The following is a 288,358-nucleotide window of genomic DNA, read 5'->3' on the forward strand; positions in this document are numbered from 1 at the left end:
CTAAGCAAAATCTTTTTCGTGACAGTCGTCCAAAGTTCGTTCATCATCATCATGTCCACCATAGGGACGGAGGTCTGGGTCTTGTACAGTCTCACAAGATGGTTGATCAGGTCTTGGCCCCATCGCATATTCTTATATTGCTCCAGAAGAGAAAAGACGTATCTAATGATCAAAACTTGTCTAACGATCGCTCCATTTGTCGCACAGCTACTATAATTGGGCTGTAAGGCCAACCTACGCTACGAAACAATTTCTATGATCAACAACTCAAAACTTGTGTTGTACTGGGGGTTTCGAGAATGAAATTCTAAAACCTGTTAAAATCTTCGGACTGATGATTTATGCAAACATAAATGGTGACCAAGGCGACCGAGGTTTCGAGGTTTTAGTGGCATGGAAGAAGAAGATGCCAGTTCGAAAACTGCATACACAGATAGTTTTAATGTCTTTAAGGTTTGCAGTTTAACACAAATAAAACCATGTTATCGCACATTCTGAAAAATCCGATGCACAACACCCAGCAACGATCGCTCGCTCGATCACAGTGCCGTTAAAATGAGTGATGAAAGGTAGAGCTTGCCATTTTTCTCTCATGCCGTGTCGGTGAGTTTCACATTTTTCTCGTTATCAAATTCAGCAATCAAATTAAATATGCATTTTTAATCCATTACATATCCTGCTACATCATCAAACTGGCCGAGAGAACACTCCCTCTTGTTGTGTAGCGTGTGTGTCGTATCTCTGGCATGAGCAACCCCCTATCGCTTCTTCCCCAGTCCTAGGCAGCTGAATTTGCGATGTATCGGGGCACACCCGAGGTATAATATGGTTTAGTAGGTCAAGAGCTTCTTTGCGCTTCCAACAAACGAACAAATTCTCGCGCCGTTAAACAGCATCGGCTCTCATCACATACACGCACCATACCATACCATGGCATCAAAAGATGTTTCCCTGTGTTCTCTCGTGTCCGTCGTCGTCAGAGATATTGTTTGCTCAGCTCAGTCGGTTGTAGCGGCCGTCTCTAACATATATTTTCCCGCTCTTTCATATTAGTCTACGGAAGTGGGGTTTTTTGAGTTTCTTATGAATCACAAATTTAACTGTAAAATTACTTATGGATTTCGGAAGCCTGATAAGCTTGGGCTAGTCTACAAGACAAGAAAAAATGTTGGTCGTCTGCTGATATTCACAGGAAAATCCAGCCAAGATAAAGCCAGCACACTTATTGGCCAGAAATCAAACGCCCGATACGGTGTAATGACACAAATGTCAATATACTTAATCATGCGAAGCTCGTCACTTGATAATGCCGGTGTGGGAATGGACAACAAGTCTTAACCAGGATACTGCGCCAGTACCATTATCAAAGAGATAAAGAGTGGACGTCAAAAATGGTTCTCGGGTTTGTTTATGCACAATTGAAAATCGACCAGTGCCTTTCTTCCTTAAACCTGGACCTGTAAACACCTACTAGACGCTCTTTGTTCTGTTCGAACTGTTCCGTTGGTTGGATGAGTAATAGAACGAACCATGGATGTTTGGTTATTTATAGCAGGTGGCAGATCAAAAAGTGGGTTATGTCCATCATACACGTTATGTTCATCATAATATCTCTTGTGCACAAGGCGCCGACAACACTTTGAGGAGGATGATCATCGACGATCATGCGAGTATCGAATGTCCCATTCGGCTATTTGCATCGCTCGTCAGGATGCATTTTTATCGATGCATCGCAAATTGGAGCGACATTATTATCGCTTATCACAGCTCGTCTAATGAGATCGACGCTTCGCCTGCATATTGCCGGTCTGACGGTTTACCGCAATGGCTTGGCGATAGTCAACCTAACAAGGGGATAGTATATTGCTGCTAATTCTTCCCCTTTTTAATGAACAACTACCACAAGCAAACAGACAAATCACTCAGCTTGTTACTAGTTCGTTCCATGCATGATTATTTCTTGGCAATAATAATAAAAGGAAATCGCAACGTTTATATGCTTTCAATGGAATTACATTGAACTGTAACGGGCTCTTGATTTATGAAAGATTATTGAATAACTCGTACCTACATGTACTTGGAAACGACTTGGCCTCCAACTATACTCAAATAAACCCGCCTTCCATGTCTTCCATGCTTGGTGTGACGCACAATTCCTCCCAACCGAGAGGATGATGTTGTGCAGTTGCGGACGAACAGAACTAAAGTATCGAATGTTCCAGCGATGGTTGCCGCTGATAAGTAAACGGCAATGCCGGCATAGTGTGGCGGCGTCTGCGGTGAGGTTGTGGTTTTGCGATTACTTTCCTTCTAGTAGTTCTTATTTTCCCTTTCTTTCTTGGAGAGGGAGGTGCTTTGTGGCCCACCGATCACCATGCAAGTTCGTCGTCATCAACAAGCGCGAGGAGCAGTGCCTGATAAATGGACCTATTAGACGGCGACAACGACTACGAGTAAGGTGTGTGTGTTTGTGTGCAATGATAGGCGCTAAACGTGCGTTACCGTTGAGAGGCCGGTGCGGCCCCAAAACATCTGGAAGTTTTACCACCCTTGACGGTGGAAACCACCACCAGAGAGAGGGTGGTGGTGGTGGTTGTGATGTATGTTGGTAGAGGTATCTCTCATTTGTGTCATCAACAATTAACAATTGATGTACCGGGAGTTTGATTTAATCCGACATACTCACGATCGTGTCGTGATTTGTGTGATATCACACAGAAGTTACTTGAACATTGAGATAATGAAGCATTTATGTCAGAGCGAACAGGGATAGTGTTGTAATATTTATATTGATGCTAATAAATGGTACATGTTGTACGACTCTTCTTCGCTTGTTTCTTGGTTTAACGATCTATCAGACCATACTCGCATACGAAACTTGTTTGTACCTCTTAGTTGAACAGTCAATCCTTGCTGTAAAGAAGATATTTCCTGGGTAGTGATTAGCTCAAAAATAAAAGCTTTTTATCATTCTTACTACTGATGATAACAATAAGCTTCTTTGACATAACACACAATCCATACGGACGTCTCATAACTATTATATCTCGAACAAACCATAGTTTTAAACATAGAGACACTTATTTTACGACCTTAGAACCTCTATATGTATCATTGAACAAGACTTAGAACAAGAACAAATGTTCTCCCCCTCAAGAAAATTCGGGGTTGACGCGATCGATCGTATATTTGCATGAAACACGTGAAAATCCCATTTCATGACCATCACCATCGCCTTGGTGAGGAATCGACGCAACACATCACTTGTGAAGTATCGACATTCAACATTCGTTCACAAAGCAATGGTAGTGCACCATGACGTATGTGGTAGTGGTGGATTTTTTCTTTCCTTGCTAATGATTTGCGATCTCCCTACATTTGTGCCACACGCACGCACAAATTCTCCTCAATCAAGTTTTCATTCTCTTTTCACCATACCGTTGAATAAAGTGAGCCGCCACCAGTTCTCGCGCTGCGTTGAGCAAGCACGCGTTCGGGTATGCTACGTTATGCGGACATGAGACAGGAGCAGTCGGTAGGAGCTATTCTACTCTAATGCGTAATTTATTATCATACACATAACTTCGCGGAATCGTTTGGCAAGTCGTGAATGGAGGAATAGGACATAAAGGCGCACCCCACAGGCGCCACTGGCAAGTGGAAGCAACTGTTAATTCTTTAAATAATCAAGGTCATTAATGGGTTCCACCACAAAAGCCCACACTACTGCCTGAGCTCGGACAAATCCTTGACACAATGGCGACAATCTACAACAATTTTCCATTGTAGGCTCGTAACTTTTTACAGAAAAAAGGCCGAATTTTACGGTGAATACACGGCAGCTAAAGGATTAAAAGGCAGGGCAGAGTTTGGTTATCTCTTTCATCCTCTCGCGCTGCTCCCACTCACACACTCTTGCTTTTCGTAACTTTATTATCATCGTCTCACGGACCGAACCGCGCTCTCGTCGCCCTGTTTCCGTCTCGTTCTCTCTCACACTTTCTTTCCGTTCCACACAGCGCCAGCTCCGTTGACGCCATTTTGAAAGTCGACAAATCAGGTGAGCCGTCTCGCAAAGTGAGACCGTGATGCGTGAGAAAGAGCCCCACTCACTATTGGGAGCTGGGAGCAAAGATGGCTGCGCTCTTCTCATTGGCTTCACACGACTCGGAAAACAGGCCAATTCTAGCACACCGTTTTCACCTACTAACTCACCGTACCACCGCAGCGAAAAAAACGAGGGTCGGAAAATGGTGCTTGCTACTTACTTATTATTTTCATTGCCCCCATCACGGGACAGTTTTGCTGTTTGTTACCCTCCGCAAAAGAGGTAGTCCTGGGCCGTCCGCTCATGTCTCCGCCGTCGTCGTTTGATGGCTCCGTTTTTCCTGCTCTGCTGTCAACCCTTCGCTGCACACTAGCGCCTCCCTTCCTCCGGTGGCGATTCTCTCTGCCGCTGCTGCTGCTCCTGCTTCTCACTACGCACACTCCACCCACGCACGCACGTTCTCGCCGTGCGACCCGTTTGGTGATTGAACAAACGCGCACTCACACACACGCACTCGCACACCTACACGCACACCCACTAGCACTGCGGGAGCCACACACAACCGAAACGGCACAGCGCGATGTTGGCACCACGCGTTTACTCACTACTGCGGGCTCACTGTGGCTCGCTTACGCACACACACACACAAACTCGCGCACCTAGTAGAATGGGTGAGAAATGGGTCTGTAGTTCGCACATACACCAGCCCCCACACACAAGAGAACACTGCACATAAACGCGAGTCAAGGCGCGTTTGTTGGTAGGCGGATAAAGGAGCGCCTAGAATTCACAACTTTTTCTTTACGCAATTTAGCCGATCATCCGGAAATCGTTTTTGAACAAAGCGCCTTGTCTTCTCACTGCACCCGCTGGAATCGTGGTTGCGTTAGACCGAGTGGGAGAGAGAAAGAAAGAGAGAGATCAAGAACGGAACTGTACGCACAACTAAGATCGTGTGTATGTAGTGTGTGTGTGTTTGTTTGAAAGAAGAGGTTTGTGTGTCAGCGCAGGTGACTAGCTTGAATGATTCGGGCGAGAAAAACACACACCACGCGCCTCACAGCGATTGCAACACACAACGGATCAAAGTAGACGAATTCGCTTTTCCCAAATGCACTCACGCACTCACTATTTCGCTGATGCCCGCGTGTGGCCGTGCCCTTCGACGACGACGACTTGGCTGAAGAAAACCACAAACACACTCGATTATAAATGCACCACTACCACCAGCATACACAGTAGCACAGTGGACGGAGTTAGCCGAGGACAACTTCCCTATTGGTTTCGCTCCGTTTTCTATTCTCACTCTCACTATGCTGCTGCTGATAGCTCTTCTTCCGTCTCACAATGAGAAATCTTCTTTGCGAGCAAAAAACCCTGCACACGACGAGCAGCACACCGATGCGCCGTTTTGCTCACCTCGAAGGAAAAGGTACACTTTTTTTCGCACCGGATGGGATTGTTGGGGTGTGTATTGCGTACTTTCGGAGCAAAAGCATACACACACATACACACGCACGCACTCGGTGTTGAATTCGTAGCTTCGCCCAAAATGCAGCACTTGCTGCTGCCGTCAAATATCGAATATCCCGTAAATAACGCGATTCGTTTTTCTGGTGCTCACTCCGACGGAAAAAGGGACCCGCTTTTCTCACCGACGGCGGCGATGATGATGAAGACGGGAGTGTGTTTGTGTGTGTGATTCTTGCGGAATCTTTTCGTTCACTGCACTAACGGACCACACGCACTTTGCACGACGCGAATGTGCGCGACTTTTTTGTTTTATGCTAAACCGGAAGGAGAAGAAAGAATCATTGTAATGAGCCCCACCAGATAGAACACGGATCCGCGAACCAGCACCTCCTCAATGGAATTCCTTCGCAAAGTGAAACTTTGCCTTGCTGTGCGCTGCCTGGCTCGTGCTGTCACTGTCAAACTTGCGAGCGCGAGAGGCAAAGCAATCGCACACACACACAAGCTCTCTCTCACTAGCGAAACAAGGAGCAAAAGAGAGCAGCCGCGTTCGCGTGTTGAGATGGGACGATTTTTCAAGAAACGTTTTCAACCAAATTTGCGCACTATCTTTGTGAAGTGGAATAATTCTATAAAGTAAGAACAATTCGATTGCAGCACGAAAATATTTTAACTAGTGCCGTTAACTGGCCCGTTTCAAAACCACCATGCACTATTTTTTCACCATGCACTAGAAATCCACGTTCTCCCACTCTAATTATCCACCGTGAAATGTTAACGGTGCGATCTCTTTTCTAGGCCTTTGCTTTGCTCTCTTTCTTTATCTCTCCGTTTCACGCTCTTTTCACTGCGAGCTTGCTCAATTTTCCTGCCTGTCAAAACGATGTACGTCGTCGATAAAAGAAGGAACATAAATACGATTTTTCTAAAACAAATTAGCTCACTTGTTTCGACAGCGTGAAACGGAGAATAACATGACAAAAGGGGCTTAACATTTGATTTGATTGACGATTTTGCATCGAATATTTGAAAAATTCAACTAGAATCGAAAAATCCAATTGGAAAATTAAAATTTAAAACAGCACTCACACAACCCACACTCGTATCATGAGCTCACGCACACTTTCTCACAAAAACACACGTTAGCTGTTTCTTTCTTCCGTTCTTCATTTGGCTAATCAATTTTTGTGAAAAAGTAATCTTGATATCAATTGCTTTCGTACTGGGCGAGTGTTTTTCCATGTCACTGATCCGCACCAGCCACAATATGACTAATGGTAACTCGAAATGAGTACCATGCACGGAGGAGATCGGGAACTTCTATTCTTTCTCATCGTACAATGATTGTCCAGCAGGGAGTAGCAGAGCTGGGACAATTTCGATTTCCAAATAGTACATCACATGCTATCGATTTGCTGAAAGCATCCATCTATATTCACGTCTCAAGCTATGCAGCGGGCACTAATTGCTACCCTGTTTTTCCGCTGCGTGTAACTCCGTCTTCAACCTTCGCGTTGGCTGGTGCTGGGTCACAATCGAACGAAGGTAGCAAGCAAGCAGCAGAGACTGAAATTTGCTATCAAAGAAGCCGTAAGGCAAAGTATTGATGCATAAATACACACTTTAGCTTTAACTGTAGCAGCGGAATCGATTTCTCACACGTTGCGATCGCTTATTTCTGATAGCAAACACGCACGCACACCACACACCGAACACACGGAAAAGTATTGCCTATTTTTCACAAAAATGTATTTTTATTTTCTGTTTAATTGGCGTTTTGACGTTTGTGACGCACGCAGGCACAGCGAAAAAAAGAACAGGAAAAAGAAAACCTCACTGGCAGCCATGTTTTCGAACATGAAACGTCACCCGTGTGACGGAACAGAAGTTTCGAACATGGTTTGAATGTTTGAATTCTCTACCAAAACCGTTAAAAAGGCTCGTCGATGAAATTGCTGTTTAAAAAAATCGAAAATAACAAACACTCGGCGGTGGTTATAGTTTTGTGTAGTATTTTATTTTTTCTTCCTGATTCCTGATTCCGTTCACGTAGGGGAGGAGAGTTAGCTGTGTACTTAGAGAGTAGTAAATTGTTTCCATCGTCGTACTCGGCCGCGCCCAACAGCGGCTCAAAGCGGTATTTAAAACAGCATACTACAAAAAAAAAAAAAAACTAGTTCGAGAACGCATTCTACTCCGCTAAATGAACGTTTTCTCTCTTGTCGAATGGTCTACCTCATCGTTATGCTAAAACTGCGCAAATCTTAACTCAAATGCCCGTGTTATTGTATCCACCTTTAGTCCCACAGACTTTAGCAAAGATCATGTCGTTTCTTTTTTCAATCCATTTTCTCTGGTTTGATATAATCTCAAACTAAACTATTTAACCAGTTTGCCACACTGACACATCTCATGTATACCTCGAAAAGAAAGAAAACCCGACCCGCACTGTTCTAATCTTGTCTACCTTGTGTTACAACATACTGCTTCCATCGAATAAAATTAACACAAAAAACAATTTCCCTAACGTTACACACCACTGATTATCGGTTAAAATTTTGTAGAATATTGATTTGGTATGGTTAGTTGTTTTGTTGTTTCCATTTTTGTCACGTTTACGTTTTACTAATTTTTAACGCTCTCCTCGCCGCCTCGTGTCTCTCCTCTTGTGATAAAGTTTAGGTATCATTTTTGCTCATTTTGATTCAGTTTTATCTTTCTTGTGTCCCAGAACGCGATTTGTTTGTTTGCAACTGAGGTAAAACAGTGCTTCGAAGTAACATTAGAACAAAGAATGTTCCGTGTCTTCCAAAAAAGGACCATCGTCGTAACACATCGTCCATGCAATCGACAATAATTTTGTCCTTGTTTGTCCATAACTTAATTCAGGGAAGAATTGCAAATTGTGGTTCTGCTTTTACTACTGACGACACATTCATTTCAGCTTTCAGTTCCAGCCACCGCGTGTGTGTGTGTGACGGTGATGCAACGGAAGAGAGTACTACTAATAGTACGTTCAGTAGTGTTGTTCTCTGCTTCCTAAACATGTATTCTCTGCACCACGGCAATGTCCCCATTTCAGTCAGTAAAAGCTATGCTCCATTGTAATTGCTGTTTTACAAGACAGTTTTGTTTGTTTGTATGTCCCACTCTCAATCTCCTGCTAATCCCCACCTGCAGCAGCAGCAGTAAGTCTGTTTAAATAATAAGGTACTGTATACGCTTAAACTGCTGCTTAATAACAATTAGTTTCTTACACCTAGCTTGCCCGTTGCTGTTTCTCCCCTAACGTTACATTTTTTTGTATATATATATATAATTGTTGTATGTATATATTCATATATAATATGTTTTGTTTTTTGTTGTTTTCTGTTTGTAATGTTTGTATACCTATTAAATCATGTCCACCCGCCTGCCCAACGTCCAATCTACTCGATCGAGCTAGCTGTATGTCGTGCACTTGCACTATTGTTTCAAACATACAATGAACCTCACACAAACACACACATACACTGTATAGAGTGCGTGTGTGTGTGTGGTGGGGGGGGGGGGTGGCTGCTTTGTCTTAAATATGTCGTCCTCCTCCATGATGTAGGATTTTGAATTGGTTTGCCCCTACTGCTTACAATGTTCAATATCAAATGCAAATGTTTGTCAAGTGCTTCTCCGCCTTCAAACTGGGTTCGTTCGCGCGATTTTCTACGTTTTTTTTTGTATCGTATAACAAGGAAAGGCCCGTAGGCACAGCTTGGTGTCGTTTGCCAGTTTGACATCGTGCACTTTGGATTTTAACGAGCTATGATCGACAATCAGCGACCCTCTGCGCTGGAGAGAAGATGTGAGATTGTCTGGTGTATATGTTTGTCTCACTGTTGCGTGCGCGCCCTGCCCTGCACAATAGGAAACTTGACCGGAGACAATGCGCGCATTTGTGTGTGGTTTTTCGCGGCTTATAAAACTAAAGTTTAATAATTTATTTGCTACCTTCTGGAGAGCATTGTTGGAAATACAATTAAATTGTACCAGTAAAGACACACATACATACATACACTGGGTGGGGAGGGGGGAGGGGGGGCACTTTGCAGTTGGTTGTATATACAAATAAAATTACTAACAAATCACCGAACCGAAGCAACAAAAACGTCTGGAAATACATAGGCCGATAAGTTATCTCGCCTATCTTACGGCCACAAAACGCGTACGAAACAGATAATACAAATAATACACAATTTCAAATACGGATTGCTGGCGTGATAAGCCGGTCCAAGGAGCGGTGAATCGTTGCATCGACTGGCGCATCCGGATGAGCCGGCGCTCGGCGTTCGGGACTAGCTCCGGATATCCAGGATATGTAGTTGTGTCTAATCGTTTCACAGCGTACTCTCGTGTACAGCGTACGAACGGGCAATGGAGCGCAAGCGCCTGTTGGTCTTAAGTCCTAAAAGCACCGGCAGTGGTTTCGGGACCTGCCGCACCAACATTGCTCCGGTTCGTGTTCTTCGCGTGGCTACGCTGCTGCACACACTCCCACCTTCACTAGGACGTGCATTTGAGGAGCCGCTTTTGGCGGAACTCGTACACCCGCTGGCAGTACATGACCAGCTCGGGGGAAACGATCGGGGGCGGTAGGCGCGGATTTTCGCGCCGCAGAGCAGGCACTATCGATGGTTGCTCCTCGATGTTTTCTTCGTACCCTTTCAGCTGTCGTCGGAATCTGTAACAAGGCGGAGTGATATTGGTCGTGGGATTAGCAAACTCGGACGTACACTCCCGTCCTGTAGCGATTCTTACCTGCAGTACTCGCTGAACGTTAGCACGTAGCACTTGTCCTCGATGCACGCCACACTGTTGTGATCCTTGTGACGTGAGGCAAACACCTCGTCTGGACCATCCGTTCGCTGGCGGCCTTGCTCGGTGTGTTCCGGTCGGTAGTACCACAGCAAAGACATCATCATTTCTCCTACAAAGAAACATGAATCATTAGTCCAACTGTCCTGTCCTTTACTGTCTTTTGTGAGTTAAAATAGCCCGAGAGCCCTAACAAAACGTTGAGTAAATCGAAGGCCACATTTTCCATAAGTTCTCGTTGGATAGGATTAGGGGCATCGTAGGGCATTCCGTTGTAGTTTAGGACCACCTTTTGAATTTCAGTGAGACATGTCTCGGAGAAGCGACAAGAGTCCTCCATTAAATCTCCATAAAAACTTCGCTCACTGATTGCTTCGATTTGCGTGCCTTGACCATCGGATACGCGACACTACGGTCGAATCATATGCCGTTACCATGGAATCACGTGCCATAAATAGGAGCTGTCCGAAGATCCGATCATAGCGACATGTGCATTCGATGGCTAAGGCACGAAAATCGAAGCAAACGGTGAGCGATTCGACTGTAACGGGAAACAGGTGTTATTGGAAAAGGTTCGCCGATTGAGGTTTGTACCAAAAGTAGAATTGCTTAAGCTGCTGAACGGATGCTCACTCTGTTCCTCTTCCTCTGTCCTCTTAGACAATAGTAAAATCTTGATTTTATAGTATTTTTCTGCAATCGATCATCAGGGAGTACCTCACTGTTTCAAACATCTTTACTCGGGGTAAAAACTAACATCACGAATGCTTTAAGACCAGGCTATTTTGAATGCATCTGTTATTGGCGACAACCTCGATGTCGAACAGTTGATTATCATTTGTTCCTTCTTCAACTTCATCCATGGCAAGCTTCCTGATAAGCCCGTGGTCTTGAGCATTAGGACTGTCCTGTAGAATCCCTTTGGTCGGATAAAGCACGGTCAAAAGAAGATCTACATGCGTGGCGATCTCTCTAGGGTGTTTTATGTTCAACCAGTAAGTTTGATCACCACTGTTTAGCATACATGTTTACAAGGGAAATAGTTCCTTCACTTGAACCACTATTCATTATTAATCATTTTCACAGATTTGATCTTTCCCGCTAGAACACTTCCCAAGCTAGAACTTACCGTCGTCGGGATTTTCCCACAGATGGGCCACCTTGGCAACGTATGGCAGTTCCGCCCGTTTGCTGCCTGCCTTTAGCAGCACACAGTCGCGCGGCTTTATAATGTCTCCAACGGAATGTCGCATCGCCGGATAGCACGTGCGTAGTACCGGCGGATCATCACTCTGTAGTAAGCGAGAAGAAATTGTTACACACTTTTTAATAGAATAATTCCCCAAATTGAAGCCAACCGAATGCTTACGTTCAAAAACACCATGCCTTGGAACGGCTGACCCTCCCAGGTCCAACCGTTGCTCCAGCGCGGAATGGAGTTACATTTTTTTGGCACAATCAGCTCCTCCAGCTCAGCGGCGGTTAAGTTCCGATTCGTGGATGGACGATGCCGTTTCTTCATGCTGAACTTTTTCGCCTTTGTCTTCGAACGTGAACGGCGCCGCTTAACGGAACGACTTGAGCCCCGCTTTGGTAGCAGTTCCTCCTCGTCTTCCAGTTCCTCGTACGCATCATCCTCGTAGCTTTGGCGTAAAGCCAGGGCTGGATCAACGGGCAATTCCACCGGAGGACTTGGCTGTGGCTGTAAGGTTTCGGGCAGATGGGTCGAAACCACCCGCTTCGCTTCCTCCTCCGCCTCCTCCTCTTCCAGCTGCTCGTCCATGAACGGTTCCATCCCTTCCGGAGGTTCTAGCTCACTTCCCTCCTTACCTTCGGCGATGATGGCCTGAATCGGTTCATCTCGAACGATAGGATCCGCCGCGTTGCGTTCCTGTTCCTGGATCATGTTGTTCTTGTCCGTGACGGCGCTGTTATTGTTGTTATTATGCTGATTAACGAGCACGTTCGTATCGACACTGGCCACATCGTCTTCCACCAGCATGGTCGCCGCATCGTCAAAGTCCGTCTCACGATCATCTATCACCGACGAGTGATCCATCAGCGTGACCACACTGTCATCAAACGCAACGCCACCCTTGCGGCGATCCTCTTCATCGCGATCATCTTGACCTGCCGCCGGAGACACCGGATCGGCTCCAGGAGCGGGGATTGGTGTCGAGGTAGCGCGCTGGTACAAAGATTCGTCCTCTTTCGCCATAACCGAAACGTGATTGCTTCGCTTACGAGCGTGCGAATCGTCACCGTCACCAGCTTGAGAAAGCTCCTTTTGCTTTCTCTTCCTGCTGGCCGGCGCATCCTTTTTGCGTTCTTTGGAGCTTGTCTTCTTTTTGCTCTTACTCTCTTTACATTCAGCCGGCTGTTCCGGTTTGCTGGTCGACTGTACTTGCACCACCACAGGTGTTGGTTGTTGTTTTGAAGCTTTAGACTTTGCTTTTGGTTTTTTAGAACCCTTAGTTCCGGCGAAGGATAGATCCATCGGCGAGGAGGAGTTGGGCGTATCAAGCACTAGTGGAGAGTCCTTGGATTTACACTTGTTCGTGTTACCAGCACACTTTGCACCACGGCTCTGTTCGGAATGCGATCGGCCTTCCTGCTGTTGCTTGAGCTTCTTCAACCAAGCCCGGGAGTGGACCTGCAGCTCCGTTCCGCTAAGAATTTCGGGCTCGGAGAAGTATCCTTTGGCAACGAGATCGATTGTACGATCAACATTCGACAGTGGTGGCAAGACGGTTGCACCTACATCCACCGCTGTTGATGCTGTTCGTTGATCTTCTTTGCTCACAGCTTCATTGCGTGCGTCTTGCGCACCTTTGTTTGGCAATGTCCTGTCCTCCAAAATACTGTCAGTAACACTTTCACTAGCTGCCACAGGTGACGGTTGCGACTCTTTGACTTCGTTGAGCGTTTCCGACTGTTCCGATCGGCAGGCCCGTTTGTCGCGCAGTGCACTTTGACGCTTCGGCAGGAGCGTAACGTTTGAACGGCGCAGCAATCGTTTGCGAACTGCTATAGGCAACCGCTTCAGAGAGTCAATGCTAGATCGGAATACGCGATAATATCGCCTGCCGCCTGATCGTGCCCGTTCCGTACCGACAACAGCCACCCGAGGTTCTGTCAGCTTGCTACATTCCAAAGCGAACTGTCTGCGCTGCAGTTTGTTGGGCGGAGTTGTTCCTGTCGTTCGAAGAATATTTCTCCGACATCCCTTGCGTCTGCTATCAGTAGTAGTAGTAGACGGTTTCCGCTGAGCTAGCCGTTTTTTAGCGGACGGTGGAGGCCGACTGCGTGGAATTGCCAACCGTCGAGTTTTACCCTTCGCTATCTCAACCTTCCGCTGCTCTTGCAGCTCGATATCCTCAACATCCTCCACCTTTCCGTCTCGCAGCAGTGCGTCTTCCTCCTCCTCTTCATCTTCCTCGTCTTCTTCCTCGTTTTCTTCCTCGTCATCATCTTCTTCTTCCTCATCTTCCTCCTCATCCTCCTCTTCTTCTTCTTCCTCGTCTTCGCTTAGTTCTACCGGTTCCGGACACTGTGGCAGGAGTGCGTCATCGTCGCCCTCCAGACCGTTTGTACGTTTGATCAGATTCTTATAGCTATTCGGGGGTGACTGCTTCGGTGTTGCCTTCTTGCATGCCACCAGCAGCGGTCTCCGTTTGACGGTGGAGGCCGGAATCGGTACCGGTGAGGGAGGATCTGGGCTGCCCGCAGCACTGCAGCTGTCATGTGATTGTACTTTTACACCGTTCTTTGATATTGAGCTCAGCGGTTCGGGAGCGCCAGCAACGCGCGGGGTTAGGAGGCTATCACTAAGACTAAAACTATTATCACTACTGGTTCCCCTTGGTTGCTGGCTAGGACTTTTGCAGACACTGTTCGCGACGTCCATCTTTGCTGGCACGTCCACTGCGGATCTGGCGGTTGTCGGTGTCAACGTCTCTGTTTTCGACGTTGTCGTAAGTGTAGATTTCGGTGCTTCCACCATCGACGCTTCCGTCGTAAGCACGAGCTCGGTGAGCATACTCTTGCTGTCCGGAGGTAGTTTGGCATCGCTTTCCAGGTCATCTTTCTCCACCAACAGGCCGGTTATTAAAGGTGGCTGCTGTTGCTGCTGCTGCTGCTGCTGTTGCTGCACGCTATAGTGCGAATGTAGATGATGATGATGTGGTGACCCATGCAAGAGATTTGTACTGGCACTGTGGTGATGTAGGTGGTGCGGTAGATGCGTTGCAACGCGCATCTGCTGTAAATGGTGATGCAGGTGGTGATGGTCGACGGACGCATGTGGATGCGCTGCTGGCTGATGTTCGAGGTGGCACTCCGAGCGTTTGATCGGCTTTTCCTCATCTCGGTCCTTTTTAATCACGATCGATTCGTCCATCAGGTCCGGCGTCATGGCGGGACCCGTCTCCTCGAAATCTTCCTTTTTACACACGGTTCCTACTAGTGGTTCTAGCAGCTTAAACTCTTCGATCTCCTGCTTCACAATGGTAGTTGACACCGGAATGCTTGTTAACTTGTCTTCGGTACAGTGGGCTTTTTCGCCACACTCCGTCCCCTTCAGGGAAGGCTGTAGAGCTTCGCCTGGATGCACGGGAGGAACGTTCAGCACGGTCGATACTCGGACGGGGCTCATTTCGGGAGTTTCGAGAAGTGCCATCTTGCCTGATATCGAGTAGGGCGGTGTTAGGGCACCGTGCGATTCTTCCTTAAGGTCTGTCAGCTTCGGATGGTGATAATAGCCGAGCGGATGGTGGTAAGGATGATGGTACGGGCTACCGTAATGCATCGGTGTTGACAACATATCCGTTACGGACTCTGGCTTTATCGGTAGCTCGGTTTTGTAGCACATCTTATCCAGCGGATCGGATCCCGTGGCAGCCGTTGTCACTACCGGCGGTGTTTGTTTCGCAGACGAGCTTAGCGTCGTTATGGGCGCGGAGGTGGATGTCGCTGTAATGGCCGTCTTTTCTGCGATTTCCGGTTGCATCGATCCGTGCTGCTGTGAGTGGTGCAGCGGACTAGGATGATGATGGTGGAAGTGGTAGGGATAGGTGTGTGGATGGTGGTGAGTCGGCACTCCCGGTGGATGCATTTCCATTGCAAGCGTAGACCCGTGATGGTGATGTGCGTGGTACGCGCCGTGTGATGGATGTGGTTGCTGCTGTTGCTGCTGCTGCTGCTGCTGCTTGGAAGCTACGCCCGAGGACGACTCAGTATCGGGCAAAGTTTGCCTAACGGAGGTGGTAGTTGCCGAGCTAGTGACGGGCGAGTCGACTGGCGCCGGCGGTGACGAGGAGGACGATGCCGACGAGGAGCTTGACGAAATGGTGATTGGTTCGGTCGTGCTGATCCTGGTGGTCGGCTGATTTTGTACGATATGGTTGTTTGTGGCTACTGGGCCCTTACTGGCCTTGATACCAATAAGGGACCCAGCATTGACGTTTTTTGGACACTGCATCGGACATGGACAGTTGGTTGTGTAGTGCGCATCTGCAAAGAGGATAACCAAGGACAGAAAGTTAGCAAAGCCCAAAGTACCAATTGGGGTGATGAATGGATGCTTAAGAGGGTGATGATGGATGACAGAACGGAAAAATGGAATTTTGAAATCTCTCTATGTAAATCACGTTTTACCAATATGATCATTCAGAAATTATGTTGCTGTACCTTAACCTTTGGAATGTTCAACTACAAACTTTAGAATATCCAAAAACCAATCACATCATGCGATAGTTATAATAATAATAATCTCAAAAATAAAACTGTGTAAAAAACATTTAAACTATTACAACATTTATCTTTTTTTTTGAGTAAAGTAAAAAGCCACATCATGCAAAGGATAATGAGAAAAAAGTAGGACGATTCAGACACACAGACAGAAGGAGGGTTCAAAAGTTTGCCCATTTGGTGACGTACTCGGAAGCGACATGATGATGAGAGATGAGTTCGCTGTCATACATTGGCTTACCCATATACGCAGGCGGTGGCGGCGGGTGTTGCAGGTTGCGTGGATAACACTGGCCACCGGAACCTGGCCCGGGACTACCGTAACCTGGATATGGCGGATACGGATAGTGATCCAGATGCTGGGGACCTTGCGGTCCAGCAGGTACGAGTTGTGCCCCGGATGGTGGTGGCGGAGGTCCTGGTGGACCTTGCGCACTGCTTGGCGGTGGTGCCTGTTCGTACAGGTGATGCTCGGGTCCGGGTCCCGGCCCGGCGTAGTACCGCCGGGATGTCGGATAGTACGGGGGTGCAAACTTTGGGTAGAAGTGGGCCGGATACGCGTGCGTGTAGTACATTTCCGGTGGCGGCCCATGGGGTGGCGGTGGCTGTGGACCGTACGGGGACGGTGCGTAGTACCCTGGGGACAAGTAGGCCGGTGGACAGTGCATCTGCATGGGGCGAGGGTAGAGATTGCCGGGTGGACCACCACCACCACCACCGGCGGTGGCTGCTCCGTAGCGCGACGAGCCGAAGGGTTGGGAGCGATGGCCGAGGTCAACTCCACCACCTGCAAATATGGAACGAAAATAACGATCTGCATCATCAGCGGCTGCGGCTGCGGCTGCTACGGCGACTGCCGCCCTCGGGCGCAGTGGATGGAAGCCCATCGGGTGATCGTTGGCGGGGCGTCCGGGCGTACCTGTCAGCAGGACGTCGCTGTCCGTACTGTCGGCCGTGGAGGACGCGGGCGGTTGCTGCGGACTCTGGAGAAGCGTGTCGCCATCCGGACCGCTCTTCGGACCGTGCTGGGACGGGGGCTGGCCAAGTAGGTGAGGCGATATCAGCGGACCAGCCGGTTGATAGTAACCTGGAACAAGAAAGGAAAGAAACAGTTGAAAAGAAAATTGCTAGATTGACGCACTTTTTGCACTTATTATTTAACACCAATTCGCTTGAGACAGGGGAAAGCAAGTTGAACGTGTGCAGATCTCGTCGTACAAATCGCATTAAACATTTTAATTCTAATTCTATTAATATTCAAACCGATTGCTCCAACCTAGCACGGGCACTTTTGCTTCTACTGCTGCTGCTGCTGCTGCTGCTGTCGGGTACCATCATAATGTGAAGTAAAACGAAAAAGGGTTTAACTGGTTCGTTGATCACGTAATGCTGCGTAAAATCTGTTCCACAGTCTCTGCCATAAGATATTCATGATTGTGCCCGAGGGTTCATTCGTTGCGTTTGCGAGATTTATTTTTTGGCGCTGGTTTTTAATTAAGTGTTTGCTCATTTTCGGAGCACATGATGATAACGCGTTGAACATATTTAGTGCCAGGACAGAGTTGAGTGTATATTATCACGGTTTAATGAAATGAACGTTGAGCAGCAAAATTGCTTTGATCGACTTATATTCTTTTGATAACTTTTAGAATAAAAAAAAGCTCCAGTTAGTAGTATGAGTGAGTATGAAGACAAGTTCTGAATAGTTATAACTTAAAAGAATAAAGATGTTCAACATGGGGCGGTCCGGTGGCCGAGACGATAACGGCGCCTGTATTCACACGGCACAGCAGGCCTTGACTTCTTTGCTATGAGTAAAATCAAGTCACAGAACGGCCAGAAAGGGCAGGCCGAGGCCTTTCGAGGTTGTAGCCAAGAAAGAAGAGGGGGACGCTTCAACGCTTCACACATTTTGGATCAATAGTCAGCAGCTCAGAATCTTCTCAAGCTCGGACTTTTTTATTCCAAAGACTCAACAAAATGCTAATTGGAAGGAAATCACCCAGACTTAGGCTAAAGTTTAACCGTTTAACAAAAGAAATGTAGGAATTTAGCTATAATCGCTATATTGCCATTAAAAGCAGCACTTTTGAGTAATGAAAAGACATAGACTCCAAAGCACAAGATGGAGAGACATTGGAATTTATAGCATAACGACCTCACTATTCCGATGCGATGACCATGCCGTGAGACTGCCACCAGACAACTTAGTTAGTATGATCTTTAAAGGTATCTTTAAAGGTATTTAGTGTATGAAGAATATTGTTTTATACATTCTTACAATATTTCGACCCTGTGAGAGAGTTTGGAACGTTGGATCGGATTGTTCTCATTTGATGGACGTAATCAAATTTGAAATAGCATTAAAGATTGCTTAAAAAATAGTTCACAGTTTTACTCTAAATAGGTAATCATTCCCTGTGGTAGGTTTTTTTTTTCGCCCAGTTTTTCAATATTATGCCTTTCGACTCACATCCCTTCGCCGTCGGTAGGTGTTTTCGTTTTGCAAGTGAAAACACAAAAAGACTGTTCTCCCTCCCAGCCGGTGAAAGATGTCCTCACTGTGTCTCAGTCTGTCCGTCCTCCTGACATGGTTTGAGCCTGGGTCGATGATGATGTTTCACTTCTTGTACTTTGGGGCTCTAGCGATATTCATTCATCCATCCGTTGAATTCAAATATACCAAATACCAAATACCAAATACCATTGTTTTACTGCACCATTTTTTTCGTTACTAATATTCACAATTTACCTCCCTCGCTCGAGGGTCTTTCTGGTTCGCGAACTTTCTCGTGTTCCGACGCTACCGAGTGTGGCCGGATTGTGGTGTGACTCGAGTGTAGACGATGTGTCATGCCTTTTCGTTACGGACGCGATTGACAAGGGTTCCGTTGAGTTTGAGCTTGGGGTGTGTTCCGGTGGAAAATTCGGTGCTTTACAACCGTTTTGTACGCCATATTTTTGTTCTATTTCCTTTTCTGTGTGAATGTGGTAGCTTTTTTTTATGGTCCTCTAGAACGTATAGGAAATTGTTTGCGAAACGTACGAAAAGGATGGGAACGACGATCGCTTGTTTTCTTCACTTTCACTATCGCTGCATGAGTTTGTCATAAAAATGTGAGCAGTGTCACGGTGAGCAGTATGAGTTTGCGGTGCTCGGTGCGTTTATGGGATTCCTACGTTCGGGACGCGAACACGATAACAAGCAGAATGCACTTTTTTTGGAAGACACTTAACAAGATATTGAAGCGAATATAATTGTGCCTTTGTGTTCGAATCGTTGCAGCAATATCCATCAATAAAAAAGCATGATGCCATCAAACTGTTGTTGCTACCTCACCAAATCACAACAAATCCTGAACCTGTTTGGACAACCAGGCCCCGTAACGTGTTTAAACTTAAAACTCAATTTCATCGCTCGATCCTGAAGACGAGATGACACTAGCTCAATTCCCCAAGGGAAAATGTTCCGACCGAGCATCATCATCATCATCATCACCACCAGCGCGTCAACAAGCATCGCGTCATGGTTGCTGTGTTGTGTGAAGTAAGAAATCTCACGATAATTGAGTTAAGCCCGTAGGGTGTTCCAAATGTCCAAATATAGACACTTTCGGTTTTCCACCGTTTGTCACCGCGCGAGCTGCCACTTGGACCAATCTTCCCGATGCAGCACGCACAGGGAAGCATCCGCGTCGTTGTTGGAACGTTGAATTCTTATCCCCCGTTTGGCGTCGACGCCTGGAATAGAACATCTTTTGTGAGGGGTGCTTGAGGGCTGCGCATACCACATTTCCCATCTAGCCAACCATCGCGCGTTGTTAGCATGGGATGTTTTGTGGATTATGTTTCTTTGCCGGCGGCTTACCCTCCAAAGGCAGTGGCGTGAAATGGAATAAATCGTGCGACGTCGTCAACCCCAGCGTCAAACATTTTACGCACAGAGCTCAAGACATTTTACGGCAAGGGTGCTGCCGGTGCTCTCCCGGTTGCGAACGGTGTAAACAGTACAGTTGTTGTGTACTTGCTGTGATTTTGTGTCCTTGCTCAAAGATTTTAACCATAACTTTGCTCCTTGACTACCTCTTTTCTCCGGCAAGGAGTTCCTGGGCCGGTCATTAGGGGAACGAAAAAATTGAAACGCAATAAAAATATACGCTTTAAGTCTGTCACGGCCTGCGTGTGTGTGTTTTTCTCCTGGTCCTCGGTCCTGTCTCAACCAACTGGAGTGAGTAAATTTTACGGTTTGCCGATGATGATGGGATCCGGATTGCGATCCGTTTTGTACCGGTCCCGAACCGACCGACCGACCGGTTAGGGTACGGTTTCGCCTGAACAGCGGCGCGCAGTAATTTAAGCCCAATAAAATTGATATTAATCCAGTTTTGCGATAAATTGCCACAACGTCGCGAAGGGTTCGGGTCGAGCACGGGGAGAGCAAAAAACGAAACAAAAAAGGAACTCGGAATGTCCCACCGCAAACAAAAAAAATGGTTTCCTTCTTTTTCTTCTTCCTCCGGAGGACTGATTGCGTCACCGGCCGCAAAAAAAGAAGGAAAACCAACGGAAGGAAAGGGTGTTAAAAAGGCAATGAAGTGTTGTCCCGGGGCAAGCGAGCAACCAAGCAAAGGACGACAAGGTGGACTTTGTGGAGTAGAAGAAGAAATAAAACAACAACCCAACGGAAAAAAGTGCGGAACGGCGGCAGTTAGTTAATCTTTCACCGTGTAAATCGGATTCACCTGCCCCCGGTGAACGATGGCGAGGTTATACTGATGATGAATATTTTATAACCCTCGAAGGTAAAAAAAAGTAATAATAAAATAAACAGCACCTCAGCAAGGCGCTGGGGGTGGGCCGGCTCCACTCACTCACGGTGGGCTCTGACGACAAATGGAATTGACACCGAATTATATGATTCACCGATTTATGGCGAGTGTTCTTGTGCGGATTGTGCGTTTTTGTATTTTTGGTGTGTGCTGATGATTTAAATTGGTTTCGTTGATTGGTAGGAAAATGCTTAATGTTTTCTGAGGTTTCGCGATTTGGTTTGGAGGTAGCAGAGCTTTAGCAACACGCAATTGAATGTTTATTTTAGAAGGATATAGTTTTGTTTTATTGGGACCAGAACCTCCAGAAGTCTTGAGGTGCTACTAATCGGTTTTTTAGCTTGATTTTATCGTAGCTAGATAGCCAGACCACGGTCTTACCGAGTCAAAGACCGGCATCGTGAGAACCTCTCGCGCAGTAGCACAATCTAACGAAGTACCGCGAAAAGCAGATATCATTATTTGTGCGTATAAACTTATTTTTGGTAAGAACTAACTCATCAGGTTAGTATCAGGTTTTCAGGAAAGGCTTTCTGGAGTTCAAATATTACCCAACACAGACAGTGGCGGATCTAACGGCTTGGAGGAGGCCTTAAGTAGAATGAAAGCCCAGCTAACAAGCAGAATCTGCTCACCAGACTCGAGTAAGAGACACAGTGAAGACATTATACGAGGCCCCTTATTGAGTTCGGGGCCGTTTAATTGATCGAGGCTCCCAAGGACCAAGAGTCAACTTACAGGAAGATACACCAGCTATCTAGTCAGTCCTCACTACGAGTAATTGGTCCGGATGACATGCGGATTTGGTCCTTAAGTACAGTACAGTAAAGTACACTAAGGTCCAGTTGAGAGTACACGTCAGAGTGAATCCTACCTTATTATGACCAAACGTATTTATCCACTAATCTAAGCCCATCAAAAACAGGATTCGTTACCGTTCCTTGAAAAACAGTTCAACCACCAAACGAGGGAGTAAATTAAACCGATTGACTTTCGGGCGAAAAACGGTCCATAATGATGCTATCAAACAGAGGGATGCGTCTCCGCGTACCGTCACGAAGAAGGTGTCACTAATCTGTTGGTTAATTACTTGCCAATCCGTGGCAATGCTTTGGGGCTTCGCTGTCATTCAAGATAGCGCCGCTACAGCGAGCACCGAATGCCGAACGGTGCGTGCAATCTCTAGATGACGGTGATGATACCGGAGATGATGGTGATGGTGATGATGATGACGGTGCGCTTCTTGGATATGACAACGACAGTGACGGTGGCCATGTATGACACGGTAGTAAATCCCTCCGAACCAATTTACACCTAATCACGCATTACAAATTAATTTCGTCCAGATTACCCTACCAAAATCAGGCAAACACACATACACACACACACTGTTCCCGGGCGAAGTTGGTTCCGGGACACATATAAAGTCCAAATTAAAAAGCTCGCTTTCTCGCTCTCTCTTTCACCTGTCCCCGATTGTTTGCCTGTCCCTGCTGTACCGAACACACAGCAATAGCAGTGAAACAGGACAAAACTCCCTACGGCGAGAGATTGCTCCTCGTGCCCCACTTTTCTCATCACTCGACCATTTTCCACGCGAGCAACGCCTGATCCGCTGCATGAGTTTCATTTACATAAAATTGCTCCCTCCCTCTCCACAGGGAGGCCTGAGGGCCCTACGATGGAACGAGGACGAACGAGGAAGATTACGAGACTTTAGTTAAGTCGCGGTTGATAGTCAGTCGGCGTAGCCCTCCGGGAGGAGAGGGGCATCCTTTCACGGTGGCAAAGGCCGAGGGTGGCTGGGAAAGTTTAACAAATTTGCTCTTGATCAACGAGGATTAAAACGGTGGCGGGCGATGTGAAGTTGTTTCCAGATCGTTACCGCCCTCTGACGCTTAGGAGAGTTGGCGCCAGAAATTGTCATGTCTCGGAGGAACTTCCGGTTGTGCATACAAAAAATCGAAGCTGTGATTCGATCGAGTTTGAGGGAGGGTGTTTTTGCAAACAATTCTGGATGTATTACTGAAAGCATCGGTAAGGTTTAGGTATGGTTTGGGGAGTGGCATGAATATTCACACCCCCACTCAGCCGGTAGTCATCTTGCAAAGATCCACCCCCCGATGCTTGGTAAATGCTCGCGAAAGACACAAAACCCTGATGGTACTTATCGTGCAAATCACCCGTGGGATTTTCATCGAGCGTCGTTCGTAGTAGTATTAGCAGTACTAGTATCATCGCAGGCGCCTTTCAATGGATCCATAAAATCAATGGTGTCTGACAGAGTCAGCAAAAGGAACCATCCTCATCCCCGGGACGGGCGAATGTTCAGTCGCATGGTACGGGAAATGGGCAGAATATGTTACGATACGTGCGGGATCTGTCCTCACTCGATCTAAGTGAAATCATCACCATTGCTAACATCGTCTTCCCAAGTGACGCTAGCGCCGTGCTTCTAACGGTGCCGGAGGCGCACATACATACATACATAAATACATTTGTGAGGAGTAGGGCACCACCAAACAGCCAGGGCTCACACGGCTTGTTTCGAATTTGATGCGTCAAATATGATGGCAATGAGCCTTGCCTGGGGTTCGCCTCGCCGGAACACAAACCCCAGCGGTGGATCGAAACACTTTTCGGAAGCGACCGAGATTGTTATGGAGGATATAGTATTACACCACCGAAACGCGGCCCATCCCGTCCAATTGCCCATTTTCGGTGTTCTGGGTGCGGGACGACAAAGTACGGAGAGGAATAACTTATAAAGATGTGATGATCGCACTACGATGGCGGTACGTTTGTGTTTTGATGAAGTTTCTGGTGACACTCTATGACGCAGCCTGTTGGAACAAGCAGCAGCAGCAGCAGCTGGAGGAGGAAGACGGACTTGTGTATGGTTAATCAGAGTAAGCAACAAGCAGGTTGCAGTTACGGCCGGAACGATGGAGTCGTAATATCTAGTTATCCTCCGGGAGTTTACCGTTGTTTGACGACAATTTACCATCTCGCTGGAGCTTTTACAGGATTGAACTATTTTATTGCTGGTGTACGCGGCGGATACACTTGTGGTGAGAGTTTGAGAATGGAAAGGATGGGGGAAATCACTTTAAAACGTGGTAATGACACGACATTGTGGCCAGGCAGTGGTTTTAGCTAGTTGTGGAACGACTAGAAACGAGTTAGATTTTTTAAATTAATTTAAATGCAGCGGAACATTGTTTCGTGCCACGTAGTTCGGAATGTGTGACCCTATAAGCAAGTATTATCATGCATTTTAAGTAAACACCTAATTTTACGGTGCTTGAAGCTCATTTTGAGAAGGTATGGCCCACACAGTCAAATAATTGCAATAAAATATTTGTTCGTACTATAAGTTTTATCCTTGAGCGGAGAAGACTTTAGTGATTTTCAGTTTTAACAAGGAGAAAGATGAAACTGTCTAATTGAGGATGTTTCATGAGCGGTTCACCATGGCGCTAGGAATCACACGGTATCTAGGTCTGCCATTTCAGGATTTCTTTGACTTGTTGTTGCTCGTAGTCAGATAGTCAGTCCTGCTCACGTGGAGGCGATCTGGATAAGATTTGAGCTCCGAACCTGTCGTGTGAAGACCGGCGCCGCTGTCGCCTCGGCCACCGCACCTCCCCTCCTAAGCTAAATTACTGATTTGGGAACCCTCAAAGGAATGATGAACCAATCGACAATTCCGGAACATATTTCGGCACATTAACATGGACAGTCGATCGTGTCCTAATTGTTGCAACCACACTTGTAAATAACTATAACAAAAAATGGCTACTGTATGTGCCACAATAGCAGCATTTAGTGCAATTAACACATACAATATAATATCTGGACAGTTGAGTCCAAGCTTAAGTCCATGGCAATTAAAATCGCTGTGATTGTTGATTAGGCTTTTGCGCGGCTTTTGAGGCTGTTGGAGACAGAGATTTCTTGGATGATTTGTTACCAAGTAAAATTGTCAACATTGAAACCAAATCCACACAGGTTTCTGGGCATACTTAAGCTATTATTTCCAGGGAATTTTAAGCAAGCGTGGGAACCCCCGGGTCGATGAAGTCAACTGACTGACAATTCATCACCAACATTTCATAGTTGAACCTTACAAAACTTTTTCTTATGGGGTTGGATTTAATTAAAGGTTCATGAAAATTAATCGCGAACTACTAATGCTATGAAAGTAAGCAATTTACATGCCATCAAAGAGATTCAGTTCAGGCCACAGTTATCCTTGTTGGTCTACTACATACTTTGAATCAGTATAAAAAGCTTTGTATTAATCTGAGTCAAAATCAGTGTTGGTATGATATCAACTAATCAACATTTAATTAAATCATCCAATAGTTACCAACAAAAAAACCTCACACATTAGTCGCCGAATAAATCAAGATCACAATACAAACCACAGTCAAGTGAACCGGTAGGCGTCACAACATCATTTCCAAGCTGCACACTAAATAAACGGTTAATGCTGCTTTCTCCTTTATCCTTTCCTAACGAACGTTATCCATGTTACAGGCACAGGAATGTCATACCGTGCGGCACAAAAGACTGCCTGCCGCGGAACGATACGCAAGGCATGCGAAGGAATCTGGCTTCCACCACGCCACATACCACGCCATCCTTGCCGCTGCATTTCTGCCCTTACGCGCCACAATAAAAGGCACAACTCCAATAACCACTAGCGTCACACGGGCGAAAGCAACCGCGTAAAGTGAACCTCGCGAGAAAAAGAAACAATAAGGAACACAACACATCCTTCACGGGCGGTTCTCGGTGGGCTGGCTGGCATAAATGGTAGCAAACGCGACCTCGCGAGGCGGTAAGTCGTTAGTTTTTTTTTATTGTTGGTGTCGTTGCCTGCCTTTGCCGTGTCCCTATTCCGCCGTGGCAGTTGCTGAAACGAGCGAGCTAGAAGAAATAGTTGGCATCGCTCAGAGCACGAGGGAATCCTTGCTGCGAGTGATGGACGGACGGTGCATGAGTAAGGGCTCACTGGTAGATGCCAAGGAAGCGGAAGAAGTGCCACGGTGTCAGACGCGCGAGGAAGAAAGCGCAACCAATGCACACAAGTATGGTATGGCGCACGAAAGATTAAACCGAGCAGAGATGAATGAAAAGAGGATTTTTATTACACAAGAAGGCGTAAATATTCCATTTTATCCTTTTTATCTCTCTCTCGCTCTTCCTCGTGTTGTCGGTCTTTCCAGCGGGACTCTCCGCGAACTTCCGCTGCAGGCAGTTCCTGATGTTGTGGCCATTTTTGCTTCTTCTTTACATCGCAATACGTAAGTCTAAGCCTGTCCTTTAAGAGCAGGCGGAAAATAAGAGGCAACCAAACAAACCGGGAGCATGAATAGGGCGAAATCAAACGAAAGTAGAACGACGTCGTAGTAAACGGGATCCAGGCCAGTTGACAGACACACCCTGCAGCAAAAGGAGCCTGTGGTGGTGGTGGTGGTACCAGGAATATGAGATGGATGCACACACCGTCTTGCCGTCTATTTCCGTCTAGTCCTGCTGGAAAGCCTTATTCGCATCGTCGGTTGCTTGTGGGCATGTGGGACTCTGACGATGCTTGGCAAGTCGGATTGGTTTTGTTTGCTCATGCTGCTCTCTCCTGCGAGCAGCAGCGCAGAAGATGGAATCATAATAACGCACTTTATTTTTATGAGACTCGGTTCTATTTTGATGGTTGATAAAATATTTAGCTGCTCACGGCATACAGCACACGGTGCCGTGCCCAAGCCGTGAAGTCAATCATTTCCACACGCGAGAATGCGAGCGGGAGAAGCATTATTGTTGGTGGAAAAACCGAATTTTGAATCATTTTTGGGTCGGATCGGGTGGATGAGTGGATCGGAAAAGGATGCAATAACCGGGGAATGATTGTGAGAAGGTTATTAAGACCAATTTGGAGGCATTTGCAGGGGGCTGATTGGATCATTCTGTTACTGTTACTTCTATTTACTAAATAGTACCCATTCAATTGCCATCAAACAGTATGAATTATTTCAAAAAGATGGTCGAAATGCGCTTATCAATCTGAATTTTCGAAAAAAGTTTGGGATATTTTACAAAAAATATGGATGTTTGGTTTTTTCTTGCCCTTTCTGCTTATTATCATAAAATATTTAAGCAGCGTTCCAGCTCCACAAATTGAATGTACGTCACTCACACACCATCTCAAAGCACTCTTCTGCGTCTCATTGCCAACGTTGACACAATTACTAGCCCGTACCGAGCACATTGCTCGCATTTGATTCAATCTGCGTGCAACCGTCGGTGACAATCAGGATCTTAGGGTACGTGCCTGCGACTGTATGGTTCCACACCATTCCCTACTACATACAATAGACTCCTAATCTAGGACACTCCCGTTTGCGTTTTGTCCCGGTTTGTGTACCCTTTCTGCTTCGACTACCGAAAGTGCCAGAAGGAAATAAACTAATCGAGAACCCAAAACGACCTGGTCCTGCAGTGACAAAGTGTCTTGAACGCTTTGGGCAGCATGAAGGACGATCATACCCACCCCCCACCCTCCCACCCTCCCCCTTGCACCCAAGGCGGAAAGGAAGGCTCGGTCAACAATTTTTGCTGTTTACTGCGCGCAGTGTATGCTAAGAAAGTGTAGTTCCCGGGATTTGCGAAAAAAAAGAAGGACCAAACAACCTTCCCGAACGTTCTTTGTCCATCTGCTCGTTCAAGGAGCTCGGCAAACACAACCGCGACCGAGGACCGAGGAGCAAGGTACGAAGGGTCGGGGTTTATCGCCCGTTTTTTGCTTTCGTTCTTTGCCTTTGCTGGCAAACATTACTCTTCATTTGCAGATCCATGTCATTCGGCTGTGAGTGCTACTTAGGGCAAAAGTACGCCGCACAAATAATGATTGTGTAGCCGCCTGCGAAAGGTCTTTCACAGCTCAGTAGGATTGCTTCTCCCTCGCCGAGCCAGCCTTCGGTCGGTCGGGCAACAGTTGCGTGAAAAGAGAATTACAGCCCAGACGAAGGTCCCGGATCGATGTCTTGATCATCTCGAGGCTAGTGTCTGATGACACACAAGCACACTCACACACACACCGCACAATACTTGCGTTGGGATGACCAAGATGGGTCGTCATCGTTAGGAGTCGTGATGAATAGACATTGTTGTGGCAAAAGCTAGGAGAACGAGCGGAAAGTTGAGATGGCAAATATGCTGAAATGGACGGATCGTCTTCATTGTGCCTCATTTCTCTATCTCAGCATTTCGCTGCTTGGGAAGGACTCGTAATAAGATGAACAAATTACATGTCCGCTACTGAATTAACAATTGACATATGTTTCACACGGGGCGAAGCGGAATGCAACCATCGAGCACACGTCGGAGAGGAATGGAGTTTTATAGTTTTTTTGACGAAAGCTTGAAAAACTTTAAAACAGCTCAATCTGATAATCTGTTAAAAGTTTTATGACATTCCATTTGCACGATAGCGGCTTTTTGTTGCCCTCCGTAACACTAGACCGATTGTCTCCAAATCGCGTGGTGACCGAAAGAGCTTGGTTGGCGCAATAAGCAATAAAATAATACTTGACGATGGTTATCGAGTTTGGTGCTGTACGCAAAACGGCCTTGCAGCCACACACACAAGCGTCACTTATCGTCGCCACATCGAAATTGTTCCTCGGAAATCACAAAGAGTTGTTTATATCGCCCACCGTTAAATGGTCGTCGTACGCATTTTTAGATAAAATCTTAGGAGGGTTGTTGAGTAAAGAGATTCCGGAAGGCGCTTGTCGACTAAGGCATCGATGACTGGTTGTATGTTAACGTCAAGTAACATTGGTCGGTGCTTTTAAATGTCAACTCTAGACAACTACTAATAGCCAACAACTAGAGTCAACTAATAGCCATTAACTAAAATAAAAGCAATAAGGATTGAAGTTTTCACACAACAGATTGCCTAAAAATTGCTTCAAGAAACTGTACGTATTATTTAGAATTCTACATTTTTTGGACTCATTTTCAATTAAATATTTTAAATTTGAAGGTTTAATATCAATTTCATGGCATCGCTCAAATTGATCGCTTACACCCTCTACAAACCAAAATCTTCTCCACCAACTCTCCCTCCTAAAGCACGTCACTTGTGTAGCACGAACTCGTGCTTGAATTGAACCTTATACTCGACTGAACGTCGGTTCTTCCATCTCGTTGACCTCCTTTTTGTTGTATCCCAAAAGCGATGAACTCGCTCAAAAATGGGCGCTTTTCTTATCCTTGCCCCGATGGACGGTTAACCAAGGTGGAAAAGAAGAAAATTGTGGCTTTTAATGTACGTGCAGCAATATGGAGCAGTAGTAGTTACTGCAAGCTTTACCAGTGTTTGGCTGGGCTGCCGTCACCAGGATCGTGTCAGGAGGATTTGTGTGCAGACGATTCACCCCATCGTCACAGCGTGCAAATGCGACTTAGAGCTGGCGGAGGACGTCCGAACAAAGTGTTACAACGTTTGCGACGGTCGGGTGGGTGGGTGGCTGATCCCTTCTCACCGTTGACGTTCGTTGGGGGACGTTTGAGGCTCTGTCCTAGTTTAAGCGACCGGTGAAAGTGAGAGATCCCTGAAAGAAAGCTAAACTACGTGTATTGTGTGTGTGTGTGTGGCACTGCGATGCCAAGGTGGAAAAGCGAATCATAAAAAGCGACCCTGTTGAACAACGACATCATCATTGTCGTCGTCGTCGTCGTCGTCGAAAGCGTCGTCAGTGCGCGGGATGATGATCAGGAACGTTGAACCAAGCGATGGATGATTGTGCCCTCGTTTCAACCGCTGTGTCCCGAATGGAAAACGACTGCTCATGCGGTGCCTGCGCAATCACAAAAGGAGCAGTTTTGTCGGGTGAATGTATGAAATTTCAAACTTTTCTCCCGTGGCTTTTTTGCACACCCGCATACCGCGTGTGGCGTTCGGTTAGGTGTGAGCTACATTTCAACCCGGTTTAAAAAGGACCATCACGGTCCTGATGGAGCCACGTGGGCAGCATGCATACCGTGTTTTCGCAGGATACTGTATCGGGCAAACATTAAAGGTGAGCTCGGGTCACTAACCAGTATCGTTGTTTCGAGGTCGAGCAGGTGTATTGGAATCTGTAATGCTCTCCGGGAAACTGGAGTCAATCTGCTTTAGGGATTTGTTGCCACAAACTGTGTTTGACACGAGGTCTGGTGGAATGTAAACTTCATCCATTTGCTGTGCAGTGTAAAGTTTGCACTATCTCGTGCACACGGTAACACCACCGAGACAGCGTGACAGAAGGCGCGGTTTGCAAAATTCCTTCCCAAGAAACTCGGCGCTAATCAACTCTTCAGTCGCGATCCGATACAGCTTGACGACACGGTCAACTTTGTCATAAAAACTTGCCAGACTGCTGCAGGCCCTTCAAGGGAGACAGAAAGAGAGTGGCGCGTTGAATTATTTGGAACTTATGCAGCACTCAGGTACATGCAGCTCGCCGCGTGTAAGTTAGTCGGTCGGTAAGGATGCATGTATGCGAAAACTTGCCCGGTAAATGTGTGTGTTTTGCCAATCGTCAAACGTGACATAGAGATTGTACACGGGGCAGACTTTTCATCCTGTCGACATCATGTTCCAGGCCAGGACCACTTCGTGTACATGAAGTGAGTAATTTGCACCTAACAATGCACACATTTGTCGGTGTCAGGCACCATGGCAATTAATTCTAATGAATTGGTCCGATAGCATGTCTAGCAACACGTACCGTTCCGTCCCGACCCTTCCATCCATTTTATCGCCCCACTGTTTCTGCTGGGAATTTTTCTGGTTTGGTGGTACATTTTTGCTCGCAACATTCTTGCCACTGCATTCCGTACAAATTTCTAGGGGTTCATTTTTACGTCCTCTGTTGCAAAAGCGCATCGCAAAAGGGAAACCCCTAATTCTTCGGTTCTAGAAATTTATTTCACTTCCTCGCTCGGTGCCTCCATCTCTGTAGTGCAATGTTTACGCTTCCGTTGGAGGTGGGAGATTGAAATTTACTAGAATCTGGAGGTGACGTTAGGGTAGGAATTAAGATAACCATGCACCAAATGCAACCTGTCACCTCGTAAAGCAGGATGCAGGACTTTTGGGAGTTGCTTACCGACGGACTCCCGCACCAGAAAGGGCCAACGGACAGTTTGTGGTCCATATTTTGCCCTTTCCCTTCCTGCAAGGTGATTAGGGCGCAAAGATGAGGTAACGATGATATGCATATTCTAGCGTACCCAAGTACCGAATCTGGAAATGAATTGGGTGACCAACATTAGAACTAGCATCCCAACGGACTGGCTTTTGTTGCACTGCCGTATGTTCGAGCGGTGTACGGTACCACCAGAAAACTGTTGACCACTTCTTCGGATCTCCCAAATCTTGTCTCCCATTGGGAACGGTAAGGTGCGCTCATGGCGTGAACACTATCGTAACCAAATCGGATGCCCCAATAATGGCCCCGTTTGTTGGGTTCGTAAGGTTCCCGGACGCCAGAAACCTTCAGCAGAGCAGCACACACACACGATACACTAAATAGACCATCCCGGGTGGTTCTCTTTTTCTGGAGCATTAAGATTGGTTCCCCGAACAGCACATATCGCTTCGACATCCTCGGACCCGGGGATTGCATGCTGCGCCTGGTCTCGGTTGCCCCAACAAGTGTAGCAACAGTCGGTAGTGGTGGCCACTCACACACGCACCTCTCGCACGGGGTTCACGTCCGGTGGGAAAAACGTGCAACTGCTGCTGATGAGGATTTTTATGATAATGTGTCGCCGGCAGGCTAGAAAAGCGCTCGAGGCAAAGAACCGTTCGTTCAGACGATGAGCAGGCTAACGGTGACCAACGCCGTACACCGAGCGCTACTGTATTGGATGCTGCTGCCAGCATGCCACTAAGGGTCGTACCATCCATCCCTACAATGACAATAACAACAACAACAACAACAACAACAACAACGGATGACGACGACAACATCGTTTTCGAGATGGCAGGGAATGTCACCGATGTGCTTTTGATGATGGCAAATCTGCATTCTAATATCTCAACGGTGGCACAAACCCGAGACACAGATTTGATGCACACACACACACACACACACACAAACTGATTCGCACGTATGTTCCGAAGTGTGGTGCCAAAGGGCCAACAAAACCGGGATGGTACATTGTAAAGCGATACTCTCAATCTTCTCTTCCTGCCGTACTACTGGAGAATGCAAATGAGATGATCATGTCACTGGGCTGGGGCAGGACGACACAGGAATGGTTGTGATAGCAAACTCCACCAGTAGCGAGATCAGCAGGTGTTTGGAATGATTATTATCAATTTCTTGACATAATCAAAAGCTCGTATGGTTTTAGCATAACTCTTCATCGTCTGCGCCGTATCCACATATGGGAAGGGGGAATAGGATCGCGACTACGTCCAGGCGCCACAAAATTTAGATTTTAAAGTTTGTTTCAGTTGGACAAGCTGGTATTAAAGCAAACCACACTCCAAGAACTCACAACACAGTACAGTACAGTAAGCCTGCACATCAAAAAGCCTCCTCCTCCTCCGCTGCGAAGGAAAATGATCCAGTAAAAATATTTCCTTTTTGACTCTCCGGTTGTTATTCTGTTTGAAGCAGCACGGTTGTGCTGCATCCGTGCCGTTTCGATACCGTATTGACGGTGAGAAGTGGTGCTGGATTTAGCAGCCCAGTAGAAGCGAGAAAAAAGAAGCAAACCTGTTATGCTGGTGGCGCTGGTTGGAAGGGAGGAAAACCATAAACAATTATTTACTCCGGATTTCTGCAAACGCAGCTTCTTCCAGCTCTGTACGCTACCGACGAGGCAAGACCGTCCGTCGCCCGCCATTCTTTGCTGGGAAAACGCGCCACCATAAATCTTGCCTCGTCGGAAGTGGGTGGTGAATTTTCTTTTTTGCTCTGCAGTTCTGTTTTTCCGTTTGTATTTCCCATCCGTGGCCCATCCACTCCCGAGAACCACCCCGACCGTCCTCGAACTTCCGGATTCTTTTGATCCCAGTGTGGCCGGGATAAGAGAGACCTTACCGTAGAACGATCTTGTAGAGGGCTTCAGGGCGCACCTGAAGTGTTGGGCGGATGGGCCGGGCTTACGGACGGTTTACGGTGAAAAATATGAATTCAACACCAGGCAACAGAGATAAGTCAACATATTTATGCTCGACAACGTGTACCAGCGGCTCTAGAGCTGTGTGGGGAGAGCGCACACACAACACATTCCAATGGGGCAACATCGGAACGTATGTGAGGCAGCGCGAAAGCGAAAGCGGAAAAGTTTCATTTAGCACGTTGCACGCTGGCCACAATCCGGTGCCGACGACGACCGTGATTCGCGAATGATTTCGGAGTACTTCGCGGTAGTTTGTTTGGATTGGGGCTTAAGATTGCCGTGCTTTTCGGAGGCTAATTTCGACAAACCACACACACACACACACGAAACGCGTCAATGACACGTTTGTGAGGTTCTTGTTTTGCTCACAATGCCTGCTACATCAAACCGTGGGCGTTCGTATGGTTTGTGAACGGAACTCCGAATCTGTGCATGTAAATTGGAGTGTTTTCTCTCGACGGTTAAATTATGAAGTAGCGATGCATGGGCAATATACAGAAAAGCAGACTTTTATCAGCACAGCCATGTATCCCCTCTACAGCTTGGCTGTAGACAGCTTTTTAGAAGGGAATGCGTTCTCTTTAGAGATAAAAATAAAAAATTTGCGATTTAGAGATAATAATACTACGAGCAACTTTAGGCAACTAGGTACCACTTCAGGAATAATCAAACCGACATTGTCTCTATTTACTGGGTTTAGACGACCAACGCTTCAATTGAGAAGCTTTTAATTTCTCTACAAATATTAGGGAAATCGGTTGATTAAGTGTCCTCGCTTTCCGTCTCCAATTGCACCAGGACACAGCAATCGAGGGCAACCGACGACACGGACGACCAGCTTTGTAAAGGCACTCGTAAACATCGACCAACTTGATCAGCATTATAATATGTATCAAATGTCAAACATATGTTATCTGCCCACCGCCACATCGTAACCACACCGCCCGAGGAGAAGGACGACGTTCCACACAAGACGACATCGTCGTCGTCTGCCGATGCTGTCTGTCTACCGCGGCGCACGTTCATCGATTATTCAAACCGTGGCGTTCGGATGGGAAGGAAGGAGTTTTACATATGTGCTCACGAGGCTGGTACTGGGGAGCCAAAACACAATGGGAAACCGGAGAACAAGCAAGTGGACATTTAACTTTGGTTGTTGGAATGTTTTGGAATAATTGATGAATACATACTAGTTTCGATACCGGGTCAAAGTGATTAGAAAGGTTAGAAATTTTAGTAACAAAGCCTTTCGAGCCTGAAGCGACAAGAAAAAGAAGATCAATAAGAACTCAGTCACAAGCTCTTATTTAAAATAAATGAATGGTGTCTAAATTGGACTTCTCACGGGAGAATCAAGGATCGAATTGCGTCCGGCATCATCTCCCCTTAAGGATTTTGCTTGAATAATAAGCTAAAAATAAGCTCATTCTTTGAAAACAACTAAAAAACACTCCGCGGATATATTTTTAAGGAATATATTTTCATGTTCTACTTAAGTCAAGTAAGAAACGTGAATATTATCAGAATTTTGATGAGCGTTTCGAGACATGATGGTTTAAAGCATTGAATATTTTAATTATTAGCATTTAGTTCAGCTTTTTCCATCGATACTCAAAAAGATGCAAATTAATTCAAACAACATTGATAAAAATTGAAAAACTATATCTCATTTCACAATAATTCGACTTGTAGCTAATTCGTTTTATCAAAGAATATGATTGTAATGTTAACACTTTTACTATTTATCAATATGTCCACACCTTGTCCCAACGTGCAACCGAGGAAGGATCGATCGATCGAAACCGGCCCGATGCTTGATGCTACATTCAAATCTTGGTCCGCTGATTTGGGGACCAGCACTATGCATGAGCGTTGTTCGTTTCGTTTTGTTTTGTCCTCTTATGCTATCTGGCGTGAAGAAGATGGTTGAAATGTATACCAACGAGCTCGCAAAAGGTCGCATGATTCAAACATCCGAAGGTCAACCACATCGGGGGACAAATGTGTAAGCAAAATGTCGACATCGATACTAGGGATGAGTGGTTCTCATCATCTCAACTTGCAGAGCAGCGTTTGCAGGCATCAGTGTACCTAAGAACACTTCCCGTTCTATCTCACAGCAAGGAGATCCCATTTCTTCCCTGTAGGCCTATTTGTTTTCGGATAAACCATTAGCCTACTGAAAATTGGATTGTAAGAAGATAAATGATTTCACAATCTCACCAATCACACCAAATCAGGCCACCGCCTCACTGACTGACTGGTGACCGGGTTGGGGTTGCTCGGTGGAGTGGTAATTTCAAATCGATTTCTCAAATTGAAAGCAATCTTTTCGTTGTCACTTGACTTGTTGTCGCAGCAGAAATAAACGATGGCCAACCAAGCACCCTTCTTGCCGAGTGCCACAGCCAAGCCGTCACTTGCAACACACACACTCGGAGACAATTTCGTTCGACGGTTTCGAAGACCGGACCGAATTTCCAAATTGTCACCTTCAGCGTTCCTTTCGTTTTCCGATGCGATATAATTTATTCGTTCCTGCCCAGTGTGTTTGTACCATTTGGAGGAGAATTATGGCGCCGCCACATTCAATATGTACACCGACACCACCACCACCACCACCACCACCATCTTGCTTTTCTCATCGACCAATTCAGACGGGTGATTCGAACGGAGATAAAGACGGCGCGCGATCGTGGACCAACAAAAAAAGTACGGCGGCGCATGAGACACCAGCAGACGGCCGGGTTCGTGGACAAGCGATTACATAATTGTGCAACGGATTCGACGAACGAGTTGCTCGCGTGATGTGCAATCCGGTCTCCCCTGTTGGGCTGTGTGCAGCGTGCACCGGAGCTTCGATTGATCTAAATCAGGTTCGGCCTTCTTCACACTACCCTGTCCCTGTCCCAGGGTGTTCCATGCGTCAACTCCCCGTCAAGTGCTTTGGTCACAACTTCCAGCTAACAACTCGCACACAACCACCTCGCTATGTACTGGGTGCCGTTTTCGGAGTTAAAAGTTGGGCTTGGACGACTCTTGGTATTGCTTTTGCTTGCACTCCCGCAGGCAAACACCGCCAGAGTGCGTTTATATTCATTTGCTTAATCCGGCAATAAATCGATTCCGATTGGCTGTCGGATTAAGATGGGCTTTTCTGGCCGGGATCGGTTGGATTCGGCGGCAAGCGGAACTAAGGATGGATGGAGTATCAACATCGTCAATTTAAAATTTACTGACCACTGACCACTTGATCGTAGTATGATCTCTGCGCGACGTGCGGTGATTATGTTACAAGCATTTCGGTCCTTTCTTGCGATTATCCAATGCAGCGAGCAGGTTTTTCCCCCATTTGGAGTATTGTTGCGCTTGCTGATTCCGGAATATTAATAAGTTCTGCACTCCTTCAGGTCATCGCATTTTTTTTTCCTTTAATCTAATCACGTTGCATGACAAACAGTATTTAAGCAAATTAAAAAACGCATTTAGCATTTTTGTTTTCGCTCGTTTTTTTTTTCGTCTGTTTGTTTGCCCGTAACAAATTGACTTCAAAATATACAGTGACCCCTATCGCGTCCACTTGCTTTACGGTGCTCCGAAAAAAAGATCGAATGGCACAACACGGTGGGAGTAAAAATATAGGAGATTAATAACAGCATCGCGTGGTCAAAGATATGAGATTTACAAGGATTGGTTTGTTCTCTCAACTCTTCACACTTCTCCTGGGGCGATATTTAAACCAACAACATCTGACATCTCACGTCGATAAATCTGACTTCACTTCCCACCAGAACGCACGCAAAACAGCAGCAGCCCAACCAGTAAAGGCGTGAAAAACAAGCAAGAAAAAAAATACAATCTCACACGATCGGAAGATTTATTGCAAATCAGCGCCACCAGCCAGCGATCGAAAAAGCTACAAACCTTAAGCCGTTTTCATTAATCAACCCGCACACGGGGTTGACTTTTTCAAAGCGGGAACCCATCTGCAGCGCAGTACGGGCCGGCCGATCTTCCCGATCCGCCCCGAGCCATCGTTCTAAATGGTGGAACGAGCGCTAGAGCAATTTAGCATGATTAAGCTAATTCATTTGCATTCGAGCGCGGTGTACAAAGCTTGGCCCACGAAATCCGATGGGGTCGTTTACGATCGATTGATGGAGATTAATACTTAATGCCGGTCGAGACCATATCATCATCCAGCGGTCCGAGACTCTGGTGATCGATTAGGAAGCGTAATTACTGAGCTTGGCTTATGACCATACGAGGAGAAAAGTACAGGCTCATAGAATGGGTTTTGAAGATGGTTTTTTTGTTGTAATTGTTAAATTGATCGACAACATCTTTCAAAAGGAAAGCTTGTGTTGATGGAACGTTTGTCTAATATAAATTTCGTATGGTTTAGATTGTTAGATGAAAAACGACTGACGTTTTATTTAAGGGACTTCATCATGATACACTGCAGGACATATCTAAGATCCATTGTTTTAATTATAAATACGAGTATGAGGTGGCAAAGTTTGAAATATTTCTGGACTCAGCTCAGGATGAAGGCTGGACTCGATTCTTTAGCACTTTAGGCAAAAATTTCAGGCTTCGGGCAAAATAGATTTACCAGGAGTAGGATGTACTAACCAACTACCGAATAAATCAAATTAAGTCATGGAAACCAGTAAGCAGACGATTAGGGAGCAGAGGTTGTAACGACATAACAAGAGAGTTAAAAGATGCTATTTTAACTTGACTGGGATCGAGTCAGTGTTATGGAGTTAGTGTTTAATGAGGGTAGTTAGCTACTGAGTTTGAAGCAATATGAAGAATGTTAATTGCTGAATAACGTTGGCTGCTAATAGATGCAACGGAGATAACCTTATCGGGCATTGATTAGTGGTGTCAGTTATGGAGTGTAATCATAGTAAATTGGAAAATGGATTGGATTTTCATAAAAAAATAATGACGAACTATTTCCTATACTTCGAATGACCCCTTAATAACATGACGCCTTGAACTAGTGATAATTGGACGATTATGAATTTATGATCCACTAATAGGAAGATCACAAGTGTCAGTGTTATGAAACTGTGATGAACAGAGCTGGCTTAGGCTATATAATGCTATAAATGCAATTATTTAAAAGGGTAAATAAGAAAAAATAACCTGGGAGGCGAGCAAACGGTTCCAAAATAATTTTGCAAAGCGCGTAGTCGATAACGGTCCCCGGGGAATATCAATGATGCTCGCGCGAAGCTGACGCGATAAATCCGTTTCCTTCACACGTTATCCAACCACCAGAAACCGAGCTGAGCATCAAAATCCGTCCACAAACAAGCACACCGGTGGATACACACAGGTGGCCGACTATGTTGGCTCCCATTCGCTGTCCCATGCATCATAAGCGTTGGGATGTTGAAGGTAAGCGCGCGCACCTCGCGTACCCGGTGTCACTGGCATCCGTACCAGGCCGAGGTCGCGCACATATGTGTTTACAGAAAGCTCTAGCAGCAATCATTTATGTAAGTATGTTGTTGTACCCTTTTTTTCTGCTTGCTCCCTCAGTTCGCTTTTGTATCTGCGCACCATTCGGAACAACCCTTTCCCGTTCACTGTAGTCAGGCTAGGCTGCTGCTTTAACATTTGCAACTTGATTTTCGAACGAAATCACTGCCTGTTGATCCGCATCGGCAGGCCCAGGTTAGCTAAGTGCGGTCTCTCCCCCCCCCCCTCCCCCTCACCCGTGTGATGGTGTTGCCGAAGCAATGTGAAAGTGTGTTTTGGTTTACTCGCGCTGGCGTTGAAGGAGCGTTCGGGTTTTCGGGATTTATCGCCGTCCGTCGCGCGTTTCCCAGCGCACTGGTCGCGCGAAGTTGATTACGCGATCGCGACGACGGACCGCATCGCCCTGGGGGCGCGCCATGTTGCATATGGCGAGCATGAGTGCCTTAGCGCTGCTTTCAACGTGACATTTTCGAGCCAGGAGATAGTATAACCAAGACGGATCATCGAATGGGAGCCTTTCTGGCCACGGCGTTTTTGCTGTTTCCAAATCGCAGCCGGTTATGTAAACTGAGACACAAGTTTAAATATTGCATAGGGTATACGCGTAAATGTGAGTGGTCAATGTTCATTAAAACATAAATACTACGGTTTGTAGCACAAGTTCAAAGACGTTTTGCATTTAGCGGCCAGTATTTCGAGAAGACGAAATACATCATTGTCAGCAGGTGAATGATGCTTTAGCAATACAGTTATTATGAATACTAACTGAATTAAACCTATCCTTGCCTGTGGGAACTTACTTTATATCATTCCACGATTAGGCAAAATATATTACGGATTAGATTCGCCAAGCTTCGGCAGGTTGGTCATACCATGAACATGAGGACGTTCCAGCCTTTGAAGTCCTATTAGTGGTCCACATGGATTGAAGAAACGTGGTAGGGGAAACACTTATATGGGGCGATGGCTATTATGCGTTCGAAAGTAGATTAATTGCAGCAGGCCAAGACCCTGAAGTGGTAGTACCACCTGATAAGTAACTAAAATTTTAGGTAGCAAGGACCAAGCAAGGATTCGTGTCAATACGTTCGAAAATCTATGATCTTGGTTAGTTTTGTGGCCGATGCGATGACCGGACCGGTCGTTAAACCACGAAGAAGAAAATCTCTATCGAATTTTACTTTAAAGAGACCTCTGCAGTGGCTTACGCCTCTCTTGGTGTTACGATTCTTTCCGTTTAAATAGGTTAGTTATCGAGCCTCAATGATACCGCGGACGGTCTCTTACTCGGCAAGTCCTGTGCAAAGTATCGAGCCACAGATAAAATCAAGTCAGGCAATCAGGGCAGGCGTTCGAGGTTGTTAGTCCAGGAAGAAAAATATCCATTCAAAAATCTATAACGAAATCGCAAACATTCACTAATTTTATTCAAATCACCAAAAACTAATTGATGATTGATTTCTACAGGAGCGTATATTTTATTATTCGTGTTTATACGTTGCTGCATTACGAACCACGCTATCCCATTTTCATCATGCAAGTGTTTACCGTAGATGCAGTCAGCCCTGTGGCTGCAGATAACTGCAACACGAGAAAGTGAATACCGATTACACACACTCTCCTCCGAAAGTGTCCGCTGCTCCCTTAAGCTCATATCGCTTCAATCTTTTGCGGCTTACGAGAGCAAATGTCCACGCGTACTTAACTTGTCGCCCTTTTTTTCGGGGTAGTACAAGCTGTTTCTTCACTTCAGGCCACAAGCCAGAAAGGCCTGTGAGCAAGCGGCTCTCGTTTGCACAAATTTGTCATCATCCAACGGGCGCCGGAACGCGATCGTTATGGTAGACCTGAATATCTGAAGCGCAAGTCTTCCAAGGCTTCCACTGCCAGTGCCACTCCGGCGAACATCGTCACACAGGCCGAATGTCGGAACCGAATGCGCACACACAAACGCGCGAACACGATGGTGGTAACACAGCAGGGTCGAAAAATTGAAAAAAGCAGGTAAAATAAAACATCAGTCCCATCGGACCGTGGCGCGTGAAATTGGCTAAATTGAAAATGCATGTAATGAGGATAGCTGCTGCTGGTGCTGGCTTTGGCAACCGCAGAACGTCGTCGGTGTGTGCATGGATTGCATCCACCGTACACACAACAAGGAGGTGGTGTTGCTGGTTCCCCGGACGCTTCCTGTATCTTTTTATGAGCGTGCCTGGCATTTTTTCTCTTACTTTGCGCCGTTCAAACGTGTTCACCGACGCCCATGTCTTTGCGATGATGCCTTTTTTTCTCCTGCTCTCCGCATACTGAAGGAGGACGACGACGATGACGACGAGGCGGTGGGGTCGAGGCTCTCTTTGCAGGTTGGCCTTTCCCGGTGGTGAGGTGTGCAGTGCACATGCACCAACCAGACCGCTCTCTTTTTATTGAACATCATAATAATGATAATAATAACAATAATAGTAGTAATAGAAATAATGATAATAATATTCAAGCCGCTATAAAGCGCAGCGCCAGCCAAATGCAGTCGGCTCTTTGGGTGCACGAGGGACAGCGGTTCGCAAGGGTGCTTACCGTGTGCAAGTGCATCTTACGGTGGAGCCAAGCGTCTTCCACGACGGTGCACAAATATAGCGTGAACACGACAAAACGAGCTAAAAAGGCCGTCACAGTTAATAGTTAAATAAATGCGAATAAGATACAGAAGCACGGTTGTTCACCGTGTGCTGTTCACAAAAAGTTGTTCACATTGAATATCGCTTATTGTTTATCCGGTCGGTACGGCATACATGCGCTTCAGTGGCACTTGCGACCTAATAAAGTTCGAACAAGTGTTAATTTTACACAGCATCGCATCAAAACGTTGAACGCTCATTTTATCTTCCTCATTATGAGCACCATTTTGCAATTTAATCACCCCGCGAAATGTCGTCCCGAGGATTAAACTTAATGATAACATACTTTTACTTTGCACATTGCCCTACAAATCGACAGCTCGCCATTGCTTTTGCTGCTGCTGGATGCAGCGGCTCGGAGGAAATTGTGCAACATTCGCGGAAAAAAGTGCAGCACATTAAGATAAGACCAGCGCACCACCGTGCTACCGCGTGGTGTAGCACGCCGACGATGTCTGCAAACGTTTGATAGTAGTTACCGTTCATCTGACGGAGATGGTTGGTTGTGGAAAAAGTGGAAAAATCACCATTTTGTGTCACAATATCAAGTTAAGCTTACAGTGCGGAGTGGTAGTGCCTCTCTTCCTTTCACTTCGTTTAGACGGGTTTTGTACGTGAACCATCCAGAAGGCGAAAGTCATCGGACTCAACAGTTATGATAAAGGCAGTGCTTGAAGTGGGCAACTAAGTAGAGAATAGCGTCTCCCGGTGCTGCAGATAATTTATCATAGGGAATTTTGCTATGAAAATGTGTTCTCATCACTTGACTATTTTCAACTGATGAAGTCAGCTTTTAAATTTAAAATATTAAATCGATTGTTGAATGAAATAGCTAAATAAACGATTAATTGTTCAATGCAAATAACTGCTCAATTAAGTAATTACATAAAACAATTTACCTCGCTCGTTTAAAGTAATTAAGTTTATGAATGTTAATAAGCAATATAGACAAACGATTTGGCTAATCACCGCAATAAAACTTGCATCCATATGAGGGAGAAATAATTAAGAGGGGATCATAAAAATATATAGAAGATAGATGGTGTCTCAGGACACAAAGTCGCTTTAAACATACCAATCAACGAATCGTAAAAATATATGATATAAGAGGGATAAAACTATCTGACCTCAAGTTGTGAAGCTCTTGAGATCTAAGATGATATCAGCCAGAATTGCTGCATGTGATTTGAAGTTAGGAGTCTGAAACTGTCGAGCCAAATAAGCCTCCGAAGTAAGCGATATACGTGCAAGTTTCCAAGCTAACCGAAGAGCAATATTTATTAGTTTGGTTAGCTCATAGCACATACGCTATAGAAATGAAGTTTTTTAGAAGCTTTACGATGCTTCCAATATTTGACGATTGCAAACTAATAATGCCAGTTATCTAACTAGTAAGTCATCATCTTCTCCACTGTCAACTCCAGAACTTTGAGAATTCATCATCTGTCGAGGCACAAGTGGGTCAAGTATAACTGCCAGAAGATTTGTTGTGCTTCTAATATACCGGTCTGCACGTTTTTTGCAGTATGCTTGGCAATTGCTTCTAGCTGTCGTGATTCATGTTTATACCATTCGAAAACAACGCGCCATCAATAGCTAGCGCGATGCAATTAGGGAAAAATAAAACAATTTCGCTACAAACCAGAAGGATGTTTTGACGTCGTTCTTCTGCACTATATTGATTGCCTCAAGAGAGACATCTTGTTGTGATTCCTGCTCTACGATTCTTACCTACAAAGAAACAGAAAACAAATAAACATTAGCATGATTAGTGATGATACTCATTAGAGTATATTTATTGTTTGGGAAAGTATTTTGTTGGAAATTAAATGTTTATTTTAAAGGTAGAGAATGCTAGGATACGTGTACAGTGTAATTTGTAGTTACACTCTTTCACGACTGATTTAAGACATGCTTTCAAAGAATTATTTTACTTGACGCAGATAAAGTCATGCGTGCAGAACAGCTGCTATGAGACGAAACTTACTGCTCATTAATTTCACCATGTTTATGACAATAGATGTACCATTTTTTCGAGATCATCATTCGCATCACAGACTGCTGCACTAAATTTTATCGAAAATATACAGTGCCCCGTAGCGATGAATCTCCCCTTGACGTTTGAAATTCCACCATGCTGTCATGTCAGCATCTGTATCCGCTTTCTGTGTCCATTCAATGTTTTAGTCCGCGTTTGTTGCTCGGGAATGTCCTTTCCTTCAACTCCAATGAAGAGTTTGTCACCTGTTTCAAGTGTGTGCTTATTCTCCCGTTTTCGTACGCACCACGGAAAGACAAATCGTAATCAGGGTCCGGCGGACGTGCAGCGATTGGATCGAGATCACGATGAAATCAATCACATCACATACAGTCGGGGACGCGAAAACATGGGCGAGGGATCGTGGTGTTTCCGACTTGGAACCGTCTGTCTCTGAGAACTGTATACATTTTCCCAACGCAACGGCGGTGGTAGGTAAAGATCGTGTAGATCGTTCTTCCCTAACGGTTGTGATCCAGCAGCAGCAGCAGCAGCAGCACTACACATCAACAGAAGTGTATGTACAGGCACGCGTGATTTTGCAAAGGAAAGGAAAGAAATCACGTCGGTGAGGACACGCAAAGACAAGGCAGCGTCCGGGAAGATGATCATATCCGCTCCAGACAGGGCGGCGAGTCGAAAGCGATCAAGTCGTCGTTTACCGTGGGCGCAAAACAAGCCAAGGTAAGTGATGTGGCAGTACTTCCAATCGCAGGAGAATTGGTTCGTCCAGAAATCTCTCACAGACACATTGCGCTTAACTTAAACCCTTCGGTTGTATGTTATTTGTAGAGTGATCGCGCCTTAAGATCGCATAAAAAATAATCTATAATACATATTCACGATTTGAAGGTTTTTCGTGTAGGATTTAAACCTCGCCAGCATTAACGTACGGTGGCGTTGTCAACAGCGATGAAGTATGGTGAGCTGTGCAGTGAAGAGTTAATGCTCTAGGTAGATTAATTTCAATCAGATCGTCGACTGCAAGCAGCTGCAGCGGAAAGGACTGAAACAGAAAGGGGAAAATGCTCTACACTCGACGGAAACTACTCTTACGAGCGAATGAAGACACACTCGCATCGGGGCTTCGGTTCGCTAACAACGGACAACAGCCAAACAACTCCGGGTTAGAGATGTTCACTTGAACGATGTTTTTACGATCCCTTCCGTTGCATTGAATTCGTGTGGGCACGACGTTGTCTGGGGAAATAAATCGCAGAGCAGCAGCAGCATCACTGAAGGACAGATATAAAATATCGATCTCGTTGTCTTGGCCTGCCCAGCACACTGCACGCTGTGTATTCTTCTGTCGGCGTGCTCCAACTGCGGGAAAATCGTGATGTTTTCTTTCTCCGCCAGTGACTTCATATCAAACGAAACTGGTAGAATAATCTCAAACAAGATCCCACGGATATTCGAAACCAAGAAACCCAACCAATGGATGGCACTGTTGTGGCAGGTGTATTTTCTAATGGTTCCTGCCACTGCTCGGGTTTATTTTCCGAATCTGAAGTTGTGCCGTCCTTTCATCCGAATTCTTTGGTCCGCACATCAAATGCACATCTGTGGTTCCGCGAACCTCTTTTAAGCAGCTCCAATTCTTGAGCACCGTCCAACCATCGAGTAGAAGGTATCTCGCACCGGCAAAAGGTTTATTTTACCGATTTCAATACCAAACCGTGGCCCGATAAAGTGACCACAAATTATAGCTTCCCAGCGTTTGCCGTATTTACTCTTGCGCCCAAAAACGCAAACTAAAGAGCGCCAAAAGAGGGAGCGCGCAGAGCAAATTGGCAGGTTTTTGTGCCAAATGACCGCTCGAATTGGGCAGATGGTAGGCCTGACCGCATCAAACAGAGCATCGCACTTCGTTTTCGGGGTGTATAATTTTCTGCATAACTTCGCGGCGGAACATTGAAGAATCGACTGTGTGCGTTGGGAAGGAAAACTATCAGACGGAATTTAATTTAACAATTACCGCGCCTTTAATCGTGTGTTGCCGTTTGGGGATGTGATTTACGAAAACAGTGCTTTGGGAACTAACGCTGTCTGAGCTGGGAACTTTGGCGATTGCGTCGAACCATATAAGAATAATGCATGCATAGGTAAATTTGTCTGTATTCTAATCTTCAAACAGAACCCCCAAAATAGATGGTTACAGGCTCTTTTTATGGTGCGTTTAAGATTAGGAAGCAACTGCTCATGAAATTTTTAGCACGATGAAATGGTAATGAACCATTCCAGAGCTTCCCGTTTCGCACAGGGACACAGAGGGATATTTTCCATGAAACTTAATTAAACCGAAATGAAATACCGTCGAAATGCACAGCAGCGGTGCACTTCCTACCGGCCGCCTTCCCCCTTGACTTCGTTCCGTTTTTTTGCTGCTCTGGCAGGCAGTGAAGTGATGCTGACCATTGCAGGCGGGCATACGGCAGCAAGAGTCCGTGTTGCCAAATTGGGACCAGGGATCAAGGATGCTAAATGAGGATTCTGTAAGGTGCCATCTGTGCGCTTCCATTACGGTGGCGCTCCTTGAACTGGCAGGCAAACCGTTTAGCCGCTCGCGGGGGGATACAGCCGTGCCCCGAAAAGAAAGTCGGCCAATGTGGTTGAGTTAAATATGATAAACGGTCGCTCGGTAGCTCCGGCACTCGGAAATAATGTTAATTAAGTTGTTTTAAATACCCTGGCCCTGCTACTATACTGACCCGACGCGGCAGAACGACAGAAGGCCTAAGATATATGTTTTCCTTTTCGTCGGGTTCTATTTTGATGGGGGTTTTTTTTTTTTTTTTGTTGGGTAGGCATTCGCTGTTCTATGAAGACTAATTTGGAGTTGTAGGAAAGAGTATGCGATAAGATTAGTTTCTTCGTAGGAACATAAGATAAGGGAATAAGCGGTATATTTTCCAGATTAGCGGCTTAAGAATTGATGCTCGATAATTGTTTGTTTAAGCCACAGTTTTGTGTTTTGATCCAGTTTTTATCCGCTTGATTCATTTAAACTATGACACAACAAAGTTCCATTACTGAAAAGTTTGTTATTTAAAATGTGTTGGCGAAATATTGCCAAACAAACAAACGTATCAGTGGACTTGTCCTAATGAAGACGTTACATGACGCCTGTCGACATCACGACGTCAGTCAGTCCGCGAAAAGACATTAAACTAGTTCACCATAAATAAAACATTATCTACCGACCAGGTACCCAGGCGGTGTCTTCTCCACCGTCGGTCGTTAAGCTTGTGGGCAGTAAAAATCGACACAAAGATGAAGTTAATTAGCTTCCTTGGCAATGCTGTCACCGGGAGACAAAACATCAATTAGTTAGCCACCAAACACACACACGCACACATCCACAAACAGATGCCATCCCCTCCACATCAAGGACGAATTCGCAGTCTACGAATTGGTAGCAGAGTCACGCTGTAACATGGCAGACTGTCCAATAGGTCGGTCCTACGGATAAGGCAAGGACGCCTCTACACTTTTGCAACGACTCAGCATGAGTTGTGATACGTTTGAAATGTTATCACATTCTACACTCACGCTCACAAAACCGGTGAATGATGATGGTCAAAGCTCACGGCGAAGGATCGGCACGACAAACAAATTGATCCATAACCACGCTGAAAACGGGCAACTGATATGCTCGTTATAAATCAATCGCACCCAAACGCCTACACGAACACGTTGGCCAGCCAGCCAGTCAGCCTGCCAGCCAGCCAGCGAGCCAGCCAGCGAGCCAGCCAGCAGGTGAGCGAGCGTCGAAAGTTGTTTGCTTAGATAGTGCTCACAGTGTATGCGATGACTGTAATGGCTGCACTCACACTCTTCACAGGGCGATTGATTTCCATTAGCATCGTCGTTCATTCACACGGTCGGGCATGGGGACCGAGGACCGTACACTGTGTTGTGTTGGATCGCTCATTCTTCTGGTTTGGGCGTCCGGGGAATATATCGATGCAGTTGAATGGGGTGAGTTCTAGCAAAACGCTTAAGTTCATTTCGCGTGAGGCTGATGAGGGTTGTACAGAATGGAAATTTAATGGAATCCAATACATCGATCCTTAGCTACGTATTGAGAAGATTTGAATGTCTTTGATACATTAAACTGTGGCACACCCACAAAGCATATAAGTTTGCAATGCTTTTGGCAAACTGTCCATACAAATAGGCCAACCGGACTAGCCTACGAAGTAAAATATAATAATCAATGTTGACAAAAGACATTCGAAAATCCAGTTTTTAACTTAAATTCAGCATGTTCTTGTAAAATGGTCATAAACAATAGATTTACAAGTTTGTTCAAGTTTTATCCAAGGTTGGAGTTGGGCTAATCTCACTGCAGGAAGGATTGAATTTCTGGCTCTTGTCTAATCAATGCAATTTTGAAGTTATGTTTTTTTTCGACAGCATCACTCAAAGCTCAACCATTGTTCATCCCAAAAAAAACGAGTATTGGAATGTTTTTTTCCCGAAAATCTATCGTTTCAGTTTGCTGCTGGAATTGATTCAATCTCCAGCGATCGGTTGTGTCCTTTTCTCATGCTAGAAAGAAATTCCACAAGGTATTGATAAAATAATCCTACACCTCCTACGCATCACGAACAGAGTGAAAGAGTAGATGAGCCGAACGCGTCCAGCAGCTGTGTGTCTTTCCATGTGGCGGCATTGAACACGAACAGTGTTTGTGATTGATTCGTTTGCCGATTACAATCCCTCCCCCTAAACACCCCAGGGAGCAGTGTACAACGCAGAGGAAAATAAAGAGAGTGAGAACTAACCCCAACCAAACAGCCACGCGGAAGAAAGCCCCGAAGAGAAGAATTGACTTAATTTACCCTGCCTCCCCAGTAGACCACGTGGCAAGGAAGACATCCGAAACAAACGACCGTCGACCATCAACCTCTCATCAGCCGATGATGTGGTTTGGTGGATCAATCGTCGAACGAATGATGGAAGCAGAAAAGGGCTTCGAACAACAACCCCCACAACACCAAAAAACCCGTCCGATGTATACCTCGGATGATGCTGGCACGATTGACCACCCATCTTCTTTACTAAGCGCGGATGTTTGGTGGGTTAATTGGTGATTTTCTTACTATTAATCGCTCAACTTCTTCGAGCCTCCTCTTTCACCGTAGCAGGAACGCGTTTCCTTTCTGCCGCTCTACACGTCTCTCTTTCTCTATTTGCTTTTCGTGGCCACGCAACTCGCCAACGCGAAGCGATCGAACACATTAGGACTTCTTAGAGGACTCGCTTTCTTGCGCTTTCCTCATCATCATGGTCGTCGCGAGTCGTCGCCCCATTTGGTGTGCGGGTTGGATTATGTGCCGGTCTGTGAAAGTTGGCTAATTTGTTTATAAGTATGATTAAATGGTGCCGCTAATCGTTTGTTTGCGTTTGTTGTTTATGTCTTCGGGGGGGCTCTTCTTGGAGTGCGTTGTGCAATACACGGAGGAGAAAGGTTTGAGACGTGGGAGCCGTGTGCGTAATGCAGTTGCGCGTTGCTTCGATTAAACCGATCAGTATAATGATGAGCGTCGCTTGGGCAAAAGATGTAAACATTGGAAGTGACGCGATTGGAAATAATTCATTAGTCAGCTCAACTTATTCTCAGTGTACAGAGGAAACAGCTGACTATTGGTGATGTGGTTTACATAAATGATTTAGTAGATAAAGGGTGCACATAAAATGGGGCTCTGTGTTGTGCGAGGAATAAAATAATCCACAACTTATTCACCCATCACACGCTGAGCTGGGGGAAGTCTTCGTTGTCGCAGTGCATGTTTCCCCAGCATCATCAGCACGTGGCAAAGCTGCAGCTGTGCTACCGGACACAAAAAGGGCTTTGAGTTTGACAACGTAATGTGCACCACTCAAGTGCAACCCCCCTGCAACCGAATCCCGACGATCTGATACATACACCACCCGCGGGGTGTTCCCGAAACAATTCACCCCAACCGAACACCGAATCGAGAACCGTCCGTCGCACTGATAGAAGCGCATTTGTTTCGCTCTTTTTTGTTCACGCCACACGAGTGTGCAGCTCAACTCTTTTGGAGGTGGTCGATGGAAATACGGAGCACGTGTTTGCATGTAAAACTGATTGCAAGACGAGGATTGGGGCGAGAGTTGGACAGAAGCCGCGGTAAACACGCCGTACGGAAAGCGACGCATTTAGCTACCCTTGAAAATCATCAAAGTTCACCACCAAGAAGTGGAAACAAAATCGACAACGACGACGGCAACAACAGAGCGCGCGCAGTTGGCCGCCGCGATGGCGACGGCGTAAACAAAATCATACCGTTGCTGGTTGGTCGGTTGTACTGGGATTTTCCACTGCGTACACATGATGCAGGGTGGTGCACGACGTTTTGTGCCACATTTGGATGCGGTGAGGGCACTCAACCAGCCTCCAAACAAACAGGCAGCAACAAGTGCAGTGATCGTGTGTTTATGTTATTTCTAAACTGAACCTATTAGCTTGTAGAAGACCAGCATTTAGAACGATATGTGTGAGTGTGTTTTTTTTCTACATTTTTGATCTTGTTTTGTACTCTAGAACGCGCTCCACGTTGCACTGTGGATGTAGGTAGCTTTTAGCGTTTGGGACTGATTAACGCCTGCACGATAACCATGGCTTGAGTCACCGACTCTCGGTTGACAAACAACAAAGCGCAGTGTTACACTAATAACTTATTTTTGTAAAATGTGGTTGTTTTTTTGTTGCAAAAATTTTGGACGCCGAGAAGGTAGCAGCGCCATTCTTCACACGGAAGGGTCTAATATCGGATTCCCACAGATTGCTTCCTTGTACACAGAACTGAATATCCAGATACGGTTTAGATTTAAGTGGAAGAAGTCCGATATGGACGGCCCGGTGGTAGATACGACAGGGCACATGGCAGGACCGGGGTTCAAGTCTCATCTTGGCCGTTCGCCCACAGTGCGGACTGACTATCCAACTATGCGGTATCAATAAGACTAGTAAGCCAAAAATGGCAGATATGACCTAAGAGGTCGGTCAAGAAAGAAGAAGAAGAAGCCAGATATGGCAGGCCGAACCATCTCGACATTGTAATGCCGAGAAGAAGAATCAGACACATTGAAGAAGTCGAGAGGAACGTAACGCTTAAATCAGAATTCACTTAATCACCTTTGGGTAATATTATGAAATTCGTTCCTAATAACTGCAACTGATTCACTTTATCACAATCAATAAATCGAACGCGTCACAAATATATAAACGAGCACGTAACTTCTACACTAAACAGCCTTCGCAGACGTAATAGCACAACAATGTCCCAAGCAAATGAATGCTCACTGACTAGAGTGAGAACTAGACTCAACTAGCTCGCACCACCGACTTAACGCAACTGACTGACTGATGCCGAGGAGCCGATCTCGTACGGACACTAGCAGCGAACGGAAGAACCTAGACCACTTAGTGCACCCGTCATACTCACAGGCACTGGGGTAAGTAAGTGTTTGGTGACGACATCATCGGGTTCCCGTTGATAGTACGGCGCACACACGGTAAGCCCAGCCGCCTGCCTGTGAGTCATCATCGCACATCGCACGTCTCCCCAAAATGGATGCAAACAGTATGGCATGACTAATAATCTAGTAGCTGGTGCTGCTGCACTTTTGAAACGCAAACGCACGGTTAGGTCGTAAAACCTCCCACTTCCCAGAATTGCTGCAACAGGAAAAATCAAGATCGAGCAAGAAAATTCTTTGCGCACGAAAGCATAATAAAGTAAATCAAGACAAAGTAAATGGAATTAGAAATGACGTTTGCAATTATTGATTTATTTTCGAGGATGTTGAGTTTACTCGAAACAGATTGCATCATATGGTTTGACTTAAGAATTCGGGAATGATTCTTGCACGCGTGAAGCACGCTTAAGCTAGTGACTCAAAGTAATAAAGGATTCAGTTGAAAGGTAATTTACTTATTTTTAATAAATAATAATATTCATTCGTTACTTAAGCTTCATTTGTTTTTCAAGGAATTTAATTTATTTTACGTTTGGTTTACGGGCCCCAATAGAGTTATCCCGCTAGGATATTTGAATCTGATAAGCATTCTCTATCGAAGTAAGTTTTATCCCTACATCAGAGTATCGATTCCTCGCGAGCCGTGGGATGCTGCCCGGGACATTAAATTAATTTTTTAATCACAACGATACACCGGTGCTGTGTACATTGCCGAGCCACACACTCCAAATAGGGAGAGAAAATCTCCAAAGGTGCTACAACAGAAGGCACAGCCTGAATGTCGCCATTTTATCTTAGTTGCAATTCAATTTAGTTACAACCAACCATTCCACTTATTGGTGGATAGAATATAGAACAATTATACCGGTCGGTGTAGTGCAGTGCACTGTTGATTCTGGGACCTCGTCGCTAAAGCTCTAAAGCTTTGGCGCATTTGTCCAGCGTCCTTACTCCCACAATGTCCAGCGCGCGCCTGTGTTTCGTTCGTGTGCCCGACCGAGAGCATTGCAAATTGGAAAAGTTTCAATGGCTAGATGAACTTTCCCGCTTCACTCCCTGAGCACAACAACCGATACACAGACATATGCGGGGCTTTAAACGTAAACGGAGGCCAGAATCCCCAAAGGTGACCCATGCCCACGCAGTGTCCTCCTGCAGCGAAAGTTTATCCCGTCGTCCTGTCCTGTCATCAGAATACACAGGTCAATTTTGTCCGTAACCCGACCGCTAGAGCTCCCGGTAACCTGCAAACTACCGGCAAGCAGTGGTGCCACCAGTGGGACGATTGTAAGCCAATATTTCATTGCAGGCGTCGGTAGCAGACAATCCGCTAGGCCGCCTCCCGGTGGCGTCGTCCCCGTTTTGGGGTTCGATAAAAGTCGATGCTCAAACGCCGCACGAAAGCAGGACACGAACCGTGAGCATTTATGATTGGGGCACGTCGAGAACGGATGCTGAACCGATGGTTTACTATTCCGCTGTTTCCAACTCTGTCACCCCAAACCACACGATGAAGGGTGTTCGATTTGATTTCTGGTTTTTGCCAGTTCCATACTTGGAAATGAAGCCAGCTCTCGCTGACAGTCGTTTGCGCCCGGGACAGACGAGAAAGTTCTGGGCCGATCATTTCATTTATTCGGTCCCGGTGTAGGTGTACGTGTATTGTTTTTCTATTTCCAATCATTTCTCTTACAACGCCCTCTTTGAACAGTGCTAACATCACTTCATCAAGGCGCTTGCCGCTATTGCGTTACTGTGCTGCTGCGCGTATCTTCTCAGCAAAAGTACAACTTCCCAGCGCAAGGCAAAACTTTCGACAACAGGCTATAGAATCGTAAACACAACGCCTTGGCAATAATTCATACGTTCATTGGCCTTCTACTGCTGCTCGTGGTATTCTTCGCCCGATTCCTAACTCTGCCCAATGCTGGCTATACCACTACATCGGCCACACGGTGGTAGAAAAGCTCTTCAGAATACCCGGATGCTCCGCAATTGGCAGAGGCGAGGAACCGAACTTTGCTCGAGCAGTTCGAAACAATCGAACGATGGAATTAATTCATCATCGGGGAACCTTCGACGTTCTCGGTTCCATCCAATTCGAATTCGAAACTGGAACGGGGAAAATGAATAAGCTTTGGCTCACGACCGAGCCACGGCGTTTAAATTATTAAAACGATAAAAGGCAAGGAGAGTGAAAGTGGCCGGAGTCACGGAACACACCGAGCAGATAACTTTCGCCCGCGTTTCATCATAAAACTGAACTGTGGCTACTTGCGCGACTAGCCTTGGCGGCACCTAAAGAAAGACACGCAGTGCTGTGTATTCTTCTCGGCAAAGTAAAACTTTCACAAGCACGTAACCGAATCATCTTTTCGGCAGAAAGGGGGCGTAAAAAGGATACTGAAAGGCGGCACCCCACCACCGATTCATTACAAAAGTTAAACGGGATTACTACACCAGACGCTCAAAGGCGTCGACGTCGCAGATTCTCGAGAAGTGGGAGTGAGTGCCGTTTGCACCGGAGAGCTTGCTGTTGCTACTGTTTGTACCTCACGCTGCTGCAACCCTGAACCTGGTGGGTTGAAATTATTTCATTATGATCGTACTTAGATCCAATAAAAGTAATATCCTGCCCGGTAGAGTACACCGACAGCGGAAAGTTTTCCGATCCTTGACTAAGCGATCGTTTTATTGCGCCAGGGGTTTCATCTTGAAACGCTAATCAGATTAGCCGATACCGAGACCACAACTGTTACAGCTGGCGTGCGTTTTTCCGTTTTTTGAGAAGCAGTTTTCAATTCAATTTCTAAGACATCGGGCGCTGCGAGTGGAACATCCACGGACGGTCGGGTAAAGCCTTACCTCGTAACAGCTGCGCGGCTAGAAACATATCCCTCAGGTGCGCCGGGAGCATATGCAGTGCGGACAGCGAATCGACACCGGCCGTACCCAGTTTGCCGCTCATCTTCGCACCCAGCTGGTGGTGATGAAGCGGATAATGGTGTGCATGATGAAGGTACTGCTGCTGCTGTTGGTGCTGCTGCTTCAGCGGGTGCAGGTCGGAGGCGGAGGATTTACCTCCCGATGAAGCCTTGGAATCACTTTTCGGGTCCCGGCCGGAGGCACTCGTGTGCTTCATCTTAGCGCTCGTGGACATGGTTGTGGCGGTGGACGTTGTAGTCCCCGACGTCAATGTCGTGGTCGCCGTCATCGTTGCAGCGTTAGTCCTCGTTGCAGTTGCATGACTTTCGGCGACACCATCCGTACTACTGCTCGGGTTTGTGCATTGTCTCATGATACGACGATGAACCTTGGGCTTATCTTCCACCGTTGGTGGAGAAATCGTGCATTGATTCAGTGGCTGCAGTAACAATCGTAATAACTCTCTTCTTTTAGCGTGGAACGTGGTGCGATATTGCGGACAAGGTCTTAGTTTAAAAAACCGAAAAGAGTGCCGAGTTCGCGTTTTCGCACAGGAGGTAATCTGATTACCGTTGAGGAAGTTGCAACTGTTACTTTTCTAATGCACTCACGGTTTTGTTACTTGCTTGTTGCGTTTCTGGTACAGTATATCTGCATTCGCAGCCAATAGGGGCTGCCACTAATAGCGGTTGCGATACTGGAGCCTTGTTTTGCCACTAGGAATACATTCAAACCAAAACTTAACAAACGTGTCAACAGTGCTGCTTCTTTGCTTTATCCATATCGATGAGCCTCTGGTGCCACGGCTGTGCTGCAAATGTCGATCTCCCTCATCTTGATGCACGTATCGCTAGCTTGATGGCTACCGCTGACCGCACCGTTCAGCAGGGTGAATTGGTGCGAAGGATACATTTGTCATTGGGACGTCACGAACTATTGCTAATCATTCAAGGATAGCAAGCGTTTCATCACGCTTGCCATTCCGCACCGGGTGTTCGGTAGTGTGCAGAACCACCTTGAAGCTTTGGCACGGATGCTCGACAGCACGGGATCTATAGAAATGTGGAAAGAAATGTTGCCTGTTGAGGTTGGGGATGTTTCTAGCCTTGATGTGACCTCGTGATAGTAACACGTCATACGATATGCTCGATATTTTGACCTTTGTGTTTGATAACCGTTTTTTGTTGAGAAAATGTTTGGAAAAGTATCATAATGAATTGATGATTGCAAACATATTGTCCGGTAATTATGAACAGATTTTTCGTCCAACGACACTCCTCGCTAGAAGAACACACACCCAAATATATTGACACCGTCTGCAGACCTTTGAACCAACGATTGTAAAAGTTCAATGGTCTGGATTAATGAGATACCATCGCAAATGGATAGATGGCGAAGTAACGATGGAATCGACACTGAAGTTCGAACCCTGAACAGATTTCCCCCTTCGACCGTGCCACAATCATAGCAGAGCGGTTCACTATCGAGCCGATAGTCGAAGGGCGTTTCGTTGGAATGGATGGAAAGCATTTCAAAACTGGCACTGTCGACCGTTTACCACGGCGTTAAATGATGCGTTAATTTGTTGGCATTAAACTCGCTGTGGGCACAACTGTCGGTTGGTTAGCTTGGCAGCTATTACTTGGTGGTAGTCATTCGTGTAGGGTATGGTTTCGTTCATGCTGGCTGGCTGGAGAAGTGGCTGGAGACCACCGGATCGAACCCGTACAGAGGGGGATTTTTGCTGTTCCCGTTCGCTAGACGGATGTGTACCAACCATCCAAGCGCCCATCAGTCGGTGTCGGTAATGATCGTCAGAGCACCCGGATTTGTGCTAGGGTCCATTATTGTGGTGTACGTACGTATTTGGATAACGTGCTGCAGCGAAGAGGTTCTGCTAAGAAGCGATACGGAGCGAGCTTCCGAGCGAAGCAAATCATCGTTAATGAATTCAAGTAGGGGCAAGCAAAAACACGCTCCGTCGTAGTGAAGGCCCTGAGCAGCGGGCACGCAACGCCGATTGAGTTAGTTGGGAGCGCGAGATTTTGACGCCCTGCTGGTGGTGTTGGATTTTCTTCGACGATGTTTATTTTAATGTGACGGAAAAAGGCATGTTACGCGGCGCCAGGGTGAGTGATTTTTATGAGCAGAGGCAGCGATAGCTCCATACTTGTGGAAGCGTACGGGAATCGTAAGACGTTGAAGAAGGATGCTAGTTGGTAGAGCTGGTGAGCTTTACATGGTAGTTTGCGCTTGTATAATAGGGCGTGAAATGATGAACGATGTTGGGATAGAAGATTGAATTTTTTTTCTGAAATAACTTAATAGTCAATCAGAAATGTGTTTCAAACTTTGAGGTTTTGCAAGTCCTCGTTGGCTCATAAATACATATATTAAAACACCATCTGTATCTGCTTAGTGAGAGTAACGGTTTAAGAACGCTGCTTAATCGAGCAAACAATCTTTAGCTACCGTCTACTTCCTTCAGGTTCATCGGATATCCGGTTTTACCATAATCGAACGGATCCCACCGCCAAAATAATCGACCCTCCTATCGAACTACTACGAAAGAAAAGAAACAGTAACGGAAACATACTCTAACAGGCCTAAATCACATCCCGCATCGGCGTCGGCAACGGGGATCCCTTTTTTGCGGTGGAAAATCCGCCACCGTAGAATCAATTTCGTTCGATAAACGCTTGACTAAATGTGTTTTCCACCACCGCAGAATGAAGTAATCGCAGAAGAAAAGAGCAACCTTAAAGAAGGGAAAACGGTTTCGGTTGCCTTGCTTCCCTGCCTAACCTTTGCCGACGGGGACCCCTTCACAATGCACGACTTGAAGCACAGTAACCGGCAAGTCACCACCAAATAACCTCTCCGGAGCCGACGGGCTATTTTTGGGCTGATGGTTTCTAAGTCTCGGCGGCCGGTGTTTGGGTAAAGATTTTCCGGCCGCTCTTTTACGATCCAAATAGGATGCCAATACAGCGCTGTGTGTTGTCGAAGGTTAAAAGCTGGACACGTTTGGAATTGGGTGAAAGTGTCGCTGCTTTGGGGCGAAAGGTGCCGAGCTGCCTGGCATCATCTATTTGCGAAAAGGTTCGATGAAGGTGGCACTCTCGATAGCATGAAAGCGTTACCATCTATCGCATCGATTTCTTCGGATAACGTACTACAGTTTAAGGCTTATAGAAACCATTAGGCCAATGATTGTCTAGGTGAAATGGAACATCATTGGAACTGACAGAAATAGTATGATATAAAACGAAAAGGACGCTATTTCTTGCAGTTCCACACAAAACGAAAACAATCAATTCAATATAAAGCGGTAATTAAGTGACTCACTTTTTAGTTTTCATAATCAACAACAGAACAACACTGTTCCAGGCTCTCAAGAGCTGGAGAACAGTGCACCGTCTTTATGATCTTGGCATCCCTGTTCCAAATTACTTGTAGCATGGTACCGGCTGCATTTATTTTGCAATACTCCACCATCTCACCTCGCCCATCTTGCTGTCATCCTCAGGGTGTAGTATGTTATAGAAACATAGAACGGTATCCTTTTGTCCCAGTTTTGTTACTCTAGCGTTACTCGCCGGTCCTCCCATCTGCGGTACCGTTCACCATCGCCCGTTTATCTTCTACAGCTGGCAAAATGAAAGTTATTTCATTTCCAACCTTCACTGGGAACGCTGGAACTGTGGTCAAAGTGAAAGCCGGAACCGAAGTGTATGCATTTTGCTTTTTTTTTTCTCTCGTCTCCTCCCGTCATGCAAAGGAAGGAAGGAAGGCTTTGGGGGACTTATGGTTCACGGAGAAGTGAGCCATAAAAAGTCACCAGCCGCCATACCACCAGCGCTCCGGGAACGGGAACGGGCCGTCCGGATGATGAGCTGGGAAAAATGTCTGCCTTACTGGCGATGGCAGTAAGTCCCGCCAGTTTTAACAACTGCTGAAAGCTCGCCACACTCGTCCACTCGAAAGATTAACAGCGGGATAAGAAGAAACTGTGCGCGAGCGGTTTGTAGGTTGGATTTATGCAAATAGTTTGTTTGTTTCCCCTTTACTGCTACCCATCCATCCCCCACCCAACTTCATTGCCTTGCTGCCTTTTGCTGGCAACATAATTGAATTTTCGGCAAATTCGAAGTACGACCACCGTACGGCAGCGAAACTGTGTCCCGCGGTGTGTGTGTGCCTAGGATAAGGGTTTAGCGTCTGTTTCGTGAGCACTAAGCACCGCGCAAGAGGAGCAAACGGAAGGTGTTTTGGAAAGTGCCATTTCCGCAACATTTATCGCACTCAGCGGTGATGCCAGGTTCATGCTAAAAAGAAAGAGAACTTGCAGCATAAACACACGAGCCAACCGGGGCAGGGGACTCGCATTGTACCCGGGCTCGAATGTGAGAATTTTATGATCATTGTTTCGTGGCCTCTATTCGGAGGATCATATTTCAGTGCCGATTTAGGGAAGCACTTGTCGAGCGGCTCGGGAAGACGCCCGGAGATATCTTGATGGTTCTTCGCATAACTTTTGCACCAGCATCCAGGCCGCTTCGATGGTGGTACTTGCACTACGCATACGTGTGCTGCAGGTGGAAAATCGGTGGAACAGTCGCAGAGTCGTTTAGTTTGTGAACAATTGCATATTTATGTTTCTTGACTTTTTGTGACCTTCCGCCCGGGCGGGCGTATGCACCATTTGCAAGAGAGTTCCTGTTGGACTGTTTAAATAAGACTTAGAGCACTGCATTTTGCGAACTTTGTACACAGATATTGTACTGTTGCAGCTCAGTTAATCTGCTCTTCAAGCGCAGAACAATAAAGAGAACATTAAGTTAAAGCATTTTAACAAGTTAAGTAAAATATTAACAACATATGCACATTGTGGGAAACCCAACATGCTATTGGAGATTGAGTCCTTCCCTTCCAACATCTCCATTCATCACGGCACGGCACATGTCATGCAGGTTTGGTTGTAGACATGATCAGGAAGGACCAGGCCAAAATGTCAACGGTCGGGCGCGCGCGCACACAATAGTAGTGCTGCCGAAAATCGTTCCAGTATCAACTTTCAAAACCATTCCGTGCACGGGAAGACCCGACACACGCAAGACGTGTGAGGTCAGTTCGGAGGCCTTTTGACATTCGCATCGTTTAATCTGTCATTTGCATCCGTAATGTATCTGTCAAGTTGACACAAAAACCACGCCATCGAGATCGGTGGTCGTGGTGCCGTAGCGGCCCGATATTGTGTTACCCACGGTATAATGATCCGTTTTATGTTCCTTTTTTTTGGGGTCTGCTCTAGTCCACACGGTCCACCACATTCGCAAACAAAATCTATTTCCGCCTTCGTCCTATATTGTCCGGATCGATGTCTACAATAGACAACTCGTACGTGTGTATGATGGTGTTTTGGTGTTTTTGCCGAACGGAATATCATCATCATCATGCGGATGCGCTCCACGGTGATCATTACGAAGCGTGCCAATTTGGAGAAATAAGGAAAGAAGCGGGAAGAAGACAAGCTGAAGATGAAGCAAATAAATAGCACAAAATTGTCAAAACACACCAATGTGTTTGCATCGTCTCGCGGCGCTCTCAGTCGAGTGAAGGTTTGTCGTTTGAAGCGAAAAAGTATGTGTGTCCTCGCGTGAACCAAAAGTTCACGATTGTCTTCGATTTTTTTTTGTCTCATTCTTTCCCTCCAAGCAACATACTTCTTTTGGCTTTGTTTTGCTTGGACTTTGAGGAGAAACTTTTGCTAATATGTTGTGCAAAGGAAGCGCCTGACAACGATGCGGATTTGCGTGTTTGCGCGTCGGCTGGAATTTCGAAACCGAACTCCAATGTCACACACACCCAGCGGGGACGGCGCTGTGAGCCGATGTTATGTTAATTTTGAATGTCTGGATGTCGCAAATTGATCGGACTGTGGTGCGTTATCTAGCGCTACCGATCGCAATATTCACCCGATAGGGGTTAATATGCTGCGGGATTGAATATTGTTTCTGCTTACGAATGAGCTATTCTTTCCAAATAACCTTTAGCGTCATCTAAGAATAGAATAACCCGACTACAGGGGACATATGGGTAGATATAACGTCATTTTGTCGCAAAATGCGATAAGCCATCAGGAAGAACAAACTGGTGATTGTATCGCTAGATTGGATTATACTTATTATAAATGTCCACTCAATCATCTGAGGATTTTTTGGAGAAAATTGAAGCATCCTTCCAACAGACGGTCCAGCAGGTTGTGCGAATCAATTGTACCTTCGTCCACGTCGTCCACTTTCGGTGCGTCAAACTTGTCACATTAGCGCGTTGCGAAGCGAACGGTGATATTTTAAGTAGCTGAGATGCTGTAACACACCCTAGGCAAATTGTGGCCCCGTCCTCCCAAAATCCCCAACGCGAGACGATCGTGTGCGGTTTGCTGAATAATTCATGATCTTTAGCTTCCAACACGCACACAGACACACACACACACACACACACACACACACACACACACACACTCAAGTATACAAAGTCCCGTACGGATGTTGCCAAACTTGAAGGTGGTTTTGCAAACGTTGCTGCTCGTTTCTGAGTTCGCCGCGTACAAGAAGCTCGTCACGCAATTTCGGGTCCCCCGATCTCGAGCCTTCCCCCCTGCTGTGGTTATTTGACGTTTCATGGACAAGGCAGGTTCGTCGTCGTGGCGAGAGTGATCTTGCTCAAATACGTGCGCCAACAGTAAACAAGAGGCACGAGCGATAAGCATCTTCGCATCCAATCAACGAATTCTCAACGTCCGCCTATGCCCGGACCCGGTCAGCACGAGAGCAACCCCGCAGTGATACCGTTTTTCGGCTGGGTCCGGGCATCAGCTTTTTGGCATAAATCTCCATTATGCGCAGTAAAAGGGCTGACCGGAAGGCTCGTGACAAGACTGCCTAGTTGGCACCTTTCGGAGTTCGGAACACTGCTAGAAAGTGGGTTAACATGGATGGTGGGATGACACCCGTCGAATGCCGCAGTCTTGCGTACCCTTGAACGTAAGAAAATGTATATTAAACAAAAAAGAAAGATACAATTGCTGCAGCAATGCATCAACAACGCATTGCGGCCAGGAAAACATCCGAAAATTGCAGAAGCACAACATGGGTAGATAAAATAGCAGTTTGCGGAGTCGCCAAAAACACATCGCTTCTTGGCAATAAAAACGCATTCGAAAAGATATGTCATGTGATTTTTTCTTCCGAGTACGTTTATTTTTATTTATGTGTCGGCAATATGCTCTAGCTAGTTGCCAAATCCGAAGAAAGGTGCACGCGAAAAGTATACACTGTATAAAAATAATGTACTCACTTCCCCGAGCATTCGTGCGCGTAAGGACTTCAAAACATTGATTGTCAGTGCTTTAAGTGACGAGATTGAGAGCAGTGGATGTTGCATTGGGATTAAGAGTAATAAGAAAAAAGAATGAATGCAATACCATTTCCCCAAACAAATAAATGTACCGAAAAGACATCATTATTATTCTCCACTTTCAAGGATCGTTGTGGACAAGTGCAAAAAGCTCCTGCAAAAAAGCAAACCATCTTCTGGAGGAAATGCAACGAATTGAATTATAATGAAAGGATTATCGTTATGAAATAAAATCCTTCTACCAGGGAAGTTGTGCGCTTTTTGTTGTGCATTTCTGCTATCCACGCTGACCGAGTATCATTAGTGTATCGTCCTTGTTCAGGCGAGAAGACAAACAAAAAAAAAAAATCAGCACCAGGCGGAAGACGAACCCACGTTCCCGTGAAACGATTTGTTTCGTTCGTTCTTGTCTTGTTCAATTTGGTCGCTCGGAGCTGTTCGTCAGATCTGGCATCCGTTGCCCACGGCCTAGAAAGGACCAAACGGCTAAAGCATGATTATGAAACGTGTGTTTTCGTGTCCACCAATTGTGGCAGATTTTGCTATCTGCTGCCCGGCTGGCAGAAGTTTTCCTGGAAGAAAAACCGAAGCCGAAACCCGCGCGCTGTCCACCTTCCGGACCCAGGGTTCGGAAGTCCACAAACAGCATGTCCTACATTCATCGTGCAACGGCGGAAGGCATGGTTTTGGGGAAAGCCATTTTCCTGCCCTATCGTTCTCTATCGATCAAGGAACAACAACACCATTGCAATCCAAAAATATAACTACAGATTGCAGATTGCAGTGAGACTGATGCGGAAATAACCGGTAAAAATAAGTTTTGCTGATCCTACCAAAAAAGAGCAAATGAGTGAAATGCTGGTGAGGTTCCGTATCGCAAGCGCTGCTTTTGGCACCAATGCCAAAACATTCCGTGGAAGGAGTATTTCATTCAATAGCAAACAGGGCAAAAGCGGGCAATCCTCCTCGGTACGATTTATGTAGTCTTTAGCGACTTCACACAATAAATACATTTATATTTGTCCCGCTTTGTAGCAATACTCGAGACATCGTGTATTTATGGCTGACCGTTTTTTTTATTGAGCACAAACATAGCGGCAGCTCCATCAATGATTACGCTACACTGAGCAAAAGTTGAGCAGAAGTGGGTTTCAGTTGAGACTAGAACAGACACACACACATACAAATGCTTCTTAAAAAGTTGTTAATCAACTCTAAATTAAATTGTTTGCTTAAAATCAATCCATTAATCTAATCTAACAAAGGATTAAGTTTCCAGGGCTTGATTCATTTTCTGAATCAAGCGGACCATAAGCGGACAGTTCAAATTATCAATCATCCATTAGTTGGCCGTGTGTGGGGCGCGCGCATGCAAATTTAATCACTCACGCCCAAATGATAACATCGATGTGGGAAGCGGCGAATGGGAATGGGAATATAAAACGTCTCATAAAACGAACCATAATTGTTCCGAACCTTTCGGGCATATTCTGAGGACACGATGAAACTCCAGCAAGAGAGAGGATGGGAGGCGTGAAGTGTGCGCACACACTGCCGACATATTGCTACGTTTCTTTCGGTGATATTTTTTCCACATCTGACTCGTACGAACCATAAAAACGTTGATATGTGTTTATGGTGTCTTCCCTAATTGATTGTTAATTCGCCTTGAACGAATGGGAGCAGTTTTTGGTTGAAAACTCTCCGTAAGGTGATGGTGTAGAAGTTATCTTCTCGGTGTTCTAATGGGACACTCGCTACTTTGGAGGTCTGAGGAGGAATGACTATTTCTGAGTTGTTTGTTCGCTTCGGCATGAAACATGTATATAGTTACGCAGACAACAAGGAATACAGTTCTCTATCTCGCTTCTTGGCCTAGCGACTTCTTAGCTCATGCCTGCCATTTCTGGCTTACTAGATTTAATGATACTTCGTAGTTGGGGAAACGGTTCGAATGGGATTTGAGCCCCGGTGGGCTTCTTGCTTTGAGCTATAGTCATCTTAATATTGAATATTTTGAGAGGTCTCATGAATAGTTTGATCCTCTTCACTGGATACAGAATTATTGCATGAGATCCTCCTTTAGAAAATTGCCCAGAATTTCAAATGGTCACTACTAAATGAAATTGGAAGTCCTATCTCTTCACGACGCTCTCATTATTGGAGAAATATTTGATAGACATAAGGCTCAGATATGGATTGGCATTGGTATGGCATGCAAAATCTGCTTCATCGTTTGCACAGATGTTCTGACACCCAGGTCCAAGGTGTGAAACGTTAGAGCAACAGGGTCCCAGTTCCATATCGGCATCAGCACAAACAAATCCTCAATTTCGGGTCCTCGTTTTTTTGTTGTTGTTAGAAACAGCTATACCAAACCAGGTTATAGCGCAGTTGACTTTTTCTTTATAAAAACGACCTTACTGAAAAGACGCTGAATTGTTTAAAAGATTATCAACGCAGAACCATTAAATGAAAGATTCTTACCTAATCTCTAAAGTACAAAATCAAGAATAGACATCAGGACAAATTATTCTATCAATAAGCACCAAGGAAAACACACCTCAGCCTAGTGGATGTGGAGCGAACGATCGTTTTAGCACATTATGCGAATGTTTACTGGGCCGATGAAAAGTTAGTAAAACACCAAACAATCGACGAACACAAGCCAATCGTGAGTGAGCATCGCAGCATATGGGGATGGCTGGCTGTTACTTATTATGATTTCCCGCGAACCCGAACTCCACACACGCAGTTTCGACCGTGCCGCTTGCTACGGTAGTGCGGTGTTTTACTTTTCGGCGGCTGAATTTATTATCATCGGCGCGTAAGAGCACTTACATGCTTATGTTTAAGCTGTTTATGGTGTGCTCTCCATCATCGGCAGATGTGAGGTAATTATAGCACCTTCGCCCCAACCAACCCTGAACCCTGGAAACCCGTATCGTTCCCTTCCATCCAAGCGCACCACACACACGAGAGGAAAGCATCATTAATTTAATACGATGAATAACAAAATATATGAATACGAAGCGGACAGTGTTCCTCAAACAACAAGCTTCATGAGCTATATTCATGGAGCATGATTTGTTGGAGGGTAAACTTTCGTGTTAAAAATCATTACGCTGCTCTCGTTGTAGGAAGGCACAATCTTAAGCCCGCCTTACATTTGATCATAAAAAAGGCTGCTGCTAGCGAAACAAATTGGCCGATCAACGGACCTGACAAAGTAAATGTTTAGGTCACACCTCATTAGAATAATATTGAAATGCAAAATTAAATCTAATCGCAACCAGTTGACTCTGCGGTCGTTCGGTCGCAACTGCCGGACACTAATCCGCTGCTGGCATCAAATCGGATCAAATGTGGCTAAGCTGTGTGTAGTCGCTGCTGCTGCTGCTGCTAGTGTTGCAATCCTTTTTTGTGTTCTTCTCCAAATCTCTGTGTGTGCCCATGATGCTTTTCCACGTTCATCAGCTTGCTTGCTACATCCGCAAAACGTTCAACCTTCCCATGTCCATTTTGCCTGTATCCGGAGGAGGCCATCAAAAAGGCCCCGACACTGATCAAATTTTACGAGCAACAACTACCACCAGGCCGGTGAATTCACGGTCATTTTTTATTGTTAAATCACGATTCGCCATTTTCGGCACCGGCAGCGGTGTCTATGAAATCTATTTGTTTTTCATCCCGCCTGTAGGCGCTCGGACAAGGTGGGAAGCAGCATATCGATCTCGTTTGAGGGTAATTTGGTTTTACGTTCGTTCGGTTTGGTGCGCTGAAAAGCGGCCAGCAGCACACACGCACGCACGCACGCGCGATGCTTGGGAGCGGGCATAAAATTTTAAATTCTAATCTGGTTTTTTGTGTGTTCTCTTCGAATCGTATAGCCTCGGATCCCCCAGCCTAGGTAGATTTCCGGATGACCTTCGGCTGTGTGGTGGCTCTTCTTTGGAGTTTACATTTCGAGAACCACTAGAAGGAAGGAAGTATGGGAAAAATGTTTGCAAATTTCCGTGGGCGATTCTTCTAGTATGTGATTTGAAGCTTCATCCATTAAAAAAAATCACCCCTCTGATGAACGTCCATGTAAAGGTCGGCGTTCGAAGCTGGTGATCGTTCTGAAGCATACATTAATAGCTAGATGGCAAATGTAATTATTGGCAGCAGGTTCGATTAGATATATTGGAAAATGGTACAAAGCAGAAGAAACTTCTATCACAACAGAGCTTAGCAGATTAGCGGGTAAATTGATTTGGATTCTATTATTGCAAAACAACGCAGCAGATTCATCAGCAGCTTATTCTTCTTTGGCACTAGAACCTTGAGAGGTCGTGAACTCCCATTTCTGGTTTCTTTTTCCTTATTTACTGATGGTTGGATAATCTGTCCTAGGACTAGGACACGACCCGGATGAGACTTGATACTCATCTATAGGTGTTAACTATTCGAGCCTCTTCCATTTAACGGACAGACTTTACCGTCACAACTCATCAAGATTTTTTTTATTCTCTGATTAATTGCATAAGCGATACGAATTATGTGCCAGTATTGTTCGAAGAAGTTCGAGAAAATAGTTAAAAAAAACTAGAAATCTTCCAGAAAATTCCAACTTCATCTATAAAGAAACACAAACTTTGCTTGCAGCGTGCTGTTGCTTTAAAACGGATAGTGCCATAAGAGTCTCATGAGCTTTCTGCTCAGCTAGATCCAATGTGCCACTTGAAACAACGATTACCGAGATGAATTGCCAAAAACATTTCTCCAAAACAATCTACAACACGAAGCGTTTGTGCAAACGTTCGAATTGGAAGCAACTGTTCGGAACATACGGACATAAAAAAAAACCGAACCAGAACTTTCGTTGCTCGTGCAGTGAGATTTTAGGGCGTCAAGCTGTATAAACACAGAGGCAGAAGCTGCTAGAGGCCAACAGAAAAGTAGAAGCGCTAAATTTGGGGCGACAGGAGCTTCAAACTGTTGGCCAAAAAATAAGCTTGGCCAGCCTTCACCAAACTTGTACCACTACTGACAAGCGGTTGAGTTTTAAACTGCCACCAAGCTATATGATGGATGATGATCCACACTGGCACGGGAACTAACCGTACCCGAGAGCTCCACTACCAAACGGAAGGTGGCTTGTGGATTGTGCTGCAAAAATGCCCGTTTTGCTCGCGTGTCAACTACTAAAAACTAGGAAAGTTCGGGGAGCTTTTTTGAGCGAATGTTGACATCGATGTTCTGTGAAATGTCGGCGAAAAAACAACCGAAACTAAGTCTCGGGATGTTAAAAGTACATACTCCGAAATAAAGATTTGTACAGGACCATCCACTGAATTCCGCGAGATGCGAACCGTCAGCGAGACTGTACACGGATGGTGTAATGGAAACAATTAGATTTCTCTGCATAATACGCGTGACTAGTAAATTGCAAAACGAATCGCCAAGTTACTACCGATAAACTCCTGACCTTGACGAGTGAGGCAGTTAGTTACGCCGCTGAAAACCTATTCCCCAAAGAGTTCGTTCAACCGCCGCACGAATGGACGTTTTTGTAGCGAGCGCGCCGAAGTGACAACCTTGTACCGTCGTGCTTCTTTTTGTTCCACGAATTGCGAGCCTAGACACAAACTAGGAAAATGACATCAAGATGATGTGATGGTGATGAGAGAACAGAAACAAATGTTACCAGACCAGGGACGGGTGGCACAGTGCGAAGGTCCCCAGGTGTCTTACACGTTCTGGAGCTTCTGAGTCTCCTTTCGAAACGTTAAAGTTGAACAGCAGCTTGCACACCTCCTTCGCAGCTCAAGAGAACGAAAGAAGGCAAAAAACACACACACACACAGACACACACCTTACATATTGGGTGGGTACGTGTGAGACCTAGACCTCATCAACGTCAGTAACGATCACTCGGTGAGCATCGGAAAAGCAAAACGGAGAGTTTGCGCACCGGTGAGGTTAAATAGGAAGGCGTCAAAACTTACAGCAGCTGATGGTGGTGGAGGCGGCGGCGTCGGCTGCGGCTGGAAAGGGATCTTACCATTGCCTCGTCGTCCGCGTTTGCCAGGTTGAAATTGGTTCTGATTGAATTTCCAAACCCACCGCTGCTACTTCCACTTAAGGCCTTAATTAACTTGAACGCACGCAATCTTCATACGCCAATGGACGTCGCTTCCTCGCCGGCCACCCGCTCCCCGCTTCCATCTACCACGGCCAATCGTTCCACGAGAACTTAAGTGGTTACAAGTCGTGAGCCTTGGTCTCCCGGTTCGTATTCGACCATCCATCAACGGACTAAACTCATCAGCACTCTTGGACGGGGAAGTTCAGTTCTGTGCGTGTGTGTGTGTTGCTTGCTTTCCGTTTTACTCATCATCGATTTTATGTTTTCACTATGCTTATGCTGTTGATTTCAATCATCAACACGTCGACCGGTGCGGAAAAGGCAGGCAATCGTCGACACGCCGACTAAAAGGAGCGGGCATATAGAACTCCCATTTGGGAAGCGGGCACACGATCTGGGTAGCCCCCGATTCGGGGATATCCTACCGGCATCAGCTCAGTTTGATCTGCTGATAATTATTTTACCTTCGCTACCTCCGGCTTCAAGGTGAGGTCGAAATAGGAAGATCGAATAGACGCGGTGATGTTGGGCCAGTTATGTTCCCAACGCTGATATGTGATTAAGCGAACCCTATTAAACCATGTATCACAACACGACACAGCGCAACCGGACTTTGAAGACTTAATCTGCTCCCATAAATGACGAAGTGACGAAGCTGTACAATAACTTTGACAGAATGCTACTGAAATACTTAGAACACGAAGAACAGTTGATCGATATAAACATCAATAGCTGCTCTGAAGGAGGTAAACGGCACCACCAAAAACGATGCTAGCGATCTTGATAGGCCACCACCTAGAGCCCTTCGGCGGTGTAATGGACATTCTGAAGTCGATTAATTACGGATACAGTTATTGTCCGATTTCAACAGGTTCGAGTCAACGATTCATTGCCCGGATGTCATCCCAAGGCAGAACGGCGGGAAGCAATGGGGAAAGAAACTAGAGTGTCGAGCGACAAGTCTTCCACCAAATCGGGATTCATTTATCACATTAAATCAGTCTTAATTGTCGTCGCGAAACGTTGCGAATGGTTCCATTCGCCATTCGTTTATTCTTCCCCCTCACACGGGCACTACAGCACAGTGCTGGGGCGACGACGTCGGAATTGGTAATTGATTTATGTACCTTGTAGCCACATTATTGTTAACCTCTCGCCTACTCAGGGATTGCAGATTACCGTCTTTGGACCGTTTGTCTGACGCGCTGATCAGATTACTTAGGCGGTGCGAGGAGTTTGAAACGACCGGCACAGTTTGAAACGAAAATGGCAGTAGCAGTTACTTCGTTTGAAGCGTACAGGTATTGGACAGCAGTTTGAAACTGGTTGGTTTGAATTTATATTCAGTCATACAATATTTACGTCAAATCAAATTATTTCCAGTTGAAAGAGGAGATAAGGATCGTGTTCCTCAGAAAGACGCACTGATTTCGCTGTTCAATTGATAAGATATTGCGCAAATTCCTGGATCCTGGCTAAACTTGAGCAGTATCCGATTGACTTTTATCTCTATTTCTATTGAAATTACCCTAAACCCTGACCAAATGCAGACAGAAGGATCATAATAATGTTACGTACATGCTTCGCAGAGGTAGGCAAACTAAAATTACCCTGTAGAGGTCACCCCACACCATACGCATCCGATTCACTACTGTTTCCCGAAGCGTGTCAAATTACCCGAATCGATTGTGACAAGGGTGTTCACAGCTTAACATCGTGATTATGAGGTGACACGCATTTAAGTGCCACCATTTTGTCAAGCTTGTAAGCTTGGTTTGCTTTCGAAGCAGTTGCTGCCGTCGGCTTAGAAGCCGTACATTCACACGTGACAGGCATTTCTGGGTAGGGCTCCCTACTATGGGCTTTTGCCGTAGGATCCGTTCTGTTCGGCGAGAGGGCTTTCGAAATTGAATTAGACATTTAAGAACGTCGGGCGATGAAAGACCGTTTGTGGGAGTATCGCTTACCGCTGCTCAACTCTGTGTAGAAGAAAACAAAAATACTTTGCTATTGGAATTTCTATTCTCCTGCTGGAAAAGCGGAAAATCGCCCTTCATATGGTAGGCAAAGCCAAATTCTACAGCCATCTCATCTCTTCCCATACTTCATAATCGTTATACCTTTTGAGAAGGGTACGCGAAACTCCGGCAAACTGAGCGGTTTCTAATTCCTTAACCCTCCATAAAATAGCGATTCTGTGGCAAACAAATGGAGCTTTAAAACTCTAAATCCACTGCCGAACGTTGCCTGTGCCTGTGATAGACTGGTAGGGAAAACCTCGGCTGCACGGAAATGCCGTTTCTACTGCCAACTTCCTGCGTAAATTCCAGAACATTCCAGAACACGAACATTCAGCCGATGACCCGAACTCAACCCGAACATCCAAACCGAAGCTTCTTCCGAGGTCGCTTCGCATTTGTTCGTGAAAAGTCGGAAGATTCTTCGAACGTACGAACCCAACCAATGCGTCCCCAAAAACGGGGAAAACTTCGCAAAGTGGAAGCATCGCAACGAGTAGGCCTTAACCGCAGCAGCAGCACCAGCACCAGCAAGGCGTTGACGAGAAGAAAACACTCTCCAGAAAAGCCGGGCAGAATTCGTACGTACGACCACCGCACACCCGGACTCGCCGGCAAAGAGGATCTCTCCCCAAAACTCTGCCAGCAAACCGAAATCGATTTTTCCCAAAAACTTTTCCCCGGCTTTCTGCTACTCCAACAAGAGTTTTACGTGGTTGGCAGGAGGTGGATCTTGGAGCGAGGATGGAGGCAACCAAAAAAAAAAAAAAAATAAACTACGCTGGAAAAGCCGTTGCCGTCACTTTGATTTTCTAATTTCTTCCACTTTTTTCATATCCAGCCGTGTGGAGAATATGCAGGGATGAAGGCCCCAATCCTGACGTGGAAGGAGCCAAACTTTAGAATGCCGACTACTCCAAAAACGAGACCTCTTTCCACAGCCAAGCGACCTTTTAGCAGTCGTTTCGTGACAGCAGCAAAGGAAAATTGCACTACCTAAGCGGAAAAAAAGGATACCATTCCGGCACCGGTTCCGCCGACAACGGCGGCGAGCGAGCCGAAGGTTTTGCGGAGCACTGTTTTCCTGGCCGGAGAACTTACGTGTGGCGAATCTCCACTGCGAAAGCGTTGTGTCTGTCCGACGGTGCATGGTTCAGCGAACGGAGAAGCAATTTGTTTTGACTTCTTCGAGCCTTTTTCTTGCAGCTAGCGCGCCGTGATGGAAAACCACTTTCTCATCCCCCCCATCCGGTGATATGGCTCGTGACAAGGAGACCAGAACGTGTAGACGAAAGTTGATGAGATGTCAGGCCTCGTTCTTTTTTCGTATTTTGGCACACGGTGGTTACTTCACGCTTTGCCGGTTGTTTTTGCAATGTCCTTTTTGAGGGGCCGCTGTTTTTCCGCCAGTGATCCAATTTTAATCGTCACACTTTTATCTGGCACAGAATTCATTTATCAAAACGAGCGCTCACTGTGAGTACGCGTCCTATGAAGAGAAAGCTAATTATGACAACTTGACACTCGTGTTGCAGGCCAGAACTAGGAAAGGTGAGCTACGGCGTATGGAAAGGTGGCATGTTCCACATGACGATGAGAAAATCTCATTTATTACAAGACGTGTCGACACGAACGTCTTCTCCCTAAAGGGATCAAATTTGAGTTCGCACTCCTAGCACGCGGCCGCAATCGGAGCAGCGTTGTCGTCTGATAAAACGATTAATACTAATTTCAAACGAATCTTGAAACTGCGCCCTGCGCTTATCACTGGCAAGCGAAATTCGTAACTACAGCAAAAAATATGTATATTTATAGAAAAAAAGACGTTGGCAGCAATGTTTTGCTTATCTCTCAACCAGCCCGATAAGACGGCGCGCGACGTCTCATCAATTATTTCAAGCATGAGGCAATAATTTAATAAGCTATCTAACCAGCGCGACTAACGGCAACGCAGGCAGATAAATCATTCGCCCATCCGAAACCAGCAACCGGCCACGACACAGCCAACGGCCAACAACCAACCGGTCGCCGTCGCCGTCGTCATCAGCTTCGTTGTCGCTGAGCTTGGAGTTCAGCATAGGCAGCATGCGCGACATGCCCCACAAGCATAGCTGCTGCCTGCCTTGAATTCACATTTTGCCGTGCCGAAAAATGTACAGCAGAGACAGAAAGAGAAAGAGAGAGAGAGAGAGACAGAGAAAGTAACAGTGAAAGAAGAGAAAAAATGCCCACACATTTCCCCCTTTAGCGAAGGTCTCCCCTGAATCTTGGAGACTTTTCGTTCGCACTCGGTCGTTCTTGCCCGCTTCCGAGACGTTTCAGTTGTCGGTCACACTACCGAATGGGGGCCGGGTTGGTGGCCCGGACGATCGGGAGACCGGGCAGGTGAAACTCAAAACCAGCGGAACGGAACACGGAATGAAAAATTATCCACGAAAATGAACCGGACACACGAACCACCGTCGGGGCAGGGCAGCACGCTGCTGTGGCAAAACTCCCAGCAAAGTCTTTCGCTGGTCCTTCCTTTCGGACGTTTTCTACATGCATGACGACGACGGTGGAAAAAAACACACGGGGGGAATGTATGGGGTGCGTTTGTACGTGCGACTTGTTTGTAGGCACCTTTTCGCCCCTTTGGCAAACGGTGATGATGTTGTTCGAGAATCTTATTTTCTCTCAGTGTCCGTTTCAGTCGCTGCTGCTTTATCTTGCCTGCAGCCTGCTTGCGCAAGACTCTGATGTGCTATCATAGCCGTAGCACTCTGGGCAAGGCTAGCTGGGAGGTCACCTATCCTCCCCTTTGGCACACCGAATATCTCCGTTTTGTTCTTTTGAGCAGTCAAGAAATTCGTTTCGTACTTCTGTCTACTACGCTAGCAAAAAATCTGAAAGTCATTGGCTAAGCCGTTGAAAGTAGGGCAGCCTAGATTTTTTAGCCCAAACCGATTGCGATTAATAATTGCAGCTTCAAAAATACATCATTTTGGTTGCGCTTATAGTAGTTTTAAGGACAGTTTGTCGATTTTTCAGGTAATTGGTGTAAAAAGGGCTACTTTTAAAAAGGTTTTACTTTACTGAACTATCCGCAAACCGGACGGTTCCGTTAGGGAAAGCTTTCATTCTATAGTTCACTTGGGTCCACGAGTTCCGTAAACCCACGCACTGTTTCAAGTTGAAGTTGCGGCCACATCGCTCTCGGTTCTCCACTTTTTCGGACCTTTTTTGGATACCACACCATTCTTAAGATTGTTCTTGGTTGCTGATGCGAAGCGACTTGACTAACGGAACGGTACAAGCGTTTCAGTGCTTCTTGTAGAGCTGAAAATACGACGAAGAATCACAAAACTTTGAGAGAACCAGGAGTCAAGTGCATAAAAACTTCTCAGCAAAGCTCAGCAACAAAAAATACTTCCACCAGCAGCCCGAGATTCGATAATATGATTAATTCGCGAAACACGCACGCGCTCACCGAATCGCAGTGCGATGGATTTTTTTTCGCCAGTGAAGTAAAAAAAACACACTGAGCAGACCCCGCACCAACCAAAACATGGACAAGATGTAAGAACTCGCCTTTCCGACATGGTGTGCCGAAATCGGAACCCCAAATCAGCATTAAGAGTACCCGTGAGTCGAAGTCGGGAGGGCGGGAGTCGTGTGTACGTGCGACAGGCTATCTCCTGGTCCTCTCGAAATGGCCAGGACAGGATTGTGCCATCTCGCATAACAGCACGCACTTCAAACGACGTGCAAAAAAGGGCATCTCGCTTTGGAAGTAACACAGTGAGGAAGACAGATTCTCTCGGACTCTCGCAGTTTGACGTTCCACGTTCCACCGACCAGGAAACCGAAGCTGGATCGCTGTTTGGATATCAAATTAGCCATCGACGCGGATAATGATCGAGCTTTTTTCTTCTACACCACCTCCCCCCCTTCCATTCGGAAAAGTGTGCGGGCTGGGTTGGCGGCTGCTGTGGGGAGAAAACGTGAGGGATCGTAAGTAGCTCCAGCATCACAACACGAATGGACGCCGCGCTATTTGCTTGTTTGCTTTGTACGAACGTCCCGAACGAAATCGATACGGGGTGTGAAAGCTTGTGGGCTCCTTTAGCCGATCAGCTTACAATCATTTGCAAGCTCGAAATAGGCGGGAGTGTAAGAAGGAGATAAAATGGTTGATATAGTTACACAGACTTGCCTTTCGACTCCGAACTTCAATGGAATGTACGTCTACCCGGAACGATTTTAAGGAGTGAAAGTGATGATAATGTGCAACTATAAGGAGATGAATCAAGATTATCTTACTCAAATGATACCTACCTGGCAGCAACCGATACCTTCCCAAGCGGATGGATATAAAGCGAACTGATTTCAATTACAGAGCAGGTCATAGCAATACTCTAAGCAAATCGGTTTTACAAACGGAACAATGTTAAGATAAGCTTAACCGGTTCTCAGAACGATAGTATCACTGTGTCATGCTTAACGCTTAGCTAACATAGCAAGTTAAGCGTGTTGGTTCATCAATCATGGTACTGTATGTTCATCGTCGAATACCTGAAGTAATTGATTATCCCCTCCGTAGATGGAACAATTGCAACCACATTGTGGAAAACTTTAAATCACCTACTGCAGCAACTGCTGATCAGGTACAATATCTACAACTTCGCGGTGACTTTTTAATCTGTTTAATAATATTTCTCAATTCTTCCCCTTTCCCTAGACTCTGACTCTATGCAATCCTGTGGATGGATTTATCTTCTGAAACACAAACTTGTGCGTCAAGTTTGCAGGACAAATACTTTCTGCTGTCCGACGTGAGTTGTGCCGTGTGCCAATTTCTCGCTCTCATTCCGCCAAGGGACAAGCGTAAAAGCACTCGACACCAGCAAAACCTTCCCGCAGATATGCTCCAGCGCCGCACGGACCAACAGCGCGCGAAAGATTATTGGTAAGGAAACTTTGCCAATAAAATATTTTGAGTGCTTTTTATTAGCCCCAACCTGCGCTGGTTCCGCAAGCAACCAGTGATGGTGTTTTGATTCTTTTCATCATTTTATGGAGTTTCTTTCGTACGGCGGAGTCCCTCTGTACAGCACCAACTTTGTGCATCGGCTCCAGGCGTCTCGCTTAGAAGTCGAGCTCACCCGGATGGTGGTGGGATCCTCATCGGTCGGTGCCGCGTCTAGCCAGCACACCACGATAGACAATATTGACCATGTACACCGTCGTATGGACGATGTAAAAGTTTTCCATTTGAGACGGTGGAAGTTTTTCCAACCATCGTTTGCGAGCAGCTTGGTCCTAAAACTGACGATGATGGACAACGTGTCCAGGGCGCGGGTCAACGGGAGACACATGCAAGGTTGGAAGGTGTTGTTCCGATGGTTGGTTTTACTTTATTTTTAATATTGGCAGAGATTGAATTGTGAGAATTATGTTGTTATGTTGCTGTTCATTACTGGAAACCCCCCCGGTAATTTGCCGTGCCCGTTGCATGAGGCTCACCGAGAATAACATGCGTGTGGATGGAGGTATGGATGATGATGTTATTTATTGTTCACAATATTTGCATAATAATTTCCTGCGCTAACGGAGCAAGGATAATGTTTCGAACCAAGAGTGAGTGTTTGGCACGGTCAAATGTTTATGAAAACAGACCACCCATTGAAAGCATAAATTTTCATCAAAAAGCCATGGAACTCCATTTACCTTCAACACTTTGTAGCAACAAGTTGTAGGTTTGCTTTTGTTGTATATTATGCGTGTTGCAGAGTGCCTTACAGCAACCGTACGTAGGCAAATGGGTAGATTTGAATTCTTCTCTTTTTTGTAAGTACTCTGACCTTAAGAATAAAAAAAGTGAGAAAGATACAACAAGAGCACTAGAGGAAAAATATAAGGGTCCCACCGCAAGAACGAAAGAAAAAATTTCTTGCATTCGTTGTGCACAATCAGTGGGTAAATGAAGTAATTTTAATAAAGTTTTATCGCCGTAGATTAATGTATCCTCGAGACCAGCACTCGCCGCCCAACTAAAGCTGGCTAGGATAACGTTGAGGAAAGTGCTTAATCCTGCACTAGAGGGCGAAACGAATTAGTAACAGAGCATTTTTCTTCTTCTCCGGTGGGATTTGTTTTCCTGCAATGCTTAAAGGTAGACACCAACGTCCCAATCTTGATTACACCGTCAGCAAAATGCCGAACACGAGGGTCAATTGCGAAGTAGTGCCGTAGTCGCTTTTACGGAACTTATTTTGGACGCCGACTTCCGACAGTCTTCCGATCAAAACTGGACACTATCTGTTCACAGATTTTCGCTGGTGACAGGTATTGAAGAAGGATTTAAAGATCAACTTTATGAATTATTTTCCAATTGCAGTCAGTTAATACATCTCTTTCCCTCGTTCATGGGAGACCTTCTTAACTAAAAAGGGGCAAAAATGAAGTTCACTGCTCCTCCCAGTTGCGCGAGATGGATCACCAGGTCGTCAGGCTAGACTGTTAATGAAGTGCTTCTCCAACTGCAAAAACATGCCTGTCCCAGCCCAGTGTTCGCAGACCGCTAATTATGTTTTCCTTTCACTCGATCTCATTGCCGGTAGCGATAAGGCACGGCTGCATGGAAAAGCCAGAGCAAGAAGATCTGGGCCTAGCAATCGCGAGGTATGCACTCGTTTGATTTCCAACATTACTCAGGAGTTTTCTTTGGTTTTTGCAGATCGTTAAATCTTGACGCCAAATGCAATTATGATTGCCAGGGGTTAATAAATTACTTGCCGAGAGCATCCTTCTGAACCGTTGAAAACATCATCTCGTTGAGGTCTATAATGACGATAATCTAAAAATTGAACCGACATCTGACCAAGAAACCATATAGGAAATGAAGATATCTGAAGACAGGATAAAGATAATTATTACCGGCTTTTACACGACAGTAAATGAAGATAAGTATTATCTTTGCGTAGATCTAGTATTTTCAAGAGCACTTTATAAGCTTGCTGTTAATATAGCTGAGAAAACGTATTTGTTCCGCCCAGCATATTAAACCAAATCCGTCTCACATACTCTTTCGAGTGTCCTTAAGCCATCGTTACAGTGCAAACAAACACATAATGCGTCTGCTAAGGTTCACTTAAAAGACTAAAGCGATCTTCAAGACGTGGTAAGAAATTTTGTCAACGAGCAATGCTTCCCATTTTCTACATCTCGCCACAAGTCCTATTGCAAAGATGGTTGTTAGTTGGAATAATGTTGCACTCGATGTTTGTATGCGAGTGTTCTGTTCTAAGCCTGTATGCACCATCGTTTAAAAAACGACTGCCACGGTCGCTATTCTCAGCACGTCTATTCACCTACAACAAACTACTTGGGACCATGGTCTTCTTAGTTATCAAATACATCCCCCAAAGCATACGGCGCAAGATACCGTCGTCCTTTGGTGGGATTAAAGTGTCAACTACTTGATGTAAGAAAAAAAACTGGGCCGGCAACTCATTAGTGCTGAAGTGATTCAGGGGCCATGTGCGGGCGTTGCATCCAGGGCGGACTCCCTGGTGTATGGTGATGATGAAACACTTGAGGTGGCATGCAGCGCACATATGCAATTGCATATGATGAGAGTCTAGCAAGAAATGGTCCGCCTAAACGTTCTGACTTCAGTTGTGAAGATTGAATACACGTCAATCTAAGCATAAGTTCTGAAGTGTAAGCGTTTCATTTGCACATCATGCACACATGCTGAACGAAGGATGGTTTTGATTTGAGGGTAAGGCAAGCCAGGCTCTCAATGATTGATGATTACTAGAAGTGCAAGTAATATTGAAATGATCAATATTTTGAGTTATAGAAATCCAAATACTCTACAACGAGTATAAACTATCACTGAAGAAATCATTTCAGTGCTGTTTAACTGACGTATTGCTTCAGTGATTCCAGATACTAACATCCGCGGTAACCCGATCAATGTTGCATGACAGGCAACGAAAGTAACCCGTGCCATCGTTGAAACGACCTCACGTTGGAGAACAGTCGAGCTGCAGCTGTTCCCCAATGATCAAGTTAGATCAAGCAAAGCGCACGGACACGGATGAATGCAGCAATTTAGAAACGTTAATCATTTCACTCGTCGTTGTCACCCGGCCGTAGCCGTCGGGACAGGAACAGGGGGTTCCTCGGGTCGGGGAATCATCGCCTAACGTACTCCGAACCTTCTCTGGCCCTATTTAAAGCTCGGGCGACCCAGGGAATTGCCATGATGGAGTCATGCTAGTGTGGGAGGAGAAAGAGAGCGAGAGAGAGAGAGAGAGGGAGAGAGAGAGAGAAGGACATTCGAAAATGGGCCACCGTAATGGCGTCGACAGTCGATAAAATCTCTCTCCAACCGCGTCCGTGTGTACGTTCGGCCGTTCGTACGGTGCAGTTAAGTGCATCCGTATGTCTCCATTGGCCGGCGATGCTCTCTATTTAAACCGGAAGTGGTCTTTCACGCATACCACCATGGCACACGGCCGGAGTCGGGGATCCATCTGTTTCTGGGTGGCTAGCACTAATGAACGCAATCGGATGGAGCGACTCCAGTGGAAGGAGCGAGAGTGGGAAGGAAATATTGACATCGGTTGAATTGAAAAACGGTTCCTATCGGTCCAACGAGCACGCACGCGGGGCACGTGCATTCGTTTAACGCTACATATATGCAGCGAGACGAACTGGACCTTTCGTGGAGCTCCAGAGGCGGAAGTTACAGATTATTAATGATGGTGTATCGTTTCTATCGGACGGGCTGGTTAGTTTAGTGCGTGCAGGTATTGTGGTTTTTGTGAAATGAAATTGTAATATTTTAGAGTCTAGAAAAAGACATCAATAACTTAACTTATTCATAAAAAAACTAAAGTAGGGTACGCAGAAATAAAAACAAATTGGCAAGCTAAGCAAACTGTTGCAATAAAACAATAGCATAGCACAAGAAACACAAAGCACTTAACCACCTGCTCGCGCTAACAAGCCAACTTATTCAACAGAAATAAAAAATCAAATTCAATAATCCGCGTGAAATTTCAAACACAGCACAAGCACTTTGGCCGCGTTTTGTTTCTGTGGGTTATAGCTAGCTGCAGTCGCCTGGCCTAGGAGTGCATTCGCGGCGAAAGTAAAATGGGAACAAAAATGATTGGGTTGGCAGGGCGAAACCCCAACCTGGGGCCCGGGAGAGGATCGATAGGTGAAAACTTTCTCCATCCTTCTGGAAGGTTGGCACAGTGCTGGTCGTTATAATAAGAGCACCGCAATACAAACCGACACACAATGCTTCGAAGCGGGGAGCTACGAACTACTACAGTACGGGAAAACTAAATAAACAATTTCAGTTTTGTTGCAAAACGATCTCGTATGGGAAAAGTTGTTCAACCGTCTGCAATTTTTCGCTCATGCTAATGGGTTTTGTCGTGTACTGAGAAAGAAAACACCTACTATAACTCCGTGGCGGTCCAAAGTTTCCAAGAAGTATTCCACTTTGGCGCACAAAAAAAAACGAGCAAGCATTATACAATATGCATGCTAAAGTTCAATAAGCACATACGGCCACGGTGGTGAATGGTGGAACTTTGCTGCCTCTTTTTCCGCCAAACACTTGGATATGAAGTTTTTGTGGCTAACCAAACGGGAAGAGTACCATGCACTCACCCGGGTGCATTTTTCTCGCACATGGATGAATAAAAATCAAAGTGCAGGTGGGCATGACTTTAATGCTTTAGAGAAAGAGGTTGTACAAATCTTTAAGAATTTCAAGGGACAATCTTCATTCATATTTACGACGATGGTTAGTTGTATGCAGAGTAGGCAGTATTTAGCCGTCAAATGTCACAACATATTTACAGGTGACCTGAAGTCGTCATAGATCCTGATATCGATAGCCCAAAAGAGCTCAGAAAACAAATTACGGCAAACGTAACCTTTCTTCATTAATAAAGCGAGTTAAGCGGCTCAATAACATTCATTTTATTATTTCTATACAACACCTCACCGATGTCTCCAGTGACCCACCAAACTTACAGCCACCTTCCCAACGCCTCATTCCCATTGGAGAAGTACGCTTAAAGGTCAGTGTAGTCTCGATGACGGATCGTTCTTGCAGCCCGAACCATAAGCCCGCTGTTCATAAATCTAATCGTTACATTAAATAAATTACCTTTCATCAAGGTGCACACCTTCTCCGCAGACACGTTGAACTTGGCTTTCCGTTCGTCGTGTGCCATGGATGTATTTATATATATTAAGCCATTCCCTACCCGAACGTGCAGCCCGCCCGCCTGAAGCAACGGTCAGCTGCTGAAGAAGCTAGCTAAATCATATTTTTGCACATCATTTGAGACCACAAACGAAATGCCCTCACCGCCCGTGAACCAGTGGGCGATGAAAATGCCGATTAGCACGTGGTGCCACACAGCAGCACGGCGAAGAAACGTGCGAGCGGTAATAAAATTTTTAATCATACCCAGCTCCATGTTCCTTCCCACATCAAGCCAACATCCTCCGACGCGGGCAGCTAGAATGGCGGAACCAGGTAGGTGTAATCGCGCGCGCGAGTCAGATCAATTACGATGGCCACCATTTTTACGGCAAATGGTCGCCAATTACGGACGAGGGCGCACGAGGACCGCGTCATGTTGATCGCGTGTGTAAGCGACCCCGTGTGCTCCGTTTCGGAAGTTGGTCGTTTCCCACCAGCCAGGATTAGGGGCTCGGTCCCGCAAGCAAACAGTGGCGCAAGGCGAAAAGTGGGAAAGGTCTACTGATTAGACGATTTGATGGTTACGGCCACGTTTCGGACGCTTTTCATGCTGGCGGGTAATTTGTAGCCGCGATTTTGCACTTCGCATCTCGATGTACGCAATAGCAGCGAGCGGTGTGTTCGAAGAAAGCCGATTAATGTTTCGCTAGCAGGCGACAACACGCTGTAGTGAAAATAACTACACAAACTACCTAGAAGAATGTCCCCGAGGCTATGCTACCTTTGCAAGCTTAAAGCCACTTACACGGATTACCAATTTATTGATATTAATCATTACCATTACTTAGCTTACAAGTTCAAACCCGAAAGATCTCAGTGGCGATTGTGAAGTTTTTAACATTTCAATACCACAGCTTCAGTTTGAGGCGTTCAATGTTTGGGTTGGCTCACGTGACTTGCTCACTGCAGGGCCTGTCATAACAAAGTCACGATAAAAATCGCCCACCACAAACGGCCTCAAGTGCGGCGATTTTAATCACGCTTCCACCAAAGCGACCAGCGGAATATCTGGACTGAATGTTTCATGGGATATTTGCATTGTTAATCGGTAATTATAAGATTAGCATCAAAAAGTTGCCTACTATACAACTATACAGTTGAGATGCTTGCGTTTGTTGTCCAACGAAACCGCATCTTTTAGATATGACGATGAGATTTTCTTGTGAAGCTAGCACCTACTGTAGACTATAATTGTGGATCAAGCTTAATATTCCTTCTGGAGCAAGGAAAACGACTGGGCGGGGTTTGGACCTACAGGGTAAATTCTGCTTCTTATAAGTTAAGCGACCGATGAGTAAGTGGTAACGATGACGGTCTATCACACGACAAGAACATACATCGAACAGCGAGACTGTGTAGCTTCATCAATGCCTATTAAGGCAACAACATCAACCAGCAATTTCTCGTGGTCGTAGTTCGAAATAAGCAGTGGTAGTATTATTGTAAGTTAAAACGTATTTTAAGAATTAACATTTCTAATCAAATTACGAAAAACATTACCAACTAAAACCTTTTATTAATTTTCAAACACTTCTTTAATCTGAATTATTCATTATTATCATTAGTCTAACTGCAATCTTTCAACATCAACTGCGGAAAAAAATGTTAGGCGCTTCCTAAGAAGGCTTACTTCCATTCAAGTTCCAACATTTCGTGCCCTAACCGGTGCACTCATAAAGCTGGGCAAGAAGAAACAAAAACACAGCAGGCACGCAGCCATATCCTTTCAGCGGACCCGTTTTACGAAAAGGAAGCAGCTGCTCGATCTAATTGAGGGTAGCCCGCCGAAGGTACACAACACCTGGAAGCACCTGGTGATGTTGAGAACCGTTTTCTTTAAACCTTATTTTCTAAGCTTTTCTCCTTCGTGGGTTCTTTACTATCGGAGCCATAATGTGGCGATAATCGAAAGGAAGTTCAGGGAAGGATTACTTCAACTATGAGTCACATTATAAATTTACAATAGATAGAGTTAAAGTGAAATGAAAAAAAAGTATAAAACACGGTATCAGATGCGACACTGACTGATATTTTAATATACTTCGTAAGCTAGAACTCAAGAAAAAAAGCATTACTAATCAGACAACCAATTTAACGCTGGATTTTAAATTAATCTACTACCGGATGATTGGTGTAGAGCCAAATCAAGTAGAAAGAAACAATATTCCACCACATCCTCCCGTAACTCCTCTGCTAAAAATGGCTAGACGCTCAACGAAAACATCTTTAGCCACGTTGTTTGACCCAAGACTTGCTAAGTCCTCGGCATTATTTTGCCTACATTTTACGTCTCGTACCGTGGCTCAAACCCAAGATCTTGTGTACCTTTCCAGATTGATCCTTGAGAAACTAGTCAAGCGAAACGCGTGCGTAGACTGAAACGAACTGAACTGGAAAAAGGATAATTAGAAAATATCCGCACCTTTTGCCGTTCCAATACCCAAAACACACACACACACACACACACACACACACACACACACACACACACACACACACACATCCAGAGCTCCGGTAGAGCAAACGGTCCTTTGTTGATTGCACCCTGCAATTCACCGGTAGAATTTCGGGATTGAAAAAGGTTAGCAGATTAGCACACGAGCCAGGTCGAATTTAACCGTTTGCCTTTCGTTCGTTTGCCTCCATCAGCACACCGACACACAACTGACACCGGGCTGCTGGCTAATACCTTCTGGATGAGCAGCTGCCGCTATCACAGCATCATCTTATTTCACAGCAAACCGATACTCCTTCGGAAATCGTTGCCTCTTTCGACCGATAGACGCGTGTCCCGGTTTTCACTAAAGCAGAACAACACACAAAAGTGTTTCTTGATGAAGCGGCGGAGTTATCAACAGCAAATCATCACAATAAAAACTTCCCTTGGTCTCGATTATGCGAACCCATCTTCAAGAAGGAATTATCTGACAAGCAAAAGTTTCCAATGGTAGCAAAGATCAAGACTACCACCACGCTTCAAGTGATGGCTTCATCGGTTAGAAGAAGAGGGGTTTGTTTTTCATTTTTTATCGTAACCCACAACCCGTTGGATTTGGGCTTTAGTCGTCGAAGTAAGTCACTCGGAAGGAAAAACAATATCTTAGTCCTTTTTTTTCGGGTTGCTGTCCATCGGCAGCTGACTTCGCCCAAAAGTTAACTTCTTTGCGAAGGCTTTTTATCATCCGTCAGAAGAAACAAAACCACACACAGGAAAAAACCCCCAAAACAAAGCAAAACAAAAACAAACAAGATCCAACCGACCGTTACAAGTGGTTTGGGAGAAGCGCTCAAAGTTTGGATCAAAGATCAAATTTCACCACACTATCTCACAAGGGCAATCGACTGATACTTGCCCTATAAATCACCGGAGCTACACTTTGGAGCGGTGCCGAAGAGGAGCTCGGCCACGGTATGTGCTTTAAACAAAAAAAAAACCCCATTGGCTAACTGTTTTCCTTTTTTACCGCTTTGCCGGTACCACACGCATCGCCGACATCGGTGGATATCGATTGAGATCGCGCAGTTGATCTGTTCTACCCTCCAACCGCAAGTAACGGGCTGGCTGGCCTGGCCTGCAGACAGGGACACAATTAATCTTATAAATATTTACTTTTTACCCTCGCACCACCTTCATTTACATAAATAACTTCTCCACGATGGTGCTGTTGCTGCCACTGCTGCTGCTGCAAGCGAGCGAGCCTTCGCGATCGACGAAGCCGTCGAGATTCAGCTAAAACAACTGAAGATCGATCGTGAATTCGGATCACGACCGTTTTGCGAAGATCCCGCCGCCACTACACGCTTTGTAACCGCCACTCAATTTGTCATGTTCACGATTTTCTTCCCCCCGGACGAGTGACGAGAAACTGCTGTTGTTGCCGCCTATTGCTTTTCGAACTATTTATAATGAAAACAAATAACATCGCATAACGTTGATTCAGGCTGGGAAGGGGAACACAAGTTGAAGATAAATGTATTGCTGCAGAAGTATCTGAAGCGACGGCGCCTATATGTTGGTGTGTTTAAAACGTTTTATTTAGCTAACAAAACTGGCCAACAAATGACGCTTGAGATATCAGCAGCTTGCTCCAGTACGGGCAATAAGTTTTTTCCCCTTTTTTGGAGGACTTAAGTATCAAAAAGATGAAGCTTATAACAAATAACGTTAAACTTCTTGAAAAGAGTCATTGGATGAGTTCCAAAAAGAGGCTTACAACAGCTACACAGATGATTTGATGTTGTGTGTTGCTTGGCACGTAGGACAGAACTCGGGAATTGTGATTATAGCCAAATAAAATCTGGTCAAGGCTTTTCTTTTTGGGGGATAGTTTCGGTGCGTGAATATCCACCGGTGACTTTTGTCGCAATTGACAAACAATAAAACTGTCGCGGGCAAAATGCCAATGAAAGTATTCCGACCACAAGTGCTCATACGTAAGGGGCGAGGGAGTAGTCGTGATCAATTCGTACGTTAGCGCGTGTCTTGCTCGTCTACGGTCGTATGCCATGCTACTGCGTAGAGCACCCGTGGTAATAACTCTATAGATCTTCGGTCCAGAGTCGGTGGACACTGCCTGAGGGCAAAGCTATAGACTATAAATTATTTATCGCTCGCTGCAGTCATATTAGAGCGTCTCCAACAGCATTGCGAAAGCAGGGGATAAATCTCAAGCGATCGAGAGAGAGAGGGATCCAGTTTTTAGACCACTTCTGGTGAGGTGGCGCGTGAAGTGAATGATCGATTGATTGGTAATTGCTACCTTTAAAATTCCTCTCACACTGCGAGCGATGCGAAGATTCGGCTCCGTGCCATGAAGGCTTGGACGCCAAATGCGCGAAAATCGTGATTTTGTCAGCAGTGTGTGTCCGGTGTGTCGCGGTTCCCCACTACATGATGGTTTACAGTAAAGTGGCAAACCGCAAAACACTTCGCCGCTAAAAGACAAAGAAAAGGTTCGCGATGCGATGCACCCTTCGTTCCACTTCTGAACCGGCCGGACCCACGGCGGCGCAGTTTTATTGTCAATCCAGGCGGCAAAAATCGTGACTTTAGGGGGCGCACAGTCCTACAGGCATCGTTTGCTGGGGACACACGAACTTACTCGGTGTCCTCTTCACGGTGATCCCGCGTGCCTTCGGGAGTAATTTCCCCCCGTGTTTCTGGATCGTTCAAACGACTCCGGGGAAGGCGCCTTAGTGAGGTTTCTTGCACTTTCCACCACCCCTTTTTCCCCGGGGCACACTCATGAGGTATGGGTTTCGGTTACTTTGCACCGTAACGTGTGTTCAAAGTACCTACACGATACCTATTGGAGAAGATGCCGGGGCCGGGATTTATGTTTGCAAATTGTTACATTCTCTCACATATGCAAATGAGCTGGCGCGGTGTGCAATACGAGCCGAGTAACATGCGAAAACAGAACCGGCAGAAGAAACAGGAACAAAGTTAAACAACGCCGCAGCGAAAGAAATGCCGCCGTGAGTGTCGAGTGTTGCTCGTTCACGCTCAACACTGGGACGGAAAAGAACGGACGGGGCGCAATGGCATCACTTGACCAATTTCACGAGAGAGAACACGAGACACAGCGTCGTAGCCGTGCCTGGACACGGGCGAAACTTTGCCTCGGTATGATGGCCGTACGGACACTACCGTTGACATGCCTTCATTGGCACTGCTGCTCCGTTTGGTGGTTGCATACGTACTGTATACCCGCACTGTGAGTTTCGATTGCATCGTTGCATGTCGCCTTAACCGGTCGTTCGTTCGCTCAATTGCTTGCCTGCTTACTCGCTAATTTGATGGTTGACAATTAGCAAAAGTGTTTAAGATACTTATTTACGGTCCCTCTGACTAAGGTGGCCCGGCGGCACACACATACAGCCCGGCGTCACCTCTACACCCTTCCTTGCGGTTGGCTACAGCTGCTAATTCTCGCACTTCCTCTCGCACTATGGTGCTCGATGTCAAATGGCGGAAATTGTGCAATGAGCGGGTTCGAGGTGAAAAGTCAAAGTGGGACAACAAGTGAGGTTAAACAGTGCTCAGTGTACCTAACGGAAGTTTTGCTTGCAAGTGTCATAATGATGCTAGGTTTATTTTTCTTTTACCATCACCGTGTGACAAACAAAGCTGAGTGGGGTTAGTGTAATATCTGAACTCAAATTAATTGTCGCCTAATTAGAATGCAAATATTCCAACAATGTCCAATGAATTCAAAAAGGCTCGAGAATCACTGAACTCAGGCCCATAAAAACACTCCGATTGGTCACATATGTCACCCAATGTTTCCAAATGAATTTTAATCAAACTAATTCAATGCCTTGTTGCAACATGGTTTGCGACATTGGTGGCATCCGTCTAGGGCAGTTGCGAAAAATCTAAACAAGCACAGCAAAATCGATCGTCGTCGTCGTCCGCTGCTTTATTTATAAAATTTGACCATTTGCCAAGTTGGCTTTACCGCCTCACGGCTCATGCAGTATTACGGTCGAACCAGGGTGTGTATTGACACAGGTGGAAAAAGGATGTCTGCAACTTCCGCTCCGAAGCTGTTGGTGGTTGGTTTTTACGTTTCGTTTTTGCTTTGGTTTTTGTTTTTGTTCATCCTTCGCCTCACGGATTTGGGGCCAAATTGAATGGTCCGACGTTAGCCGATACCGACCGGCAAATTGTATCGATTTTAGATTTGTGAAGCACATTTCTTTTCGTTTTTCTGTTATCCGCAAATCGATCCATAAACACGCGCCACGTGCTCAACATCGCTGCTACCACACACAACACAAGCATACGTAGTAAAAGCGATATAAAATGAACAACAAAGAATTCATAGATCGTGTTTGTACAACCATAAGCGAGCCAGGCCAAGGGAAGAGAAGGGTGCCTGGCGTGAGGGTGAAGAATCGGAGAAAACAAACCTCCGATTGGAATCCATAAAACTCGCCATCATCGCGCTTCACTTTCATAAATCATCGTTCAGATGCGCCTAGTGCTCTCCGGCTGCCCGCCCTTCACACGTCCACTGGTGGGGGGATGGTTTCAACACTTTGTTTACATTGTGTCATTAGATAAGCTCGCGCTCGCCTCGTATCGCTTCAGATGTTACGCCGGTTCCGGTAGCTTTCGTGAACGAAGTCGAAGCCGGTTACCCGTGTTGATGTTTCTATAACAATTGTAACACCGATTGGAAAACGCATACATACATGCTGGGTTAGGAGCAAAGCTGGGTTAGGAGCAAAAAACATTAAAATTTTTGAATTAATCCAAATGAAGAATGTAACAAAGCGGTTTTCGTTCAAACATCTATCTATAGCTAAATTTTGACGTTTGGCCGCTGAAATGCTGTTAGCTATTCATTTAAATAAATAAGCAATCCTAGCCTCCGTCAGTCCAAATAAATCGTTACAACTTTTTACAAAACTCGTTAAGCATTGTACAACATTTTCTTAATGCAAGCAATTCTTTCAAAACTATTGCAAGTTTGTGACTCGCACGAATCTCCTGATCTTATTTAATCCGAGATTGACATCTCTGATGATCTAATCCTTGATCCTCTAAAATGATCTAATCCTTGGTCAACTGGTTTGGTTAATTCTTCTTTTTTGCCTGCTCAACGAAGAGCACTTCTATAAGACATTGTCAGGTCGCCAATCCTTTTGCTGGATACTCGGTCTACGGTTGCGTTCTTCCAACAAACGGCTACATCTGATCTACACCAGGCTAGACTCCACCTAACCTAAGATCAAGTCAGACTATTTCTTCTGCTCTTTTTTTAGAATGACTGCGCGAGTGTTTGATAGCTTCCAGGTAAAAAATTGACCCATCATATACCTCATTACCGAAGTATTTAGAAAAATTGCACGAATTTTTTTACGCCATAGCTACATTGATGTTATCGACATTCAATAGAACCTTTTATTGGTCCTTGGAACCAGTCAATTCCGGAAAGAATCTACGTAAATTCAATCGTTATTGATTGAGGGTGCGGCCCAGGAACTGAACCGGAATGGCTACTACCGTCACATAGCGCGTCGCTCGCACACGTCGTCATCGTCGTAGAACGGCGCTCGTGTGCTGGCTGGCGGTCGTGTGCAGCGAAGCAATCCATTCAAAGCAACAAACCTTCTCCTACTGTTCCCGCTGCATGCTCCAGTCGACCGAGAGGCAACTGATCCGCATCCACCAACAACGACTGTCCGCTAAACAGCAGCAGCAGATGCCGGCTGCGGATGGAGTGATTAATTGCCACTTGCGAGCACCCACCTCGTGCACCGTGTTCGGAAACGAAATTCATCCACATCGCAATAGCACACGTGTACGAAGGGCGTTAGACGCCCTGTCGTGTACGGCTGGTGACCACTTGATTCAAACGTGCGCTTTTGGGAGCAGCCAGGGAACAATGATGGGGGGGTTGCCCTTTGCTGTTTGTATCTTCCATTTTAGTGCAGCACCGTAGCTAGATAGTCTCGCATTGGAAATGTTGAAAACAACAAGCCGAAGGGTGGTGATGATCGCCGCAAAGATCAGTCAACCGATGTCGTGGGATGATTCGGTTTGAACAAATTGATGGTTCGATGTGTTATTTTATCTACTAGAAATCATGATAGCTCTGTGCTGCTTTGTAGAATATATTTACAACACACGAATGAAATATTCAGTCAAACAGTCAAAAAAAGTCCATCATTCATAATCGCATTATAAAGCTGGATATTTAATTGTTAAGAGCAAATGCTTTCCTTTTTCTCTTCCTCAAATTATGATTTGTCACCCGTAGCGTGGTGAACCGAGTGAAACAAATGTCCGACTTTTAAGTTACAGCGGCTGCAAAAAAAGGTGTCAAAAACTAACACCATGTGACCATGCCCGCCACCTTCCACATCTTTTAAAAACTACCCAATTCACGCGAGGGCCTAACCCCCTAAAGTCTCGCGTGCCATGACCATGAAAGCAACATACACACAAACACATGAAATTACAAGAAGAAAAACCGAACGAAGCCAAAGAGGAAAGCAAAAACTGGGATGAAAATCTAATTTTAATTAGTTCCGACCAACGATGCACGACGTAAAGGCCGCCGTCGTCGTCGTCCCAACGGCACGGCCAGTCGGAGCGGTCTCATTTGCTCGTAATGTTTTTACGAGGATAGAAGCAAATCCGCAGGCATATACGGTATCTCGTTCTGCCGTTCCGCAGTAAGCCTTAGGACCAGATATCCATGCGCCCGTCAGCGAGCACCAGAATGTTCCATCCCACCTCCGATCGTCGAAATTGTCGCGGAGATGGTATAGTAATTGCGCAATTATTGCGCGTCATGGAAATTGCGCGGCGTAGAAATTATCGTACAGCAGCGTCACGCGTCTTCCACTGCCCGATACTGTTCCTGTCCGCGTCTCTATTTGTGCGCGCGATACCTTATGCGAAGTTTTGATTTCTGTACTCGGAATGCTTCAAAAATATGAAAATACTTGTGCTAGGAGTTTAGATTCTTCAATACACATTCTTTAGCTGTTTCCCACAGCTACTTCGTATTGAAATGTGTTATAAAACTGGTATACTGCAACAATGCAGCATAGTTTGCAAATGAAGCACAAACCAGTTGAGATCGATTATCGGACGTCTCGTATCCTTGAATTGTAATGAGCCACAAGACTACGGAAAGAATAATTTCGCGTCCTTACCTTTCTCTGCCGGTGTGTATGTGACTATGTTAATCCAAGAAGGACATACTCCACGACCAACACTACCCTTTAAACACGCAAGACACCCTTCGCGATCGGAAGGGCAAAACTGAAGGCAAGCAATGCAAAAACAGGCAAAGCTCGTTTCACCGTGCTTCACACATCCAGTATCGGCAACGTCCACTGGCTTACGAGTTATTGTCTCAATCTCCCCATCTCCTTCACTCTGAGCTACACAATCTTAGTTCGTCTGGTTTGGGCTAGAGCAAAAGTAGCCAAACAACCTCTAACACACACACTTACTGACGTTACACGACGTACACTCGGTTGCTGCTGCTCATTGCACACTGCCTAGTACTTCCACCGTATGGACTGCTTCCATCCAATCCAGATACTCAGATTATCTGCAGCCCTGCAGCATTTCAGGAAAACAAAAAATCCCCTTTCGGAAGAGAGCTGTTGCGTGCCAGGTTTTGCGCGTGCGATCGAACAATCCAGCAGATTGTTGTCGAGTTGCCGGCGGGAAGGTTATTTTGCAAGGCGAAAGAATGCACATACTCCGCGCGCGCGACTGGCGTTTGAGCATCGGCTAAGTAAATGGGCTGGATTTGCGCGTTGCATATGGCACCCCTGTGGTGGGGTGGCGATCGGTGGTGTGTGGCGTAGGTAAGAAGGAATGCAATTGCAACCTCTATCGATGTCAGGAATGGAGATTGAGAGAATTATTGCTTCTGAGAGGAACAACTGCTACGCAGAGCATCTTGTCTAAAGGAGCAGTATATACAGACAAAATAATAGCAGTACGAGATTAGGTTATTACGCTTTAATCTTATAAGAGATAACGTAAAAGGTAAAAAAAGTCTCCATCGGGACATTTTCCCCAGCAAAACCTTCATGACTGCATGGCAGAACTTCGAAGACTTTCGACGCACAACCGGAAGGAATATCCCGATAAAAAATACAAACAGACATCAGTCTGTCCATTAGCTGTAGCACGTTATGATTTAAATTCCTGCTGCGCATATGAGGACCGTAAAGAGACAACAAGCTTATCCCGGTGTCCGCCACCGTTCGCTCGCTATCGACGAAGCTCCCGCAGAGCATGAAATGTGCGCTTCATTGTAGCCAAGAAACGTTTTATGGGAGGGTTATAAATGTTTAATGGGCGATTGGGATCGGTCAGCCGGTACGGTAAGAGCGGTTTACGCAATCGAAACAGGATGACACATTAGACAGCCGTTTGCTCTTTTATTGAAGATTTCAAAGTGTGACACCAGCGAGACCCCGCGATTGGTGGTACATCGAGCAGGATGACGATTATATTGAAATTAAAAAATGAGCAATGGAACTTGTCGCGCTTGATGGGTGTCCCCAGTTGTGCAGTTAGCAAGCAGAAACAATATAGCGAAAAAAAGCCTTATTCATCCTTCAATTCTACACGCCTCGCCGTATGCAAATGAACGCAACAGGGAAGTAATAAAATGCAGGCAAAATAAATCGTTCCGTGTACCGCATTAGCCAAACCGGGTGACTTTTATTGCCACGTGTTAGGCCGTTCATCAACAGCGCACGACAGCTCATGCAAATAATGACGTAAAACCTGTGCTTTGATAGAAACTTTTCTGCGTTTTTGGTTTCATTGCAGTATCGAACGATTCTTATCGTTTGCAACGTCAATGAGTCGGATTCATCACGCCGACCCGATTGCAGTTCCAAGATGCATTCCACAAGAACACCAAGCGTCAAAAAAAAAGCACCTCGACGCAGGGCGCGAAAATAATCGTACCAGTAAAACTAACTCCAATTATTGCCACGTTCCACAAAGCTTGACTGTGCGAAGTGAAGCGCAAAACAGGCACTTAAATACCATAAACAAGCGCTCCAAGATGGGTCATAAAATTCGTCCACATCGGTTGACAGTTTTTTTTTCTTGTGCTCTTGTACTAGAGCGTTATCTTGGTCTCTTAGGCGAGCGATATTCTTCACAGCGCATATTGGTCTTTTCTTGGAGACTATTTTTTAGTGCGGCATGAGGCGTACAGTGAATGAAAACTGCTCTTCGGTTTAACTCCCTCCAGGGGCAGTGAAATATAACCGTTCTGCGCACCATCACCAGCCAGCCAGCCAGCCTGGCCACGCGTGATTCGTGCGTAATCAATGTTTGTTATTTGTTTGCTTTATCAACCTGTACGCCTGCCTGCCTGCAGCGTGATGGTTGTAAATCATGTGAAAATCAAAAATCACGGCACGGAGAAGCGAGCTGAAAGCTCGATGTGCGGTATATTTTGTACTGGTTTTTTTTTAAGTAGGCCGTGTGTAAAACGGTCGTCGATTGTAAAGAAATAAATTTGATTTACTTCAAGGTTTCATCTTTGGCAGGCTATACACTTCCGACAGGAGGATATATTAAGATTTCATGAACGTTAAATTCATCGTAACGATCAATCAACCGGTGTCAATCAATGACTCGGGCGTTTATTACAAACGAAATACGATACGAATTGTGCAATGACATTTCAAGATTTAAACACGCCGGAAAACCATCAATGATTCAATTCCTTGGAAATCAATTGTGGTGATGTTTGTGGAGGTTTTACTTTATATCAACACAAAGTTCGGATCTAAAATCTAAAACTACAGATCCAATACGGCATGTTGTAATGCACACCGGAAACCCGATTTTATCATTGTATTGAACCATCCAAACCCAACTCCTTAATCCAACACAATATCATCCATCAAGGCCATAATCTTGCTTTATTGATTCCATCGAGCAGAATCGCAAACAAAAAGAAGCGATTAGTCAGTTTAGGGGGTACAGCTGGCCATCAAGTAACAAAGATTGAATACGATTTCCGATTTGAACATCCCGAAAAATAGCCCAAACTACGTCGCAATTTTAATTAACAAATACATAAATAAATATGTGATCAATTAATTAATTACTAATCATGCCAAATATCCAGCTAGTAAATATCCAGGTTTAGTAAATTGTAAGTAAAATTCCTATCAAAAGTTTTCAAAACATTTTGCATCGCGTTTCAGATGAAGCCGATCTGCATTAGCGTTGTTGACGTAAATTGAATTCTCCGTAAATTATTTGCTTCGTTCCAAATGTTGCTTTGCTTGAAGGAGATCAATACATTTGAGAAGCTGCTGAACGAATAGAGTGACTCTGCTAATAAATTGAAGCACACTACACTGCATTTCGATGTTAGACTAGAGTGACTAGTAACAATCAAGCTAAAATTAAATTTGATTAAAGATAAAATGAAAGGCATCTCATCGAATCACCGAAGACATCTTTATAACTTTTCTCGTTTAAAAAAATCTATAAAATAAATTATTTTTCTATTTCTAGGCGTTAATATTAGTTAAGCTAATCCACTTCTACGCGTTTGTGTTAGAACGTCTTCTAAAAATCTATCTATCAATCATTATTAGTTATCCGCTCTCATCTAGAATGTTCGACACTATCGCACCCGCGGTAGAGCTACTCAATTAAGTTATCGAAAGGGACGCGCAAAATCTCGCGGAATGTGCCCGATAACATAGTCCGCCGCCCTATCGAAACCGCACACGCCACAAATGAGCCGTACACAAAAAAACAGTCAAATAGTCACATAAACAAGCCGCAAATTTTTGAAAATGGAACAAAAAAAAAGGATCGCACACACATGCCACTGTTGGTACGAAAGACGAAAGGCACCCGGGGAGAGTCCGAAACAATCGTCTTATCTTATCAGCATTTTAACGCATATGCTTTGGACGGGTGCGAGTGCACAGCGCGCGTTCGCCATTCGGAAGGTTTTGTCAGATGGAGTTGCCAGCTTTTTGTTGTTACTTTTGCTTTAATTTAGTATCACTTTTCTCTTTTCTCTCCGGGCTCGTAGTAATCTCAAGTGTCCGCGTCAGCTCGGAAGGGTCACAATCGTTTGGAATGGACCGCGCGAGGTTAAAATGTACAAAACGCTTTGTATTGGCTCTTATCGGATTCGGTTTAAAATACCGACAGTCAACCAGCAGCAGCAGCAGCAATATGCTGGTAGGTCGGCGGCGACAGAAGTCAAACAAATACACCATGATAATGTCGGACCGCATCGGAAGCGTGCTTTGTCGGCAACGGGCGTAAATAAAATTTATGTTCAAGGAAGTTGTTTTATTTTTATTTCGAATGCGTAACATTTTTGTAAATTGCATAATGTTGCTTTACACATCTCATCAATTAGCCAAATTGATCCTTTAGCAGGCGAAGGACAAACGTCGCAGGAGACCTGCATACACGTGTGTTCCACAATCACCATAATCTTATGCTGGATAATTGTCGTACTCTGTTCGTACCATTATTAAATGGTGCAGCATTAAGTACTTTTGTAATTTGGGTTGCTTCAAATGCTTTTCGTCAATGTTTTCTCCCAACATCGCAATACGATCCCCGTTTTCTCGAGCTCCTCCTTTGTCAAAGCAACAAAACGTGAAGCCAACCTTTAGAATCGCTTGCCAAGTCACTTATGTTCCAAAATGTGCACCAAGCGAAACATCACGCATTCTGGGGATGGGATCGTTTTAATAAGCTCCCGAATCGATACGATCAGCTTGTCGGCATCGAAACCCATCCGCACCGGAAGCGACGCATGTATAAACCGTATGTCAGCTGGCACCACGATGGATGAGTAGTGCCGTGGCATGTTCGGGCCACCGCCATCGACAGCAGGCAGATGGTAATTGAGTGGTAGACAACGTATACGACGAACAGAGGGCAAAACCACAGGGAACGAATGAATGATAGGAATCGATATGCAGCACGATCCCGCAGGATCATCATTACAGGAAGAAGCCGCACACAACACACGACAACACAAGATCGGTCTGTTATGATATTCACCCTTCGCCTTTTTGTTGCCTCCTGTCCTGCCATGCGTGCCAGAACCGCATGCGGGCCATCACCTTCCTTCTGCTGTGCTTCTTCATCGATCAAGTGGAAAAGCCCTCCTTGGCGAGACCGAACGCATCGCGACAGGTTGCGAGATCGTTCTTATGCGCCGTTCTCTTCGGTTTTGTAGCTCAAATTTGGCTCCCTATATTTTCGACCATTTTCCATTTTTCATTTAAAAGAACACTATCATTACACCGGCAGCGGTTGATTCGTTCCACATGACACCAACCGCACGGTCGAAACATCCTTCTTGGGCTCGTGCCGGTTTTCTGGAAGGAAGGTGTATTTGCTATGCTTTAATGCGACGCATAAATCCTCCCTAATCTTCCAAAGAGGCAAATGTGTTAAATCGACACGACGACAAAAACGTTCGGCATGTAGCGTATTGAGAAACAGTTGGCAGACTTTTGGGATAAGATTGTATTATATAGTAATCAACGAAATAAATTTCATCAAATTGGCAAACGTAGCAGGTATCGATATTGCGACTTCAGATTGATATTGCGACGAGTTGTTACTAGCAGTGGACGATTTTTATGATATTAAGTAAAGATAGAGGTAGACTCCACGTTCGCATGACTGACTATTCTGCTACGGAGGACTAACTGTACAGTAATAAGTTCAAAAGGAACATGTAGTCAGCAGATCAATCATCTTGAGGTTGTAGAGTCATTAAAGAGATGAAGATGCCAGCTCCCCGAGCGATTGATTGTGAAGAAATCAGAATAATGAATATAAGGAATTCAATATAAAGACGTCAAGCGAAATAAATTCCATAGTAAGTTAAAAAATCCGAATCAGGCCCCCGTAAAAAATTGTAATAAATATGTTTTAATTCTATTTTTTTTATTGTAATATTATTAATTGATGTTCAACTTGTTTTAATTAATTTTTATCCCATTCTAAAAGAGTCCTCCTTAGGTTCATTAATACGAGAGAAAATTAATTCAATTCGTCCCATTCGTTTATCACCTTGAAAGCTTCACAGGCTATAAGATTTCATTTTCCCTTTGCATCCGCTCCAATATTACCCGATTCTTCTCACTTTATGTCTACCGAGGAGCTGATGCTTTTTAGACGCCATTTTCTTACGAATAAAACCGAATTTATATCCACACGAAGGAGCATATTTAAACGCGCCAGAAAGTGTTCCCCGGGACAGGCATCTATGTCTATGGCGATGGCGACTTGGCTCTTGTTCACGTTTTGCGGCAACGTCTGCTTTACTAATACTACTACTACCACTGGAGCACACAAGGCGATACCACCAGAATAGGATGGCAAACCACTTCAGGCAGAATTGATCCACCTAACGATTGGCAGGAACTATCCGGAATTGATTTTAGTTGGTTGCTGAGATTGATAGTTTATTTCAATTGAAAGATACGACTTATTTGCGATAGATCACAAGAAAGATATGTATATTTTTAGCAAATATATTATAGGTTTTTAAATATCTATTCCATTTGTACTTGCATTGTTGAGCATATTTACAATCGTGAGTCCTATAATCTCTTTTTCTCACCAAACTCCACATCAATGCTCATATGTACTCCTCCAGCAGACCCCAATAACGCTGATCGAAGGAATAAAAACGTAACACAAATTGAGGACACCGGTCCTGGCACTATGCAAGACGAGCAGGTCGGTCGGGTTGGTTGAGTTTTCCACCAACTTTATAAACCGTTTTCAAAAAATACTCTCCAGCTCTGGGGGAGCAGACAGACATGCAGGCACACGATGTGGGAAGTCCGCCGGCAAAAGACATCAGAGGACATAGAGCGCGGACAGCGCAGACAGCGACAGAAAGGACACACTACTGCTATGTGCTTGAACCGATCCGCCTTGCCTATACATAACAGCGCTCGCACACATACACCACACAATTGGGTGGCGCAAGCTTCATACATACGCTGAAAACACGGTCCTGTCCCCCCTCCCTAAAGAGACTGGAATTTCCACGGCATCAGAAAATGGATCTACGTTTTCTCATTCTCACATTGTGTTTAAGCATACATCGAAGCGTAGTGTAGTGCAGACAGAGTGTAGTAGCGATTATACAAACACATATGCACACATACACACACACAATGGGAGGCTTTGCAAAAGGATGCTCACCAATACAAGTACATACCAAGAGTGAGAGTCACTCCTGGAAAGGATGAGATTACGCTGGATGAGGGCAAAAAAAAGCATGTTTCTGGCACATTCTCCTGTCGCAAAAAGTGAAAAGGATTGCCCCATGTTACGCTTCGCCGTGCTATTTCAATTTTGTCCTTCTTTCCAGAGACGGAAAAAATACCGACAGCAAGACCAACGTAACCGAAGTCGGGATTTAGAAGCCGGCTCAACCGGTTTGCACCAAACACGATCATAGCGACAAGTAACGCAACCAGGGCCTTGAAGTCGATACAGGAGAGAAATATTTCTTTACTAGGTTTCGCACTGTCTAGAGTGTTACACCAGTTGCAATAACATAAACTTAGCGTTAAATACAAGTCTAGTATTTGTTTTACTAACTCCCAATACATTGTGAACTTTTGCATCCCTGTATTACAAGTTAAAATGTTTATCTTAGCTACACGATCCTTGTTTTTGAGCTGCAGAGATTGTGTTGAGCAAAAACCAAACCATGATCGAACCCGCACATACAGCAAGGCAAACACAATTCGGTACTCGGACGGTCGTATGGAGGTCAACCACTGAGAAACTCCGACAAAAAAAAAATCAGTTCTGTTTGTGCCAACCTTATCCCATATCAACCGCAAAGACCCGGGACGACGGGTTCATATTTTTCGCAGCAAACCTAAGGGACAACCGTTCTTACTTTCAAACCATTCCACCGTGGGTAAGGACATTCCGACTACTCTCTTCTTTCCACCTTCATTCCCGTTCGTGCGGCGTGTGACTTAGCACACGGCACACGGCAAGACCATAAACCCACCCAGAGTACACATATTCCCGGAGGAGCATAATTTTCTACAAATTGAAAATATTTCATAACGCTTAAGCGCGGTTCGGTTGGTACGGTTTCGGACGGTATTCGAGAGTTTTCAATGCTTTCCATGCGGTTTTGTGTTGGGGAGGTTTCTTTTCCCTTTTTCGATCGTAGTTCGAAAAAACAGTAGATAAAAGCCGTGAGAAGTTACGAAACAGAAAGTTGAAACAAGCATGAATATACACACAGACACACATACAAAAGGGAGATCGCGTGGAAGCGTTGTGGAGATAAAGCATCTTGATAAAGTAAGCATGGTGATTGCAGAACACCCGTCAGCCGAGTACGTTGTTGGAGTGCGAGTGTGGGAAACAAGCAGGACACATTCAGCATAATGAAACATTGCAGAAAAAGGTAAAGGATGTGCTGTTTAAAAATCTCAAACCAGAACATATCTCGCCTCTCTGATTCTGACTTCTGGTTTGGTTGGGGAGAAAATTCAAACGTAAGAAAATAAGTGGACGAAATGTGTTCGATTTATTCGCCGAGATTATGACCGGAGAGTTGTGCACAACCTCGTTCGACATTGCCATCCATTCATATCATCATTATCATCATCGTTGTGCCGTCGTTGTCGTCTTTGTGTCGTTGTCGTGTGTACGTGATCATGATTAAAGATACGACACAATATGCTGCCACAGTCGCTAAACTGCCCGCACCGCCAGCAACACGCCCTTCCGCAGAGGCCAAGAAGCAGGAACACCATGGCCACCAGACTTTGGCAAGCAGCATAATGATGCTCGGGAGGAAAAACGAGTTGCTAGAGCAGAACCTTTCGCGGCCGTGGACATCCAGCTTGCCTAGGACAATCCAGGATCTAAACAAAGCGAAAGAGAGAGGGCAAGAGAGCGCGCCATTTTTATAGGCGAAATCGACCGATACGGACAGATCTGCGGAAAGCATTCGCCCTAGCAAACAGCACCAATCGGCCAGACCCCACCGCGACCGGGTGACCTTGGAGGTCGCCCTTCGGATGGGATGAAAAGAAGACGAGCAAAGAATGGTTGGTTTGCCAGTTTAGTATAAGACGAGGCGAAGCAGCAGAGCTCGTACTGCTACGGATTTTGCAGCTGAACGCATACATACCGCGCGCCGGCCTATCTGCGTGCGAGCGATGTTTGAAATTTATGTTTATGTGTTTCTATTTTAAATTGTTTATCTAGCCCCATCATACTTTTTGCGTGTGCCGTGTGTGGCTTCTTGCTCGGAAAGTGCGAGCGTTCTGCTCTGAGGTATGAGGCTTATTTTGTCTTCACATTCGTGTTTACAGTGCAAATAATTCACCATTTTAAAATATCGGGCGCGAGAGAGCAAAAGAGATGGCCTGTGTCTAATATTTTATCACGTACATTCATTTCACACGAGATGCTGTTTTGCTGACAGTTATGAAAAGTATTAGACAATATGTGTAATCTATCCACAAGAAATCAATCCACCTCATGTGAACGCGCATAGCAGTAAAAGCCGCTTTGAAGGAACCGAACTGTAACAGTGGATATAAGTCAATGCACTTGCCTTCGACCAAGGGCACTCTCTACGAGCGCTAGCAGCTGCACAGTCCAACCAGCTAGAAGAGCACCATTCTCACTAAAACCTAAGCCCTACGAAACAAAGGCGAAACAATTGGCCTCGCCGAGCAGAGTTGAAGTGGCAGAGTATGGCATAGCAAAAAGGGAACGAAGACAACTTTATGCTTTTGCCGCTTATATCGCTACTGCCGTTACTACACAACCCACTGGAATGATGATGCTCGCGCCCGCGTTCTGCTCCATGCTCTTGCCCATCTACGGACACAGGCACGATCGACGACCTGCTGCTGCTGCCACTGCTACCACGCTTCTTGTGGTAAGATATTTGCCCATTTTCCCTCGGAAAATTGGTCCCCTGGATGGGTTGGCTTCACATGGTGCCAGTGGTGCCATCCGGGCAGTACGAAATGCAAAGATGGTACCATAATTTGTCACGTTTCGCATTCATGGCGAGATTCACCTTTCTTCTTTTATGCACGGATCCCTGCGATCAGGGATAGAGGGACAACTCGACCCGAGATACAGTAGCGCGATCCGGCACCGTTCGCGATGTGAAAAGTTCGACTTTGGGGGAAGAAATGGCGAATAAAAAAGCTAACCCAGCTGCCATTTTTTGTAAACTTCACCTTCAAACGAACGACCGGAGAAGTTAGTTTGCGTTTAACGTGAAAGTTAGGTTGCAAAATACTACATGAAAAATACTGACCCAGGTACCAGGAAGCTAGCTAGGGCCGGGGGTTCAGTTTTATTTCAACCAGAGCTTAACGCTTACGTGTGAGCTTATATGCAAACATACGATACAGCTCGTCGACTGGAAGTTCTGACGGCGTTGCAATGAAGAGCATTGCACCGAACAAATTGTATGCTAACTGGCGCTATGCACTTTGACGGTAACAACCGGGATCGCGTTAGCAGAAATGCAAATGTTAGCCTCAGAGGTGTTCACGTGCATCGTTCTCGAACAGCTTGTCCAGGTTAATAGTTTGTTGGTGCAAATAACAAATCCTGCTGTAAATAGAAAAGGCGAAAACAATCATTGGATTGGGGTTTCGAGTCTAGGAAGACTTGAGATGAATAAAACAACTATTAGATGGTCACTAAATATTTATTAAAGGCCATTTTGTACGAGAGGGACCTTGTCGTTTGAATAACTCCGCGAATCAAGATATTCAGCGAAGACCTCATTTAACTGAAACTTCAGGTGAGGTAAACTTTGAGCTAACGAATGGAACAGACGATGAAATAGGGCTCTACACAGCTTCCAAAGGTCTTACTGGGAGTCTGTATTGACGCGATTTGAACCTCTTACCTTTGAACCGTACTTCTTATCAGGTTACGGTCACGGTAGAATTTCAACGTCCTTTTCACCTTTTCGGCCACATATGACCAGACACCTTTTCGGTCACATATCGCGCAGATCTTCCAGCGACTACTGGCATCGAAGCAAGCACGTCTTTCATTGAGCATAGACCCTCATCGAGTAATGTCATCAATTCAGCATCGTTGAGACCTTCCTTTATGATAATTGTCGTCAGCAGCATTTCCAAACAAATTACTAACTGTCAATTCAAAAACTATTTGATGCTTTAATCAAACGAAAAATATGACAATACTGTATGTTTATCATATGCTGCTCGTATCACAAATTTCTGCTAGCTCAATCGAATCCGAAACGATCGTTACTTCACTTAAGAACTCTTGACTCATTTCATGGAAAATAACTTTTGTCACTTCAAGCAACAAAACGATGGTCTTTTTTTCATCTCGCCTTTACTTCTGCCGTCTCCATTTCAGGACCATTCACGCGCCACAAACGCAAAGCAATACGATTCAAATGGATGTTTTCAAGCTTGTCGAAATGCAGCGGTGAAAATAACGCTCTCGCCTTTCAAGAAACGACACGAGACCGCTCGAACGGACACACTGAATGTGCGCTGATCCCCAAGAGTTAATAAACCGTGAACGACGACGTTCAAAACTCGCCGTTGAACCGATGCTCACGAACTGAACTTTCGGAATTGAAAATCGGAAGAACCGGGTGCGCGATTCTCCGAGAAGGGGGTATAGAAGCGTGGTCTCGCAATTGCCCACACACCGGTACTTCCTTCCAGCTTCTTGCCCATCCTCTGTCCAGTTTAGTCCATTAGCGATCGAGATTCTTCCCGACGAAACTATTCACCAACGGGGGAACAAAAAAGAAGCAGTATTCAAGACTTCAAGACGAACAGAGTAAATAAAGGAAAGGTGTACAAATCGTGCCCAGAACCGCTCGTCAACCAGTCAGTCACCTCTGGTCGGGCTTTTCGGACCGCCGCCGTGAAGCAATAATGGAAGCGCAAGAAAGCTTCGTGAGAAATAATTAACATAAAACTTTCGTTATAAGGCCAGGGCATACTGAAGCGGTTCTAGGCGCAAGCCACAGATTCCCATGCGCACTCGCGCTCTATATCACCCCGAGAGACCAGGGCGACATGGTGCACCACCGCTTCCGGCCTACCACCCTAGTAGATTGTTAGTTCTCGGGTTTGCTCTGTTCATTTTTCCCTTACTTTTACCAACGTCCTCTTTGCGACGCGGTTTTCTGTGCCGAGCCGATCGTTCTATGCTAGATGCTTCACGTGTATTGCCACCACCACGAACCACCACATCAAACCGTCATTTACATTCCCAAAGTTCTTTGTCGAATAAAACACTCGCATAACAGTGGCTTGCAGCTTGTCTTCCTGGCTGGCTGGCTGGCTGGCTGGCTGGCTACACATTACACCGCAGAAGACAAAAACAAAAACGGGCGAATAAAAACCAACGGGCGAGCAGCGAAAATTAGGTTGTCTCTCGGAGGGTTCCTCGGAACAACAGTTGCGCGAATACTAGTTCTGCTTTCACGTTTCGTGAACAGAAACCACAGACATGAGGAGGCTGTGCCTTCTCGAAAACTTTTCGAGTTGTTGCACGGGAAAGTTTTTTCGGGTAAAGAGTTCCTTACACTTCTGGCTGAAACCTTGATGAAAAACCTTTGCAAATGCCATGGGTTAAAATCACGGGGAATTGCTGCTAGACTGCCTGTCCTTCATTTGTTCAAATTGCGACCAAATTATCAAATTTGTCGCGTGTTTGTAGCACTGTTGAAGTGCACAATTTAAGCTAAGCGTTAATAAGTTGTTTTTACATCACATTTGCCTGGTAAGTATACAGATGAACTACTTAATTTAAGTAGTTTATAAGCAATATATTATAAAAATTGAAACAGTGGACCCGAGCCTATATGTTCTACTAACCGTCGCTCAAAACTGACGCATTGTACTCTCCATCAGAAACTTTGGACGAATCACTGGAAATGAAGTTAATATTTCTTGACAAACACGGATTTTCGGTTTCGGAACACTACCATAGAAGATATCTCTTGCAGCAGATGGCTAGAATTGTCCTCAAAACAAAAATCTCTAAACGAAAGTGAGATAGAAAGATCTATGGATCTACGTTGGAAAATTGGAAGCCGAGGCACAACATGGAGTATCTGATTCAGTTAGCTACCGAGGAATCCGTTTCTTCGAAGCTCCGATACCGACATTCCCAACAACCAGTCGCAGAACGTATGTCCGTTGAGCGAATTAAGATACGGAGGCGAAGGATTACAAATCAATCTTGGGTTCGGGTTCGATTGGCTGCTCAAGATGTGTCCCGAAAGGAAGATTCGATCACAAATGTGAAATAAACTTCACGAATAACTAAATCATCTTTAGCCAGGAATCTACCGGAAGGGTTCCGAGTCCCAACGAACGCAATTGATCACAAATTGGAGTTGGGAAAGAAAATATACTTAGGACGCACAACCACAAGGGTATCTCGTCGTTTGTACATTTCATTGTTACCAACCATAAACATATGTGTTTGGACTGGTGGGGGTGGTGGGTGGTTTCGCAGTTTTGGGTCAACTCAAGCGCAAAGCACCAAGCAACAGGAATCAACGAAGGAAGTAAGTGGAAGCTCACCGCAAGCAGTAGGTTTTACGATTCACTTCCGTCAAGGGTTGAGATTATGATTCCCGCAGCATAAGGCACAAGAGGGTAACAGGGCAAGAGAGCTTTCTGGGATGATGGAAACCATCGAACCAATTGCTATTTGATCCATGTACCCGAACCAAACCCGAACCCGCACATTGTGAAATACCATCATAACGAAGGACGTGACGACGAGGGCGGCACGGAGTCGGAAAGTCAATACGGTGACAAGAATTTGATTTCGGTTCTGGAAAGCTTCAGCGTAAATCTATTGCCGTCGTGATTTTTATTTGTTCCTGTTTACTTTCTCGCACCACGCTAACGCTTGCATGCCATGCATATTAATTTGTAATATCGATCCGGTGCTGTTTGCGGCGCTCAACATTCGAGTCACAGCGTCGAAAACAGATCTACAAGCGGTGGAATATTATATATATATTGGTGTGCAGCATGCAATTCGCGCATTTCGTACCAATCGAACACGAAAGCAATAGATTTGGGTTTGCAAGGAAGGTTTGCAAGTGTTTGGTATGATTTTTATGGGATGGAATTGATTGATTGATTGAAAGCAGAAGGCACGACATGATATAAAAAATAACAGTTTTTTTTTAAATAAATTTCACTCGATGTAAATATCCTCCAAATTCCTGCAAGACTCTCTCTGTCAGTATCAGTGTCAATAGAAAAGTTGATGTTCTGTTAGAACGGTGGAGAGTGTTAGTATTAATTTCTTCTATCTTTTCAAAACTTTGAAGATAAAAAGCTAAGTCTATCTACAATATGTATTTAATGTTCATCGGTTATTGCCAAGCAATAGAGTTGTATTAAACTAAATCTCATACAACCAACAGTAAAAGTACATTCTCTTGGAAAATCTTTAAAAATGACAAAGAGAAATGAAACATCTGCAAAGACAATTAAGTAAAAAATCATTTGACACCAGATGAAACGCTACGAAAACAACAAAAATCCAGGACAAACCGGAGTCTCTAGCAGCTCTTTGTCGAGAAAAGTCATAACTCATTTAAGCGCGAACGCATCAAGAACTTGGAGACCAGAAGATAAAGCATGTGACGACTAGCCAGTTGCTAGCTAGAAGTGCACAAGCAAGCAGGCAAGCAATAAAACCATTTTCACAACCAAACCACCATACTGAAGCAATTCGAATGCCGTAAAAATCTTTTACTGTACAAGTTACTGAACGACAGCATACCAAAACAAGCTACCTGTAACGGAAGATAAAATGCTGTAACAACCGACCGTCAACAAATTAGAAGCAAATCTGCTACCCACATCATGCCAGAACTCTGGTCTAATGCACTGGTCCCATCGTCTAGAGCGCCTGACGCTCCAATATTTAGCCCACACAGACGCTTACAAAGAAACTCTTCTCCTTTGCATATTAACATAACGGGGTGTAGTAGTGCAAGATGCGGGTGTTGCACGTTTCTCCGCCTTCAGCGTTGAGCATAAATCACCGCCGATGCCGCCGCCACGGGCAAAGAAACTAATAAATTCCGATAAAACGATGCGCACGACCAAGCCACCACCACCACCGTCGTTGGGCGTTCACGGTGGTAAAAAACAGATTGTTTTTCAACACTTTCAAAATGCGAAGGAGCCGCCGAATTAGACGAGCCATGAAAAACCCAAAACCCACAAAAGAAGAAAAAATGAAACGATTTTGCTATGTAAACTTTGGGGGCTCGTGGCAGAGCTGCTTCTCGGAGAAAAATCACGCAGATTGTCCAAACGAGGATGAAACGCGGTCTGGTCTGATGTGGTGGCTTGTCTGTTCCTTTTTTTTGTTGGCAAAAGATTATTCTTTGCCCATTTTTTATGATTTAAAAGAACAAGAACGACCACGCAGTAGAACCATTTGATACATTCCCGTAAAAAGAACGTCCAAAAAAGAATCACAACCAACGGAAGGTGTGACGGATAGGATAAGAGGGTTTTATGTCGCAACATAAATTGTCGCATTACGACCGTGGCGGTCCGAAACCGCGGCCAGAAAGCTCTGACAAAAAGCTCGCAGCAGCCTGTTACAGTAAGGCAGCGCTGCTGACTCCTGCTGTCCGTGATTTTGAGTGGATTGGTTTTGCATCTCTTGTGTCTCGAGTTATTTCTTTTGTTGGCAAAACCCTAACAACTTCACGGAAAGCTTGCGAAGCATGAAGCAAAACCCAGAGCCAGATGAGATGTGGTAAAGGATGATGTGTTGATGTTAATAAAACTCGCATTCATAAACGAGTGACGAAGGGAGCATGTCAACAGTCGAATCAAATTTCAATCCCAGATTTGATTCGGCTGTGCAAATCAATAACAGGCACCTGCAGACGAGTAATAACATGAATATCGACTTCAGATACAGCGAATAGACCAATTACTAATTATAAACACGGCAAAATCGGAGTTCGAATCTCATTCGGACCGGTCCCCCGTAGTGAGGACTGACGATCTAACCACGTGGTAAGGAGAAGAACAACTGGAACATGTTTTTTGTTAGATTTATTCTTACTATAAATCAAAATGGCGGCATGAGTTAACAAGGGCGTATGACTGTGTTTCTCAGGACATAAAACAAATGTCAACATGTTTAAAACACAACTATCTACACCGTATTGTTGTTATCTCGTGTGTTATGACTTTATTTCAACACGTGAACATTTGTTATATAGCCCAAAATTGATATTGACTGATGAACCCTTTAACCGTTGTGAAATTTTCTAATACATCCTTCAAGTAAAATAATTAAAAAAATCTTATGTATGTTTACATTGGTCAAAATATCGAGCACACGTAGATTGTATTATGAGGAGGTCAAGAAAAGAAAATTGATAATAATTGTTCTACTAACCATGCGTTTGATAACAACCACAGCGAAAATGTTGTCAGAGTTGTTCAACAAAATTCTCCAAGTTGGATTTTCTGCATACACTTCCGATATAGACAACACTACACTTGTATTTCTTTACCAAAGCTCACTCTCAACAGCAATCAACTGTATGCAATAATTAATCTTTTAACCAAATTTTATTAGATAATCTTCACTGCACTTCAATCTCGCACAGGACATCAGATCAGGCACCAAACGTATACTCCATTTAATGATGCTCGCAAACAAACCCAAAGCTGGATGTCGATTCGGATGCCGTTGCTGTTGGCCGGTCAGGCCACAAGGACTCTCCACGCACCAACCAACTCGTCGTCGTTTGTCAACTTTCGCCCGCAAACTCGAACGATAAGTTACGGGACGCAAATTATTTTTTAATTAAATTCTACCACAATCACAACCGTACCGTGGCACTGCGAGAGATACTCCTCTCGTTTGGGTTGCTCACTTCTTTGCACTTTATATTTGCTTTCTTTTCTTCTCAAGCACACCATTCAAGCCGGCCACGCGGCCATCATCAAGTGGAGGCTATTTTCGATTGACGACACTGATAAGACAGCGACAGCGGGGTCTCGGCTTTCGCGTGAGAAAACTTCGATGGCGCAGCGCACTGAGAAGGAGGAGATCCTTTCCTTCCAACTAAGTGGGGCGCGAACACCACCACCGTACAGGAGGTGGAGAATTTTAATCTGCACCTTGTATAATGTGATCACACTGAGCGCCAGCCACTACTACTGCACATCATTTGCGCGAGCACACACACACACACACACACCGTGGGGATGCAACCACGCAGCACTTTTGGAAAGAAACTTTGTTAACAAGAAGAAACACTTTTTTACTAGCTGGTTATATTATCATAGCCATGCACGAGGAAAAAAAACAGACAAGAAGAAACTAAAATGAATTAAAATTGACTCCATTTTCACAGTATAAAAAAGCGGCAACGAGTGTAAAAGAGGAGAGAGAGAGAGAGAGAGAGAGAGAGAGAGAGAGAGAGAGAGACAGAGCGAGAGCTAAAAAAAACAGGTCAAGCAGCTGCATACGAGCAACTTGACCACCATCACTTGCACTGCGTCTGCGACGAGCCTTAAAAATCGGACGAAACAACCTATTACGCTACACGTACACCATAACATCGCATCACAATCATTTCGATGTTGATGAACATAAATGCTTTGCATGATGGAGCATTAATTCACCCACAACCGAGAACAACGAGGCGTTAGCGATGCCGCCAACCAATTCTGCACCAATGCACCAGAAAATGACCTTTTTTGATAACCATGGCACATACATCTGCTGTGCCAGAACCACATTCACACACAACAGATACACCAACACACATAGTGATAGGCTATGAATTTTTCAAAAGCCGGCACTCCAAATACTACACCACCAACAACAACGCCCGGAACGCACGTCAGGCGTGGAGAAAATATACATTTTTATCCAATCAGGAACACATTTGGAAAATAAAAGGCACACAAACACACATACACACAAACACCGGCACTCTCTTTTGCCTTTAAAAATGGGGAAAAGCATGAGGGCACCACCGCGTCATGAGAAAACGGGCCACTTGTTATCACTATTCCTTAATCACATTAAATGACCCGCTTCTTATGCATTATTTGAATGCTTGCTGAAAAAACGGGGCGCAGAAGAATCGGCAGCAGAGCATACACAAACGTTGCACCGGAGTTGTTTCATGCACTCATATCTATGCGCAAGTCGCGGCGTTTCACTCACACCGTGTTATCCAGTGCGAAAAACGGTGTGCACCCCACAGCTCTTCTCTAGATTAAGCGCATACAATTTGAATAATTTAAATGACAATTTGCTCCGATGTTTCTTTTTCTTCTTCTAAATAACACTCGCCACTTTAATCCTTTCGCTTAGTGCACCAACAAGATTTCGTGTTGAACGATCTTTTTTTTCGTTTCACTATTGAAAGCGACACACACACACTTATTGAAAAAACACACCCGTCGAATCCCATCTACCAGCAGCAGCAGCAGAAAAGCCGACATATACGACCGGAGCGGGAGGCATGTGTTTTAAACGCGCAATTAGAACTTCCTCACACCACACATCGGTACCGAAACGGCGGCGTGCGGCGTAAAAGTTGACCACCACCGGTGCGGATGTATGTAGCTACCTGTTTTAATCGAACACGCGCAGCAAAACACAACAGCAGCGGCGTTTGTTTTGTTGATAGCTACGGTTGATGCTCGCGGATGCGCGAGTTCCGATGAGTTCACACGCAAGTACACGCTGTTCAAAGTACACACTCGCGAGAGACGCAAAACGGCCACGACCGTTCGACACACGCAAGAAAACTCAACTGATCCGAAGTTGTCCGACCGAGGACGGCCAAACCCTCGCGCGTGGACCGACTTGCGATGGGTTCGTGCGCCGTCGTCGTTTCGTGTGCTGTGTGTGAGTGTGTGTTGCGTAGTGTGAGCAGCGCAGGCTGTCATCTGTCTGTAGATTAGAGTGAGGGAATAAAATGCTCACCGGTGGAATGGTTCGGTGGAACCACCATAATCTACAGCCAGCACAAATTCGATCGGGAACGACAAATTGGTGAATGAAACCGAAACACGTGCTAGTATCACGACCAAACTGTTTTAGGAGGAGTGTTTGATAAATTATAATTGAATTCAATATGAACTTCCAGTACCGGTAATACGCTCAAATAATTCCAATTTCAAGTTATTAAGTATAAAGATTATTCCACTCATTACTGGCAGAATACGTTACCTATATTGAAGAAATAAAATCTTTAACTAACTGGCTGTAATTTATCCATATTTGTTTCCTCATGCTCATCTCACTGTGGCAAAAAAAACTCGTTCAGCCGTCGTGTTTTCTTCGGCTCCCGATCGGGCACGAGTCGGATTCCGCTTTGACTTCGTTTCTAGGTTCGGCGATGGCCGAGGGTTGGACTTATTTTTTTCGATTCCTTTTACCCGAGCATCGAATCTACAAAAATATGCTACGAATGCCAGACTAATTTTTCAGCACGGAATACCCTTTTCAAAACAGCTTAAGATAATCTTTAATTGATGATACAGCACTTCGGAATATGTCAGATGTTGTGATGCCTGAGTTGTTAGATTGTTTGATTACTCATAAAGATATCTAATAATCACATCTTATGTTTTGAATAAATCGAATAAACCACAACATCTCAGCTACAAATCTCAACGTTAAGTAGTTCAAACGCAACAATACCTTATCAACATTGAATAAATCAACATCAGATTTCCCCATCAGACCTTGAAACAAATGCCAAATGATAAGATGGCAAGCGTATCTGCCTTTTCTAAAATTGTACACTCATCCAACAAAACCAACACAAAACAAGAAAAATTCCGACATCGCGTGTAGAAGCTGAAATTTGCATCCAGGAGCAGCAGCAGAAGCAGCTACGCTGGCAGATAAAACAGGTCACGAGAAGCAATCAAAATCTGTACCAACGATGGCGAATACACAACGGCGTTCGCAACACGGGTCAAACTGGCTGGGCGATATTCATGATGATTACACGTTTCTTTTGCTTTTGCCGCTGTCCTGTCCTGTCCTGTCCCGTCCTGTCCCGTCGTCGTCATCGCGCACCTGTTTCCCACTGCTGGCTGAAATACGCTAAGTATTTCTCGCAATAGTCCACGAACTTCACACGTACAGGCGGAAATCACCGGAAATGAAGCTCCGAAGCGACACGGCGGCCACGGACTTCTCCATTATCATAATATTTTATTACACACGTTGCGCTCCCACCCCGTTACGTCCCCGTATGAATTCGTTTTTATTTGGCAAAGGTTCAGCGATTGCGAACCTGGTTCGTGATGGTCGTACACCGGAGCATAACATCACTTCTTAGAGAGGGGCGGGCACAGGACACCACGATAGGCATACTTTTGTTTACGAAATTTTCGACCCATTTGACCGGGCGTTGATGAAACATGGAAGCTATTTGTAACTCGTACCCGGCGTGTAGTCCCTTCGTACACAACTTAAGTAAACTATGATCAAGGGAAACGGCGGAGAACCCCCCGTATCGATAGGCCAACAGGGTGAGCATCGCCATTGTCAAAGGATTGCCGGCAAACGAGCACCAATGCTTGTAGAGGACGATTTGCGTCACGTACGGGGAAGGCCTCGTTTCATTAAACTAAGCATTTAAGTTGATTGTAAACGATGCTCATTACAGTATAATTGTTATTGATTTACAAATACTTGGCTTACCCGCTTGCTGCTGGCATATTGCAGATAATCGTCAATGTGTAATGTTTAAACATACCTGGAACGAAAAGACAGGATAGGTTTACAAATTAGAAAGAAGCACAGGTAAGACAAATTTGTTTAATTTAACACTCCGAACAACGACACCCGTTTCCCTTACTGAGAATGATAGCATACGATGGGCTGGAAATACGAATGAAGAGTAAAAGTTTTGCAGAATACAACTTCCCCAACAATGCATTTGTCAAGCGAACGAAACAAGAACAACAATTACAAAGCCATCGTGCACTGTCGGTGTGGTTTCAGTGCTTTTTAGAACAACATACTTGCGAAACCCCACGTTGGTCTCAGCCTGCGTTACATTAGCAGAGGAGTCAGACCTCAAACCTCACTGCGGTGGCATGCTGGTGTGCCCGATTTCTAAATCCTCAGCACACGGAGTGCATGCAGTGGAGCAAGTTCAAATAGACACGAAAATTAGGAGCCTGACTAACTAATGGCGCAAAAGGAGGAATGCTTCGGGAGAACACTTATTAACTTGTTGTCGAGAACGAGGTGTGGTGACATATCTAAGCACACAGAGTACAACAGTACACATTGCAGCGGACGCTGTGTCCAAGTGTCCAACTCTATCGACCACAGTTGACCAGTTCAAACTATTCCAAATCTAATAAGAAACCATTTCCCTTAGGAAGAAGCGTTCTCTTTAGAAATGAAATGTGTCGAACGCCACACGCCACTGGCTGCTTCTCGGTGTGACCTCACACGAAGAAACAGATGGTGGAGTTTAAACGAGGTCAGCGCTTAGGGAACACTTGTACTTCGAAGGGCTACCGGTAAGGTACGGGGTTGCTCTGGCTCTTGTAAAGCCACAGGCATTACAAGCTCCAGAAGATGCTCAGATTCTTTGGCGTAATGGGAAATTTCGGTCCCTTTTACAACCGGCCTCCGCTCAACGGCAGGCAAATGGAGGAAGTTTTGCGTCAACGTGTGGGAAGAAGTATTTGACTCGGCTGCTTCTCTGCCTAGTATTCCGGGATGAGCCTGTGACGGGAATGGAGAGAACAACTTTATTTCCCATCATGAGCTGAGCACATAAAGAACTGGAAGATATTATCTACTGAGGTGGTTGGGAAGAAGGCTGCTACACCGCCGTTTCTTCCTGGAGCGGATGTTTGCGTGCGTCATCGTTGGTGGGTAGTTGAAGGTGACTAATACAAACACGCGTGCACGCCATAGAAAAAGGATACGACAGCTCACACACCAGCGCACAAAAGTCGTTGCGTATTTCATCATACTCTGGGGAATGGTTTCCCGAGAGCACGCCGGTTGACAAGCGTTCCAACACCACTTTCCTCCGCACCGGGAGCGCTGGAGGAGTTATGCATACAAAAGCTGGAGGGATGCTGATGAATTGTTGAGCACGGGAAAAAGGGTCAGCATTCATAGACAACCGGAAGATATACTAAGATGCAGGATACAACCGGGTGACGCAGTGGGAGAAGGGTGAGAAGGCCAACGAGAAGGAAGGAAAACAATTATTCTAAACGATTAGCCCGGTCTATAGAGACTTTTATGGTCGAGACTTTATCTACAATTGATGGTTCGGTTAACAGGTTTTCCTTCAGCGTAAGAGTCTCGTTCGGGACGGGTAAGCGCTGGGAATCGGGATCGTCCCTGGTGCGAAATGTCCCATTTCCTGCTAATCGGAGGGGTTGAGATTTCTGCTTATCAACTTTGAGGTTGAGATTTTCTTTCAGAGAGGGTGGCTGGTGCACAGAGCCAGCAACATCCGCATCGTGTGCAAACAGAAATGCTAAAGTGCAGCTTGTAGTAACAATATCGATGATGTGCTTAACAGATTGTCAGATGGTTCCTGAAGAAGGCAGAGTTTTGATCACGGTGTTCAAATCAAATGCACTAAACGAGGAAGTAATCTAAGGACCGGAAGCGGCCAGGAAATAATCCCAACAGGCCTGTCATCATAGTATTTATTATCGCTTCAACGATGGCATTTCTATCGATCAATGGTTATAAGCATGAAGCTCAATATCTCGCATTAAACTCAGTTAATTATGTACAGCCAAAAAAAAACATGTATTTTTTAAATTAATCTATTTACTATAAGGTTGCATCAAGATTGTTTAAAGGATTGTTCCCTGTAAGGTGAAGGTCCACAACTCAGTAATTCCCATTTTTTTATTTTTGGTAAACGTTCTGGGATATTGGAGTTTCTTCGGTAAAAGAAATATTGCCGCCATTGCTATATAATCAGGACATAAGCAATCAAACGATAAAGATGAGGTAGGATTTGATACTTGAAACTTACCAACCAAGATTTGACCAGACCACATCCTTTCACAAGCAGTGCATTACTAGTTTCAACAACTCATAAGAATGTTTCAACAACTTGAGGAATGAATGCCTCTCCATGATATTTTTCACTTTGTTCAAAAGGATCTTCGTGATCTGTTAAGAATTGATTTAAAAAATGAGCTTGGAACAGAATTTTGCAGATGGCAAAGACCGCCTGGGATACAAATTCAGACTGAAACCAAGGTTTTGTGCGTTCCAAAAAGTAACAATACAACTTGACGCAAATGACGACTTACTCTACTTACTTATCAGGCGCTACAATCACCTCGCGGTCTTGGCCTGCTGCAACAATCCTCGATACGCCATCACCTCCAATATTTCGGCCGTTCTTGCGGTCGCATCAACGCCGTCATTTATCTCAATGTGGTCCTTTCACTACGTCTCTGCCCAAGTGGACGGTTAAAAATGACTTTACGCACTGGATCTTCCGGTGGCATTCTCATGACATGAGCAGCCCACCGGAGCCTGGCGAGTCCAATTCGCTGCGCGATCTCAAATGCTCATATTTCGTCGACAATAATTATGATACCATTAAATAATCAAAAATGTTTCAAACGATTCTTAAGATGTATGCAAACGTAACAAACAATTAAAAATCTTAAGACAGCATAAGACATAAACAACGAAAACTCTTGATTTCCATAGAAACAACTAAATTAATTAGAAAGGTGTATTTTGGGAAAGTACAATATTGATACCAGACATACAAATTTCTTCACACCAGCTGAAATCGCAGATCTGCTGTCATGCTTGTTGTCGTACACCATGTCATCTCCCCAAAAAGTTCCCTTCACAGCAGTACTGACCTTATGCAAACTGCAAAACATTCTGGCCTCGTTAACAAGTTCCGCCAATCCGGCACACTTCGCCGCTTGACAACGGCATACGTTAGCAAAAATCTGTCCACCAAAATAATAGCATACTACCACAGATTAGCAGCTGACGACGGACACCAAAATCTGTGAAAATCTCACGCGCGCGCTTAAGCGGCAGGACAACATGTGGCATTTTACGCTGCGAAGCGCGACCGCGGCACACTTCACTGGAATGCCCGTTGTAATTATAACCCATCCATCATTCCATCGCAACGCCACATGTGTGCGAGTGTGTATTTGAATCGGGCATATAAAAACTACATAAAATGGCAGGCAGGGCGGTGACAGCGTGGGGAAAAGTTTTATTTTTCAATATTCCCCCAAAAACAACGAGTACCCGAGCGATGGGAATACACGACGGGCATGGAATGCTCTGGGGTTTTGGGTGGTAGAAAGAAGGGAATTTTTCGATGTGGATTAATTCGATACATCGTGTCGATGTGTTTGTTAGCTTTTCGGGGGCTATGTTTACATTTCATTCATCGTTGGTGTCATTTTTGTTGCGCGGACCTTTTGATAATACGGATTGGCATTTTCTTCCCAGCAGTCTGCCAGATGTTTCACTTTCAATTGTTTACACATTCCACAAGCATCACGTAATGGATGAGAGTACGTCTGTTTAAGCAATTTTTTTTTTGGCAAAGCCACTAGCAGTTGAAGTTGAACGGTTTGCGAGGTGAACTCACAAATACACGCTTCCGTTCGTTACTCCTCAAAGCCTGGTGCTCTTCAAATGTTTTGGACGGACACAGTGCTGCTCCAATCTACATCCAAATTTCAAATGACAATAAATTAATTAATTCAAAACTCGTTTTCTCCACCAGCACAACACAGCACCGTTAACGATGAATGAAAACCCACATTCCATTCTGCTAATAAGACTTTAATGAAAAGAAATTGAATCACCAGTCAGCGCACGAAAACGTGTACAAATGAGCAACATTTGGCTGGCATTTAAGGGTCGCGCCTTCTTCGATACCATCAACGTAAATCATTACTTGACCTCGATGTCCTTTCGCCTGGCGTGGAAAGAGCAACATGCGACATGGTTAAACACACAACCAGACACAAGACACAAACTGCAACGGTTCGCGCTTCGTTATGCTTCGCTGCTTCTCCGTGTTACCTTTTTGTCCTGCGCTGAATGCTGTGCATGTTTGTGCAACTTACATATGCATTCGCTCAGCCTGCGGTGCAATGAAAACGAGATTTATAAAACCCCAAAGTGGCCAACGACAACCCCCACCCTGCCCGGGGCAGACATCCGCTCGGCTCTGTGCCCGTGCATTGTCGTTATTATTGCACTGCTGCAGTTTCGGCACATTTTTGGCACATATCACCACCCGAGCAGCTCTCCTTTCGGCGGGCGCACACTCACACCTATCGGTTGCCCAATAACGCGCACGTTGGACGTGGGTTTACGAGACGTTCGCCTCGGGGTGAGGTCGCCGGGTCTGGTGTGCGCTTCACCGATCGGTGACCTACTTCCCGCGGGAGACCTTCCCGGCGCGACGACGACCGCTCGCGCGTACGGTGAACCTTCACGGGCTGCTGCGTGCGAGACTCCCGGAGATCGGAATAGGTTGTCTGCCACTGCCACGAAGCATGCGAATTTCCAAAACTTTCACCAAAACGATCTGCTATGCACAAACACACACACACACACACACACACACACACACACACACAGACTGTCTTTCTGCGGTAAAATTGCTCGTTTTGTTTCGTTGTCAGCGTTGATGTTGTTGTTGCGTTGCTCATGATAAGTAGAAAATCATGGTGAAACTAGATCATTACTGAACGCTAAGAGATTGCAAATGCAAGATTATTGTAGAAAAAATACTGATATTTAAACATCAATATAACAACGAATACATAATTGAACGTGATATTGAAAGAAAGATTCTAAACAACAACAAAAATATACTTAAATTAACATGTATTAACATGATTTAATGACATTTCCTATTTTATTTATTCATAAAAAGCATATTAAAAAGATATATACTACTGCCATGAAAGGTCTGTCATTTCTGGCTTTCCGCTTTCGCCTTGGGCACCGGAGCTCCCCAATTTTTAAAAAATACAGGCTTATACAGAGGAGATGGACAGCTAGGTAATAACTCCGAAGTAATCGAAAACTTCACCTAAGTTGAATCAAAAGCCACCACCACCAACAACAACCTAGATGTTGAGATACCTGACTGCTAACTACCATAATACAGTAAGAAACTTATTAACACCAATTGAATTTAACGTGTCACCACTGCCGCGAAGACTGTATAGCACATTTACAGTCCCAAAACGCTGGTAAGATAGATCTTTTGTCCAAAACTTTGGAAATCTTCTTATCCTATTCTTGACGCAAAGGAAGATGCTCTCTTCTTCTCTTTGGCATTACAACCTCGAATGGACTCAAATTGTCTTCCCGGCTTTCCGTGACTTGATGTTACCCATAGCTGGAGTCGGTCCGGATTAGATTTGATCCTGAGTCCTGCCGCGTGTCCCGGATCATCGAAGGAAGATGTACAAAAGATGATTACTGGTCCCGTCTGTGAGGAACGAGAATAACGGAACCAACACAATGATGTGTACTATAAGCCCAAGATCTCCCTATTATATAGTGTAATATACAAAATTTCGACTACCAAGCAATCAAGCCAAATACTTCTTCCATCAGGTCAATTGATGAAAAGACCACGATGACAGACTTGCCGAGAAATCAAGGTTTATAAAAAAAATATTAAGGCAATAACAGGTTTAACACTGGCACAGCATTTTGCAAACATTTCGCAATTATGCTTTCAAATCTTCCAAATTACAGAATTATTATGTTGAATTTTTTTTTGCCAACCTGTAAGCAGTTACCGTACATAATCGGTTAATCGATTCAATTACATATTATTTCAGATCTTGAATAATATCCAATGTCATGCTCTCCCTTAGATAGAGATAGGCCAATTAATGTTTTGTTTGAAATTTATCCCTCCTTTACGGATTGATTAGAATTGCCCTACTTTTCTCCAAAAGGCATCTAGGCAATACCTCACGATTTCGCAAAGGTTTCAAATGCAATGCACACAACTACATTGACAAACGACGCATATCATCCTGCAGGACTGCACTCGCTGCAGGATGCCGCATATGAATGGTACGTGCTACGTTCCGAATCGCAACAGATATTCAACCCGGAATGAGATCTAGTTTTTGCCGTTCAATGGCAGCAGGTATGCAAAGCATTTCATGGTGAATTATCATGCAGCAAGGGCTTTCCCAGTGTGTGCAATGCAAATAACACAAATGCTTTGTTTCGTTTTGTGCACTGTCAGATTTTACAAGGTGTGATTGGATGTTGGTGCAGCATTTCTCATGCCATCATATCGTGTCTAAACGTTTCTGGCGTGAAAGTGAAGTGATGATGGATAAAAGCCACACAGGGTTGTTGGGGAACCAGTGAAACGCATTAACCAATATTCATTAATCTTTGCATCATAGTCTGTGCCTTACGTGATTATTTATTATACTGCACACCAAGATATTGTGAAAATATTTACACTAGTTTAGCGTACGTTCGGCACAATTATTTCCCGCCCAGCAACAATGTGTAAATCCACCTTCAAACAAAAATGTCAACAGTTGCAGTCGATGGATTATAATGTAACGCATCCCTTTCCATGGGAATCCGTTTACTGCTTTGAGCTCGGATAAGGCAGTAATCCCTCCACGGTCGACACGGCATCCCAGACAGACCGGGAACGAATGTGAAACCGACACACAGGCAGACAGAGACAACGTTTCGCTGACACAACACGTTTGGCTAGGACACAGTTGTCAAGTGCTGTTGTTACATGCCACTCGAGACCAAAATTCGTCCGGCTGCGGAATGATGAGAGAGCATGAAAATAAATCAACTCGACAACACCCACGCGAGACCGTCACCAATACAATGGCATGGGATGAATGAAAATTTTCAAAACATGGCAAAAACAGCTAAACGGAATAAAACGAGCAAACATACGTCAGGAGAGGCGGCCCAGGAGTAGGTTAATCAAAACAAAATGACTACAGTTACGGTGCTGATTAGTTATACTTGTCTGGTTAATTTTACCACCTATTTGCTGAGACAAAACATCATCATACAACCACAAACACACAGAGAGCAAGGTGACATATGGCACGCTCACTGACAGTTTCGATTATGTCCTAATGAACTATTTGGCATCACCATCACACGCCCGAAACGTTCTCCTGCCGAGGTACGATATGAAATGTGATCCTGACATTTCCAGGCGTGAGAACGAAAACTGAACCGCTTACATCGACTTGCAGTTTCATTTCAAACCGATTGCAAAGGCTTTCCACGCTGTCCTTTAGATTGAAATGCCAATCTATTCCAGCGCCTCAACTCTGACGCGTCGCGCTTGGTACTGATGATAGCACTGTAGTGGTGGAGTTAATTCTGGCGAAAAAAGCGACAACCCGACAGTGAGGCACACTGCAGTAGGTACACATTCGAAATGGATAGAACTTTCTGTGTGCTTTCGATACGATCTTCTTGCACGTGATGCAGGAAATGTCTGAAGATGGCAAACATTGCAGGTAAGATACGCCGAAGTCACCCCAAAACGTAGGTCGCAAAGGTTCTTGGATTGACGCTTGGTAATCCTCTTAGGTATTCCATTTACTGTCCGCGGAACCATACACCAATATCACTTTAGCCTCGAACTACATTCCTGGAAATTCATTTTCCCCACCATTTGCCACTGATGTCTCTAAGGAAGCGATGGTTTATTTTTACTACTACACAGGTATCTTCGGGCCATACACACAAGATGGTGTAGCGTCCTCCATCACAACGTCCCGATCATTTTCCCACCCAAGGCGAGTGACGACGTTCACACCCCGTCAGAGTGTTTAGGAATTTTAACTCAAGTTCAGATTCATGCTCACATACAGTGCAAACCGAACGATTTGGGCTAGTTTAAGGTAAGGTTTAGAGAGGATTTGTTTCACTTCCTCTAAACTTTCACTGAGCTTGTGCTGTTGCTCGATGGTGACGAATGTTCTCTTCAAACACAAGATTGAAGGATGAAATAAGGCTGCTATGTGTCATCAGATGCGTTGTATGTGAGTTGACATCTGATTGCTATTTCCAAAAATTAGTGCTATTAGGGATAATATTAAAACTTTCGAAACGTTCAAATCTACTAGTTGAATGAAGTTCACTAATTACAGTTTTTGAAGACAGACCAAAAGTATAAGAGCGTAAGAACGGGCTAGTCTAAATTCTGAAAACCACAAAGCATTCGCTATCGTCCTTTCGAACCAGCAGTATAGACCAAGCTGACAAATCTCTTTTGACGTCGTTATTCCACACGCTAAGCGAATCCGTTTTTTTTTTTTGTGCACTATTCTCTTCACTATCCTATTCTCAAAACAGCAGCGAGATACTCCTTTCGTTTGTCGGTTCGAGTGGCATGAAGAAGAGTCCTCAAACATTGCTACACTAAAAAACTGATGTGGCAGCTGATGTGAGGAGTATTACGTTGGGATTATTGAACTAAAAAGAGCAAAGTTCGGCATGCACCAGCAACGAAAGTGGTGTAGAGCGTAATGGCCATAACACCCGAGTCTTCCCAAAAACAGGGAGCAGAAGTGCTAACTAAGATGACGTGCCCAACTAAAACATGCTCAAGATTTAAGAAGATGCACTATAATGGACGTTGCACAAAGCCCTTTGGTACAAAGACATTTTATGCATTATTGTGCTAAAACTATTCACATATGTTTTTGTGGCTGTTGGATTAAGATAAAAATGTTAGACAATATTTGGCAGATTCAGGAGTATACTTGGAATAGTAAAAATACCCTAAATAAATAGTTGTCTTCTTCTTTTTCTTAGGCCTAACACGACCTTTTAGGTCATGTCTCTTTTGCTTACTAGACTTATTGATACCGTGTAGTTGGATAGTCAGTCCTCACTACGGTGGAACGGTCCGGATGGGATTTGAAGCCCGATTCTGCCGTATGAAGACCGGTGCCGTTGTCTATGCCTTATGAAACTCTATGTCCCATCACAAACAAACATCACCATCAGCAGTAAAACCTTGATTGTCACACTCCAAAATATATGTAAAATCAATTACTAACAAGGAACAACAAGGCGCAATAATTGATCTTGACGTTCACTGCGTAAAGGATATTTAACTTTCAAGCGTAAACTTAAAGTCACCTGTTCCTAAGCCTAGGCGTGTGCATAATGGCTTGCAATTTCGGTTCTATTATACACTTCAGCAGTAGAAAAGCCTTCCCCGTCAATACAACGATAGAGCAGCAGATGAAAATTCATATCGCATTCCGGTGCACTTTTCCATTCAACAGCTAATAAGTGGAAATATGAATGGCACACGAGGACGTGTACCTGCCATCAGCAAAGGCATCTTTACAAAGCTTCCGGTAAGGGGAAACTCCAAACGCTTCCACTTCCAACGGCAAAGTTCATCGCGCGCACGGATTTCTTCTCCATTCATCAAGGCTACCATTTTGCGGAGGCGTCGGAAACCTTTGCCCTCGTTATCGTTAAAGAATGCAGGTGGCAATGGTGTTTCTGCCATAATTAGTATGGTTTCTCTGGTGGGCAAGCAAGTGTTTGCGAACGAGTCCTTCTTTTCTGCTGCCATTTACAGGCAGATGACTTTTGAGTGGAAAGCACATGCAATGCTTTTGATTTGCTATTTTTGTTTGAGCCTTTTGAATAGCAACAAAAGCAAACCCCTGGCAGTTTACTGATAATGCTCAAATAGTAAAAACTTTTTTTAACCCCTTTTCGACTTTGAAGCGATCCTTTAACTTTAAGTATTCAACATTAAAATATAATCAAACTAGTTTCATTCTTCTGATAAATATTCATATCTCACCAAACTCCGGTAACCACCAACCACCAAACGACCATAAACAGCTCATCTGTTCGGAAAAACAAACCATTCGAAAGGAAACATAACCATCAACATCATTACAACCATAATCATCATCATCAGAACGAACGCGATACAAATATGTAGGCTACAAAATGGTAAATATTTCAAATCCCTGCAGGAAGGAAGCGCGTGCGGCGGCGGCGTGACGTGCGGAAGTCGAACGTGGTAAGAAATTCCTAATTCTTGGTAGGCTAGGGTAGCTTACTACTGACAAATAAACGCCATAAATCGACACTAAATAACACACATAATACTTCCCAGCTGCCGATTCTAAGTGTTATTGCATCTTTCGTAAACTCGAAAATCGCTCAAAATAACATTCTCATGCCGCCGGGGAGGGCCCATATCAACGAAAAGCTCCAAAGGGCTCTCGATTTCAATCTCGTGTGGTCCGCACCACTCGGAAGTAAGGGACGAAAAAGAACCCTCCAAATGGAACACATAAAAGTACGAGTGGGGAAATTTATCTACCAAAAATAGACGGCGAACGTATGTGTCATGCGTATCCCGCACGATGGTCTCACGATTCTCCGTCTGCCGATTCACGCAAAGTAAAATAAAACAACATCCATTTGATAAGCGCGGTAGAAAACAATGATTCATGACTATACGGTTGGAGTTTGCGATGACTCACAGGAGGCTCGTGGTTACTCTTTACGAACAGGGTTGAACAGCGTTTTCCACAGCAACTTTCCCATGTTTTGCTACTTTTTAGAGCACATCACTTCAAAAGCGTCTCCACCATGGAACGCGGAACACGTCGTTGGATAGGTGTGAAAAAGTAAAGGAAATGGAGGGCAAAAGCCAACGCCTTCCAAAAGGACAATGTGTTCCATACGGCTTATGTGCCGCACAGCAGCAGCAGCACGGCAAAGCTGCTCCACGGTCGGCGGATAGGAAGGAAGCCACACAATGTCAGCACCTAACACCGTCACTTGCTAGTAGTTTTCTTTCGTCCTTCCTTGATAGCAGCAAAAAACGTTCTCCCTGGGCGCCATCGACCGACGTCTACACAATGACGGAGCGTCGGAGCGTGCTAAGTGAACCGATGAAGTCATGCTTACATTTATGAGCAGCTAATCCAGTCATCGATAGGCCTACCCCGAACAGGCTCGGCTTGCCTTGCCATCGAACAGAGCAGCAAGGCAAGACAAGAGCAAAAAAAGGAAAATAAAAACAGTACAGGAATACTAGCATCAACAACGCCATCAAGGACAACGAATTACTTCGCAAAATCACAAGACGTTCAAATCAGGCAACGCAACCTCATCATCATCATCATCATCATCATCGCCGGCATTTTGATCCATACTCCTGCCGGCACAGCTTCATCATAGACCAGCGCCGTCATGATACAGGTCGTGAGGAAACACGGATCGTTTCCTTCGGCGAGTACCGCGAGGGAATCCTTGGAGCGTAGAGTTCGAGCCTACGGCGCGACCTAAATCAACTTTCTCTTGTTTCCACCCAACCGATGGCAGCAAGTGGCCACTCACGGCTCACGATGATGCCCTGCGACGAAAGTCGATGGTGTTATAAATTTTTATGATTCAATTATACGTTCGAGCAAGACGCGGCGTGGTTTCCTGGGCCGAGTTTTTCCGCCATTGCCTCCAAAGTTTCTCTTTCCATGGCCTCATTTCTCGTCACAACGCTACTACTTTCACAAACAAACATTTGCTTGTATCAAACTCGACTAACCTCAAAAAACCTGGTTGGCTCTATTCCAATCATGCCACCGTTCCGCAAAGTGTCCTTTGCTTGCACTCGATAAAAGAGTTCAACCCTCCCCCGGAACGCACCAGAGCAAAACACATGGACGAACGACGATTACGTACAAGTCAGAGACCAACCCGGGCAGGGAAGGTATACTTGCAGTCAGCATTCGTTTATTTCGACATCCACACCGAAACGCGCCTAGAGTAGTCGTCGTCGCACACGATTGGAAGGATGAGTTTTTGTGCCTTCCGCTCCCCAAATCCAAAACCAACGAAGCAGTCGGCGATGAAGGACTCTTTCCCCAAATCGATCCTTTAGTGTGGCTGCTTGTTCCGCTCGTCCTTGGTTTTATCGATTTCTAAGCTACAGTAGATTGAAAGCGGGCGCAGGTTTCGGATATGCGTTGGGGCGAAAAGAAAAATAGAAAAAAAAACCGAACGGAAAAATCCTATAACGCTCTTTTGAGTGCTTTTTCACCACTTGCCACTCACTGTCAGTATCAATTGGGTGAGAACATACTATCTGCCGTGTGCAGGATTTTGCAGTTGCTAGTAGCCACTGGTGTTGTGATGTTTATAAACCACGGTGCATCAACAGAAAATCAGAATGTTGGTAAACATCTTGCATATTCAATGAATGACCCAATGAATTTATTTCAGAAGACGCGATGCAAATTCTTATATGACATTTGTTGACATTTGAATGAGATTGGGTCCAAAATCTGAGTAATATATTAGAGTAGTTGAACGTTGTATACCAGTAATTCGCTCGACAATAAAACCAATAAAGCACAGACAATAGGTAGTAAGAATCGTTGTTGTAAACAGTTCTTACAACAGGTAAAAATCATTCCGTGTCATATTCGACCGCAAGAAGGTATCCTACATAAAATGTAGTTTATTCCCTCCGGTGTCAACTCATAGCTCCATGCTACAATCAATAGCAAGATGATAACCGACAGAAGGAAAATTAACCGTACGGCCAACGACCATCCAGCCTCCAGTTCTCTTCACCGAGCCTGCCGGTAAGCTGGAATAAAACCGCAATAGCTGCAAACGGTAGCACCACCGACAGCATCGGCAGCAACTGCTGCTGCCACTCCACCGGAAGCGGCCCAGAACATTGATTACCATTATGCAAATCAGGTAAACAATATTTCACGCTCCGAGTCGAGTAGACGCCTCGGTAAATGGCCTGAAGCGAGGAATAAATAGGCTCGTTTGTTAGTAACCAGAGATGCAGGTGAAGTTCGTCAGGGGTCTCTCTCGCGCACGGTCGAACATAAATCAGACGGCTGAGATGTCGGATCTTGCTTCAGGTCGCGGCCTGATACAGTTGTGCTGTGTAGTAAGCTCACGTATGATAACACAATCCCGTAGCGCGGATTAACATTGTTGTGAGGGACGATAATGAGCCTCCTAACGATCGAAACTTTCACACTACACTATAAAACGTAATCGTCCAAAAAGCCTAAGTTTGATTAATCAGGTACACAATTCAAATTTACAGAGTTTAATATGAATATATCACCAAGCATAGTATTGAGGCTCAGAAGTATAAGAGACTAAACAACATAAATTGCACAACAGTTAAAACTTTATAGATAAGCAAATTATAAAAGTTTAAATAAACTTTATCTTCCCTCCGTACAGCACACAAGTTACCGCCTTGCAAAACAATATTCCGTACTTGAAATTATCTTGGCACCTAGCTTCAATAGCCTGTCTTATCATCCTTCCGACACGCTAACTGCCACGCTGCAACGCCAAAACATGACGATAATCAAGTCACCGTCGATTGAGGGTTGAAGCGTTTCGCCAAACAAACAAGCGGCCCCCGGTAAAGGAGCAAACAACCGCTCAATAAATAATTAACTAGCTCTGCGATCAAATTACCGGTCGATTATGTTTCGCACGCCAACACTCATGTCGTTCGCGAATGTGTCCTTGCGCGGCGCCTACGCCCGTACGTATATACACTTCACTCGTGTCTAGTTTCAGTTCTTGCAGCTCACCTGTGCAATGCACATTTTCACACGACAATGTCGGAGTTCTGTGCGAACGTATGGGTAGCTCGCGTCGATTATTAAGGACATCCAGTGTCTTTCGTGAACTGGGATGCTTGATACGTGTAGGTAAGGATGTTTCTTGAGCAATTGGCAGAGTTAGAGTTGGGGATTCATCAGTAATTATCACACTAAGGACAAGAAAAAAGGTAGACACTGTAGCTTTTAAAGGAATTTCAAATAAATAAATAGCTGCTCGCCTATATCATTCCCAATTGAAGCAAAAAGGAGATTTTAACAGTTTTTACATTAAATTTTCACAACCTATTCTTCTTCTTTAGTAGCACTTAGCCTTCGGGAGGACTTTGTTTGACTGTATGCTTCCTTCATTGTAGGGTTTTTTTTTTCATTTACACCTTACATTCTACCATCCGTAATGGACTATGAATTTGTGGTCTTTAAATTGCCTGGTAATAAAACGGTAGAAAAATATTACAATTCAAGTAGGAAGGAAATAATTTTCAGAGAAGGTTAAAAATAAGGGGTCGATCAGCTAAGGATCATCGCGAAATTAGCTCTTACGACCGCAGTACAGATAGTTGGAACAGTCAATCTCAGTCTCCTTAACAGAAATTGCCCCAAACAGCAACACTTTACAGTAGTGTCTATATATGCTGTTCTTTATATTCCATATATAAGTCTATGAATGAAAACGATATCGAAGAGACCAATTGGTCCGATGGTTAATAATAAAATGAAGCTTCGACACGGCATTGCGGAAGTTGCAGCGAGTAAAGCTCAAGACAGACAAGTCAGCCAGATAAGAGAGATGATCAAGTCAAGACAGAGAAGAGAGATGGAGGCCACACATGCTCTTAGAAGCCCAAGATTCAGAGCAATAGATATGAAAAACGGATAAGATCCTAGCATATGAATTATCCAAATAGACCCGGAATAAGGTATCCTCCCACGATGTAGAATCTCGCTAGGAACAGGATGTTGACCTTTGGGCGACGAAAAACCCAGCACAATTAGCGTAAGATGTCCTTTCATGGTTCGAAAGATGACATGTCTACCAAGTGAAGTGAATTGTGAACTATTAGTAAATTAATCTTAAGCAATAATTAAATAACCCAAAATATTGAAATGAAATAAAGTATCAACAGAATTGAAATTATCGATCTAATTCAAGGCTTATTTTACTAAACATAAAGGTTTTTCCGCACACCATATAATGCTATATTCTTGTCAATACAATTCTAGTAGAATTTTAGTTCAATTTCCCAGATACCTGTCCAATCGGTAAACCACTATATCCTTCGCACTAGATCGCACTCAACCGAGAACAACAATTCTGAATCGCTGGCCCGAAAATCGTTCCTTTGTCACGGAGCAACGCTGACATTGGCAGGAAATCGGTACCGCTCGTTCGTTTTAGTGGTAAAATAATCGTAGCACCATGTAATCGCAACTATTCGGCTAGTGCCGCGGCAACAAACCATCAACACCACCTCTATCGCTCCCCAAACTAACCCCAACTCCGTTGCCATCTGCTCGTATAGCAAAACGCGATCGTCGGGAATTAATTTCAATGCCAATAATTTAATTAACTGGCACAACCGCCGGCGACAATTGACGACAACGACGGGCCGACGGCACGTTGATGGCCCTGACCGGTTTGCGGGAGTTCGTGAGCATCGCAATGCGTACGCAAAAGAACGTACACGCATTTCAACGACTAACGCTCTATGCTCTAACTACCGGCCGGCCGTGCACGCTACCGTTTAGCAGCACCCAACGACACACACACACATAGCGTGGCAACCTATCTAGCACCATCAACCGACCGTGCGCAAGGAATTGACCGATGACAAGCGCAACCTATACGGACAGACATAAACGCGCCCGTTTCGCACGGATGCTACGAATCCGAGTCGACGAGCGGCCTGTCGTCGTAGTGGGCAGCATAGGTGGAGGAGACCCACGCAACGCTATCGCTGCTTCTGCATACATACATCACCGCACATCGCGACAGTGCCAACCAAGCCTTCCATCTCTTCCATCTGTTCGTAAACCTAGCCATATGGGTCGGAACTGGAAGTGAATATTGTGCGGTGCCATTGACGGAACCGACTAGAAGTGGAATGCAAACTCTTACTGCTCTGCTCTGTTGCCCACACGATCGCGCTAGAATAGGATGGGGCGAATAGAATTTTGCCCCGGCCACGTTTGCTCAGCTTTACAATCCTGTGGTCACTGGTTGTGGTTAGTCGTATTGTGGGATTTACGCTTCCAACGTTTCCTTGTTCTATTGCCAAGGGAGAATTGGCTACAAAATCTACAGAAAACAAAAAATACAATTACGTTTCAATCTCAATCTTTATTGCGATCTACGCAAAACTAGCATGGCGCATTTTAGCTACGAGGTTCAATTAAATTGATTTTTTTATATGTTTACTTGAGATATATCCAAATATTGGTTTATCAGTAGAATCATTAGATTAGTTACACAATGCGATCGTGCACATGAAGGTCCTATATTCTACATAAAATCTTTTTGGCGCTTCATTGTTATTGAAACCTCCCCCGTAGTAACTCTAACCGATTACTTAGACTTAATATAAACCAAAAACAATGCAACTGTTACTCGAGCGATTCTACAGTGGAACAGAGCATCGACTTTGTAAATCGTCGCACGTGACCATTTGCGTATGAAACACATTTTACCGCCCATAAAGTGAATGACGTGTGAAAATACGGTAACGTACGCACCCAGCAGTATGAACAATCCTCCTCGCTTCGTCCAGGAAATGTAATAAAAACAACCAGTTCAGGCGCTCAACATCCAGCCATCGGTTCAACATCCATCCAGCCATCGGTCTTAATTACATTAAGTGATTTTGAACAGATTAATTTGCCTGCACGATACATCGCCATTTATTTCACGTCATCATTTTTAATTGGTTCGAGAGGAATCCAATTATCATCCTTTGATTGATTTTCAGAACTGATCGATCTATGGAAATATGATAATCTGCACAATTGAACGATATGAAGTATCTTTTGAACTTGTTGTGAACGTATTTTGACTGATTACTAGTAAATCCCGGATTAAGGCACTGTATAAGACATAATTTCGCGCAGTGTCCTATTAGTTTCGGTAAGGGCTGATTTTGGTACAGAACGTCCAGTAATTAATTATAGCTTCTTGTCTTAACCCAACCTTGTACCTCTGTTCCAGTCCAGAAAAATTCCACGTGACAGTTACTGACACTTTCAACATTCAAACTGTTAAGTAGCCTTACTCTCGACCAAAGTTGAACATCGCAAATCGATCGATGAAAAAAAACAACTTCAGAAGACATTAGCATTAAATTGTGCCGGAGTCAGCTGCCGGAACAGCAGTGTCGACCAGCATGCGTTTAGACGCAGAAAAAAACAAAAACACCAAAATCACATAATGAAAACACGAGATTTACCAAACTAAAACACAAACCGGAGGGCGCGCGCGCGCACAACACGCTCGTGCCTTCCGTATTTTCCGCAAACAAGATAAAAATACCGAAACGCAACGATTTGCAAACACGAAGGCGTCAAACATCGAGAGCAAAACGGAACTACCGAGAGCAAACTAAAATCGAACACAACAAAAAAAAACACAGCATCGCACAACAGAATCAATCCTTCAAATTACATTCACATCAATCAATCAACCTCGCTGCGGTTTGCCGACATCCTGCCATCCCGAACCTCATCATCATCATCATCATGCCTGCCGCCTCAAGGGTGACGGTGCGTAACGTGTGAAGCTGATGCTGCGTCAAGCGAGTAGATAGGGGAAAAGTGTAAACCCGTAGCTAATCTTGCAGCAAAAGAAGAAAACAAAAACTCAATCACACGCATACGCAAGCAAAAATCGCTCCAAAAATCAACACAGCACTGCACAGGAAGAATAGACAAGGAAATAGATTCTGAATTTTGAATCTGATGACGGGCACATACATAATGTTCAGCTATATCAACACTTTTTAGTGGAATGGAATAATTCATTGGGATTTCTCGTTTTTGTAAACACAATTATACATACAAATAAAGCGAGATTGGCTAATTTTTTGATATCGCGAAATGGTAATTGACAGTCAACCTGAGCGACTGCTACAGGTTTTTTTTTGTAATTGTCGACCCTTAAGGCAATGACAACAGATGGTGCGTTAAAACAATCAACTTATGTATTAAAAGCAGGTTCTGTAAGTCAAGCTCACCAGATGACATACCAATTTTAACAATACAGCTCTAATCTAGTTGGGATTCTGAATGCATGAAGCGGCGATCTATAGAAAACTAGAGACGTCTATTGACGTTATGAAGCTAAAATATTGCTAGCTCTCCTTTCTCTTCTACCGGCTTCTTTGCGAGGAGGAGATCTGCATAGATACCCAAGGAATCATCCATTGGATTCTGCCGGATTCCTACCAATTAAAACCTCCTCAAGTCTTTGGCTTAACATGCCTAACATGTCTAATGTTCTGCCAAAGTCATCACAGATACCATCATCAACATCAACGCTGATAAGTTCTGCATTTGAAATGGACTGGATTCTCGTGTTAAAAGGTGTCGTGATTGTCAAACCATCTGTGAAGTGTGCCCTGCATATACTGCTTTTGACATATAAAAGAGACAAATGAAGTCTTAAGGCTCTTTTTGTTCTTCTTGGTCCTACGACTCTTGCCAGCCATTTCTGGCTTACGGGAACGGTCTAGATGGAATTCGAACCCGGGTTCTGTCGTGTGAAGACCGGAACTGGGCCGCTTCATGACTCATGACTCAAAGTATGTATGCACTATACAACCAACTAACCTTTTGACATATCAACCGATTGTTTTGAAGTCATTAAAGTTTATATTTTACCCTTTTCACAACTGGAACACCCCTTATATATAAGCAGGTTATTAAAAATATCTGTTGATTAACGCTTTGTAACACACAAAAAGACACGGAGTAAATGGCCTATAAACAAACCTTCTAATTTAACGATAAATGATCGCGGAGCATCCGTTGACTCGGTATCATATGAAAGGCTTGATGTAGCTGATTGAATAACACAACAAATTTACGTGCTGCTAGGAAATTCAATCACAAACAGCTCTAAACGGACTGAAAACACCCCTGTTCCGCGCAACCCGACTCCCTCACTGGACCAACTTGTTAACAGCTTATCCCGTTGCAGACGAAATATAGGTGTCACTTTTCCGGCACACGGTTAAACGAACCCGGCCGATACGCCAGAACGGCTCAAGATCAAAGTATTTTCACGAGCAGGGCTACGACCATACGCATAACGTTGGTCGCCCACCTATGCCCACCGAACCAAAATAGAAGAGGAAAAGAGAACAACAAATACATCCTCTGGTCGAGCCGTTTTGTTGTTCGACGGACTGGAACCAAATTCAGGAACCGCCAACATTTTTTTCTGCCCGAAAGTCACAGCATATCACACTGGAGGTACTGGCAGTCATAGAAGTGCTAAATTCTCACGCCATTACAGCAATGTGCCCCACCCCAACGCGGTGGGTCCGATGAACTTCTGCTGCTTTTTCTCTCCCCCTCTCCATACGGATTCTACTATCGCCCCCGTGCGCTTCACCCGTCGAAACCCGTCGTTTATCGGGCGGCAATCACCCACCCGTTGGATTGGAGGCATCAGGGAGGCTAACTTAATTCGGTTAATGCCAGTTCGGTCACCGACTTTGTCGTCGGAGTCGGAGGAGCAGATGGCACCAGATGGCCTCAAACAACCGAGCTAAGAAAGTGAGCGATTCCGTACAACAACAGCGAGCGGGAAAGGGATGAATAGCTGCGGGATGTTCTGGATGGGGTGACGCGGTAAGGTTTGAAATTAAAAAGAAAATCAACAACAGCAGCAACAACCGCATCTTACAGCAAAGGAAATAAGAAAATCATTACCGCAAAACACAAAACGCGAGAACCACCAACAACAATGAGCCGCCGAGGCAAAGCATAACCGGACCTATTCTTCAATCTAATCACGGCATCGTGGGAAATCGAGTCAATCTCGAATGGTACGGACTGCGAGCGTTCCCGACCCCGCCGCCGTCGTGGGTTTTCCTTTAGAATGCCTCTTCGCAAAGATTCATTCTTTACTGTTGATTGCTTTTGGCTCGATTACGCCGAGGAGCATCGGCAGTCGTGGCTACAGGGATCCACCGATAGACACCGAAAGACGTAGACAAATAGAGCACGCTAAGGGGCAGACGAAGCACACGAAGTTCGCTGTACGATTTGCCGTGGAAAAGGTGGAGATGTTTTTCCGGCTAAGCCCGTCTCCGCCCGAGATTAATTTGATCCGATGAAATTATCGTTCAGTTTAAGGTTCTGAATCGGCCCTGGACCTTGGATGGTTTCGAGATTTCATCGTGGCCGATGCAGAAACCAATACCGAAACGTTCGAATTCAACACGCAATCGTTAATGTTGGGATGGTTTTCGCGGAATGTACGTTAAGCGGTTAATCCTAATTTGGCTGCCTTCAAGCAGGATTAATCTCTTCGGGATATGTTTTCAGTGCAAAATTAATTTTGAAGTAGATTCACAAACGGAAGGCTAATGCGATGAAATGTCTATATACAAATGTAATTAAATTAATTACCATGTCTATATAAGTCCTCCAGTACTCATCTGCAATGTAAAAGCTTGTGACATATCTTTCTGTGCTAAGCTTAATTTATTTACGGCCAAGAACAATCAGTTACGTGCAAAGAAAATGGACACAACTGCATGGAAAGCCTCGGAAGATCGTTATAGACAGTACACCATTTGTTCTGGTAGGTAATAGGCTCTCTCTCTCTCTCTGCCTTCATCGTTCGTAAACAAGTGCTTCTACCACATGCGAATCCCCATACCCCACATTCACAGTACTTATCATTACGGTTATTATATTCATCCAATAAAGCACACAGTAATAATATAATTTCAAGAGCGTACCGTTTACGCTTCAAGAACCGTCGAACACTAAGCCTTGCGTTTCCCTCCACTATTGAATCACGGGCGGCGTCGTTCGTCGTCCGTGCCGGTTAAGAGTTTAGCCCCATTCGATATCGCCCGGCCGCAGAATGCTGTGAATGCTTTACGGTGCTCAAAGTTTTATGTATGCTCACCACCTACTTGTCATGCGACCCCTTTCGCGACGTTCTCGGATCCCGGGCCCGAGGTCGCCACTGCCACTTCTACACAATTTCGGGTGAAGAACAGTTATATCGCTCGTCATGCTTCTGTTGGGCCTCCACTGTCGAGGTCTGCGTCCACATCGCTCAGTAACGACAAGGGTTGGGACATCCAATGCTCACTAAAAGTCGTAAAACTTTTCCTCGTTGCCACCGTCGAAACAACAGCCGAAGGACCGAAAAGAAAATTCTGTACACGGCTAGACTCTAGGCATCTAGCGAACTTTTGCCTTGGCCCCTGCCGAAATGGTCTGCTTGCCGTGTAGCGCAGCATAAGAGTGCACACATATGTATGTATGCGTACACTTTGGTTTTTCCCTGTCAACACTTTTCTCGTTATCATATTTTCACCAAATAGACGTTGTCTTGGGTGTGGGGTGGGCCTATGGACGGCAGCGAGAACACCTTGCTGTTCATGGCTATATTTTCACAATTTTCCTGATCGTTTTCCTCGAATTAGGTAGGTAGGTAGGTATTTCTTCTTCCGTTTTCCGTAGGAACGACCCAAGCCCAGCCCACTGTAACCACCCAACTTGTGCTGCATTCGGCGCACGTGGATAGAGATTTCGGTTTGAAGCGTTGAAACGTAATGCCTTATTTTAGCTTTTAACATGTGAGACCCGCCGAAAGGTGGTCCAGGTTGAGAAGATGGACGATAAAAAAAGTTAAGAGTCTCCTGGACCAACTCCTGGGGTTGAGCAGCGGGACCATTACCGCACCAACTCGCTACAGTTCCATGCGTAACGGATAAAATAAAAAGCCCACCGACCAAGTAATCGGCATTCATCAACGTGTCGGAAAGAGTTTGTACCGAGCCTCCCAGCGTTTTGTACACGGGCGCACGTACACTGCACACCAAGCATCAAGTGTTTCTTCGTTCCACCCTAGAAATCATCATAATCCGTCTCATCGTTGACTCTGCCGGCGGGTTCCACTACGGAATATGGTCGTCGCAACTTGCCGTTCGTTGGAAGGGAATGCACAAGCCTATCATCATCTATCCTGCAGACCTGCGTCCACCCAAACGCTCAGGCAAACGGTACTGTTGATCTCTCTCCCCCATCAGACGAATTGACTTCAAATCCGACTATCCGACATGGCTACCGCACGGGAACGTAGGCCTATTCTCGCTGTTTGCTTTTGCAGCGTATGCTACAGCGATACCGTACGAAACAGTCATACACGCTTTTATTACCGTCATCGGTCGGGTTTCAGTAGCTTTCGAGAGAGCTTCCAGCGTCGGTCGTGGAAGCTTATGTTTGATTGAAAGGATATCCTGGTCATCTCGCTTGGACGTCCGGAATCAGGATTCAGGGATCACACAACACAAAGGTATTTCAATTATTTTACGCACTTCGGTGCTTCACTTAGGACTACGTGTTGAATTCTGACTCGCCAATGTGTTCATGGTACAACTTATTGTAAATGTAAATTAGACCATAAATTGCAATCTCTGTGATGCAAAATACTCATTATTTATTTTACTTAATTACGCAATTATTTCTCAGTTCACAACTGGAAGAATTGTCCAGTCACTTTCAGTCACTTACGAACAAGAAACAGACAACGGTGAACTATATTGCATTGGAGCAACTTCCAAAGAAAAACTGGCCACAACACGTGTCATACAAAAACTGACTCAATCCTTTTTCCATCTGACTGTAAAATCTGTTTCTCGCCACTGTCCGGAAAAGGACAATTTGTGGTATTCTTGAACAAGCGAAACAGGAATGACATTCTGCGATTCATTTTTGGACCCTTTTTTCGTACCAACTGAAGAACAGGCGTCCACTTCCAATTCAACGATGATTGCGTTATGCTCGCGCAAGTTTTCACTTCTTTTGTTTGGCACACAGTTCCTTGTTTGGCTTTGATTTTCCGTCACGGACCCACAAGTTTCCGAGCTGGTTTCAAATCGACTTTGCATAATTACCACCGAGCAAAGCAAAGCAGCAGCGACTACTTTCCATTCCTTTTCTTCTTTGTTTGTTGTTTCCCATCCCGTGTTCTGATCGCAGTTCTGCTTCTCGAGCGAACTACGATTCCGCCTCGCGGGTCGGTTGTGATGATGCACTTTCCGTCCCAATTTTCACAGCAATGCGTTTCAGTTCTCTAATGGTGAACACTCGTATACCATCACGTAGCTTCGTACTTCTTAGCTACACTCCCTTGTTTAATTGCTATTAATGAGACAGTAAGTAGAAGCTTTATCGTACACCAGTGCATTTTTCCTTCCAGCGTATGGTGAATCGCGTGAGTAAGTATGTATGTGTGTGTGAGGGAGATGATCAGTGCAGTTGCAGCTTGCAGGAACAATTGTGAAAGTAAGCTCCCGGTACACCAAAACCTCATCTCATACGGATCTACTTTTAAGGAACGTTGATTTCGCTCGAAAGTAAAGAACCAGGCAGAAGAATTCAACCCAGGGAAGGCCAACCACAGTCAAATGCCGAATGTTTCACGGTTCGTCAAACATGCCAACCGGTGCGGATGGGGTGGTTCTACCAGTAAAACGGTTCTACTCTTACCCTTCTGCAAAAGGGTTTCCAGATGCATGAAGCCGTTTACCTGCAACCTGCCTTACTTTTTGTTTATATAATTTTTCTGCCGACCCCCTGCCTTCAACTCTTTTCCGGTCCCGCAACGCACCGTCAATCATTACCATCAGGGGATGTTTTCCGGCCGCACTTCGCACACACAACAGTGACGGCGCGCGTGAGGAAGGCGCATAAAGTGACGGTGCATTTTTAAACACGGTCCGTTTGGCAAAAGAGGCACCAACGGCCCTGCGGAAAAGGGGAAAGAAACACACCTTTTCTTGCTGCTCCATTGTGGCCCAGAACAGTTTCCGTGTAAGGTGCCAAAGTGACAAGCATTTGTTTTAATTAAGAACCTGTTACAATTATGCATTTTAATGTGCACACTTCAGCCCAGAACGGTTCGTTTGGCCGCCACAGAGACACGGTTTCTTTCCCCTATTATTAACATTTACCTTTTCCTCACATTAATTATACCGATGCTTCATTGCTCGAAAATTTATGAAACACTTCACCAGGGGCCCGTAGAGGCACACTACGAAATTATCATCTAACGTGATGCAAACGATGATCGGTTGTATGGCCATCAAAATGAGATTTACACACTTTTTCGAATGTAAAACACGCAATAAGATAACGATCAAATGGAGGAGTACGTGTTGACGTTGCCGTTACATATTTGCAACTGCAGCGTGTCAGATATTTGTTTTTATCGTTCAACGAATTCATCAAACTGTGATTAGACACCACGGATTAGTATGCATCATAAACATATTTTAGCAAACACATCTAGCGAGAACAAGAACTTTCATAAAAGGGCCATTGTTTGAAATGAAACTAAATGAGTATTACCTTTAGCCTCGACAAGAACTACACGTTTGGGGTGCTGGTATAAAACAATGATAAGTAATGTAGGAGAAAACATTTACGCCAAATGATAAATAGGCAGGACCGGGGTTTAACTCTCATCCAGACCGTCTTCCCGTACGCAGGACTTAACGATTCTACTCTACGAGTCAAGTCAATCAAGTCACGGAAAGCCAGAAATGGCAGGCCCAACCCTCTCGAGGTTGAAATGCAAAAGACAAGAAGAAGAAATTAAATGAAACTAAGCAGGACAGGCAAGCATGTCTGCTCAAACCAAAGATTATTTTACAACATGAAGAGCTTCCTTGACTTAAATTAACCTTAGCTGAGTGGGTTGTCAAATCCAGCATACCGAGGAAACAGGACAAATAGGATTTGAGAGCGATCCATTTGTGTAAGCGATTATCAGCTTTCCCAGCTCAACCATTAAAAGAACCAAAGTTAAGTATAACGTATTCAAAATATTGTTAACAGTGTTGTAAACATTCAAGCAGTCTAACTTCATAGAGGGCTGAGTATTCAATATCTTCTTCTTCGGTGGCACTACAACCTCGAAAGGTCTCGGCCTGCCATTTCTGGCTTTCTGTGACTGGATTTTACCCGTAGCAAGGTAGTCAGCCCTGCGTACGGGGAGACGGTCCGAATGAGATTTCGACCCCGGTCCTGCTGCATGAAGACCAGCGCCGCTGTCGATTCGCCTACCGGACCACCCCACCGGCTATAGTTAAACAAATTCTGACTAAGGCAAATATAGCTCATGGGATACACCACAAGTCTAACCACGATCGTCATCGTGGTTGTTGAATCATGTAAGCGGTTTATTTACACCACTAATCAGCTGGTAGCGCAAGCAGATGGAGCTGCAAGACCTGCACCAAATGTCTCCATTATTTGCGAAACTCCGATGATCAGCCCATGATGAAACGTAAATAACCATCACACTCATTAACGGTGATGGAGAACTAGCGCGCTTGACATGACGCGGAACGTCCCTAAAAGTTGCCGCATACGACGCTGAGACACACAGAAAGAGAGGGAGCTCTCGAGGGCGGAAATGAGCCAGAAATTAATTGGCAGAAGATTTACGATTTTATGTTGTAGCGTCAGCAACATTGCCCTTGTGGTGTGCGCTCAAGCAAACGTTCCTCTCGTTGCGTTGAAGAGAATAAACGAAGCATTTAAAGCGATTTCTTTCGCTAAAACACGACGAAACCAGACGGAAGCAACAGAAAGAACGCTTCATTTGCGCAGGGCCCATGATAGCAGTGGTCGTTGAAGATAACACACCGATAACACGCATAATTAAACTCGAAAAACCCTACACGCGATCATTTCGGCATATTCGCGCGAGCTATTCCGATACATTAGTGCGTGTTTGCCCGCAGTTATGTAGCGTACATTCCGTTGCATACGAACGCACACAGATACCCCAACCTTGCAGACGCACATACACGCTGCCAGTGTGAAAAACACAATCAATGAAGAAGCTGCTGGCTGCGCTCCTGTTGTCTGCTACTGCTCACCACATTTACCGGAGACCACGCACAGTACTGCAGGCGCGAAGATACAAGCGCAATTCAGTGCATAAACATCGTAATGAGTCGCATTTGTGGTATGATAGTCATGATCACCGTCATCGTCGCGCTTTTGCCACAAGCGCACCGCAGAAGTACCACAACAAGGGGGTATAAGCTAAGCGCGTCGTGGGAGGAGGGGGAGGGGGATGCGAAGAAAGGAATGAAAGGTGGAATTAAATACGAGCGGTACAGGTTGCCCTCGTCGGTTGATGGGTGGGCGCACATAAATACATGCAGCTGGTGGCTGCGTGCGTATGTTTAGCAGCAGGAGGGGAAGAGTAGAATGTCATGGTCAATTTAGTGGCACGATTAATGCCTTGCGGGATACCCAAACCGAAAGCCTTCCCATCGTTCTTGGCTGCTCCGCATTGGGACACGGCTGCAAGGGGACGAATTTTTCAATCACATTTACTGGCTACGAGAGGGAAACGTTAACTATCGCTTTACCGCAGTAAATGGGTGTAAAGCATTTGGCTAAAATCGATATAAATTTGGGGTATGCTAGGAAAATAAATGCCCATCGTTACGAACCAATTTGCCCAGAGGATGTCACACAGTATAGAGGTTGAAGCCGGTAAAACTCACCTGAAACAAGACAAGAAAAACGTAAAATTAATTTAAAATTTAGAATAAGTATAACATACACAAGAACAAACAAATGACTAGAAATTTGTGGCTTTCCAGTTATGAAGGGAAGAGTAGACAAAAAGTATTTAAAGATTCACTGAATTTTGCAAGAACATATGCAAACTATCAGACAGGTTTCCTAATAAACTGATCTGATCAGATTTGTTTTTCTTCTTTGGCAATAACAAACTCGGAAGCTCTCGGCCTGTCATTTCTGGCATTCTGTGACTTGTTTGTACCCGTAGATGGATAGTCAAGTCCTGCGAACGGAGATGGGTGGTTTGGATGGGGTATAAGCCCCGGTTTTGCCGTGTGAAAATCGGCACCGTTGTCGCTCCGACCAAAGGACCACTCCCAACATGAGATTTTGTTGACTTGAACAAATTTTGAAGTTAGCAGAGCAGTAGATAGCTTCCTTCCATCGTCTTATGGTTTTAAAGCATCATAAACATAGTCAGTGTAAAACTATACGACTTTATCTTTAATTTGTAAAGATATTAAGAAGTCTCAGATAAGCTCAGCAAAATTTTATAAATGACAATACCCTATCTTCATGTTACCAGGAGATGGGCATCCCTATATTCTCTTCAACCTAGAGCTAGCGCGGTCCTTTCGAGCCTCGAAAAAGAATGTTTCGGGGGTCATGTTCTGTGGATAAATCCGATGATAACGTGGACATCATACTTTGGAGTGTCTACTATGCAGCACATGCTTAATAAAAAATGTAGCTAACGTCACAAAACCTTGAATTGGAGGCAAAGGCAACGAAAATCATTATGATGGTGCTAACACCAGCCATCCTGCTAACAAATACTTATGAGAGACATACCGATCAAAATTCATAACTTGGGCAGAGGTCAGCATCAGCAATAGTATAGACGAGCATACGTCTCGAACACATGTTCTTTGGAAGAAGCAAGAGAAGTGGAAAAGCAACGACAAGCCTTACTATTCTCAAACGAAATAGATTCATCAGGCACCGGTGCACTGTTCATGTGAAGTGGATCGCACCAGTTTATCTTGGATCAAATTGAGATGGAGCGATGACGTAGATACGTTCTCCGGAAAGGCCTGTATAAACGATTGGCAGATGAACCATTCTGAGGACTTCTGCAACAAAGGCAAGCCCGCAGTGTGGCTGCAGCGCCGAATAAGTAAGTAAGTTCAAACAAGTTCAGTTTAATGTTCAGATCATGAAGTGGTAGTAATGACCATGATCATTCACCTTCAACGATATAATGTATTCATAAAGTCAGCAACTTACACATCCGACGCATAATTATCAAACCATTACTAACAATCAACGGTTACTAAAAACTCACCGGAGCGAGTTCAGAGCGAAATTCATGAAATATCTTTATAATTACCTGATCATTATTGATAACAGCGGCAGCATACTCCACGAAGAAAAAACTGTTGTTTCAACCGGCATTATCCTCTTTCTGATAACCCTCCAGCGAGGATTCCGGTGTCCAACATCGTACTACCCGATTCCGACATATGGTTCTTAAAAATTATTGCATTTGTGGTTCATTACTTTTCATCGTGCGATGATGTTTGTAAAATGAATAATAAATAAAAATTGCAGCCGGGATACGAAGCGGGATATGAAGCAGAGCAACACAACACAGGCACCACCGGTACACCGCAATACCAACCTCCCATTACAAATGTGTCAATTAATGTCCGTGCCTGCCCTCAGCCAAGGATCACAGCACACCATACCGACATAACTCGCGCAACCAGGCCTGGTGCGCAAGAGGCCCTGGTGTGCTCGAGCTTTTTATTCCCGAAATTCCGGGCAATTTTATACTCCATTAAATAAACCAATGCCAAAAAACCCGGTTTTTCCCCGGCAATGCACACCAACCCGATGAGCCTGGCAAAGGATGTTTTCTCCCCTATCTCGTGTTGTTGTTTGTGTGTAGTTATTCCTTTTTTCGCTCTGATGTTGCGTGTATGTATGTGTGTGTGTGCGTGGGAAATTGTAACCTTCCGACAAAGAGAAAATGAAACGCGCCTGCCAGCATCCCGGCCGGTCGGTCGATGGTCATTTTGCTCTGCTCGGAGTGTAATAGTGCTGGGGCCGTAAACAGAAGCATATCGATGGCGGATTTGGGGTGGACAGTGGGAAGGTCCTGTGGGCGGTAACTAACCGCACGTTCCACTCGGTCAGCCAGCAAAAGCCGGAGCCGAACCCCGGAATGAATATTGACCACAAACGTGACGATGATTAAGTCTATGGTCAGTTTCATATGTAAGCAATATACAGGCAGGGGGCTGGTAAACAGAACGGGCTTACTTTCATCCTGTTTTGGTGAAGGACACGATGGAGGATACAAAAAACGGTTTTATTCTTTAAGTTCTATCTTTCTTGAAGTTGACATAAAACTAATTACACACGCCTTTAAATAATTTAAAAACCTTTTTTATGTACGCCTTTTTGACGCGGTCCAGCTAAATAATGTGTCCAACAACATATCATACCTTTCAAGGTGTAAAGTGTAAATATGTTCTACTGCAAAAACAGCCTTTTCACATTCATTACGATTGCGTTGCTTTTTGTTTGACTTTCTTATTTTCGCGTATGATTCCAGCCAGGCCGGTTTCTCCTTTCACCACGATATTACAGTTTTTTTTTGGTCGTATGTCTGACCAAAAACGAAACGGATGTGAAAACATATTGCAATAAAAATGTTATCATTCCGTATGACGCGCGCGCACGGTATAACATGCTATTTGTTTCACACCAATTTCACGCACACCGGTACGACCGCCTGCGACAGTGGAGTTCGCTTTGCGAATAATGCACTGCGGTTGCCAATTTCATAAATATGCCATTCATTATTGAATAATGTATCAATATTGACGGTGCCAGCACAGCCCAGTTCCGTTCAGCGGCAAGCGATTGCCTTGCTTTGACCTCGTCGTCGGACTGTCGTCTGAGTCGTCTGCGCACACAACATGCGACGACGAAACGTCAATCCAGCGGCAGTAGCGGCAGCGCCGAACGAGGCTTCACACTGTTAAATGCACAATGTTTCGAAATCGCTATATCCTGTCCGGAGCGGGAAAGGGATTATCGGACACATGTTCAGTAAAAGCTGCACGGGAAGAATTGGTGTATGCTCAACTCAACAGACGATTGCAGCGGACAATAATTGTCAGCACCGTGGCGTGAGAGAAGGTGTTGCAGAAGAGTTTTTACGATGATGGTTTTTTTTTGGTTTGGTTTGGTTGCACATCTGAACTCCCTTCACATTGTTGCACTTACGCCAAGCGACGGTGCAATAAACGGTACTTTGATGCATTTATGCAACAATGACAATCAATGAATATGCATTTCGATTAATTTGGCACTGGTAACGGCACCATCGAACGCCTGTTTTTACAACAACAGCTTAACCGATGGAGGGTGCGGATGAGATATTCATAGTTTGCTTAATCCGTTGCAATGATAAATGATATAGCAGAAAATCAGTTTCCTTATGTAATAATTAACAACAAACCATTGAACCTCTTTTGTATTAAACTTTGAGATCTTTCGAAATGTAGACTATATACTGCCAAAATCCAAGTTTCTTATCTTCTAAAATAGTTACAAATCACATTCTCAGTATATATGTCATAGTCAGGAAATGCAGCGAAAACGTTAACATGGCTCCGTGATTCGCCAGTGTTCCAACGATGCTACCGAAACCATTCGGCAGGGAAAACATGATCCCGAAACTATCACATTTCAGTTGACGTCGAATGTTGGCTGGACTGGAAAAGAGAAACTACATCGTAGCATTACGGCTTCATAAAACATCGAGTGAATGTGTGCATAATGTGGATATTGCACCGAAAGCAACGCACATGACCAATCTGTCGGGAAAGTCCGGCTTTGTATGGAGCACCGCGACACGGGAGAGACACTACACTTGTGCCAGATGGATGGTAGAAAACGAACGGCAATAGCGTCAACTAACTCATCGCACGTTCCATAGCTCCAGACCAAGCTATGGCCCAAACACTGCCACAGTCGGCACCGACGGCTTACCGGGCTTGGAAGGTTCGACATTTCCACCAACCGCACGTTAAATGGTTTTGTGGAATGTTTCTTTTTCATTTAATCACTGTGCACTGTGTGACTCTCTCGTCTCTCTCTCTCTCTCTCTCTCTGTGTTTCTCTCTCTGTGTGTTAGATAGAAGGGACGATAAATACACAATCTTCCAACCTCCCGGTTCACCTGATGGCCATTTGATATTTCAATTCGCCCCAAAGCCCGTTTTCGTATGCTTCCGCATACGCGTTCAGGTGAAGGTACATGGATAGATACGACGAATGGTTTTGGCGTATGTGTTCACAATCGTGATCATCAAGACCTAGAAAATGCACACGCCAATAGTGTCGTAGAGCTAAAATTTGCCGCGAAATATAAAATCTATAACCCCATTTGTCATTTAGATGCCCCAGTTTAGTAATGATTTGGTGTGGAATGCAGAGGTCATTGGGAGATATTTTCCGCCTGGCGTGTTGCGCTGATAGTATATTATCTTTCATACAGCATAATATCAATAATTTGATAGACTTGCAACAGCACTAACGAAATTTTCAATGCTTCATGCTCAATAAGGAGAAGCTTACCATGGAACGTTTGGGAAGGACTGATTCTACCTTTGCGAAGTTCCGGCATTGCTAGTACTACAAAATTGAAAACGCGCTACATAACTAGGTCTTGTTACAAATACTTTATCAATAAAGAGGTCAACTTGATCCTCTAGCAGTATATCGAACGGAAGTCATCTGCAATGTAAAGTACAACACTATTTCAAAATAAAAGGCATTAATTTGCCAAAACTATCCTTTAAATATCCTCAAAATGTTTGGTGCGATTAGAGTACACTCTGTGTGATGTGGGTTTAGTAAATAAGTATAAATCGCCCAAGTCCGCAGCCCCACATGAGATTTTATCGTTTAATAACAATATATGAAAATACACATCAAATTATACACCATTTTAAGTTATCTATTATTTTACATTGCCAAAATTTTTATTTGAATTTCGATAGAATAAGTGGATTGTTTTATCGTCGTTGTTTTGTTCTGTGTAATTTTTGACGTGTTTATTTAATAGAAGCTTTGGCTTTGAGTGAGTATAAACCTTAACGATTTTATATGAATATTAAATAGGCCCCGCAATAACAAAACGTTCTCAAGCCCGCTCACACATCATCGACAGTTCTGGAGTAGGAAACATTGTTTTCCCTTATGCAGCATTAGGATGTTTACGCTCTTATTTACAGCCCAACAAAAAAGGGCAAATTTGGTGCAAACATGTTTATATTTATTTTCCAACACACCTTGAAACTCCAAAATATCGAAGCAGGGAGCATTCGTTTGTTTACCAAACTTGTGGTGCACGTTCGCAGCTATTCCCAGAATTTACTCGCTGATCTACTTTGAACTTGATAGGCGGCGGTTTTTTGTTACTCTTATCGTGCCCTATGAAAGCTGCCACGAGGATGGTAGACAATTCTTGGAACGCTTGGATTTTGCGTAGATTCTAGCCACAACGAGGTTAAGGAATCAGATTATCACGGAACAAGTAAGTAAAGGATTTCTGAGGCTTCCACCGTGTTAAAGTACATCTGCAGTCTGGTTGAGAGCAAAACTGTGCCATACAAATAGGTAGATTGTTTTGAGGAACTGTAGCTTGAGGAAAAAATAACTATTGACTTTAGGCGTTACTTGAAGAGCACATATAAATATAGTCATAATTATATAGGCGTAAACATGAAACTAGAATGTTATCTCCTCCTGCACTAAGCTTAATTTAATCTTCCAGCTTAGATATGCTTCTCACACGTCATGTTTGTACACCACAAAATAAATCCCAAAAAATCTACTTCCCATGACCAACTTCTACCCAAAATCAACACAAAGCCCATGCCCATAAAAATTTAAACCAATCCTCTCACAGACGATTTTAACACATTTTATGATTTTACAACCGCCAACAATAGATAAGGCGATACCGATCCGAACCACTCATAAACTTTTTGTATCGTTTGATTTACCTTTGAGCGAGGCAAAACACAAAACCTCTTTCGAACCGTACAACATAGTGCTGTGTAGAGTGTGGTTATCACGTGGCCAATCATACTTAGAACACTCCTTCCACCCATCGGGAAGCGTTGCGAAACTATAGCGAAACTTCTACCAAAGTCGGAAACTAAATAAGGTGTAAACTCCGAGAAATGTCGTAAATGGTGGTCATAAAATTTATAACACCTCGATATAATCACGACCAACAGCAACACTAGCGAAGGAGTTTGCCATTCCTAGAACCGTATGTTTATTCGCTAATTATATCTAGCACATCGGAATGGTTCCGTTTGTTCGCGCCGGAAAACATGAGTCGTGTGTTGTTTGAGGGCGTTTTTACGTTATTACCTGATACATTTTCAATTTATTTTCATGAAATCACACCGAATGTGATATTGAGCAGTTAAAAAGCTGTCTAAATCTTTGGAAGCTATCTGAGATGTTCCTGGGTTTATAAAAGGCTTTGTTTTGAATTATATTGCAATGTGACCCAGGGTTTACGGCCAGGCCGTCCTTAATGATTAAAAAAATACCAGGGGTTTTGAGTCTATGAGTATGGGAACTAGCTCTTGATCATCAATGTATTAACCCGAACCGCTCCAAAAAGACTAACTTGGTAGAATTTGTTAACAATTGTTCATCAAAGCCTTAGACAAAAGACATTCAAGTTAAAAAAATAATTTGGCTCAACAACCGCGAAAGGACTTGGCCTGCCATTTCTGGCTTTCCATGACCGGTTCATATTCGTACCTGAATAGTCAGTCTTGTCCTGCATACGTATTCCAGGACTACACTTTACTATTATCGAACACCGCAAAATATAAAGTGAGCAAAAATCAAGCGTCAATTGCCTTCATAGTTGTTCGGCCTTCTGACGACCACCTCTTATCATGCAGAATTTCCTTCCACTTAACTTGTAATATTTATTAACGATGTTGTGAACTCACAGACAGGTACTTATAAATCTCTTTGACAAGAAAAAATATTCCAATATTTTATGAATACAAAATAACCGACACGTACTACCGAAATTCGCGATCTCGTTCGTTCTTCGTTCTTCGTTCTTTTTCAGTTAGTCGCCAACTATAAGTTACTAAATAAACTACGTCTAATAAACTAAGGAGGTAAAATTCTCATTAGTACACTTTATAAAATGCAACCAGCATTTCTGAATTCTATTTCACCCAAAATGCACCTACAACGTATTGCTGCCGATAATATCAAATGTTTGGTATTCGTGTGCATCAAACAGAAGGTCATAAGCCAGCTTCATTTTGGCGTCACCTTCAACCATATTGACACTATCCAAGCAAAAAACCATCGAAAATCTACATCCATGCCACAACGATGGCGCCTCCACTCCATTCATTACCGATCCTCCACTATCCACCATTTTGTGTGCTACGTTCGTATCCCCTCCCTGTGTATGTGTGTGTGTGTGTGTGCGACTGCTTATTGAATTGATGGATGGGCCGCGAGAGTGTCAGTCAGCCAACAACGCCAACCAAACATACCTTAGTATGCTAGCAGCAGGAGGAAGGTTTTATCTACCGGATCCGGATCGAGCGAATGAATCATCATCATTCGAACGGTAGTGGATACCACCGTCGCCGTCGTTGTCGTGACGCGTAAATTGAAATATCAACACCATTTCATCATCGATTTTGAATGCTTTCGTGTAGTTCGTTTATTCCTAGTTTACCGCGGCGAGGTATGCAAAAGGAAAATCTCAAAATGAACGCGTTCCACGATATGGTACGGTTGTGCGAAGGATAGTATCGGAAAGGAATTAAGGCAATTTATTTACTTCAATTAGAGGTGCGAGTGTTTTTCAAAATATCGCTAAATTGTTGTTAACTAAAAAAACTAAACGATGTTAACTAAAAATTTGTAAAGAATGAAAAATGTTTCCTCAAATCAGTCAAAGGTTTTGATCCTTTTATGTTGCGTTACCCATATTTTTCCGAACACGCATAAAATGACAAATAAACAGTCAACTTTGAGTTATGTGATTCAGTTCTTTTTTTTCTTTTTAATGGCTAAACAAGTTGAAAAGATCTTGGAAAATTATGTCTTGGTGCCCTGATTTTATATTAAATCGAAACAGGGCATTTTTGATCGAGGAATACTTTGGATGGGCGCTACCATTTTGCCATCCCGGAATCGCATATTAGCTCCAGGAAAACTCCATTGTGCAAAGAAAGGCAAAAAAGGTGCAAAATTCCACCATTGATTGTACAAATCATTACTATGACTAATTTCGTTTCCGACCCTGAGTTCCGGCATTCCTCGACGCATAAACAATCGACGTCAAACGTTCGTCGATAGACAGGCAAAACTGAATACACAAGCACCGATTGACGATCCATTGTGCGTGTTCGTTGTTGTGTGAGTATGCTGATATCCTTTTATTGGTACAAAAGAGAAGCGGAACCATTCGGCGAACACAGACACCCACACCGTCAATTACATCGATTCGAAGCAAAAGGATGACCGCTGAAAAGCTTACGCTTTCTTACGTATAGCCATTCTGATCCCTGAGAGTGGTCAGGATTTTTTTTATGTTGCACTGTTTTATGTCCTGTCGCTTCTGTATTTTGCACTTTTTTTGCACAAGATTCTGAACATTGCATAGCGACACTGCGCCTTGACCGTTCGTTTTGTTTGTATCGGTAGGTTTATCCATTCGTTTGTTCCATGTTCCGTTCCGAAGGAAGCTGATTGTCCTGAAGCTCACCATTAAACCCGCCCCAGAAGCTTAACCGTTTGCCGTGCTCTTCATCAACCTCGCAACGACTCGGCTAGAGGAAACGGCGAGTTTTCCGTGTCGATCGCAGTTTTATTGTGTACATCCGGCCGTTAGTTTGGTCAGCACCACCGACAGCCAAACCGACATCATTTTTCTTGCTGTTTGCTTCTTTTCATCCGGTTTCGTTATTTTCTTCCCAAGAAAAGTGGATCACCGCAAGGATTTGAGTGCAACAAAAAAGGCGTAAAAACGAAGAGAATGAAAGTCAAATTGAACCTAACGCAGCCACACAGTCTCCGATTTCCGCAGCAAGCTTGCCATCGAGTGGCTGAGAACCGTCGAGTTCTTCATCCAGAGCCTTTTCATTTCCGGTGGTCAAGTGATTCATTCTGATCGCGTTGGGATGATTAAATGATGCAACTTATTTTTATACACACCATTCTCCAGTTTCCAGTATTTTTTTTCTGTTTTGCGGCCACACATATATTTACAAAACGATGTCATGCCCGGTGAAAATGATTTCACGCATGCAAACATCTTTCGCCACATACAACCTGGTCGTGGATTAGTTTAGGTATCAGTCGCTACGTCCGATTGCAAAACGGATTTCCGCTGCTGGTTCACATGCCATTGGTTGCATAAGCTTATAACGATGAGTAGAATAGCTTTGTTTTGGATTGGATCAACGTGACAAAATCAGATTAAAGAATTGTCTACGAATACCTTCAGGGAGCTGAAGTGTGTTCTAAGCATTGAAAAGAAAGTCAACGATTATTGAGACAATTGGCACTATCTATAAATTTATAATAGTACTTGTTGGATCTAGTCATACGAAAAGATCTTGATTTCTTCTTTCACTTGTGCAGTAATGACCATAAGTTTACTTCCTAATAATATCATGAAACTAGCGCACATGATGTAAAAAAGGAAAGTCACGGATGAGAAACATTATCCAGCTTTCTTCCATGTTGCGGAAGCTGTAAAACACAATTAAATCATTAACCTTTTGTAACAGATACCTTCAACATCATTATCCCTATCGCAGGCGAAAGCTAGTGAAGCGAAATAGCGCCTCGTACCGGAACGTCGCACAAGCTTGATTATCATGAAATTAATTTTTGCAAAACAACACTCGCCACCATCCCACTCTCTCGTCAATCAGCTCAGTCGAAATGTCATTTGCTTTTTCGAAATATTCCCACCAGCGACGCGTATTTACGATGGCCGAGGACTGGTCCGATGGGAAAAACAACCATGTCTCACCCTACACATGCACGTGCTTTCTCTCTCTCTCTCTCTCTCTCTCTCTCTCTCTCTCTCTCTCTCTCTCTCTCTCTCTCTCTCTCTCTCTCTCTCTCTCTCTCTATCGTTTCGATCCATCCAACCGATCGACGTCCGTCCAACAAGCACGCCACGGTCGAGCATAATAAACTGCAGAACGTTTGTCCTATCCATTATACTTAATTGCTGCCGGAATATGATGATTTTTCGAGTTTCTAGTGCGCGCAGAAGAAGAAAGACGCAACGGGATCTGGTTTGGATGCTTCCCCGGTGTATCGTTTGTCCTTACGAGGGGGAAAAAACCTGTACAATGCTTTCCGTAACACTAGACGCCTGGCGTGGGCTGGCACATGGTCAGCGGCACGTGATAAATGGAACGAATCATACAACCATGACAAGGCAATCGTGAGTTTTTGACATTCGAGCGCCAGAAGGCAGGGGTGGAAAATATGCAGCATTATAATTAACGATAATGGATGAAATACTATTAATCGAAACGCGACGCAAAACGAGAACCGGTTCATTATGCTCACGTTAGCGGGCCGTGCTGTTGGTGGTGGTGGCCGAAAGTTGGCAAAAGTTTTCCTGAATAATAAATAAACATGCTATTATTGCGTCACTTGACGGGCAAACAAATGCAAATGAAGGCAAAACCACCGGTTTTGGGCAGCTCTGTAACAATAATCAAACGCACTAATTGCGCCCGGAAAGCTGCCATTTTCAAAGCGTGTGCAAGAAATTGTAATCCATTCATTTAAAATTTCTAGCAATATTGAAGTGTTCCTGATAACTATTCCGGGGACATTCGAATCGTATTATAATCCTTAAACAAAATATCATTGCCACAGAATTACTGTCACATCAATTATTACTTCTACTGCCACTCACCTGGACTGTCGTGGGGCATCGGAGCACAGAAGGCGCTGGAACTGCCGGATGATGATGTGGGCGGCGGATAAAATGCTCTCGGTGGTCCTAGCGGGGAGTCGCATTGAGCCGGCGGCACGAACAGGGGTGGCGTTGATAGAGCTGTTAATTTGTTAGCGATACATGGAAACAGAATCATATAATTGATTAATTATCATCCCACTTCATCTGTGTCACATTGTACTGCGGATGGCGTGTTTTTTCGCAAATGTGTAACCAATTATACAAAAGATACAAAGGGCAATGGGGCCTTCTGTTTCGGTTGAACGTAATTTTTTCACACGGAAATCTATTGGAAAACGGAAGCCAAATAATGGGCCAAGGTAAAATACTGTTTTTTCATAAATGATCGGTTGACATTTTTTCGTGACATACTGTTGAGAACTGCATTCCATAACTATTCCACTATAGAAATTAAAAAGTTTGCCACACCTTTTTATGAACGCGAGGCTCTCCAAAGGACACCTTCGGTTTGATTTAGCTGTTAAAGAATCCCTAACGGTAAGTTGAGCTGTAGCGTAACTGGCGTATGTTGGTTCGTACAGACGTTCATTAAAACCACATATAAAATGGATCCAGATACACTTACAGTTACACTCTACAATCGGAGAATAGAATACAACGATTCTAACTACCTTCAGAAAACTGCATTCTTTCTAACATACTGGCCTGCTGACATAATGAAAGCAATTTATTCGCCAACAAATACTGACGCACCTCTCAAGACAGCCAGAACTACCCATGCTCTGCTGCAACGACCAACTGGTAGTTTGCAATTAATTTTTCATAGGCCTAAATAAACCGACCACCTACCGAACAAAGAGGCCCTGTTGCTGCAAGCCGTTTATGTGGTTGATGGGTTTTTACTGTCATTAATTATTTGTCTATGCATGATTCTAGCCTATTCATATATACCACCACAGATCCAGAGTGTGCCATATAAGCAAATGAAAACCTGACGAAATGTAGGACTGCTCTTTTATACATAAAATTGTATTTATTTAGCTAACGAAATAAAAAAACACGGCGGTTTGACATTTTTAAATGCATCACAGGTTCGAGCGCTTTTGCCTGTTGAATATTCTAGGAAATTAGTTGATAATTTTGCAATCATTAAATGCAGATGAATTTCCTACTACAATGAAGCACAAAAGGTGTTCGCGCGTGTACATTCGTGTACCACCAATATGCTCGTTTTCCCTTTGTATCTCATCCACATTATTTCTTGCTACTTACTCTGATCATTCGGTGGTCGCATACTAGACAGTGCAGACAGTGGAGTGTACGATTTGGGTGGTGCCTCTCCCGGCCGAACCAATCGTTCCTCGGTAACACTTTGCTGCACGCGGTACTGCATTTTGCAGTACGCCTCCTGGTTAGCTCCCAGCGTAGAATTCACGTACACACCGGTAATCGTGACTTCCGTGTCCTGCGCGATAACTAAATTGCTCGACACAGGGCGCGGCTGTAAAAAAAAAACAGGGAAGTGAAGACATAGCAAACGAAACGTGTTATGAGGCATGACATGCAGAGCGTGAAGCTTTTAAAATTGCATTCATCAAACAGTCCTTACCTCCTCTATTTCACGCTTCACTTCCATTGGATCGTCCTTACGATCGCGCATAGGTTCCGTCTTGATGACCATTTTCTTCTTTTTGGTCAACGTTTCGTGCTGCGCTACTGTGATACTTCCGGGCGCAATTAACGCTGCCGGTTGATTGGAGCTAGTGGACTCTGCCGATGTAGACAGACTAGGATGTTTGTTGTCCAAGGGCGTTCCAGCAGCATGCGAATCGCGTAGCTCATTCTCACCAGTCGTATCCTTCTTCTCCTTTCCATCACTTTTGTTCGCCGATGCTGTAGACTCCTTGGACGCAGTTTCTTTTTGTTCCTTTGCATCTTTGGCACCTTTTTTCGTTTTCGGTACCTTTTCGGCGGAACATTCTGAGTCACTAGAGTCGGTGTTGCGGTAAAGCACTCGCTGCACTTCGTAGGTGGCGGCTAGCATTGCAGTTGCGTTGAGACTTGCCATACGCTTCTTACCAATATAATCCTTGTAATCACCGCCGGTATCCGTCTTTTCGCATTTTGGTTCGCGTTTCCGCTTCTTGACTCCTTCTTCTGGCTTAGCTTTGGCGCTTCCGGCTTTTTCCGAGCCGGTTGAGGATGAGCTGACTGTCCCATCGTCTTGCCGCTCGTTGTCCGTCATCAAAGCTTTCAGCTCTTTCTTAATCTTCTTCACTGGTGGCTTGGGTGGTTTTTCCGTCTTTTCGGACACCTTTTCCTTATCCTTATCAGCCTTTTCCGTCTTTGCCTGCACTGCTGCCGACTTTGCTTTGCTCTTCCTCACTACTTTCTTCTTCACTTTCCGCTTGCGTGTGGGATCAGTATCTTTACCCTGATCAAGAAAAACAATTGACAGTAGTAAATCAATGCATGTTTATTCAAATTCTTCAAAACTTTTACTGATTCTGTACACTAACCTGAGCGTAGGTTTCATCACTATCGGGCAATTGTTCGATCTCCGACTCCAAACTGGAAGCATCGGGATCCCAATGTTTACCAGCTCCACGCAGTCCTGGTGCACAGCGAAGGTTTCTGTGTGGTAGATAACAAAAACAAAGCAAATAAACCCCTATTATCCACCGGAAATCTTGTGCAAAAAGGCAGCAACACCGTACTGAAATTAGGAACAATTTGCTCCACCTACTGTGAGGATACAACAAGCTACCAATATATAGAGTGACAGAAGCAGAAGCTCGAGGGCTGAACCCTGAACACCGATAGTAATCTCTGACGGCGCTCGGCGGCCAAGCAGCTTCTGCTTCTCGTTGAGCAGAACAAACTCTACACAACTTCATCGGCACGCAATCGCTTACCTCATAACAACTGGTTCCTCCTCGCTCGATTCCGCACTATCTTGATCGCTGTCCTTTTTGGGCGCTTCCTCTTTGACCTTCGGTTTTGGCTCCTCGCGGGCAACACTCTCCGTTTGCTTATGCTGCTGGGATGGTGCCTCCTTCCGTTCCTGCTTCAAGCATTCCTTCTTCTCTTCGCGCTTCTTATCGCTCTCCTTTCGCTCCAGTTCCTTGCTTTTGCTCTGTTCCGGCTCGTTGCTTGTGCCCGGTTCTGCCGATTCGCCGCACATCGTCTCCCCGGAGCGACTCTCCTCGCCAGCACTCTCTTCCTCCGGGCAGATACGTTCCTTCTTAATGCGCTCGCCATCCTTCGTGATCGTGCGGATGACACGCGACCCGCTCGATTGGCTCATCAGGCTAGATTCGAGCGCACCGCGCATCTCATTCTCGTACAGACAGTGCACCTTTGCCAGCGCGTTCAGCGACGCTACACGGTGTCGCTTCGGACCGGACCAGAAACCATACAGCTTTACGTTGCGCTTTTTTGCCGACTGGCGCTTTTTCGCGACGCGTGTCCTCACGGTATCGGTGGACGAACACCCGTCCGAATCGGCACTGTCCTTGTTCTCGTCCTCATCTCCATCACCCACACCCGGTTCTTCGTCGTCGTCCGCTTCATCTGCGGAGGAATGCGAGTCTTCCTTCGTTTCTTGTTTGACTTTTTTCCCAATCGCGCTTACTTTCTTTTTCGTCTTCATCTCTGGCGCATCCGGATCAGCAGCATCGTTCTGTTCTTCCTCGGATTCGGACGATTCGCCACTTTTTTGCTCTTTTTTCGACAAAGCAGCCGATTCTGACAATGCCGCTTCTATTCTTCGCTTCTGTTTCTTCAACGGAACAGTTCGCTTCGCCGTTTCATCTTCATCATTGCACTTTTCCTTAACAACACCACCATCGGCAGCATCGGTGGCGACCGCTGGTGTCTCTTCCTTTTTACCGTCATCCACTGTCAGTTTAAACGACTGTGAATCTTCTACGGCGTCGCGTGAGATGTCCTCGCGCGACTGGCTAATGTCCATCGAAGACTTCCGTTTGAAACTTGGTTTTCCGGGCTTGACGGGTGTTTCGACTTCGCTTTCGGAATCATCAAAATCGTACACATCCTTCTTTTCCAATTTGCGTTCCTTTGAAGGACATTCCTCGGACAGCGTGGTTGGAATAGGACAGGAACTGCTGGTTGCTACTGCTTTAGAGTTTTTACCACTTCCTCCACTCGTTGCATTTTTGCGAACATACGGCCGCTTTCCTTGCTTTCCCGTACTCTTTAGTAGTCCTGCAAGTATAGGACCGGCCGCACTGGATGGTGCACTCAGCTCCGGACCAATTTCGGTGCGATCGCCTTTCTCCTTCTCTGCTGTTTCATCTTGTGCGCTTTTTACAGTTTCTTCTTGCGCGGATGATTGACCGGTAGTAGTAGGTTTGTCCTTGCTTGGCCCCGTAGCGCTGTCCGTTACAGGTTGAACAGCGGTCTGTTTTTGTTGAAGCTGCCGCAACGGTACATCATCATCGTTTTCCGTCGACGAACGGTCACGGGTCGGTACGGTAGTAATCGTACCTGCTGCCTGTGCTTTGGCTGATCCCTCGGACGCGTCGACAGCTTTATCATCTTTTGACGCATCTGTCAATGTTGTTCCACCACTAGCGTCTGCTGAGGGTGTAGTTTGAGTCTTACTATTCGGTTTTGCATTTGTCTGTTTTACTTTACTCGTAGCAACGGAAGCTTTCTTGGCCGCAGCTGATTTTGCCATTTTGGCTGGCTTTTCGCCAGTGGCAGCATCTTCCGCGGTGCCACCAGCTTTAGGCTTCTTTACATACTTTCGCTTTGCTGGGGACGCAGGAGTTTGCTCCTGAAACTTTACCTCCTTCTTGTTGGCCTGATCAACTGCGTTCGCTTTTTTCTTTTCATTCGCCTCTTTTGCCTTGGTTTTTGCAGTTGCCGTCGGCCCGTCTTTCTTTGCGGGTGGCTTGCGTGGTGCCGGTTGCTTTTTTGTTTTTCCATCGTTCGTAGCCTTGCCATCACTAGAAACTGCCGGTGGTGTAACAACTATTGCTCCATCAGCTAATTCTTCCTTTCTTGTCTCCGCGTCAGATTCTTTCTTTGTGCCACTGGGCGTTTCAATGTCTTCTCGCTCCAGTGCCTTCACTATACTGTCTATTCTAATGTGCACCTCTTCGTTCTTTTCCTCGTGATCTTCCTGCTCGATAGAACTACCCCGGCCAATGCCCATAGTTCCTTCCTGTTCGGACAATTGTTTGACAACTGGCAGTTCGGATGCTACGTCCATTTGTTGCTGCTCCATTCCTTTTGGCGCAAGTTCAGCGACGCCCGATTTCTTTTGCTTCGGCTCGCTGGATCCAGAAGCATTGTTAGCCTTTTTGTTAGATTTCGCACCCTGGCCGGACGCTTTGCCGGAGAGTGTCTTTGCCCCAGCGGCATTCACACCTCCCGAAGTACCCGCCATTGCTTTGTCATCCTTACGTCCACCTTTCGACGTAAGTTTCTCACCAGCTTCCTTCAGCGCTGTTCCTTTGCCACTCATTTTCTTCGATCCTTCACCTGGCTGACGGTCTAGCTTCAGCGTTACTGATTTCTTAATCTTTCCAGCGCTGCCAGAGGCCGATTCTTTTGATGGTTTTTCCGTCTCTCCTTCCACTCCTCCTTCTTCCGATGTTATGGACGATTTTCTTGCCATTACACCGCTTCCGATAATGCTCTCTCCACCACCACCACCACCGTACTTGCCCTGGGCCACAGTCGTCCGCGATTTCGTCTTGACCATCTCGCTGATCGACGGGTTGACGACAGATTCCACTGCCGACTCCAGCAAATATGCCGCGTCAATCGACTGATTGATCGTTTTGTCCGGCACACCGAGATTTTTCAACTCCTTCTGAATTTTCTTCTCCTTTTCACGCAGCTTCGAATCAATCGATGCTGACGTAATAGACGGACCAGCTGGACCGGCCCGTCCATCTCCAGAACCAGCTACACCGCAGCCTGATGCAGGATTACTGCCAGACTGCTGTTTTCGTTTGCCGGCGTCCGTTTTTTCCGCCGAGCCGGTTGACTTTTTTGATGCACTGCCCGTTTCTTTTGTCGGTTTTCTAGAACGATCCGGCGTGTCCTTGACACTTCCTTTGGCAGAGTTCTGCAGTGCCGATTGACTAGCCGAATCTGATTTAATCGGTTTAACGACATGCTTATTGCCTTTTCCAGATGAATTTACCGATGTTTCCGGTTTTCCTACTGCCGTTCCGGTGGTCGAGCATGATGATGTACTGGTATTTGTTACTGACTCTGTTACCATAGCCTTAGTAGTGCCATCTTTTGATGATTCCACTGAGCCTGTACCAGTGGGGAGTATTTTAGATGTATTGGCCAACGCCGGCGTATCAGGCGATTTTGCAGCATTCACTGGGGAGGGTTTCGATTTACTGGATGTCGATTGCTGTTGATTTGCACTTTGCTGGACGCTAGAGAATATCTTTTCTGTTGATTTTCCCCCAGCAGCGGTAGTTGCCAAAGTGTTCGTATTTGGAACTGCCGATCCAGACGATGAGCTCGATACACTTTCTTTGGTTTTAGATTGCAAACGTTTGACCGGTTTTTTAGCTGGTGCCGTTGTTGAACTGGACGAGCTGGTGTTGGGTGTTGATTTTGATTCTGCTCCAACCGTACTATCGGATACGTTACCAGACGATCCCGTTGCCGCACCACTACCGGAAGGTTTTTTTTCGTTCGCTGCTGATGGCTGTTGCTTCTTCGGCTTCATCCTGAAATCTCTTAGCGCAGGGGTTGGTTGAGTGCGGATGATGCGTGGGTAAGAGTGCTTCCTAAAGAGAGAAGAGGACATAAATGAAAATAGGGTCAGCAATATAGAAAAAAAAATCTTCTTAATAATAAAGTATCTTGTAATCAAGATGATAAAGCTATTTTCTATCAGTTTTCACCAATTCAGTATTCTGCAGCTTTCGTATCAATTGTTTTCAGAAGTTTTCAAGAAAGTCTTTGTTAAAATTGTTCGCACAATTATACTTTTTGTTTTGAAATCTCCGTTCAAATGTTCGGCCGATTGGTCATCCTATTGCTCAATTTGCATTAACTATTTACAACAGAAACCACTACCACTTTTACAACAGAAATAAACGTTGAGGCACTATTGAAAATAGACTGGAAAGCGTGTACCGATTAGTCAACCTCTTGCTTAATTTGTATTAATTATTTTGTCACTTTTACAACAGAATGAACCGTTGAGACTATTGAAGAAAAACTAGAAAGGATATATCATTAATTTAAATCTTTCGACTCCTAATAAGATTCTTTCAAACTATCTTAAGTATTTTTTTTAACATCCTTCTTCTTTTTTGGCCTTACTCCCTCTAAGGTCATGCCAGCCTATTCAGTCTCAGACACTCCTCACTACGGGGGAACGGTCCGGATGGGATTTGAACCCCAGTCCTGTCGTATGAAGACCGACGCCGCTGTCACCTCTACCACCCTTGTCGGCAGTTTTATTGCTATACGATTTACAAAAAAATATATACATATATCAATGAAATAAATTAGTACATTATTAATTTATGAAACCAACAAGGCACAATAGCACCGTAAAAAGATTATTTTAACAATTATCATAAAGCTCGCACTCTTACTCTCAACAAGAATCACAATTATTCCAAACCAATTATTTTGAACCCTAAATCCTATTGTCATGTGTAGAGTGCGCACACCATACGTGCCATTACCGCAGGATCGTAAATCATGTTAGCAAACTTTTCAACCACCGAAAGAAGGATGTCTAAACCCCCTCGTCTTATCCAACTTATCAAAAGGGCACCGCAACGTTCCACTGCTCGCAACCTAATATCGTCAGTTTCATTGCATGATAAGCATTCCAATTAAACGCCCATCCTCGCTCATTACACGAGGGAAACGCCGAAAAAGAGCGACGATTGGGTGAGCTTCCTTGGAATTTGATTAATGAATGATTTATGAGAAAGTGGCGAAAAATCACAGCCATTAGAGTAGGGATAAAATTTGGCTGATTAATTTTTGATGCAAGGGTATGCAAACGTTCGTTTGAAGGTGCCGCAGCCTGTCATGTGAGGCGCTGATAGGAAAATTAAATTTGAGCAGCACAAGCTGCACATGATTCGAAGAGCGCACACACGTTCTCGTTAACCGGCACAATTGGCGGGCAATCATACACAAGGGTGTGTAATGAAATTAGTAAGATATTTGCCAAGCATCTTGACGATGTCTTGTGATCTGTAGATGTCGGCAACGATTAAGTATTTAAATCATTCGCCATTTCGGAATGAGTTTTGTGTACCCATCTTCTCAAGCGAACCGGCTGTAAAATGCTGTGAGATAAATAACACAATTAAAAAAAGTGTGGCTGATAAAAACAAACAACATTGTGCATGTTGCATGCGCAAGGTGAGACGAGCTTAATGTACGCGCACTCATCACCTACCACTGCTAAACGTTTCAATCTCATAATTCCCAGTGCCGTTACAGATGGGAGAGTGAGGTAGGTACAAAAGTATGCCGATGGCAGGAGCCAACCACCAGCATCAACCGGGTTTGAGCCGCGATCGAATAATAACACCAAACAATAGGCCGCTACAATAAGCCACCGACACGGACACCCGGCTGGGACGATAATTAAAACCACAACAAGATCATTAAACCAGATAGCGGCAATTATTCAATTTTGTGCATTTTGTACACACATAATCGCCCGACATACCGGGAAACCGGGTAGTTCGGCAGAGATTGAGCGGACGGGAAAATCTTCCTCTCCTACACATCATCAGGGCACCGGTTTGCCCGACGGATTGCCGCCTCGCAACACGGGCAGCACACGGCAGGCTGTCAGTTATCGATATATGCAAATGTATGATTGGTTCGGTTCTGGCGCACTCATCCGGTCGAGCCCAACCGACCGACCGACCCAGCGTGCATGATGTTTGCTCTTCCCATTCGTCTGCGTTGGGAAAGCTTTAATTATCTCATCTCAATGTTGTTTTTCTCACTTTCAGACGGTATTTCATCCTTCTGCCCGCGCACTATACAAACAAACGAGCGCGAGCATAATTGGTGGCATGACGAATCAAGTTTTTAAGCGATGCTTTTCCAGCCTTCGCTCGGTTGTTGATGTTGAGGATTAAGGAAGAGATGCTACGTTTTAAGCGTAAAAGTGGTTCATAAGCATGGGAATCAATGAACACAATATGAAGGTGATGTTACAATCTAAGGTACATCGCTTAAAAAAACTAACCTGAACGATAAAGAATTGGATTTCAATTAATAATCAACAGGCTTGGATGATCAAAAAACTTTCGATGCTTTAAATCAATTTTAAAACAACAATTCAAATGTCTTAACGCATAACAGATAACGTCACTACTATTATTTCTAACGCCCGTAATCCGGGTTCCATCCAACGCCTCAACGCAAGCAGTCCAGTGGGTCACGAGAGCCAAACATGATCTCGGGCTGCGTGATAGCAAGCATTGCCCGAGATCGGAGCGTTCTGGTAAGCACGTTCAAAAACACGGAATTAAACAACGCTGGGTAACGCATAGTACCATTAAGAAGATCAGCGCTAAAGGCAAGTCTGTCAAAATAGTCCAAAACAGGGAAGACAAAGCAACACATCGCCCAATGCTAGATGGATTCGAGTCGCACCAAGGCTCTCGATTCAGGAGTCTATCATTTTTACCCCGAGAGATCGTAGATAGATATTAATAATTATCTGTATTTCACTAAAAAGCGCGTATCAAAACACTTTCTGCTAAAACAAATTCGTATAATATCTTTATTTATTGACCACACAAGAAGCACATCTTACTTAATTAAATGACACAAGTAAACAATTCCAATGACACCCATCCAAAATATTCTCACATAACATTGAAAGAATGTCTCATTTCTACATGACAACAAGCCACCGATTGAATGTAACCAATACCATCGGACGCACTCAATAGCACACTTGCAATCAAAGCAAAGACAACAACAAATTACACTTCATTTCCACTATTGAAAGACCTAATTTTCTCCTCCATTTGAAGTGAGCCCATCGTCCGATAAGTACGCCGATGTTGTGTGTGTGTGTCTGTGTGTCGAAAAGTCTCACATTCAAACGACAGCGCGCGGAGGCCTCTGAAACAAACGCGTAATGTTTATTGAATAAATATGCACGTGACTCATGTTTGCATGTTCCAAACAACGGTCCTCCGATCGTCCGCCGTACCGACGAAAAGCGCCACGATAATGATAATCGCGTGCAGTGATCCACGGACCCACGGACATGTCCCGGGTCGGGTGGTTCCTGTTTCTACATGATGCAGTGGCGCATTGGATCAGGTTCGGGCATCGACGGGACGAAATTGTTTCGAACGTGCGCCTTCACGTCGATGCACAAATAGGACAACAATACCGACAAGAAGTAAGGTACGCCACCGGGGAGTGTCGTGGCATGGGTTCGATCGACACAAATTTGTTTACTGACCGTGTCATGTTTACACCCATATGTTTGAACCCATTTTCACTTACTCACTGACGAGTACGGAGGGTTTATGTGTGCGGCATAACAATATTAAAAGAATATGATACTTCGCTTGCGAAAGTCCAGCAAGGCGAGAGAGTTGGTCAAACAATGAATATTAGCTTTTTATAAATTAGGTACCTTCACAGGAATTATTTGCAATTTGGGAGCTTTGTGTCAAATGTAAATGCTGTACGTATTATAACTAGAATAATTTATAAACAAACATACGATGGTGTGAAATGTGATGTGGGCCTTAAAGATCATGAACTTAGCCCGCAGACCAATTGAGTAAGTTGCTCAAATAGAGATTTCCCCAAAAAAAATCGCTGTAACTAATCGAGGTTAGTTGGTAGGCTTTATTTAACCAGTGCTCTGAAGGTTGGTTCCAAAATATACAACGACCAAAGCCGTTAGGCAATACATTTTGAATGTTATATATCAGTTTCTGCTTAATTCCACGGTCACCAAACACACTTGGGCTGTTTAGCCAAGCTGTTAGCATCGTACAGGTAACGATTTGCTACTGCTTTGCTCAGGGATTTAACCCATTGTAAGAACAGATCATTAGCTGAATGTCACGGATTAGCATGATACTTAACCATACTTAAATAAATAAACATATAGCGTTATGTTATTGTTGCGTTATATACAAGACTAACAATCAGTCTGGTATAGCTGATTGAATAGGGCCAGTCAAACAACACGTAACGCAGATTAAATGTAAGAGCCATCGCCGGTTTCAGCCATTCGGCTCGGTTCTATGTGGTATATAGTAACTTAATATTGTAGTAAAGACATCCAAAATAAATCTGGTTAATCGATCGGGTGCATCTAACTCAACAGCGTAAGACTCAACACAACAATACAAATAACAAGCAATGAGTATCTTGTCGCTACTAATACTCTACTACTACTGAACTGCTAATTCTCGATCATGAAACAAACCAACGATTTATACAGCGGTTATTAGCAGTATGGCGAAGAATATATCCAAGCTTTTTGTTAGATTTGTTTAAAATTTCACAGAAGCAATTATCCAGGTAACTCCTGAACCTCTAACAGTATTGCATCGTACGCAGCCGTTGTATCGCAGAGTTACTATAGTTTATGGCCGCAGGACTAATGCTTTGAGTGTTGAATAAGGAGGCCTTAGTCCTTTTCTTCCAGTAGGTCAGTTGCACCCAATCACTGGTTTATCGATTATGCTATGGAGCATAAAATAAGACTTCAATTACCATCAATCAAAGCGAAACATGCACTCGGTCCATCTTCAAGAATAGATATACATAATGAACCAACATCTCGCATCAATATGTTTTGTATTAATACAACAACCACTTTCATCTTCCCCGGCATAAAAGTGTAGAAAGGGTCATGATAAGAATTTACAAGTGTCGCCTATCGAACATCAAATCAATATCATTCGCTGAAAGTGTATCTCCCTATACGCAGCTGCTTAAAATATGTGCATTACGGAAAATCTTTTTCCCATTTTCACTCACAGCCACGCAGCAACGTCCCACGGGGAAGGCACCGTGCGCATTTCCATGAATCATTCCCGTGGGGTTGAGACCCATAGACCATCGTACTGCGTACAAGAACGGCGCGCGAAAATAGCTCTTACGCAACTGTACTGAATTATTTACGACAATTTTTCATCCATCTACCCACATTCCACCAGCCTAGCCCGGCCATAGTGTTCAGCCTAGCGTTCTGTTACTGCTGGTACCGATGTGTAAAGGCGATTCCGGTACTATATTTCAGAACGAAAATACATTTCGATCACGTAAACCCCGAACGTTGACGACCTTGGGTGGATCCTCTGGTTCTTTATCACCAAGACATGGCTGCGGACTGCGCCGCAGTTTGGGACCATTTTCCATACGTACACAGATACGGATCTAAGTGGAACGCCAAATGTCTGAAGATGAGAGAGCACCATGTTTTGCATGCCCCGTACCACATCCTCGAGCATCAGGTCGGTGGGAATTCATGTTGTGGATGGTTATAAAGGCATGTAGTAATCGGCCTTATAAAATAAAAGAACCCAAGATGTGCCGGTATTGTTTTGAGATTCATCAATGCATGACATCTGGGCAATCCCAAGAGTTGAATGGAATCTTGGCCTCCTCAAATATGGTAAGCCCATAGAAGCCAACTGCTACCATGCTATTATCAACGAATTCCAGCGTTGCCGAACACACTTTTAAAGCACCCTGAAGGCCAAGTATTCAAGAAGATTCGTCATAACGTCCACAACAAAAAGGGAGCTCCTGGCAGAGCAAAACACCTTTCGATTTTCACTGGATGGCCATCAAGGAACAGTAAGATATACTTTTATGTACGAGCCAATTTGGAATTTCTCGATTCAAAAGCATCTCATTTTCTTGGTATACAGTGGAGAACAGAAGAACCTCATGGTAATAACTACCGACAAAGACACATTTATACCACAAAGATGGACTCTCGGATGTGGTCAAACAAATTACTTGTGTTTTTCCTGAACCCCTTTGCATCCTTTAATGATTTTTTCTGCTGAAAACAGCAGCATTTGAATGAATGAACCAAAAACGCCATACGTACCACACCTCAGATGCAACACATGCAATCGTACCGCAAACAATAGACCTTTCTGTTTTGTTGATGCTTTTGCATTCAACTTGCACTGCATACCAATTTGGTCACGCAAATGAGTATTTCTACAACATTTACCATGTTTGGTTTGTGGCCGTTTTGCGACTGCGAAATGGAACACCCGGAGCGTCGAGAGGCAGTGAAGTAATGAAAGATTTAAGTCACGAGACGGTGGTACGCTTCGGTCTTTGCTTTAGAGACGGGACGATGTACCGATAACAAAAGTTGTTTTCTTCATGTTACTTCGAGGAATGCACCTGCGTGTGAGTTTATTTTAGTGGCATGTTGAAATAAAGGAATGCTAAAAAGTTTTCACTTTACCAGTGATAACTTAACTTTGCTTGTTCAAACGGTTAAATCAAAATATATGCATAGTTATGTTACAAGTACAATCGAAAGATCTTAACACCTTATAATTCCCGATCATCAACATAGAAAAGAGTGTTAGCTTCAGCAAACATTTGTCCCATATTACAGCCGGAAGTATCTTCTAAGCTTCCTCAACATCGAGTCCGATAACGAATGAGAAGAAGGACAACGATACAGTCCCGACAAAATAGGCCGAAAGGGAAAGGTTTTTATCTCCCTATCATCCACACTTATAGCTTTCTCACGTAGATGGTATTAATACAAGTCTTTTAGCGTCATACTATATCAACCGGAAAGAGATACGATGAAGACCTACATTTTGAAGAATACCATCGAAAGTAACGATAAATTTTCGCCTAATGATATGACTAAAAGTCTCCAGAGACAATACAACCTATCGTATCGGCCTATCGTAATGAAATTAAACACGACCAAACAGGGAGGCAGAAATAAACCATGCGAAATAGTCAGTCTCCGTCAAACAACTACTAAATTGCCCAAAACGATGAGGCCAATGGCCAATGGTGCAACCACCACCTGACAGGTTCCAATACCCAGAACCAAGTGAAAGATCAGCAACTTAGCTAATTAAACTTTGACCGGTCCACGTTTTCGACCCGAGGAAGAAAATAACTTCCTTCGCCATCAAATCAATGCTCCAAGGTTCATTACCGCACTGGAAAAGGTCCAGTCCAGAGTCGGAGGGGGGGGGGGGGGGGGCATGATGAGGCACAATGAAAATGGGTGAGAATCAATAATTGACGGTAAATTTTCCAATAATCCTTATCCAATTTGGAATTCATTCTTGGATTAATTTTTCTTCCGTCTGGACAGTTTTTTTTTTACTGTTGTTGCAATCGCTTGGGGTTCATCAACAAAAAGAAAATCCGCCTACCTGAGAACTTGCGTGGCGAAAATGGAGCATCAACAACGTAAAGGCTCGCGGTGGGAATGGGTGATAATTTGTGGAGCTGTTGAAATGCTGAACCGTACAGGCAAAAAAACCCGAAGGAAGCAGAAATCGATCCCTGAATCTTGAAGGACCCACGAATAAGGTGAGCAGCGCAATATGATAACGAACGGCAACGGCAAAAAAAAAACCGGGCATCGAGTCTAACCGAAAAAAATGCCGAACGCCGATGAAAATCGGCCCAACCAACTGTCGAGTGTAACAACTTTTACCATCAATTCCATAGTCGGACTGCGATCGGCTGGCTGCGTCTCCTTAAAGTTGGAATCGATTTCCCCAAAGTCCATAAAGTTATAATCGGGAGTAATTTACTTCGATAATGCGAAAGAAAGAAACCGATACCCAAATCATTGCGCCTGTTCTGCACCCCGCTCGATGAGGAAAATGCGGCCTACTCCAGGGAAAGATGAACCAAATCGATGCAGTGCCACTCGTTAGAAAATGTAGGACACAAGTGTAAACGCACCCTCGGACATAAAACGGGACCAAGAATTTTAGAGGGTTGGTCGGACTGCTGTTTTTGTAACATGAAAAATCAGCCTATTACTTTTCCCTCTCACTTTCCCTTACTAATAGAAGCTAGAAGCTTCCGAACAAACGAGCGTAGCAATGTAAGTGACGACATTTGAAGGGCTCTCTGCTAGAAACAAAAACTGGATAGGCCTCGGGAAATGGTCTCGGGCGGTGGATACCGGAGATCCGGAAAATGTGATATTAATGGGAACCGATTAGTTGGTGCGAAGGAAATATTTTATTCACTGATATCGGCACAAAGGTTGGGCCTGGGAGCACTGTTCTCGTTCTAGCTGGGGTTTGCTTACTTGAAGAGTTGGAGGCATAGCGAAAGTAATAAGCATTAGACAGCAATATGGTGTTGGAATAGATGTTGTATTTATGATGGATGTTAACAATTTATTAGCCTTCTCGTCGATAAAACGAAATGCAAGATTCAGGAACCGATTTATGCTCAATACATGGGGTCTTCGAGATGATCTAGCGCGGTTGGTGCTATTTCTAGATTATGTTCAAGATGAAGCAAAACATTTTCAAGTAGAACTGAAAGTCGAGATTCTTTTCAAAGCGGCTTGGAATCTTTTAAGACCCTCTTGAGATAACATTACTTTGAAAGGGTGATTGGAAGGAATCAACAGAGAAACCAATAGAAAATTTTACCCGAATTAACTGAGTCAAGCATCAAGTTCATGTACTATAAGCCGAGTAGAGATTGTCCTAGTAGCTTTATGCTAACCGAGTTCCATCCTTCGTAGTGAATACAAAATTCTTAGCAATTTATTACAAACTGCATGTAAATTCTCCCAAATTCTTCTAAACTTAAACAGTTCAACAATTTGATGTACCATAACATATACTATATTCTACTTCAACTTGTAAAGCTTCGAGAACAGTAATGTGCACACTGAGTAAGAGCGAGTGAGTGAGTGAGTGTTTCTTGTCACTCATGACTTATGTTTTAAGACTGTTAAAAGAAGCTAGTCACTAATCGGCACAGAGAGTGAGAGTGAGTTTAAATCAAAAGAAATGAGTCACTAATCACCACAGAGAGTGAGAGTGAGATGGAAACCAAAGAAGTAATAAAAGGATTAGTTTAGAATGAGGGGCGGCCCGGTAGTTGAAGCGACAGCGGCGCCGGTCTTCATAAGGCAGAACCGGGGTTCAAATCCCATCCGAGGACCCTTCCCCCTAAATGAGGACTGCCTATCCAAGTACGTGGTATCTTTAAATTTAGTAAGCCAGAAATGGCAGGCATGGCAAGTGGTTGTTAGGCCAAAGAAGAAGAAGTTTAGAGTGATATTTTTTAATGAATCTCTAAAGCGTGAGTCAAAGATTCAAATACTTATAACACCCCTCTTACACTCTATTTCAACTCTTTGAAAAGAGGGATAATTTCCATCTCTAGTCGACAAAGATCAACAAACTCTAGTACTCCCCGAAAATATACTAATTAGTCTCAAACTCGCGATGCAAGTCCCGTTTCCGAAGCGATAGCGGCGCCAATCTTCACACGACAGCACCGGAGACCAAATTCTATTCAGACCGCCGTCAAGAAAACCAGAAATGATAGACCATATTGAAGCCATATTGCTAACCAAATATTGCCAAAACTATATAATACTATATACTTGAGGCCTCTTAGTCATTAAGTCTTTACACACAGTTCTACCGTATCGGCAATCTATGCCATCGGAGAAATATCTATCATCATCCTTGGCCGGCGACAGAAACTTGATACGCTCGTAGAGGAACACCTAATTTCTCACTTGATACGCGGCACACCGTTCAAGATCTTGCCCGAGCTGTTTGCAAGCTGTCACATTTAGTTAGCGCGCCGATCGACCAGACAAGGTTAGTTCATTTATAACCTAAACATGGCCCAACTTTTTTGTGTTAGTGTTCGCACGACGTCCTCAAATTCGTCAACAACCAGAAGACCAGTGATGATGGTGTGCTCGCGCGCCATCAGATTGCTTTTAGTTTGTTATTGCACCAGACATTTGCGTATTCCTAAACAAAGGATAAATATTTACATAAAAAAGAAAAAAAACTAAACCCTTCCGCATTCTTCAATGGCGCGGCGTTTATGTGTGCAGTGAAGGTGCCATTGCTATTGCATTCGCGTTACAATTGGATGTTGATGATAGTTGATTAGCTCTTCTCCGATTGATGAACTTCATCACCATCACCACCATCAAATTGCTTCAAAATCCACTAAACTCGATTGCTTTCTGCGAGAGCTGTGCCCTAGGTGCGGATGAATGATTGAAATACGATCATACAGCCACTGAAGCACTATGAATTTGTTCCATCACTCTTCTGCCACTGAAAAGCGCAAATGTGGAGCGGAACTTACAGAACCATTAGCCAAGAATGATGATGTTTCAAGATTCTTCCGAACCGTGTCAAAACGGAACGAAAGAAATTGCCACCAGCAAGCAAGCAGTGTTGGGGGGGATAGGAAACAGCTAGCTACCCGGGTCATTCCCTTTGGTTCTTCTTCATCTTCTGGTGGAACAACCTGATCGAATGTATCCGTTTTTTTCCTGCATGTAATGCTCATTCAGCAAATTATTCCATTTGACTTCGGCGCACATTCCGAAGCGTGGCAGCCACCGCAGTGCGAGGCAGAGAGCAAAGTGCGGATCGGATAAAGAAGGGTACGGCGATAAAAAAAAGGTAGATAAAAGATGCAAGAGACCACTAAAAGGAACAAAAAGTCCGCCGGGAATGCTGCTGCTGCTGCTGCCGCTGTGTTAGCTTCTGAGGGAGCAGCAGTGAAGGAACTCTAATGAAAGAGAGATTGCACTGGAGCGGTTCCCCAAAGGGAGCTGACAGTGAGACGAATTATTATCAGCGACAATCAGCAACATACAGGAAGCACTCATGCTACTCCACTGCAGCTTGGGGCAGCATCACCGGAACAGGGGGAGGAATCATTTAGCGCGACGCATACGGCTGCAACCGTAGTCATGCATAGTCTTCTCCTCCAGACGCAGAGTGCATCATTGTGCAAGGCTATTTCTTTCTACCTTCGTCGTCGTACTTCACCAGCGGATGCCGAATGCAACAGGAGAAGCCACTCATTTTGCTAGTGCTGCAGCGCTATGCACAACGTAGTTGTTGGTGTCATCGTCTACCAACCTAATGATGACTATCATCACCATCATCAGCCAGCCTGTGCGACTGTGTCGGGCGAATAGTCTAAAAGAAGCAAAGAGTAAAGATCTGCTCAATTCGCGTACCTGGAGTACGTAGTTTTTTCCTTCCTTTCGTTCCAAACAAAAAATAAAATAAACCGGTAGCAGTTAGTTAAGCCCAAAGCAGTAAACGCCGGCCTATTCTGTTTCAACACCTGCATCTATGCAGGTGTGTTGCGCTGAACGTACGGAAGCAAGATGGGGTGCTTTGGGTGGTGTGAATGAATTCACTCTGCGCACACACCCTCACACACACACACGTACAAACACACATACACCACCAAGGCACTCCTGAGAGATGAAGTTGAAAGTCATGATTCCTGGTGCAAAACGCATGGCACACAGCGGGACTGCATACATCATAAACCCTTGACATGGACTCAAGATGATCCCGCGAGGTGTGCCGCGTATCTTTTTCCCGATGGGCTAGCCGAGTAGCACATCGACAGGGCACTTTGAAAAATTCCCGCTGTACAATCATCAACAGCAACAACAGTAACGATACCCGCAAAAAAAATCTCAACATGAGACCGGGTGAAATAAATATCCACTAGTACATTGCAACATAAATGCAGAGTGAACCACACCACACATTCACCCTGCTGCACCACAAGGTTCTGGAACACGGGTAGATGGCAATGCATCGACACATAAACGCCATCGTTCTTTTATAACGACTACGGACCCGGAAACTCCACTAAACCTGACCATCCACTATCCTTGTTGCACGCGAACCATTTATTGCACGTCCTTCAATTGGCAACGACCAAAAAAAAAACGAGTTTCACCGAGGTTCCACCCGATTCGGAAGCAAAATATCGGTACTGCGGCCCTATCTTCGCGGTGAAGTGTGTGAGAGTTGAGTTTGAAGCAGCGATTTTTCTACCCTTTTCAGTAGTTCAGTTTTATGGGTTTCCCCATTCGGGCGGTTTAGAAGAGTTCTATTTCTGGTACCGTCAGTACTTGTGACCCTGTTCGACACATTCAAGCAAAGGGGAAAACCCTATATCCCTTCTGGTGATGGTTAATTTGATCACAGTTTTTGAAGCGGTGCTGTAAAAAGCGACGCTTTTGGAAACTGCAACAACATCGCGTTTAATGCACAGAATCGTATCTCTGGTCAGTGCGTGCTCTTCTTTGGCATATGACGGTTTCGTGCGGTATGCAGGACAAACTCAATTGTTGTGTCTAGCTTAGGAAAGCAAATTTACATGATGCCCGAATATCAAGATTCTATTTTCTGATGGAAATCAACCAAGCTCACGATATCGTGCTTGAAGGTTATTATAATAACAGCGAGTAATTTGAACATATTAACATCATTGACTTAGAATAAAGAACAAAAAAAGGACAAAAGGATTTGGTACGTTTTTGGTTAAGTAACCATATTAATAATAGAGCTGGCTTTAAAATAAAATAGTTCATGGAGATACCTTAAACTATAGAAAACAGTTGTTAGAGTTTCAAGTTTGATCAATAGCCATATGTTAATAAATAAATCAATAAATAAACAATGGCCATTTTCCATCCCTAAATTTAAACTAACTCTTTCAAAAAAGGATAAGTCAAAAATTGGCATAATAATTTCATGTTTACTTCTTATTTGGCTCTACCACCTCGTGAGATGTTGGGCTGTCTTAATTGACTTCTTTAGCTTCTTTTTGACCATAACGCCTCTAAAGGACTTGGCCTTCCAGTTAAGGTTTTCTATGACTAGGATTTGTCCCGTAACAAGATAGACAGCCCTGTGCTCGATGACGCGGTTGACATGTGATTCTCGATCCTGCTGTGTGCACACACCGGCGCTGTTTTACTTAATTAAGTGGTCTTCTGTCTTATTTTGACCAATCGCTTACTCCAGGATGTAGTAAGAAAAGTATATTATTACCTACAGATACGGCGTTCTAAAAGATTGTTTTTCTCTTGAATATCATTCTCACTATCCGGGTACTGAGCCCCGAATATTCAATTATTATTGGAAATTTTAGCAGGCCTTTGAAGAACTCTAGCTAAAATTCGGTGCTGTATTCAACTAATAATTGACAAATTTTCAATTTGAGGCCCGAATATAGCAAGGATTGTGTTTCCATTTTGTACCTAAGATGTTCCTGTCCTCCATTAAAGCTCCTTTTCGTTATGATTTTAGTTCTTTACTTACGCCGATAAGCCATAAGGATTTAACCACTAATGCATACGAACTTGGCGCTTATTAGACTAACTTATTCACTGTGTAGGACGGCCCGGTGGAAGATGCGACAGCGGCGCCGGTCTTCACGCGGCAGGTCCGGAGTTCAAGTCTCATCTGGGCGGTACCCCCATAGTGGGGACTGACTATCCAGCTATAAGCATCATTAAGTCTAGTAAGCCAAAATGGAAATGGCAAGCTTGAGAAGAAGAAGTATTCACTGTAGTAAAGTTCGATTCCATGTCCTTCCCAAAACGTCCTTCCCAAAACGGTAATCACCATGGTAGTAAAGAATATCTTTTCCTGGCTTTTAGTCTCAAAATTCCAGAAACTATCTCTCTCAACTTCATTTTGCGGACGTCGCTAGAGGTTTTTGGAGCACTGACAATTTTCCCGACAATTATAGGCAACATTGGCATGGACCTTTTCGTGTTTCTGAGCATCCCAATTTTATTCTGGCCTAGCAGCATAAATCTACTCTGCACTACCGAATAAAATAAGAAACAAGTACCTCTACGTAAATACTCGAACCCTACGTCCACTGATCGAGCCCTCTCCGTAAATGATATGGCTCGGTGTCCTGTAGAATCCTCAAGCGTTCCTCGATACTATTTCGTTAGAGGTTTCAACATTATGGTTTACTTATCCCAGACCACACAAGCACTACACAAAAAAATCTTTTTGGTTATTTTTTGTTTCACTATCTCGGCAAGATAATACACGAACCTAGTGGAACCTAACAATCTATACCAAAAATGCTTTCATTTAATTATCCACTAATTTGTTTATATTTACTTATAAGTAACCTGCTGCTCGTCCAGAACACATTCTAACAAATCACTAAGCGTGCCAAACCTTGATTAGATTAGTTAGTAGCACCCTAACAGCCCGGGCCATAACTTGTTGGATTATTCAATTTGCACAGTTCTGGAATAGTTTACAGCAACCATGCTGTATGGTTTATTATGAAATCGTGAAGGTGTCCGAAAGGACCTTATACACATAAACTAATCCAAAAATGTTGATAACATTCATATTTTTGCAGTTATCACCTATTTGGCTAGCCTGCAGAACGTAAAATCGATCAAGTAAAAATAAGAATCTCATCGTTTGAGGTGGGTAACAAATGGATATGACCGATTGCATAACTATTGCAGTTTTTTTATTTTGCCAAGATCCTTTAAATCTAAAGATTTTTTCAAATGTTTGTGTGGTTGGATTTTTAAGGATTCGTGAATGTGTAAACCACAAAAAGGACAAGAATCCTCGACGATTCTTAACGCATTTTCAACTTGGTTGATTTCGTTTCAGAATTTTCTATGAATGTTACACCACGTCGTGCCTTTCTGCTATTATTAATTATGTTTCTTAGATCAGTGATGTCTAACTCATTGTGTCCTGCGGACCGACGCAAACATAAATAAATATATGAATAATATAATTAATTCTTACAGTGATGTCAACTCACCAATATCATAGAAGATATTTATTTATTATTTATTATTTATTGTTATTTATTTTAAACTGGATGCCTCGAGGACTTTCCAGAAGCGTCTGATACAATAAAAAAAAAGGAAACATACAACTAAAACGTCATGCACGGGACGAAACACATTAGGACAAGGAAGACAACACAAGGGAACCAAAGCTCATCCGAAACTATATTCGAGTTCATGATTGGCGGAGTTTAATTTACTCCAGGGACATTTTGACTTGATCTACAAAGAGCAGTGGCTTGACGGTTGAGCAAACGGAAGATAATACGTTTCTAAAGGGTCCTGATGATTTGGTGCACCTCGTGTGGATTAGATTGTCCTAATTTCGACAATTTTACTGCAGAATGAGCCTTTTCATAAATAATAGGTCTCGCTAAAGACGAGCAAATTTGAGATCTGATTCCAACTGCTGCACTGTTTACTCTCTAATCCCGTGACCCTTATGCTCTTATCTTATTTGCGGCCTGCATTTGCAACAAATAAGACACAATCAACTGTCAAGTTCAAGTAGAAGTCTTAAAATGTCTACTGGAAACCTACTGAAAAGTTGCCAGTAGTTCAACAGTTCTTTGAGGGCTAGACTGAAAGGATAAGTTACGTTTTAGATTTAGCTGTACAGGCAGTTGCGCACAAAAAAACGATCCCGATGGGTATTGATACCAGTCATATGTCCTTGAAGCTCAAATTAAAACCATTTACTTCCACAAAGTCGCATACTGGAAACAAGGACAAACTTTTTATACGTGTGACATGTGACGGGAACATGTTATCAGCACCACGCGTTCAAATAGCGTCATCCTGTAACCAACAACAAAAAAATGACGCTCTCAATCTAGTACGTAATGATTCGTATGACAGTACGCTTTTTGGGACATTTCGGAGGAGAGAAAAGAGGGCATAAAGCCAACCGCAGGCAGTGGTTTACACTCCTTTCGCACAAATAAATAAAAAAAACGATTTTAAAAGATCGAGTACTGAAAAGAAACATGCAAATTGGGATTGAGTGGTTCATGGTGGCTTACCTCCGAAGACCGAAGAAGTGGGAACCACGTAGAGCTAAGTAGAATTAATCCGTTTTCAACGCGCCCGGTGCTAAGCGTATGATTCGTTTAAGCCGCGAAACCAACAGATTACATTCCATGATGTGGCGCCATCTTTCTCGCCATCGGGTAGCCGAGATGATGATTTGTGGTGAGTGGGGCCTGGCCTACACGCGCTCCCTTCGCTTTCCCCTTACTAGCTGGCACTGGGCTGGTTGGCCCGGGGAATGTGACGACGGGACGGGAACTCGTGTGGGTGTGGGGTGGAAAATCCCACAAGAAAAACAAGCAGACGCACGAACAAAAACACAAACCCACATACGCTGATCACAAACACACACACACATACAAACACGCTCGCTACTAGCGCACAGGAACAACAGCAACAATTGTGACTGGGAAATGCCGAAAACAGAAAGCGAGAACGAGAATTTATTGCTCGTGCACCTCTCGCTGAACTTCACTGCACGGAGCAAAACCACGCATAAGCGGATTCAGATTTGTTGGGTATTAATCGGCATGCCCGTCGTTTTGTTTGCCTCCACCAACTACCTCGTAATACACCACTCTCTTCACTTGGACTTCACTGCACAAACAGCGGATGCAACTGTGCACCGACGTGCACCACAAAACGCAATTTGGCCACACGGCGGGGTTGGCTTTCAACACTTTTCGCACCTCGGCCCAACTTCTTTAATGTTTCCGATGTGATGTAGTCTCGCAGTGAGATGATGTCTCGACTTTGATTGTAGTACCCACTGCTTCGTTCACTTGCCTTTATCCATGGAAATGACACTTTTCCGCGATTGGTAGTGTTTCGTTCCGTGTCTGCCTGAACCACTGGCTGGCGTTGTCATCATGGTTTGGGGGGCATAGCTTTTCTTTCGGCATGCTTCTTGCAGCTCTTCAAGGTGCCGCTGCAACACAGCACAACGCAGCAACCGCGCTGTCACTTCGCGTCAATGGAGATGTTTATTTTATATCTCCGCTCTTCCGATCGTACCAACCACCCAGAATCAGCTTTTCGCTCGCGTATGCGAATGATACGAGACGCGCCATGACACACGCACACACGTTCACAGGACAGCGCGACACCGCAGCGCACAATCAAAGCCACGGATGAGATGCGGGAGGCGACGACCACGCTTCTGCCTCCTACCACCTAAGCACACCCGCTTCAGCACACCTAAGCACGCACTCGGACGACACTCTGCCTGCTTTGATGCAACTTTTCCCCGCTCGGCTTCGCACACCGTACACACAAACACTCTCACACACAACACAGAGGGAGCGTGCGCGTGCGCAAGAGCGAACGAGAAACTGCACACAAAGAGGCACACACGCTCTATCTCTCTCGCTCTCTCTCCCTTTCCGTCCTACGGCCAAAGCCCTGCTGGGGGATGCGCCCCCTTAATCGGGACAGAAGAAAATTTGTTTTCCACTTAACACTACCCACTTGCGCTTGGGACGATCGTACTCCGGCACCGTACGATCGCCGCACACTTCCGGCGTCCTTTGCGACCGGCCGCGTACACTCCGGGGCTTGCGTTGCACCACAATTACGGAAAATCGGAGGAGCGAGCTGTTTCGTCCTTGCGACAACCCAACAAATTCGAACACACGCACACACATGCGCGTACAACACAAACAAAACCCCTAGCTGACAGCTCTGCGCTGACGGACGTCCAGAAGGGCTGACCCAGCTACTGTTTTTCGTACACTGCTTTGAACGGCTCTGGGTAGTGACAGTTACCGGCCATTTCGTTGTAGAAAATACTTTTTATGTGTACAGCTTCTGAATTGATCGAAATAGACGGCAAATGGTTTGAAAATAATGCATTTTATCAAGAAAAACAAGTATAAACGTAAAAAAACGAGTGTGTAACAGTGACCCAAACAACAAAATTAAGTCGTCTGATGAAAAAGCGCCATCTTTTGTACAGTAGCTTAACTATTACCGTTCCGTTTTGATAGAATTGTTGGAACACGATCTAGCTTTCGCTTTTGAATCGGAAAATGGTAAAAAGGAAATGAATGCGTGTTTTATATAAAGCATATCTCACCTGCAAACGAGGATTCTATTTTATTATAGAAGGTATTTTGTTATACCCGCAAGGCTCCAGTCATACAGACTGGCTATTCCTAAGAATGACACCTAGCAACTCGTCCCGTAAAGTCCTTTAAGGCCGTCCATGGAAATGGACCGGTGAAGCGTGGTAGGATCAATTTGAAATGTAGTGATGGCGTTGATCAAGCCAGAGCGACCGGTATAAAAGATGAGCAGTCGACTGCACAAGACCTTGAGCGATATCGAGGATTGTTGCAGCTGGGCAAAACAGGGATGCAGTTGAAACGCCTGATAGGTATGTATCTATAGGATAATCTGCAATGAAACCTTTCCATTCCAACTTGAGACCATTTCAATGCACTCTTTCGGATGTCGTGACAAAACCAACAACCTTGTCTGTTACAAGTTCAATTATTTCATTCATTTTATTACTTTCCATTGTTCTTCCTGCATCGTCCGGCATTCGTGTCTACTCTTCCGCACACGCTTCTCTCTTCTTAGGACCCTTTTTACGATTCCGCTCGTCATATGCCCACACACATTGCATTTCGATTAACGTTTCCCATTTCTTCATTAGCTCTAGTCCCCTTATGGTCACATGTTGTGTTTGCTGTAGCGAGTTGCTGCTCGCTCCAATAACGCTCCATATTCAATAAATTCGTATATAATCGGAATCTGCAAGACTCAGCGAGCACTGTACTTTTTGTTTGTTCACCAATTCTGTTCAAAATTTCATCAACCGCGTACGCATCCGCAGAGCCGACCGGTTTGCGCGGAATTACGTATGTAGAAATTTTTGGCCACATGTTTAATCGCAATCGTAGTTTAGTGTGGGGGGTTGGATGAAACTCAAGTAAATGCAAAAAAGGTTCGGTTTTTGAATGTGTAGAGGTGCTTTGGTAGCACAAAACATCATTACCGGAATGTAACTTCCGATTGCATTCTACGTGCGTAGACGTAGTGATAGTTACACACCCAAACATACATACATACACTGACTTTTCCGATGCAGGCCCCGTTCTTGCAGGTGCACAGAAATGTGGTGAAGGTTCACGGGAGCGAGAACGAGTATGCGAACACGTTTACAAATGTCCTTGTTACAATTTAATGTTTAATTGTGTATTCAGTTTTAGGTTCCTTGCTTTTGTTTCTAGCTTCAGCATGTTTAGCAGCTGGTTCGTATAGTGTTCTTAAACTTATAGTTTGTGTGGTTTGTTTTTCGTTTCCAACTTTCCTGCTGCTTCGTTCGCCCTACAACTGTATATCCACTGTTTATGCCTTGTTTGTTTGTTTGTTTTCTTCTTCTAAGATTAAATTCCCACCGCGTTGTCCCACATCTCGAATATATAGCTTAGCATCAGTTCCGGTATAAATACTCTAACGTTTTGTTTCCATTTGTTTGTAAAATATGTATATATATTTTTTACCATTTAAAATAATTGATATTCGCAAAAATCATACGCATAATATAATATTAATAATATTCGTAATAATAAACACATTTACAATGGTTTCGGAAGCGAACGTAAGTAGTAATCGTCGTTTGTTTTTGTTTTTGCGGTGTAAAGACGCGGCCGTACGTTACACTCAAACAACGATAAAATCTCAATCGAACGTAAGGATACAGCAAAGGAGGGGAAAAAGATGTATTTGGGGGAACAAAAACTTTCTCTACACAAAAGAATGGAAATTAGGAGATGGAAACATTAATTCCGAAAGTCTAGTGATAAAAAATCTGCAGCATCAGTCGACAAAGTAAAAGCGAATATGGTGTCGGAAGTAATTATTATGAAAAGGGAAAAGATTAAAACAAAGTAGTTAGTTCCCTACGAATAAGATGCTGCTCTACTATTAGTAGCTTCTATCCAATCCCTGCATCCCGTGTTTCGAACATTGTCAATGTTCGTCTCATCGCGTCGCTATGCACTTTTCAAGACCGTCGCCGGTATCCGTCTGCACACGGCAAGCACGCAGTTACTTGCGCTTGGCCTACCCCATCCCATTCAGTTTCTTAGCTTTCTTTTCCCTAAACCTTACCTCTTAGTAGCTGCTATCATTCCGCTGCCACACACACAGACACACATTATGTCGTCGCTCTCGTACGTTTGTCCCAGAGTTTGTTTAGCAAATTTTCCCTTTTTTACGTTTTACCTAACTTAGTGCTCAGTGTGTTTTGTTTTCCCTGCTTTTCCAATATAGTTGCGAGTACGGCCCCCTGCGCTTCACCTGCCGCTCACCACCACGACCACCACCAACGTCCGACGAATGTCGCCGTCCGTTTGCAGCATCCACCCGACGACACAATTTACTTCTCACACACCACGACGAGTTTGTTGTGCTTTCCCCATCCCAAACTGTGCCTCCTTTTGCGGTTTTGTTTTGGCATTTACTTTACACCGGCACATACCGACCGGCACAAGAACCGCACACACACACAGACGACACAATCTTGCCATAAACATACATACTCACGCCTACAGCACAACGATCCTCCTCCTTCGTGCGTCCTTTAAGCAGCTGCCTTCTGCTCTACTGATTGTTGTAGATATGGCCCGGTTCCTTTCGGCCACTACCATTCCGGCCGAACGATTGCTGATGCTGTAGTTGATGTTGCTGCTGCTGCTGCTGCTGCAGTGTGGGTTGCATCGGTTGATGCTGGAAGTAGATGCTGTCCTCGTATCCCTCGTCGTCGTTCGTGCTGATCAGCTTGCCACCGATGCCACCAACGCCGCCGCCGCCGCCGCCGCCTCCTCCTCCGCTGCCAACTCTCGTTGTCTTAAAGTCTGCCCACGGCCAAAACCCGTTCAAAGGTGGGAAATGGAACACGAACGAAACGGAACGGTACACGTCGTAAGAACGAGAAAACGAGGATGGGTCAGGTTGGGTGGTAATCGGTTTTTGTAACAACGAAAAAGTGCACGGGATCATTGGTGGAGCCGGCCGGCAGCCGACAGCAAACAACAATTATAAATGCATTTCATTTCCAATCGTTTTGTAGCAAATTTGTGTATCAATCGGGGCAGGATTTGGGGAGTGCAGTTTGGTGAGATCAGTTTGCGTTTGATCGAAAACATTGTTATGTTGGCGCAGTTCGTTGCAGTTGTTGGATGGTGGTGATGTTGGTGGGACATTCGTGTTTGTGTGTGTGCGTGTGTTCCGTTCATTTTTCGTTTTGTTAAATGGTTTGAAAAAGAATCGAAATGAAAGCAAATCATAAATAGCTCAAAACTGAAAGTAAAAAATTAACAAAGAAAATTCGTGTGTAATGCTGGCTCTGATGGTGTCACAGATCCGATAGCACAGGTAGAAGATACAGATGAGTGTGAATGATTGAAACAACGATGCAAAAGATAGATGCAGGATTGAAAAGGAATCATACAGGAAGGCGGGCGAAGGTATAGCAATTTGTTAAAATAAAAAAGCAAGTGGAAAGAATCGAATCACACAACAGAAATAAATAAACGATGGTGAGTGGGTGTAGGCAGAAGAAGGGATTGTTAAAAGTTTTGAGAGTCTGGGGCAAGCATGCTCATAACCCTTTTCATGTTTATCTTTCAATACAGATACGCAAAAATACATAAGACTATGCTTCCAACATTAATGTAAAGAATCAACAATTTTTACAATAAAAAATTTAAAGGAGTAAAACAGAGTTTAACTTTAAGTATAGTACGAAAATGGTTAAAAAGTACCCTTTTTAGTTGTGTGTTAGAATAGTAATGATTAACATTTTAGATTAGTGATAGGAAAGGAACAAAATAAAACACTTTCTATATTATATCAGCAAACAAGTCCTGAGTGTACCATCTAGAGGCAACTAAAGGTTTTGCCAAGTAATTGTACAATTTGTCGTTGTTTTATAACAGAAATATTTTTTAAACTTAAAAATGGATTCTTTAAATTGTGTTCGGTCATTTTAGCAACATGACATCAGCTGAGTGGGCGAAAATAGTGGCTTTCGACATTTTCTAAAACTTTTTGAAATGTTGCAGGAAAAAATACAGCGATTTCTCAGCTTAGCGTATGCATTCCGAACGTCATTCAATGACCATGTGTCTACACGATCCACCAAAACGTTATGGGCCTGGTATTGGTGTGAACGAATACTCTTTCTGCGCAAATACTACGCTAAACAATGAGTTCGGTGAATGAAGTAACGCTTCATCGTTAATTTCAGCCTAAGCAGTAGCTCAAAAGAGGATGGTAACATGTTTTTAAAAATGCTACACAGTGTACAATGTCCTTCGATGCTCTTGATGGACCAATAGCTCTGGAATTTTTAAAACAATGTTTACAACTTCATACACATCTTAGAGACGAATCGTTGTTTATCGTAATGTATCTTAATTCATTTAAACCTATTTGCAAAACAAGCTCGGACTCCTCTTGATGGTACACCCTTTAAGTTGAATAATTAAAGAAAACTGTCTGTGAAACTACCTCCGTTGCCTTTTCCTTCACCGAAACGAAGCGTAGCTGAAGTGTGATAGAAGAAAGAAATAACTTAAGTCAAATGAAAAACAAATTGCAACTAATCAGAAAATCACATTTGAAAGATCCAGCAGCCACCGCAAGGTATTGGCCCGAAAGCGTGCAACAAATGTATGTGCTGCGGCAATGCTTTGTTCACACCCAGCGAACGGTATGTGAAAGTGTTTGCACAGGGATTATAGGGCGGTGCGAGACCAAGGTAAAGGAAACGTGTCATGTGTGAGAACACGCACTAAGGTCAGAGGTTGGGTCGAGGGTGGGTATGGATGGAAATGGACCGAAAAAATGAAGTACCTGAAATGTCTTGCTCATTACCGCGGTTCGAGGATCCGGAAGATTTGTTCGATGCGTTCGCGATCGTCATCTGGTTGGTCTGCTGTATGACGGCTGCAAGGTCACTCTGCGATGCCGACGTGTCCTTGCTCGTGAGGATGTCTGAGCTGCTCGATCCGGACGACGGATGCCGCTCGCCGGTGCACCCATACTGGATCGGCTGGTAGCCGTGCGACGGGTTGTAGTTGCCGGAGTACGTCATGTAGATTGGCGGATTGGGCAGTGGCGCGATGTCGCTCAGCATGCTTTCCGTGTCCTCGAGGGACATGTTCGAAATGTCCTGCCGAATACCGTTACCGACCACGTAGTAGCATTGCTCCGAAAACGTGAGTTTATTGACGGTGTGCTTGATGTAGCCGCGCCTCAGCATCACCGAGACGTACTTGCGTGCCTCCCGACGGTCACCGATCCCATCCACGTGCTCCAGTATCCAGTTAACGACGTCCGCACCGATGAACGCGTTGGGAATGGTGATCTTCAACCACATGCGGTCGCGGATCTCCAGCCCACTGTCGGGCTTTGTCATTGCACGTACAATATCCTTCATGTCCATGTCGGCATGCAGACGCTCCAGTACCGATTCTGGCAGATCGGTGTTGATAGTGTCCTGGGAGCGTAGCGCTGCCGTGTGTGCGACCCAAGCACCCGGATCGATCGGCCGGACCGGTTCGGTGCGCGGAATCGTGAAGTATCCCTTCGGGTTTGGGTCCCAGCATTTGGCCACCACTAGCTTGATGGGGCCCGGTTTCTGTACCACCTCACGCAAAACGCGGACCGCTTCGTCATTGGTCATGTTCTCAAAGTTCACGTCGTTCACCTGCAGGATCATGTCGCCCGGTTCGATACGCCCGTCAAGCGCGACCGCACCACCCTTCATTATGCTACCGACGTAAATTCCACCGTCTCCGCCCCGGTTCGATTGGCCCACAATCGAGATGCCTAGGAAGTTCACCGTGTCCATATTGATCTGCACCGTGATAATGTTCAGCGACATCGTCGAGTCGGTGATCGAGCTGTAGGACGACGTGCGGGACATCGACGGGGCTCGCTTTTTACGGCGCTGCGGCTTCTTGCGCACCTGCAACCGCTGCACGCTGCTGCACTCCGTCATGTCGCGATCGAGCGTTATTTCGCTCTCCGTTTCGAACAGGCTGGTCGAATCGAGATCGCTCGATACGACCGATGCCGACTGGTAGGTGAGCGGATTCATTGGCATATTCATCATGTTGTTCATCGTCGGTTTGTTCATGCTGCGCAGCTGGGCCAACGTTGGCCGCCCATCGATCATTTCCGTCGGTTGCAGCTCGGAACAGTCGGACTGGTTGGAGCCGTCCGCCGTAACCAGCCACGACACGACCTTTCCATTGAAGCAGGGCAGTATTGTTGAGTCGTCCGCGATCTCCTCCTTCACCACGCCAAAGTCAGCATCCATCGATTTGAAAAAGTATTTGTAGTTGATGTTTTGCTTGTTCAGTACCAGCTTAAAGTCCTTCAGCGTCACCTGCGGAGCCGGCAACGGTATCTTCACTAGGTACGGTGTGGTTTCGTCGTCGATGTGATAGATCACTTTAGTTTCGCCGCCGCCACCACCGCCACCACTGCCACCCCCTGTGCTGCTACCACCACCTCCTCCACCACTTCCGGTCGAGTTTTTATCGTCCATTGTGATGCTTGTGCGGTTTTACTTCAGCCACAGCCAAAAAAAAACACTCTTCTTCACTGGTTGCGCTTTGCAAACGAGCAACAATTGTCCTTCCCTTATCACTCACGAAAACACGGAACGTATTCTGTGTGGGTTAGTGTGCACTTTCAGCTGCAGTTTTGCGTTGCACTGTCCGTGTTCAATTTAGGCGACTTTACACACGTTATACTTTTGTAGCACATATCTGAAAAGGAAAACGTAAACATACAGTTAGTTCGGTTTAAGCTAATATGCACTTTGTGCGGCATGCCAGAGCCGAATGCGGTTTCAATTCACTAGGAAAGCGGTCATTGATGCATTGTGTATATCACCACAAGTGGTTTCCACATCCGGTTTCCTCTATGCACCATTAGCCCTAACGATTAGCCACCTTAAGTCCCGTGCACTGAACGACAATCAGGTGATGATTACAGCCGATCTCATAAGCATACTACAACGGTCCAGGTATTCAAAACCGGAATACTAATCGGTACCGTAGGAAGTAGTCCAGTCGTTACATTGAACCGCGGAAGCTAACGGTCCCCCGGCATTAGTCCGACATAGGAAAAGTTAAACGATGTCTCGTCTGGGTCGGAATTAGCTGCTACAAAACGTGCTAGATAGATGTTTTCTCGCGGGGGCAGGCAACTAGTGATCCACTCCCTCGATGGGTGCCGCACTGTTGCTAAACCTGGTCCGCTTGCCGAGGCGCTGTCGCGAACGATGACAGGGAAGCGCAAGAAGACTACGGCCTCGGGCATTTATTTGCATTGCACCAGAACAGGAAATTCAACTTTTGCACTCGATTCCCGATCCAGTGATTCGTGCCGATCACAAGAATCATTCTAAATAATGATATCAGCGGGCCAGCGGACCAGCGGGACGGTGGGACGGCAAAGCGCTGCAGATGCACTGATGTTGTTTTCTCTTTCTTTACACCGTGACCCAGCCCGTGTTTTCATGCATCGGAGCCTGTCTTTATTTATCGATATTTTGTAGCGTCCACCATGATTGCCGTCGTGCAGGCGCAGGACTGACAGCTCGAAAATCTCGAACCAACACGAACACACACAACGAATAAGAAGAAGCAGAAGAACAATGCAGCCGGAAAAACAAAAGTTTCCTGTTGCTGCCATTGCCACACTGTTCGGGGCAGTGCACATGAACGTCCCGCAATACAAAATATGCACCTGCTGCAAACCATGGCCCGAGGACAGCGAACACTCTGGCACGCAGATACACACCTTCCAAGGAACAGCATAGCCGTCGTCGTCGTCGACCTGTGCGTGACGTCAGGCATCTTCTACCACCAGCAGCACAGACCAGTTTCCACTATGAACCACAATAAAATGCAACCTTCCACACACTGTGCGCCATCTTGAACGGCTGTAAGAACGGTGTCCGCGGATGCTGCAACGATTTGCGAACGAATGTAAGCGGAATGCAGCGGATTAAATGCACTTTTTCACGGCAAAAGTTCACAATTCTTGGGCTTTGTTGAATTGTAGGCAAAAGTTTTTGTTGAGGAATGACAGTTCTTGACAGCACACTGTAGTTCCAGTGGGTCCTCCGTGATGACGTTTCGAATAAATTCATGTTTTCTAGACAGTTGTGGCAGTGTTGCCAAATTGGAAAGTGTGATGGCAATGGTTTCGAAACAGTTTATTCATTCGCGTTCGCTAATTTTCTGCCGGCAGGAAAATGGTAAGCAAATTGGCTTTTATCAAGTTAAGTTGATTTCGTAAGCACACTATCCCCTGGCATACGGGAAACGATTGTTGGTCGAAAGGACGTACAGACCCGATTTTGTTACATTGACGGGTTCGCCACCCATATCCACTTTGGGAAGATCGATACGGCACACACTTCCTTCGATTTGTTGGATGCTATCGCAGGGAACCGCTTTAAACCCAACCGGTGTGTAGACCGATTCCGCATACAGCTCCCACGCCCGACCATGCGAACAGGACACTGCAAAATGAAGCAAAAAATGTAATCGATCCTGTGCCGCTGATAATGGGTTATCATACTTCCAAAAATCCATGGCAAGCATCCCGGTTGGCTTTTGCCTCCGTTCGGATAGAAATCGGCCGTCCCGATCGGATCGTACATTCCAAGCGTACCACCGTTGGTGTGAATCACCTCCACGTATTGGGCATCCGTGCTGTCCAACCGGGTTGTGGAATCCCTGCTGGAAAAAAGTGGACCCGCCGGATCAAGGCCAACGATTGCACCTACCCGACCAGTGGTGACCCGTTTACCGCTCAATCCGGCAAGATGCGCCCCTAGACTGTGACCGATCAGATGCACTTGACTCATGTCAAGGTCTGTTGTGTTGTGCAGAAAGTCGACAAAGTTTGCCAGTGAGGCGGCAACTTGGTCCAACCGTAGCCGTAACAGTATGTAATCCAGCAAACCAGCTGTATCGCTCCAATCGATGGAAATAATGTTCAGATCGTTTGCATAGAGCAGCGCGTCTTTAATGCTTTGGCAGAAATCGGAATGCTGGCAGTTGCAGAATCCGTGCACGATCACTCGAGTCGGGCGGGAAGCGTTGAAGTAGGACGCATTGACCGATTCTACCGTCGGTACTAATCGTTGGCTAGCGGTAGGATTTTGTCTAGTAAACAGATGGAAGCTTATGTTGGCCGTTTCGGCGAAACTTAACTGTTGCGGGAATCTTTGCCCTTCGGAAGCTTCATCATTGCCGTACGTTTTGATGTGCCGGTTCAAAACATTGAAGAACACATCGTCACAGTACCAGGAAGAGCTTTCTTCGGTATAGTTGAACATAAGCCGATTATACAGGATCGGCCTACGATTGGTTGGTAGCAATCCTGCTGAATGCAATATTTGATATGTAATATTCTGCCTAGCACGCTACAACCAAAAAGTTGTATAGATACCCGTGAAAAAAATAATTAGCAGTATGAAGATCAGAAAGTAGCTCAACGTTGGCATCATCCTTGTTTCACTATACTTTAACGAAACCCGCGTTGGTTAGCTGTTAATGTAACGACACAAGATTAAAAACTAAAGAGTGTTAAACCCGCCGAGTTTAGGATTAGGCGTTCTTCAACCGAATATGTCCATCGAATGGTGATAATTTTCCAACACAGTACAGGAAAAAAAATGTACCTACCAAACTGATGCAGCGTTATCTCTTCCCATTCAATAGCCATTTGATGCTCGATTATCAACGGTAGTTCTTCGGTTTGTTTCCATTAATGAAGCATTTTTTCTACAAACACAGTAATATGCATGGCACTGGCACGATGAATAGCCTGCCAGAATGTGGCCAATCTTTCGTAGGATCAACTGATCGCAATTATCAAGGCCATTATACCACGAAGGGACCGGGGGTGCCCAGAAACTCATTACGCTCGATTCTGCACGGAGTGTTGTTTTCTCGTAACCTACATCGGGACGGTTCCCCATATGCCGCTGAAATGGGGTAACAAATGCCGCGCGAGGAAGAAAATTGCTCCGTGTCCGCAGGATTCCCGCGTCTTTGTAGACCAAACAGACCGAGTTGGATTGGTAGTACGATGGATAGTTGTAATGTACCTTTGTCCGTTAATGGGCAAGATCGAGGAACCTGTTTCTTGTCTTTTGAGTCGGTGTGTCAGAGCAAAAAGGGAAGAGATATCGACGGTTGCCACCGTTCACCTAAATTTGAAACCATAATGGCAATGAAAGCAGCTTACGGGAGATGGAGGTTCCAGTCGCTAATCGATCGTAGCCGATCCAGCGGGAGTAAGCGCGGCTCTCGGTGGAAATAGACAGATTCCAACGATTCCATTTCCATTTCACTTACGTTTTTAGTTTCATTTGAAAAACGTTTGTTTGTCGTCGTTTTCTTTGAACAGTTATTGATCGACTCGATCGATCGGTGCGATTCTTGACCGGGAGAAGGGATCGACTGAGCTGCATTTCGTATCGATCTCGTACGCTTTGTTACGCACTGTTTATGTTTGACACAGAAACATGAAGCTGGAGCGGTGTTTGTCGTGTCTTGTTTGTAAGTCAATGATCGATTTATTTTCGGTTCGGAGCTTTACTTTATCTTATGAGTCAATGGGAAAACATTTGAATAACGATGCTGATTATTATGATGCATTTTTGAATCGTTATGAAATAAAAGGCTTTGGCTTTGAGCTGAATAAGAAAGTTTAGCAAGAGATCACCAAAATTACTGTGGAACTTACTGGAAGTTAAGGGTTACTGGTGGTTAAATTCAATGATAGCGGAAAGGAGGATTATTTAAAAAATTACAATTTCTATATTTTAACCATTTGATAGCTTTTTTTAATTTTGTTTTGAAACAATCCACGACTAGAGCGAGCAAGCAGCAAACGGACAAACGTGAAGATATCTTCTACAGTGCCCTTCAAATTAATGCAACAGTGTGCAGTTAGATTAGCAATGGTTATTGGTGTCTTATAATTAAGACACAGTTTTTTGCGGTTTATCAATTTTGCTAGTTTAAAAAACAGGAAAATAATGTCTAATTGGGTAAACGTTTAGTAAAGTTTATCAGCTTAAAGATTTTTACTGACATTGTAAATTTAGAACGTCTGTATACAGGTGATCAGTACAGATCAGCTGGTCCAGATCCCAGATCAGCTTAGATTAATTCAGACAGGACTACAAGCGATCAATCCAGAGAAGATGTGTTCCATGATCTTTAGACAAGGCTGTTAACAATAACAATAACACACTAAGGATAGCTGTAAAATACAAAGAAATATTTTCTAAAATTAACTCAGTAAAAACGGTCGTTAAAGGCAAAGCCTAACAACTACTAAAGGATATGGATTGGAATTTTCAAAATTTAATATCTTCTTATTCTGCTCAACAACTTCTAGAGGTCTTGGCCTGCCATTGCTAGCTTATTGGACTCCATTGGAAACCATGAAGATACTGTGCCTAACCTATCATCAATCGACTCGATACGATCTTTACATAAACAAATAATCGATTTGATCGATGAACACTTCTGGATTTCTGAGCCATGAATGTACCCGTAACTAGATAGTCAGTCCAGCATACGGGGTAGCAGTCTAGTCTGGACCACCTTGACAGCCGGACTGGTCTAAAATCTTTATAAAGCAAATTTTGTAGTCTACTTTCAGGAAGATAGGATTGATAAATTATTCACAAACAACTCTGGAGCACGTTATTGAAATTGTACTGGCATAATCCAACATAGACAGGTGTAGCATAAAATTGGAAAGCACTGTGTACGCACGCCGAAGCATGAGCTCACCGACCGATCGACCGCCGGCTTGCGCTCGCGATCATCCATCCAGTGTAGCGTTTGCGTTCACAACAGTAGGTTCGCTTTGGATCGCTCGGCCAGCCCGGCCAAACCTTTCCGCGGAAAGAAACTGGCAGCAAACGGTGTTGAAGTGAAGATCGTGTGTAGCACAGGTCGGTGTTAGTGTTGCGTGCGTGTGTGTGTGTGTGTGTGGCGCGCTGTGGCGTGTCCTCGTCACCGGTCTTGGGACGGGTGTGTGTGGCTTCGACCGCGCTTGGCGCTCTTGGAGCGGCAGGCTCCCCATGCTAATAATAGGCTATACCTTTCCATCTTGAACCTCCTTCCTGCAGCATTCACGACCACCGCCTCGCCCTCGGTTATGTTGATGGTTATGTTTATCTTATACCCGTAAATGCCCTCCCCTCTTCCGGCAGGGAGCAGTTGGCCTTCCTTTCGGGCGGTTAATATTATCGCTCGTGAGATACGCCAGCAGCCTTTCTGATACTTGGATGGAAATATTGACGGACGAAAAGTTGGGGCGAAGCTTTTCGAACAAGATTTTTGTGGATCTCGTTTGAACAGGGTGTGCGTGTGTTTATACTGTGTAGCATATAGGTGTTCCACTCGACATAGATCCTAGGCCTGACCGCTGAGCAGAAGCGGTGGAGATAAAGTGTTACTGGAAATGGGTTAGGTAAAGCGACGGTGCAAAGAATGCGAAATATTCCATTTCGATTGTGGTGAGATGGAACTTGCGGATGGATGTGAAACTTGAGATTTTTTACTTCCCCTATTTCATGTGGTTTCTCTATCCCTCACCCTCTATCTCTTGTGATTTCCTTTCTGAGCCGGTTTCTTGAGGAACGATGGTACGATCTGTGTCCCAGGGTGCAAAAGAATGCAGTGATTTGTGTTGGGGATGGCGATTTTTTGAGTTGGGATCTTAAACATACATACGCACAGGTGAAGAGCGTAAAATTAATGAAATGGTGTTACTGTTGTCAACTTCTTGTTGTATCGCGAAACAGTGTAAAAAAGATCCTTATTACCAGTGAGGCACTAAAATGTTGTGAAAATATTTCCCCTTTATTTGTGTGTGTGTGTGGTGATGAAGTGCTGGATGTTCCAATGACAGTGTTGTGTGTAAATTAAACCCCAAAAAATCCTTCCTTTGCAGGGCGCATCATTTGCAGTGTCTGTGTGTGGTGTTGCAAAATTAACCCAAGGGTACCCGCTTCCTAAGCAGAAGAAAAGTATCCACAGAAAGTGTCTGTGTTTAATTAAGTTTGACATCAAATATCGATTCAAAATTGTTGAACCCATCGCAACCGATCACCGATAAACCAGCAAGTTGGAAAAAGCATCACCAAAGTTGGAGAATCTAAACCGAACGCAGCTTTTCAAAACAGGTACGTTATAAAGATATCAGACCCAGAAAAGGGTTTGCCCATTGCAAACAGAGTTAAAATAATGACAAGGGAAATAATTGGTGCGGGTTAGACAGTTTCCATTTGTCTTAATTGGCACTTGGTCGCTTCATTATCGATCCCACTAATGATTTGCTACGCGCCGGCCACAGGCTCACGCGATCGACCGTTGCAGTTGGTATCGGTGATGAAGTCAACATGCGTTTGGAATTTGTTAAGTGATGTGTTGAAATCAATCGTTGTCGCTTGATGTAGCCTGACATCAAATTAAAGATGGCTAATGTGCGAGGTATGGGCGATACTTTACTCTAGTTTCGCTTGGGAGCTTGAGGACAGTCATGTAGAAGTAACAATTGTTGTTAGAAATATTCCTTAAGATATTTATATTTTATACTACGAATGACGCCTCGATTGCGTTTCTCTGTACTTAAATACTCATTACTGACATGCTGCGCACGTACGTAATTCCATTGCGCGATGTGTTCACAGGACGCAAACACCTTGCACTTAGGCAAATTCCAAAACGATGCTCTTAATACGTGAAGAAGGCAATCTGGTCGGAGAAAAGGTGCACGAAAGCAAAACCTGATAGGCATTTGGACAACCGTAGCCTCAGGCAGAGCCGGTTTTCTGTACATTTCGTGTCGTACCTGCCCGTTGAAGTCTTCGCGTTCGCGGCTCTCGCGGTACTCTGCTGGATGTTTGGAATTTTACCCACCAAAAACCGAAAACATGGCTGCCGTGCGCACGGCGAAAGAAATCGTACTCCTTTGCGAGGGAACGGGTTAAACGAAACTGTCTTCGGGAGTGCCTGTGAGAGGATCCCCGTACGAAGGGTTTGCCTATGGCAGCTGTTGAGGTCGGTTCACGAATGTCAAACGGTGGCGCTGGGTGGCGATGTTTGGATGCATCTGGGAGGGAAAAGTTGCCAAACGAGTTTTTATGTCACCTGTACGTATCAAAGGTGTTCCTTCCAGCGAGATGCGGGAGATCGCGCGATTGTGCGTTTGGTGACTTGGGTTGGATCTTTCACCTTTGATGAAGCAAGCCGCTGTACCTGGGGGCGATGAAGAGGATGTTTCGATTTCCCACTTCCGCAAGCATTCTCACTGATGAATTGTATACATATACTTTTCCATCGGAATGTTTCATTCTCCTGCAATCATACTTTACTGCTTCTCTTTCGGATGTCATGCATCGTTCCACCAGTGCTAGACAGTCACCGAGAAATCGAACGCTTCAATTACCACCCGTCTAATGAAGCGTAGAATTTATTCTAGCACCGGGCAGCGGCGTTTCTCATTTCCTTTTTCCGGTGACTAGAGTCGTATTCTACGGCCTTGCTGGAAGAGAAACAAAACAAGAACAAATGCATCATCACCACGCCGTTGGGTGGTGAATGCACTCGCTAAGCATAACATTACCATTATGATGAAGGAACGTGCCTAATGACAGTTCGAACGGAGTGGTAATTTTAAAGGAATTTCTTTTCTATAGTCTTCCGTCGTAATTCAATCAGTGGTCCCCATTGCTGAGCATAAAGAGAATCGTGAGGCTCAACTTTGCCTGAAGGCTCAGCACCCAGCTCACTCAAGTCAAGTTGATTTGCATAAGTAGCGAAGAGCATAAACGCTGCACGATCACTAGTTCTGGTTCAACTTCAACTTATGATATTGATCATTTATGCTAAAGTGTAGCATAAGCCGATTTGTTTTACGCTGCTCCAACAACACAATGCACTGTCACCCCCAAAAGCTGCCCCTTTTCGAGTGACAAAATACGAGTACGCAATCTAGCCTAATCCAACACCGCAGTGGGAGTTGGATTAGTGAATGAAAAACAAAAAAAAATGGAAGCTGTGCCTAAATGTGGAAATTTGACACCATTTGAACGAAAGACAAATTTGCATGCAGCCATAAACATAAAACTGTTGATCAACCGTGTGGAGATGGGGGGTTAGTGGTTAAGAGCAATAAAAATATTCCGTCAGTCGGAGTCGGGGTTTAGATCTGTTTCAGGGTGGGAGGTTTGTTTTCATCAGATTGTTCAGTTTTCGTAAATATCTTAATAGATTCAGTATAGTATTAAAAAAGAAAAAGTTTTTTTTTTATAATATCATTAATGTATGTAGCAATACGGCCAGGCCGTTCTTTATGAATAAAAAAAAAAAAAAAAATATCATTAATGTATGTTATGTTTAAGAAAAGGATGTTTAGTCAATTCATTAAAAGATGCTCATTTCTCTGTTTATCTCAGGTCATCTTATAATTCATAATATATTGGAATGAATGCAGGAATTCAATCTCGAAATGATGATCTATGCAGAGCTTTTTGTGTAACTATTGCTAATCCTAAACGACTTTGTTCATCTGGTGCTGCTTGTGCATTTCTAAATAAATAATGGACGCTTCGTAATAAACCCAACTTGCTAGTTGTACATGTTTGCCATTTTGTTGATTACACCCTAATAAAAAACAGTAAAAGCTTCCCATGTACAGTAACAAATTCGTATCAATTTCATACCCGTTTCGATGGAGTGAAGGGAAAGCATAAGCCCATCTTGTAGCAATAAAATAACAATTCTAAATGCACCAATGTCATTGTTGTTCACACTTCCGATCCAACCCAAAGTTAGGGCCTGGTAAAGGCAACCACCGGGTACAACCATCGGCAAACGATGGTCGTTTTATCTTCAATCTTTAGCGCAGTAGCAAATCAGCAAGCCTGCCATGCTCCGGCTCGATCGTTATTGAAACCCATCCCCGTGGGGTAAAAATGGGTGAAACGAAAAGTAAGTGGCGGCGTATCATTCGAACACTGTGGGGCGAGTGTTTTCTCCAAAAACTGCACGCCTGAATGCACCGGTAAGCAAGTGAAAGAGTGCAGGTAAACATGGCACGCAAAAAAAGACGCAGACACAAACACGAGAGAAAAGCACATGCAATAGGAGAGTAAAGAAATGCATCATCGCTTCCCGTACGATCGGTTGGGATGGTGGTGAAGATGAGGTAGTGTCGGTTAGATGAGAAAGCTCCGAAACCGGGAGGTGGCAAAACGCAATAATTCGATAATTTCAAAGCTCGTAATGTTGATGAGTGAAGTAGCGCCCGGATGGTACTGGTGGATGCTGACTGTAGTAAATGCTCTAATTAGTGTAACACACCCCTCGTAAATACAGAAGAATAGAGTCATGCAATACAATAGGGTATAGGGTACTGAGTGGCATGAACAGTCAGCGATATGCGGCTAAAATTTTGCTTACAGAAAAAAAAAACACTTCGATACATGGTTTATTCTGTTGTGTTTTATCGTGTTGTTATGCTTAATCCAGGCAGTCATCATTAATTGTTATGACATCGGGATGCGTACTAAAATTTTGGGGAAGAATTTGTCCACCTTCTTCAAAGAACGGCTATTAATGCAGTTGAGGATATGGGAATTGTGTGTCATGTCAATGTCCTTTACCATTAATGTTTACTTTAACGATATATTTTTTTCCACTGCTGGACTATCCTTTGCTGTAACAAGATGACAATTTAAAGGTACATTAATTGATTCGTAATGATGAAATGATTGTTGATAGTTGCAGAATTTGATTTGCATGCTCAACTCCTTGTGTTGCGTCAAGTGGTTGTTTGTTAGTATCAGAAAACGTTCAGCTGTTTCCTCGCTTCGTGGAAGAAACCCGATACATTGTAGCTACACTATCTCTGACACCTAATCGACTCAAACATACGAGAAGATCGACTACTACAATCCTCGATACCGATATGATAGACTAGCGCCATCCTTTGCCAATCCTATACCCTAGCCATTGTGGTAGCCTTTTTGTCCTTGTGACCGACGTAAAAAGACTTGAAGGACTGGGCGGCCGGTTCCAATCTCATGACATGAGCCACAGGAGCCTACCGAGTCTAATGCGCTGCAAGATGGTGAGATCAAAGTATATTTCGTAAAGCTCGTCTTTGATTTCATCGACCTTAAGACAATGTAATTAGCAAAGCAAGCAATTTGTTAGTACTCATCTTAATATCCTTTAGAAGATCGCCTAGTTTGGACGCGTTGTCAGTTACAAGCAAATGGAAAGTGAGAGGAAATACGGATAATCTGGTTATTACATTTTCGCCAGTACACATCAATGAGCTGTGTGCGTGAATCTGTTTCTTGTGACGTGTAATACGGTTTTTGAATTACGAGTGGTTCTCACGTTCCTTAATACAATAACAATTTGCGATACGTACCTAAATACTATTTTACGATACACCCCTATTCCAGCATTTTTTGCTAGAGTTCTAGAATTCAGAGGTATGAATAGAGTCATTGCACCTGATTGTTCCAGAACCTTGAACAACAAATGCTCCAAAATCGGAGTAACATCTTCCCACGAAAACGCTAGTGGTAAGATCTATGAGATCATAGTTATTATGAGCACATTTGTGACATGCTAGGTGAAAACAAAAAAGCATTCATTCTGCCTTTGCTACCTAGAACCAAAACCAGCTTTCAGTGGGAGCGACACCGTGAACAAAATCTTTAAAACTATGCCTTTTTCTTAGCAATTTCTTGAAGAGGTGTGTCCGCTAGCATACAATCCCATCACAATGCGATAGTCTTGCGATAGTCTCGTCCTCTGCTTCGCCGCCGCTCATCCTCTAATGGACCGCCATTTTTGCAAACTCACGCGACCTAACGTGCGTGAAATTGCGGTGACAATTGAAACAAATTTAATCGTCCCCAATTCCTGCGATACGACGATACGACCAAATCAAGCGTCTTCGCAAGCAGCACCCTCCGGGAAATGGAAAGGCATCGTGAAAATGATGCTGAATTAGTGACCAGCAGCTGTGACGTCAAGGGCACTCGTCACGCGTAATGGTGGATCTGCGGATCTACGCTGCTTCCGCACCACCGGTCGACCGTCTTCGACCTTTTTGGGTGGGAACTTTTCCCCCGGGTGGCTCTACGAAGCTGACGAAGAGATACGCGCCTATTGGATACGCCCTGATGGTTCAGGAAATGGCGTAAGCCCGAGAGTGTTTCCTCTAATTTGGATTTGGACTCGTCGCATCGCATGGGATACTGTGCAGCAACACACAACGCGATGGAGGGTTTAGCTGTCCTTGTTGGACGACTTGACGATATTGACAGTGACTAATTGGAAGATGGGCGATACTGTAGCATTGTGTTCACTAGACGCGGCAACTACTGGTGTTGGAGATAGTGAGAGCAGTGTACTAAGGTGCACAAGGTACAAGAACAATTGAGTGCTGATATGCGCTAATTTGAGAAGCAAAATTGATTGTTGAAATCTTATTTCATCAAGATTATAGTAAAGCATATAAGAACACATATAAACGTTCGGTCTTTTACAGAACAAACCCCATTTGAACGGTCTTTGCAAGAAATGTTGGAGGGAACAATAAGCCTTAAGCTTCTTTCAGCCACTTATCCTATTGCCAAAAGGTATCGAAAAACACTCTCACGTGATTAACGTACGCGGGCAACAGCAGCACACCCACGGCAGCACGGCGGCAGCATAACCCTAGTGATTAATAAATAATCGATGGTCGAACGAACTACCCCGTACACAGCCCGGCAACTCTGCACCCCATGCTACTGCTTCGATTGCCGGGTTTTTGGTTTGTTTTTTTACGTGTTTACGTTTACTCAGGCGGGAGTAAAAGCGTTTTCGCTTTCGCACACGAACCAGTGGCCTGTTTCTTGGCGTGTGCGAAACGTAGCCAAACCTACGCCAAGACAGAGTCGGGTACAGGGGCAGCCAAAGCAACGGCAAACAACAACGCCATTCGGCACCCCGTGCCTGCTACTACTACTGCTACTACCGGTGACGGCGGCTTCGGCAGCGTGCGTTTTTGGAATGAAAGCGCAAGCAAACGCTGGTAAACGGTGATGGTAATTTGTACTTTCCGCGAAAACGGAAGCAGGCGGAAGTGTGCCTATTTAGGAAGGGAGGAAGGGAGGATGAGACGACCAAACGAAGGGATCGTCTCCCTTCGCGATCGCGTGGCTTTTCTTACGGAATGTGTTTGCGTCAGGAAAACTTTGTTGCCACAGGGTGCAGGGGTGTTTTTTTTTCTTTTTGGAGCACCTGCAAAGCGAAGGGCTCTTGTCGTGTAAATATGGCCAAAGGGGTTTTGCTTCCGGCGTGTCGATAGCGTCTCGCGGAAGTTTCAGTGATATTTAATGCTGAGGGTTTTTTTAAATCTTTTTTTTATCTACAAAATACCTTAAGCGTTGTTGGATGAGGGCGTTTTTGTAGAATTGCGGATTATTTTTCGAGTGATGAGTGCTACTGTTATAGATCTTATTAAAATATATGCCATATCTATTGGTTCAAAACGTTCACGATAGATGGAAAAATGAAGATTCTGAACTATGGTTATCTTTTAGTAATTACTATTCTTCTCCATGACCTCAGACACTTTTTTCGCTGCTTTAAACTTAAAATTTCTCTGTATCCGTAAGTTTACAGGCACATCTACACATAGTGTTGTGCAAATAGAGCGGAAACTGAATCCACGATCGTTACTGTCGGAGCGTATTGCATGTGATCATTCCCTGACCTGTCAAACGATCACGGTGACTGATCACTGCTGCTCCATCTTTTTCATGTACGATCGCACACAGACAGTTTTCCATTGATCGACAAACGGCATTGAGAACTCACTGTCTCAAAACCCCTCCATAGCGATACTGTGTCACTTCAAATTGGGTTCGGACCATTTTGAGCACACTCTTGCACAATTGTGTCACATCGTTACCCAAATCTTGGTCCATGCTGGGATCCGCTTGTCCCACACGAACTGTCATGTGACATCACCGTATGGAGAGGGATGGACCAGGGTGGTGCCCTGGCTGTGGAGCAGCGGGGGACACATACCAAGGAACAATTTATTCAAAACTCAGTGATGCGAAACGTCCATCGGGTGCCCGTTCCGCAGTGTCCCATGGTTTCAATCTCCTTGCGGTTGACCAGCACGCCTAGGTTTGTAACTGTTTCTTGGGTTGGGTTGTGTGTGGTTCCGTCTCGCTCAGTCGTACAATCTGGTCCGATCTTTTATTGGACGATCGCCGTATGGAGGATCGGAGGGCGGGCATTAATTGCACCGTGATTGCAACGCGAGGGGCGAAGCGGACCGAGCATAAAATGTGACGATGACAGTCGAGTCGTGCCCATCAGGTGAATTGGATTGAATTGGATAGTATTGGGACACGCGAACCGCAAGACAATCCGTTCGCCAGGTGCAATTAAATACCACTAAACGCCATTCGCTGTTTCCTTTGCTTTCCAAGTCACTGTGGCTTTTTTTGTTGTTGCTTTCTGCCAGCTAAGCGTTCATTTGAAAATCATCCCCACGACCGTGGCTAGAAGTTCTGGCAGACGTTCAACAACTTTACCAACAAAAATGGTGTAATTTAAAAGTACCACTTTGTCGAAATTCTCACACCCTTTAGTGCTGGAGGTGTTCGTTCGTTGCCAATGATTTATGCGTTTAAATTACCCACTACAAAAATGGTACCGTTCGTAATGAGGAGATCTTTGGAGGTAAAGCTGAACCCAGCCACTTGGCACTTGTTGCCGGTGGAGTGAGCCAGTCTATGCAAGGTCAGCGTGTGGCTTACGTCGTCCTGCACGCGTATATGCATGCGCTATTGCCCCCAAAAATTAACCCCCGCGTGCGTTCATGCAAACACTACTCCTCTCTCCTACGAACCACCCCACAAACCATCCTGACAAGGGGAGGGTTTGGTGTTTGTGAAAGTTGTCGAAGGTGCCTGTGGATCGGTGGTCGTCCGAATGCCGCCTTCGGTGTCCTCGTTCCGCGCGGCGAACCTGTTCTGTGCGGAGACTGTTTTCACGTGCCTCCTTCGGTGTGCCGAATTCGAGCGTGCCCACCACCGGACACGTAAGTCCATGCGCTACGTCTTGGGCGTTAAATGGTGTTTTAACTTCGGGCATCAATTGTCCACGGCCTGGTGGACCTTTCGAAGGTGCGGAAGGGGAGAAAAGATGTGAATTGACTGGACAATGAACCTTCTACCGGCGCTGGGGCGGTACTAAGTGTAAACAAATAAGACGCGATCTTACGGGTGAAGATGTGCCTGTTTTCGGTCGAGGTGTGTGTACCGCTACAGCGCCAATAAGGTTGTCGATCGGTTGGTGAGTGTTATTTTTCTACGCGAGTCAATCTGAATGGAAATGTGATGCGAACAACGGTAAACATGTGTTTGAAGACCGAATTTCTCTCCTTCTTCGCGGGGACGGCCTTTGTCGACAGAGATGACGCGATCTATGGTGCGGTCGTGAGGTGTTTACTCAAATATCGCCAGTGAGCTACTTTTACTGAAGCATTTCGTATGGCTAAAGAAGTGTACAATCGTTCTGTTTGTGTGTTGCACTTTATATTTATGGATGTGCAAAAGCTCTCAAAGTGTTGCGATATGAATGTCGATCATGTCACGGTTTGTATAATAACCATCTATGGGATACGAAAATCTTGACACAAGTTTGTTCATATAATATCGCTGGGCTGACTATCTTGTGGCTCAAAGTTTAGTCGTCATCTTCAGAAGGTCGTTGATCGATTTTTCTTTAACACGCTGTCCTGTAACGATCATTGATCATTTGTATAATTAAAAGGAGGTTGGAGATATTAAAACGAAATGAAATAATTGAATATTTTTCTAGCCGTAAACACGAGCTGTTCTCAATTTACAATTAATTAATAACACCTGTTCGTGAAACATCGATTTGGTGTCGAAGAAGTTTCTAAGGCAATACTGAAGGATTTCTCATTCCAACTTATGGAGCGCAGTTATGACAGCTCTTGCCTTGCTAGATCTTACACTGTTCTGACGAAGCTTAGGCTGATGAACCGAGACCTCAGTCTTCTAGCTTTTCTGGCAAGTAATTAAAAAGAGATGATATCGTCTAAGGTCGACCGTAGTTATTAATTGATTATGCCGGTGGTTTTGGCGAACGCATCCACGCCATCAATATCTGTGTACGACTTAAAAATACTTTACGGGCTATGGTCGGTACCATTCTCATTACATGACTAGTCCACCTTATATTGTCCTTCCACACATACAGGGCCAAAAATCCTTCTGAGCAACTTTCTCTCGAACGCGACTGAGAGTGTTTCGCGACTGAGTTTAGGACAGAGTCCATGTCAGTGTCTTAGGACTATCATTGTTCTATACGGTCCCAGCTTCGTCCGTCGCGACAGGTTTCCTCAACTTGTGCTATGACCGGTTGGCAGCCAGCTTCCTTGCGCGTTACTCAACATCACACTTCTTGTAGTCGTCGTTGCCTTTTGACTCCAGACAGGTAAAGTTTAGAATGGTTTCAAATTTGCGATGACCTATCGGTATATCTCCTCTGCGTAAATCAATGTTTGTTAGTAGGGTAATTGTTGGTGCCACCATCACCATCATCTTAAACCTGATGTTTAGTGTCTCGTTAATCTTAAACCTGATGTTTAGTGTCGCTCACTGAGTCATGCTCCAGAGCATGTCCTTCACCATGCTTATGTTCGTGTATGAGAGTTTCAAAACTAAAGCTTAACACCATAAAAAATCATTTGAATAGTTCAATTTCATGATAGGTAGCGTGACATGCTTTCCTTCGTCTGACAGTCACTTACAAATGCAATCCGTTCATTTGAGCGCGAATCTCTAAAATATACATTTATTAACCGAGGCTAATAGCTAATTGTTCCAGTTTTACAACGTGTGCTAATTATCGCTACACAATCAGCCATGTTCCAACAACCGATGCTATCCACAGTCGGAACGATCGTCAAAACCATACGATACAGATCATGATCGTCACGGCAATCGATTAACGGCGTCGAACTGTAAGTCAACCGATGGTACCACTTTCTTCATGTTTGGAACCGGCTCAGGAAGCAGCCGGTCTCCAGTATGTGTGGAACACCCACATGTGACGGCGTGCAGGCGTTTTCACCCATTGTGTATGCAAGAGACCGCACAATAATCGATTTACAGACGCGAATGTGATGCAGCCGGTGGTGCTTATCAATTTTTTCTTGCACATCGCGTGTCCCTTTCACCATTGGAGAAAGGAATGCATGTTTGTGTCATAAATGAGCTTTGACGTGTTTTCGAACAAAAGTACACACCTCCACATATCGTTTCGATCGTTCAGTAGACGCCACTAATTTATGCCCTATCGAGTTTTCATTAGTTTCGATTTGAAATTCGAACCTAAACCCTGGCTAATTGGATTGTGAACGAATGCTCCAATTTTCTCTGCCGTGTCGTGTTCCTGCATTCGTATTAACATAAAACGGAAAAGCACAGCTATAACACCAGCTGACCTAGTTCACGGAACAAAACCCTCGTGTTCTTATGCGTGATTGAAAACCGATCATCTTCCCGCGGTGCACCGACAGCTCGCATGCATCCAGCTCCCAGTTTTGCTCTGCGGATTGTAAAGCCATAATCATAAATCATGTACCTTTTGCTTCCACCATCCACCCCATAAAAGGGCGGCTTTGGTCGGATCGGCTCTTTTGGTCATACACTAATTGCGATCGAAAAGCGGCCCTGCACAGAGAAATATGTTTCTAACCGCAAGCATTGGCTCCACTCGGCTGGTGAAGCTGTGTCTGCTGCCGGGGGTCTATTGAGCCGGAAAGCTCAAACGTGTTCCAGCGGGCAGTGGAATGGAATGGTACCGAGATCTGAATTCGATTACTGCTGAGCATGCTGTGTACTAAGTCGATTGTGCTTTTTTTGTGTCTGTGAGTGCTTTGCGCCTGCCATGTTGTTAGTTCGGTAAGCTGCGCGCATAAACAACTGTAGAACAAGATGCTAAGCAATATTTAGAGCACGATACGGAAGGATGTGAAGAAGCAGTAGGTACACTGGCGCTATGCTGTAAACCTGATGTTGGAACCATATTTCGCTGCTAAGAAAGCGGCGATCAACTGGTGAAAGATACGAAAGAAGGGTCGTAATGGATGCAATGCTAAGATTGCTCTTTACTTGTTGAATTTAGTACGGTCTGCGGTCCGACAACGGTAGCAGTTGTACCTACCTTTTTAAAGATCATTTGATCGTTTGATAGTTTTTTGGATCTTTCTTCCTCATTGAAATGGTTGTGCTTGAACCTTCTATGGATAGAATTATGTAAGCTTTGTTCCTAAGGGTTAGTGAACTGGCTCTTGATTTCATGAGTTATGTTCCTCTTGTATTATGTTTTTATTGGCAGAAATTAATTAGCTTACATCCTACCTTTTCCGCAGTTATCTGTTGCTTCTTCTTATATAGTTTTAAAAGTTAACATTGAATTCACTCTGCTTTAGCATTTTTTCTCCCATACAGACTCGAAGCAGCTCAAATAAACTTGTTGCTTTGAAGATCGTATCACATGAACTGCTGTCGTGCCTACTCATTGTACACCACAACCATTGCATAAGGCGTTGATATAGATCGCACGACGTTGGACATTTCATTCTTGTTTATTTCTATTTGCATCCACATGTCCACACAAACAGCTCCTGCGGCACCGGCTCATCGTACGTGTCAGCTCCTCCAAACTAGTTCAATTTCGTGATCTTCGGATTAGGCAGTTATTAAGCTATGCTTCGAAAAATGGTCATAGTGGCAGCGTGCCTTAAAGGCACCACCATCCACCATCTAATTGCTTTGTTGCACGACACTCCACCACATCGGACTATTGTTAAAAGTAAGTTGCGGCTGGACTGACAGAGAGAGAGAGAGAGAGAGACAGGGTTGCGAGCATCTGTGCGGTGCATCGTACTTCGTTAGCACATACAGAAAACGTTCACAGTCTGAATGGCAAGTGGATGTGGTGTGCGATCAGCGATCGTTTCAAGTTCGAAGTGTTTAGTGCGCTTGTTTAAATACACGAAGGCATATCGGCGTTGAAACCCCCGATGCTAGAATCTTCCGCTCTACCTTGTGCACAAATATCGGCTCAAGGTGATCAGGAGGATCGTGGTGCGAAGGCACGTCAGGTTGTGTAATGTTGTTTTTAAAACAAGCAGAGCGCAGTTGATCGTTTTTAAGTCTCATTGATTGTCCTCAGGGTCTCCCGGGGTAGTAATGCATTTGCACACACACACACACTGTCCGAAATTGTTTCCCCAGTCCTTCACAAGTCACACCCAATTCAGTGATAGCACTGCCAAATATCATTCCTCGGCAATATCGCCCAACATGGTGGACCTATTAATTCGTACGAACAACGTTCGATGAGCGGGACTTTCTGTTTTGACCGAAATGTCCCCTCTCTGCGTACATCGGGCATCGGACACCGGACACCGTCACCGGCGGTTTTCGATGGTTGGTTCACGTTCACTTGACAAACGCTCAAGAAAGAACTGGCTCCCCGAAAGGCCGCCACCACAAACGGGTGGCCTTCGTTAAGACGTGTCAAGAATGCTGACTAGTGTTGTCCGCCGGTTGTAAATTACGGTGCGTTTCTTTCGGTGGCCTTCCAAGGTGGCCTTTGTCAGAATATCCTTGTCCGGAAGGACTGGTATTCGAACGAAGCGTCGCATTCCTCCTTGCTGCTTGTATGGCAACTGTCGCCATAAGCAAACAGGTTGGACGGGTTTGGTACGATAACACTAGCTATTATCAATTCCGAATGCTTAGACACACAGAAACGGACGAGAACGTTCTGGTGGACACGTTCCTCCTTTCAGGGGGAAAACAGTCCCCCGCCAATACTAATCATCAATTAGCTAGGTTTGGGTGACAAAGCATCATCTCCGCACCATGTTAAACACATTCTCACGAGAAACAACTCGCTGGAATGTGGTTTTTGGAAGCAGTTCCGCCGGTCGTTCGATGTTGACAGATAGGAAGGAAGAAAATAATAATACATGGTTTTGGAAATCTATCAACCACCAAACTGGCCCTATCAGATCTTTTGATTGATCAACCATTGTTGTTGAGCCGTCTTATACACCTTTCACTTTTTCACCAGTTTCCGGCTGGCCGCCAGCCCCAGACAGACAGCCCGTGAACACATCCATTTTACCCAGATGAGTCGCGGCCAGCTAGCTCGCCTCAAGAAAATCGAAATCCGATTGGAAAAATGGAGCTGGAAAAATAGTTTCACGTGGGTAATAAACATATACGAACGGTGGGGAAGACCTGCTAGGGCTACTAGCAGCAGCGAAGCGGTTCGCGAACCTCGGGCTGAAAAGAAAATGATGATCATATTTACGTAACCGGAAGGGGGAGACCCACACGTTCAATTACGTTGCATGCTCCCGTATGGCGGAATGGCGGAGGATCATCATTTATCGATTGCCGGAGATTTGTTGATGGACTCACCATAAACGAGCTGCCCCCCGGTGGGTGCCTACAGATTTACCATACAGGAAAAGTCGCCGTACGCACATACATATACGCGTGGAGTGTGATGGTTGCGAAAGTGGCGAGAGCAAAAATGGTAAACAATAACAAAAAACACAAACACGCGTCGTGCTTCTTGGCCTCTGCCGTCTGTTCGCCGTGGCCATCCCGCGCTGGTTTCCGCCGGGCAGGGAAAAACACTTTGCACAAATATTACAGTTTCACTGAATTTAATAACACTAATTAAATTCACTCGCCACTCGTCCCAGGACACGCACGGGGGTGTACGTGGTAGCATGGTGAAGATTGGTTGGGTGGTTTTTCCTTTGGCCTTCGGCTCGCAACTCCAGCGGCGGCTCACAAGACTGTCGAAGTCGAAGTGGAAGTCGGAAAGAGAAATCGCCACATGGCGCGTCACATATGCAGCGAATAATTTTCCGTCCGATCGCTGATCCAAGCGCATCATCCGAGGGCTTTTGTCGCGTGAATTGTTTTAGTTGATGTTGTGGACCGAGCGGGTGAAAATTAAAATATGCTCCACGTAGGTTAATCAGCAGCTTTCATTATTATCGCTACGGGTGTCTTGCAGCGTAAAACCTATCATTCGCTGGCTTACGCATGACAATCCGGCCCGGCTATCGATCGATCGACGACGATGATGCCAACGAACGTGTATTGTTACAGCTAGCTCCCCCCCACATGGGCCAAACGCTTGACGCTTTCTCGCGTCCACTTTTATGCCACCACCATTGCACAACCGAGCGTGAGCGTGGCATCGCGACTTTGCTGGCACATTCAAAAGCGCTACGTCCAAAGTGACGATGACCTATCGAGTTTCCACCTGGTGGCATCGGGGCTGCCTGCTTACGACACCGAAAACATCAATTGCAGGCAATGGGGGGGTAGTGTTACCATTTGTTTGCTGCACACATCATCTCTGGCGGACATGAAAATTAAAGCCAAAAACAAAACAAAAAATCGCCAACAGTGATGTGATAACGGCTGCGCTCCGAAATAGATCAATCGATTTGCTGTGGATCGTGTATGCAACGGAGCGCTCGTACATGAACCTCGAAACACGGGGCAGTAGAGTTGAGCGCCTTAGAAATGAAAGTTTTTGCTGCACCACGTGCACAAAGACCTCGTCCGAGGCTCTCCGATGACTCCGGTGGACGAAGCCGTGCAGTGCCAGTTATTGTCCCTACTAGTTATTGTATAGAGTGCACGGTGCATTGCGCTAGTATATCGGAATGCATCGGTCGGCCGATTAACGATTAGCATTGGCCACATTGGTTACTATTGTGCGGTGCGCACCCCACGTGCGTTTTGTTTTGCTGAGTCGTGTGTCTCTATTGCCCCACCGGCAAACGACGAGTCACACAGCGAGCACTTTGCCTGCTTTTGTTGGCCTGCATACAGGCATAGTCTATCGTATATCATGGAGTGCACCTTGCAAAGCAGTACAAAAAACGTGCAACAGTGGAGCAACTGATAGTTGGTTTAGTTTGAAAAGCAATAAACTAAATTAGCGTTTTCTGCACTATTTTTGACACGTTGTGGTAGCCTCGCTATTGGTCACTCGGTACCTTTTCGGCGAGCGGTTTCCCACACATGAATATGTAAGCTTCATCAGACTTAGAAAATCAATTAACAGGAGGGGCGAAATCTTTAATCGGTGCTTTTCTCATTAGCGGGGTATCTCGCGACCGGGAAATTCCATTCTCACACACCGTGTGTCGTTGACTTGCCTACTTGTAGGTTGAGCCTTTGGCGGTAGAACATCTCCCAACTCAACCGCAGCCAAAAACGCGAGGCGAAAAGGTGAAAGAAAAACCCTCGGCCGAACCATACCGAAATAGCGTCACCGTCACGGGTTTAGGTAATGGAGGAAATTTATTACATCATAAGCGAAACTGCTTAATTTCCGCCAACCATGCATCCGTGCTGAGCCGTATGTGTTTTGTTAAGGTTCGCTGGTATGACGGGGGTTTCTTTTATCTTCGACTTGCTTTCAGTATATACTCCACCGAGTTGTGTGAGATGACCAGTTAGGCAACATTCATCAACTATTCTTCAACCTGTAGGCCTAGCGGTATATGGCGTAGAAAACTGTTTCCTTTCCTCGCCGTGGAAGAACGGTATCATCGGGATGGGGCAGTTGAACATTGAGCTGGTTCAAGGTGCTATCTGGCGATCATGTGCGGGAACCTCTAATTAGTGGGCAAATGAAGTATTGAACGAAAATTGTTCCTTTTCTGATAATGTTGGCTAGATAGAAGTATTGGCAATGGCGATTGGTTGGGGAAAAATTAGATAAATTTTATATTTAAGAAAACGTGATCGTACGGATGGTTGCTGTAGTGTAATAGCCGCTTAAATCAACACCCTGAGGTTATTCCAAACTGAACTGAAACGGATTTGGGATTGAAAGTAAAGGGAGTTTAGTAACATCAAACATATGGTTCTCTACTCAATTACGTCTTAAAGCGTTCATTCAGGAGTGCATTGAAATAAGAAACTCAAAAAAAGAATAATAACACGTAAACTTAAGTCTTTAGGCGAACACACGCGAACTTACGATCAGAAATCCGCTTCAATCAGCTCGCAATAAACCCCTGCCAGCTGTTGTTGTTTACATCGGCGCGTATCAAAATGTCAACGCTTATCTGCTGCTGTGCTGCGGGGTGCTGCTACTTTAACTCGCATTGGCCCATCAATGCTGTGCCATTATCGCTGGCTCTGTTAGTTCATCGCTTAATTTTGCAGTGAAATGTTCGATCCGACGGATCATCAACACCGCCGTTACAACCCACTGAACGGGCAGTGGGTGCTGGTGAGTCCACATCGTATGAAGCGGCCCTGGTCCGGGCAGGAGGAACACCCACAGTCGGCCAATCTTCCCGAGTTTGATCCAACCAACCCGCTTTGTCCGGGGGTAACCCGTCCCAATGGAATCGTAAGTTGTGCATGTGAAGGTCACATTGAGCGAAAGGCCCTCAAACCCATCGTCGTACGATCGGTTCTGCTGATACTGATATTGATTTGTTGTTGTGCCAGAGAAATCCCATCTACGGGTCGACGTTTGTGTTTACGAACGATTTTCCGGCCCTGTTGGAACAGGTGCCGGAGCCACCGGCAAGCGACGATCCACTGTTTCAGATAGCACCGGCCCAGGGTACCTGCCGCGTAATGTGTTTCCATCCGAAGTCGAACAAAACGCTGCCCCTCATGACGCCGAAGGAGATCCGGAACGTAATTGATGCGTGGATCGCGGAGTTTCGCTCTCTGGCAGAACGGTACTGCTGGGTGCAGATCTTCGAAAACAAGGGCGCTACGATGGGATGTTCGAATCCGCATCCGCACTGTCAGATATGGGCCTGCTCGTTCTTACCGAACGAACCGCAGATTAAGGATGGCATGCTGCGGCAATACTACGCCAAGCACGGGACACCCTTGCTGGATGATTACGTGGAGCGAGAATTGGTGAAGCGGGTAACTTGAACGCGTCGAAAGGTGGTTCTTCATGTTTTAACTTTAAATTGCTAATGTTTGCGCTTTTCAGGAGCGCATCGTAATCGAAAACCCGGACTGGCTCGTGGTTGTTCCGTTCTGGGCTGTGTGGCCATTCGAGACGATGCTGATTTCGCGCAATTCCAACAAGCGTATCTCCGATCTAACGATGACGCAGATCAACAATCTAGCGATCGTGATCAAGGAGCTGACCACCAAGTATGACAATCTCTTCAAGTGTTCGTTTCCGTACAGCATGGGCTGGCATGGTGCGCCCACAGCAGAACTGGCGAAGGATGCAACGAGTGACCAACACTGGACGCTACATGCGATTTACTATCCACCTCTGCTCCGGTCAGCTACGGTGCGAAAGTTTATGGTGGGCTTTGAGTTGCTGTGTCAGTCACAGCGTGATTTGACGGCTGAACAGGCTGCCGACAGGCTTCGGGGACTCTCCGGCAAACGGCACTACAGTGACCAGCTTTGAATAATGGCGCGGATGGGTTGGCTATCTAATCTAAGCACGGTCATATCTATCGTATTGGGACAGATAGGCTTAGATAAGGGTTTAGGGGACGTACTCCAGTGAACGTGAATAAAGTGAACCTTTCGATGTTTCAAGTATGCTGTGAGCGATATTATTATTGACCTCTAATTCTGTAGCGCTTCCGTAATGTGAGCTTTACACCAGGGACAAACTGTGCGATTGCCGGGTAAACATGGGTCTAGTAATCAATGTCTTGATAAGCATTGCTAAGCTAGCATTGCTTCGACAAGTAATTAGCTGTTCGAATAACATAAATGATGCAGAATGATTGTTTTAAATTATCATTTTTTGCAGCAAATTTTCTGTCCGCTGCTGTCCTTACCATCGCAACGAAATCGGTTGTTTCATGAAACATCACCAAGTGTGTGCGAGGGAAGCAACACTCAATAAACTTCGTCACACGGTAGCGATCATTCCAAGGACGCAACTCGACCGTGCCTTAACAACGACGAGTCGGGCGGGGGCAGATGGGTTCTCAGCTCACGAAGAAATGCCAAAAAGCCACCCGAAACCTTGAAAGGGACCAATTCATGGAAGCGTATCTCCCAAAAAACAGCCCAACGGGTTGGGTTGATCGTACGCAACTTATGCTTCTGCCGAAGACGTCGCTAACAACAAGGACTTGCTCAGTGGACGGGACAAGGACAAAACTTGCTGGCGGTGTACAATAAAATGGTCAATTTTGTTAATACTCCATTAACCGTGACTTGGAGGGTATCCACAATCGAAGTCCATCCACCAATGTGGTGAATTCTTTATCCTATAAAAATTGCCGAAATATCGATTGATACAGGGTGGATGTGTGACTGTAGCTTCTTTGTCCATGCGTACAGTGTATGTTTATATGTATAAGCTTGTCTATAAAACACGGTTGCTGGTTTTTGTGTGTTTTCGTTGTCTGCTGTATAAATTACGATTCTCCAATGAAGCTGCAAACGAATCCCTTCACTTTACCGCCGATGCGACCATCAGTCTCATCCGTTTGACATCATTGTGCAAAGCAATTTATCACATTCCTAGCATGGGGTAGATCCGCAAAGATCACGGTTTATTGATCGACAGATGATCGCATCCATACGAATGCCATATTTGTTGAGCGGTGTACTGTGGAAGGGAAGCTATTACGGCCGAACTGGACGGGGGGCGATAGCGAGCTTCGAAAAAGCCGCACAGCCGCCTGAGGTAGCCTGAACGCGACCTGCCTGCGTGCGCCTGCCACACCCTTGGACGACGGTGTACACATGTTTGCGTCAGCAAAATATGTGCGATCTACTACGACTCGAGGTGAGGCGAGGTCTACGTTATGCGACCCATTTGGAGGCATTTTTTGCTTATGCTAACTTGCTAACTCGTCTCTTGATTTACTGGTCGCGGTCCTGAAGTATTTCAGTGCGGTTCTGCATAGCCGGCAAAACAGTAAGTGTGGATTCGATTCAGGCTATGTGTGGCATCGTTACCGACTTCAGTTTTAAATTTTGGGCTATTTGCATCCATGGTTTGTTGTTCTGTGAGGATGTTCAACTGCCTAAGAGCCCCTCCATAAGAGGTTAGCAGTAACGATATCCGTTAGCTTTGGCACGATGAGCCTTCGGCCGTGGCCTGTGCTAGTTGGTCAAGTATAAAGAAGCGTAGCATGGCCAGCGTCCGAATGAACTTTGTATAACTGCATATTTGCTCATGTTCGAACGTAACCTCGGGCCACCGGCTAAAGGCTAATGATGGAATGCTTAGCTGCGTGCGTACAAACTGGCGGGCCGCAGTTTAGGAGGCTTGCCACAATGAAACCTCGGTCGCCTGCGTGATCAGCATTGTAAACAAACGCGCGTATTGCAAAGGGAATATAGGGAAGGTCTGTCAGCCGGAGGGTTACTATCGGCGTGATGTGTTTGGCGGGCACTAGGTTATTACTGGGCTGTACGTGCATTTCCTAGTGAGTTGAAGTACGTACCGTCTTAACATTTGTTACTATTTGAAGATACGGGGCAAAATATAGTACAGGACAGTTGTTTAAACATGGGCGTTGCTCGATAGAAGGTTAATTGTTTCGGCAAATTACAACCACATTCGACCGTTGCCTAGGTCAAGAGAATGTGAGGCCATTACTTTGAGAAACAATCGCATCGCAATGCATTTTCACATAATCGGTGAAAAGCGAATCACAATCGGTTTTGACAAAGGTGTGCGGCCATGCGACAATGGCTCGAATCATCATTACCTGAAGGCATTGGCGCTGGGAGGAATTAAGTGTGACAAAACCGTGAAGGGATTGTGTCGGAGCAAATGCCATGCATGCTTGCTTTAGCCCCCTGGGCTTGGAAAGGTTTACTGACACAAGAGATTGAAGGAATTGCAATTCTATTGAAAAGTAGTACAATCATGTTGCGTTAGTAGATGATTTAAATTGCTAAATTCTAATCCGATCGAAAACAAATAATACAGCTTCCTCTCCACTTCCCTTAGCAAATACCTTAATGGCAAACAAATCGATGCATTTACATTTATAACACCGCTTGAACGTGATCTCACCGTGCTTTATCACGCACGCTGTAACAAAATGGGCGCACCGAGAGGGGCACACCGTTTACGGTGTTGTAGTCGTCATCCCAAGTTCCCATCTGGCGATGCCAACACACACACACAATGGCGACCATATGAATCTCCGGTGGGGAAGCCACACCTTCGTCCGTACCGCTCCTCGTGACCTTGACAGTGGCCGAGGATGATTTCATATCAAACGGCAAACGAAACAAACTTCTGTTTGATGACAATGAGGAAACGGCCACGGCGAAGAACATATCGATTGTGAATCGGATTAATTCTGAAAACAACCTTCGCCGGACCTGGCTGTGCGTTCTTGGTCGATGGGTTGGGGTGGGTTGGCCACGCTCGAAAAGGCAGTTCCTCCTGACATTAGACGTCGGTTTGGGCGCAAAACCGGAAAAGCTAATGATCCATTGTATTGATGAAATTATTCTGCTCGCGATCGGTGGTTTCGTTCCAATGAGTTCTGAGTGAAGTCCGTGAGCTTTTGATTGTTGTGTTTGTAAGACTCCCTTTAGCACCTCAGCTGGGAAACGTGTCCTAATGTCGTATTGTTCCTACCAAAGGGGCACAATAAATTGGATGAATTTATTTCAACAAAGTTTAAAACAATATCAATCAGTTCTCTGCTGAAAAATGCACCAAGCCGAGCGTCGTTATATGAAGCTACCTTTAAATAAAACATTTCTGCGAATGGCGCATCACACCGTGCGCCATAAATCACCCAAAGCATCACGCGTTGAAACAACTTCATCACAACACGCTGTTGTTGTCCGTTATATATTTTAACCCGTAAAATGCGCGCGATACTGTTTGAATTTGTATGTATCGTTCAGATAATAAAATACGCTTAATATATGCGACTGTGAGCAATGTGTTTGCTTTCCGTTATGCAATAAGTCCATAGCGAAAGATCAGAAGCCAAATCGAACGAAAGTTGAACCATGCGTTTGATGCTGCCCCAGAGGTCGGTAATGTAAGTTGCACAAGCGGTGGCAAATTATTTAGATATTCACGGCATCAACTCCGAGTTGCTGGCTACATCAGCCACAGGTGCATTTGAGTGAGGTGTTCGATGTGGCCATCGATTCGATTGCGATCGCGTGAGGTGATCGCAACACGAGGACCTGTACGAGCCAATAGAGCGTCTTGCAGTTGTTGCTTCAAGCAGTGAGCCGCCAAAAACGCTAGAAATACGGAACTAGAAGCATCAGTGCCGTGTGTGGCACTGATAAGCACAAATTACGGTCATCGAAAGGAGAAAAAAGCTACAGATATTATTACACAAGCGATTGGTTTGCGAACGCGCATCTCTGCCATTGTTACGATCGAGCTCCCGATCGCACTTTCGCTTTCCATTCCGCGGCGCAGCTCTCGATAAGCCACCGTACAAGGAGTACGCGAGAAAATGGCAACGAGTGGAAAACAAAACCAAAATATGGAGATACATTCCATGGCGATCATAAAGCTTGGGCCGGTTAAAAGAAAATAAAATAGCCAAATAATTTCGTCTTCAACGTTCATGTGTGTGTGTGCGCGCCTGGGTGGTACAGTGGCCTCGACGGGATGGATCAATTATGAAACCATGCGTTTGCAGTAAAAACCCATCGCGGGGCACACATCCATCAACGGAACGATTTTTGATACATTATACTGCGTATCCGTGTATCTAATGTGAGCTAGTAAAGCATACTGAATTTTCATGGTTTCCTCCGGTTTTTGTTGTTGCAGATTTGGTCGTGAGGATCGCGTGTGAAGACGGCAGACACTCATATCCCCGTCGGAGGCCCAAAGATGGAAGTCCAAACGGCTCTGGTACTAACGATTCAGCTGATAGCGTTGTTTTCGATAGCGGGTGCGTTGCTGCTGTATCTGCTGTGTAAGGTGCGCGGAACAAGAGACGATGCCAACGGAACGCAGAAAGGCTCGATACTGATCACCTGTGCGGACACCGCCCTAGGACTGCAGGTAAGCAAAAACACGGTCCCTGTGTGTGCAGGTCCGCGCTGGACTATGATGCAAATTGCTTGTTGAGAAGCTTGCCGAAGAAAGGTACCGCTGCTTTCTCTGCAAAAAAAAAACGCCAAGCCATGATAGCGACTTACTTTGGATCAACTTCTTGCGGTTAGCTAGCCGTTGATAAGATCGTGTTAAGCAAAGCGTAGGAAATGGCCGATGCCTTCCAACCGTTAATAGACCGTCAGTGTCAGTGCTTTATCTAAGGCTCGCTTTGAATAGATTTATTTTCTAATCCGCCGCTCTGGTACATTGGCCAAATAGTACAGTGGACGCGCAGGGTCGGTTTTATGGTCGCTGTGATTCCACTTCGCCGCACGTTTAATTAGCTTCGTAATCACACCATATTAATAGCGTCTTCGTTTGTTCGCTTCAGATCTGCACATTCTTCGCTAGCAAAGGACATCGAGTGTTCGCCGGTATGAAGGACCCGGTCGAATCGCTACCTGCCAAGCTGTTGCGCGGCTGGATGAAGATGCGCGAAAACTCCGACACGCCAGTCAGTGGGTCGGTTGTGCCGATGAAGATTGACGTTACGCGGGAGGACGTGCTGCGCGAGGCGGCTGAAGCGATGGGCGCTCATCTGAATGCGGGCGAACGGGGCATACTGGCCGTAATCAACACGGCCGGATCGGTGTACCGTGGCCGCATCGACTCACAGGACTCGCTGCAGTGGGAAAGCATGTTCAAGAACAACGTCATGGGATGTCTTCGGACGGCGCGTGCCTTTATCGGACTGTTGCGACCCACGCGGGGTCGACTGATTCTGCTCGGGTCTGGCAATGATGACGATGGGTTGACAGTGTTCATGGCCACACGGAACGCTGTGCAGGGATGTGCCGATGCGCTGCGCAAAGAGCTGAAACCGTACGGTGTGAACGTTGTGACACTGGACTCGCGCGGTGTCCCAGCGGAGTCACTGTTCAAGGCACCGGTTCCATACAGTAAGTGGCGGCTGGAGTGTGGCAGTGGTGTGACATTTTCTAATTTACTTTTACTTTCTCGTCCCCTTCAGCCATCTCGGATGAGGAAGGTGTACCGACGCAGTACAGCGCGGATGTGCTCACCAGCTCGGCACTGGGTGTGATCGAGCGTGCCCTGTACGACACACGCCCCAGTGAGACCTACTGTCTTTCGGTGCCAAATAGCAAGTTCCAGATGAGGTTGCCCTGCCGGTCATCGTTGAAGATTTCCGCCAGCCGTGCGGACCCGAAACCCATACAGAGCGTCTGAAGCGCCAGCTCTCCTCCCGGCCACACACACACACCAGAGGACGACGACAGATTTCAGAACTTCTTTGTGCCTATTCGTTTGTCTAATTTTCGTTTTGCTAAGTTTTGCAGTACGAGCGTGCCGTGTATCTCTTTTTCAGGCCGCGCTGTTCGTCGTTCCACACGACTGGATCCTCGGTCGCTCGATCAGGACAGCGGCGCAGGACGGCTTGCAGTTTTGGAAACGGTTTGCGTTTCTTCTGCGAACCGTGGACTAATGCTATAGGTTTTTTCCACCTTCCCCTATTCCCTGTGTAAAGTTTGTTTATTTTAAGCAAATGATATGATTGTTTTAGTGTAAAGTACAGAAATAAATAACATACCTTATTTCGTTCATTGGTAATGAATACGTTGGCTTGTAGATGATGGGAGACATTGAGAAACATTGTACACTTTATGGAGCGCAGATCCAGCTTGAACGGACTATCAGAATCAAGTATCAGTACGACTCGTGTAGGTCAGACCGGAGTATGAAATTCTTTTTCTGCCTTGGCAATACAAACTCTACATATCTCGGCCTTTCTGGCTTTCTGTGACTTAATTTTATTCATAGTCAGTCCTGCATTTGGGGAGGCGGTCTGGATGAGATTTGATCCCCCGTCAATGACCAATTAAATTCTGGATGAGATTTGCGTAATTCAAATATGACCAATACAAATATGGCGCAAATCATCCTCAAATGTTCTCGAAATAAAAAAAATCCGAATAAATCTTCAATTAAATATTCAAATGGTAAAAGGATTTGAAGCGCATAACGGTCTAAATTCGAGCTTTCGATTGAATTTAAAAACTGCTCGAATATGGCACAGTGCACGAGTGCTGCTCGAATTATCCCGGTGAAAATTGCTAGACAATCATGCCGATTGACAGCACCCCGAAAAAGGTAAACAAAGAAAATGAAGGAGTCTGCAAAGGTAAACGATTAAGATTTTTTCAGCAATATTCATGTAAATCAAGCGATATCCTGGACGCACTCTGTTTGGAAATAGTGATGTGGTTATTCCGGCTATGTGGACATAATGTCTAACCTTTTTGCAGGAGAACCGAGATCACCCAGCAGCAGGGATTGGAGATTCGTCAGATGTTTCCGTTTCCGAACCAACAAAGGCGGTATGTGTAAGGAAAAGTTTGAAATTATTCCAGTACTAATGTAACAAATGTTTATAGAAATACCAACAGGCTCTAAATCAAGCATTTGCTAATATGGATCTACAACAAAAGGACTGCTACGATGAGGACAGTGATGAAGAGGTAAGAAGATTTCCGGTATCGGATCGGATGCTAGCCATGAAGCTGACGCCCATTCACACTGGCCTCATTGATGTTTGCAGGACAAAGCAATGCAAAAACGGAAAATGCTGAGATCTTGGCTTAATCGATTGTTTCGTATTAAAATGACGGATGGCCGGATACTGAATGGCTATTTCGTGTGTACCGATGCCGATGCGAACGTGGTACTCCAGGGGACGAGCGAATTCACCGAAATCGGAGGCGAAGAACGCATTCTCGGGCTGGTCATGATACCGGGCCGGTACATTGTTTCGATAGAAGAACGCAATCCACCAGTTTTTTGGTAACGAACAAAGTACGTGATTATATTTTATTTATTTACTACACATCCTCGTCTTGTTCAATGCGTGTCCGTAACAATAGTGTTGCTTAGCGAGAGCGAAACGAAGAACTCCTAGTCGAAATGTCCGTATGATACACGTGCTACCACCGCTACCGCAGCACCACTATTTGGTTTCGTTCAGCGGTTCGTATCCTTTCGCCATCTTTTGCTTAAACTGGTCGTAGGTTCGCTTGCGATCGAAATGCTTCACCCACTGGGCCGGGCAGGATTGCTGGTACAATTTGCGTAACTGGAGACACTCTTTCGGTTCGGGCGCTTGCGATGTGCACTGGTAGTCGGGTGCGTGCTTGTCCAGGCAGGCCCAGTATTCGTCACGCGCTGTCCAACATTTTGCGCGAGCGTCTTTATCGGGAAAGGCCATTTCGTCCGGTGTCCGTGTTTCGGTGTTTCACAACAACAATCTTTGGCTGAAAACAAAACGTCAACGTTGGACACTGGGAAGGCTGAACGGACATTTTCGATGATCATTAAATGACATGTTGCAGAAGATGTGTTGTATTTAGATTACTTGCAAATGAGATTGAAGTTAAAATAAGGGACAATTACATAAGATTTTATAATCGAGTTATACCAAAAAAAGTCATACGTTAGAAAAACTGGACTCTAATAAATAAGATTCAAAGTAAGCTTATGCTACTGCTCGCTAGATGGCGCTACTAGTACAGGTTCAAGCTTGCTGTAGACCAGCCGTTACTCGTTTGAAACGAATGTGACTGCGCCGGAAGTGAACGTTGTACCATTTTGATTCGTACAACTATTCACAGCGGTGATCAACACCAGCTAATACAAATTAAATTTAGATTATTCTCAATCGTCAACCATATGTTGACGCATGCATTGAAACGCAAGCACCTGTGGTGATAATCCTCATTTAAATATTTATACAGCTGCTGTAATGTGTTTGCGATAATTACGCTTCGGATCAATCGATTATCGGGTGAGAATGAAATAGAATTTGGTTTCAATTATTATGACCCTAATGAGATGCCCGCACACTTTCCCTCGTGCCCGACTGTAACGGGTAGCATTTTCCCTGAAATCGGATCACAAAAGCCGTATCAGGACCGTTGGCGTTGGGCAAACATTCTGATCGCCATCCGGCTGAGTTGCAGTGAATGCAGGCTCATGCCCTTATGCTTTCGGTCACTATCGAAACCGTTGTTTGATGTTTATCGCCATTAATTAGGCACCCGAAATATATTCTGCAGCGAACAGGTTGGTCGGGATCCGGGGGTCTGGCGGCCAAAGCATCTATTTGTTGTGAATGTCAGTTTGTAATGGGGCGTTAACGATTTTGGCCAGGGTCGTCGACGGTGGAACCATACCAAAAAAAAAAAAACATGTCTACTGTTTTTGGTCCTTTGTTTTCCCGTCGACGTTTTTTTTTTGCGTGGCATCCGCCTTACAAACGGCTATTTTGCTCCAATTAAAACTAGATCGCTTTACAATGCTAAAAGTGCTAAAAACACAAAGGACTCAGGGACCTCCCGGTGCCATGATTGCCACCCGCCAGAGGTTCAAAGGCACCCGAACGGGGAAAATCCTTTTTACGATTATTTTCCCAGCTTGCGCAAGGGACCGATTCTTGTGGGATGGAGAAGAAATTGAATTGACAGCGTGAAACGAGACCGGGACCCTTTTTTTTTTGCTTCTCGCACCCATTCTTGCCCATTTCCTTTTGATGAGCGAAAAATGCCATTATCAGAGGAGAAGGAATTTTTGCCATCGCTAGTGCTGGCGCAATAAAAGATATCGAGACCGGCCGCCTTTTTCGCGCCGAACGGTCCAGCGCTATAATTGCTGCGAACAGATTTTGAATGTGCGAGCGGGCGCGTTTGCGTTGGTTGAGTTTCTTTGTAGTTTAGCAGCAAATCCATAAGCTAATTATGTTGAATCGTTTTCATTAGTTATTTGTTTAGAAGTTATTATGGTGACCATCGCTTGGTGACAAAGGCATAAGGCAGTTAAGCTCTATTAACACACAAAACGAAGGGTTGTGGAACATTAAATGAAGAATACACCAGGGATGACTGAAGGGATGATATCGAGTGGATCCTATGGAAAATGGCTCAGAGCTCAGGTTAGCTCATTTTTATTGCATTATCCAATGCTTAGATGGTGATGAAAATTGTAAATATAACCCAAATGATGCCTTGCAGCGTTATCACAGTTCTTGGATAACACTTTTGCAGACACTGATACTGCACAGATGAGATATCTGTAGCTGACATCGTTTATAAAACCAATACCAATTGGAAAGCGAATATTGCCTTGATCGATGTGATCCGATCGTTTAATAGAATTATAACATCTGAAAAAAAATTGAAGATAATTGCCAAATAGCAACTTGTTGAATACACAAGCACCAATTGTGGGATCCTGGACGAGAGTGGGAAAGCGCGAGTGAGAGCCAGTATGGATTCAGCTGCCAATAACGACCGCCGTCAGAAGAATCTGGGTGTGGGCGTTAAAGTAAAGGATATCACACAATTGTACATTAAAAACTGACCCCAAAGGAAAAATAGACTTGCCGTAGGCCTTAGAATTTAAAGCTATTGGGACGCTGGTCCCAAGGCTATCGTTAATGAAAACACTCAAACGTTTTGGTATTCGAGATAAAGAATATAATTATCAATACGATAAGACCGACTTTCATGAAGAAAAAAGAAGGATGCTATTGGTTCACGAAATACCCAAATGATAGATTTCAGAGAATTATTTTTAAAAACATTGTATCTAGTCTTCTTGTAGGCATTTCGTGGGTTCCTTAAGGGAATGTTCTTGGTGTAATCCGTCACGGATGGTGAATTGTATGGACTTGATATTTTGGATACAGGAAGGGTATCCATGAATTACGTTAGCACATCAAATCAGGCTAGGAGAACCTAATGTCCCTTTGATTATAAGTTAAACGCTTTTTGTTATGTTTGCAGTCACTCTCAAAATGGAGAAAGAACGCCCAATGCCTCTTTGTGGCAGAATTAATAAGTGGCAAGTTTGACGTGCCAAATATTCTCAGTGTCTTAGGCTGAATAATTTGCGAGTTGCAAAATCATACTAATTTAGGTTAGACGAATCCGATTAACAGGTTGGTTTAGCTAATCAGATTGGAAAGCTAGCTAAGCCAAGCCAAGTTGACTATGCCTATGAATTCGGTATGTTCTTCGCTCCTTCAGTGTTTACGTGTGAAGTCTTGTAGCTATACAAGCGTAGTTTAGTTTCTACCTGGAGTTCGTGCAATAGAAAGAAGAGATAGGGTGCCCCCATATTCTCCTCACTGTCGATTACTGAGGCTGATTGACATTAGATACCGCCAATCGGACGCTCAGTCATATTGTATTGCCTGAATATTTTCCCCTAATCGGACAATCTTTCTCTCGTAGACTTCGTAATAGAGTGCCCATTTATATATCCTCCTGCTTTTTTTTGAAAATTCGAATCTGAGTAATCTATGGTCAAAAGCCTACGCTTAATTCACCCAGGATCGACATATGTTTAAATTCAACCATTTATTTTCCTTCCTAGAATTGGTAGAGAATTCGCCTTTTAACACTACTTTCAATTGTGTGGTGTAAGTTTATCATTGGTAAAATGAAACCAACTATTTAAGCTATTGACACATTACAGTGAACGTAGCTTTATCTGTGTCTTTCACGAACTTTGCTGAAGTACTGCGTGCCCTAAGATACCGTTTGTCAATACTGTTTGCCAAACGCTCTCAAGAAAAAAATCTTTTATTCAGATTAATTATCAAATAGTTGATTCCTGTATGTCCGATTTCTGTTTAAATGTGGTTCGTGACTTAGGCTTCCTTTTACATACCAGACTTACACTTACAGAACATTATGAATTGATGATCATAAAGACACTCCGTGCACGAGGTTTTATCTTACGTGTTATCAAAGACCTTAAGGATACTTACTTTTCAGGCGTCTAGGCCTGGTGCAGAAGGCCTTGATGACTCACAAGGTCTAGTATCGTGTTTACCTATCCAATATCATGCTATTTTGGTGGAACCATAAACGCCATCACTCCATCACGGTTTCAGGCCTTCCATGTCTCCTCTGACCATCTGGACGACCTAAACAGTTTTTAAAGATCCATTTAGTGTTAAACCCTTAATTTGTGCTTAAACTGTATGACCGATTTTGGAATTCGAGTGCACCATGCGGACTCCATCACACCAATTTACAAAAGTTTAACGTAAGGCATTTTATTTTATCATTTGCTATGGTCCCGTTTTTCTTAATCGTACAAGGTGTCTTTCATTTGGAGTATTTGGAGCCATTCTATACTACTATACTACACTTAATGATCACACATCCCTGCGAGGGAACGGCTCGGATGGGATTCGATCACTGATCCTGCCGTGTGAAGACCGGCACTGCTATCGAATTGGTTACCGAGCCTCCCTATTACTTAGGCTTATCAGTGGTGTTATTGGCGCCAAAGGAACGACTCATTACGGCTCAAACTTTCTAATAAAAATGATAAAGGTCTAAAGCATAGTAGATAATAAAGGTTGATTCGATATCCGGTTATTAAGGTATTAGGCTAGTGGTATACAAAGTATAACAAGGTTCCAGTGGTTTGCATAATAATCAGTCAAAAATAGAATAAAACAATCATGCTTAAAATTGCTGTCAGCCAATTCGCTTACAATGTTCTCGTTTTATGTACCAATCATATCATTACCAAAGACCGTAACTCGATGTCTTCTAAAGATGCATGAAATTACCATCGTGAACTTTAAGTCGCCTTAAGTAGTAAAATTATATCTAAGAGCATCCTTACTATAAACCTCCAAAAAGTATTCTAATGGGTGCGTCATTGCTGCGTGCTAAATCTGCCTCTTACCCATCGCAAGGCGCTTCGTCCCGTCACTTGTTGCTACCCAAACTATAGCTTAACTCCAGCAACAAGCGGCAGACTTAAGTACACACAACGCAAGTGAGCGTGCGGCCGCCCATACAACCCCGGAAGCCGGAAGATGGAAAGAAAACTGGACAATTGTATTTGCATAAATTGCGCCTTTGCCCAGTGCGAAGCGACTTCACGAATGGATGAATGCACCCTACCAGAGCAATTGCGCTGCTGCTGCTGTGCGAACTGTTGCTGAAGCTAGTGCTGCCCGCGCTCTGCGTAGTATTGTGTCTGTAAGTGTGTGTGTGCTTTTTCTTTCCACTGGCCGCCGCGTGGCCGTCGCTATTTTAATTCCATGCTGGCAGCCCGCTTCCCGCATAAATGGAGGGCAAATAGTTTAAATTCAATGATGAAGTTTAAATCTAATTAGATCTTCCGGTTTTTAGTCAATATTAGCCGTTCGACGCGTCTTTCGCCGATGCACGCCGAGACGATGTGCCCGACGGTCGGTCGGTACAGCCAATGTGCAGGCAAGCCAGGCCAGGGCCAGAGAAAAGCGCCGAGCAAAAACAAAAAAAAAAAAAAACTCTCCTACCCATGCAACCCATAATAATCTGCTGGGAAGGAAGAGGAACGGGTTATGGCGAGTGTCGGTGCACCTGGCGCACCGGATGCATTGCATTTGCGTGCATTCGCGGTGATCCGGCGTCTAGCGAGAAGACGGGCGTTAGAGTCTGGGAGTGGTGGCGTTGGAGGAAGTGGATTTTTTTTTCTGTTGAACGCCCCTTCTGCTTGGTTGGAAAAGTGTGCCAGGCTTGTGTTGGGAAGGTTTCATGGATGATTTGATTTGGCTGACGCGGCGAGCTGTTGCTAAGGTGTAAAATTGGTCAGAAATTTATCCGCTGACGGGTTACACGATCAGGTTTGCTTGTTGTTCATTGTTGTGCTACAACTGCTTTACAATTTTGGCCTGTTGTAGAAATTCTTCCAGATCATGATTGAGGATCTGAGGAGGGAGCATCTATATCACCACTCTAAATCGGTTTAAATCTACAATTCCTCGCGTACGACGAGGCGGCCCATGTTGGATTTGAAGCACGGCCATGCCGTGTGAAGCCTAGCATCGCACGTTATAATCAGCAAGTAGTAATAGGGCTGCATTATTGATGAAAAGTAGAAACATTAGTGGACAAAGGCGTATGAGACCCCTTATATCCCACCAAGTGATACACGATATGATCGACCAGAGAGAAATCTACGATCTGATCCACCATAATAGGAGGAGGTCACTTAATCGAAGGATGCTTTTATTTCGGTATTAGTGGCATTATTTTAGGCCCCTAAAGCAAGATGTCCAATGTCCAGACTTATCCAATGAGGTTTGATGCCAATTCGCAATCAGTTCCAGAAGATAGGTACAAACGAAGTCGGTACCGTTGGAATCGGTTGGCATTAGTGAGTGTGACCTTTGGGAAACGGTACACGGTATAAAGTTTCCGATCCTTCTGATGGTTCTAATGATTCCAAAAATTCCGAACAATTACATTAAGTTTGGAATCGGAACCGGAGTTAAATCTCCCTGATCCGGAACGTGGATCCGCGGGTGCATGCCAGAGAACTCATCGGTACATCCGTCGAGAACGATATTTTGAGAGAATAAGTTCCTCGTGCACGTGCATAGCTGTAGGACATTTCAGCTAAGGGTAAATTAAGCCATGAAAGATAGAAATCGCAGGACCTTGCGAAGCTCTAGTGCTAGTGGAATAAGCCATTAGCGTAAATCATGTTTCTGCACATGCAGAGCTTGATCCGCGAAGGATAAGGGGCCTAAGACAGAAACTAACAGAACATTAACAGAAAAAAATAGTTTCAAACATTTCTATTTCAGCTACTACAGGTAGCGCTTCCTAGTACAAGCATTTACGACAGCAAGCTATTTTCCCCAAGTTCACGGCTGGATGGGGCATCGACTCATATCCCGCAAGTAGGGCTAACTGCACAGCTTCGAGTAAAGTAAGCCAGGGAAGACAGCAATGGAAGGTCCTCCTAAGGTTGTAAAGCCATAGAAGAAGAATCTCTCCGGCTCTGGCTGATTGCAAGACTGACAATCTGGCTAGGGGTAGATTGAGTCAAGCAAAAAAAAAAAGAGCGAGAATATTTTGATATCAATAGGAAGGACCCAAAACTTGCAGCCAATTGATAGATTCAATAGGAACAAATACCAATTCCTTGCAGTAAATTAGAAAGTTTGATTGTGTTAAATTAGTTGTAACAAAATAAATGTCATCCGCTCTATTAAAATACACGAACGCACCCGAGGTCCACCCAAAGCACAATTTATTAGCCAGTTTCAACCCGCTGATAAAGTGTCGATAGTGTTCGTACCTGTTCAACGCCACCGTCCATTATAGTTGGCGTCACGATTCGCGGCAAATGCATTTGATTTGTGGGCCCACAACCGGTTGTACAAAAGTACAACGTCCCGGAATCGTGCAATTCCCAGTCCAGTGCTGTAGCCCGGCCTGCAGAGCCCAACGCAGCAGGAAGCATAACAAATGCATTGTTATGGTTTGTCGTAGGGGGAATTTAGGGTTTGTTCCTGCTGCAGCTCGGCGACAAGCGGTCCCCAAATGCAGGTGGCACATAGAGTGCCATCGACACTCTCGGATTGGCTCCAGTGGCGCGTGAATGCCGAATTATCATGAAATTTGCGAATTATCTCGTACCGTTTGCTTGGGCAGCAGCACGGTAGTCGTTTCCAGCTGATCCGCCTGGTACGGTGATTTGCTGGCGTTCCGATAGGATCCGGAAGCTCGATATCCCGTAAACAAGCGGTTCTGCTCCCCTGGAATTCATTTTGGCACCTTGTCGTTGTTTTAACAGGTAACGTGCGATTTATTCTTCCGCTGTTGAAACCAACTCGCCCAGTGTTGGCGATAGCTCGGGCCTATTGTTTCGGGCACGATGCACAAATCAGCATAATTATGTCAAGCCTTTTATTGGAACGGCGTCTAGCGAACTTTTCGCGGCATCCGGCGCCTATGCGAATGTGAAGTTCAGAAACAGCATCGTAATCCAGCATCCAGAAGCGTGGAGCTCTGGCAGAAGGCGGCTGCAGTTCCTGGTGGGTTTGGGTTTTTGGGAATGGCTCCTCCTCTCTCCCTCTCGCTCTCTCTTGCAGAGGACAGTTCTGTCAGCGAGCAGTTCGGGACACCGGCATCCATCGCCTGTGCATTCATCGCAGCGGTCCTCGGAGGATGTGGAGGTTTCGTGTGCATATTATTACCTGATTTACGGCTAATTAAGTTCTGACAGGGTTCAGTTCGGTTGAGTGAACGAAGCAGCTTGGGTTGGGCGATGCTTTGAACGCGTATCCGCGTTTGTTTTATGAATGCTCTACATTCCGCTTTATCACTGCACTTTGTAGCGAAATATTCGGCACTTTAGGTACGCACTGACCCATTTGTCACCCCGGGACGTAAAGATGAATGGATCGATGACCGTGGTGCCGGTGGGTAAAGCACTAAAGCGGAATCTTGATTAGGCGGAAAGGATTTGCATCGTTGAGGTGTTCGGATTCGGGTGGAAGCTGCTGCATTATGAATGTGCTCGCTGGTAGAGTGCGCAAACTTTAAATTTAAATCTTGTAATGGGCTTCCGGAGTGTGTTTTAACATTGACGAGTTGATAATTTGATAAATTGAGCTAAATGTCAATTTATTGAGGATGCGTTTGAGGCGAATGAAGTCTCAAAGACCCAAAGCCTCTTTAAATAAACGATCGTGCTTGGCGGAGGCGAAGTTTTTGACTGTTGTTTGTCGCGTTGAAACATCCTATAGGGAATTTCAATGCCACCTCCAGTCCGATCTGAGCGTTCAAATATCCGATCTAGGCGTCGTGTTTCAACTGCGTATAAAAACTTAGCTGTTAAGGTGCTTTCAAAGTTTGTAATACACTTACTTATTTACTTATCCGGCGCTACAACCGCTTTGCGGTCTTGGCCTGCTGCAACAATCCTCGTTATCGCTTACGGTCCAGCGCCTTCGTCTGCCAATCAATTATCCCGGCCGTTCTGGCGGACGAATCAACGCCATCACTCCATCTCAGTCTGGGCCTACCACGCCTGCTCTGTCCGTGTGGACGACCTAAAAGGACTTTACGGGCTGGATCGGTCAGTGTCATTCTCATGACATGACCAGCCCATCGGAGCCTGGCGAGTCTAATTCACTGCACGATGGTGAGACCACCGTACACCTCGTAGAGCTCGTCATTGTTTATTTATTTATTTATTGTCATTATAATTCAATCGGCCACGCAGAGCCCCCTGGAAGCCTGATTGCTAAGACACTTAACAGTTATAAGGACGGACGGATCGGATACAATTTAAAAGCGCAGCACTTGGCATGTCCGGTTGGTGATGATTACTGATACAGTTATATTCAAATCAAATCAAATCATCAACTGCACCAAAACGGGTTCGGCGATCGACTACGTCAAGCAAGGTCCTTGGGCGAAGCGGCCTGGTTGGGAGCCCAGAGAGTCGTGTTGGGGAGACGATCCGGTAGTCCAAAAGTCCCGCAACAAATAGTCTCTGGGCGTTGCAGTTACGCTGGTTCAGCGACTCGATACCCAAAAGCGCAAAGCGAGCGTCGTAGTCCACTTGAACCCTCCAGAAGCGCAAAGCGAACCGGGTGAATTTGTGCTGGACGTATTCCAATAGAGCCAGGGGCCGAGCAGCAGATGGCCACCATACAATGGAGGCATACTTCAGCACCGATCGAACCAAGGAGCAGTAGAACGTCTTGATGGAGACCGGGTCCGTGAAGTCGCGAGCAATTTGCTTAAGAAACCCATCAGCTGGTTGCCCTTGGTGACGAACAGCTCGTGGAAGCTCAACTTCTCATCGAGGAGCACTCCCTCGATAAGTCCCTGACACAGCTTTTGCAGACAATTACGGCAACTTACTTCTCAACGCACAATTCAAGACCATTATCTGAACACCAGGACTGGAATGAATAGAGTGTAGCTTGAAGGCGGAGTTGTTCGGACCGGTCTTGGATCGGCAGGAATAGGTTCGCATCATCAGCAAACAGTAGGTGGCTACTAGCGGGGAGCACCCTAGTTACGTCTTTGGTGAAAAAGAAGAACAGCAGCGGTCCGAGGTTGCTCCCTTGAGGCAACCCTGAAGAAGCAGGAATACAACGCGACAAATGGGGTCCCATTTTCACGCGATACGATCGCACGGGGAGATACGAACGCGTAGATCAGTGATTGTTAGTAGGGTCGCTGGGAATGCCACCATAATTACGGGTTTCGCCTCATTAATTTCCAACCCAAAGTTTAGTGCTACGTAGGAGAGCCTCAAAACATTGATGTCTGTGTTATCAGCGTATGCCAGGTTCTGGATTGACTTATAGAAGGTGGTTTCCCGAAGTTTCCATCTCCGAGTTACGGATGGCCCTCTCTAACGCGAGATTGAAGAGAAGACAGGCAGTTTTCCCCGAGAGTTTTCCATCCACCTTCACCTGACACGAGATGATGTCCTTCCTACAAGCCTGATAAGCTTAGATCCTGACTTATATCAGCTGTCATTATGCGGCTTAAAAATCAATGAAGAGATGGTAGGTGTGGAGCTGCTGCTCCTAAGGACTCTCGTTTTTTTCCCACGGCACCCGGGACGGACGTGACTCTCGCACGTTGTTCGATCTGGCTCCTTTAAAGTGTTGTGTGTCATATATAATATTATGTGTTAAATACTAATAAACAAGGAGCACCAAGAACATCGAATGATTAGTGGTTGATTTTTCGTTTCAGAATCCAACTCTGGTAGTTTCCAACTATCTCTTCGACGAATGGAACAAGACGGTGTTCCAACATTAGAGAGAAGATCACGTACAAACGGTATTCAACATTCCTGTTGTTGCTGTACTCTACTCTCTCCTTAATTCCTAGTGATTTTTAAGCTCCCGTCAAGTATTCTTGCTACAATAACTATTCTGTCATGATCTTCGCATCGTGATCTCAACAGACTGTTATCATATAAGCTTGTCCGGTATAGCAAGTGCATCGCTTATTCCCAGTACGGCACACGCGAACGCATTGGATAAGAGATTCATTTGTATAACCTAGGCACACAGCACAATCAAAAAGTCGTACAAAAAACCAAACAAAATTAATCGGTTCTATTATGGAAACAACGGTAACAAAAAAACCCACATCAGCCCGAAGGCTTACGGCGTGTGCACGCTTAGCAATTATTTCGGGAAACAAAGCAACAGATTTATGGTGTTCTTTTCTGCGCTTTAATACCCTCGCGGTGTGATAATCATCATCATAAGCTCATACGGCGGCTCTCGTGTTGATCTCGTGCCAATGAAATCGCGAATTTAACTTTTGGTTCCCAGCCAACTCATTCTCCGCTGGGATTGCTGGGAAGGTTAGCTTGCCGGGTTAGCTGTGTGAACTCACATTCGCACACGATCATTGGCCGTGTCAGTTTCGGTAGCTACCGGAGTACTGCGAACTGATGAAGCAATGCATTTAAAATCTAACCGACTCGATAATGCCTGCGGGCAGATGTGCTTTTTTAGGGAAATTATTGCTTATGAGTCGACACGGAAGGTTGGTCGGTAAAGACCAACCAACACAAAAAATAGAGACACGATCATTACCCTGTTTCGTCTAGTGGCATTTTTGTTTTTTTTTTTGGTAGAGAGTTTTCAACTATTCGTTCGAGGGCAATTAGAGGACTGATTGCAGACTAAAAACCCCGGAAGGAAAGCGCTCTATTGACTGTTTGATAACCTTCGACGAACGTTCTGCCAAGCAGCCCATCACGGAGTTCTTCCGACGGTACAATCGTGACAGAAAAAGGGGGACGCCACATAGTGTAAAGGGTGAGAAGAGTGAGAGAACTTTTCACACTTTCCAGCTTCCGGCCAGCACGGGGTCAACAAACAAAAACGGTAATTCCAAGTGAATTTCATTGCTGGCAGTACAGATTGTTTGAGGCATTTCGTGAAGGCGTTTCGATTGTTGGAACGTTAATTGCTTCCCAAGTTTTGAGCAAATCAAGTAGAAAAACTGTTTGGCATGAGCTGTATCCGGCGGTTCATTGCCGTCCAGAACGTTTTGTAGCTGTGGTAAGGAATTTACCAGCATCGATAGTGATGTTTGTGACGTGTTTTATAAACAATGGTTGAGCATTACAGACACCATGAAAAAATTGATAAATCAATTAACATAAATTTCGAACTCTTTAAATATCTTGAATGCTTATTTCCAATTTTGTAGCTCCAAAAAACAGGGTTTTAAAACTCCAACATAGGCAAAATTATATTCCAATCAAGTGATCTGTAATGGTTTGGTACAAATTCTACACAAAAATTTTAGCTGAATAAATACCAAATAAAATGCGATGAAACAACTGAAAAATAAACGTGCAAGCAGATTTGGAGAAATCGATAAGATCACAATACAATCACATTTTACAATCACAATACAAGGACGGCTTTCGATGCTTATCTTTAGTTTATTTAATCCAATATATTAAAAAGTTAAAGTTCGTCCTAATTTTAACTTTTGATCGTAACGCTGATATCGTTGAGATATAACCGAATCATTGCATTAGAATAAAAAAAACCCTTTCGTGCAGTGACGGACAACAGAACAAGACGATCCCAATTTATAAAAGTTAAATTATGTGCGCATATATTTGTTGAATTTTCCAATTGTTGGCTCTCGTTGAACATGGAGCTTTCCAAAGGTCAATGTACACTTTACACAATGTTCATCTTGCCTTCCTTAGATCAACTCCACATCGTACAAACAGTCACACCGAACGAAGCCCTGCTTTCGTTTGGCAAAGGAATTGATTCCACCATCGTTGATGAGTCAGAAGGGAACACTACACTGTAGGGGCAATCATGCTCCCGTCCGTAGAACATCTGGTCTGGTGGGTGGCTTCAACTGTAAATACTACCCCGTCCCACCCAACAGCTGTGGCCCTTGGGAGGGTGGGAAAAGCGTCAGGTTGCATAATTACCATTTTCATCTGTTTACCCGTTCCATTAGAACGAGATAGGTGGGGATTTTTTTCACAGTGCATCCTACAACCGGTGCATGCATGACCCCGTCCCGGTTCAAGGTGTGCAATGAGGCCTCCCATCGGCCATACCCCACCGTTCGGTACGGTCTACCGGTGGGTCGGTATATAAATATATGCCGAATGGCAAACCAACCAACCAGTAAGTTCCTAACGTTCGGTGAATTCTCAAATAGCATCGCAAAACGAAACCAAAAAAGCATCCAACCATCAAGATGAAAGTGCTGGTGAGTAGTCTCGATGGGAGTCGCCAATCCCAATTGCAGTGTCCTGCGGGAGGACCTGCGAGTCGCGGTAGTTTCGGTGGTGTTAAGTTACATTTCTTTACGGATTTTCTGCTCGGACAAACACACAAACGGAGTGATCATGTGGCCCTTGCGGAGGGATGTGTGTAAAGGTTGAGAAAAAAGATTCTCTGTTAATAGTTTTCGGTGAAGTTGTTTATTGTTTCAGTGCATAAAAAGCGCGGCAATGAAGTGTGTTTTGTTGCGAAAATGCAAATGAATACAGTAAACAATCAGGTTGATAATAGTGCAAGCTGTAAGGACAGCTTTGCATCGCGCTACTGGCGGAACGATCGTGCAAACTTTACGGAGTGCTTTTGGAACCGTTGGAGATTATTATGAAACAAACTGGCGAAGAGCTACGCAAACGAACGACGCTTAAGTTATGCTAGCAAGTGGAAACGTTAGTTTAGTTTGCGGGTGGCAATTTTCAATCAACGGCACTGGAACTGGAGCGCTATCGGAGGTGTTTCGCAACGCGAAGATTTTAAACTTCTAATATGTTTGCTTTGTGTCGTAGAACCCGGGAGACTATACTTTAATTTTGTGTCTTGTTTTTGCTTCGAGATGCGTGGATTCTTTTCCCCTTTTTGTCTTGCCGCTCGGCTTTGTTCGATGTGGCAGACGCGAAGTACTGAGCAAGGAACGGTATGATTGGGCTGGCGCTAGCAAAGTTTCCATACTTTTTCGGTCAGATGAGAATCTAGGGGCCGAGCTAGTTTATGGTGCTGGCAAAAACTTTAATTGGCACAGTGTGGCACACCGATTTGAAGGGTGTCACTCTTCACACGAAACCAGCAGACACAATGCTGCGGATGTTGGCTGGTTAGTTGGTTGGTTGGCTGGTTGTTTTTTCTTTGTGTATCCTAGCCCCAGCAGTAAATGCGAACAACGAAACGAAAAGTTGCTGTTGCGTTTGGCTGCATGCGATAGCACACCGCCGAAAGAGAATTTCATTCATCCGATTTACTTATTTTCAGTGGATGCATAAAGTAAGTTGGAAACTGTTTGGGAAAAGTTGCACTTTTGAGCGACAGTGCGATGCGGCAGTCGACTTGTTGAATAGCTTCTTTTTTGTTGCTTAGCCCGGGGTTTTGGAATAAGCGCCGAATGCATAATTGAGTTTGTGTTGCGACTGTAATTAGAATGCACCACCGGTGGCTTTAAAGGGTAGGCAATAGTACAGTAGTAGTCCTTCTCCTTGTGCTTTAAAACGTACATGCGTTTTAAAGATTTTTCATGCGATGGCCACGTGTTCTAGTGACCCTCTTAAAAAATTATCTTCAATAGCAGACAATATATTCGAGCGTTATCTTTCGATTTGGACCAGCTTCTGCCAAAGCAGACGAGGAACTACGTTTGAAGAGTTGACCTCACTGTTAACGCCACCCTTTAAAGAAGAAGATCTCCAATCTACATTTTACATCTGCTTCCCTTGGGAGAAATGTTAGATCGAATGAGAGTGAATGAAGGATCAGAATCTCAGCAGAAACGGTCAAAACAATGAACAAAGTTAGTATTAAGGCTGCAAAATAACATTAGTAGATCTTTTTTATCTTAAAAATAAACTGTTTGGATAATAAGGGCGATCCGGTAGTAGTTGCGACAGCCACACTGGTCTTCACAAGGCAGGACCGGGGTTCAAATATCATCTGGGTCGTTCCCTCATAGTGAGGACTGACTATCGTTGGGCCAAGAAAAAAGAAGAAGAAGAAGGTAAATCATAAGTATAACATCGAAATGGATAACTACTGACGAAGATATGAACATAAGCATTTGAACCTATATTTTATAGAATTTTATCTATTATCTAGAGTTCCTTTTAGATACAATTTTGATGAGGACTGTATGCAATTGCCATTTATTTAGTGTTCTATAACACAACATGCTTGTTGACTTGCTGCTCTCTGGTGATCTCAGATATTGTTTGAAGAGATTATGCACCTTAATAATCAAATTAAAACCGGTGGAGCCGCATCATCAACAGCCTCATGGATCAAGATAGTTATCGAAAACCTCTGACTGGGTTAGAGTCAGAGGCCAAGCGGACACATCGTATGAAAATGTAATTGCGTTTTAAATGCGCAAACTGGAGCAGCTGAGGGTGCTACTCGAGGCCCTTTGTGAAGAAGATTTGGTCAGAACCGTACACAGTCTGCTTATAGGAGCATCTGCCTCTATCGCTCTGATTGAAGGGTTACCTGGCATGAGTTTTATACTTTGATCTCCCCCTAATCAAGGATGAGGAATATTTGGCAGACCATTCAACAATTATTGACCTCTCGAAATGCCGGAGAATTGATGTGCGAGTTCAACCGACAAAACTCTAAGTTGAAATCGTCCTATATCGTCCTAACCGACTATATGATTAGCTAGTGAGAAGAGATGACCCAATTGAACCTAAAATAGGCAATCAAATAATGGTTTGTTGCAAACTCAATCAGAGTTCCTTACTTAATCGTTAACGCATCCAAGAAGCTAAACAAATTCGATTAATTTTTACGATAATAACACGGCTCAGATGTTGGCAGACCGTCGGGAAGCGACAAAAAAAAAACTATTGTTCTAAAACTTTTCTGGATTTGACATTTGAGTTCATCGTCGTGTAGAATTAGTCTCATGTTTGAATTTGTACGTTACATAAATGGTCTCAATTTGATCTGCAATCAACTTATCGAATTACTCATAAGTTGTGAACTATATTTTCGATAAGAACCAGTTCTCCTCCAACCGAAACTTTAAATCTTTATCCCGTTTTTGCATGGCACCAAAACACGACGGGCGGGAGATGGTTTGACACTCGTAAAATCGATAAGAATTTGATTTTCAGCTTTCACTACGCCGGCAAGGATTGACAATCTTGCAGCTTCGCCCGGTAGAACGGTCGGTGGCGGTTTATTTGATTTTAATCTTCTTTTACGATCACGCACAAAGGCAAGAAGGCGATAGGGTATGAATATGGAAAGAAAGAAACGGGGAAAGATTCAATCTAAACAAAAAGTGACAAAAAGGGTTCTCGGTGGAGAAGGGATGAAGAACAGAAAAAAAACTGAAACTGTTTCTAAAATTGTGGCCATGAAAAACCACCAGCACGGAAATGGAGCACAAAAACTAGGGAACGCAAAAAAACAGAACAAAAAACCATTCCCCCTGCTCACTACAAATCCGTTCACTTCGACAAGTTGGAGCGCAATAAGAGAAAAAAAAGGTGAAAAACAAAGGTATGGGAAAAGTGTTCTCAAATCATGACAAAATCCCATCGGAATGGGCACAAAATTGATGGTTTCCTTGCCGAGCCGAGCCAAAATACAACAAACCCATGGCCCAAGCCCCCACCGAAACAGATAAAAACCAACAAATCAAACCCGAACCGAAATCGTACAGCGAGCGACTCCGTGTAATAAGTGGCTGATCTTATCCGTATTCTTGCTTCTTTTTTCGTTGGGTGTGTGCATGATTGTCACCCGGGCTACCCGGTTCACCGTTCACTTTTTCGCGCCTGATCGATAATGAACCTGTCGAGTGGAACCTACTTTGGATGGTAAAAGTTAATGAAAGCTGCCGCCGTCCCGGTGCCCGGTCGTAACCGTAAAGGCAAAAACGGATTAAAAGCCAGCCGAGCCGAGCATTTAATGGTGGTGCGAATCCTTGTGCTCTTAACCGCATGTTAGCACAGGGAAGGCTCAGGGGTGGGCAAATGGGACACAGGGAAGAAAATGAGAAACTACTGATTGTCGGTGCCGCTATAGAGAATGGCAAACAGACGCACACACAAAAAAAGAATGTGGTCCGTTCCGGTTTTTTGGGAATGCCACTGGAAGAACGAAAGATGAATGCTGTGGGTCCACCGAAGAACGAGCGGAAGGATAGTCAAACCGTAACATCGAAAAGGTTTTCCCGTGTCTGGGAAGTCGTTTCTGTGCTAGTTCTTTCGTTCAGCCTTTAGTGCCTCGTACCTGGCTTGCTTTTTTTTCTCGCTCATCGGGTGGTGTTTTTGTGTCACCCAGTTGGAAATAAGAGCTCAGTTTTTACCACCACATAAGGGAGGCAAGTGATAGCAAGTGGATGTAAGTGGAATGCGGTGGAAAATAATCAGTTAAAAAACGGGGACCATTCGACGACGACGACGCCTGTGGACAGCCCAGATAAGGGGGAAGCCTTTTTATGGCTTCTCAAATGTGTACGATTCATTTGAAAGTTTACACCAAGCCCCGTGCGCAAGAACGTTTGAATGTGAGTTGTGATTTAATATTGATTTTTAACGTTCGATTTAATGGAGTGGTTTGTAACATAGGGTAGCTTATGCTATCCTCATCTGGATTGATACATCCAGAGGTACAGGTGATTTGATGAGTTAAAGGTACGTCGTCAGTGACGAATCAAGGATTGATGAGGACTTTGGTGGGAATGTCTTTGAGAATGACGTTTGTAAGCTTAAGAGTCCTGTGGATCATGAAATCTCTTTAATGATCGCTGTGACGATGAAGCTGCTTCGACGATGAGTCTATACGAGGACTCTTGATAGATGAGGAACCTTGGCTTCATGGACCAAGAGACCTCTTAGTCCTACCTAGGCGGATCAACCTAGAAGCGGAAGAAGCGGCCGCTCGGGGTCTCATCGGTTAGGGGGGCCTTGTTAGCGTTGGATATCCTTTTGTTTTCCTCTTGTATCACAAAAAGAGGGGCTTCAGCTGCCATTCCGCTCGAGGCCTCCAAATACCTTTGATCCTCCACTGGATCAGGAACCTATGAATGATTCCGGCGGCGACGAGGATCCTTCCGCTGTGAGGTCTCTTGGTAGATGAGGCAACGATGCCGCTTCCGCTACGAGGCCCTGTAGATAGTGAAGGATCGTGTTCAACGAGCTTGATGAATGAAGCTTGCTGGACGAGGTCCATTGGTACAAAAGGATCGTTAACCTACAAGATGAGGCATCTTGTAATGGCCTCCTTGAAGGACGATGCTTCCTGGACGATGAGACTGGGAAGACGAATAAAGCTAGGACGACTTGGTTTGTTATGTCCTTTTACCTAAGAAATTATTGAGATCTCGTTCTCAAGTAAAAAACGAGGCTCCTGGCAGATTTTCTACTATTGAACCTGTCTCTATTGTGTACGAAAGAAGTTCCGAATGAAATTTGGTTGTGTCCAACAAGACGCTTTAGTGGACGAGGTCTGCAAAGCATAAGGTTTCTTCGTACACTGGGCGAGATTTCTTGCTTGATCTTTTTTACACAAGGCTCTTTGACGGTGGTACCCCTGCAAATTTCTCACTCTACCAACGGTCAACCCAAGCAAGAGATACAATAAGGTAAAAATTAATAAGATTACCGCTTAATGAGAGGCTGACAGGTGAAACGCTTAACCGATTAAATGGACAAAAGATTGTGCATTATACGAAAGGGTAACTAAATTAGTTTCCAAAACTGTACAGCAATTGCTCCGGACTGTTACCATTACGTATGGGCAGAACGAAATAATCACCCAGTAGTACCCAAAATCGTCTCGTGCGTTCGGCTGTCGCTTATTTCCACACCTGGGGGATAAAAGTAATCACGAAGCATTCGCAGAACTTAAGCACTGTTTATTCTAGTTCCACTTGCCCCAGGAGGGTAAAAGGTGGTCGGATGGCAACATCATCACCTGGTCCGGCACGATTATCATGTGGTACGCTAGCGTTGCAATCACGACCGCCACACAAGCTGAGCTGTCCGTGAGTGCACTTGTGGCCGGGCGAAAGTTGTGTCGTGCGAATTGTGATAAAGTTTCTGGCGTATGCCGTGTGCCCCGTCCCGGCACACCCGGAAGACACCCGGAACTGCTGACCAAAAAACAGCTGGAGTAAACGGAACGCAGCGTGTGGGGATGTGCAGAGATACTTTTCCGCAGCTGTGTGTTCCGAAAACATTCAAGAAGGCGAGTTGCTAATGAATATCTACTGTCGGGCGCGCTGTGCGCCTTTCGAGTTCCTTTGGATGTTGCAATAGTGTTTGATGGTGCGAAGTGCCGAGCCGAGCTGCCATTTCGGTGCTTGCGGTGGCGCCTGATTCCGAAACTTCATTAGACGCGACCGACGGACGTAAAATTTCGTTCCGTTCTGCTTCTGCAGTGAGTCGGCAAGCGTGCTGCGGCAATATGGACCGACTTCGGAAGTCTCGAGCAAAAGTTTGGAACCACCGATGGCGGTAGTGCTTGTAACGGATCATCCGGATGCTGTAGAGATGTTGTATTGGCGCTGTCGGCAACGTAACTGGAGATCTAACTTTTTCATCGGGATGCAGTGAACGACATATACCACCGGAGGTTGGAAGGTTGAGGAACGAAAGTATGACAGATAGTAGGAGGAGTAGATTGGAAAGTTTGTTTTTAGCCACAATCTAGCAAGACTGTGCGTCAGGTTAGCGTAACCAGAATGGCATAAAAAATACATAATTAGTTTATGCTTACGGTATCGACGCTGTGGTGACTAATTAGCAATACAAGGGGAAAATAAGCTAGTAATTGAGGCTCATTTTAAGCGGACTTTTGCAGGGTTTTTAATTTTTATGAATCTATTTGATTCATCGGCTTTAAATTAAATTGCTTGAATTGAAGTAGATATTCAAGAATACATCGGACATCAGGGATTCCTTCTTTAGAAGCATTATCATTGCAACGATTATCTTAAGGAATATTAGTGTCTAGTTGTGGTGTAGAGGATCGGCTCAAGGTGGTACTTGTCAATATTTCTTTATGTTTTAGATGACGAGTGTTAAGTATGTGAGGCTTATCGATGGAGCTTTCTCCAGAGCTTTAAGAACAATAGTAGTGATGCGCTCTTTGGAATGCACCCACGGTTCCACTCCGGATGCGGCTGGTTTGACTCCGGTTGCGATTCAAAAGGCAAATGGAATCAACGGGTTCACGCCACGGAACTGTTCGGAATAACCCGGAACAGTCCGAAACCATCGGAACCGTCCGAAGGAAAAACGGAATCGACAGTCAAAATAAGCGTATATATGGCCACCTTTAGTGAATTCCCCAATGATTTTAAAAGTTTCTATGGATCATTTGTGTGATGGGGACGGAAATCGGTTCCGAATGAATCCATACGTTTCTAAATGGTTTCGCTGATTCTTTTGGTTCCCGACGATTCCGGAACCTACTTTTTGGAACCGATTTTTTTGGAATCGTCCGGAATCAGGTCAACTTTTTTGCCAGTTGTGCCTACCTCTAGATTCTAGTGCTATCCGCAAAGTAAAATGCTGGGTTTGTCTTCTACTATCGCATCCGCTGATGCTAAAGGCTACAAAATACTGATACTTCTACTACAAAATTTAGAAATATTATCAGGAGGGCCAAATATGTTACCAACATAATCGACATTTGCTTACACCTGCTTTTATGTTAGGAAAGGCGTTTGTTTTTCATACCAGTATTCGATCCGTGATGCGATGCACCATCCCGGTACACTTCCACGAGACCATGCCGCCGTTAGTTTTATGTTCAACATTACGCTCTTCCTATCAGCTGAAATTAACGTTCCGCTCTCGTATCTGTATACATAACTGGCGATTGTATGAGCTTTGTTTGCTTCTTTCTTAGGAACTCATTAACTTAGGAACTTCACTGCAAGTGAAGTGATTTTGCGATGCGTATGAAGTTAACCATGTTGATGCATCGTTTGGCTGCGAATGTGTATTTTATTGCTTCCCTGCGTTTTTCGCTCGATATCCGGGACGGTAAGCGTAGTGCGCCAAAGGAACTTCGAAATCAATCATTCAATCAACAACGGTAGGCGAACGTTGTAAGCGCTTGACCAGCTCACCAGTAGCGGTACGTCGCAATGCGACTCGCTCGGAGTTTGTTAGAGCGCTTATCGTTGCAGAACGCGGGGCTTGCCTGTATGCGGTTCAATGCGAGATAGGCTAGGATGCAGCTCATCCGTGTGCAAGGCCGATACAGTAGAGAGAGAAAAAAACAGATACACGGGGAACATCGTTTATCAGTACCCATGGTAGCGCGAGTGGTCGCTTTCCGGCAGGTAAAATGCTCCCGTTACGCCGGTAGCTAATGTGTAGCGGTACTTCCGGCTGCGACTGCACGAGCCGGTGGACCGGACAGTGGAGCATTGATTAAAATTTCATTTCACCGTCGTGATTTTTGGCCCCAATTCCCAGCCGGGCATGAGCATGTTCCACCGTTGTACGGAACAGAGCTTACCGTGCAGGACAACACGGGTCCTGAGTTTATTGGCTGCGACGGTAACCGCAAACCAGGCTAGCGAGAGCGTTCCGGTTCCGGGATTTACGGCCGTTTCTCGATGGGGATCGGTCCACCCGGCGCACACCAATAAAGCGTTCATTATGGCGCGATATCTGTGGACGTTTGTGGATGGTATGGCCCGAATGGTACGAACTGGCGCCGAACGTACCGAAAGCGGTCCGTGAGCGCTTTGCTGGACGAGAAGACCAGCAGGAGACAAAAGCGTTGACAAATGTTTGAGAAGCAGAAAAGAGCGATCGCGATGGCAGCAAAGCAATTTGGCGAGATTGATTTTGAAATCATTTCGTTGTTGTACTTTCGCTGACAGTGTTTGTACTACGGCCGGAACGTTTTATTTGGCATTGGCGTGTAAGCATGGATCCACTTTTCCTAATCAGATCGGTATTGCTGATTCGAGTTTTGTACCAGATAGAGTTTAAAATGGCTATAAAATTATTGTTTAGTATTTATGCCAAAATTATGCCTAAAATGCTTAAATATTGTTTCAGGCTTGTCAGGAATGTCAGGCCGATCGCGAATAGCAACTTATCTGTGACTTGAATGATATTAACTGAGGGACAACTCAGTGAAGATTTCAACTTAGAGCCGATTTGAATATTTATTGTCAATGCACCTTGCATAAATTTCATCGAACTTATTTTATGTCCCTCACAGGTATGCATGATCGTGGTGGCATCCGTGTTCGGCGTTATCCTTGCTGCTCCTCTAGATGGCCAGCAGCAGACACTGGCACCGGTTGAGGGTGCAGAAAAGCGTCAGGAAAAGCGTGGCATTGGTCTCGCGTACACCGGACTTTCCGGATTTGGCGCTTATGACACGACGCTCGGACTGGCTGGCTATCCCGCGACCGCTTACATCACACCGACCGTAATCAAATCAACGTACACCGTTCCAGCGGCAGGTAAGAGTGACAATAGAGGCTCGTCCATTGTAGTACGCTAACTTGGTGCATCTCATTGGTCGTAACGTAGCTACCTACCATACGGCGGCAGCATACGATGCGGCACACAGTAAATTCGCCTACGGTGGTTTCTATCCGGCCAGCTACGGTGCGTACAGTACGGGAGGATACGGTGCGTTCGCAGCACCAGCCAGCTACAGCAAAATCGTTCACCCGGCTACCAGTACGTACACGAAGGTCATCCAGACGTATCCATCGGCGACGCTAGTATCGGCTGGTACTCCGGCGGTCGCCAGCTACACGGGCGTGGGCAGTCTTGGGGGATACGTTTACTAGTGGCAATGGTGAGCAGTTCTGGGAATGGACGCCTTTGAATGATGCATGAAAATAAAATATCACCTAAATGTGGGTCGAGTATTTCAATATTGTAACTGTTTATTTGATCAGTTATTGACAGTAACTCAAAACAATAAGATTTCCCTTGCTTAAAGCTCAACTAACGTGTATAATTAACCATTTGCCAAGCCAAATTATTACCGAGCGAATATCTGCACTGCAGCCACAGCGCGAGGGATTGCAGGGCACGCCACGCTCACCACGAATTGGATATCATTTGCGTCGGTGAGGCAATTATGCTTGGCCGCCGTTGCCTGCCGATGCTGACGTCCTCAAATCAACCCGACTGCACTCTAATTACGCGCAAATCCGAAACCCATCCGAACGATGCGAAGATCTTGCCGACAGTAGTCGCCCGCAAGGACAAGTATCCATCAAACCAACACGTCTTACCATAATTAATCAGCTCTCGTATATATTGGCGGGCGTTCGTTATCCGTGATAAGCGCCGTGTACGAGGTTGTTGTCTACGTTCAGATTGCTTCGTTGCGCCGGTCCGCAATAGCGATGGTGCGTGAAATGGCAATGGTAAAAATATCCAATTCGCACATCTGCACCGTCTTCCGTGCGAGGTCGGTAATTATAGTTACCATCTGTCGGTGGCGGAATATCGGATCTGATCGGCGCACGGTTCACGGAAGCTGATGCCTTCTGTCGGGGGGAGATCAGATTGATCAGAGAAAAAAAAGTCGACGTCTCTCCCTTCGAAGGTAAACATTGAACTGTTCCGCCTGTTACCGGAAATGGCATTTGGAAGGAGCACTTTGCCACCAATTATAGAGTGTAACGGTCACTAGCAACACCGGCACGATTTCTTGGTTCCGGGATGGATTGCATTTCGCATTCGATGACACCCGGGAGGGATTACGTACTCAAGCAACGTCACAGGCGAACCGAATAGTGGAGGGCACCGTTATGGCCGATATGAAGCCGCAAACAGACGTAACTCGCTCGAATGATCAATTTCGGAAAATGATTAATGTGATTCGACACGTTTGATAGGTTTGCTTTGAGGCGCAACTCGAGATTGAGCTTGTGCTTGTCCGGGATAAAGCAGCACTTGATATCACACTTTGAAATACTAATTTGATTGAAAGATATGAAGAGCTTCTGAGCAGCTGTCTGTACTGTACTGCCATGAAATCAGGCGCGTTTGATGCAGTGGCACGCTTTACTAGGTACCTGGTGAGTATGGCAGATGTACAATTAAAAGCTGTTTGTTGAAACAAATCAGAATCATTTTACGGGCGAACGATTTACGTTTAAGTAAAAAAGCGCATGACTTGTTAAATATCTCATAATTTTTGCTAGCTTCATGACTGCGATTAAGAAGAATAGATTAGAGAAACTCCGACTTAAGTTTCGTTCAGTTACATGCGAACGGAATCTTATCTTGAAATGAAAAAGCCCCCCAAATTATCAGTTTTTCAGCATTGGTTCCTCACGCAGTTCTTGTCAAAAGTGCAGCCAATTATCTAAACCATCAAGGTTGAACATAATTTCATCTTAAGAAGCCTATTAATCTGTCATCTGTCATGGAAGTATTTTTATCGTCGACACTTAGATAATTCGAGTTATGACGCTCTGTGAAGTTGGACTGACCGAGACTCCGAGGCCGGTCCAAGTGTTCGTTGCTAAAAAGAATAAGTCGCACATGTCTTGTGGCCAATTTTCAACACTTTTCAGATATTTTTATTGCACTCCCTTTTTATGAATTTGCGTATTAAAATGTAAAAGTTTCACAAAAATTGCAATGCAGTAGGTACAAACAACAAAAATATATTGGATTTAAAATATATTGTATTGACATTCGGTTCGGTTCAGTGGCCGAGGCGATAACTGCGCCGGTCTTCACACGGCAGGACCGAGGTTCAAATCCTATCCCAACCGCCTCCCCCTACGCAGGGCTGACTACTTTGCTACGGATAAAACCAGTCACAGAAAGCCAGAAGTGGCAGGCCAAGAAATTTCGAGGTTGTAGTGCCACCGAAGAAAAAGAGAAGTATTGACATTCTTAATCAAAAATAGAAGAATCGGTAAGAGAATTTCAAAAATATTGCCTTAAAACATGGTGATGCTATTCTTATTTCGCTTAGTGTATACAACCGAAAACATTGAAATGTTCAATGTAATAAAGCTAGCAATTCTTGAAATAGGAGAGCTACATTAGCTCATCCTGCAAGGGCATCGTTATTGCCAATGATAAGAAAAGATAGCTTACTTGTTTGTGTTAATTATCCTTTGCAATCATATAGCGAAGAAGAACCTTTCCCTACCGACAAATTCCCATGTTTGAGAGGGCGAACGACCCCAACCGTCCGGAAGCGTGTAGCATCAAAGTCACTTGCATAATTGGCATGATTTGGCGCAATTATCGTCCGTGGTGGTGGTGATGCTAATTATCGGCTTGTTTTACATTTTTTACTCTCTCTCTGCTTTTCTTTACTCATCACCACTTAATGTTAGGCGCTTTTTGCAACATGATACGGAGCAACAAAATAAAAAGTGATTTAAGATATCACACAAGACGTTGTGCATTACAAGGGTATAAGGTTAAAGCGAATGGTTTTGTTAACGATTTGCTGCTTGTAGCTTTAATTCAGCTGGAACACGGAAGTGCTGAGGCAACTCAAAAATGTGTCGCTTTAGTTGTTTATTGAGCAAAAGAAAGTAAACTCTGTATAATTTTATTGCTTCAAAGGCATCTCTTTAAAGACCTCCTTTTTGACATGAATATCGTCATGCGTGTAAAAAAGAAAAACGTCCTGGAATAATAACTTTCGTCACTTACACTTGAGGCCTCGATTCGCCCGTTCGATTTCACTGCTGATGATGGTACGTTTTTGCGTTGTTTTACTAGCAGCGGAAATAGCGCGCCTGGAAGCGGGCCCGTGTGATGGCAATTTGTCTTATTAAGTGTTCCATTTCCATTTCCGACGCATGGCGGAAGCGCCGGCTGGTGCTCTCCACTGAACCGTGAATAATGCGTTGGTTGTGTTTTTTGGATTCTTTGGAATCTTTCTCCTCGCCGTAAGCAATGAACAGCACACGTTTCGTACTACTCGGCGGTTTATGCCAACGCGAAGAAGATACAGCTCGCAGTTTCTCCCATGCTCTCTCTCTCTGTTAGCTCCTCTTCGTATCCTCTTCTTGGAGCAAGGATGCGTTAGAAAACATTGCCTTTAATGTCGGCCCGTCTAATGGAGTATGTGGAGCTCCAGTGACAGCGCTGTAAGATGCCGCAAAGTTGGGCAAGAAATGATGGACAGATCTAACAAATTTGAGCGCAATTGTTTATGCGCTCGCAAGTACTTTGAAGCACGAGCTGGGCCGACATCGAGGACGTCAAGCAAAGCGGTCACATAGGCAGGCGGTAGCATGTTTTCGGTTAGGGCTAGCAAAATATGTGTTACCCTCTCTCGACTGTTGTGGTGTTTGTTGCTTCGTAACTGTACTGTCGCCGTGTTGTTTCTTTCCGTTTTTGGTTTGGCATGAGGCATATCATCATGGACTGACTGTTGCCGGCTGTTTTGTGAGTCCCGCTCGATCACATGCCGTCGACGATGGTTTCGTAACTGCACGGAAGTAAGCCATCTGCACGGTAAAGATGAAGGTGATTGATTGAGCAACAGTCAGAACGCGCAATGTCGCAGTGTCCGCTTCTTCCGTTCTTGCAATAATGTTCGGCGCCTATCAGACATGGTCGTTCCATGTTTTTCCAAGACACCCAGATTACATACGCTTTTGATCGCTTTTCATTGGGATGCAAATGCGTATTTGGTGTGTCAGTTACTGACGGTAGCCGGTTTTGCGCATCAGTGGCAAACATGGACAGCATGCAAACATGGGACAGTTCGAGGAATCGAATGGAAGACCACATTTACCGATGATTAATTTCTTCACCTTTGCAATTCGTATTCGCACAATCCGTATCACGGGTGTTCTTTGTGTGATCACATTAATTCCTGTGTACGCAACATGCTGCAGACTGCAGCGTATTGAGATGTATTAGACATGGAACATTAATAATCGTACCGATACGAAACGCCATCTTAAGCTGGTTGAAGTCATCGAAATCCGTTTGCGTAAGACTGAAGCACTGCGGAGAAGTTGGTCCTTTCGATACTTACCACGGGAGCTTTGCTATGATAATATGGCACGGGTATCAGAAGTGTCCAGTTCCTGTAGTCTTTGTTATGCATTGTTGCAGCTAGGATTTCTTGGGTGTCTTGGAAAGGCTTACAAAATGGTGGGTGTGCTACAAGCATTAAGTTAAGTTACTAGCAACGGAAAGCAAATCATGAGAATAATCAATCGTAGAATAACTGAGAATACGAAAATAAGTAAGAAAAGCTTAAAAGTACAAGGAGCAAAGAGTATTGGGTAGCACAGAAATTAGGAGTAATAAAATGAGCTATTTTTCTGTTCAACTATGTGATATCAAAAGCTCTAGTAAACAATACGGACAAGTCGTGCTATTAGAAAGAAAAAGTGTATTAAACCATTAGGCGTGGCCTAGTAGTTTGTGCCATTAGGGACGGTCCGGTGGCCGAGGTGATAACGGCACCGGTCTTCACACGGCAGAACCGGGGTTCAAATCTTATTCAGGCAGCCTCCCCGTACGCAGGGCTGACTACTTTGCTACGGGTAAGATCAAGTCACAGAAAGCCAGAAATGGCAGGCCGAGACCTCTCGAGGTTGTAGTGTCCAGGAAGAAGAAGAAGAGGACGGTGTTGGTGGACGTGAAGAAAGTGGCGCAGGTGTTTACACGGCTGGTCCGGCAATCGAATCCTATGTAGAGACCTCTCCTGTAACGAGGACTGACTATATGACTATAGGCCATTTTATAGTCGGCATGATTTTTCTCGACCTTTGTCCAATAAGATGAACATAGCATATTTCAAGGTGTTTACCCAATAAGATGAATAGAACAGAAAATTGATTTAAAAAAGTTTGTATAAAGTTGAAGTATTAAATCAAGAGTATTGTTAAACTTTAGATCTTATCACATCGCAGTTTAGATGGCATTGGCTTTGAATGGCAATGAAAAACAAAAACAGTAAAGCATTCTATTCCAAATTATGTTAGAAATATATTATATCTCTTATCTGGGTGATCTTAAAGCAGCTGTTACCAAGCTTCCAGGACATTCGAAGCTTTAGTGATCAGTTGATCCTTTGCCTTGGCTAGAGAATGTATTGATGAGTACTATAATGCTATCATTTCAAAGGTAGTTGGGCATCTGTTTCATTTTTGAAGTGCTAGCCTTTTTAAAGAGATAACATTTTTAAACAAAGAGATTAACTAGAAATCAACAGTCAACGCTGTTAAATGATGTCTGGTCACCATGACACCTTCTTTGACTCTAGAAATTCTTCGGGTTATGGTTTGCCAGTCCTGGATTCCGATTACACCGTAGTCAATCCTGCTTATCGAGAGCTGATTTGGATGGGATTCGAAACCCATTGCTGTCAAAACCCAATGTCGTCAAAATGTCAAAACCTTGGCTAAAAATGAAAATAAGTAAATTTTACGTACAATACTGCTGATACCGAAATAGTACGAAAAAAATCGAGACCAATCTTTACAATTGCAGCACAAAATCCTGTCAAGCACCAAATAAGCTCTAACAAAGGCGCACAGTCCAGACTACCTCCTCCCCGGGATTTGGCGAAAGCAGATCGCATTCGTGCGCATCGTACGGTAACGAATTCCCGCCGTTTGTTGCATAATAGGTGAATACTCTCGGCCAAAGCACAACACAAAGGTCGGATTATTTGTAGAGTAGCCTGCGTTTTTGGAAAATCATAAGACAAATGTGAGTGAATCGTTTATTGCCAAAGCGATAGCTAGGAACTCGTCAGTGCGTTGCTAAAATGTTTGGAAAGATTATCAGAAGCATAATTAAACGCACAGAAAGGAGTCTGAAGAGAGAGCGCGAGACAGGCAGGTGGTGACAATTGTCGCTCCTGTTCCAGTTCCAAACTCACCTGAGCTGCCATAGTGACGGGTAAAATACCGGCTCTGGTGAAGATCCGGAATCATGGGAAGAAGATGCAGTGAGACATTTCTCCAGTTGAAATCCTGTGCACCGAACTTCTGCATGGTTTAGCTCTGCAAAGGTCGGTGTTTGCTGCATTGCTTCCCGTCCATTATCCCGGGGAAAAAACGTGAAAAGTTTCTGGGGCAGAGAAACTGCTGGAACCGGTATGAATGACCGTTGTTTAGGTGACCGATCCCTCCGGGTGCATGAGAGCTGCAAATTCACCATCAAGTAGCCGTTGCCAGGAAATGTGTTGGGTTTTACCTTGAGCTTGAAGCTCAAGCACCGTCGCTAGGAGTGTCCGGTGGAGAATTAGCTCGATTACAGATACGGGTCGTGTAAGGGAGTGTGTATGTGTGTTGTGGATGGAAGTCCCAGGAAAACAGCCAGCTAGAAATTTTAAGCTGTCGAAGAGTGTGAAGTTGTGCTGTGAATGGGAGTGGACAATGTTTAATTGAAGCATTGATTTTCATTTTAGCAGGTTAGTAAAACTGTTTGCGGATGAAGATTGCGTAACGTTAATTAACATTTAAGCACGGCCAGTAGTTGCATCTCTCTCCCTTTGATCGCTAAGCAAGCACGCACGTAGCCTTCAGGACTCGTGTGGTACATTTCGAAGAAAATTGTAACAACCAACTGTTGTTTGCCGTCGGTGTGAAAACATACAAACGGAAGTTAATTAACAACCGGTTGAGTGCAGATGTCCTGGAGTGGTAGTGTGAAATAAAATAAAATGAATTCCCTGGAATTATCGGAAAATCAGTTGCAAGCGCTTCATCTCCGGGTGGCGCTGAAATGGCATTTAATTTAATAAAAGCAGTTGTTAAGTTGCTCCTTCGTGCAGCAAATGGATTGATCGATGTGAGGCCGTCGGATAGGGAATTGACAAAAAATACATTAATTACCTTCAGAGCACGTTCGACTCGCTGGAGAAATGGGATTGCCGTTTGACGAAATATAGCTGGAAATTAATTATTCCCAAGCGGAGTCCGGCTCCCTGCTCCTCTCAAAAGTGTTCTCCCGGGACGTCCCTGCTCTGGAGAAGGATCCAAAAGGAAAGGTAATGGGATGGAACAGCACGTGGAGCAGGTGGAGTGACTATTGGCAAAATCAAACAAAAGTCATTCCCACATCACCTGCAGCTTTGACCTTCGACTTCGGTTGCCCGGGGGGAAAGATCGGGTTTGTCTTGGGTGCGTTGGTACTGGGAAGACACAGAAGTACCTTCGGTTCGTGTGCGGGTCGGAGCACGGCAGCCTGGTAATGCTTCTCATCGAACCTCATTAGCAATAAATTAGAGCTCCTTTTCCTTGTTCCACTGAACGTCACCGTACTTACCGATCCTATACCGTTTGGGATTCACCGAGGCTGACGTGAGTGGTTGTGTGGTTTGGTGCTTGGAATTTTTGAAAGCCCAAGCCAAGCCCCGGGACCGGCTAGATCTCGACGCGGGTGGAACGACGGGATCCTGTCCCTGGCAACGAAGAAGAAGCCGAAACAAATTAATTAAAAATAATGTTATTTCGTGGAATTTCTGCCGGGAATAAAAACCACACTTGGCGATAAATTATGCTGATTTCGTGCAGATCGCTCCAAGGTTCGCGCGACCGTGGATGGATCGCTTCCGAATGCTGCTCGTTGTAATAATAATTTATAACGTCCAAGAAGCTCCTGTCGCTGGGTAATTGGTGTTGGAGCTACCAGGGGGCTAGCAGCAGACTGGGAAACAAAGGGGGAGGGCGTCGGGTCAACATTGCTGACCATTTGCTTACGGATGTTTTCGAATGTGGCATCGAGCGTTAAAGGTGTCTGGAAAAAGATGTGAATAAACTAATTGTACAATTTAATAACGAGTAAAGATGGATTGTTGTACTCCAATCTGTGGCGGTTTTTTGAGGTTTCGGAGACCACACCAAGCGTCTGCCTAGTATGAGTAGCCTTTGTTCAGTATCGTCTGGTTTTTCAAGTTAGATTAGATAGATGGTTCTTTTTATTTATTTATTTACTACTACGGACAGATACAATTAGATAGATCTAGTTAATTAAAAAAATAAAGTCCTATAGTTATCTCAAACTTTATGAGATATTCTCTACGGGTAGTTTTGGTTAAATTCCTCGACATTAAAACCATTGCATGTGGAACGAAATGGATTCTGCTAACGCCAATCTAACCGTTTTCCCTTTCCAAAACGATCCTGGTACATGTATCGTCACAGTGGAATGTGGCCGAAAACCGGGTGGAATTTGTCCGAGCAAATGGGCACACAGTTCGCTTTGAGCGGTGAAATATCCTGCCCAATCCTATTCCCTCCTAGAGTCTCGTTTGCTGCTACCGACTTCATCCCCAATTACACACTACACATTGTAAAAGCGATGCAGGTCTGGTGCTAAGTAGGATTAAATTTTTGTCAAATTAAATATTTACGTTAATGGCGCCGACCGACAGCGTTTAGCCCTCGGAGCGTTGGAGCGCTAGCGCTATCATTTCTGCAGCAGCATCCATTTTTCGGTGTTCGACCAGGAATGCCCTTCGGGCACATGGGCGTTGTGCGGTTGAATCCTAATTAGCAACATTTTTATGAAATAAAGCTCCTTTTTATGTGTAGCTTTTATCGCGTGTTTGCTAACCTAAGGGTTGTTAAAACCGTGGCAAAGTGTGCTGGTACGGTTTTGCGTGTTTGAGCTGCGTTGACATCAAACGGGGTCATACATGGCAACGGTTTGCATGTTTGTAGCAGCAGAAGGACAGCTTGCTGGAACCAAAAAAGATTCAAAAAATAAAGTTTGAATGTTTCGAAACACACAAGTCCCGGGTGAAGCTGGGTTGAAAACACATTTTATTTAGGTTTGTTACATCTTCGCCATTTCTGTGCAAAATTTCGAGGACAGTCAATGTTTCTGTGATGGTATTCGCCGTCTCCTGTGATTCCATTGCACGCCTTCAGATCATGCAATCACCGTGAGACGTTAACCCAATACCTGAAGCTCCATCATCATCATAATTGTCCGCAGTTTGCACGTAATTTGAGACACATCTACTTCGACTTGCGATAGGTGATGGCGCTGTTGTGCGAACGTAATCGCGTTGTACTAATTATTGTGTAACGAACATCGTCGCCCGCATTCCACGGCAAGCAGCAAATAGCTGGCCTCCGTTGGGAGGCCCCTTCCGTGCGCCTTTCGATCGTGATGAAGGGAAAGATACGTGCGTACTATTGGGGCACGCAATATCGCACCGCACCCTGCTCAATCGTAGGAAAAGCCTCCGCTGCGCACAGGACGGCAGTGGCAGTGAATTATGACATTTCGATAAGATTATTTAATAACGATAGCGTGGCGGTAAAAAAAGAGAAACTGTGCTTAGTGCCACGATCAGCATCGCGTCTGCTTGGTTTTAGTAATGATGGTAGAAGAATTTAATGAATTTAATCACCTTGTTATGGCTCGAGCGCGTGGTTAAGCATTTGCAGAATGTGGAACCTAGTAGCCGGTAGGCGGTTTTGCAGTCGCTTGGGAATCGTACATTTCTTCCTTCGTTTGGCAACGACGTCTCAACCCATAATCATAATCCTTAGTGCTGTTTATTGCGATAATTGATAACGCAACTCCGTGAATGATACTCACCGCGTATCGTAGGGAATGAAAAATTGCGCATCGGCAGTGAAATTAAGCGAACTGCAAGTCAGTGCAAAAAGTGACTGGTACGTTCTGTGAGATCGCCTAGGTCAAAGGCTTGCAGAATTGAGTGCTTTAAGCTTGGTCAGCAATAACTTTATTGAGAGACTGAGATATGTCAGCAAGTAGCATAGGCAGGGATCTCAGCTAATTGCTTCTATATTTTGTTGATTGAGCTTTAGTGCATGGCCTCAAAATGAGCTATGTATCAACTGTAACAGAGCTTTTAAATGAAGTATTCTCACATGAGTTATTCTACCAATGGCCCTACGTTGGTATATGTTTCCGTTGTAACCATCAAATTATTAGGTATTTTGTTTTTAAATCTTGACACAGTGTGCTCAAACAAGAGTATTAAAACAATTTTTAGCTTTGAATCGACGAGTGAGCAACGAATTAAACTCGCCAGACTGCGGTGGGTCTATAATGAGAATGGCACTGGACGGCTCAGCCCGTACAGTCCTTCTAGCCCGTATGGGCAGAGGAGGTGTGATAGGCCCAAATTGGGATGGAGGAATGGCGTTTATGCGTCGTTCAAAAAGATCAGAAAAATGGATAGGCAGATGAAAGTGTTGGACCAAGAGCAACATGGAGAACTTCCACTGCATTAAATCAATCCATGAGGTGATTCTCAAGATCCGACGAGTTAGCTTCTTTTGTATTGCTTTTAACCTACCTATTTCAATATTACAGGATGAACACCATACAACGCAATTATGTTCTATTGCGAATTATGCTTACTTCTTTTTCTCCTTCTTTGGCACTACAACCTCGAAAAATCTTGGCCCACCTCCTCTGGCTTTCTGTGACATGATTTTGCCCGTAGCTGGATAGTCAGTCCTGCGTACGGACTAATAGGGTTATAATTTACACTGATAAATAATACTTTAAGAACTTTACAATTTCAATGTCTTTGAAGCACTTAGTTGCATTTATAAATCCATCTTACATAAGGAACACCAAGTGTGATGATCTGTTGATCGTTATTACAAAGTAGAATCTAACATATTTCCTACAAACAGCACTGTTTTGATCATACATCTATCCTAGGTCGTGGCGAATAGCTAATAATTTAAACATTGTATCGTTTATCAAACGTAACACGACTGCAAGCACGAATCCTCAGAGCACTGGTATAATATCTTGTTTATGATGTGTGCCGGTTGCAAGGAAGGCGAATAGAGCGAAAAGCAAACTCATGTTGCACATGAAAAATGTAGAGAGCACATCCTGCTGTGTACTGTACGTTGTATCGGCTCGCATCTTGAAGGGTATTAAACACAAACATGTTCGAAGATAGACAAACAACCCTTGTACGGTTGGTATCACGGGCTTAAAAACTTACTTTTTTGTGGTGAAAATTGTCCCACAGTGGTCAACTACATGCTGGAGAATTGAATTCATTTCAACCGTGTCAGGGATATGTTTCGTCAATCCTTCGAAACTTCGTTCAGCACAACATGAGGCAATCAATGTTTGTTTGTTGCGGAGGTAAACTTTGGGAACGTTCGACAAAAGTCACACCTAGCAAGGAATCCATCCAGCGTCACGTAAGCTGCTTGTCCGTTTGAAACATGGACTTCCATTTCTTCTGCTTGGTCTCTAGATCCTCCGGGGTTCACTCGTACCGTTGTGGACACGGAATTGTGTCTGGCGATGACAGTGACGGCCGTATGAAAGGCGTTTGAGAAAGTAGACAAATAGTAATAGGCTCGGACAAGGACGAATAAAAACCCCGTTTCTTATCTTCTCGCACACCTCGCACAACAACGGACCCGGGTTGAGAAATCAGCATTTAATCTTTACTCCCCTTTCGGGTTCGGGTCGTGTGACCATAAAACCCGGAAATGGAATTGCGAAACTCAGCCATGAGCAGCAACTTCGGACATGGAACCGAGCACGCCTTTTTGGCCAGCGAGGATGGGCTGAGAAACAAGAAATAGCTATTGGAAAGAATGAGGACATTTTACCGTCTTTACATATCGGTCCAAATTCAAGGAATCGGGCGGTCGTGTTGAGTAAGCAAAACGGTGAACACAGTTTCCAGCTTGAACGAAAGAGTTTCATAATTTAAGACCAAACTCTATCGGGAACTGGAAGCTCAGCCAGGACGTGCTCGGAAGTAGTATCTTGGCGTGTGTGTGAGTGTGTACGTGTGAGTGGGTGGTCTGATAGCTAGCGATGTGATAAGCATTCCTTTTTGCAACGCCAGTGTGCCAAAGCAAAGAGCAAGATGTTACGATGGTTTCGCCAATCCGGATTTCGATTCCACTATCTGATGACTGGAACAATGGCCCAATAGGGGGCAGGTCCAATGTCTTTAAATGCATCCATAATGTGTACCAGGATAAACCTTCTATCGATAGGTGGCTTTCATTGATTGTGTAGCAAAAGGGACAAAAAAAAAACTTCCCTAAAATGGAGACCAAACGCCACCGCTGTTGTTGGTGTCTGGGAAACTGGCACGGCGATCGAATCACCAAATAACATCCACAAGCTGTTCATTCAGCCAACGGATTGGGTGTTGGTTTTGATGGGAAATCAAACACGAATTAGATTTTAGATAAGAGCAAAGTTTCCACACACTCACACACACACACTCACACACCCGGTGAAAGGGCAATACCGGAGCGTGAATGGAAAATAGTAAAAACATAAGCGGTGTCCGTTACGGCCCACCGACTCCACCCAACCATCGTAGAGACAAACGAAATGTGTGCAGTTTTTGTTCATGTCGCCTGTACCTTGGGATGGAGTGAACGCTTTTAGAGATAATTGTTGGCTGATAGTAGTGGCCTTATTGAATGATTTCTTCGGCGCCGTGTAAGTTCATACACTTTCGATATCGTTATATCGTAAAGATTAAGTGTTGCCGATACTGGCGTTGTGTCTCTATGAAATGGTCTTGTTGCGCTTCAATGTTTTTCTTGTAGTTAAATTCAATTACAGCTTAAAAGGCATGATAGTAGCAGAGAAAGAGAGATGACATTAATTCTTTGCAATTCTTGAATATGTGTAGACTATTGGACTGGAGGGCAAGGCTCCCACAAACGGGGTTTCTTAAGCTCTATGCTACAATTGTTGAGAAGAACTTTAGGAAGCCTTTTGCGATATTGATTCTGAGCATGACTCTTGGCAAATTGGAAATGTAGAGCCTTCAACAGCTTATGCTCTATATGTCAGGCCTTCAATTCAATTATAGACTAGGACTTCAAATTAGAGCCCTTAACATGAGGTACCTCGTACGAGATGGCCGTCGGGATCCAAAAACCGCCTGCTACTTACTGCATTGTGCTTAATGCACTAAAAAAATACCCTACGTGACAAGACCTCAGTAATCATGGGACTAGTGGCAATTCAAACCCCTAGAAAGCCGTATGCGGAAAAGAAATGGGAGGCATCTACCAGCCCATTCTCATGATGTCTCAGGGTTTTTTTAATTTCCATAGACCAGGATTGATTCAGGATTATTTTGGATATCTCATGAGCGACTCCCAATGAGACTCTTAGACGGTCCTTTACATGAGCCCTCTTGCACGAGGCCTTTTATAAGGCCTTTTTTTTCGCCCACCGTTCATCGGTTCTTTGTAGACTTGGTTTTATCATCATTTATGTTGTAAGATTTGACTGAAAGGGTTTATAGTAGACAAAATGTTTTAGGCGACGCGGCCTCTTTGATTACTAGGTATGTTCGTAGCAGAAGCTTGAACTAGGAGGCACTCTAGACTACAACTCTTGAAAGATGAGGTCCCTTGAACAAAACAATCTCAGATAAGCACCTTGCGATGATTAGTTTTCTTAGATAAGGAGGGCTTCTGGAAGATCTTTCACAAATTGAAATTGTTTTCAATAGCTTTCATCTATCTTGCATTTGATAAACTGGTTTTGTTTAATTTGAATGAACACAATTTTAAATTGTTATTAATCCTGCTAAAATAAAGCATTTATTATTTGCAGGAGTGCTCCTCGATGAGAAGTTAAGCTTCTACGAACAGCTCGATCACGTCGCTACCAAGGGCAACATGCTGATGGGTTTGCTTAAGCAACTTACTCACAACTTCACGGACCCGGTCTCCATCAAGACGCTCTACTGCTCCTTGGTTCGATCGGTGCTGGAGTATCCACTGGGCAGTAACTTAGGACCGCTGCTCTTTCTGTTGTATGTGAATGATGTTTGTGAAGTTCTTCCTGACAACCGCCTCCATGCCTGTGAAAACTATTGACGGCTGTAGAACGTTAAAGAGAGCTGTACTGTCAATTGGTGTGAACTGAATTCCATGAAACTTTGCGTTGATAAGTGTCATGTGGTGTCCTTTACGCGCTCTTCCAGACAAGAGAAATACGATTATGTTGTTAATAGACAAGTCTTGACTATAATCAATCAAATACGCGATTTAGGAGTATTATTAGACTCTAAGCATTAGGACTAATTTTTAAGATAACGAAAGACTTTGACAATCCCAATATTTTATACTGTAGTTTAGTCAGGCCCATTTTAGAGTAAAGTTCGGTTGTTTGGTGCCCTTATACGGAGACATGGGTAAATAGAATAAAAAAGCGGCCAAAAACAAATTTCCCGATACGCCATTGCAAAGTTAAACTGGAGAGATCGGACTATTTTACCATCTTATGACCAGCGCCTTCTATTGTTATGATTAAAAACACTAGAAAAACGGCGAAATAATGCGCAAGCGTCATTTATAGTAGGCTTATTATTAGGGACAATTAATGCACCATCACTCCTTGACAAAATTAGTTTTTCCTTCCCCCGTTTGACTTCACGACATCACAGAATGCTACACGAAACTAGACATAACAAGCGATACGGTGCAAACGGACCTTTGAGCAGAATGACGCGTCGATTCAACGATTTGTCAAGCCACTTTGATTTCACGAACGCTCTCGTTAAGCCCGCTTGGCGGACGGGTAATAAATTTTATAATAATAATAATAATAATAAACAATAAACAACCATCAACAACAAAAAAATATCCTCGCCACGACTAAAAAATAATAAGACAAAAAATTTTAATCGCATACCACACGAAAAGCTCTGCGAATAGCGAATTCGGCTGCATCAATTATTTTCCTGAAGAAACTCTCACTCCGTGAAAACTGCACCGACCACAGTTTCACAAGTGCATCTTGTGCAAAAGCTTCATCATTAAGCATACTTAAGAACTCGTTTGAGACAGTGTATAGGGAACCGGAGGGGAAGAATAATAATCCATTCCAATCGGTATCACCAAACCAAGCTCCGGTTCACTAAAGCAACAAGACCGATGCAGTCGATGGCGTAGTTTGCACCGTTTTGTTCATGTGTAAAATCTGCCTCTTCGTTGAGAGTAAGTTCCATTTTTTTTTTGTCGGTTCACGTCATCTGGCCAGCCATTGGAATCGAATAAGACTTACGTGGCGGGGGTGAAAAAGATGAAGCAAAGCGGGCGGGAAAGAATCGGGTGTGGGAAAGTGGTTCGGTAACGATCATAGTGCAACTTTCCGGCTTGCTGGCCGGAAGAATGGACCTTGAGCCATGTGCATGTTTTGCGCTCAGGCACGCTAGAACCCGGGGAAATATCGTCCCAGGAAGGAACTAAGCATCGGTTCTTATCCAAGGTTTTGCATCGCTTGCAAGTGCAAGTAAATGAAGTCGAAATTTCACCTCGGTTTCGTGATGCACGAACACTGCACACACACCCCGGGAGGGCTCTCAACATCCGGAACGTATTAACTTCGTTTGAGGCAACGGTGAACAAAAACTCGCCGTTCCGTCGTCGGATGCTTTTTACCACTAGCAGCAGCGGCAGCAGCAGCGGCAGCAAAGTAACTGACCTTTCACCTTGGCGCCCTCGAGGGTTTCGTACGTACTTAAGAGGAAAGCATATGTAAATCTGTATCGTTCGGCCACACATTTCCGTTCCGGCTCACGTGGGTTGAGTGAGGATAGTGGTGTTTTTGTAGATTTTTAACGAATGTACTTTCTGAAGTGTGCTCAAATTTACGAATGATTAATTGAATTTATGCAAGCAGTAGCATGAAGTGCATGTTCGAGTCAGTATGCACAGCGCTATGCAATAAAGCTGCCAGGTTGAAAATGGGAACCGTAACAAAACGGGGCCCAGATTTGTGCTGGTTCGGACGATTAAGATTTCATAAATCATATAATATGCCCAACCGCATGAGAGACCTTGAGCAGTAGCAGGAATCGAGCAAGCGGTAGACACGAAAAAGCTAGTTTGTTCGCACATCATATGGTGCAGATATCGTGAGCGGTTTCGTTGTAGCATGTAGGAACATGTAATTACTAGCGTTTTAATGGAGCGTCAAGGAACGACTCAAGTCAGCTCGGCGATGCAGAAAACGAGTGGCGAATGGCCAGGACTCGGTTCCAAAACAGGCACTTCCAGAGCTGCCAGTAATTAAAAAGGTATGCGTTTCTAAGTACTTTGATCACGTCATTGGGCTAGATTATATTTCTCTCATGTGATGGTCAATATCGTGAGTCTATCGGCTTTCTTTCGCTTTTGATGAAGTTTGTTCCGGTTGGATTTAGGAAATTATTTGCCGGATTGAAAAATACCAAAGGCGGAACTTCAAATTGACCGTAGCCAATTGTCTTTCGAAGAAAAGTCAATGAGGTATTAAATGATGCAACAGTTTGAAGCTGCTGAACCAGCAAACAAAACCGTGTGCAAACAATCGATCAAGCTGACTACTGTACCTTCACCAAGCGCAGCTCGTCAATAGCCTTGATAGATGCAATTTTACAAGCATGCATTCACGACTATTCTATGCATCTTGTAATGATGTGCAATCTACCAACCAGTGAAGGTCTACAAATCAGCATCCGCGTCGATGCTTCCGGTTGATTACTGTTCTTGGGCATTCGCGCATATTCTTCGTCCGGAAGTAGACGGAACGAGTACCGCTTATCCCATCGACTGATCGGTGCTATCGGCGATGTTAAGATGTTCCGCTTTTCCGCTTCCCTTCCGGTCCAAAACGTTCGGAAAAAGTTAACGGCAATTTATGCTCACAATCGCACCGGTATGCCATTATCATTTAATTAGATTTTTCAACGCAGTTCACGGGTAAAGTTTGGCCACCGTTTTCCTCCCCGAACGAATGAGAGAACCCCGTGAAGAAGGAGAGAAGATTGTAAATTTTCATTGACACGTTCGTTCCCGTAGCGTAGCTACCGAAAGGTATCTTTCGAGGTTTCTTGACCTCGTGCAACGTTGGCGTCGCTTTATCAGTGGCATCGCGAAATGTGAAAATTGTGTTGATCATAATGATCGTAATGGCACTCCCTTGATGTCGCGTTTAGTATCGCTCACGGTTAATCTCGACCGAGCGTACAATGTACTAATTATGCATTAATTTTTACCTTGCGCCAATGAATGAAATTTATTAATTAATTTGTGTCCTGCTGGATTTGCCCACGGGTGAGCTTTTGGGAATGCAGGGAAGCGAACTTTTTCACTGCGAAAAGTAGGTCAATTGGATTTGCTTGGGAGAATCAAGAAAACAGGTGGCCAATTAGATCATCATTATTAATTGCAAATTAATGTACTTGTTGAAATGCTACAGTATTGTATGGCATAATTAAAAAATCGGTATGGCTCTAATAATTGTTTATCGAATAGGAAGTGTTGGTTGCCTATGGGTTGTGTTGGTATCAACCGCTTCGCCCAACTAACAATGATACAGATCTAAGCCTAACGAATATCAATAATCAATATCAACAATGAAATAAAAAATTGGGTTGATTTTTGTATTACTGTATTATGCGTTTCTCTTGAATGATTTATTTCCTTCAGATGCAACAGTATGGTTTTATTTTGTAACTATCAGCGATTAGTTAAGCTAACTATTCTTATTGGACCAACTTAAGCTAAATCAATTCAAGAAATATTTCCTCGTATTTTAGACTCTTCAAAGTATTCTCAAATTGTCACCAAAAGTTTCTTTGGTTCTACCTAGTAAAGGCTTCTTTTTATTACCCACCAATCATAAAAACATGTTGTGATGAGTATGCGAGTGTCTTAGTGCTTATCCGTAAAATCCCAGTTTAGGAATTTTTTTGCGTCTATAGTTAACTTTAATAAGAACTTTGTGTCCTTTTGTAAGCTTTTTTGTTTCTTCTTCATCTTCTTCTTCTTCGCTTAGCGACTTCTTAGGTTATGCCTGCCTTTTTGATTCCAGGTAGTTGGTTACTCATTCCTCACATCCAGGGGACGTCTCCACAGTTGTCGCCTTTACCACTAGACCAGCTCAGCTTTTTGTCTCAAATTCTATTACTCTTTTCTGTACTCTAAACATTGGTGTACAAGGATTGTTACAAACCATTTAATGGTATCCTTGATAATGATGAAAATTTTAAACCATTTTGGGAAAACAGATTACCAATCCAATGCTATGAGTCACTCAGTAGTACTAGTCTGATATCTGATCTCATAGCACATTAGGATGTATCTTGATCTCCAAAGCCTTTACCCGTGGTGTTAATCTTTCTTGGAATGATACCAATCAAGAGGTAATCGAGTGTCCTTGTCATATAAATACTTTATGAGATCGGGAATCACTGAAATCAATTTAAATCAATTTAAATTTGATCCTCTAATTAGTATCTTTATCACCACCGTAGATGGTGTGCATGTGTGTGGCTGTATAAATTTTGGATCTCATGCAGGTCAGCAGTGATACTTTCATCGTGCTTGATGCAATTGTTGACCCGACCGGTGAGGCACACACCCGCACACACACACAAACACACATACTCATTAAGGACGAGTAGTTTAAAAGCCACTCTAGGGTTCTTGCTTTGCTTGGCTTTTGTTTTTCGATCTCGCGCACATCGCAATTTCGTATGCAACTGGCGTCGACCGTTGCAAATAATGGATCCGTAATTCATAATGAATCTCATTAACATACAGAGCGCATACGTTTCACCGGATGTGCCAGGGGGGGATAATGGTTTGTCAGGGGGGTTTGGAACCGAGTATGGAAACAGCAGCAGCAGGGCACGTATTCGCGAGTCATTAGCCGCGGTGGTCATGGTCGCACCGAAACGACCTAGAAGGTAGTTCACGGGAAAGCCTGCTCGCGTTCATTCCACTACATAGCACCCAGGGGACTTGCACTGTCAGCGCTCCTGCAGGACAAATTCCCGATTCGTTGAATAATTTAGCTGTCGTTCTTGTCGCATAGCGAATGAGTCCCCGTGCCCGATTGCGTTCACTTTGCGTATCGGTACGGCGGTGATGTCGTTAGAACACCAAGTACACCATCAAGTACAGGATACGTAGCCGCGCTCATGGAATTAGCTTCATTCGGTGACACTGAGCCACCTTTCTTTTCCGTGGCAAAATTCTGTAAATAGCGTTTTATTTGGGTTCCCCTGGGAATGTGCGCAATTTCTTTGTATGCTTATCGGCCGACCTGCAGATGGAGATGAAGAAGGCATCGCACTGGTAAGATCTCGTGTGTGTGTGTGTGGATCACCTCATCCGGAGGAAACAAGAACCTCTGCGGGCGTGTAGAATGTGTGCCGCATACAAGGTCAAATAATCGTAGTTATGCGGGGATCTGCTACTGGCCACCATGTGTCTGGCTCTGTGTGTGTTTGTGTGTAAATATTTGCTAAACTAATTTTAATTCTGATGACTTTAGGAATGGCACACAGTGTGTGCGCGTGTGTTGACGTCTGAGAAGGCAAGCGTTGGCAAGAAGAGAGGCAGTTAAAAAGCGATTAAGTTTTGCGATTGTAAGATTTCGTGCTCAGAACGGGCCCACGAGTGCGGCGGTTCAGTAACGAGACGGGGACGAGTGCAAACCAAGCCCAGCATGGCAAAAGGGCAATCATTTCGGCAAAGGAAGAGGATCCTTCCCGTATCCCTAGAGACACGGCCATGTTGAATTTGGCGACCGGAATGCATGAAAGTGGAAAACTAATTTCATTCTCGTTAAGTTTTCGCTTTTCGTGGGACTCGTCCGCGTTCAATAGAAGCACTGTTTGCATCCCTCGCAGCCAGAAGCACGGGAGCGTGGGGAGCCTGAAATTAAGCCATGAGCGGGACGAGATAAAAAATGAAGACATCAAAAACAAAGCCACCGAAGCATCGCGCAGAAGTTGTCCTGCCAACGGGATATTCTTCGCTGGAAAAATAATCACATTCGTACACCAGAAATGGAATGAGGCGAAATTGGTTGGCTTGTGATGTTTTTTTTTTCAGTTCGACATTTCGGTTAACACTCGCGAGCAGAGCAGAGTTGGACTTTGTGATAACATACTCGAGAAGCGGTCGTGTGGCTGGATTTGGATGAGTTTCACAAGTGAGCAAAGTGTGCTGAATGTGAAATATTGATCATGACTGGAACAAATCGGCAAGATTGAGTAGTGACGTTGGAGTTGTGATTCACGAATGAGCTAAATGAAGAACCATTGAGAAGACTGAAACGAGGTAACCTGTGGTATCTGAATGATCAAATATTTTGTTACAAGTTGGTTTTACTTCCCGGGAAGCCAGCAGACTCTAAGAATAGGAAACGATAGATATTTCGAGAACAACATTCCGACCAGATTGCCATTAGGATTTCCAAACCTTTGCATACCTTGTAATCATCGATAGTATTGATATTTGAAGCTAGAATATCATTTCAATACTACGTATTGAGGGAAGTAAGGATTTCTAACAACAAACCTTGCTTAAGAGGTTAGCTTAAGTGGTTAGTTAGGATCCCACAACTTATACAGTAGGATCACCGAGTACTTCAGAAAGAATCTCTTTGTATTTGTCGGTAATATTTTCAGGAATAATACCATTTAAAAGGTTCAAACAGGCAATATTTTAAGCAGGAATATCTGTTCAGTCTTATTTCATGGGATACTAACAGTCCCACTTATACAATATGAATGAGTCTTGAAAAGTTTGTTTGCATGATCTTGCATCCGATTTATTTTTATTTTGAACAACTTGGTTGATTCTTAGTTAATTCAATTATCCTCAATTCTCCGCTGCGCCACCAAAATCAGTTGATGCTAAAAATAGTTTGGCATTTGCTCCAATGATTAATTATGGCCATATTTTGCGCCTTATGACGTTGCTTTCAAGAACAAGTTATTCCCAAGTTCATGCCCTTTTGCGTCTGCAAAGTATGGGCATCAGAGAACATAATGAGGAAGGTTTATTGCTCTCTTACAAAATAGACAAGAGTCTGCACAGCTGTTCGGGCATTGCCCTGTGGGGTGAGCGTTATTTACGACATTTTTGCCTAACTTACGTCGAAATAATTTTCCCTGAAAAAAGATCACCTGAGTTTGAGTTGAGTTGAATTTGCCCTGGGAAAAAAAGGATTGTAAATTGCTGCCTCTTTGGACACGGCACCGTTCTTTCGGTATTGTCCTTCACTCGATCTCGAAGCCTGCAATGATCATCTTTGAAACCTATCGCAATCGACACCTTTTCGGCTTCGGGATGTGGGTGGCAAGTTTGTGAAGTGGAAAACATTTCCCCAAACATTCATCGACGCTTTCCATCTCAAGCACCGGTCCACCATCATCTATGGTGGGCATTAAGCGCGGCGAACCATTTGTTATTCGATTCAGTATCATAAGTCGTAAACCGAACTATGCCCTTTCATTTTCTCACCGTCCCATCAAGTACGTTTCCCGCTCTTAGGCTATGTCAGAGCAATAAATAGGAGCAGCTTTGATGAGCAAAGTTTTGGTCAATGTGAAAGCTGCAAATGGACGAAGTACCGATACCGGTGCCCGAATCAAGAACTGAGCCAGATCGAAGCGTATCGACTGTTGGCACTAGTCGTCTATCATTCTTCTGCGGGACAGGAGCCGAACGCAAGTGGAAGTTGTGAGACGTGAAAGGTAATCACCTACGCAAATATCATCCCCCGGGAGCTTTTCTGCTTTAGGTCAGGTGCTTTTGGTATCGAAGCGCTCCCGTGGTAGAACTATCATGGCGAAAGGTGACGGTAAAGCAAGACGGACAGAGCACGGATTAAGTAATTTCACATAATATTTTTCCTGGAGCTTTGATTGCAAGTGATGAAATGAGTGCGATAAACAAAAACTCCATTACGCGAAGTACATTCCTTGATGAGACTTCTTTTGTTTGACCAGCTTTAGATTAAAGGGAACAGTTCGAGCGAAAGCGATTTCTCCTAATGGACACTGAGATTCGGTGCGCAAAATAATAAAATCGTGAGATCCGAATGGTGGGTGCAGTAATGTAACCACGACTTCGATCAGGTTTGGAAATAAAATCAGTCCCTTGTAGCTTTGGTGAGGTAAGGTAAGCACGTTTCTTTCTGAGATTGTTGTTAAAGGTATTTGTTTGCAGCACAACGTTCGATCGAATTAAATGTCTCTTGGATGGAAATGTAGCGCGAAGGTGAATGAAGCGAGCTGGTTTTGGGGGTTTTGTAATGAAAGCTGGATGCATTGGAAGAGGTATCTAAGTTTTGTTGACATCATTATGGTAGATAGGCAAAATTAGTATTTTTAATCTGTTTTGAACAACCCGACTCAATACAAAGTTTGTTGGTGTTTTTAAAAATTTCGGATAATATTTGCTTTGATTTTGCGATAATAACTATCGAAAAAAATCGGAAGATATTTTAGCTTCTGATAACAGTTCCGAGCTATTACATAGTTCAGTTAGTTTAATTGTGGTAAAATATTCTCGTACCTGTTTGTTGAAAGGTTCTAACCGTGAAAGCGACAATATTAGATGACGGCTTCGATCTTGAGGTAATAGAGGAGTAAGCAGCGACATCCGTTAGCGCAGCGCTAAGGGGAATCATGCCAACTATCGGTTCTACATTCTCTTGTTATGCAGAGGACTTAAACAAGGTCTCTACAGTCTTGAGTCTTGAACTACACTGATAGAGGGCTCCAATGCACTTGGCATTTTTGAGCGATAGATGCTTAAGAGTATCTTTGGCGGTGTGCACGACCAGGGCGTGTGAAGAAGGAGAATAAACTACGAGCAAGATATCCTGAGGGTGGCCAAAAACAGACGGATACGATAGATGGGGCACGTGATGAAGAGTCCGGATTCATGCCCCACCAGGCAGTGGTTCTTCAGTTCTTGACGAGGCGTACAGGAGCACAGCGTACTCGTTGGCTGGATCAGGTGGTGGCCGTCGGAAGTTGGAAGTAGCCGTGGTTGGAGCAATGAAACTGTGGACTGATTGACGTCGCGGTCATGTCTTTCAGACGTGCTCTACCCTGAGCAATTTAAAAACAAGACGAAAAAACTATAAATTTATCCTATTTTATCTTAATGTGTTTACTCTATTGATCTACATATAATTGGTGTGACGATCTTCTATCTATGAGATCTTGTTATTGAGGAAGCAGCCAAAATTCAAGGGTAGAATAAATTTGACAATGGCATCACCTGTAGCCCTACTATCAAACACTGATTCACGGAGGGGTGATGTACAGATAGTTTATTAGACTCGCCAGGCAGCCTAACGGAGCCTTATCATAAGAAAGCTACCGGCCGACTCAGTCCGTGAAATATGGTCTCAGTACTCACATTCACTCTCTAGAGTTTCTCTTAGCCACTTTTGAAAGGAAGATGCTCAGAAGGCCTTTTAACCTTGTTTTGCCTGTGACAGGATTATCTTTGATTCATTTAATTTACACAATATTACCCGTTTTTATTCCATTAGAACTTTCCCATTGCATGATATTAATATAAAATCAATAATGACATGTTCGATGCGTAACAATTGCATGGCATGCAACGGTTGAGATGCTAATGCATCTGACTGTTACCCATTGATTGTGTTTCAAATCATACGCTCACAAACATTCGGTATAACGATATAGTTGTAGTTCCCGGGCAACATGTCGGTTGAGATTGTAGAACGCGTGACATGTGTTGTGGGAAAACATTGCACGTTTAATGCTTACACCAATCGTTTGTCTTTGTCTGTTCGACGGCTAGCAGAGCCTGGGCAGGGCCGTGCGCTTGTTCCCGTGCTACAATCGGCTTCACCGGCATTCGAACGGGTTGAAGCACCAGTTCTACCAAAGCATGTTAACTGTCCATCCGTTAGGGTAGGGAAAACCTTCCACTCGCCGTTCCTCCCCTTGCTACCCGTAGCTCTATCCGACGGTCGTTGACGCCAATCTGGTGAGCCGCCTGTCTGCTGACGTGTCGTGTGTCGTGCACGTCATGTTGCCATCCACGTACGTTGGCATGGTGGATCCGCTGTTGGAATTAATTAAATGCACATTCTCCCTGCACGCCTGATGGCGCCCGTTGCGACACGCTCCGGCGAAAAGATCAGCCGCTCTGAACGATGGTCTGGTGGCGTAGAAGGGACCGTAAATTCGATGCGTTTTTGGTCACTGTTGCTTGCACAGTTTGCAGCTTTGTAGCAACACTAATGACTGTGTAAACGGTGCCTACGCACCTTTTGTCTTGCGCTGCCGACGAGCGGGCACTTCTGTTTTCCAGGTCCGAGCCTCGGATGATTGTGGTTTCTCTCCGAGCCTGGTGAATTCGTTGCACCGTGCTCCCAGTACGACACCTTTTGGCGATGTTTGGAAAAGCTCGGTCGTTGCGTTGGGGTTGGGGAAAATAGTAACTCCCTTCATTTCGGGAAGTGGCATACCGGTTTTGTCCGAAGGGGTCCTACTTTATTGGTCGGTAATTTATGCACCCAGAATGAATAGGAACCGATTAATGGGATACTATCTCGCCCGCAAACAGTGTGGTTGCATATGCAGTCCATTTCGCTGAGAACTTTATACTTTAACGGCCACGGCACGTTGCAGTTCAGTTGCAGCGTTGGTGAGCTCAGTAGGGGGATTGGGAGCACACCAGTTAATGAGACGCGCGTGTGTGGATTGTGCGAAAAGAGACATTTATCATCGCGTGCAGTGCAGTACGCATACATTATTAATAATCAACAGGCTATAGTACTAAGCTGCAGCGATTGAAGTGAGATATCTTTATGTGAGTACGAACATTTTCAATATTCATGCTCATTTAATTAGATGGTAATTCCGAAAGGATGGAAGCGTTACTGGCGATGAGTTATCATGTGTATAGTGCAACAGAGCGAATACAAAAAAACGGGGTTATACTTTAAGCTCTGAAATGATATAAATTGTATAATCAGACAATCGAATACGATCTAATTTATATCGTTTTAATTCGTTTTAAATCGTTCAAATGAAGCTTGATCCGCCCCATATTGTTGGAATGTGCCGATAAAGCATATCGAACAGGAATGTGTAGGTGTAGGAATCATCTTGTCATTATTAGTCACGCGATTTTTTGTTTATTGCAATAAAAAGCAAACAATTAGCAACAAGGATACACAGGACAAATTGGGTGCATACAAACGATTTACCTGATTGTTTTTCTATCACTTCTGTATGCATTGAAGAAAAAACAACCACAATATCACTACCTATGGACAGTCCTATGCCATTCGATGGCAATGATAATTATGCAACAAATAATTACAATTAAAACAGTGCATGCATCACGTGGCAATTACGAGGCCCACCACCACATCCGGTGCTAACGATGCTGGCGCAGTAGATGAGGTAAATATCTCGAAAAAACTCGGACAAATCTGTACACTAATGAAGTAAAAGACGGGAAGAATACGCTACGAGACCAGTTTGTCGTTGCTGATATCACATTAATAAACGGATGGCGATACACTCTTGATTGACAAGTGCATTCCGGCGAGTAAAATGCAACGGCTTTCACTTTGAACTCTGTGGATAGGTTCAAGATTGTATCTCATTCAAATTGACCATCCATTTTGTACCCTAAAGGCTGCTGTTTAAACGTCGAGGGTCAATAGTGTATTTCGGAAGCCTCAAAACTCAATACTCTGTGTATTTTAGTCCACACAACACGCTTTCGGAGGACGTTCGGTTGCGTTGCTGTTGCTGTTGCCTCTACCACCAGATCAACCAATTTTATAATATTTTTCTATCCAACAATCCAAGAGACAGCTCAACATTCCACCAAAGTCTCTTGACATAATCTTGTCTGCTTTATTCCACTCACTGACTACTGCATGCCAGTGCATATGGTAATTATGCTTCACCTCTTTCTTTAACACCTCCTGCACCTGATACCTTGAGCCCAATTATGTTGCACGTCACCGCCGAAGCTACCAGTGCCCAGTTCCCTCGGGTTCGCTTTGCAAAACCACTACATGTGATGTCGGCTCACCAATAAATCCGCTGCCAAATAACCCATTTGGCCGTAGTGTTCCGCGTGTTTGCTGTCGTTCCTATCCCACCACAGGCACTCGGAAGAATCCGAGTTCTCGGGTGTATTAGCGGCGGCTAATAAAGCTTAATTTTAATTTGCAATGAATCGAGTACTGACCGCAAGGCTAAGCATTGCAACTGGATGCCACCGGCAGCGATTGCACCGGCCAGATAGTCAGTCAAGAGGTAGGTGCATGAAAGAGTAAAGCCGATTGCACTGGCTTGCGTTGGCTGCTCTTGGGCGGAGGCATTGCTCTTACGATGAGAGAAGACTCGAAGTCGTAGCCAAGGCCGTTACAGCCGCCCGGCAAAAAGTGCAAGTGAATCCGGAGCTTGATGGGGGAAAATCGTTGCACGAGATAGAGCGAAGGAGAAGAAGAGATGGGAAAACACAACCTACAGACAGATCTAACAGCGGAAGGGATCGTGCATCGCGCCATGCATCCGACGATAATGTGGAAGTGCATCCGATAACGGCGTACGAGCGTGGTGGGAAACTGAATGGGTGGTAGGTGGGAGAGTTTTCCTTCCAAGCTTTCCCACCCCAAACAGCGGAGTCTTGGCTGACACTAATTAAAAATATTACATCCATATAAAACGGAATTGTTCGGTAAATTCACTTTCAGTTGAATGTTTACTCTCTCGCGGCCCGTTTCGGAAAACACTTTGTAGTGTTGGGCGGTTGTGGCAAATTGATTTATGTTTTTGTTTTAACCTGTTACATTCGGTTTGGATGTGTTGTACTTGCTTAAAAGAATTAAGTTGTGATCGTTCGTTTTGTGTGTTCGGCAAAGCTCGTTATTTCTGTGAAGTGAAAGTGTAGATCAATTATCAGATCAATTGATTGGGTGAAGTTCGTGAAGAATGAAGTTTATGGTACGTGGTTGAAAATATTTGCAAAATGATCAAGTCTTTCAGTTCATATAATTAGGCGCTAAGCAGCATAAGTGTCCTAGAATCCTGTTTCTTGAATTTTTATGGGCGATTAATGAACATCTTTCAGCAGATTATGCTCACCAGCATTATTTGTGACTCAAAGTAGATTCAGATAAATTCATAGTGCGTCCACAAAAACAAATATGTGGACAAGGCATAACAAACGCGATGTTTTAAACTCATTTGAACAAATTTAAGCTTATCCGCTTACCATCGTGCTGGTGCTAAAGATAAGTGTCTGCAGGGAAGGAAACAATAAAAACGTTCGGTGAAAATATCCGCCGACGAGCAGCTGCATCCGTTAGTGACTATGAGGTGTCGGAGTGTCGTGTGCATACACTGCACACACGAGTAGTGTTCCGATCTGCTTTCCGACACCGGCACCGAGCGGGCGTTCATCGGTGGCGATAAAATAAGGAACACTTGTTACCGATTTCTGTTAAATCTGTCATATATTCAAAAAGCTTAGCAACCACCACGACGGACAGCCCGAGACAGCACGGCGAACTACACAGTCCTCGTACGGTGCCGTGATGTTGATGCTTCCGCCGATTCGTTTTCCATGCTCAGCCTGGAATGGCACGCTGCCGAAGCGCGAGGATGAGCGTCGAGTTTCTGGATGGCTAGAGTTGTCGACTCGTACGGATTAGCCAAGAATATCACTCCGGTTGGCACTGCTGGTCTACCGGTACCGGTGGACATGCATGCTCGAAAGCATATGGTGTGCGCTGGCATACCCCGGTGTGGACGTGTGTCTGTCCTTTTGAGGCGACTGGGGAACAATTGTGTTGATGCTAGGGTGTCCCCGGACATCACCTTTCCCCCTTATTTGTACACAATTGTGCTTCACTTGTGAGTGTGTTCGAAAGGGAAGAGAATGCGCTTTACAGTGTGCAGAAAGGATTAAGATTTATCAAACGAAGAAATAATGGTCCTAACTATAAAATATGGTTTCCCGAATGCGATTTACCTTCAACGCTTGGTACGCGATCCGATTTCCTTATGTATCCTTCTTTGTGTGTGTGTGTAAGATCAACTATCGGGTTAGTTAGGAAAGGGATTGACTGAGTGAGTGGTTGGAGTGGGGAAGAAAATAAAATCCAACCATTGGAAAGCCAATACAGCTAAAGTGGAAAGTGCGCGAAATAGGATTAAATGGCGATTCCTTCCGATTAAAGGCTCGCGAAGACTGGTACGAGCCGAGGTGAGCGTAATGGTCAGCAGGAAAAGGAAAGTTCTCCCATCTGCTACTAGTCAACGAGTGCAAGGAACAGGATGGAAGTGAGGGGTAGTGTTGACAGTGTTTGGAGGTGGTGAAAGTTAAAATCGTGATTGGAATTGATTATCTGGCAGCGTTGGTGACCATGGGGGATTGATGGTGTTTAACTGGCTGTTTGGGTTGTCTTGTGTATTGAGTGAATGAAGCACGCACACACACTCAGGAAAATGATGCATTGTGAACAGAACCTAATGAAATTAAGAAACGACGTTGGCTCAATGTAAAGCAGTTTACGTTAGGGCTAGGTTAATCTGCATTTTATTTAGTCGTCAAAGTCTCTTGACAAAATTTGGAACAAATTACTCAACACATTTGGAGGCATTTCAATAGACTCAATCTACTTATAACTATTGCTTTTTACAAATTTTGAACCTAACAAGCAGAGCGAAAAGCTATGAAAAATGCTCGTTTTGAGAAGCAATATCGGCCGGCCTTAGCGAACAATGTTGGGTTCCATTGTCAATCATTAAAAAAAGTCTCCAAGTGTGCGTGTTCGTTCGTCCTTCATATGAACTCTGGCCAATTGGTTTCCAATCGGTCTCGTTTATATAGAGAGATTTCTGTTAGCTTTTGTGTTGTGGATCTTTATCGAGCGTGAACCTCAAGACTACTTATTATGATTGTTTATGTTTTTATAGTTATTTCGTGCGGTTTTCACTTTGTTTTTCTGCATATTCTTGTTTTAACAGTATTAACAGTAAGATTGTTGAAAGTATATTGAAAACATGTTATGTTACTAGTTTTCAAAGTTGCTTAAGAAGTATTTATGTTTTATTTTTTATTGAAAAGAATGGCCTGGGTGCTTTGCGTATAGTTGTTGTAGTTAAAAGTAATTTAATCGTTAGAGCCCGACAAATATTTATCTGTACGTCAATAATCCCCAGTCGGTACCATTATGCATTACCCTGTTTTGACAAAACTTGAATCTGAAATCATGAGGAGAGAATTGCTTTTCCTTGAAGTACGAATCAATGTAGTACTTCTTCTCCTTCTTCTTCTTTGGCACTGCAACCTCATTGGGACTCGGCGCTCCAGTTTTGACCTTCTGTGGCTTGATGGATGGGATTTATCCCCGGTCCTGCCTTGTGAAAATTGGCGCCGCAATTGTCTCTGCCATCAAACTGTACCAACGAAGTTAGACGTAATAAATTGATTAATTAACTGTTTTGAATAGTTTCCCAATAATTGCTAATGATATTTTCGGTGAAATGGTATTATTTGCTTTTTATACTACTGTTACACTTTAAAATCCCTTTTTAGCCGAATTCACATTAATACCTTGTTTTTGATCCAAAAGAAATTAATTGCATGCATCTCAAACGCATCCATCACATCGTACACCCTGGTTGAGCGGTATGCCCTGATTGATGGAAAGCATTGAAGGATTCAAATTAGTCTCAGTCCGTGCAAACGAAACCATTTATTATGGCTTGGTGGCACGTTGATCCAACCGTTGTTGAACAATAGGAAAACCAAAAAAATCCAGTTACCAGTGGAATCGATCACAACCGTACGTGCACATTAATCCTCAATGTCCACGAGCACCCATGAAACCAGAGGTAGACAGAGAACAAAAATCAAAAACGAGGAAAAAGAGTGCTCGTTTCAGTTTGATGTTTGCACGGCACGATGGTTTTTGAAATGACAATATTTACAGCATGTTACCATGGACGGCCAACTACAGTCATAACGCGGTAGGGAGAGCGCCAGATGCAAATGCAACAGGCGATTCAAACTGTACACTAGCAAAGTGCATATCATCCAGCCGGGCAACCTGCAACCCAAATCGTTCACTAGCAAAGAAAAGGTGAAGAGAAAAGATTACCGAACACAAATCGACGTACGTTTTGTCGTTGTATTGCCATTGTAAAATAGATGACGTTGAGTCATCGTGCCACAAAACGTTCGGTTCCTGGTTGTTTCTCCAACCTATGTTTTTGTTGTTGTTGTTGGAATATTCATAGTAAGCTTTTCCCGAACCAATGTGGCAGACTCTACAGGTAGAGAAATTAATTCCGTTTTTTCCGTTTAATCGGTACGATTTGAGACAAACTATTGGTTGTCCTAGCAGGGAACTCCAAATTGATATGCAATGCGCTCGCGAACAGGGAAAGCTAGTTCGTGGAAGATGGCATGCATATTCCATGACTGTCGTTTCCGTCTCTGATCCCGGGTTATCGCTTTTTGCTCTCCTCAATTAACGATGATGAACATTGTAAATAGATTCGCACAAGAAAGGATGTAGGAAGCAATAATTAAATGGAGAGGCTGCATTGATTGGCAAATTGTTTATTTATGGAAACGATACCCGCTCCGTACGATTTTAATTCGCTCTAACATCTTAAGCTTTCTGTTCCGCTCCTTTTTTCCCCACGCTATCTTTTTCAAACAGAAAAACCTACCGCTGGCACTGGTAGTGTTGCTGGCCTGCAGCAGCTACTGGGCCGCCGGACAGCAGCAGCAACAGCAGCAGAACCAACAATCAGTGCAACCGGAACAACCCCATGCTGTGGCAGCTGGTGAAAATGGCAGTAAAAACGTGGCCGGTGTCGTGGACAAGTCGCAGAACAAAAGAGGCGCACCGGACATACCAGTGGTTGTAGGTAAGTCCCGGCGATGTTGGCGCGATGTCCTCATGCAAGCAAATGAGAAGCAGGGGCAGAGGCTTACCACAAGCGATATTCGCGTTCAAGTTCAGGCAAATGATACAATCAGTCAGCAGAGCCCCACCGGAACGTTTGGTGGAAGTTGTGTAGGAAGTTTGGGGCAGGGAAAGTGAGTATCCACAGGGATAGCGAACCGTATCCGGGCACGTCGCGCTCGTGTTGTTGATGATAGTTTTCTTCGGTCTCGCCTTCTCCAGGTTGCGCATCCTCGGTGCAGGATTGTCGCCGCTGTCGCATGGGTCGCACAGTCGAAGGTGCAAGCGTCACGTCGTCGGTTTTGAATGTTTTATTGGAATTTATATGTAAAACCGACAGCTAGCTGTAGCGGAAATAGTGTCCGTGAACAAATGTGCTCCAGGTGCCCAGATTGCTGTCGTTAGGTTAGGTTTTGCTTCTTGTAATGGTGGTCCATAGCTGATCCTTGCCGGAAGGGTCCACTCCAACGACCAAAAAACGCGACCGTAAACAACATGGGAGTCCGGGTAAAGGCCAGAGTTAAGAGGACGCCATATGATATGTATTTTTCATCGCAAACTCAGCCCACAGCACTGCTGGCTTGGTTCACGAGAAATTGTTGCACCCAAGGAAAGCCGTCAGCCGGAAGAACACTGTTTCCCACTGGATGCAAAACCATTTACAATAGCGTCTAGTGATCTAGGACTATGTGACCCGGACACACGGACGCACACGGGGGTCGAATGTAAGCATGTGTGGCGCAGTTTGAAATATGCAACGAGCGTAAGCTTTTCTTGTACGCCAGGATGATAGGATTTGGAATGCATTATCTGGAACACCGGGCGGAACACTTGTTACGTGGAGCTTTATTGGGTACGTTTTCAATTTGAAATGTTGATGAGACTTGTTTTATGGAATTAGAAATTCCGTTGCGTTTCAAACAAGGGCGTGAGAGAATAATATTTTTCAAGAGCACAGTTATCGAAGGTTTATTGAAGTAATTATTGGTAATATTACTGTACTGTCCAGAACGTGCATTATGTCTCTTCCGTACCGGGTTTTCTTATTGTTACCTGTACGTGGAACTAAAATGGACGTCTTTGAAGTCGTCAGGTACTGTGGGCAGTTTGCTATTCAACAGTTTGCGGAGCACGTTTTACATAGGACAAGATAGAAATCCTTAGTACATCTAAGCCATGAATTACATTGATTCGTTAAATCCCCTTTCATACATGCGTTGCAAAGGGACATACGGTTTCAACACCCACCTCGCAACATTGACAGTCGAAGGAAAAACGTTTCAGAATTCCTACGAATGATTCGCTCTAAGTTTAATAGCTGTGGGGCTAAATATAGCTCCACATCCGGGCAGAACCTATAGCTTCTGCTATATTTGTCCTAGTCCATGCTGCCAGGACTACCGAGACCACCATTCGTTTTGCGGTCAGCCAGTGTAATCGTCCCGAGGTTGATGGAAATTAAACGCTTTGTTTTCACCATTATCCGATTAGATCGGATCCACTTCCTAAGACCAAACCCAACCCTTATCGACAGTTCGGTGCGTTGCGTTACGCTAACGCGTCTAATTAATTGCAAACACAATCGAAACCATGTTCGGAGGCTATCAGCACCGCCAATTGAAGGTCAGTCATCTGTCCCCGGAGTAGTTGAATCAAGACAGAGAGCAGAGCGAGCGCGAGCTTTTCGCCCATTGACGGATGCTAATGCAGTCGTCGGGTGGCAATTTGTTGATGGAATTATTTGATGTTTACAGTTCGCGATAGCTTACAGTGGAATTAACCCCGGTAACTCTCGGTAACCTTCTCCATTCGCTGCAGGTACGCCAGCGCAGCATACGGCTTACATAAATCATCACGTTACCGGAGCAACCGTCGTAGCTGCACCCATTTCGGGCCACGCCACGCACGCAGCCATCGGTACGGTGCCGTTCGGTGGGTACGGTCATGCGGTAAGCAGCACCGGAGCACACATCCTGCAGACACCGACCGTAGCGACAGGACATCAGGTGAGTTGGTAGATTTTCCGGACGTGAAAAATGGACGCATTGGTGACCAACGACAGGCAGTAGATTATGTTGCTGGGTTGCACCGGGCGGCAAGCGGATTATTACATCTGCCTAGTCTGCACATGCTGCATGCACACTTCCCATGCGGGTTGCTGACGGAGCTTAGGGGGGGATTGGTGAGGTTGAGGCACAAAGCAAAACGGATGCATCACATAAAGCGGGAGAACAATAACTCAAGGGGCTTGTAGCTGGAGCTTTTAGCTGATAGGTATTTTTCTGCAGGATCAACCACGTGGCACTTGAGAAACAATGGGAGCTTACAGAAGAGCACAGAGCAGTGAGCACTCGTGTCGTTCGATAGCATAAACTATAAAAATAGTACAAAAAGCTATTGTTGAATAATGGATGGATTTTAGTACATTTCAATGAAACATGTGCTGTAAAATGTTGTTTCGTAGATGAAATATATTTTACAATTCTAATCCATGATGTTTAAGCAAGGTGGAAATGTGTTCTGTTGTGTTTGGATACGATAGGATATGGCAAATGAATTAAAAGATAATACTGGTGATAGTAGTTCAGTGGAGATGATTTTATTGCAGCTCAACTGTAGAACTGATCAGGAATATGAAATTGCATGAAGCATGTTGATTGCAATAAATGAATTACTTGTATAACTAACTCATAGCATCTATGCTGACACCGCCCAAAGAAAGATCCACTTTTGTTGTTAGTTTAATTTCTGAATTAGAATTTTAAAAGATGTTCTTTGTCAGATTTCTTGTAAAGTCCAATTTTGTTTTCAATTACTCAGCAAAATATCAGATTGAGATTTTCTTCTATTCAAATTATCCCAAAACTGGCGAATCTTTGCGACAGCTCAACTCGTTTTCAGAGTTCGGTAGCGTAGGATCGTATACAGCAATAATGTCCTGGTCAGTAGATAATGGTCTTCATACATCAGAGCAGGAGTTCAAATCCCATCCAGACCGCTTCCCTGGACTGAGGAATCAGTTTTTTGTCTATCTGGCTCTATCCAACGTCGGATTCAATTATGAAAAAAAGAAGAAAGCCAGAGAGGGCATGCCGAGACGTTTCGAGATTGTGGAAATAAGGTACAAGAAGAAGATAACTGTAAATCGGCCTGATCGATGATATTTGATCTTACAGTGCTCCGAATCATACAATGAAACTTTGAATCACTCGGTGGAATGTTTCAACAAGATAGCGGAAAATTGCAATCAGTTGGGGGATTTGGGTTTTTGGTATAAATTTTATGACTTTGCAAGTCTGACTTTCGCTCTACATCATTGCTAAAAACAGGTTCTTGATTGTTGTTCAAAATTGATTTGATGTTTTCGCCGAAAACCAAATGGTCACTCAAATTTAGGATCCTGGCACAGATAAATCATACAAGAAAATATGTTATCGTGTAAATTGGTGCCTCTTTAGCATCAGGAAATCAGTCTTTAATGTGCAATTGTTGAATCTTTTACCGATTTTAATAAACAAATCGAAACGTTGTGGCGTTGTAATGAAGCTTTTATTATTCATAGTAAAATTTACCACGTCCAGAAGAGAGGAGTACTTATTGAAATTGTTGCAGTTTATATTGGTCAGTAAAGTTAAGTGAGCAATGAAAGGTAAAGCGTTTAGGATGAACACACCTTACTACCAGACCATCTCACTGGATCTAATTTCTCCTCAGTAGACACTCCACAACAGAGAAGAAGTTTAGTAAAAGTCTGTTTTCTTCTGCCTACAGAGGTTCTCCTCGGACAGCCCTCGCTTGATTCAAAGCCAAAGTTTTGGCCACAAAGAGCTTTTTGGCACCTTTCTGATTGGGCGCTCGTGTGCCTGCATGTATAAATATTTACAAGCAATCAGTGTGTGTTTGTGTGTATGTAGCCGACCCTTGTTAATGGAGAAATAAAACATGTGTTAGAATTTCGTTTTATTTTTTTATTTTTTGTTTATTCCCTGAATCGTCAGCCCCAAAATGGGCCCCCTTATGGATCGTCCATTGATCGGAGGGAAAGGCTGTTTGATGCGCAAATTTTGGCACCCTCTATCGCGATCGGGTATTGCCGCAAAAAAATCAAGTTGCTTGGCTGTTGAGGCATATGGTGGGAAAGAGAAAAAAACATGATGCCCTTGTCGAGCAATGAATAATGAAGGCAATATGGAATGGTCGGGCACATTTGCATTCCGACCCGAACACATTTTCTCTTCAACATCCCGTGACGATTTATCCGATCCCGTGGGAAGCGTTGGATGGTTTCTCCGTTCTTTTGAAACTCGATTCATGCATACGGGGGATCAAAACGAGGCTTTGTTGTTGTTGAGATATTTGAAAAAAATCACTGAAACAAGATAGCTAGCGGTTTAAAGAGAATCAATAGAACCAAGACCAGTGTTGATGCAGTTTAAGGCGTATTTCCATGTGTTCAGTCCAGAGCGTATGTTTCGCCGATTCTACCGCAAATGGTAGCATTTCCCAAACCGGTTCTGACAACTGACAACTCCAAAGTCTATAATTGAGATGATTTGAACCATCCGCTGAATGTAGCAAATTGGAGTTAGTCGCCAATGGTTGGAACTCCTTCCACATGTACATAACCCGTACCACCATGTGGGATGGAAAATCCGTGGAACCACTTTCCAAAATTATCGCGTCAGTCTCACCATCGCCTTAAAACTTGCTCAATCAATCTCTCCCACCACGGGGCCCAATGTCACCAGTGTGGAGGGGCGTCAAGTTCAGCTTTTCCCGCTGCACGCTGTTCAGTACATTGCGCTCATTAATGGTGGCGTTTATCGTCGACCTGAACACCGACATGCTTCCCCGGGGAAAGTTGACGAAAATAAGAAATCAATTTAAATGTCATCAATTATTACGCACCAGCGCTGTCAACTTTTCGTGGAAAACGCATAACTCTATCGCCGTTCTGGGGCATCGGCAAACGATCGGAGCGATTGCTGGTGGTGTCAAGGACTCGCAGGTGGCAGGAAGTGACGCTTAAAACACACTCACCCATGCGCGCACGTACACCAAGTCTCGAGAGAACATCGAGCAGGAAGAGTGCGATTTTCCATCAGCAAGGAAGGATGTGGAACGAACGGCTTAGACAAAGACGTGTGGTCGGAGAGTGCGCGTTATGGGTGAAACTTGGTGAAATAATTAACGAATGTTTTGTGTGTCTGTGTGTGTGTTGTTTTTTTTCGGTTTGGCTCCTGCGGGACACAGCTGGAACACAGCATGTTCCACGCATCTCGACGGGTTTTCACGCTTCCCCAAGGAGTGTCATCCTTTCCCGACGACACTTCTTCCAGCCCCATCAAACCGGGCGAAACAGTACCAAACAGTGAACGGTTTTACTTTAATGAGATCGCAAATGTCAAGGAGTGTCGCGCAGTGTGTGTGTGCTCGCTTGAAAAGACGTCATCTTCGCAGCCAATTTTCACTCGCGCAAAGACCCGGGTGCGAGGAGGTGTACGATTGTTTGATGGATGGATGCTACCGGTTGCTGCGTTGTCAAAAGGATTTGCTACGCATCCGGAATCGTGACGAACCGCCGGCTGTGGGGAGCGAAAAAGTTGCTAGCTAAACTTTTTAACGAGATTTTCCACGTGAGGAACGCGTTTTATTGGGTTTATGTGGTTGGCAACGCGAGCAAACCGGGCAGCCATTATTTACTTCCGCCAGTGTTAATGTTGTTCTCGTGGGTTTTTTTCTTCTTCTGTAAGTACAAGCAGACGAGCGAGCAGGCCTGTTCGTTTACGGTACTCATTAGCTCAAGATGGTAAAGTGCTGCCGAAGCTGCAAATTGTCAAGTGTTTGGCATATGGAGGATTCTTCTCACGACTGTGCGCATGACACGTTCGGAAGATAATTATCTTAAAATAAGATTTAGATTTTCATCGAGTTGTTAAACGTTTAGCAGAAATTGTTAGGGCCAGATTGCTGCATAAAAAGCTTTTGCGGACCACATGGATCAATATGAATCTATTATAATTAAACATCAAGGTATTTCCCATAAGTTTTCTTATTAAACGGTGTTTGAGTTTGTTCGTTATTGTTGATGCATTCAGGAAATCTTTTGTTAAACACACTTAAATGTTGCATAACTGAGCTCATCATGCCACTGTTTTATGAATTTTTACTTAATTTTGTCAACGAACGTAAATGGACAAAACAAACATTTATTACGCAAAGTACTTAATACGTGGAACATCCGCCTCTCACGACAAATTGAAGTTAATTTTTATTTCCTTTACACCTTTACCTTGCACCCTCAGGCATACAACAACCCTGGTGCAATGCACACTTTGCCAAACCGGAACACACCCGGTTAACCGAGGTTGATGAAATAATCTATGCCTCATTTTCTTGCTCAGCGAAGCGGGCACCGAGCAAACAAAGCGACCGTATGAAGCCCAAAGAAGCTGGTCCCTTCGGGGTCCGGTTCCATTACGGAAGCGCACGACGGTGCAACGGCGGTCGGTGCAAGGTGATGTTTTGCATGCATCTAATTTTGCATCACACGCATCAGGAGCAATTATGTGCGCCAGGGCGTCCGGCTAAATGGGATTGTGATAGGAAGGGTAAGGAGGGCCGGTGGAGATGACTGAGAGCGACGGGGCAGACTCGTGGCTTATAATCAGATTAGATGGGTATGCAAAGTGTTGTTTCCTCCTGTTTCGCCGCTCTGGGCTGCACGCTTGATTGTATTACTTTTGAGCATGCGGAAATTTTGAGGTGGAGCATGGTATGCTCAGAGCGACAAGTCATTTCAAGAGCTATATAAAAAAAGTCGAGCTATCGAGGGTCATCCTCAGTATCATAATATCATTCTCGATTTTTTAGTACATTTAATAATCATGTAACGAACTCAAACAAAGTTTTGAATTTCATATATAATGTTGTATAGCGTGTAAAATTAAGTCACAGAAAGCCAGAAATGGTATGCCGAGACCTCTTGAGGTTGTAGTGCCAAGGAAGAAGAAGAAGTTGTTAAAGTATGTCTGAAATACATATTCGAGATAATTATTTTTATAAGTGATTTTATATTTATTTAAAATATTTTATGCTGATGTTTGTATGCATATGAAGAATTGGTGAAAAGCAAATTTGTTTTATGGACTTTTAAATGCTCGTTGCAAAGCTTAAAGTTCCATTACTTCACAATTAAAAGTCGAGAAACTACATCAACGCCTTAAAGCAAGCAACGAGCTGTCGCTGATCATAAAAATGATTTCTTATCGTACAAGTTTTACAATCTATTTCGAACAGTGTAAAAATTGTGAGGGTTTGCCATTAAAACCTCGCAACACCACTCCGGGATCGGGGACTTCCTCCCCCGCCAGTCTCGAGCAAACAGCCGATTCCGGTTTTGTATTCCATTTAAAATATCCTAATTATATCCGGTAAGCCAAATATCATCTCAGCTTGGGATCATCCACTAGCATCTCGGATTACAAACCCCGCTTCGGGAAGGACCCCGGCGAGGAGGATGTTTTTTGTTTCGTTTTGGGCATCATAAATTCGTCCGCGAAATGGCATTTATAATGAAAATTTTGAAAATGTCCTAACCCATTAAGACCGACCCCCGCCGTCGACGAAAACGACGACGAACGTTCGCCGAACACGGTCACACCGGGCCTACAATAAACAACACCAGGGGACAAAAGCGGGAAAAAAGGGTTTTTCGCCTATTGAAATTCCAGCCCAATGATTCGCGGGCTCCAAGTTTTGTGAGTCCGTTTATTAAATTGTGTGTGCGTTAGCCCACACTCAGGGCCCTCGGTCTAAATCGGAATGGAAATTGGAAAGGATTGCGATCGCTTCGGTGTGGCTGTGTGTGTGTGGTGGTGGTTGTGGGTTAAAATAATAATGGCAATAGTAATGTCAAACGGTGACAATTTTCTTCAGCTGGCTGCCGATTTAATATCGGCTGTAAGGCAGCTTTTGTCAGGGGCGAAATGGTGAAAGTTCGGTGTTGGGTTGTTGCTGCGGCGAGGATACGCGCCGGTTGGGTGGCGATCGAAGGGATCGGCTAGCGATAAATTCGTTATGTAAAGCTCTCCTGTTGCTCTCCAGCAGGGTGATATCCGTCGGGGTGGAAGTCTTTTTTTCGGTGCCTGTATGCGTGTGTGTTTGGCCATATTTTGTTTGGCAACACGGTTTTCGGGAGTGTCGCTTCCCATTTGGCCGATTCTATTGAATATTTTTAGCTTCGCTGGCTTCTGCCTTTATGTTAGCCCGATAACGCAGACACACCATTTTCACGGTCAGCACTTCAGCCCTGTCTTGTGGCAAGGTTGTGAGGGCCGTTTAACAGTACATGTGGGTGTGTGTGTGTGTCTGTAAGAATGTGGGTGAAAAGATGCGTGTATGGATCCCGTTCGAAGCTTCATTAACTTCCGTTTGGCAAGCGTGGCAGCACCGGCGCACGTTATGGTGCACGATAAGGTGCAGCTGGAAAAACATCGCGTTATCCTGGTCGTATGCGAACAGTAAAGTGGCGTAATGATGTGAAAAGAGTAAAAACCCCTCCGAACGAGTCGACCGGAACGGTTCTATAGGCGCGTGAAACGTGTTGGTCCTATTTTTGCAACTCATTTGCCACCGCCTGACAGGCTGTGGCTAAGCGTTGCTAATGTGCGGAACCTATCTCTCTGGGTTGTAAAATCGTAAACTCGCTACAATGTGCTGTTCGGTTCCCCATCCCGCTGCACCCGACAAAAACCAGCCCAGAAGCTGAGCATCAGAATTGGCCCGAATGGTGGAGAATTGGTGGCAATCAAATTATATTTAGCCTGAAAGGACAAATTAAAACTTTGCCCCACAACCGCAAGCCTTGGAAAGGGAAAGTTGTCGGAGGTTTTTTGTGTGCTGCTGAATTTGAAGGACACAGAAGGTAAGACGGTGTGAAATGTAAACGAAGTGACATAATGTGGGAGAATCCAAAATTTTCGAATTACAAAACCGAATCCCACCAAAGTAAGGTGAAGTGGAAGCGTTTAATTAAGTTTCAAGCGTTGCAATCGTCCATTTTCGTTCGTGTGTCAAATTTCCATCCAAATGCAACACTTTCGGATGCAGTTTGACCTTCATCAAACGGGGCATAACATATTGCGGCATACTGTAATGAAACGGATCACGGAGACAAAATGGAACGGAACGCATCACCACTTGGGTTGAATCGGTTCGGTCGGTGCAAACCTGTGCGCAGTGAAATGAAGCAGTAAAAATGTATGAAGTGAAAGCCAACAAAATGAACCTCACCAGGATGAGTGTGCCGCCGGCGGGTATCGGGTATAACGATAAGCTGACACGATGCACCGTCATGCTGGAATGGGTGGCCCGCAGCCCGAACAGGTGAGCACAGTGTGAGGTGACAATTTGAAGCTGTTACTTTATTTAGCTTTTATTCTATCCGTATCCCGCTCAAACATGGAGCATTCCAGACGGTTGAAGCAGCTTGCTCGTTCGACACGACACGACTCGAGTTTCGAGTGGTGTTCGATTCGAAGCACCGAAACACCGATGGTCGCTTACACAGAACGAGCTGCTGCTGCTGAGGAGCTCTGATTTCGGATTAAAGTTTCCATCGTCTGGCCCGTTTCCATCCGTTGTAGAAGGGATATGTTCTTGAGTGGACTATAATCGTTATGAAAATTGTGTTAGGAAAACGGGTTGGCTTTTTGTGAAACTTTGTAACGAATGAGCAATACTGACTGGTCACAGCATTGGACAAAATTTGGTTAAAACGGTTAAATGAGAAACCTTTCTTAGGGAAACGCTAGCTGATGGCGATGAAATCGATCCCAGGAAAAATCCCCCACGCAGCGATGGTGATTGATTCTGAAGCTTCACATCAAGCAATTTCCCTGGCAGCTAGTAGGGAAACCTGCTTCTGATTGTGTGTGTGTGTGTGTTATCATTGCGAAGGTAAACAAAGAAAAAACGAGTGACGACGTTTAGCATGCAGCAGCAACAGCAGTAGCAGTGGCAGTATGCAAAAAGAATGTTTATTTGATGAAATCTTGTTTGATGAACGAATTGAAAAAAATGGGAATGCATTGCTTCATCTGTATGTAGGATGTTGCTTGTTGGTGGATCGTGTTGCGCTCGAAAGCACAACCGTTTGCATTGATTTATCTGGCGTGGCGTGAAGGAGCACAGAATGTGTTTCGATTTCACATGCAATCAACTTGAGATAGTCTGAAGATGTGTGTGTCTGTGTGAGAGTGGGTGTTTGATCAGCAAAGAAAAATGTTGATTCAATGATGGAATTTGCGAAAAAAAATCATTTCTCCATGCGTCCTTTGCGTTTTGACTATGTGATATTTTTGGCATTGTGGAATGCCAACAAATTACTATGCATTGCATTTGAGTTTTTAGTTAATGTTGTTTAGCATCATTTATAGTTGCAAATTAAAGGATACGGGATTTTGACTCTACCGAACGCTAGGCCATGAAGTAAGGATTCAGGCCAACCGAAGTTGGGATCTAAGCCATGGTTTCCTTTAATCTAAATGCTTGATTTTTTCAACTCTTTGTCAAACTTTATGATCGGTTCTAGTCGGTCTTGGCTATAGATTAGATAATCACTTTCAGATTACTTCCAGGATCGGGGATCAAATTCCATTTAGACCGCCACCCAGTACAGGGCTAGCTATCCGGCTAAAGATATCAAATCAAGTCAAGAGAACCCAGAAATGACCATCTGAGATCTTTGGAGGTTGAAGTGCCAAAGAAGAATAAGAAAAAGAGGAATCTAATGCCTTTCAAATGAAGTTTGCTCAAATAAATGTGTTGGGCGCTGCTGAGGTCCGTTGGGAGTCTCTTCTAGTGACGACACGATCACCGTTAGTAATGTCGTTTTCATGATTTTCATCAGCGATTAGTTCTGAGGGATTGTCACGCGGTCAGCTGAATCACAAGCATGGACGATACAATTTTTATAACAATGGTATTGATTGTTCTGGATGTTCTTACACCTGGCATAAAGTCTCACAACGATAGAGACATCAGGAACTAGTTTTTTGGGTGGTGAAAATCTGTCTCTTATAAGATATTATTGACATCCTTTAATAGCGAAAAGGATAGTGATAGTGAAAGGTTGTACAAATACATTATCGGATTTAGCTTGTTTTCACTATGTATCTGACTCATTGATAAATCTACTATTTTGCCTGTTTTTTAAACCATCGCTAAGAGAACCTTAAGCATAAGAAAGGATATGGTATGCAAAGGATACCCTAATTAGCATAGATAATACTGCCGTACGAAACACTAGCCACCATGTTTCATTCTTTACCGCCCTAAGTTATTTAATTTTTTATTCCTCTTTAACTTGATAACCTCAAGAGGTTTCGACCTACAAAGTTATTGGCTTACTTGACTTTATTTTACCCGTAGCTAATAGTCAGACAGCGAGATGATCCGTACGGGATTCGAGCCCGGCATCGATGCTACCAAATCGTCTCAAAACTAGACTTACTGAGCAAATAATGTCATAGCAATACCAAATTCTTCCATCCTTTTGTTAGTTTAACCTTGTTGAACTAATAATTGTTAGAAATTTTATTGCCCTCCTCCTAACCCGACAACTATCAACGTGTAGGTTTGATTTCTGTAGGGATTCTACATGTTATAAGGGGCTAGTACAGTGGCCGATGCGACAGTGACGCCGGTCTTCACATGGCAGGACCGGGGTTCAAATCCCATCCAGACCGCCTCCCCGTACGCTGACTAATTTGCTACGGGTAAAATCAAGTAACAGAAAGCCAGAAAAGGCAGGCCGAGACCTCTCGAGGTAGTAATGCCAAGGAAGAAGAAGAAGAAGACTACATGTTATAATTTTATCCCGTAAAGAATAATACCATATTACCTTTCGCCATAGCATCAAAAGGAGACTTGAATATTAAAGTCTGTCGATCAATAAACTTCTGTTTAACGCAATCAAAAGCGCTTGTTTTTCACTGCCACAATCAGCACATGATATTTCAGCGATAGTAGCAGAAACACTCGTTCACGTGTTTGCATGTTTGTTTTACCGAGTTTTGCTTAGCTGCACAAAGACGCTCCCACCGTCTTGTAGCGTGCTCAGAAAGCAGCGCCACTAGCACACGCCACTTTGCATTGATTTGGCTGAAATGAGCCGACGGGAGTTGCCAGGAATAAGGATGTCAAACGGCAAACGGTGCTCGTTGCCGGTGGAATGGTTTGCCGAGTGATGCTTTTAAGCCTTTTCCTAGCACACTTACATAAGCTAGCTCGAGGAGCACGCAATCACGCAACCACCGACGGTTCGCGTGGGATGAATGACTTTATTTTAAATCGGTCGATAGAGAATAACATCACGTGGTTTGGGAAGTACGTAACACGCGTTGTTGTAAATTGTGTGTGAACGACTATTTTCCAGCACGTGATACAGAAGGTGAATTACGTAGCCCCTGCCTCACCGGCGACGACGCTCAAGTTGGCAACCGTCTCCGAGGGTTCCCATCTTCATCTGCATCCCGTTAGTACGGTCGTGACGAAGGTAGACTCGTGGAGTTCTGATGCTTGGACCAGGCCATTCGGAAGGCTGGAAAGACTTCGATTAAACCATAGTTTTTTTTTTTCGTTCATCTTCACCCAAACAGTACAACTATGCCGTACCGCAGCTCACGTACACACACTACCCTCAGTATCAGGTGTACCACCATCATCAGGCTAGTCCTGGCACAGTGCAGCCAGCTGCTGCTGCAGCAATCTATACCGCGCATCAACTCCACGAGCATCCAGAGCAGCATCAGCAGCAGCAACAGCAGCAGCATACAGCGTACGCTCATCAGCAGCCCATTTACGCACACCATCCGGCAGCCATTCATTACACCATTCCGGCGTCCCTCATCCATGCTGGCCAACACAATTACCAGCAGCAGCCACACCATCCCCAACAACAACAACAACAACAGCTACCCCTGAGCCACACTCAGGCCATCCACTACCAGCCGAGCCAGGCCGGAGCACCGCCGGCAGTTCCGATCGTCCATCAGGCCCCGATTGCCACCATCAATCAGGTACACCAGGCGCAGCAGGTCTACGCCACCCAGGGCCAGTTGACGAAGGTAAGACGATCGCATAATCATAACCACCCGTCGGGGTGGGCGTTTGGGTCACTCTCCCGGGGATTGCATTTAATATCGGAAGCAATTTATGGAAATACTCGCTCATATACTATGTTGCCTAATTTCCTCTTTTCGTCCATGCGTCGGCTTCTTTCCGCTTGACTCACCCACAGTATCCGCTCGCAGCACAATCGTACTACGGTGCCGGAGGACTACAGCAGAATCAGATCTACTCGACAGTTCCCAGCTACGGTAAGTCTTTTGAAAGCGTTAGAATGCGTGCTACACCCGGGCTGGCCGGAAAGATTCTTCCGAGTTCCGGCGTACAGTCAATCGTTAGACCATTCATTACTATCATCGCAGCACCGTTTGCTGGGCACATCGACCCTGGTCACCCGGTCATGTGCGGTGGGGCGGGTTTTCTGAGAATGTACGATCATGCTGCGTTGCATTATTGGTTGGATAAATTTAGTGGTGTCGGTCGGCTATGATTGTGTCAATTTCTGATTCTATTCATCTCGTGAGGTTGGAGAGCGTTGGGACAGGGGGAAAACAGAACCGAATTAATACGTAGTTGGTTATGTGCCTGGGGTTTGTGCCGAGCTTTCAAGTCTGGCCAGACTTGCTGTGCAAAATTGCTAAGCATAATTCGCATTTAATCGTTTATCAGGTTATGCTTATGAGAATTGTTGATCATGCGTTATAGGTACAACGCATTTAATTTTGTACATCTTCGAATAATGAAGTCAAGTTAATTTTGGAAGCAAACTTTTCTTGGTTTAAATTCATTTAGCGCGGTTTAAATACTATTTAGAACCTTGATGCCATGATTGTAATAACCAATGGATCTACGAATTGAAAATGAATATTTAAATGAAGTGTTGATTGAACAAAAAGAGGCTATAACTGCTGTCTTATTAACTTCAGTCAAGGAATTCAGCAACGTAGGCTAAAACCCCTCGAGGTGTTAATAGTAGTTCAATTTGTTTGAAAATTAAATAAACGGCAAATTTAGAGATTTTGTTCTGGTGACTATAAATAGAAGATTGCAAACAATATGGTCATGCCGTTTTTATTGAATATGACAGGCTGAAGAAATTCCTAGGCGTCTGAGGTAGGAAATGCGAGATGCGGAGATAACAAAGAAAACGAACATATTTTATTTTGAAATTAAGTAGATGAAAACAAAGATTCACGATTGATGATTTTACATCGACTTTATTTTGAGGAATTTACCGAGCGAGCACAATCTGGTAAAATTCCATAAAAATCCACACATTTATCATTCTGTCCCTCCAACTCCATTATTTGCTTCCTGGATTGCCTATAAAATAATACTACGGAACTTCCTGTATTTGAAAGAACGTGAATCATTATCTTCAGTGGTCATCAACTTTGTAGGTCATCTTAAAACAGCAAAATTACTCGTTGAGCTGTTCCTCTTTCGTGCTACCATTTCTTGTTTTTTACATGTATTAGTATAAATCAATGAGTGAATATATTGAAAAGCTAACAATGTTCTTCTCAAATCTATATTGGTTTAAGAAAGTTTAAATCAAAGCTCAGCCAAACTTTGAGTTTTATTCACAATTTATCCAAGCGCCACTCACATCCACACACATACACACACACACATATTCACACGCTCCTGCTCCTACATGATCCACATTCAGTTTTGGGCCCGGCCCGCCAGTGCACTTCCGCTCTCCGCTTGGTGGCTTCATCTCATCCGGTGTTGGCTTCATCATCATCCGGTCCGAGCACGAAACCGACATGTTGCACTGGTGGTCTGGTCCGAATGAAGGTCTCTAATGGAGCATTTCCCTTCCCCTTCCCTTTCCCAACCGTGCAGGTGACCCAGACACGCTAACAAACCTCGTTAATCCTACCACACCCCGGTTTCTTACTACCTCGCGCCGTCCTTCCGCGAGACCCGTTCCCGGTGACATCCGACCAATCACCGAGTACGACGACGACGACGACGCCAACGACACCGGCGACAACGGCGAGGACGGTGTACTGTACCGGGACGAGCCCACGGCCGCTAGTGACCAGGACGAACCTTGCGAAAAGGATGGCAAGAAACCGGGACAACCAAGCGCATTCAACCGGAGTCTCTACAATATGTGGCGTGCGTACGACGTGGCACGGACCCTGTTGAAGGCATCCGGTGCGAGTGGAGCACCGGCGAAACCAAAGCCCAAACCCGACACCAACAGCAATACCGACCGCATACAGCTCATTCACCCGCCGGGCGAATCGGAAAAGAAGCTTAAGGGCAAGTACTACGAGGGCAAGTACTACGGCTATTATCGGCACGGTCGCCAGGATACTGCCGGTGACCACGGTCCGCATGGCGATGGCAGCCGTACACCAAAGTCCGTTCAGCCAACGTCCTCACCGTCGCCGTCGTCGTCGTCGTCTCAGTCGTCCTCCGCGTCCAATGCAACGACCTCTCCCAGTGAAAAGCACTCGCGTAGAAGGAATCTAGACTAATCCGGTCTTGAGCGATGTCCGTATTTATTCGTTCATCCTTTTCATTGCTTCGTAGTCGTTTAACTTTCATCCTCTGTCAAGGTCGGTTTCCTTCTGCAAGTAAAGTCGTCCCGCAAGTTCCGGCAAGTGCACTAGGTATATACAACTTACCACATGTTCTTGTGACCTGTTTTGCACCTACTAGCGATTTGAAATGTGATATCCCTGAGTTGCCGGGCGTGGTACACACACATACACACACACACACGCTGCATCGCGGTGCATTCTCCTTTTCCGACAAGGGACTCACATCAGCCACGACCCACGCTGCGGTTCTTGGAGTTCTGCTAATGCACCGCAAGCACTTGTCATTCGATTGCAGCTGACGGTCCATCTTTTCGGTAGCATCTTCACGCTCGGTCGGCTTTGTCCTTGTTTCGTCCTTGTGTGCCCGTCCGATCGTCGACAGAAAAGAACGCGGTAAATCGGGTGGAATGTGATGCCATAAAGCAAGCGGTGGGACGTCTCGCCGCTGTCGGATGCATTCCGAAAGGAGGACTCTTGTGTGCCAATATTTCGTGATAGCTTGAACCCTTTTGTACAACCAGCCGAGGCCAAATTGTTCGACAGCCCACACACACACACACACACATACAGTACAGAGGAATGGGAATGGAAAGCGGGACTAGAAAGGAGTATGATGATGCAATCAGCATTATCTGCCATCTTCAGGACGTTCCGAATTAGGGCAGCAGGCAGCTTGAAGGGCAGCATGAAGTGTGGATCGAACCCGAGACGACATTCACCCATTTACTCGAACACGTTCACGCCCCAACACAGTAGTGTTTTGGTTTTGTGCTCATTTCGAGCCCCCACTATTTCTTGCGATTCCTTTTTCGAGGCAATTCGTTTGGTAAAGTTTTGTGCTATTTTGGGAGTTTTCCTTCGGCGTTTGAAGCAAGGCAAAGACGTTGTGGTTTGGTGTGGCAAGCGTTGAGGGCTACCGAGAGGCCGTTTGTAATGCAAAATCAGAAGAACCCGTAACTTGGCTTAGTTGTGGGCTAATTTGTGTATGTGTGTGGATGAAAGCTTTTGCTAAACGGTGCACCTTCTAGTTGGGCGATTCGGTTTGTGTGTACAGGGATGAGGTACAAAATGGTTTTTATTTATGTCAGGTCCTGTCAAAAGAAACTCTGAGACATGAAAAGGAACTTCATTGGGAAGCACCACACATGGACGATTTGTATGAAAAGCATCGTGAAAAGTGTGAAGCAAAGGTGCATAACATCTCGGCAAAAAATAGGACAGACTCTTTGTCATGATTGTTTCGAGCTGAGAGATTTCCAATCGATGTATTCGAAAGGTCAATATCGACTTTGACGATGAATAGAAAGCACGTGTTCGAATATCGAATCGGTTTGTCAGGTCAGTGCAGTAGATTGATTGCAGTTTTGCTTAAATTCGTCCACTCCTCTCTAATGGTATGAAATAAAAAAGTTTATTCAAACACTGCTACAGCTTTTAACATCTTACCTTGAATCACAAATCACGAAAAAACCAAAATCCTAACCTCTTAGTGCTCAGATCTTAGTACTGATACTAATTTGTCAAACACACGTTAAAGCCATTCCTACTCAAAACTTATCAAATCTTCGATGAAGAATAAAGAGGCTTTTATTTTGCATTTTGTCCTTCTTTGCAGTGAATTAAATGGCAAGTTGCTAGATATTTATTATAATGATGCTTGTTCTAAAATATCAAATTGAGAGTCATTACAAGGGGGACAGTCGTGAAGATCAGCGTTGCTGTCTCCTCAATCACCGGTTGAAGATAGTTAATACGATCAATGGAACATTAAAAATGGTTAATACTGGTCGCCTTTGATTCGCTCGGAGCACTTGACACAAGTTATCCAACACTTTGAAGATCCCACCCCACTCTTGGATCTTACCTCCTGGTGGGTTTCAAGCCTTTTTACCATTGACAACACCACACTATAAAAAAACAAGAACCTCTTTTCTGGACTTAACAGTTTTTGACAGTCTGTGACACCTGGAACAGAATAGCCTCAATGCTGACCAATGAACAGATATTGGCTCTAGCTGAGACGAAAGAGTCTTATCACACCCTCGCACGGGACACCTGTACTTCACACATAACCAGGTAATGAAGCTGTTCTATACGCTACTACGCTACTTCTGTGGTGTAAGCAGCACAGCACAGCCCCAGCGAATCACGCTACAGTTTCCTATCCAACAACACTTAAGAAGAAGAAAAAATCATCCTATTTTTTATATTATTGGCATTAACATTCAGTTCTCAATCATACATAAAATAGTTATTCAAAGTCCTGTGGCTTCAAATGTCCTCCTAAAAAAGGTATAGGAAGGATGATCATTATTCCGAATAACTGAAAATGCGGTTAGACAAATCGGATCTTGTTGCGGCGTTGACGATAATCGCAGTCCTAGAATCGACTAGGGTGAAATTATGGAGAGCTCTAGTTTTTACGCGGAGTCGAATGCTTTAAATTAAGAAGGAATCTCTCGACAGGACATGGACAATAACTGGATGTTGTGCTCGGATTGTTTCTTCCAAGGAACAATTGGAGTTCTTGAATACAACAATTCGGCATGGTTTATTACTTACAGCCTAATTTTTTTCAAATTACTTACAGCCTAATTTTACATTGAAAACATTAAAAATATGGTCATCATCTACTCAAAATTTCAGTCAAATCAAATAGCTGTTGAAATGCCCTTAAGTTCCGCATAGTAATTGTCTCAAAATTCCTTTCCATTTCAAACCGTATGGTTGACGTGTCTTTATGAGGTAGTAATCACAAGCTGATTTAGCAAAAGGAAACAAGTTTTTCTTTCTACCAACAAAACTACTAGAGCTACTTTCCCACAAAGTATTACAAAGTAGATAAGAACAATCGGAGTTTCTAATGGGGTGTTTTTTCTTCCCCTAGCAGCATGTGTTTCGCTGCTTCGATTGCATCAAGCAGGGAAAAGTTTTCACCACCCAAAATGGCGAAAAACCTGCAGTCGGTTCCATCTGCAGTATGCTGCTGGTGAAAACTAGACCTTTTTGTTTTTGCCCACACTTCTGCACGTTGCATGTTGCTAAAGTTTTGCCACGCTGCCTTCGGGAATGGCTGTATTATTTTTCGTCCATGTGACGCATGCAGACACTGTTAGGAGCATAGTGGGATTGTATGGTTCGTTTTGCTTGCGGATTAGTTTTATGATGTAGCGACTTGGAAATGTTTAATTGAATGCATTAGTTTGCATGTTAAATGGAGCTAACAATAATTCGAAAACTCACTCACATCGTAGCAAAGCAAATGCTGGCCTTGCTTTTCCGCCGAATGTTTCATTTGATAAACATCTTTTTTATGTTTCGTTTTTCGAATTAAGCTATTAATCAAAGTGCGTTTGGTTTGTTTGGTTGGAACAGACCGAGAAAACGGAAAGGAAACAGGAAAATAAGAACGATATCACAAGAAAACGGTCCACTTATGTTTCATTATTGCCATTTCATTGGTCGCAATCGATCAATGAAGTCGGTAAAACGGCGGAACCAAGCGCTGTGTGTTGGCGTGTTTGGTACCAATTTGAAACTTGTTTCCTCTGGTCGTTCATTTCCTTTATTCCAGGGTTTTTTGTGTTGTTGTTCCGTTCTCTTGCTGGATTTTTATGGTGCTGCACATTCAAACCGAGGTCCACTTGGGCTGCCGGGTTTTGTACGGTTGAAGTGTTCCTAGGAAAGGAACATAATTTGTTACAGTGCTGTGATTGAGTGGGCACATTTTAACGGCCGGATCATCAGGATTTCGTTTAAGGTATTTATGGGAACCGTTTAAAGCATTTGAGTCGATGATTAAAGTTTACCGTTTCAACGCAAAATGTGGACGGAGCAAGCTATGGAGTCTGAATCGGTAATTAATTCATACGGGCAAACGTGTGAATGAGAGAAGCGAAATAAATTCCTCCTCTTAAAGACGTTTACTGATTCGCTTGGTGAAATTGTTGCAACATCCGATTGCGCCCGGCGTTTATTCAGATGATACAAATGAATAATCTTCCTAGCAAAACCGATTCCATTTAAAAGGCAAAGCATCCATTAGGCCGACAGCATTGGAAGCAATTTGTGCCGACGCAGGAATGTCGGAATGGTAAAGGATTAGGGCTTTGTATGGCCAGGTTCCTTATCGGGACCAATGCTCGTCGGCCCGTCTTGGAATGTGAGTGAATCGGATGATTCAGATTTCTTAGCAGAGGGATGGACCTCCGACATCCCTCCGCTTTCCTTCTTCCTCCAGGATATAGGCTCTGGTTTTCCATCAGCACTATTCAGACACGCTGCGAGTACTGTTGAAGCCTTATCCCCTGGATTGCTGATGATGAGTTTTATGTAAATGAAACAGCACTTTGCAACAAGACCGGGGGTAATTAATCATCGAGCTCGAGATAATCCACCGGACCAGGCACTCGCAATCCCTGGACCAGTAGTTGGCGGGCGTTCGAAAGCCCATTCATTTTCTCGCCTTCCATCGAAAAGACATTGCAAAACCGTGAGTGCTCGAGTGCCTGGATTGGTGGCGCATCAGCTCTGCTAATACATTGCTGATGTTTTCGGGGTTTGAACTGCTTTTTCTCCCATCTTCTCAATTACCGCGCCAAGATCGACACCCCGCTCGGCGCTTAACCCAGGCCGATCGTTTTCGGACCGATCCGAGGCCATAACACTGTACAGTCCTGTAATCCGGAAGCATTTTCTGTGTTGTGTTTATTTTTCTGTCTAACCAAAACGGCTTTTCGCTTATTTTGCACGCTTGCTGGGCGTCTTTCGTTTTAGCTTTTCATCAACATGCTGCAGGCAGTGCAAGTAATGGGTTGGCCGGAAAGCAGCTTCTACCTACCGTCGCCACACCCGTCCATGTAAGTAGAGCCAAATGGAATTGAGATATTATCGCGTTTAAAAATCGGAATTTTCGTATTTTAAGAACAGACTAATATTTAGTCAGGTATTTTTAAGTACGAAGATGTATCTATCATAGGATCATTTTATAGAGAACAATTTATTCGAAAATTTAAACTGCCCTGTTCTACAATCGCTGCTGTATGAAAAAGTCCTTGAAAAACCCTATCATGCTGTTTGCAGGAGCTCTAGAACTCAGAGGAATCTTTGTATTAACATTTGTCGACTTAAATACTGTAATGGCAACTTCAAATTGGCTATCAAAGCTATCGCTGATGTTGTAGAAATGTATTACAGTGCAATCAGAAATGTCTTACATTAGCTATTTCCCCTCGACGATGCCAACCTCTTTGCTATCGTTGATGGGTAGGAGATTCAAATTATATTCTTACTCTAGTAAATGACTATCAGATATTACTTATCAAGATGTTCACATGCAAGATCTTCCAATACTTTTATCTGCTAAACGTTTAAGAGATCGTTTTGTATTTTCTGTTCTATGACACATGTTTTATCTGAACTGATAAGCCTCTCTAGAGCACTTATGTACATGAGATATTACAGGTCGTTTATTGCCAACTTGTTGTATATGATCCTGGAACACCGACTAACCTGGACAGATATGAGTGTATGCGTGTTTTTTCATCAAATCCGTTGCTGGTGTAGTCAAAATCTATCTAGGCTTGTGAAAATTTACTAACAGAGGCAACCAAATAACGTGAAGATTGTTTTTAATTCGAAAATTGATGCAAATATTTCCGATGAGAAGAAATTTGTGCATAAGTGTGCGATCTTTACTGTGATTCATATTAGTTTTATCAGAGCTTGGAGCTCTAGGTGTAGCCTCCTTGTCTCTTCTTGTTGACTTGTCTGTCACGTGCATCAGTTGGCGCAACTTCCTCTGCGCCGTATCGAAAACAAGTTTAGAAATTGTGACTTGCTCAATAAACCGAGATTTTCCAGATGTTAAAGATTTCATTAAGTGAGACTCTTTTGGATTAATATGGTAGTTTCAAAATTAAGGAGTTTGTTACAAGGCTTCTCTTAGCAAACTTGAGTTTTGTAAGCTTTTATATTTATCTGTGTGAAAGACAGTCAAGGTTTAGGGACTTTAGTTTTGTTTGTTTGCTTAAACCAGTTAGGGATGTTTCAAGGAAACTATCGGTGGCTCCAAAACCCCTTATAACACGTCGTGGTGTACATCGTAAAATGTGTTAACCCGATGAAAGGTTAAGGGGAAAAATAATTCATTGCATCGATTGAACGCTAACCGAAACCCGTCTAACCAATTGCAGCTTAAATCCTTGGTCCCCGTTACAACCGCCACCACGACCCAACACCACGGTAATGGCATCAGTTACACCGCGTTCACGCAACCCTCGCACGTCGCATCCATCCCGCTGGCAGCTGCTCACCTGAAGCCCGTACCACAGGGTGTGCTGCAGACGCAACCGTCCTACTATAGCACTGCCGCCACATCCAACGTTCAACAGCAGGCCAATGTCTATTACCGAAATCAGTTACAGCAGCAACAGCAGCAACAGCAGCAAGCTCAGCAACAGCAACGAGTGCAGATTTACTCAACCGCAGCGAGCCCTCTTCAAAAGTCTCCGCTGCTCTACTCGGCGGGCAAGTTCAGCCATCCGGTCCCATCGCAGTACGCCGCATATGCTTACGCTCCTCAGCAACAGCAGCATCCGCAGCATCAGTCGGTCGCCACCGGAGCACTTTTCCAACCGCAGGCTTCGTTGGGCAAAATCACCTACGCGCAGAACGCCATTTCGCCAAACGTCGGAGGCCGAGGGTCCATCTATCTGTTGCACTAATCGTTCTCGTCTACTCGCCACGAGTCGGAAAGTGGCGGAAGGTGTAGGATAGTGTGCACTTTCCCTTCTATCGCATGTAGGCAAATCCGGGTATGTAGGCCACGATTTACAGTAGTTTAGTCGAGGAAAGAAGCAAAAAAAAACTTGGGTCCTTTGCCAATCGAAAGGACTGCGACTCCATTGAAGTTGAAGTGGAGTGGGAAACCGCGAGCGCGTAGATTTAAGGGTGGTCGGGACGGTTCGATTACAGACAAGCTTTGATCCGCATTTATTGGTACCAATTACACGGAGAAGCGTGGTGGAAGCGAGTGGCCACAGATCGCTTTATCGGATTGCACCGAGCTGGATGCAGCTCTAGAATGGGCACACGCTGAGGTTAAATGGTTCCAATGGCGGTCGGCGCTGCTTCTTCTTCTGGTTTTTAGTTTTGTTTTACATTTCACTTTAAAGCCGTTGTGATAAAGTGTTTCTCCTCATGCAGAGTTAACTGGGCAGGTAACACGAAAACGCTGTTGATTTAGGATTGAATGAAGCATGTCTAACTGGTGCAACTATGCATCTGTTTTGATTGGCTTCGTTTTAGCGGAGGTTTCAAAACTGTGGGAAAATAAAAAAATAAACATAATTTAAATGTTGTTAATGGGGAGGTTAGAATTATGTTGCTCGAGCGAAACAACAACGTTTAAGGTTAAGGATAACATGTTTTTCACGAAAGAAATATAATAAAGAAATAGTATTGAAATATATATTGTTGTGTAAGCTTCATGAAATGAGAAAAAATAATCATACTCAACTAATTTTTCAAGCAATCGTTCGTGCTTTGAGAATAGTGAATTGCCAATTATTACACACTGTGTCTTACTTGCTTTAATTCGAAATATTTAAAAAGAATTGATGAAAGGCAGCATTTATAACTGAAATAATGAGGATTTTTGAAGTAGATTCATTCAAACCAAGCCACTTTTCCGAATATTGAATCTCATCGAAAATATTGATTCCGGCGTTGTTAAAGGCAAAAGTGTAGTGTAACACACATGTAATAAGTTAGATAAGTTCAATTAAAAGTTTTTTTTATCACTTTAAAACATGTTTTAAAAAAGTATAAAGCCTTTTTTCTTCTTCCTGAAAACGAAAAAAATGCAGATTTTTGAAGCGTTTGAAGACTAGACATTCGAACTACTAATCAGAATTCTGAAGGCAAGTGAATACACACTCAGATAGCTTTAAAATTTAAGGGAAAAATCCACTTTACCGAATATGTGTTGTGTGTTTTGGGTAAAAAAGTAATCAGGAGCTTATATTATTCCGTCAGTGGGATTTTTTTCTTTTTTATTCAACAAGTTTGGCCTGGCCGTAGGAGTACAAGTTTGCATCATTAAAGATATCCAAACCTGTTTAAATTAAAGGGAATCAATCGAAAAATATTATAATGGAATAAAAAGAAGTAGAAGATACAAAGAACGAAGAT

General features: G+C 44.5%; 9 protein-coding genes across 18 annotated transcripts; 5 read left to right on the plus strand and 4 right to left on the minus strand.

Annotated features, from left to right (window-relative positions):
• Positions 1 to 7,516: 7,516 nt before the first annotated feature.
• On the minus strand, positions 7,517 to 172,282 carry LOC118506330. 2 transcript variants are annotated; one of them, XM_036043300.1, is made up of 12 exons: positions 172,111 to 172,282; positions 170,637 to 171,049; positions 150,650 to 154,522; positions 150,254 to 150,368; positions 149,344 to 150,168; positions 149,007 to 149,235; positions 147,732 to 147,872; positions 16,359 to 17,204; positions 11,739 to 15,880; positions 11,499 to 11,661; positions 10,313 to 10,481; positions 7,517 to 10,235 (listed from the first exon to the last, which is right to left on the minus strand). In XM_036043300.1, exons 3-12 carry the CDS (start codon positions 154,459 to 154,461, stop codon positions 10,058 to 10,060), a joined length of 10,620 nt encoding a protein of 3,539 aa, XP_035899193.1. In that variant the 5' UTR covers positions 154,462 to 154,522; positions 170,637 to 171,049; positions 172,111 to 172,282; the 3' UTR covers positions 7,517 to 10,057. The 2 variants fall into 2 exon arrangements, with proteins under 2 accessions (XP_035899193.1, XP_035899194.1); XM_036043301.1 differs by having other exon boundaries at positions 16,359 to 16,904; positions 17,037 to 17,204; positions 170,637 to 172,282.
• Positions 172,283 to 173,121: 839 nt separating this feature from the next.
• Positions 173,122 to 180,773, minus strand: LOC118506334 (segment polarity protein dishevelled). Of its 6 annotated transcripts, none has more exons than XM_036043311.1 (3): positions 180,472 to 180,773; positions 177,529 to 179,432; positions 173,122 to 175,505 (listed from the first exon to the last, which is right to left on the minus strand). In XM_036043311.1, the coding sequence occupies exons 2-3, from the start codon at positions 179,207 to 179,209 to the stop codon at positions 175,252 to 175,254; spliced, it is 1,935 nt and encodes a 644-aa protein (XP_035899204.1). In that variant the 5' UTR covers positions 179,210 to 179,432; positions 180,472 to 180,773; the 3' UTR covers positions 173,122 to 175,251. The 6 variants fall into 6 exon arrangements, with proteins under 6 accessions (XP_035899204.1, XP_035899207.1, XP_035899202.1 ...); XM_036043314.1 differs by having other exon boundaries at positions 173,122 to 175,950; XM_036043309.1 differs by having other exon boundaries at positions 177,508 to 179,432.
• A 103-nt stretch (positions 180,774 to 180,876) lies between these two features.
• On the minus strand, positions 180,877 to 182,406 carry LOC118506335 (pancreatic triacylglycerol lipase-like). 2 transcript variants are annotated; one of them, XM_036043315.1, is made up of 3 exons: positions 182,134 to 182,406; positions 181,258 to 182,067; positions 180,877 to 181,198 (listed from the first exon to the last, which is right to left on the minus strand). In XM_036043315.1, the coding sequence occupies exons 1-3, from the start codon at positions 182,189 to 182,191 to the stop codon at positions 180,978 to 180,980; spliced, it is 1,089 nt and encodes a 362-aa protein (XP_035899208.1). In that variant the 5' UTR covers positions 182,192 to 182,406; the 3' UTR covers positions 180,877 to 180,977. The 2 variants fall into 2 exon arrangements, with proteins under 2 accessions (XP_035899208.1, XP_035899209.1); XM_036043316.1 differs by having other exon boundaries at positions 180,878 to 181,198; positions 181,258 to 182,064; positions 182,134 to 182,405.
• Positions 180,909 to 209,526, plus strand: LOC118506338 (uncharacterized oxidoreductase SAR2567). 3 transcript variants are annotated; one of them, XM_036043321.1, is made up of 5 exons: positions 180,909 to 180,931; positions 185,665 to 185,896; positions 207,624 to 207,860; positions 208,285 to 208,852; positions 208,924 to 209,526. In XM_036043321.1, exons 3-5 carry the CDS (start codon positions 207,687 to 207,689, stop codon positions 209,139 to 209,141), a joined length of 960 nt encoding a protein of 319 aa, XP_035899214.1. In that variant the 5' UTR covers positions 180,909 to 180,931; positions 185,665 to 185,896; positions 207,624 to 207,686; the 3' UTR covers positions 209,142 to 209,526. The 3 variants fall into 3 exon arrangements, with proteins under 3 accessions (XP_035899214.1, XP_035899211.1, XP_035899213.1); XM_036043318.1 differs by lacking the exon at positions 180,909 to 180,931 and adding an exon at positions 184,519 to 184,660; XM_036043320.1 differs by lacking the exon at positions 180,909 to 180,931 and adding an exon at positions 184,529 to 184,739.
• On the plus strand, positions 201,960 to 203,428 carry LOC118506337 (probable galactose-1-phosphate uridylyltransferase). The gene is made up of 3 exons (XM_036043317.1): positions 201,960 to 202,250; positions 202,352 to 202,786; positions 202,857 to 203,428. Exons 1-3 carry the CDS (start codon positions 202,065 to 202,067, stop codon positions 203,289 to 203,291), a joined length of 1,056 nt encoding a protein of 351 aa, XP_035899210.1. The 5' UTR covers positions 201,960 to 202,064; the 3' UTR covers positions 203,292 to 203,428.
• A 506-nt stretch (positions 209,527 to 210,032) lies between the features above and the next one.
• On the plus strand, positions 210,033 to 210,797 carry LOC118506339 (N-alpha-acetyltransferase 38, NatC auxiliary subunit). Its single transcript, XM_036043322.1, has 4 exons — positions 210,033 to 210,093; positions 210,218 to 210,289; positions 210,347 to 210,430; positions 210,511 to 210,797. The coding sequence occupies exons 1-4, from the start codon at positions 210,076 to 210,078 to the stop codon at positions 210,754 to 210,756; spliced, it is 420 nt and encodes a 139-aa protein (XP_035899215.1). The 5' UTR covers positions 210,033 to 210,075; the 3' UTR covers positions 210,757 to 210,797.
• Positions 210,746 to 211,229, minus strand: LOC118506340 (cytochrome c oxidase assembly factor 6 homolog). Its single transcript, XM_036043323.1, has one exon. The coding sequence runs from the start codon at positions 211,171 to 211,173 to the stop codon at positions 210,916 to 210,918; it is 258 nt and encodes an 85-aa protein (XP_035899216.1). The 5' UTR covers positions 211,174 to 211,229; the 3' UTR covers positions 210,746 to 210,915.
• A 12,686-nt stretch (positions 211,230 to 223,915) lies between these two features.
• Positions 223,916 to 233,662, plus strand: LOC118506341. The gene is made up of 3 exons (XM_036043324.1): positions 223,916 to 224,005; positions 232,981 to 233,227; positions 233,298 to 233,662. Exons 1-3 carry the CDS (start codon positions 223,994 to 223,996, stop codon positions 233,561 to 233,563), a joined length of 525 nt encoding a protein of 174 aa, XP_035899217.1. The 5' UTR covers positions 223,916 to 223,993; the 3' UTR covers positions 233,564 to 233,662.
• A 26,598-nt stretch (positions 233,663 to 260,260) lies between these two features.
• Positions 260,261 to 287,600, plus strand: LOC118502365 (RNA polymerase II degradation factor 1-like). Its single transcript, XM_036034584.1, has 8 exons — positions 260,261 to 260,493; positions 264,225 to 264,435; positions 266,292 to 266,479; positions 276,913 to 277,032; positions 277,136 to 277,603; positions 277,777 to 277,855; positions 284,942 to 285,024; positions 286,360 to 287,600. Exons 1-8 carry the CDS (start codon positions 260,482 to 260,484, stop codon positions 286,888 to 286,890), a joined length of 1,692 nt encoding a protein of 563 aa, XP_035890477.1. The 5' UTR covers positions 260,261 to 260,481; the 3' UTR covers positions 286,891 to 287,600.
• The last annotated feature ends 758 nt before the right edge of the window (positions 287,601 to 288,358 follow it).

Source organism: Anopheles stephensi, chromosome 2, assembly GCF_013141755.1.
Source record: "Anopheles stephensi strain Indian chromosome 2, UCI_ANSTEP_V1.0, whole genome shotgun sequence".
Classification (NCBI taxonomy): domain Eukaryota; kingdom Metazoa; phylum Arthropoda; class Insecta; order Diptera; family Culicidae; genus Anopheles; species Anopheles stephensi.

Coding starts and splice junctions, on each gene's coding strand:
- LOC118506337 (XM_036043317.1), top strand. CDS start 202,065: ATGTTCGATCCGACGGATCATCAACACCGCCGTTACAACCCACTGAAC. Junction 202,251..202,351: donor TAACCCGTCCCAATGGAATC/GTAAGTTGTGCA, acceptor TTGTTGTGCCAG/AGAAATCCCATCTACGGGTC. Junction 202,787..202,856: donor AGCGAGAATTGGTGAAGCGG/GTAACTTGAACG, acceptor TGCGCTTTTCAG/GAGCGCATCGTAATCGAAAA.
- LOC118506330 (XM_036043300.1), bottom strand. CDS start 154,461: ATGAAGCCGAAGAAGCAACAGCCATCAGCAGCGAACGAAAAAAAACCT. Junction 15,881..16,358: donor GCCACCGCCTGCGTATATGG/GTAAGCCAATGT, acceptor TCCTCTTTGCAG/ATGCGCACTACACAACCAAC. Junction 10,482..11,498: donor GTGGGAAAATCCCGACGACG/GTAAGTTCTAGC, acceptor GTTTCTTTGTAG/GAGAAATGATGATGTCTTTG.
- LOC118506334 (XM_036043309.1), bottom strand. CDS start 179,209: ATGGACGATAAAAACTCGACCGGAAGTGGTGGAGGAGGTGGTGGTAGC. Junction 175,506..177,507: donor TAATGAGCAAGACATTTCAG/GTACTTCATTTT, acceptor GGCCGTGGGCAG/ACTTTAAGACAACGAGAGTT.
- LOC118506339 (XM_036043322.1), top strand. Junction 210,290..210,346: donor TTTCCGAACCAACAAAGGCG/GTATGTGTAAGG, acceptor AAATGTTTATAG/AAATACCAACAGGCTCTAAA. Junction 210,431..210,510: donor ATGAGGACAGTGATGAAGAG/GTAAGAAGATTT, acceptor TGATGTTTGCAG/GACAAAGCAATGCAAAAACG.
- LOC118506338 (XM_036043321.1), top strand. CDS start 207,687: ATGGAAGTCCAAACGGCTCTGGTACTAACGATTCAGCTGATAGCGTTG. Junction 207,861..208,284: donor ACACCGCCCTAGGACTGCAG/GTAAGCAAAAAC, acceptor TGTTCGCTTCAG/ATCTGCACATTCTTCGCTAG. Junction 208,853..208,923: donor CAAGGCACCGGTTCCATACA/GTAAGTGGCGGC, acceptor CGTCCCCTTCAG/CCATCTCGGATGAGGAAGGT.
- LOC118506341 (XM_036043324.1), top strand. Junction 233,228..233,297: donor GTACACCGTTCCAGCGGCAG/GTAAGAGTGACA, acceptor GTCGTAACGTAG/CTACCTACCATACGGCGGCA.
- LOC118506335 (XM_036043315.1), bottom strand. CDS start 182,191: ATGATGCCAACGTTGAGCTACTTTCTGATCTTCATACTGCTAATTATT. Junction 182,068..182,133: donor GCTAATTATTTTTTTCACGG/GTATCTATACAA, acceptor TATTGCATTCAG/CAGGATTGCTACCAACCAAT. Junction 181,199..181,257: donor CTTGCCATGGATTTTTGGAA/GTATGATAACCC, acceptor TTCATTTTGCAG/TGTCCTGTTCGCATGGTCGG.
- LOC118502365 (XM_036034584.1), top strand. Junction 264,436..266,291: donor GGACATACCAGTGGTTGTAG/GTAAGTCCCGGC, acceptor CATTCGCTGCAG/GTACGCCAGCGCAGCATACG. Junction 277,033..277,135: donor TTAGTACGGTCGTGACGAAG/GTAGACTCGTGG, acceptor TCACCCAAACAG/TACAACTATGCCGTACCGCA.
- LOC118506340 (XM_036043323.1), bottom strand. CDS start 211,173: ATGGCCTTTCCCGATAAAGACGCTCGCGCAAAATGTTGGACAGCGCGT.